This window comes from Drosophila persimilis, unplaced genomic scaffold, assembly GCF_003286085.1.
Source record: "Drosophila persimilis strain 14011-0111.01,24,50 unplaced genomic scaffold, DperRS2 tig00000579-arrow-pilon, whole genome shotgun sequence".
Classification (NCBI taxonomy): domain Eukaryota; kingdom Metazoa; phylum Arthropoda; class Insecta; order Diptera; family Drosophilidae; genus Drosophila; species Drosophila persimilis.
The window spans coordinates 2923993-3168301 of record NW_020825322.1 but is presented as its reverse complement, the minus strand read 5'-3'; the positions used below and the strand labels follow the sequence as shown (position 1 = coordinate 3168301).

Below are 244309 nucleotides of genomic sequence, written 5' to 3'. Positions count from 1 at the left end.
CGGTGGATTTATTTTATTGCCAACAAAAAAAAAAAAAAAACAAAAACCCGACGCACCCAAAGCAGTCAAGCAGTTTCAAGTACAGTGAAGGATCTTTTAGATGGACATCCATCTGGCAGCTCTAGGCTCACGGTACATTCGGTGTTCAAATTTCCCATAAGCGATCAGAATAGCCAAGTCTTTTGATACGCAGACAATACGAAAAAAATATTTTTTTAACATTAATATTGCCAGTCCAGTCAATGACAAGGTACAAAAATGTTTCCAATTCGATGAAAATTATGCTAATGATAGGGAGAACGATCGAAGACAGACTTGCCGTCTGCCAAAAGACCTTCCACTGTTTAAGATATTGGGATAGGTTGGGTGGCAGTCAAACACTGACATTTCGCCCCACCTCGAGTCTGTTGGTGGGTCTGCCAAGTTGCCTTTTGTGTGGTTTTTGCTTTAATCCTTTCGCTTTTCCCAACTAAACTAACCTCACTTTTCGCTTTCTCCATATCTCGCTGTCGTTTTGTCCGTGTCTGTGTCTCTTCAGCACCGGGAGAGCACCGGGAGAGCACCGCGCATCTCATAAAACGCCATACATATGCGCATTTGATTTGATTTGATTTAATTTTATTGCCTTTTATGTATGTTACCCTCTGCTTGCTGCTTGACTGCTTCTCGTTGCCAAGAAATTGAGGAGGGTCTGGGTGGGCATGGAATAGTACAGGGATATACAAACCTTCCACTTTGTGCTGGAATTAATTTAATTTGATTTTTATTTATTTATGCCAATGGCAATTGTGTTCTGTTTTGTTTTGTTTTGAGCAAGCCAATTTACAAATCTAAGGCAATACTCAATACAAATGTAGAAAAAAAGGTTAAGTAAACCCAAAAAAAAAAACCAGAGAATATTTTCCAATTACGAACTTCAATACTGAATCTTTCAAGTGTTTGGATAGACAGTAAAACAGGAATGCCAAAGTTAAAGAAATATTCAAAATGGTAGAAAGCTTCAACTTTTGGTTGCCATATCTTCTGGTATATCAGGTCCTTTCCATCCACATAAATCAAAATTCGTTTGCAGCTTACAGCCTAATTTTTGTCGCTGGGAAAGTACATTCAAAAGTTTTTATTTTGTCGCACTGTGTAATTAATAATTAAAAAAATGTGTTCTAATTTTTGTAAGTAATTCTAAAAGTAATCGTTTTAAGACAACATCCTTTCATATCATTCATTTACGGTGTGATCTTTTTTCGTTGTATTTTTGAAATGTTATTACTGTCCAACTACGATCTGAACAGCGGGTGCTCGACGATATCATCGAATCTTTTCGTTTTGCCACGCGTCTTTCTGTCTATCTATCTATCTATCTATCTAAGACATATACGTGTATCCGCTTCCACAGTCGCACAGTCCGTCAGTCTGTCGCTTTGACAGTCAGTCTGTTCACTTGACAGCCAGTTGGCTATTCAACTGTGTCCTGTCTCTGGGTCTGAGGCCTATTTGTCTGTCGCCATTTTTCTCCGGTCTGGACTCAAGTCCTTTTCATATGGCCAGTCATGTAGCACGCATCATCATTTATCAAAGTCCGCGGCAACAATTCGCAGGGCTGACAGCAAGCCAAAAACCATCTAATCCAACAATCCTGCAATGGCATCTGCCCTCAAAGCCGTCGCCGTTGCCTTGTCTCTGTTTTCTGTTCTCTGTTCCCGGTTTCACTTTCTTTTCGACTGTTGTTCGTTTTATCTTGGAAGTTTGGCGTTGATTTGTCACTGTTTGTACAGTACGTATGATTAAACACGAATGAAAATTAATCTACCAGAATATCTATCTGTGCGTACGATTTGTAACTATTTGAAAGCAATCGTTGAATTTGAAACTTTACATGTTCTTTGATTGTACATAAAATGCCTCCACATATGTGTATGTACAATTTACATACGTCTATTCGTAAGCAGGCAGACAAAACCCAACCCCTTGGGGACCCCAACCTCAGATTTTGGTGGGATAGTGCCGACGCATAAACTACTTACATAAGCAAGTGAGTCAGGCTTTGCTTCAGTCAGGGTTTTGTCTGTAACCAAAACAATATTCGACCTAGATCAATTTGATCCCGCACTAGCAAACTTTCGACTGAGAGCATTCCGCCCATGTACGTACACATATTCCAGTATTCCCCAGGTCCAATGTACGAAAATTCAATTTAAATCATTATTTGTGTAATTTGGTTGTTTAATATTAATATAACGCTTATTCCTACCTTAAAACGCGTACAGTGTGGCTCCATGACGGATTAAGGGATATATAACGGCCGGATGGTACTTCGTTGCTAGGAAGGGAAAAGGATAGATGGAGTGCAGGAATATATTGAATAATTTACATAAGTCTTAATTACTGATTACCGGGTAGAATAGTCGGGCTGTTATGTCAACATATGCATATACATATGTATGAAAATATGTCCTTTCGATGTATACCAAACTAGATTTCATTCGCTCTTAACTGTTAATAGATTCTAGGGTAACTACAACCAAATTTGCGGCTCACTCTAAACTGAATTCCGTCACACTGGGTGTGACGTCTGTTTCCTCCTCTGGGATTCCCTCCAGTAGTTTGAAACGCTACCTCATAATTATGTATGTTTCAATCAAGTTAGAACCCACGAGGCATACATAATGCAGTCTACTCGTTCGTTAGTCAACGCGAAAACACACAACAACACCATGAAGCCCTCATCCACACGCCTCACACACCATTGACAGTGATTTATCAGCGGCTGTCAAAAGTGGCTTTCGTGTGCCTTCCAGCACTCGTCCAGTGCGTGGTCAAGGTAAAAATGTAATAATTAGCCGCAGTGATGTGATGATACTCGTATTCTGGGCAGGTCAGCGGGGTTCCAGGCCATCCCAAAATATCTATCCCCCCATTGGCGATGGCCATATCCTTCCCCCTGACTCGATTTTGAGCTTGGCCATCAGCAATTTGTCAAAGTTTTGCCGGAAAAATGAATGCTGGTCGGTGTATGGGTGGTGCGGCTGGTGGAGGTGATTGGAGCCGGGAGGGGATATCGTAGATTGCGTGTCGTAATTCGGTTGGTATTGGATGTGGAAGGGCAGCCCTCCACGGGTCGACCACTCCATTGATCATGCTGTTTGCTTGTTTGTTATCCCACCAGCACCACAACGCACCTACCATCAAATTTCCTGCTCCCCCGGCTACTCCACATCCACATCCAACTCCAAGCAAAAAGTGCGCAAAATGCACAAAAAGGAGAGGAATATTTTGTAGCAGTAACCCGGGACCTGGACCCGGTGCTCGAGGGGCAGCCGTACCTGCAACCGGACCAGCTGCAGTTGATCCTGACCAAATGCAATCTGTGCGCACGAATGCAAAAATTGATTTTAATTCAATTATGAGTGCCGTGCGTAATTTATGCATTGCTAAAATCTACCACAAAACCGAGGACCAGCAACACACTCTTAACGATCCATTCTCCGCCTTCTCGGCCCTCCTCCCCCATGCGTACACCATTTCCATTTTCATTTTCATTTCCATTTCTGTTGCTTCTTTGGCGGAGAACAAAAAGTGTTGCCTACTTTTTGGGGATGCCCGCTTTTTGGGCTGTTAGTGCTTTCCACATTTTCATGAAGTTTTAGCTGAATTAAGTTAATTAATTGGCACATCATTACCGTCACCGTGCACTGTTTTTTTGTTGGAGGCCCCCTTTGACCTTTCTAATTGCGGCTTAGACAGGCAAACACCGCACCCACCCACCACACCGGAAAAGAAAAGGAAATGCCAGTGCAAAACTTTTGCCGCCTCTCCACCTTTCCCCGAAAATATGTTGAAAGCTTCAGATTCTGCTGCTGCCACGTCCACTGCTGCCTTCATTTGTCCCATGCTATTGTCAAGTTTCAGCCTGCCCTCCCCACTCTCTCTCTCTCTCTCTCGTTCTCTCTCTTTTTCTCTAAGCTGCCACATTAGCAACTGAGGTGCAAAGTTTACGAGTGTCCCTTTTCGCTTCTTCTTTTTCATGTCTTCTTTTCTTTACCCTAAACTATACCTTAGTCTTTGGAAAGCCCTTACAGCCGAGACTGATCTTACTTTAGGGCCTTAGATATACAAATATGTTGCTTAGAAAATCCTACGAAAATGTAAATGATCTTTTTTTTTAAGGATTATCACTCTAAAATGCCATGGGGAGCCATCTATTATAAGCAGTCCTTGTTTCGATACATTTTTTAGGACTTGGAAATGAAATAAATAATTGGTATTAGAGAAGTTAAATTAATCTCAGTTTGTTAGTCTTTTATGATCTTGGATCGAAACATGGTGATTATTCTAGTTGAGAACAAACTTATATTAATTTTTAGTGCCTTCTGTAGGGTATGCGCCGCTTCGATCCTATCCGCTTGGAGCCTCATTCCCTTTCGTTTTTGTGTGTGTTTTTTTTTGTTTTTTGTTAACACTGCTTATGGCTGTTGTTGGTTGTTGTTCCTTGGGTATTTTATGTTTATTTCTGTTGGTCCTGATGTTGATGCTGATGTTGTTTGTTGGGATTTTGAGTGAAAGTGATGATGAAAACTTCTGCTTATGTTTCCGTTGACACGGCAAGAGAATAAGTAGCAGAGTGCCGCCTTGTGCCAAGTGGCTCGAAAAAGTGAAACCCAGTTTGACCTGGTGGGCCCTCTGTCCTATCCAGAGTGGACCTGGACCTGGGTATCGTCCCCGTTTTTGGATTTTTCATGTGCGCTGGCCCATTAAAATTGACACTCATTGCATCTAGGCAATTAGACTAATTGACTTTTAACCAGTTCGCGGCACATGTGAACCATTATCCCCCCTGCCCCCTACCCCCTCCGCTCCCCATTCACCTGTTTTAACATTCGTGAATGTTGCATGGATGGACGGACACCAGTGCCACAATGGCGAAATGAGGTTGCAGGTAATGGGAAGCTAATAAGTCATTTAGTTTATCGATGTGTTGCATTGTCAGTTGACAACAATGACCAGTCGATAGCAATATTTTGCAGTTTTTAATTATCTTCAAAGATATAAGACATATCCTGTTCGTATACGATTAATCTCTCTTCGATTTTGTTGTGTCACGAATACAAATTGTGGCACAAAATTGATGTTTATTTGTATAACTTCTGAACACAATGTATTGAACACGCAAATTACTTTTAGAAATTTAAATTGAATACTCCATAGACCACCAAAAGGTACCCTCATGCTTATTTCCATATATTTCTATACGTAGATATGGCATGGCGTGGCAAAATCAAAGGCTCTTCAGCTGGTGGATACCCGTACTGGTGGAGACTCTCTCTGGCACTAGCTGAACACAGCTGGGAGTGTGGGGAAGTAGTCAGGACCGCGGAATGGTGGAGGACTGGAGATGAATGATGTGCGGGATATTTGGAAACAGTTGCCACATGGCGTTAGTCAAGCTAAAGGGATGCAAGTCAACTGCGCTTAGCGCTGCACTCACTCAGTCAGGACGTAGGAGCAGGAGCAGGCACGGATCCGGGCCGGGACTCACCGACAAACCCAAAAAGTCGGGCCATCTCTCTCCTTGTTGCTGGCTCAGTCCGTGTACGAGTCGCTCATTCATTCATTTGCTCACCCAGCCATTCATTCATTTCCTTGATTATGTTTCTTATCAATGATAAATGAATATGAACGTGGTACTACCAACCAGCACTCAAAACTGCTGTAAACTGCTAACAAAGTGAAAGTACGAGTAGAGCCAGAGCCAGAATCAGAGCGGGAGAACGAAGGAAGGGGTTTTATGTGTGTGGGGTCCAGGCCAGGGATGCCGTTGGTTTTGCGCAAAGTTGGGAGACAGATTTCGTTGGGTTTAGACGTTGGGTTACCTGTATTCCGTAAGTGAAAAGGGTGTTGCCAACAAATTACTTATCGCTGATAAATGGTCCTCCGCTTTTCATACGTTTCGATAAATTACAAGCACTTTCATTACAGCTTATGATTATCATAGTATCAATGGATTCTTGTCTAGCTGAAGGACCTTCCATATGGTTTAATAGGTGGTTTAAACTGGTGGATTTAAGAGCTATATCGTTTGTTGAAAATGTAATTACTCTAAAAACTGCACACTAAATTGGAATTTCTTAATATCAATTAATGACAATTCTTGTCTATTGTTTTCAGCGATACATCCACTACCCACCTGTGTACATTTATCCATATATGGATACCCAAGCCGATATACTCCATTCCAAAAGGCTGACATGCATCGCAAATCCCAGAGTCCGCTGGAGCGAAAGCCAAAGGGAAAAGGAAAGTCAAGCGTGGCCCCGAAAATTCTGAAGCGCCGAACCGACGAAACTGCTCCTGACGGCTGAATCTAACCCCACACCCTGCGCACACATAGGACGCCTGCCCAGGGTCCCACAGCCAACATTCCGAAATGGCCCCAGACCAGAACTGTTCCAGCCATGGCCCCGAACCACACCGCACTGCACCGGGCAGGACAGGACAGGGCAGGACAGGGCAGGACAGGGCGGGACAGGGCAGGGAAGGGGAGGACCAGGTCGGTCCCGCCATCACTTGATTGCCACAACGACTTTGGAGCGAAAAGTTCTTTGTGGTTAAGCGTTGGACGAGAGGGCATGGGCCAAATTCTCGCTGGAAATCAGCTCGATGGGGCGCTTCAAGTGGGCGGTCGGAAATTTTCCAGCACTTTAGAAATAAAATTTTTAACAACTCGTCGAGGCGGCCGCTAAATGCGTCGACGCTTAAACTCCCCAAGGGAGGAGGCAACGGGTGCCCTGCTTCACCTGAGGTGTGGTGCGGTACGGTCCGGTGCGGTGGGGTGGGGTGGGTTAGTGTTTCTGTCGAGATGATGGCCTTATTCCTTGACCTTCCTCCCAGACAAATTCTAAGCCTGCGCCAGCCCGCTCCTTTGCTTGATGCAGAAACTTTTTGCATTGCAGATGAAATATGCAAAAAGGACCATCATCATCATCAGGGTCTCATCCGCTTCTAACAGCAATTACGCACACATTGCAACATGTGGCATGCCGCACAGACACCCAGTCACCCAGTCACGCAGCCACGCAGCCACCCAGAAGTGGCCAGCTCCGCCATCTTTTGATGGACCTTCTGATGAATTAATAATGCCAAGAGCTGCACATTCCCCTGCCATTATACCTGCCATATCCTCACGTAATTATGTCACGCCTCCGAAGGGATAAAAGGAAGGCGGCAGAAGGCCCCTAATGCCTGTCCTGTCTTATGCGGCATCGATTGTCCAGCGTCTAAGCCTTCTCTCGTTTCTGGCGCTTTTCTGCTGCTGCCACTGCTGCATTATTTATCGCAATTGACGTTGAATAATTAGCCTTTCGTTTTTCCGGGCTCAAAACTGTCCGCGGTATGTGCCAGTACGAGTCCGAGTACTTGGCTGCTTTATCATTTGTGATATATGAGTAGTCAATGGGGGCCATCAATATTTCCCGGGCTAATGACTCCTCCAGCTTGCTGTGTCATCCCTTCAAAATGGGATCATGGATGTACCGGGCAAAGGGGGCTATAATTAGGGGGTGAAATGATAATGAGGATAATGATGGCTCAAATGACTAGCTGGAAATTGTAGGTTACTAAAGGCTTGACCAAGTTATTTCAATTAAAAGTGTATCTTTCTGCAATGAGTCGGCTTTCGCTGCAATTCTAGCAAATAGAGTTCAAGCATACATATGTCTATGCCTTTGTGGGGTCTATATGATTATGAATACTTGGTTCCATGGCCATTTGCTGATTGCAGAGGGTGACACCAATTCCCTAGAACACTGCGGATCGAATACCTGCCAGGCTGGAGGCATGAGGGTTAAGGATACGATTGCAATACTTTTCGGTGGACTGGGGGACAAAAAACTAATTTCATTGTTTGAAATACCAAAAGAAGAGAACCCAGTCTTCGTATCCAGCTGGTTCTCGAATAACTGGTCTGCAACCCTGACCTTTTTCTTAGCTGCATCTACTCTAAGCCCTCCAATGTGGGTTCTGATCAGGCCAGGCCAAGTGGAAGAAGTGAACAGGCAATGCAAAGGATCAATTGGAGCTAGAGAAGCGTCGCCCAAGTACCGTCCTCCAGGCACTCGGTCTACTCGCTTCCCCCACACACACGTCATACTCAAAGCCATCACTGCCGCATTGCCAGCATTCTGGCCGCACCTGCGGGTGTGTCATAACTTTGTCAAGTGCCACTCAACACACACTGAGACGCAGCGAGGGAGACACCAAGGAGGAGCCATCCAAAGTGAAATCAAAGCAGCAGAAGTGAAAGAACCCACCCGAAATAGAGGCAAACAAATTCGCGCCCATTTAAATAAAAAAAACATAAAAAAAGTACAGCCACCGACAGAGGTGTGGGTGCGGAGCAGGTCCTAGAGGTGGGTTAACAGCTGCCACCAAACTGAGCAATGTGCGGCCCACCAGGACCGTGTCATGTGGAGCACCAGCAGCAATCACGAGAAGGGGCAACAGCAAGTGCCAGACAAAACCAGCTGGGAAATTGTGGAAAGCGGTGAACGAAAAGTGTGGGGGGGAAACAGCAAAAAAAGGCAGACGTTTGTGGCGCCCTTTCGGGTGCCCCTACATCCGTATTAATATTTTTTTCTTTTATCTACAAGATTCATTAAATAGAAATTACAAAATCTCACATATGTAGATATGATTCTGCCACATCCACAATTTTTAAGATACGAGACAGCCGAATAATAGTCTCAACGTGGCTGATTATCTCCTCCAGTCTAGTGCCCCTGTCTGAATGGTGGGAAGAAACAGAGACAGAAAGAGAGGGAAATGCAACGGCAGGTGCCGTAGGGAAACAGCCAGAATATGTTTCATCAAGTAATAAGAGGATAGACGGAAGGATGCAAACTGAGTACCCGTTCCAGTAGTGGCGCGGCAGAGATTATATCACATACTTCCTCCTTCCCTGTGTCCATGGATTGTAGCCATTGGGAAGCCATTGCGCAATAAATAAATCAAAGGCATTCAATTTAATTTTTGAGACAAAAGAAGCTGTAGAACAGCTACAGAGGCAGACGTCGTCACATGAATCGGCCCTTAGGGCTCAAATCCAAGAATCAAGCCGCAAAAATGCTTGGCACATGCGTCGTATGCGTAATCTGAACCAAGTGATGGTGGCGATGAAGGCGAAGAGAAGGAAAGCTTGAGCATAACTAACAGGGGAGCTAGAAAAGAAGGCTTTTCCTAAGGGGGAAACTTCACTTTGACGCCTGTGTCAATTTGTTTGCCGTCGTCCTCCACTCGACAATTGAAGAGCGAGAGTTTCCACAAAGGTGTACACGTGCCACGTGGGGTCCTGTTTTCTCTTCAATGGCCTCCTTTTTCCTGGCCTTTCCTCTGCTGAACTAACAGAGGTCGCCCTGTTGACTCTGCCATCAGCCGGCAATTGATTTAACTGCGTTTGCATTTAAAATTCGCACGAAATGTTTCGGCAAAAGGCACAGATTTTTTGTCAGTTGTAAAACCCACCTTTCCCCTAAGTAGAAGAAAGAAAAAAGGGAGTGGGAAGGGGAAGGGCCCTTGTATAAAGTAAACGAAGGAAAGCGGGTAAAAGGTGGAAGTAATCTTCCCTAAAAGATTAATGGATCTATATTCACTTTCATAAAGTCACGCGGGAACGTAAGGATCTTTAAAAAGTTAAGGTCCGTGGGGACTTTAAACGGGCTTCAGCTAAAGTAGTTGATCAAGATGAAGAGCAGGTCCAATGAATAAATAAATCTTGAAAAAAGGTCAATATTGAAGACTGGATGTTATAGTGGCAGTAAAGGGTACTTAAATCGTTTTCGCAGGTTCGCCTTGGAGTGCTTTAAGGTCGCTAGCCTCGACTGGTGGCTCCTCTGATCTCTGAGAGCCAAAATCACAGATTTACAACTTGAAGGGGACTTCGGGCTGTTCGAAACTAATAATTTCTCAATAAAGTAAAGATATTTTCGGTATATAAATTGTCTGTGAAAGCAACAATTTCAAAGTTTTAGTTTGCAGGAGAACATATCGTAGTACCGATATCTTCATTGCGAAAGTTGAATGCCAGGTAATACAATACTTAATATTTGTAATTCATTGTTTGAATGTCATATCAAATGTGACATTGTGCTCATTAGAGAGGTGGAGAATGTCAAGCTACCGATGTACAAGCAACCGGAAGAGGTCAAGGCGCTGTCAAGAGTCATCAAATTTCGAGCATCTGCTTCCCGATTTCGGCCAGGACCCCCAAATGAACCGAAGTTTGCCTCTTTTTAAAATTCAAAGTACTTGTATTTCATCATGTCATTTTTCTCAAAAATTTTAAGTTCAAGCGAAAATTATTCCAGTGTATGTATTACGTAAAGCAGGTTTATCTTCTGGGTTTCCTGCAACGATTATCTCTAGTTTAGCTACTTAGATGGTGGTCCCCGGGTCTTTTAAACATCAAAGGCGCACTTCCCCGGTAGAGGACGAAAGTGGCCGGGAGCAATACCCTAGTCAACTAAATGAAGCTCGATACAGCAGAGATAGCGGCAGAAGCACGACCAACATGCCGTTAGAAATGCTGAACGTCCAGGGAGTGTGGGTGCCCCACCATGTGGTGCCAATCGTAGGCGACGGAGCCTGCCTGTTCCGGGCACTCTCTTTTCTGATCTTCAACACCCAGGACCAGGCCCGGACGGTGCGGCAGCAGATAGTCCATCTTGTGACAAGTGAGTGGCAGACATTCAGCATCCTATCGCACGATTCACGTGGCGATAACTATCGTAGTGCCGCTGCCTATTCAGCCGATATGTCACGGCCCTACACCTACGGCAGCCTTTGCGAGCTGATGGCCGCCGGTATCATATACAACTTACGCTTTGAGGTCTATCGCAACGGAATTCTCTACACGAGTACCGGCAGTCTCGATCTTCCAGTACGCAGACTAAGATTCAGGGACAATCTCTCAGCCGGGCACTTCGATGCCTACGTGCCCATGGCCAGAGGTGGTAGACGGGCATCTGCCATCTGACTGGATGGATTTCAGCAATACAATGAAATTACAAGTTCCAAATGTTATCAAGGATAAAATAAAAAGGAGAGCAGAGTACCATCAAAACCCGTAAAACAATTCACCAAATTTTGTCTGTCTCGTCTGGATCTCCATATCTCAAGGATGCAACTTACCAATTGGTGTCATATCCATTAGGTAAGCCCTTTTTTATTTCTCCCAGCTGCCCACTTTCAGTGGGAGCTCCGATTCGACCAACAATTTGTAGCTTTCCTCGCAACTTGGCCATCTGCTCTGCTGATTGACTGAAGGCAGATGAGAGTGCCCCCAAGCAGGGCACGACTCTGGGCCCCTCATTGAATGTATCTACATATATGACTTTGGCGCCCCTCCATACTCACACAGGAACATACGGACACTTCCACACACATGACAGCAGATTCCAGGCAGCCCCAATCCTCCCATAGGCATGACAAATGTCTGGGACATTTCGGCACACTTGTCAGGAGCTCAAAGCCCAAAAGCCAATGCCCCTGGCACACCAGCAACCAACACAGAAAAGAAAACGGAAAAACGGAATGATACAAAAAAAACAAAGAAAGACCAGAAAGAGTTTTCCACAGTTGGTTTTTGTTCCCGGTGTTTCCGGGTTTCCGGGTTTCCTTGGCGGTTGCAGATTTTTGCATTCCGTTTGATTGTCTGCCGAGAAGAGGCCTAAATTTAATAAAAACTCAACCATTTTCTGTACTACCGCAATTCAATATAATTTGCACTCGATAGAAAAGAAGATCGATTGCTGCTTCCCCTGGTACACCTGGAATACCATGACTTTTCCTTCCGGCTCTTCAAACTTCAACTCCTTCAGCGCGCAGGACTTGTAGTCGATAAGGAAGTGTGCTGAAGTTTCCGCAACTGCCCTCGCATCCCGATAGATAGTAAATGAAGAGGCTATTAATACGCAAGATGCTGGTTGGCAGGAAAAAAGCTAAGGACACACTTTTGCATGTAGGATTTCGATTTGTGCACCACAGATTTAAGTGGAGGTTAATAGGTGGTTTAATTGTTCTGATTTAAAATCAGTCTTGTTCTCTTTTCTTCCATCTTGATTGCTAATATGTCGGTATTTGTAGGTCGTTAATCAATTTGTCTACGGAGATCGACAAATGGCCGAAACTGGCGAGCGGGCGAAAAACTGTCATCAATTGGATCGATAAATGTTCAACAGGTCCTCCTTGACACCTTTCGGCGTGGCTTTGATTAAGAACAGCAGCGGAAAAACTTTGTTGCCAGTGCTGTCAGTGGACTGATGGCTTTGGGTCTCCGTCTCTCGGTCTCTCCGTCTCACTCCGTGCAAGGTTTGTCAGTTTTAATGGCAGTTTACACATTTATCTCCCACCGAAGGTTATTTCCTCGGCCCCACCATCCTCTTCGAGCAGCTTCCGTCCCATCATTGACCATCATTGTCTGTGGGCGTGGCTAAAACTTTGAGCAAGCGCAGCATTTAAGGAACCTTATATGATAGTAGTATCTTACATCATAGTAATAGGATGGAATACGATACCGCAGTTTCAGCTTAAAGAATCTGAGCAAAGACAAAGCCCAGAAAAAAATACTGGGAGCCAGAGGTAGAGAGAAAGGGACGAGAGCTGTATAGAGTGGAAAGAAAGAAAGTTTAAAATTCGAATTAATGATGTTTGTTGCTCCTTTAATGTTTCAAGCGCTGAAGTCTCAGACGAAGAAGTAGAAGGAAAGACGGTGACAGACAGATTAGAAGAAAGATTTTTGGTGGCAGGTGGCAGGGGGTAAGTGAGAGAGAGAGAGCGTGGAAGGAAACAGACAGAGAGATATAAAGACAGCAAGAGGGGCTGGCCAACAGACAGAGCGAGACAAGTAGTGGGGAGTCAATAATTTATCCAGCCCATCCTCACATCCGCAGCATCTCCGCCTCTAAGTTTTTCGTACACCTTTTTCCGCTCTCTTCTGCCTGCCTCCACCAGCCACGCTCCACCAATATCTTAAACGCTTTTCCTTGAGCCATTAGCTTTTCATTAGCCACTTTTATGCGTGTCGATTTTCGGTGGGGTTTTAATTAGTGCAAAGCCACAACAAGCAGAGCGGAGCTTTCAATTTTTTTATGGGTCCCAGCTGATAAAAAAAACGTATGCTTTGATTTTTTGTTTTCTTTTTTCGGGAGACGCGAGAAGTGAGGCAGTGAGGAATTTGACGTTTATTACCCCATGTGTGTTTTGAATTTATAAAATCACTTTACGATCCAAACTTTATGCTTGTACTAATGACAGCTCCAGATTGGTTACAGTGGAACGCAGGCCATGTGATTCGAGAATTTGGACGAATTTTTGACTCGGCGGTAAGCCTGGCTACGCTACGCCTAGTTTTGAAGAAATTCGTACTTCTGAAACGCTAATGAACTCATCAATCAATCGTCTTAAAGTTCAAAGATCATTTGCTGCGGCATTCTTTTTGATTTTGAGTAAAAAAAACTCAGGAAAGAGCGAATCAAATTTGTTTCTTCTGTTTTTACAAGGAGTCGTAAGGTATCGCTTATGAAAATCTTTGAATAATCGGCTAAGTTTTTGCCACATTTTACCTTTACACAGCGATCAGTAGCTCCTTACTTTCCTCGAAAGAAGATCTCTTTTTTTTTTTACCAAAAATACTGGTAATGGTAAGTAACGGTAAAATGTGATGAAAGGTCGATTGTGACGATGTATAGTTATCGGTTTAAGGACCCAAATATGTGCATTTTATTTATTAGTATTATATTCGGTTTTTTTTTGTTTTTATTTATTTATTAAATAGTACTAAAAAGTGAACATTTTTTTAGGCCTGGTGGCGTAGATCTTTTGAATTTTGTGTTCTTCTGAATACTTTTCCCACCCACTGTGGAGCCTGTGGTTTGAGACCCGTTTAATGCCTGGGCGATTATTTTTGTAAGCGCCACCTTAGCCCGGGCCCAATGGCTTCCGTTTAACATTCTGATGGGATCATTATTTCTGTTTTTCTTGTTCTTTATCTTTTTTCCCATCTTGCTTCTCTTTTAATTAACCAAAGCTTTTGGCTAGGCTGGAGAGGTGGTGTTCGGGAGTGTTGCTGTGTACTATGTGACAGCCTACTTGTGGGCTGGGAAGGCAGAGGGAAAGCAGGGGCAGTGAGGCAGTGAGCCAGCGGCAGCGGCATCTCAACTTGCAACACACGGGGTCAGCTTAAAACTGGAAACTCAATTAGGTTGCATGCGAGCTCATCGTTGCCTTGTCAAACACGTGGCATGAAGTTGCCGGATGGCAGCCAATGGGTGGCAATGGCGGGGCAAAGCAGCAGGAGCGGGAGCGGGAGCAGGAGCAGGAGTGTGTGTGCGGCAAAATCACAGCGACAACAGAAAGTACAAGAGAAGTACAACAATTACACGAGTAGTCGTTCAGAGAGCGAGCGAAAGGGGGGCCCTACCAGGCATGATGGGGAAAGCGACAACACTAAATACCCAGCAAGTGGAAAGTGGAAAACGGAAACGGAAATGACACACATAGAGAGCGAGCGAGAGTGGTGCTGAAGATGTGGAGAATGTGTGCCGCTTGTAATTCATAGAAATAGCCTCCAATAGCTGGGTGGGTGTGTGCTTCCCCGCTCCCCGCTCCCCACGCCCTGGCCCACTCGGGGTATACGTGGGTACTCCCCAGCGCCGACCATGTCAGCATTTTTAACTCTCATGTGTTAAAAACGAGATCCGGGCAAAGACAAACGAGTCCGGGACATGCCGGGCCAAACATAGCCGCTACAACACTACAATGAACCAATCTCTCGTCCTCTCTCTCTCTCTCTCTCTGCCATCTCTCCTTCTGCCCCCTCCGCGCTGTCTCTGCCTTTTGTTGCTTTCGTTCCTTTATCTGGTTCCTGCTCAAAGCTTGCCAAGAGCAGAGCTTCAATTCAATTCAACTGCGCCAAGTTCATTGTTTATTTTTCATTTAATTTTACACTATTTTTTTCCCTTTTTGTTTTTTTGTAACAGCTCATCTTAGAGACCGTGTCCAGTTCACCATTGAATGCTTCATTCCTTGATACCCTGGAAAGACCGATAGACAGCAAGACAGCCAGAGACAGGCAAAAGGCTAAATAAAAAGCTGTAAGCTGTGGCATGAGACGTCTCGGAAAATTGTTACTGAGCTTAAAAGAAAATCCCCATTCATCAGATACCGAGAATATTTTGAAAACTGTAAATAAATCCGCAATTCCATATTAAGTGGAACTGATAGGCTTGTAGGCTATATATGTATATTTTTAAGAGTTATAGTCTAAAACATTTATCATGTTTATAAATTCCAAAAGCACTGAGAAATGTCCAAAATTGTGTATGGCTTAAAGTCGAACAGACCTTTGAATAGTTTTTTAAAGAAATATAAACAAATTTTATGACATTACCACAATATTGAGAGAATAATATCCGTAAGTGGCTCTATGCAAACCTCGGAGCTATCTTAGATTCAAAAGAAAGCTTTTAAAAAATTCGTTCTTTAATTTCCGTCTGTCATGGGAATCAAAGTAATGTTTATCATAGAGATCCTTGAGCTGGTAAACTTTATATATTTCAGGTATTGCACATACCAAGGTTAGGCCACCTTTTCGATCTTTTAGATACATATATACCCTAACATTAAAGCATATTCACTCACTAGACTCCATCTAACATTTTGGAGTCTCTCCCCATACCTGGCACTCAAGGAGTACAGGGGGTATATCAAATTCGCGTAAATGTATGAATCCTAAGGAATGGGTTTACCAATCAGGGTCTGACGAAATAATTATTATAGCTAGAATAACGAAAACAGTTTCCAAAGGATAGGTTTCGATATCAGGCATCTAGAATGTAGAATAAGCCCCTACCCTTCCTATCATAATTTTATGATATTTTATTTGAAACTTACTTAAACTATCAGCCATGTTCCGGCCTTCGAAAATTTTTTGCGATTAAGATTTGGGAAAAATTTGTACGAATTGAAATTTGTGTGCTTCGGTTTTCGCCACTTTTTGCAGTCGATAACCGGATCAGGGCTGTATATGTATGTATTTTAATAGACCGGAGTACCGGGTATTTAAGTGTCGAGGCGAGTGTGCCTCAGATCAAACGTTCCGACTGGTTTTTTCTGTATGTTTTGTTCATCTCGTTCGTCGGCAAAATTCAATTATGGGAAAGGAACGAAACGGAGCGTACCGGAATGGACGTCCGTGTACGCGACTGGCGGAGCGGTGTCATTTGGTGGGCGTGTGGATGGGATTGGGGTTAGGGGTTGGGGAGGAAAGAGAGAAAATTTTCGGCGCGTAAATGACAAAAGTTTTGTAGTACTCGAATGTTGATCTTTAGTCAGGTCGGGGTACAGGGGCACAGAATGGGGTGAGGATGGGGATGGGGATGGGGATGGGGATAGGGATAAGGATGAGGATGAGGAGGGGCGTGGCAGCTAGAACACACGGTAAGCGGGCAACATTGTTAGCTAACTGACAGCACTGAGGGGCCTGTGGGAGGTATAGAGAGGGAGAGTGCTGTAAGTGGCATCCTTGAAAGTTGCGTCGAGGCGCCGCACGCAATTTGCTGCAACAACAACAGCAGTTGTCGCCCTGCCCCATGGCCTCGCCCACTCACACACAGACACACACACACGCACGCAGACGCACACACACAAAAAATCAAAACAAAGGTCATTAGAGAGAGAGAGAGAGTGAAGGCGATAAAAAGTGAATGTGTCAGAAAGAGAGAAACATACAGTAGTAAGAATCCTAGTCCAAGCTCTGCTGAGTGGAATCTTCGGCTGTCTTGCCACGGGCCACGGTGTGTGTACACATATACGAGTGCACACACATCTAGCCTGTGGCATGCAGAGTGCGGCACGCGGTGCCAGGCAGGTCTCAAGCCGTAGCTGAGTATGACAGGAGCTGAACTCGAGTCGCTGCAGTTGTCAGACTCGGGTACTAGCTCTGCCAGTACCCAGACCAAAATGTGCCAAATTGAGATAAAGAACCATTGAAAATTTCGTGTTAGCTCTACTTAGTTGTTCATGAGGTGCCTGCGGGTCCGGGGCTTGCCGCTTGCTGCAAAGTGTTTCAATGTACTTCAATTTTTTCGTCGAGAATGCCAACAAATTTGAAAAAAAAATTGTCAGAATGGGATGGGGTTTCTAACAAATTTCTCACTATTGTTCGGTATGTTTTCTTATCAAAGCTGATAAGCAACTAAAAGTTCACATCTTACATTTTTGAACATACGAGTATTTCCCAGATCTCTCCTTCACTTTACCAATAAAAAGCTTTTCCCACTAATATTAATTTTTCAGCTATTCTTCCCATCAGTAGTGCCCAACAAGCACTATCAATTCTATAAATATAACCATACTTGTTCTGTCCTTTACGGACACTTTTCAGACAGTCCTCGTACAACTGGTTCTAGCGTATTCAAACTCATTCTAATCTATCCAACTATCTGATAATAAATATTATGCTCGCACATTACAATAAGACCCACTTTAAATTAGCCCAACCTAAACTAAAATAAGTCATCCCAGCCAACCTAAGCTAGCTGCGTTAGCTCTTTTCCTGTTATAATTTGAAATACCCAACCGTGTTATCCAGAATTATTTTAAGCCCACATAATCCCCCGCCTTTGGTTACCGCATCCTGCAGAGTGCGCCAAAATTTTGCAATCTTTTTCACGTTTGACGGCGTGAAACCAATAACAAAATTCATTATTATACCATACCACATACTTGGGCACTTATTTCAATAAACATGGCGTTTATCATTGGGCCATTAAGAATACAAAGTGAGGCAAATCACCCGACTGGCGGAAGGACCATTTGCCTTTATGGATGGTTTGAAATGGGATGGGATGGGATCGTATGCTCGTATACTACATGCCAAGAGCCTTCGCGCTTTTCCCCACTTCTCAGAGCAACTCGTCAAAAAGCCAAGTTCACTTTGGCTTGACGCCCGCGTCAAATGCCTAAATAACCAGACCCCAACCCGAGTCCCCGCTGCCAATCACAGTCCCAGTCCCAGTCCCAGAGCCTGGGACCAAGGTTTATGGCAGCTGCGCCCAGGAGGTGACAATATGCAGCAGGCCCACCCACCAGCCAGACCAGCAACAGAATTTTCCGCCTCAATTAATTAAAATGTTTTGTTTTAATGCTTGGCAAGGATAACGAGAGGAAAAGAGAGACAGGGACCCAGGCGGTGGCAGTGGCGGTGGCGGTGGCGTTGGCCGAGAAGGAGGGGGAGAAGGAGATGAGGGTGAAGGCGATGGAGTGGTCCCGTCCCTCACCCAGCTCCCTGACACATCCGTAGGCAGTCTAGTGTAAAATGCTGATTGATATTTCCCGGTTAATAACTTGGGTCGCACGATAGCTGTCTGAAAGGATATTTTGGCTTTCTCAAGGTCGCGCAATAAAAATTAAGTCCATCCATTAATTATACTCCCTCCCGGCTGGAGAACGCTAAAAAGGATGAGCCGAGGATACGGTTATACCTACCTCTTCGTATTCTTTCCACTTCCTTTCACTCAGTCTTGTTGACAGGACGAAAAAAATACAAGTAACAATTCTATGGCTGGAATTACGACAACATATACTCTGGTTCTGCATGTGTACTGGGTGTGAAAGGCATACCGAAGGCGTGCGCGGAGAGGAGGAGCCCAGGATAACGACAGTTACAACAACTGCGACGACGACTCAATTAGTCGAAAGTCGAGCGCTGCATTTACATAACATTTGAAGCAAGTTTATTTAATTTAAGTGTAGTCGAGTTTTCGCCGGTTAGGCCCTGAATGTTCCCCCACCCCCACGGCCATTGTCTTCAACTGATTCCTGGCTCTTGCTCGCTCTGTTCTCGACTCTGTGCTCCTCCACTCTCATCTTGTTTTTTGAAAACAATATGGCCTTGTGCCTCGTTAGACAAACCGCAGAGACAGACACTCGCACAGCTCCCCGCACAAGGGGCTCGACTCGCACAGGACGCACACATAAATAATAATTCTCGAGGCATCCGCAAAAAGGACAGTCCTTTTGTTGTGTCCTGGCTGGCAGATGAGCTCCAGCTGCTGGCTCTTGGCAGCTCTTTTAGCGATCACTAATAGCCATAGTCGGTCAATCACCTGAATATATATAACGATATGTGGCTTATTTGTGGCAGCTCTGATGAAGTTGATATTCTGCCTTTGCTGGAAGTTGCGCTAATAATGGAAATAATTAGATGGAGCTTCAAAGATAGCTCAGGTGGAGTCAATGGAGAGGAAAGGGTATGTCAATACGAAATACATGCATATTTTACGGGTTGAGTCATTTTTGGGCTATCTGAGAGTAAGAAGTAAAAGATATCAGTACGCAAAGATGAATCAATCCCTAGAATCGGCCATAAACGAATCGGGTAGGCCAAAATGAGATCAAGCTATATTGCTATAGCTCAATTATATTGGGATTAGCTCGACTGGCTTCACTTAATTGAATAATTTTCATTAATTACAGACACGTTCGCATTGAAACTTCCATCATCGTGATGCAGAAATCAGGTCAGTCACTAACTCCAACCCCTCTCGAATGATATTATCCATCGGCCGAGGGCAATTCACACTCCAACTCGCGGTAGCCCAAACTTTGGGCTAAATTAACTGGCAGTCGGGTTGGTCGGGACCCCACCCGACCTGCCAAAACATTGTCAATCATCGTTAGTTCTAATTTTCATTTAGCCACCATGAATCTCTTGTGCACATTACTGCCATTACTTTGGTCTCCGCATCACATTGTCTTTTTCCACTCATTGTGTGAGAGCCAGGAGAAGCGGAATCCTTCCACCAGCCCGAGCTGAAACCAAGATAATGCAAGACCCAACAAAAAGCATCAATTTGCATGTATGCTAACCGCACATCCACATCCACATCTATGTGTGGTTAACTCTTCTTCTCCATCTCTGTGTCGCTCTGTATGCCTCCGTATGTGTCCTCCGTTACATCTCTGTACGAGTATCTGGCCGAATTTTACTGGTGCTTCATCACAATTCATTCAGCTTGAATCCGAATTTTGGGAACGACACCGAGTCCGCACTCGCATCCGTATCCGAACCAGAACCAGAACCAGGACCGGGACCAGGACCAGTGCCCTGGCCGTGGCGAGCTCTTTCATTAACCTTTTTGGTATTCAACATAATTCAATTTGGCATCAAGTCGAGCATTCCGCATCCGTTGTAGCATCCGAGCTCATTTGCATTAATGCCATGCACATGTGTTATACACGCGGCCCGCAGTCACCAATGCCGGAGTGCAGAGGCCATCCGGATCCGGGGACTAGGGTAGGGTTGTACTAGCAGAACGCACAGAGCACACGAGCTGCGGGGAGTGCCAGACATTTTCATAAATACATTGATTTGGCCGAGCATCACCTTAATTGTGGCCAACTGCGGCTAGAATTAATGGCTTGCAATTGGCACTTACCCTTGCATCGACATCTGGCCGATTCGGAGTATTGCGATTTCTTTAATGGTGGATTTGTTGAAATGCAAATTGGTCTGCTTAATGAACGTTGATCGGTCTTTGATGGTTGGTTTGTCCTAATTTTGAATTAATGCAAAGTGGTTAAGGGAGGTTAAGGCTTAGGGTCTATCTGAGTCTATCAGGGAAAGAGAACTCCTAAGATGGGCTAGGTCCTCCCATGCTTTGTCTGTTTTCCCATGAATTGGTATTTCTTCCCACCGTGAATTCTTACTGATTCTAGAATGCGTTATACACAGATTGGTTCCACCTCAAACAACTGTCTAGGTGCATTTGGGGCTGTAATTAAAAGTTTTCAGATTCGGAATGTTTTAGAAATTAAACCAATTCGTGTGAAAATGGGTAATGTTTTGATTCCTGAGTTATTCAGCATTTCACATGGAGCATTTTTTCTCAGTTCACGCTTTTATTTATTTAGAGTTTTCGATTCTTAGTCTTCCCGATGTTTCACTCCAAACAGATCCGATTATCATTTACTCCTAATCGCAGAGCCGTTGTGCCGCTCCCAGTGCCCACTCCACCGCACACTGGCTCAACGAATATCAAGCATACGCAGTGTATGACGGTAAGCGGACAAACTGTCACAAAACTGCATTCAAATGCGACCCAAGCACACGGTGCGCATGCCAGGGAAATTTTAACAGGAGGGAAATTCTTGTGCCGCAGCAGTCCTAACAGTAGTCGTAGCAGAAGCCAGAAGCCAGAGGCCAGAAGCCACAGCGGCACAGAATCGTCGAACAGGAATAGCAGCCACAGTCGCAGCATCATAAGCAGCACCACCAGCATCAGCATCAGCATCAACATCCTTGGCAGGACGAAAGCCCAAACAGTATGAAACAGGACTCAGCGCTGACGGCACGCGTTTCGCTTTGAGAGAGCAAAACCCAAAAGCTAGCAGCCAAAACAGCACAAAAAACGCGGAAAAGTCGCCAGCGAAGACGTCGTCGTTGTCGTTGTCGTCGTCGAAGTCTCGTTTTTTTTTTTTTTTTGTTAAACCGCCTTCACACGTCTCGCTGTGTCCCTGTCTGACTCTGACTCTGTCTGTGTGTGAGTGCATGAGTGTATGTGTGCATGTTGTGTCTGTGCCTTTCTGCCTGTGTCGGTGTTTGTGTTGGAGTCGTTCATGTGACTGCCTCAGCTGGCTGCGTAGGTTTTTTTAGTGAGTTTCAAATTCTATTATTTTTATTATGATTCCCCCAATTTTTGAGCTTTATTATTTTGATAGCTCCTCGATGGGGGCGCGACTGGGACAGTGGACAGTGAGAGTGAGAGGTACCGAGCCCAGAACAGCTGGCTGGCCAAGTAGCAGCTTTGATGGGGTTAAAAAGTGTTAGTTTTTGAAAGTTTGTCGTTGAGCCCAAAACAACAATCGGGAGCAGGCCGAAAAAAAGAAGAGCACAAAACGCGTAGGAAACGCGCACAAAACGCTTACATAAGTTGCTGCCTGAGAATGTACTTGTGTTGGTGGTGTGTGTGTGTGTGTGTGGCTATGGCTATGGCTTCGCCTAAAATGTGACTTTGTGTTGGTGTTGTTGTTTGGGGATCCAGAAAATTACCTAACAACATTCTTAACAAAACTAACAAAATATCTCTTTGCGCCCAAAGTTATGCTACGAAATATGACAAAAGAAACGCGCGCGCCCATCAGAAGAAGGCTGCCAGGGACACTGCTGCTCTCCTTGTTGTTGCAGTTGTTGGTTGGTGCAGGGGCTGCGGTAGAGGCAGTGCCAGTGCCAGTGCCAGTGCCATTACGATGTTGCAGCTGGCTGCTGCTTGCATTTAAGTCTGAATTGTGCGCGCGTTTTCTTGGCATTTGGAAACAGCGAAACCAAAGAAAAACGAGTTGGAGGCTACTATAAAAAAGAGAAGAGCAGGACGAGGACGAGGGAGAGGAAGAGGAAGAGTAAAGAAAAGCCAAAATTGTTACACGGTCATTGCGGAGGTCGCACTTTAGAGGGATTTCCATTTGTAGAGCTGCCCCCAAAGAGCGATTGAGGGAAATTACAAATTCAATTGATACCAAATGTTTCGTAATAATCAATTAATAAATTCCAAACAAATTTTCAACTTGTTGCATGGCCAGCCACGAGGAAAGGGGGAGGGAAGTGGGACTGCGACTGCGACTGGGACTGGGTCAAAATATGATATTTATTCGAAAAAAGTTTTTGATTCCATTAATTTTTGTTTGTTTTTGTTTAGCTGAGGGCCAGACCCTTCACACCGATCCCTAGCCCCTTTTGAAACAGCCCCCAAAATCTAAACAGCAAAACGGAGCAAATAAATATTTTTTACATTTTTTTTTTGGTTGTTCAAACGAAATAAAATTGCGAAATAAAAAAAACACGAAACAAATAATAAAACTATAAAACAAATATTAAATATATGGTTGCAAAAATGTGTGGGAACTCAGAACTAAATGAAAATTGAAAACTAAACAAGTTTGAGCCACGGGAGAACAGCGTTGGCCACAAAGCCAAAACAAGGAAACCGATTCGAGCGCCGTATCCGTATCCGTGTCCGTGTCCGTGTGAGAGCCACGTGCGTGTACGCGTGCGTGTGGGTGCGTGCGTGCGTGAGTGTATGTGCGTTGGTGTGGGTGCACGCCACCGCCACCAGCCGCAACGAAAAAAAGGAGGCGAAACATTTTTTTGTGCCAAGGTAAGATTAGCATTAGAACCAAAGTTGATGCTTTTTTCTTGGGCTAGGTAAATATATTTAAGGACTTTTCAAACGGAAGGATTCTCCCCAGACAGAATGTGGGCTAAGCCGAACAATGAAAGTGAAATTTAAATAAGAAATGGGTGTTTTCCTTGCGGATGCGATGGTGGGAGGACAGTACCGTTTAAAAGGGATGCTTCGGATGAGATAGGTCCCCGTCCAAGGCCGATGACCATCTGGGTCGCTCTTCTCTCTCACGCTAACAGCAGATGGTATTTTAAGAGAAACCTGCTTATGAGATGGGACCAATTTTATTTAAGTCATAGCAAATGGGTGTTTAAAGAAAGATTGCTTCCTAAATAACTTCATTGCCCAAATTCAGTCAGCCTCCAGTAGATGAATATCTGCCGCAGGGAGAGGTGAATGTGGGAGAACTGCATTTGCTCTCCCAGCTGAGGGTTTTAAGATGGGGGACAGTCTATTGCAGAAAAGTCTGAGCCTCAGAAAGACATCGCTTGAAGGAAAATATCCTTCAGAGTACTCCACCCGTGGGCAAGCTTGAGCTACTTACTTATTACGATATTAAAGGTTTATTTAAATCGAAATATTTCTGAACTCTTGAGACTTGGTGAATATTTTGAACGTTATATGGCTTAGGGTAAATGTTACTGTACATTTTCCATTATTCATTTAATTTCACTTAAAGTTACAAGCTTTTTCCAGCGGAGCAACATCTTATCCATAAGCCACCTCCCATGCATATTCTAATCAATTTCAATTCTCAAACAAAGTTCTGACAGCAGGGATTTCTTTTTAACTCTTGTGGTTTTTCTACTGTTTTGCCATCTGTTGTTTTGAAGATCATATCTGGGATGAAGTCTTCATTACAAAGTTTTTAATTGCTTGATGCATTTAAAAAAAAAAAAAAGAAGGAAGATATGTTTCTTTCCCGACCACGCCCCGACCCCTGTCCATGTCGCATTATTAAATCAGGGGAAAACATACGTTTCCACCAGACTGCTCCTTTATTTTCGGCCGTGTTTTCCGGGACGGATTGGGTCGGGTGGGTTTTCCCGAAAACTTTTTCAGAATTGCTCCCGTGCGTACGCAGTGGAAAATGTTTAAATGTTTGCCAAACAATTTTGAGCGATTTCGAAGTGCGTGTGCTCTCGTGTTTGTGTGTTTGACTACACGAGGGGAAATGTTCTTGTGTATGGAAAGTGTTTGTGCGGCTCTGATATGAATGGCTCTAGGGGGAGTGAAAATGCCGTTGCTATATGCTCTTTCGCCTGTAGAGAGTATTGTGATATTTCCCAGATGCTTGCAACCAAAGAAGGAAGCATCCCCCATCATCGGATAGCGTACATATGTATACACAGGCATGACCTTCTGTCAGGCAGACTAAAAGTATAAAGTATAAAAAACCATTGGTGTCTAGCAAGTGAAGAAAGTTCTTGTAAAATTCGGTCTTCGATTGGTGTTCGGTATCGATCAATCTGGTACTAGCGTACTAGCTGATTCGGCTCCTGATGCTATTGAAACTGTGCTGTTGGTGTTAGTGTTGTTTTCACTGTGGTTGCCATTGTTCTCCACTCCACTCCGGCCATCTTCCAGCTGCGCTCGTGTGCAGACCCCCGAAGTCGAGGGTTTTAATTAAATGCAACAACACCGGCAGTGCCAACAAAATCAAACAGGAGCCATTCGCACTCCAAACATGATATCAGAAGCGAGAGAGAAGGAGAGAAGGCACGAGCGGGGAAGCAGGAATCGCATAAAGTCAAGGACCGAATGGCATCCCCGAACTGTGACCAAAGCACACAGCACCCAACACAAATAAGACCAACAACTAATGATTTGTGAATGGAAATTAAACGAACTGTTTAAATGTTGAAATCGTCCCCAGACCACCCGCTCCCCCAATCGGAGCTCCTCTGACGAACACACTTATGGACAAATCGTTGCATTTGACATGAGTTATCGCAACAGCAGCAAGAGGTATCCAAATCGACGAACGAATGTATTCTATGGAAGGCATTCAATGGAAATCGGTACGTAAATGAATTGGAAAAAGTTTACTGTGGGAAATTAAGTGTTTTCCCTTGAACGAGGGTTTTCTGTTTTCTGTTTACGGGGTTTCATGGGACACTTTTGCGCACTGGGGGCGTATGAGCTATTTATTCAGCTAATTATTTGTATTTAAAATATTCCCTATTCCAAGTTTGCACGGCTCGTATCTAATAGTATTTTGGAAGATAAACTTCTTTGAAAATTAAAATTTTAGATACAATTAATTCCTTTTAAATAGTAAATATGGGCTGGAAAAGAACATTACCCAAAGATTGATTCCACATTTTCAATGTACACTTGTATTTGACTGTTGCTTATTACTTTTCCGTATTGAGACAAGCGTTGGCCATCCAGGAGTTGGCTAATACAGTCATTACTAGATGACCCACTTGGAGCAATTCTGGGCTGTTTGCACGGCTTTGGGGCCTGTCCCGGGGCCGGGTCCGGGGCCGGGGCCTCTGGTGGCGTTGACTGTTTTGCATTTAAATCGTTTTAATTGTTGCCGAAAAACAAGCAGCTTTGCTGCATGGTGAGGGGGGTGTATGTGTATATGTATGTGTATGCAAAACGAATGAATGAACTTAACATTTAGAGTGCGGCTCCCACTGGCCCGCTCCTAGCTCTTTGTTCCATTGTCCATTGTGGCTGTTTCTGCTTCTGCTTCGGCTGCTGGTGGGTGCAGAAGTAAAGGGCGAGTCCAAATTATTGCACAATGGGGCGAATGAGCAGGAGTGCCCGGAACAAAAAGGAACAAACAACAATTGCGATGGGGCAAACGTGAACGAGCCATATAAAATGTTAACATGAAAAAAAATCGTTTTGGCCCCAGCCAAATGAAGAGATTATTGAAATGACCAAGAGCAGAAACCAGGGAACGGGATTGGGAACGGGAACCCTGGACTAGGACCTGGATAGAGCACAGCTTACGGCATGGCATGGCGGATAGGGACCCGACATGACAGTCGCTGAAAATTCAGCTCAAAACAAAGCCCAAGGGTGGCCTCAAAGCTGGAGCTGGGAGAACACAGGGCTATGAAAGAGCCCACATTCGCACACTGGAAAAAGTTCTGAATGGAAAACCTGTAAATGCACGAATGCAGTGAATCATATCAAATGCTCGAAAATTCGAAAAATTCTATATAAAGAACATTTTAATTAATTGAATAAATATTTTCTAAAAATTTATTAGACAACATTTTGTGGTTTAGGAATTAAATAATTGTTTGTTGTTGTTGTGAATATAAAAGTAGTTGATGAACTTAATATTTAATATATTTAAATAGAAAGAACTCCTCAAAGACTCCTCGACGAATAAGTAATATCCCAAGTAGGTCTTAACTTCGAAATATAGACCTTTAAGAAAACTGTTTCTTTGGTTCAGTAATCAATAAATTCAAACATGCAATACACTTAAATATATATACGAAAATTCTATATAGATCTTGGAAACTTTGTGGCAAATTCTTTGAGAAGTTCCAAAATTTCTCCAAGTGCTGATCTCTGGCTCTTTCCGACCTGACCAAGTGGACTAATGTCCTTCTTGTGTTCAGCGCCCCTCCATCCAGTCCCATTCCCAGACCCAGTCCCGTCCGTCAGCCTTCTTTTGCTCCTGGTCCTGGATCATACTCCTTCTGCTATCTTCATCTCACCGTTATCCTTCGACGTCGTCATTCTGCCGTTCTGCCATTTGCCTCGTTGCTTTTTATGGCCCATGTCAAACATTGCAAATCAGTTGAAACTAACAAACGGGACTTGGACGGGGATCTGGGGGCTGGACCCTAGAATGAGAATGAGATTGTGGCGGGGGCGTGCCACTGTTTTGTCTGCATTGCAGCTGACGCCTTTTTAAACACCGAAAACTTAAAAAAAAAAACAAAGAACACAGCAAACTGCAGGCTTGTTTAAAATTGTTTAAATTCCAATTGAGCTGGCGAAATTTGTATTGCCTTCGCTTTTAGATGGGGCGGGGGGTCAATTTGAGTTCCTGAATTATTGAAAGGACAGCCACACACACACAGGCACACACCCTCGCTTCAATACGCTTACGCACACAGGTGCGCATTCTCTCACTTGCCCGCACACACAGACACACAATTAACCAATTAGCACTTTTTCACTTGTTTCTTGTTGCTGCCGGCCCCCAGCCCCCAGCCTTCCGCCCCCGGCCTCCTCCACGCCCTTTTTTTATTACCACTTTATTGCTGTTTGTTGTAAACAAAAATTTTGTTTGCTCATAAAAAACGAATTTTTAATTGCCGCAACAGAAAACAATGGGAAAGTCGAGAGAATACCCGTGAGTGAGAGAGGAGAGAAACAAGATACGTGAAAAATGTGCAAAACTGTGCGAAAGCATTAAAGAGTGAGGGGAAAAGTAGATGGGACCGAGATAGAGAGATGGAGAGCTAATACAAATAAATATAAATAAATTTTAAAAGCATAGAAGGACGGCTGGGGCTTTGCTAAAAGAAGAGACCGGGCCAAGGAGACGGTTAGTCGAGCTCTTGAAGAGATAGGGAGAGGTCGGACAAAAGGTTGAACATGATCTTGGGACGGAGACTGGAGAAGAGCAGCGACGGTCGAAACTAAATAGGGATGAGGCTTTTCAGCTTTAAAACGAGAAATGGAGTGAACAGATAAGGACGCATATCTGCGTCCAATTAGCTTACAAACGAGGGGTGATTCTACAGTAAACTTTTGCATAAACGTATTAAAGACTTTCACTAGATGCACTCCTTTCCACCTCAGAGTAGATCCACACATTATAGATTCTGGAATGGATGAATAGTTCCATTTTCTTCGAAGACTTGGTAGAAAGAGGGTCTTATTTCCAGCTTATCTTTGCAGGATTTTTCTATCCTTTCATAGCTGTTTTTCACTCAAAACTCAATCGAAGAGTGCTTCTGATCTCGTTTGCCTCTGTTCTAGCTGGTCCGTTTCTCTTCTGCATCGTATATTCGACTCGCATTCTCTTTCCTATCCCCCTCCACCTCCATCCCATTTTCACCTTCATTTCCACTTGAACTTTACAATCTTCCCTGCCCATTGCCCCACCCCATACCACTTCTTGCACACATTCCACCTTCCTACGCTTTTCCACTTCCTCCTCCACATTTTCGCACTTTCTCCTGCGGTTTTCAATGTGGTTTTTTTTTCAGTTTCCTTCTCGTTGAGCCGGCTCGGCTAGGCCGCAGTCAACGCACAAAATGCGGAAAATAAAAAATTATAATAAATATATTTAAATTCTTTTTTCGTTACTTCCTGCCACTGCTTCCCCTCTGTCCGGCCAGGCCACTCCGGGGTTGTGTTCCGTCCTCCGTCCTCCTTCCCGTTCCCGTTCTCTTGCTCGTTCTCGTCCTCTTTTCATTGCTGGCTCGGTGGCCGTTTTCCTGATTCGCGTAAACTTTTTAATAGCACCGAAAATGCCTCGAAAAGAGCCGCAGGAAGCATTTTGAGATTTGCGATGACGACGATGGCCCTCATGCATACATATGTATGTATGTATGTATGTATGTAGGTGTACGTCTGCGTGTGTGCGCTTCTGTTTCTGTATCTATGTATGTGTATATGAGCATTTTTTTCCCCCTTAAGATTATAAATTATAGGCACGGCGCATTTTCCACTTGGCTAAGTCGCTTCCCAACAGATCCAAATATATCAGGGAATTCCATGTAACAAGAGAAGCTCTCACAAAACCGATTTCTCGGATAATAACTGTCCCTTATCCGACATTTTCCAGCAGATCTCAGTAAATTTTCTTATGTACATATTTGGAAAACGTTGCGTTAGATATAAAGTTCCTTTGATGCCTTTCAATATTATGATATTTTTGAAGATTTAGATTCAGAACTCAGCTGTTCTCTACATTGATGGGGATTCTTCACACGAGTGTTACACATGGAACGTACATATATATTTCATAATTGTTAAAATAAACTAATAAGTTAGTTACAAATTGTTCGAAATACTTTCAGTTTTACTAATGTATATATATATATATGTAATATATATTTGTCATAATTAAGACTTTTCCAGGTGCTTTAAACGTGAGTAGATCGTAGGACTCTAATTAGAACTCGCATTAGAACACTCCGAAATGCTTTTTTTTAAATTCAAGAACCGCTTTAAGGTGATCTAAACACCGATATTCCAGATTTTGATGGATTTAAAAGACAATCTGCTAACCAATCCCCATTTTGAATTGCACTTACATTTGGTTTTTGACATTTTGCAAAACCCAAATCTAGACCAAAAAACTTTGAGCGTTATCTTTCCATTATATAAAATAGTTTTGGGTTGTTTTGGGATATTTGTCTAACTGACAAATATATTTTGCACGTGAAGTCTTCAAAAATCGTGATCCATCGAGGGTATGCTTTTTTTTGCTTTTGAAACTATCCTGGGCGGGGCACTATCTCGATATACATGTGATGAACATGTTAAATTAATAATTGTTGTGCTATTGTGTTCATATTTTACCAACCATTTCAGAGTGAATCAGGGGCAGGGCCTGAAGAAATGGGTGGTGCGATCAGGCGGTTGCCAGGAGAGGTTGCCTTCCCTTTAGTTCGTTAATATCTAAAATTATTCCACACAAATTCAGTTTTTCTTGAATATGTAAGTCTGTCGCTTGAAATGGAGAGATACTTTTGTGTCGCCAGTCAGCTGGTCTTCTATAAAAAGTCATTTAATATGTGGAAAAATGTGTTTGCCATGCCAAATTAGACATATTCAGTTAATATTCTTTTGAATACAAATGCTATCGGTTTTGCGTTGGAGTATGGAAAAACCTTAATCAAGATGAAGTAATTCGAAATACGTATATGTATATTCTTATTTCCCTGTACATTTACCTATACAAATCAAGCAGTTGTCAGTTGCAGGCGTTCCCGGCTTCTCCTTCCTTCTCCTTTGCTCAATTTGATTTCTTTCTTCAATTTCCATTGCGTAAACGCAAGCAGCCATCCACCCACGTATCCTTTGGGGCACATGCCTCCCAGTGGCATCTCTTTGGATGTACTCGAATGGGAGTGACTCGGGCAACGACAACGACTGCGGAGCGGAGAGATTAAATCGATGTCGAGTAAATCACACACGCACTCCAATGGCCCGTGTGTCCTGGAAAAACACTTTCCACTTTTCCGAAACAAAACTCAATTAACGTTCGTACGTATAAACTGTTGGAGGGAAAACAAAGTCAAAGAGCTTAGCGCAAATAAAAGAAGGAAAGTGTGAAATTATTTTTTTTAGCAACTCTGTTGGCCATAATAAAAAAACTAGAAGTGGGCTGGCGAAAGGGGTGAGGGAATTTGACTGGATTGGTAATTTAAGAGGAAATGGTAATGAAAGAAAAGAGGGTGTTGGGCGATGGGCGATGGTGGGCTGGGAGTGGGAGAGCCAGACAAAGTCGCCTTATTGTATGGCACATTGTTAACTTTTGCCACAGCCTGGGGAATCACCAGAGGGGGCGAGCGGGTGTGGGTGTGGGTGTGGGTGTGGATGTTCCGAAACATATCCGTACATACATACGAGTATGACAGCTCCCCGGGCTGCCAGAGAGCTCTTTCCTCGAACCGAGCGAACAATGAGAATGAAAATAAAGTACACATACTCGTAGTCGTACTCGTATATCATAGACCGAACTGGCAATGCTTCCACACTCGAAGAGAAGAATTAAACAAATAAAAGAGCACAAATGGAAGGAGCCGACAAATCACAGTAAGACAAATGACAAATAAGAAATATGTAGACGAAAAACTCGATAAAATGACAAATTTACAAATAAATGAATGTCGAGACGCAAAATAACGGCAGGCAGGACATATCTAGACGATAGCCTAAAGGAAAATCAAGACAAATGTCCTCGCCCATCGTGGCCCATCCTCGATCATCCTCGACCATGGAGCTGCACACAAAAACTGATTAAACACTCGAGACAAATGGACAAATATTTGTGGATATTTGCAAGCAAATGTTTGCCGAAACAACGCAAATATTTTTGTAAATTAAAATAAATATTTAAATTGCCAGACGCAAATTGAATATGCAGTTGCCGAGTAGAAAATGTTTGCGGAGCTTGGTAAATTAATTTGGACTAATGGGCAGTGCATCATGCAGCTGAAAAATAGACATGAAAAATTATATATATTATTTAATAATAATTAAATTAGGCATTCCTATTAGGCAAGTGCAAAAAAACTTCTCGATTAAAGACATGTTTTGCCGAACCGCTTAAGGGCAGAAATGCCAAGAGTTGAACAAAGGAAAGTGAAAGCACAGCAAAAGATGGGGAAACTATGAAATATGCATAAGGTTTGTGCCATTTACAGTCATTTGAATTTGAGTTTGTCCGAAAAGCATTTTCCCTCGGCACACTCCGGCACAGACAGCTTCAAAGTCCACTGTCCAGGACAATTATTCAAAATGTATTTACCAAGGCTAAGGATGGGGCTGAGACTGTGACTAAGACTGTGCCTGTGACTGTGCCTGAGACTGAGACTGATTCGGAGGATAAGGCTGAGAAGCATATGCAAAATGAATCTTTAGCATAACAAATGCGGCCACTGGCTAAGGATTAAGCAGATAAAACGAGCAGCACCGCTATTGTGGTGTATGCCGACGGAATGATACCCAATAATCAGATGAATCTGCATAAGTACAATGCAGAAATATTCCGAATTCGCAATTATAGAAACGAGAATTTAAATTAGAAAAGTAAGATGCAATAATTATTCAATAGAAATGATTTTTGAAAGTTCTTGGCTACACATTGTGCTATCCATTCCCATCCATCTGTCGGGTGGCAGGATCCTAATACAATATATACCCCAACGCTATCAAGGAGCAGCACAGGGTACATTTATATCCTTCTGTATGTGTGTACAAATAGCATCTTGTGATGCTTTCATAAATGGAATGAGTTTTGTAGCTAAGTGAGTGAATGGGTTTTCGGGGAGAATGACTCTCGCCTTTTTAGGCACCTCCCCATCCCCCTAAACACACACATACCCACACCCATACACGTTATTCTGATGACTGGTAAACAAAAGTGTGGAAGTAGAAGGAAAGGCAGAACAATAGCATCCCTCCCCCTCGCTTCTTTTTTGGCAACATTAATCGAAGTTGAAATGTTGAATGGCTTCTGCAAGTCGGCGAGTGAAGGAAGGAAGTCGAGGAAGGAAACACTGTAAGACCATCATGGCCATGGTTCTCATGGGGGACTCTGAACTGTGAGCAAGCAGCTTAAATTTGGCTCAGAACGAGGTCAGCAGATAAGGAGACATGGAAGGAAGAGCCCAAGCATTCGGAGCAAGACTAAAAATGAAGGCCTGTAGGAAGTCTTATGATTTATTTGCCTAAACAATTGATATGGCTCTTCCTTCTACTACTCTCCTCTCCCTCTCCTTCTCCGTCCTCGTCTTCGTCTCCCTGCGCCTCTTTTCTTTTCCAACAGAAGCGAATGTGGGATAACCTTGGGCGTGGCCAAGACATATTCTCAACTCTTTTGAGGCTTGAAAGATGGAAATATGTAAATAGGATTTATGGCAAAGTTTTAACAGGATTTTCCCTGACATATACTCGTTACTCGTACGGGAGCAGGCGCCAAAGGATGTTGAACCTCACACACAGATGAGGGAATATAAAAACAAATAAACAAAACGTTCTCTTTCACACAAACGCACACGAACGCACACACAGAGAGAACACGCATTTATCCAAGTGAATGAGTCCTATTTGCGAGAGTGAGTGAATGAGTGAGTGTGAGTGAGTGATTGTCCCCGAATGTGAGTGTGAGTGCGTGTACAAGTATTTGCCTAAATACGAGTATAGTGCGTGAGGTGATTGAGCAGTGCTGACATGCTAGGGTCACAGGAGCTTCTAGAGTATAGCGGTATTTTACATTCCTGTAGGTGGTATAGCCATGTCTGCCCCTCTTAGTGATCGGCTAGCTCTCAGAGACTATTAGAGAGAGACGGCATAGACTTCTGTGAGGAACCATACCCGCTCCGATCGGATCAGTATTACACTCTTCTTAGTTGTATCGTTCTTTCTGCTACATTTATTTTCCTGTATAACACAGATGGTCCCTAATTCTCCGTTTACAGATCCCTTTGTTGGTTTTAATTTCCTAATTTTGGCCTGAACTAGCATAAACTTCTCAAGCTACCCTTGGCGACTCCATTCGACAGTTGTCTTGAGCGCTTCGCTCAACTGCTCGTCCCGCAGTCGACGCATCATCGCACTTCTTACTATATGGTCTTACCCTGGTCTGCCACTCCCTTAGATTTTCCATTTTCCATCGCGCCCACAGACAACCCACTTTAGAATCTGCACTCAACCTGCTTTTTTCTTTTTTGTTTTCCTTTCTTTTCTTCCTTTTCGCTGTGTTTTTTGATTTTGCTGGCTTGCTTGCCATTCAAAAATGTCTTTTCAGTTTGTCTTTTTTTGTTTGTCATGTGAAAATTAAGCCGTCGTCTGTCTCAGCTTCTCTTCCTCTTCTTTGCTTCGCCCCTATCTGGCACCATCTTTCTCCATCTCACTCTGCTTCCACACATCATCATTATCCTCATCATCATCCCTAAAAAGCTACTCTCGACAAACTTCTGTCGCATTGTTGTCCCGCCCATAGCTTTGGCTCTGTTTCCGTCTGCTTCCGTCTGCCTCCGTCTTCGGGTGTCTCCGACTGTCGCCTCTGTTTTGGTATTTACGCTTTCAATAATTCATGCTTAAGGGATAATCGGGATATGCGTGTACGAGTATGTAAATTTTGATAATGCCATTTTCGAATGCCAAAGGACATTCCAGCCCCCACTCCCCAACTATCTCTCTGTTCCGCCCACTTGGCGAGGTGCTTGTCGGAATTTTCACACCTTTTTTCCCTCGTTTTATTTCTCCATGCCCCATTTACTGTGTGCCATCCCCCCCCCCCCCCCCCAAACCATCCCCCCAACTCCATCCAGCTTTTGTACCCTGCGATAATATGTAGTTTTATTCTGGGCCCAGCTGAATGCCTGGATTTGATTGGCTGGGGGGGGCTTAGATTGGTAACAATGTAATAAGGATTTCATTAGATCTAAATGTGTACATATGTACCTTCGGGCTGAAGTCCTACCGATTCCTAGAGATCGATGATAGGCTGTATATATTGGGTAACGTTGAGATGCGCCCTCATAGAACATTTAAGTCCTGAAACTGGTCTCAACTGACTTTCAATACATCCGTTAATTAATTGCACGTACGGATTTCCCCTCAGTTTTGAAAACTTCTCGCTACGATCTGTCATTTACGAGTGCCATTTGAATATTATTACCATTTGAAAATTATATTATGTATATAAATGGATATTTACATTACTTTTGAATGGATTTAATGGATCTAATTAAAATGCATCTGTGGTCTAACGACTTGATTCGATTTGCAATTTGAAGTACAAATCTAGAAGTGTATATTAATTTTCTTTTATAATTCTTTTATGAAGAGACCTTAATCTATATTCGGACTTCTCTATTTGTATAAAATAAAAACCAGCGGAGATAGAGAGAAGTATTTTTATGATCCGAATCCTAATTACAAAACGCAGTTTATCTGAACAAGTACTTTTAAAAGAATATCGAAAATATTCAAGGAATGAAGAAATCGATTGATAGGATACAATATTGTATTGTATAGTCTTTGATCGAATCCTAGGCCCCTCCGGGATTTTTCTGATTAAAGGAACCCCCTATTGTATCCCATTTGGTATTGAGAACCCTTCTCGGGGTATTCGGGGCTCTTCCATAGCTGCAACCCCAATTATTCTTTCGCTTTTGCAATGCCTTTAGGTTTATCTTCATCTTCATCTTGCTGCTTGCTGTCGACAGCGACAGCATCGTCGTGGTAATTTAGTAAAATGCCCCCCATTTCCCACTCCCACTCCCACCCTCGCCACCGCCTAAGATAACAATGGAGCCCGAGAGGGTGAGAGAGAGAGAGAGAGAGGGAAAATAAATGTATTGAGAGGGAAAATGCCGCGCAGTTAGTTATTCGAGCTATTTACTCATTCATTTCATGCATTTATTCACTGACTTTGCAGCGCTATATCCCACCTCTGAAACAGCATTCTCCCAACTCTTCGCACCTCTGGAACACGTCTCTTCCTGCTGGCCCCTCCCCCCCCCCACTGTTGTGCTCTCAGGTGCGACTCATTTGCTGCTTACGCATTTCTCATGCCCTTCGCCTGAATTTTTAAGCACCACCCACTTACTTTCGCTTTCTCTAGGGAAACTGTCAGCGAGGACCAAAAATGAAAAATGACTCAGCTCCGATGAGATACAGAGAGCAGGAAAAGAGACAGTGGGAGAGAGGGAGAAGGGTTTGACTTGCCTTCATTTATCCAAACCGAATTGCTTTCGTTATAGACAAGTTTTTGGCCATATCTGAAGGGGTTATACTATATGGGGGGTCTGGGCTGGCCAAGCGCTCCTTTTGGACAAAAGCAAAACAAAATCTACATTGAAAATTCGCAATAGAGAAAAGCTTTCAGTTTCAGTTGCAGCTGCCGTTTCAGACTCTCATATCCTGGCGCACGTGTCACGACATTAATATACCCCATAGACAGTTCTTATGGTTATATAAATATACTATGTGAATCCAGTTTGATAATTTCATTCGAGTTCATAACATGATTTTGCGTCCACCGTTTATTTGAATTGTGGATGCCACGGTCCAGCTACTTTTTGTACTCTAGCACTTATTGTCTGTGGCATCTAGGGGTCGATGGAGACGAGAGTAGGCGGCACGGCTGTAGATGCTGTTCAAGATTATATAGTCTTTGAGCAACGGGTAGTATAGAAATGGCCACACCAACAGAGGAAACATTCCAAAACCTCCCACTTTTGTGGCATCCGATGGGTGTGGCGGTGTGCCGGTGTTGCAGCGTTTCAGCGTTGCAGCTGTTTCTTGTTTATGTTTGCCGTATGCAAAAAAATGCAATTTAGCTTTTATTTTTATTTACTTTAGCATTTTTCTTGAACCCCACTGCCAACCCACTGCCAACTGACACTAACAGGTGGACATATATCACTCATCGTGGGCGAGGCTTGCAGTACCCTGTCCTATCATTGTTGTCACAGCTGCAGATGAAAAAAAATACAAATGTACAGCATACACACACGTAGTTTTCTGAGCAGTTGAGTTGCATTCAAAAGCACAGAAAAACGACTATGTATGTATGTATGTACAATGTACATAGATTCGAACCTGTTCAGGTTCAGGTGCTAGCCTCCTTCTGCCCAGAGCTCTTCAGAGTGCAACTCTTTTGTCATTTCATTGGACTATTCTTTGGCACTTTCTCTTTGTATATCGGCCTCGCCCGACATTCTGCTACTTGTATCTGGCATTTTAATTTCGTTTCTTTCCGCTACATTCGTTCATAGATTCGTTTTGTTTACTTTAATCATTTGCCGGAATTTGATTTTTTATAAGAGTTGACGACTTTCCACTTTGGCGCGTTATTGGATAAATAAATTATCATCAAAAAAATGATCAACAATTAAAATTGTATACAAATACTCTAGTGGAACAGTTTAGATAAACACCTCCTGTTTAAAACATAAAAAAATGTCTACGAAGATCTGAACGACCAAAAATGTACATGTTATATCCATCTTTGTGGTGATTAAAACTATTACGAGTATGCAAAGGCTTAACCGGGGGCAGATACAGTGACGAGCACGTGTGGATACATGTTTATCACTTTTCACTTTAAGCGCCTGTAAAATCTTTAAAAATCAATCAATCCTTGTGATTTTTGTTTTTTAAGATTCATTAATTTATTGAGAATGAAAAAAGACAACAATTTCAATTCAAAGAGATCCTTTTCCTTAAGAGATTTTAATTTGTTCAAAAAATGAGCATGTATCCACTTTTGCACGTTTCAAATTTTTTTACTTTAATAATTTTTTAAAAATATTTGTTCCAAAGGGCCTTAGCTTTTATCATATTCCAAATAGGTATTGGCATACTCTCGACTAAATTTAGTAGGTGCTGGCAAAGTATCATGCGCCACTCCGACCTCACGCGCTCCCAAAGACTCACCCAATCCCTTTGGTGCAGACTCGTACTTTTCCAATGTTTTTTATACAGAGCCCATCGATTTTCAATGTATATGTATTAAGATAATTTTTTTCAAAAGTTTAATGAATGATCTGTACCGTAGAAAAAATAGCATAGCCCGTATCTGAAAGTTGTCTGTGCCTGTGAGGTGCGTCGATGTGATTATCATCGTGTACATATAATTACAATAAACCAGAAATAAACATCGGAAGGAGTGATCGCTCTTGGGGGGGTATTAAATGCTTCTGCCCCTGAATCAAGCTTTGGTTTTTGGTTGAGCTTGCTCGTGTTTCCTTTGACATTTGACATCGTTTCTGATATTTGCTCTTTCTGGTTCCTCCATTTATTGCCTTTGGCACTTCCTTTTATCTTTTCTGACTCTCTTTCGTTTTACATCCTCGTATACCTCGTTCTTTTTCCTGAATTTCCCAGTACCTCTCCTCTTCGTCTCCCTCTCCGTCTCCCTCTCTGTTTTTTCTTTGTATCTTTGTGCGCTGATGCACAAAATTTCGTGGCATTTTTATTGCAAACTTTCCCCTCTGGCCCCACTGCAGTGGAGCATTTTACTGCTTAACTGCACACATTTCAGCGTTTTTGCTGTGTTTGTGCCTTTGCGCGGCAATAATTAAAATAGTTTGCCGCCTATCGTCGCATTACATTACGCATACGACGCGTGTTCCCCACAACCCTTCTGGGTGCCTTACCCTTCTGGCACCCCTTTGCCAACTTCCAACCCAACCAAACCCCACCCCACCCCACTGCAGGGCATGTGCAATATGTAATTCATAATGCGACAGAAACTTCCGCTTTTCGTCGTTGGCATCGTTGTCTACCCTACCTGGCACTTATGAATATTTCTGCACCCCCCGTCGTGAGCCTTTGTTGCGCCCGTGTTGTTTTAGTTGTTGCCTGCTAAAAGCGCGCAATTTGCATAGTTGTAAGTCCTATGTTTGTTGTCATAAGTTTCTTTCTATTCTCCGATTTCTTTTTTCTTTTTTCGTTTTTTTCTTGCCGCCATGTTTTATGCATGCGTTGACATCATTCACAAATGATGTGGGGACCGGGTTTTCTGGGGACCTGAGCTGGTGCAGCTTCCCCCAGGATGATGCAGGGATAGACAGAGATGGAGAAAGAGAGGGCGACGCAGAGACAGAGACAGAGAGCACTTTTAATGCATTTGTTTTTAGTTTTTTTTTTGGGCTAGGGAGCGTACAAGGTGCTGCCAAGGGGCTGTCTGACTTGTCATAAATCAAAAATAATTACTTTTTCCACACAGTAAAAATAACTTAGCAGATTTCTTCGGGCAGCAGACACATCCACTCCCAAGGGTCAGAAAGGGGAGGGGAGTCGCCACACCTCTACCACGCCTAGAATTAGCCTTGAGCTATTTGGAGTGGAAAGGATTGTCAGACGGGGAACAATAGAGAGAATATCAGCTGTGGCTGTGAGCGGTCCTCCGCATTCCCCTCGAGGGGAGGAATCAATCAATTTAGACTGCGTCAAATACTTTTCGCATTTTCTTCAGCTATCAAAAGTATATGAAATGGAGGATAGTGGGCAACAAACCAGCTTTATCAAACCAGCTAATAAGATTGAGTTTATGGATCGGAGACCTAATTGAAAGCCCAACAAATCCAGCTTAGAGCATAATTAGAAAGGTTTGAAGTCCAGGATTCTCAGAGATCTAGACGGACAGACATATGTACATGGCTATACTTACTTGGCTGTTGATGCTGATCAAGAATATATACTTTCTTCTGGGTGTAACACACATCCACATTCACCACAAAACTAATATACCCTCCTTACACAGATATGTATATACCCTTGAGTTTAGAAGACCAATAGAACTGCACGACTCAAAGATGCTTCTCAACCCATGCCAATAAACTCGTATGTAGGAATGTTAATTATAACAATGTTTATTTATATTAAGAGTAATATAGGCTTACAATAGATTTAATTTGAACAACCGAGCCCCGCAAAAAAATACAAAAATACAAACGTTAAAGCTTCTTGTTGGTTTGTTTTTTTTACCGATCGTCGCTTACGTAAGCGTCAAATGAAATGTGAAAAATTTCATTAACATCTTTAAAATTTTCGCATATTTTTTCTTATTTTTTAGCACGATGCGAACTTTGAATTGATTTCAATTATTAATGTATTTCCGGTCTTACTTCGATTATTGCTCCTTTTTCCACGCTGTTACCGATTTCGAATTCAATTTGTCCCAGAACTGAAACGCGATGAAGAGACGGAACTACAGAGATTTAAATAATGAAATTAAATACAATTATAAAGTGAACGAGTTAAGCGAGTGGAGCCTTCCGTTGCAGCTCCTTCCGGCTGTCTCTGTTGGGGATTGCCGCATACAAAAAAAAAAACCCCCTCAAATACTTAACCTGCCCCTTCCCGAAGCCTCTGGCTCTATCCCGAAGCTCGCGAAAAACTTTAGGACACTTTTAAAATAATTTACACAAAAGAGGGCGAGCAAGGGGGGAAAATGAGTGTGAAGCAGCAAACGTTGAGTGACTTTTGATGGGAGAGTTGTCTTAGATATAAAAGAGAGAACAAGAGAGAGAGAGAGAGAGTGCGGCGAAAATGGCGATGGTGAAAGAGTTTCGGTGTGTCCCTGCCTTATCTGCAAATTGCAACCAGAATGTCGACGCACCGAACACAAAACTTTATACCCATCAGCCAGGCAAATCTTTCCTGTTGTCTCTAGCCTGCTTTAAGCCACTTCACCGCTCTCGCAGCCACTCTCCGGTATTGCGCCATCGCAGCATTTGAGCCCCTGTCGGTGCCTCTGGACAGTGGCTAATGCTAATGCAGCCGGCAGGGACGAAGGGGACAAGGGGACGGTGCCCACGGCGACAGCTTACAGTCCGATGAGCCCTGCTTAAACGCTTTGTTCTGTTCGGTGGCTCCCCGCCGCTGCACTAGCCCCCACCTCAGCCATTCTCTGGTGCCTTCAACTTGTCTCTTGTTGCAACTTCTGACTGCTAGCACACACCCTGACACAGACACACCCACACCCACACCCACACCCACAATGGGCGGTTTGGACAGCTTGTGCATAAAGTTTGTGTTTCTGCCATCACACAAAAAACTAGAAGCCATAAATACCCTTCCAGAGCAAAAACGATCGCTAAAAACGCCAGTTCTGCTCTTACCCGTGCTGACCAAATTCGGCGGGCTAACGACAGAGCACTTCCTGTTGATCCTTAGAGAGCGTGGTTTAATTATTGTAGGCATACATAATGTTGGGACACTAAAGACTGCTACGATTAAAACTTTGATGGCGGAATTTATAATTAATAAATTAAAAACACATTACGAAAACACGACTGATGTACAAGATTAGATAAAAAGGACCAAAGAAGTGAAGGAAACTTGGCTTTCTTAGCCTGCTTAATTGCTAGTTAATTGCTGAATCAAAATTTCGTTCTAAGCTTCGCAACCTTTTGGGTAGAAATATAGTATCCTCGACAAGGGTATGGCCGGCATTCCGGCCCCACCGGCACCACTCAGGTAAAGAAATTTCTACTTCCACCCCCCGAAAGCCACACCCACACCCTCGAGCCCGACTTGTGTTGTGTTGAGCCGCATCTGCTGCACCTCCTGCTTATGCTGCACCTCCTGCTGTTGGTGTTGCATTGTTTTGTGGCTTTCTGTGCTTTTGCGTGCGTAAAGCCGAAACAATTTCCTAATTTATTTTCGGAATTTTGTTTCGGTAGGTATTTATTTATTTAAGTTTCTACCCTGCTTGTCATTTTCCAGCAGAAAGTTTGGCGCTTTAGTTGAATGCGTTGAGCCTCTTTCGGTTTCTTCTTTTGGCATTTGGTCTTAATAATCAGTTTTGATATGCCATTTCAGATTTGTTGTTTCAAAAGTGTTGAGCCAAAGGCATTTTCGCACACTAAAAACGTTTCACGGACTACAGGCCACATGGTAGAAGGCAGAGCCTGCCAAAGCGAATTATGTTTAAAGCGATAACTCTTAGGAAAACTTCTAAATATTATCTACTGAAATTCTCCTTACCTATACGAAATTATTATTTATTTTAGAAAAGATGATATGTATATACATATTTCTAATATTAGAAGCCATCGAGTCCCCCTTGTAGTAATTATTTTTAGGATTCTTTTTTTCTTCTGATGCTTATAAACTTCTTAATTTTCCTCACTAACGACCCACAGCTTAATGTCGGGTGGTTATGTACTTCTAGGCCTATCTGGCAACGGTTTCCTAGTTTCTTGTGGTTTTGACATCAATTGCCTAATAGCTGGCAGCCATTGCAAGTAATTTTTGCCCATTGAGATGGCTCATTTTGGGGCATTCGCACCATACACCATAAACGGTTCCTGCCATCCTCGTCTCTGCTGCCATCTCTGTGTGGCACAAGTGAGAGCTCGAGAGGAAGATTATATGCCTGGCAAGCAACAAGCTTGCTGGAGTACCGCTTAAGGCTATAATTTGTACGGCCCACTGAAAAACCGAACACACAAACCGAATTCGAAACTCGGAGAGTCTTACTGGGAACAAAAGAGAAAGTCGAGAGTGGAGGAGAGGAGAAGGGAAGGAGGCCTATGATTAATCCATTTGGCTTAAATCGGAAATCCGAAAGAAAAATCTATGTCTATGCCCAGGAAATACCCCCAGTGCCTCTCTTTGGCACACATTTTACTCGCCGTTTCCTCTCATATTTCTTCGGTTGGGGCTTCTTGTGCTGTCCAATGCAGCTGCCAGCAGACAGGAAATGCGTGTGGAGCGATAAATATACGTGGTCTCTGTCTCTGTCTCTCTTGCTTTTTCTCTTCTCGCTGTCTCGACCCTTACTGTTTTTCTCGCTGTCTCTCTCTCTCTTTGTCTTTCATTTTTATCGCATTTGCCAAAACGAAACAAAAAAGCGAAAGTTTTGCGCTTTGGCGTTTCATTAAAGTTTTGGCTCACAAAAGTATGCTACAAAATATACGAGTATCAGGCCCACAAGCGTGTTTGTGTCTGCTGTGTGTGTGTGTGTGGGAGTGTTTGTGTGTTGTGTAGTATGTGTTTCGTGGAAAAAAGTTGTAACTGCTATCAGTTACTTTCTGCAATGAGAGCCGGGGATGGCTATAGAGAGACAGCAACGGCGACGGCAACGGCGACGGCGACGGCGACATTCACATTATGAAGATAAGCCATAGAAAACAAAAGGCCACACAACCCAACCTTCTTGGGGAAGGCCTCCTACACGTTCTAAGCAAACACATCTACTCCTATGACTGTGTGTGTGTCTTTATGTGTCTGTGTCTGTGTCTGTGCAAAACGTTTTGGCTTGGCCTAAGTGTTCATGCTTGTTGCTATTGGGATTAGACAAAATGGGTTCAGTCCCAGTCCCATGGTTGAATGCCTTGTCCTGACCTAAGCGAACTCAAGTTCTAGAAATGATATTGCCATGAAATTTATGCATTTGCTGTTTCTTTAACTGTTTCCTATATATATATATGAGGACTGGTACTGGAATTAGTGGAATTGGTCGACTATGTCCTTTTATGGGCAAAGTAACTTTAAAATGACCTCACCTCCTGAAAGGAATATCGCTGCCTTTAAAAACTATAGTTTGTAAAGTTATTCGATATTATAACTAAACTAAATTGCAAAACCTGTTATAGTACGGAAATCTGTAAAGCTTTGTGATAAGATCATTTTTGGAAATAAGTACAGCTGTTGACCTCTAAATCTTCATACAAAAAGGAGCCATGGAAATCTATGAAATCATCATTAGTTTCCTTGGATTATTGTAATTTATTGAAAGCTAGGTAACGAAATCGGACTTCTGGTTTTTATAAGTTTTGAGTTTATAAACAATTGGAAATTTTAGTAATTCAAAATAACAACTTGGGACATATTCAGTTGTAAACTTCATGAATTTTCGGCGGAATTTTTCTTGAAAAATTGGATCGGTTTCTACATCTTTAGTGTTTGGTTATGTTATATGTATGTGTATATCTACTTATATTACAAGTATTCGGAAAATACTATATTTATCCAAAAGATCAAACATTATTCCAAATGGAATTTCATAATTTGATTATGGTTTAATGGTTGTAGGTAAAAACTCGTGTCGTGTTCTTCTTGTACAGTGCTCAATCGTTTCCACATTTAAGAATATTATATAGGCCGCATTATATAGGACACGTTTGACGTGGCTTGTAGCATAGGAGTATTTAAATTTGGACCCAAAAAACTCAAACCATTCCATCAATCAATCTGTCAGAACATTAAAAGATTGAAATTCTCGTTTCTTATTATTGTTGCATAGTGATTCCTTAAACGGATTTTCCGGAACTACATACTACATACATTACTCAGAGCTTAGACTTTAGGTTGATATATTCTGCGACTCTACTTGGAATTTAGCAATTAACTTAAATGTAAGCAATAGTTTTGCGAATTCTAAATTGTGACTTCCTAGGAAATTTGGATTTTGATCATTGTGCTTGCAGATTTCACCGCTTACTCTTCCCTTCCTCCTTCAAACGAAATGAAAGTTATAAAATTCATCCTATTCTCCCTCGGTGTTTTCTCATGTGCACTTGTGTTTGTGTTAGTGTGCCTGCACACAAATCAAAAACTTTTACTAACTGTTCGGCCCCGCGTACCAGCCCGTTGGCTTTCTCTACCATAACTATGAGCCGTGCTACACCCACTTCTATGTCCAATCCCAATCCCACTCTTACTGCTGCTGACACTGCCAATTCTGTTCCCACTCGACATAAGCGAAGTTCATTTGTCCTCCTGCTATTTTTCGTACATTTTGTCTTTGCCTTTGTCTTTTGGATTCATTTCCACTCCGGCTTTTGTGAAAGAATTTAAAACAATATTTACACGTTGCAAATGGCAGCAGCGAAAACGTGGCAGCTGGAAGGCAGCTGCTTATGGAAACGGAAAAAGTCAATAAACAGGCGCGACATAAAGCTCAGCCCCAGCACCGAGCCCAACTCAAAAGCCGGCCAATGAGGAAGCTGTCAGCCATGGGAGGCAAAGCTACCGTGGTTTGAAGAGTTTCGTAGTTCCGGTTACAAAAAGTTCTGCAGAGAAGTGTTTCAGAGTGTCTACGGCTCGTAAAAATTTTTGGTTTTAATATAAGATGTTATATTTCTACAAGTAATTCTGCCTAATCGCTTGAATTGAAATTATATTTATACTTTTATAAATTATATCTTGAATAACTAAAAAAATTCTTCTAACGTGTTTATTTTGAGAGCCATGGCTTCAGCTATCATTAAAAAACAGCCATTCCGCTCACTCCGCCAGGGGGCGCCACTGCGCGATGAAGAAATAGAGAGTGCTTGGCAGCGGGAAATGGTTTTCTATATTTACATATATCTATATCTAATAGTCTCTAAAAACCAGCCTTCAAATGGGACGGGCATACAGACGGGCCGGGATGGCTATTGATGTTGATCAAGAATATGTGGGATTGAAAATGCGCCTTTAAAATTATGAAAATGCCCAAATTAATTATTATTATCTAATAAGTTTGAAGAAAAAATATTGTTAATAATCTTTAAATAAAATTGAATCATAAAGTTCCACACAACGGGAGTCATTTGAGAATCAACCTTTACGTTCCTTCTTCACTGCAAAATATCCCCTAAATATAGCCCAACGAAGTTCCAGTTGTTTTTTTTATTTTTAGCACTAATTCTCAAGATCAATTTTACTCCGATCATGAGAAAAATATTCGCTTCATAATGGTTCTTTCAAGAACTTTTGACATCTCTGTGGGAAAGACTTCTTTGCTCTCCATTTGAGCTTTATTCTGTTTGCAATTTATTTTTTGTTTTTTCTTTTCTTTCTCTCTCTCTCCTACTTATCAGAGGCAGACATTTTTGGTTGAGTGCTTCACAAATGTCTACGAGTATGTGTGTGAGTATGTTGGTGGGTGTCTCAGTGAGTGTGTGCCTGTTCGTGTGCGTGTGTGGGTATCAGAGTGTTTGCGCGCCTTTCTTGCTTAAAGTAAGCAATTTGAAATTTGAGCTGCTAAAACAGACACTAACAAAAGCAGAGCAACTCAATTTTTTCCGAAATTGTTGTGAGTTAATTTTCTTCCACATTGTTTAATCTACAGCGTCTCCATTGTCTCTTTCTCACACACAAAAACCTACTTTCCAACATCCACCTACATATTTATATGGTGAACATGAGTTAAGGGTAGATTTAACACCACGTTGAGTTCTCTTGAAGGTTCTCAAGGGTTTCTTTCAACTCTTAACTGGTGGCCAAAAAATAAAAGCATTTGTCTGCATTTTCTTCTATTTTTTTTGTTACGCCCTGGAGTCTGAGAAATTTCTAATTACAATAATTAATGCGTCGGCTTGAGTATTCTGCTCTGTTGATGCTGTAAGAGTATGTATTTGTTCCACTGGTTTTGTTGTTGTTGTTGGCTGCATGCCAGGACAATACCCCAAGCATCGTCTTCTGAGACTGGCGTCTTTATCATGACAATGCCAACATGTCGTATACTCAATTTTCAGGCATCATGTCTCCTCCAAATGACGACGTGAGCTCACGTACCAAACAGAATAAAAGAAAAGTACAACATTGAAGCAGCAGTAGCGGGAGACAGCCATCACCCTCACCCTCACCAACTGAAAATAAATCGAGAGGGTAAAAGGTAAATAAAATAAAACAAATTGTAAGTGAAGTCAAGGGAAAGGGGCAGCGACAGGGCCAGCGGCAGGGGCAGGCAAGAGACCTGCTTAAGCTGTGTCTATAATTGCTAGATACAGTACGTACTATAGCCTAAGAGATATACACATATTAGCATCCTGTGATAAGCATGTACATATATAAGAGATAAATAACATATACTGGGAGAAAGATCTGTCAAGAGAAGTTCTGAAAATCAGTGAGGCTATCCATTAGCAGCTGTAACTATGACTATGCCCATAATCCATCGATCGAATCCAGTTTAAGTTCAGTGGAACAATCTACTGGTAAGTTATGACAAGTCCACCTCATCGCCAGTTGAGGTGACTGCCACTCTAGCCACAAGACTTCACACACAAACAATATGGGCTTGACAACTCCTAGAGCCCGGAGCTTGGCTAGATTCTAGTACTGAGTGACTCAGTGACTCAGTGACTGAGCCATCGAGCCTAGAGCCCAGAAATGTGAGCCTGGGCGTGAAATACATGCAAATTGCAGGGGGACTACGACTGGACAAGAAACGGAAAGAGAATACGGAAGAGGAAATGCCAAAGTGCTGAAAGAGAATGCATGAGGAGCAGTAATGGAAAATGTAAGGAAAACTACTCAGGAATTCGTTTTCGACATTCAGCATTTGGCATGTGCAAATGCGAGTGGCAACGCGAGTTATCCTGGCCTGAATGTGACACGTACATCTGCTAATTCAAACACTCTCTTGCACACTCACTCACTCACACACGCACACACTCACACACTAACAGGCTCAACATATGTGCATATGTACATATGTATGCGGAGAGAGAGAGAGAGAGAGAGAGGCAAGAAAAATATGGCCCCGGGAAAGCCAAATAAAACTAGCACCAGAACATTGCGCATACGACGCGATGCACATATAAAATTATCATGACTTATTATTATTAATATAAATTGGAATGCGTTGCTAAAAGTTCCGCACAGGAGCAGCTTTTATTTTCGGAGAAGCGGCTTCCAGCTTATAAGCTGGAAAGGGGTCTGCTCTGGTATGGCATGGTATGGTATACTCGTAGGTTAAAGCTTGCTTTCGGCAGGTGTGTGCTCTGCGTTGAGGTGTGCGAGTCTGTGCGGCAATTAAGTCGAGTGCACGCGTATAGATTATACTCGCATGTGCGCAGAGTTTGTACTTCCAGGCTGCCAGATAACCACCGGCAGGTTGGGTCAAGAGCAAGGCATGTTATGGTTTCTGAGGGGTAGAAGGTATGTACACAGGCTTCTTAGAGCTAAGATGATTAATGCTGTGTGGGAGTACACTTTAAGGAATTATTTGAATTTTAATCTAGTTCATCTTCTAAGAGCAGGGTCTATCCGATGCCTAGAAACTTTATTTTTTCATGTACATTTTTTGATATTAATAAAATCATGCCAACATGCAATCATTGCGCGAACTTGTTCTCAGTTCTTGCAGTGCAAAAAGTCTTTGCAAATCTAGAAAGATTTTAAGTAATTTATTTTAATTTTGGGCCTGGAACCCAGAGGAACCGGCCTCCATCCATACATACGAGACATTCACGAATGCACCACCACTCTCGCACTGTCACAGAAAATGCCTTCCCATATGCCAAATTCGTTTTAGCTCTTGGCTTTGGGCAAATTTCTTAGCCATCGTCTGTTGCTACAGCAAACACAACTTGCTGAGGATTTACATTAAACTTTTTGGACCAAGTTTTCCTAAGGTAGGCGAGAACAGACCAAACGGATTTAGCGCCTAAGGGAATGGATGTCGTGGAGGGGTTTTCTCTGGCTTATATCAACAGAAGTAGCCTTATACTCCAAAAACAATGAACTTTTAAAGCGCCTCCTGTGGCTATGCAGCACATTTACTCAATCACACACACACACACCGAAACACTCGCAAACTTACACACATACACATGTACATATGGGTGTGTGCTGCCAAGTGTTCTGTTATAAAAAGGCAATCGAGCGTTAGGATAGACCGGACCGGACCAGACCAGACCATAGCAGGCCAGTCCTGCGCCTTCCTTTCTGCATTCGTGTGTGCGGCTCCCAGTGTGGGTTGTGTCTCTGAATTCTGGCATTTTCTGTTTTTTTCCGGCTCCTGGAACCATTCAGAATTTTTTAATTTTCGTTTCGTTTCATTTGCTTTTTTTATAACCGTTAACCATAAACGAGTGTATCGGTTTCTTGGTTAATCGAGGGCGAAGGCGATAGAAAATCGAGGGAGGGGGGAAGAATAAAATATGGAAAACTCTCCAACTATGTAACCCATCAATTATCAACAATATGTTTTTAAAATTTTGCAACTCTCACTGGATTGATAGCTTTAAAATATTACTTCTAAAACTCATAAAAAATTATAAATTTTATATTTAATATTTGGCAGACGGTAAGCATGAACTACAAAGATTTTAGGGCAGAGTTTTGCAAGACTTCTTCTTCATGTTCTGCAAAAAAATCATAACAAAGTTAAATTATTTTTTTAAATTTCTTTAAAAAATGTCCATCTATAAAAAAATCATAGTCGCTTTTAGGAAAAGGATATATTGGATATTGTGTGCTATTCATATAGGGTACACTTTATGCATTAGGTAATTGTTCTTTGTGGTTTTAAATATATGTGCAATGTATGTTCATATACAAGCAATGTTAAAATAATATCCGCCATCTTCTTTTCATTATCGGGGCGTTTTTTTAGCGCCTTGCCCGAGGTCACTGGGAAATTGCGCTTAGAAATACCGACGAGTACATAAGCCAAAGCCGCAGCACGCACACAGCCTCAGCAACACACACATGTGTATGTATTATGGTCAAAACAATCAAAAGTGGCAACCACAAGGCAAATAAAGAGAGGCAAATAAAACAGAAGGAGAGGGAAACACAAAGCAAAGAAAAACCAAACAATAAATGAAGACTATCTTCAGGGGCCGAAGCTTTTGATACTCTTTAAGAACAATTATATCCAAATCCATTGTGGCATTATATACTTATTGTTTTGCCTTAGCTAATAGAGCACCCATAAAATAACAGGTACTTGTGATTAGTTGGACTATCTGGAGAATCGATATATGTGGTTATTGAACTACATATGACTTCCTTTTCGACTGATGTGCGGTTGCTATTTGATATATGCAGACTAGTCCACGATATTGGCATCTTCGATGGCCTGACAAGAGTGAAACAAAAGATAGCCACTCAAAAATAATAGCTACTTTCGGCCGAGAATCTAAAATATCCTCCATATATGTAATATTTAAGGGAAATCTAGCGGTGCAGAGACAAAGAGAGGGAGATAGTACCTGAAAATTCACCTCTAACTGCTGAACCATTTATTCTTTTTAGTCTGGCTAAGCTATCTGGCGATCGCAAAGATTCTGCTAAACAGGATTTATGATTCGGCTTTTGTATCTCTCGCGTATGTATCTTTGAAAATGATTGATGCCACAAGATCTCGCAATTGATTCTGGGTGACATTACAGATATAATCCGGTAATTGTCCCTGATATAGTTTCCTGTTACGACCTCAGCGATTGATGCTAATCTAAAATGTTCTGGCTTTCTTTTGACTGTTACATACATTTACACTATTTGAATGTACCCCTTTGACTCAACGAGAACCGGCTATAAAAATGTTGGCCAGCAGCAAAAAGGCAACATAAAATGGCAGCAGCTACTTGCCAGCAGCTTGGAGCTGGACTGGACTCGACTCGACCACAAAGCAAGGGAACAGGGAATAGGGAAAAATAATTTGGCCATTTTTGGGGCACACTTACACACAAGCACACCCTCACACACACACACATACACAGACACACACACAATAAATAACTCAATTGCAAGCTATTTGCTTGAAAAGTTTTCTACGCCCTCCGGCTGCCTTCTGACTTACAAAAGTTTCCCCCTTTTGGGGCCTGTCTCCGAAGTCCTCCCTGGTCCAGGGCATGCAAAATAGTTGAAAAATGTAAATAACCAAAAGGAACGTTGGGCGAGGCGGGGGGAAACGGATGGACGAAATAATTCATTAAAAGAATATCAAGTGTTAAAATTCACACAATTTACAAAAAAAAAAAAGAAACAACGAACACAAAAGAAAATTGTGCCATTGGCAATTTTTTGCCGCACCACATCCTCCCTCCCACTCTCTGTCTCTTCGGTAAAATGTGTGCGTGTGTCCTTGGGTAGGTGGTTGGGTTGTGAGGGAGAGAATGCGAAATTTAACGACAGGATAATTCGAGACTTGGGCCTTCGCATCATGAGTTCTGCAATTGGTAAATTATCGCAGATATTTAAACTGAAAAATAAATACAAGTGCAAGAAATATTCAATTAAATGAGACGCTACAAGTATTATATATGTATACATATAGGGAGATAATGTAAAAACCAGGGGAACCAGACAAGCAATCAAAATCACTATCGATTTTATACGAAATTTTATTGAAGCAGTTATAGATAGATAGATAGAGGCATGGAAGAGGCATCTTAATGGAAATGGTAAGGATATCGAAAATCTCATTTGTATGGATTTACTTTTTGGATAGCCCCTTCCGCTTGGCATGTCAAAGCCATCGGCGAAATAATCGATAAGTTATCGTTATTGCTCAACGACAAACAATGCTGTTTATGTTGGGGCTTTGCGACTTACACAAAGACGCACTGAATGCATAATCAATGGCAGAAAAACTAAATGAATAAATGCTAAAAAAATTGATGCCATATGGCTTAAAGGACATTTGTGGAAAGGCAGGCGCGACTCTGACTCTGGCTGTGACTCTGAGGCGTGGAGAAATCAACGAAATGTTAAATAAGCAAAACGTGACTTTATTCACAAAATGATGAGGCCAGCACCAGCACCAGGCGGGGTATCGGAGATGGGCAGGGTTCAGGCCAGGGTTGGGCGATGGGTTCAGAGATGGGTTGGTGCTGGGGCTGCAGCCTACGGAACTCTGCCTGCCACCGACCAGGACTTGGTCGAGCTTAACACCTTTGCCAGTCACCGACGCTGCTTTTTATTGCTGTTGGCTTTAAGTGCTACTGGCAGCTGACGACGGGCTGAACAAAACAAAAAGCAGGAAGAGGCACACAGAACAACAACAGCAGCAAAAATAATAGTCGAAGCCAAAAATTGCTGACAGCATTTTGGGAAATTGGCGTCGAAGGCTGTGCAGGACTCTGGCGAAATACAGGAGTCCTCCTACAGCGACCTACCCGGCAAGTGCGTCTGACAGGCGTGGCATTAAAGCCGCCAAAGAGCTCACACTGCAAGCTGATATTGCCGGCTTTGCCTTTGACGTCGCGTCGGCCAAAACCAAAGTTTGTCATAAAGTGTCAAAGTGAATTGAAAATTTCCATTAAGCTCTGCAAATCTACAGAATCCTCGGCCGACCGCAGAAACCGCGACAACAAAACCGCACCGACAACACTGCACCAACAATGTTGCACACACAAAAACGGAAATACAACAAAAATACATACATACATACATATTTGAAAAGAAGTAATAAATAAAATATAAGCGCTTTCAAAAGTGAAATGTCCAGCTGAATCAAACAAAATCAATTATGAACATAAAACGCTGAACTGAATGCGTAATGGTTTCTCTTTTTGTTTTAGTTTTAGTTTTAGCTGAGGGTTTTATATTTAATGTAAAAGAAATACTTGTACTGTAAAACTTGACATTCTAGTGGGTATTCACTTGGGGGCTTCTCAAAAACTGCGAATACAATTCTTTTATAGTCGCTTTGTTTCATTTTCAGGCCTAAAGTTGTCCATTTAATTTTGAATTTACTTCCCCTCTCAATTAGGGCTGTAATACCATCAAAAAACTTTCTCTATGTGTAGTTTTATTTAAACTTTTTTTTAACCTCTTCATTCATTTTCTGGTGGGGTAACTGTGTCTCAAACTGCTAAAGCTGGCTCGAACTAGCTCCGAAAAATGTAAGCCCAACGAAGGTAAAATCGCTTTAAAGAATTCGTATGGGTCGCCGTTCATTTGGTTTTTTTTTTGCCTTTTTTTTGTATTCTTCACACTTTGAAAACAACAACGAATTCGACGATGACGAGAAAGAAGATGGAACAATGTTTTTGTCATTACGACTTTCTCTCGTTTCGTTTCGTTTCTAGTTTCGTTTCTCTTGGCTGGATTGTCTTACCCGGCCCTGCTTCGTCCTTTCATAGAGCGTTGGCGATAAGGTCCTCGCCGATTCCGCCCCTTCATCTGCCGTTTGTGCTAACGGATTTGTCAAAAGCATTAAAACGAAATCTTGTGCAGCAAACTGGGCATCAATCATGGCGGGAAACACACGACACCACCCAAGTCCCATCAACATCACTACCACCACTCTCGCCATCGCCATTGCCATTGCCGACACCTCCATCCGAATCCCAGTCAAACAATGCATACAAAAAAGGATTCGCCAAAAGAATCCATCCTACTCCTTGGCCAGCTGGGAACGCGGCCATTTTTTCTCGCTTCTCGTTTCCCGCTTCTTGTTTGGCTTTCTCTTGTTCAAGGAGACGGAGCTTAACAATGCCCCGGGGCTCCGGGGCCAGTCAAAGGCACAAAGCTGGCTGCTTGCGAATGAAACGAATATGGAAAACGGTACTCTGAACCGGTTCAAGTGCCGTTTCGTTAAGGAAATTGGGTCTAGGCCTCATATCCAGATATATGTACATATATTTGAAAATAATTCTGAATAAATATCATATAGTTATGTAATTCTCTATACCTTCCCTTAACAGAACTTCTGCGTATCCATGAAGATTGAGCAGAAATCTCAGTCCCAGGTCTGACGAATTTTCTTTACCGTTTCACTCATAGAGTGACTCTATCTTGGACAATTGTAAATACAGAATCCTTCTCTTCTGTATTGGCATCTCACCGGGTGGGTGTGCGTTTCTCTTTCTCCAGTTTTCTGTTTGTGTGTGTGTGCGCTTCTCCATGTGTGTGTATGTGTGCTAATTTCTGTTAACGAGGCTAATAGTTCAGGGCAGGGCGTTGATTGGGGCAGCTGGCACATGACAAAAGGAAGTGGAAAAAAAAACGTATACTGATGTGTGCATGTCTATGTATAAGCTATCAACTGGCAGGCGTTGTGCCCAGCTCTGTGCCCAGATTGTCATGCCCAAGCCCACTTATCCCCCCCTTTGCCAACACGCTCGCTCCTCCCACTTCCATATCCCCCAACCAATGCAATCTTCTCAGAGAAGACAAAATATTTGCTGAAATTTTAAGCATTGAAAGGTTGAAAGGTTCGACACTTTTGCCTAAAACACATACTGAGCGAATAGGATGGAAAGAGTGCCAGGAAAAGAGACAGAGGGAGGAGGGCCAGGGCCAGTGCCAGTGCCAGTGCCAGTGTCAGTGCGAATGAGAGAAAGAGAGCCCAACAAAGGGCGAAGCTTAGAAGCTATGGGGAAGATGAAGATGAATGGACGTTAAGCGCGGCGTTGAGGAATTAGGAGCCGAGGATAAGGAGCCAAGGCGGACGACAAAAGATGATGACAATGATGATGATATAGAAGAAGATGGAAATGGCTCTAAGGAGGCCGATGATGGCCCCCAAAAGCCAAGGCCAAATAGTGCTGAAGGAGACACAGAGACACAGGAGATGAGCGACAGAGACAGAGATAAAGAGCAACTGTCAGATATGCAAATGAGCCAATAAAAGTAATTTCAAATTAAATTAAACGAAATGAAATTGAACAGCCAAACACCATGTGCCTAAGTCTGAATATTCACTGATTCGGATACCGATTCTGAATCTGAATTTGTGTTTATTAATTTCTTGGGATCTCGTTTCGCTCGAAAATTTTCAAATGAAATTAACCTTAAATTTTGAATGATGACAGGAACTGGGACCGAGACGGGGATGGGGGCTTTGATGATGGCTTTGCCTGTTGTTGATGCTAATGTTTGTGCCGCTTCATGGACACGCTTTTGCCATATTACCACGCCTCCTTGGATGCTCCTCGCCCTGCGCCATCCTTCTCTCCCTCGCTCTCTCTCTCTCTGTCACTCCTACGTTCGCTGGATCATTCTCTCATGGCGTTTGACATAAAAAGCATAATTGATTACACACACACACACACACACACACACACACATTACAGGACACACAGAGGATACGATACGACAACCGCAGGACGCGCCCCACCGCATCCAACCACATACCGAACGACCCCCCTGCAACCGACTGTTGTCCATGCCCATGCCCCATGCCCCATGCCGCATGCACCACCCCCCACTGATCGGCTCTCCACTTTGCCTATGTTAGAGGCAGCTTATGACATTATTCAATTATGGCGTACTTAATGCGGAAAATTTGCTTTCATTTTGAACCGAAAAAAATTGCATTTGCCTGCGGGGCAAATGCCATTAGAAGCGGGACAAGCGGGGCAAGATTGAGGGAGTGCTTAGCCAAGTTTAAATAGCCAAAATCTACACCGCTCAAGAGTAAGGCGAATGAAAAGCGAGTGAAAATACAGAAAGGACGGACTGAAATGACCAGAGAAAGCAATGGTTTCTGGCTAAAGAATTCAGGTGTGATATGTGATATCAATGATCAAATGCCAGCACTCGAAACATTTTCTGTGTGGATGATGGAACTTTTAGATCAAGGACTTACCCATTCCAAATAGCCATTGCTCCAACTAGCCCAATTTTTGCAGAAACTCTTATGAAGCTAAGAACCAGCTCTCCTTTATGTATACAGACCTGAGCATCGGATAGCCATGTCTAGCTATGAACTCCTATAATTCAATACCTCCGGTGTTTATGCTTTGACTTTAAGAAGAGGTACCATAAAAACGGGAATCATACATGTACTTTGACATTTACTTAATAACTCCTTAACTTTAAGGCTATGCTACAAAGTTTTGAGGTCTCTTGAACGACTTAACGTCATAACATTATTAATGCAAATCTCCGGTGTTTATGCTTTGACTTTAAAAAAAGGTACCATTAAAACGGGGATCGTAAAAATATTTTAGCATTTACTTAATAATTCTTTAACTTTAAGTCTGTGCTAAAAAGGTCTGTTGAAGGTCTAAACAGAATTAGTAAAATTTATTCCCGACAATCTATAATATTATCTCTTAAAGTGGAATTCTTTAGTGTTATTCCTTAACCAGAGAACATATTTAAATATGGAAATTTAGAAGATAGAAAATTGATAATATGTATAAGGTTAATTTAAAAATAAAAATTATTTTATTTTGTTTTTACTAATATTCGTGCAAAGTCTTAAAATTAAGAACTACTGCCACTGCAGATTATAGAAATATGTTCTAGTAATTGTTGTGTTCGTCGCTCGCCTATTGACTGAATAACAGAGAAAGCACGTCCAAAATTCCCCCATTTGAATGGCCAGTGAGTGCCTTGAGATATTCTTTTCCTCTCAACGTTCGTCTGTCTATTCCTTTGGCCAGGTCCAGGCTCATACATAGTTTAGTTCACGTCAAAAAATCTCAACCAAGGAGCGCTCACGAGGCAGGCAATCAGGCAGGCAGGAGGTTCGGCCCTTCAGACCGGAAGTTGCGCCCCAACAGGAAGTGACCCGAACTGAGAAAGAGTCTTTGACGATGGGTGTGTGGTGCCCGGTTCCCTGTGTGTGTGTATTAGCTGAGTTTGAGTTTGTGCTTAGTGAAATGTTTTAATTATAACGAAATTTCATAGAACAATTTGTTGTTTCAAGGTGATGGTAGAGATTGGCCTGCTTTTAAATAGGGCTGGCAAGAGCTTAGGGAGTTGGCTCTAAGCCGGTAACATTAATGCGAAACAAAAAACTTTTCCCACATAGTTGGTTGAAAATTGTTGTGTGGCCTGCTGCAGCCCTTCCTGCTGCTTCTTCGACCAGCGTCATCATCCGGACATGGGCCGAAACGCGCGTGCCCTTCTATATTTTCATCTCGTCGCTGTGTGTGGGTGTGGGTGTGAGTGTGTATAAATATAAATATGCACAGACACATACATGGGTGTGGGCGGGACACATGGACCATGCCCATGTTAAACAAGGCACTCACACAATGACGCAGGCCCACACATACGCAGATGAGTTGACAATACGAGTGGCAATTATTTAACTTGATTTATTTGCTTCAGTCAACATGTGAAGAGGCGGCCAGGGCGCCAAGGGCGCCAAGGGTGGCAGAAGGGTCTCTGGAAGGGCGTGGTCCTGGCAAGGGCATGGGCAGAAGTGCCATAATGAAGCGGCCTGGCAAATTTAATTAGAGCATCCTCCTACAGGCATCTGACTGCCCCGGTCCCGGTCTCGGTCCCGCTCACTCCTCGTCCTTGCTTTACCTGAGCCAATGCCAGGCACCGACCGAGGCCAGAAAACTTAACTTTAATGACAAAACAAACCAATTCTCTACAAGCCACTCGACGGTCTGGTCTGGTTTGGTTTGGTCTGGTCTGGTCTGGCTAAAACAGCAACAGACTAGCACGGAAGGCTAGCGTCTGCAGTCGAGCCCTTTGATACACTTGCCGTCTTATCTAGTACTGAGCTATCCATCTGTATTTTGATGGGAAACGTTTCTCTCTATGATCAAAATCGGAGCTGTTTCCTTCTAGGCTTTACAAACATTTGGTAATCTGGTGAAGCCGCTATTCCCACTGTAAGGGTATACGGACTCTTAGCAACATCACTATGACAACCATTTTGGTCAAGTGTCTCATTTTGTGCATGAGGCAAACAAGCCCCAGAGAGTGGGGGGAGTGGGAGAGGGCTGCAGAGAAAAGCTGCAGCTTCTTTTCAGCTTTCTGTCAATAAAAAAGCAAACTTGAGCTGCAAAAATGTGCAAGCCCTAGCCTCACAGCAGGCCAGTGGAAGATGGGGCACAGGGGCACAGGGGCACCGGGGCACCGGGGCACCAGAGCACAGCACCGAGCAGCGATAACAAGTTCCACGCGAACGAGTCCTGTCCAAGCGGAAACGAGTAAAACTGCGCCTCATCATAACAAGTTATGAAAGGAAGAAATTGCAATTCGCATTAAAAAGAAAAATATTGTAAACAAGTAAAATGGATGGGACGGCATCAGACGGTATGGAATGGAATGAGGAAAAACTTAGACAGTCGGATGCTTGGGAGAGATAGAGATTGAGATAGGGGGAGGCTAGTTGGAGGCTTGTTGAAAGGGGTAACTAAATAGGACGGCATCAAGTGGGTATCCAATGGCCCTGGCATTAAGCCATTAATGTCAGTTTGCCGCTCGAACATGCTGCGAAAAGTGCTTTAAAGTATGCAAGGAAAAATAAAAATATGATTTCCAACATCCTTGGCTTGGATGGGATGACAATGCGATAGAGCTGGAGGCCTGGATGTGATGCTGGACGTACAATAGTAGAAAAATATGTATGACAGCACTGTGTTGCGAATTAATTATGATTTATTATCATTGTTTGAGTGGGGTAGGAATAAACAGTGAGTGCCTGGCCGTGGTTTTTATTTACCTTGAAAAAACCCAATTGAATAATTTCGATTTCCATATTGAGTCCTGCCCTCCAGCTCGTTTTTCCACATCATTTGAGATCCGTTAACACACCCAGCAAGACGTACACTCGTCATGGGCTTGTGCTCGGGCTCGGGCTCGGGCGAGCCGCATCGAATGGGGCAATAGCCCGACACATAGGCACTTGGGATAATCTTGTACAAGATAATCAATTCTCCAGCTCGTAATTTGTCACTCGGCCGGCCTGGAAACGCTTTAAACAGCTTATAAATACAAAAGAAATGAAACATGGCTGCCGCACAGTGCGTATGAGCAATAAATCGTGCACTCGCACACATTCGCTCAGACCCACATTTGCTGTGTTGCTCGCAGATGAAAAAAGACCCCAAAGAAAAATCCAAATAAGTAGGCACAACAGAAAACAGAAAGAAAAGGCCCTAAGATAAAAGACAAAAGTCAAAGGAATGGGCTGGGAAGCAGACAAGGAACAAAAAAACAAGGCAACACACAAATCACAGAAAACAGCTGTGACAGAAATCAACTGCCAAGGCGAAGGCGAAGACGAGGGCGAAGACGAAGGCAATGCCGAAATAGATGTGGCGGTGGAAGAATGCAGAACGAAGGGCAGACAGGGTGGAGACGGTGCAGAGAGGGTGGGCCAGCGAGATGAGGCAGAGACCATGTTGCAGGCTGACGACTGTCACCTGTGAGTGTGCAAATTGCAGCCCACAAAAATTCAGAGCAACAACAGCCAGCAGCCGACAAGGCCACGCAAGGGGGCAGCGGAAGACCACACATAAGTCAAGGGTTTTCGAGGGGGTTACGTTACGGTTGGGGCTGGGATTGGGGTAGACTAAGCAATAAGTAGACAATGAGTTAAAAGCGAAAATCTAGTCTCGGTCCCACTACATATAATAAAAAGGAAAGCACAGGAAAAAAGAAAAGTAGGAAACCTTAAAGATCCCACAGCAAGGACAACGCTCATCAAGCAGCCCAAGACGGTTACGGTACTGTCCCCGCTCGGTTGGGTTGGTTTAAGGAAAGTGGCCATAAAAAAAGGCAAAAATACCATGAGACTGGGACAGGACTAGCACGAAACAAATGCGACTGGAAATCGAAAATGTACACTTGAAAAAATACCGGTATGCTACAATATTTGTTGGCATGTATACTTATTGCGAAGACAAATTATGGAATAAAAATATATAGAGATATAGATAGGAGACCAAATTCCAGCCAGTCGTCGAAAATTTAGCTCAGTGTTCGCACAGATGCCTGGCAATTGATCACTGCAGTGAGTATTTATAGGGGTATGCTATTCTTCTGTGTGACCATGTACATACCCGTACATATATGCATATAAATTTATCATTATGTGCGCTGACATATGTATGTACATTGTACATATGTTTGCGTGTGGGTGGGCCAATAATGCTGCTCAATTTGAAATGTTGATGTCTGATGATTATGTTGATGACGCAGCACCATTTGGAGCATCTGAGCTTTGAGCCAGTACGCTCCTTTCTGTTCCGTTCATGGCTCAGCCCCAGAGCCTTCTGTCTCTCATCGGCACTTGAGTCGCTGGAGTCGTCGATGGCGGCGAAGGATGGGGGCCTAGGCCAAGGGGGAACTGCGAGTTCCAACTAGAAATGCAAGGCACATTGTTAACCCCACTTCATTGAAAATGCTAATCGCACTCATTACACGAAATATGCATGTAATAATAGCAAAATCAGCATCAACTCCAGACAACAGCAGTGGAACTCGTACTCGTACTCGTACTCGCCGGAGTCGGAGCGGTATCTGGAGGGGGACTACGATTATCTGCTCCGCCGTTGCTGCCGAGCATGCCAATGAGAACTGAGAACTGAGAACTGAAAACTGAAAACTGGGAAGGATGCCACAATGTCGCTGATGATGATACTAATGATGATGCTGGAGCTGATGCTGATGTGAATGAAATTGTTGCTTTAGCTGTTGTTATTTCTCTCCAGGCTGTCGCGGAGTACGAGTATTTCGGGGATTGCTTCACGGCAAGAAAAACTTGGATATCATTTTAAAGGAATTCGTGGCGTTTGATGAGAATGCATTTAATAACAGAATTTAAACACACAAGGCTTGAAGTCCTGTCAGGAAAATTTTAATAAAACTCTAAAACCATTTCTTTTAAATAAAATAATAATATAAGTAATTGTTATCTTAAATTTTAAATTTTATGTTATAATTAAATTGAATAGAATATTCTGGGACACATCCCATGCAGGACAAAATGATCTTCGTTTTGATTTATAGAAATTCGATTGAAAAAGAAGGGTTTCTGCAAACTCATGAACGAATAGTTATATGTAAAAAACCGCTATTTTCCTACTCGTACTCTAACGTTTTAGGACTGACAGCATAATATAGAGATTATGCCTCTTGATCCCTTTTGGCCTGCTTTGCATTATTAGGGGTTAAGGGTCAGGGGTCGTCAGAGGCGCGAGTTCTCTTATACTCGTATTTTTTGCCGACTTGTCACAGGCAACATGCCCTGAGCGCCGCCTAATGAGCGCTCATAATGAGCGACAAATGTGGCGGGGGCTCCACAGAGGGGGGCAGTCGGGGCAGGCGGGTCAGGCGGTGGCAACTATCACGATGATGACGGGGCAAATTGGGCAGGCAGACTAACGGAAGTTGACGGCAAAAAATCGAATTTCTCTCTCTCGGGTTCTTTTTTAATATTTCGCAATGCATTTAATATGAAAAGACAACAGGCGAGGACAGGACCTGAACAGGACACAGCGAAAGAGAGGGACGATAAGAAAGACAAGAGATGGGGGGATGGGGAGCGGAAGAGCGGGGTAGCGGGGGAGTAGAGGAAAACAGAGAGGGAGTGGAAAAGCCTTGCGTTGGCTTGTCAAATCATCAAGGAAAGGCAAGGACACTGCCAGCGTGGCAGCTCGGGCGAAAAGGGACGCGACGCCTTAAACGCTTTCAACGTTGGCTTTTTCAAGAATCAAGTGGGAGGGCACGAAGACAGGGCCGGAGCAGGGGCCGGAGCAGGGGCAGGGGCAGGGGTAATGGCAGTGGCAAAGATAGAACGAGAGAGAATGAGGCCCGTGGCACATTTTTTTTTTCTTTTTTTTTTTTGACAGCCCACTCCCATTTGCCCGGGCTCTCGAGCAAGTGTGCGGCTGCTTAAATTGACACTTGGCATCTTTTGTTGCATCAAAAACGTGTCGTCTTCGAGCCACCCAGCCCCAGCCACGGCTTGCCATGTCCTGCCCCTGGCACCACCCCCATAGCGCTAGCTGCCTCCCACCTGGCGTCACTTCATTGTCCCTGCCCCTGCAGCCGCCTTTTAAATATTTGACAGCGCGTCAAGTAAGGTCGCCGGGGGACTAATAGAGGTGGAGGCGGAGGCGGAGACGGAGGCGGGGCCAGAAGGTGGGAAGGTCATGCACACTCTTATGACATTTTCTTAAATTACTTCCGAAAACCTTTTGCCGCCCTCACTGAATTGCTCATTCATTCTCTCCCCCCGCCCGCTCTCGTCCGCATTTTCCTCATTGAGCTCAAGAGGCGCCCTTAAAGTCTTTTTAATTGAATTGTGCCATAATGTAGCATACATTTACGTATACTCGTAGTACAAGCATTCGGTGTACTTTTAATTTTCAACTACTTGTACGGCAATTTTCAAGGATATAAAATTTCACATGTTAAAGCATTTGCCTGGTTAATATTAAGGGCGACCTTTGGACTGCAAAAATACCTCTGTTGTAGGGACTGCTTCGACAGCAAATATACAACTGTGGGGTTTCTTTTTATTATTAAAAATAATTGTACTGTAAGAATAATCTCGTTGCCCTCACAACCACAACCATACTCGACCGAACTTAAAGCTTCCTTCTTAAGTTACCGACACTCTCTCGGGTCTCTCGGGTCTCTCGTGTCTCTCGTGTAGCCGCCGTCGTCGTTCTTCTTCTGCTTTGATCTTCTTATTTGAGGGACGGAATCGGACCATCACAGCTCGTCGCTACCAAGGTTACCCTTCTGGACTACAGTGGATTGTGAACATCGAACCTCCTCGTTAATTAATATTCATACTGATCTAGCTTTTATTCAAGAAAATGGGCAAAGAATATTTCAAAATTTCTGAATATTATTCTCGCTCTGGCGAAAATTGTCAAAGTTCCATTGGAACTCCATTCCTAGCCAGAGAACGGCAAGTGAAATCATAAGCAGGAAAGGGATATTGGGTAATCCGAACTCAGTCAAAGGACACGCACACACAGGGAGAAAAAAGGGACACTCGTCAAGTCCCTTTAGGAGTTATTAATTAAATTAACAGACCCAACGGAGGTTCGGCACAAGACGGCCAAAAAGTTTTCCAAAGAATAAGCCGGATACCTTCAGATCCCGAGTAAATGAATTACGTGAAATTAGCAATTAAAATTCACAAAATGTTTGCCACCCATAAAAAAAAAAACTTCTCAACCATATACATATATATGTATGTATGTATGTATATATTTCAAGCAGTTCAATTTTGGGTCAGCACAAAATTAAGATTAAAATCAATTAGCATAAATAAAAAGAAAAAACAAAAAAACAAAGCCGAACGAGAAGATGTATTTGGGATTTGCTGCTGCTGCGGAAAACTTTATTGTTTTTGTTTTTTAAATAGGAAGCGGATGGTGGGGTGGGGCTGGGTCCCACAGATGCCTAAAAACTTGAGGAACTTAACCTTAACCTCAACCTTAGTCAAGTCGAAACTGGCATTCGCCCTCCGCAAACATTTCGAATTATCTTGGGAGCAAATGTAGTATGTGGTTTTTGGTATTTGGTGTATTAAGGATCAGACCAGAGTTCTGAGGCATTCTTGTAGTGATTGTTGAATTGTTTTTTAATGAAAATACTAATTAAATGTCCACAAAATGATTTTTATCTCTCACAGTTCGCTCTCTCATTCTCTCTTCCCAAATTTTCCCCAAAGAGTCGTGATGGAGGAGAAGGCAGAGGAATGAGACAATGTGAAGTGGAGGGACAACGAGGAACAGGAGCAAAACTGCGCAAAGGGGAAAAGGCGAACCGAAGCAGAGGCCACCAAAAAGCACATTTAAAGAATTTTAATCGAAAACTGCCAAGAAATAAATATATTTACAAGCATATATACTATACATACAACATAAACAAATAGTATATATATACAATATATAGAGAACTGTTATATATACTGAAAACTCAAAGGGAGTCGCCACAAGAAAACGATGAAGCGAGGCACTGCAATGATTCCGAAATAATAATAATATATTTGTAAAATAAACGCTGCCAGGAAAACAACCGAAAACTACCCTAACAACAAAAAAAAAAAAAAACAGCAACTGAAATGCATATAACGCACAACAACAAACCAACAACCAAACTCTACAACAATTACAACAAGAGAAAAGTTGAATTTTCCCTCAACTGTTGCGCCTGCGCCTTAAAATCGCCTTAGAAAAAAGCGCCTTAAAAAGCACTTGCTCCCAATCGTCATCGAACAGCCCATACGAAATACATACCAATAACAGCCCCTAGGAAGCGGAAGCACTACCAGAGACCAGAAACCGGACACCAGGCATCAGGCACCAGGCACCACCACAATCACCTTCTTCAACCACCAGCAGCAAAAGCCAAAAAAGCGTGCAGAGGGAAATGAGATGAAGTGGTTTCAAGTGACCATAGATATGATTCTTGTGCTTTCATTTATATCAAGTAAGTGCCCTGTATTTATTAGCCTCGACCCAATCTTGACTGTGCCCAACCCAACACTCTCGTATAACCCTCACCTCTATTTTGAACCACCACATCCACACTCTCACACAACCGACAACAGACGATGGACAACGCACAACAGACAAGCCACAAGGAGAATCCCCCGTCATTCGAGTGTCATTCAAACAAAGCCCGTCGTCTGCAAGGGCTCGCATCTTAACACAAAACAATCGCATGACACTCGCCCGACATCCTCTCATCACTGAAAACATTCTCAAAGTTCCGTTCGGTTGGACTCCGGCTGGTCCGCTCATCCACTGCCCATGCATCCGCAGCTACCGCACCGCACCGCACCATCTCGTGCCCAAACATGGCTCCGTAACCATATCCGTGTGTCCGTTGAAGCGCTCGAGTGCCTTGAGTTTGTTACGGAGGTGGAGCAGGGCAAATGGATAAACAGTATAGAAGAAGACCGGCCAAAAGGGAGGTACTCAGAGCAGGAGATGGACAAAGTAGGGGATGGCCAGATCAGAATATAGCCATTGGACTGAGGTTAGCTCTTAGCCAGACTTTACTGCCTCAGCTTAATTATGGTTTCATAAATGGCCAGAAAACTGATATGGGGTCAGAAACGCTTAGTTCTGTGTGCTACATAGGCAGGGGTCCCTACCCTTTGAGATACCAGATGGTATACAAAATTATACTAAAATGAAAATCACTTTAAATAAACCAAAAAACCAATACTTAAATATTTTAAACAATTCAGCGTTCAGCTTTCAAAAAAAAACTTTGCCAAATTTAATGTTCGAGGCGTAAATATGGTGTTGCCAAATAGTCTTAAAATAGTTAGTCTAAGGAGGCAGATGACCGAACTTATATAAGTAATTCCCACTAGTAATTTTTTATTTCAAATGGAAAAAAACCCTCAACTCAACTCAAAGCTTTTCGTTCTGGGTATACATTATACAAAAGAGGAGTTGATCAATCGCTCCCTCGTTGCCCAGGGCCAGCTGTTCCAGATCTGTGTCGGATATGCCTATATTCAGTCCATCCAAAACGTGAATTTTTAAAACTTTCCAGCTATTTTGCATCATCGGCACGCCGGTGCACGCTTTATACATACTGAGGTCAACCAGATCCTTGTGGACCTTGTCCACTAATCTGGCCACAGACATGGCACTGGCACTCGGAACTGGTGACGGGTGCGGAAGTCGAGTTTGATGCCCCATTGCTGGAGCCAATTGTCCAGCCTCTCGCGCTCTTCTGGGTATAAGGAATAGGTAGCCATTTCCAAGCAGATTCAAATTTTGTAAACACTTGAAAAATATTTTTTAAATGTGTGTGATCTGGGTGATTACGCACCCGTGAATGACACTGGAGTAAAAGAACATCTAGATAGAGGCATATTTTGGAAGTACTTTCGTTCCATCTAACAGCAAGCGCCTCTACAGACTCGGACAGACCAAGAGAAAAGGAGCTGCGAAAATACGCTTCAAAGTTTCGAAATGGGTTTTCATCTTCCTGGAGAAAATTTAAAAAAATAATGAAACCATTTTCAACGTTATATTGTGTGTGCTTCACTATTTTTATTATAGGCAGCTCTCGTATATTTGTACAGATGTAGGTAATTGGATTTAGATTTTAGTTTTGAATACATTTCAATTACAAAAAAAATGATCCCGTTGTACCCCGCCTAAAGCTAAATACACTTAATTTAATCCAAAATCCGTTTTTCAAATATATTTTTATTTTCTTTAATAATATATGAAGAATCCTACCATACAATTAATGTTTAAAGCCAGAGCCAAAAGACCTTCAGGCTATTTTTCAATAAAAATTCAGTTCTTCATATAGCGGAAATGGCTTCCAAAACCATAACAGATATCGTATTTGGATAACTCAAAACTGCTTTCTTAATAGCTAGATTGTTTTCCATGCTTTTTGCACACGAATTGTCGTGCTCTGATCATATTCTGAACTTGGATTTCATTGCAGCAGGAACGACTTCCGAAGAGTCAAATATCTCCTTTCTTGCGACACTTTTTGTTGACCCTCAATGTGATTGGGGATAGGTTTTTTGTATTGTTTGTCAGCTTTCATCCTAAGCCAATTTTTAATTACTTTTTTAATGGTCGCATCATTCTTCCTATTTGCTCTCTGACATCTTTTTGCCCACATTTGGGGGATATTTGAGTGAATTAGTGATTCGTGAATTAAAAATGATGATATTTTTTTTGGTTCTGGCAAACTTCTTAACTGGCTTTCAATATCAACTGGTCGAAATGGTATGTCACCATGTGAATTCAATTCACAATAAACTTAAGGATGCGAATTGATAAGGGCTGCACGGCTGAGAGTTTCCGACAGCTATTAGGGGCAACCCTCCACATAGACCATGCACCATATGTAAATTTGAAAGGCACATTTCATGCGCCTATGACCTTTCCCAGAGTGCTCGTACAGAGTAAAGACATTATAATTAGCTTTGCTTGAAATGGAAAGTGCAGAACTGTACGAAAATGTTGGTGGGAATGAATTGGCAATGGACCCACTGGCAGAATGGCAGAATGGCTGAAAAGGCAAACATGGCTAATGCAGCGACCGGGCAAGGCCGAAAAAAGTAAAAGAGGGAGAAAAAAACAACAAAAAACAACAAAAAAAAAGGACAATGGTCCGCACGACGCCCCCTCGCACTACATTGAACTCAATCCAACTCGATTCGACGCGATTCGACCCGACTCGGCTTCAGCTTCGGTTTCGGTTTCAGTTTTAGTGGCGTCCACAAAATGAGGCCGCAGCTTTGTGTCTGTCTCTTTATCTGTATCTGTGTGTCTGTCTGCGCTTGTGTCTGTCTCTCTCTGTGGCTGTGCCTGTGTCTGTGTCTGAGTGTGCGTGTGCCTGCATAGCCGAAACTGGAACAAGGCGGCCACGCCCACAATCAAAGCAGCTGCCCGAGCCGAAACCCCAAACACCAAACCCCACCCAAGCCGCCAACGCATTGATTGCGATCTAGCCCAGGACCCATGCCATTCCCTTTCGGGCCTGGCCAACGCCTTTTGTGCGTGGTTTTGCGATTTGATTTTCCACTTTTTATGCGCGTCGTGACGCGACGCGTCGTCAAGGCCAGTCGTGCGGCCGCACGGTTGATGCCGCTCCCGGCATTTAATGTGCCTCCCCCCCCCTCTCCACCCCCGCCCATATATTTATCCACTTTCACTGAAACCCCAAATCGAAAAGGAACCACGAGAAAGACCGAATCGGAATGAAGGCAGTCCGGAGTATTATACTTTGAGTATTACAATATACACATTTCCTCAGCAATTAGAGGTATTTGCCATGAAAAACACAAAACGAAAAATAGAAAAGAAATTAAAAATAATATGGCAAAAGTAAGCATACATTTTGAATTGTGTTTTGCGTAGATTCCCCCTTGTTTCCTTCGTTTCATTCGTTCGCTTTATTCATCTTAAAAAAGCATTGAATTTCTTTCGATTTAAAATCCCATAAATATTGCTGGAAAATCTTCCTGGTCTAGCTGGCTGGATGGCTGGCCGTAGGAATGGCCAAAGAAACAGAAACAGAAAGAGTCTGAAGCCGAATCAGAAAGCAGCGCCCAAAAGCAGGAAACACAATTTTTCATGTCATTATTTCGGGGGTATACGTAGAGAGGGAGACAACGGAACGGAGCGAACGCAGAGGCAAACATAAATATAAATGGCAGTAAAGCACGACACACACTCACACACACACACACACATACACGGTACACTGTACGCTGTACACATGCATACAAACACATATGCACTTACATCAATAGCTGCTGCAAATGGCTGCTAATGCAGCAGCGAGCAAAGATGAAGAAGCAGCAACTGCCACGCTCCAGTTTCCGCTTTGTGGCCATTAAACGAGCCACACACAAACACACTTTATCATACACACACAAGCACACAAACACACAAACACTTATATGGATATATGTATATAAAGGGACCCTGGCCGAGAGTGCAACTAACGCCCTCTTTTTTTTTAACATCAACCAACAGACGACGACAACTGAGCAGTTTTCCAAAGCTTCTCTTTTCCACTCTTTCCCTTCTTCACTCTTCCCCGCTCTTCTCCACTCTTTTATTTATTTATTTATTTCCCTATCTGTAACTACTTATTTCAATTGGTGGGTCAAAGAGTAAACTATAACTTTTTGGCATATATTGGACACAGAGAAAACTGCATAAAGCATACACATCATTTACTCGATATATTTATTTATTATAAATAATATCCCAAGCCACAGCCCCAAACAAATATTCCGTGAAGTCTTGGAGATAGTTTAGGAGGACATTATGGAGCATTGATATAGGTTATAAAATAACACAGCACTAACTTTTGAAGTCCATCCCCAGACAGTTGTCCTTGCTTGTGGGGACTACTTGGTACTTAATGGAGAGTTCATTAAAGATAATGTCTTTGATTTTGTATTTAAATTTCCTATAGAGATAAGGACAACAGTTTCCCATCTTCAATTGGGGGATAAAATATCCACCGGTTCGCATACAGACTTAAAGCTAAATAATATTGTACATACATGTGGTATATATACTCCCATAAGTACTTTGTATATATATACATACATACATAGATAACACAAGTAGGATATACCCTTAAAGTAAATGACCAATTAATCCATCTTAATTATATTAAAATCCCTTAAATCATGACATCCCTTCCCATATACCTACACAATTGAATGGTCCGATCTGACTATTCAGGAAAGAAGAAACTTCAAAACACTAGTTCCACCTAGTTAGGCTCGTTTATTTATGGTTATCTAAATACTTGGATCGGAAATGCTTTCTTGTGTCTGACCAATGAAGCATTTTCGTATGCCCTCTTCAAGAGTATAAAAGAAAACCAACTTCGCCTGATTAAACTTCTTAAAGGGTATTCCAGCTTTCTCATTGTCAGGGTGGAGACAACCAATATAGCCCCGTACCATCTCTTCTCTAACTATGTACTTTATCTACTGAGATACCAATGTCCTCCCTCCAACGCCCATTATCCCGTCAGATTTCTTCTTTATCCCTCTCCACTCCTCCTGCAGCACTCCAGTCCAGCCCCGAAAACCCCATCCCAACTTCTTTCAACTAATGCAATTGGCACGCCCCCGCGGCTGCACTTACGTGGCGCTAATATTGAAAAATGAAGTGCTACCGACAGCGTTCACGATGTCGACGTCGACGACGACGACGACGACGGCACTTACAAAAATGGGGCGTGTCGTTGCCTCTAAGCGTCAGTCTGTCAGTCAGTGAGTGAGTGAGTGAAGTACGCCCACTTTTTGCTGAAGCAGTGCGACAAATTCATTGCAGCATCAGGAGGCAGAAGCAGCAGCAGCAGCAGAAGCAGCAGCACAGAAGCTCCATGGCCACGACGTCCATCGTTTGTCCTTCGTTCGCCATCGTTCGACGTCTGCGTTGCCTCAAGTGGAGCAGAGCCACAGTCGCAGCCGTGCCCCACTCATAGTCGGAGTCTTCCTCGGCATCGGCATAGACCTGGGCCTGGGCCTGGGCCTGAGCAGTGCCATCAGAATTTGGGTCGCCATCCTCGACGGTGCCTGCAATTTTTTGGCATGATTCATGACCGCACCATTGCAATGTCGTCCTCGGCGTCGTCGTCTTCGCGCGACTTAGCACACACAGACACACACACACACACACACACAGAGAAACCCGAAAAGCTGGATATTTGTACATCCCGTACACATGTGCATATGTGTGTGGAAGGTAGGAGAAAGAAAGTGAGTGGAGGGGTGGCAGGACCCGGCATGACGGAGAGTTTCTGGGCAGCCTGCGGCATTCGTGGTCAATGTTTGTGCTTGCCACAATGGCCAGCTATCGATGCGGAGAGTTGCTCAGACAGCGATAACTTCGTGTCACACACGGCATTCAACACATGCCCCACATGCCACACTTGCCCCTCCATGCATTCATCCTTTCATTCTTGAGAGGAAGACATGGACCATCAAGTGCATGGATCAGCGGAAAGTGATTTAAAGTGTTTTTTTCAAGATAATTGTTTGCGATTGCATCATATGTATTATACGCGTATACAGAGACAGTCATATAAAACACATGGCTATAATACTACGAAGTTTTCTAGGACTAGTTATTTCCTGACTCCTTTAAAAAAATATTCGTATACAAGCATACAAAATCCTTTAAGTTAAATATTTATTAGTATTATTTCTATCGAGAATGAAGATTTTAATTACTATTCTGACTTTATTGAGTCATCGTAGCTCTTAGATAGTACTTCACTCTAGGATCTCTAAAACGGAATCAAATATAAAAGGTTTTTAGATCTTGATCGATAGATATGTATATCTATTGCTCAATAGTCAATGATGATCAAAATTGAAAGGAAAGATTATAGTTTCCTTCTAATATTTGAAATTTATTGAAATTTGCGAGCGAATTCTAGATTTCTCTGCTATTTTTAAACTTTATTTCTCTTAGTTTTTTTCTGTTCGGATTTTACATCGTAAATTCGCCACGTGCTTCTATTGTCTTGAGCTCTAGACCGAAGCTCTCTATGGCATTGGCTTTGGCTCCGTGTGTTCACTCTCCACGTTCTTTTTCTCCTCCTTCTGCTCCTCCTTTTGGTTTCTATTGTTATTGAAAATTGATGAACACACACACACTCTCACGCACGCCGATTAGCGGGACGGGGAGAGAAAGTGCTGGGAAAATTATTGCAGACTGCATCTCTGCGCTGTAAATCAAGCGAAAGTGAAAACCTCCAGCAAAAAAAAAAACTTTTTCATCATCAATTCCCAAGAGGGAAAGGGGGGCTGGGGCTGGACTACTTGCGGAAAGTACCAGAAGGAAAACGCAACTGAGAGCTTCTGGCAGGAACCAGACAAATACTGGGTGCTCCGATTCACAGAGCAGCTGGATTTCCTCTCCATTTTCCTCCTGGGGGCTTAGTATAAGCTTACGGTCGATAGGTTATCATTAAAAGTACTTTAAGAAAAATGTCTTAGAATTAAAACTCAGACGAAGGTAGCTTAGCAAATGCATTGCAAATGTCCCCAAAATTCCCTTGCTGACCATTTTAGGTGGCCTTCAATTAATTGGTTGCTAGAGACCGTACAAAAATATACAGTTACGTTGTGAATAAAACTTGAAAACCATTTAACAAGTATTGTTATTTAGATTGCTCAAAGCATCCACCTAAAGCATTCCAGGCCTATCGATCCCAGTGTCAGTCAACAAATGCACATCTCTAACTGTCGCAAAATCCATCCCCAATCGCTGTCCAACACTGTCTGTGCGCTCAGTTGCATTAACTCTTGCTCTTGTCCTTCCCGTGGTGGTGGGACTGTGCTTAGTTTGCTGGCAAGCGCAAAAAGCCATTGAAAAGTTTTCAGCTCTTAAGTACACTTGCCCTTTGCTGCCGCCGTCGACCCAGTCCTCCAGCAACTCCCCCTTGTGTGTGGGCCTTAATAAACTTTTCAAATGCATGATTGATGATGTTGCCTTTTGCTCTTGCTGCGGCTCTGCTGCTTCCTGCTTCCTGCCTCCTGACTGCTGCTTCCTCCTATCTCTGGTGCAACATGAAAGTTTTGATGGCATTCTGTAAACGAGTCGCGTCCGCGTCCGCGAACGCGTCGCTAATTGTTGTTTTCGAAATGCTCCAAATGTAATTACACAAATGAGAATGCATCGGGGCGGCCAATGCAAACGGTTTCAGAGTGGAATCAGGGGCTAGAGTGAAGACTGCAAAATCACAGAATGTGTTGACAAATTTTTGATTATAAATTGGTGGGGAAATGCTCATTTAATAGATAATGTGCCTGTGTGTGCGTTTCTGTATTTGATTGATGCCAGAGGCCCTCGCCCATGTGGGTTTCAAATTGTACCCAAAATCATAGTTGTCGAGGCTTACATTGTAGTTTTTCGCCATTAGATTTCGGATATATGTATGTATGTTAATGATGGCTGATTAGGGAGAGATGCGGATCATTTTTGTGATTTTGATGGACTTTTGTACCTCGGCAGTGCCAGAGCTGTGCGAAATACGACTACGAAAAGAATAGTAAATTTGTCTTCATTATATCCCATTTCGCCAGCTGGCTGACGCTTGCTCACTTGCTTCCCTCCATTTTTGTTTTGGCTTCGTTTCAGAAAACGTGAAATGTGCTATATGTAATCCAAAATCCACTGGTGCAGAAGATTAGCATATGGTCGATATGCAATAAGGCCATGTGACAATGCATACATAAGGGATACCAATGCCACCCGTCTTCTGCCTGTTCAAGACGTACCCCACTCAAGACATTGATACAAATAAATCCCTGATGTCTTGCAATTATATAACGCTCTCATCTGCTTCGTGCCTCTGTCTTTCAATAAACAAAACCATATCCATACAATATGCAACCAATATATATTTTAGTGTTTGCAAAATTCCATTAATCCTGCAAGGACCTGCTGCTTTTTATATTGAAAGATTCTCTACTTAACAATAAGACTTAATATATGACTTGTAAAATAAATATACTCGTGCACTATTCTATCCTCTTTTCCACTAGTGACAAATATTCTAGCTGTTTCCATACCTCAATCTCCCTCAGTCTTTCTTTCTCTCTTCCCATCAACGAAGTATCATCCGGCCGTTACATCTGCATAGCTCCGGCAGGGGGAACAATGATGCGATTCTGCAATCTGGTAGATAAGATATTGCTTTGTGACTTCAAATTTCGTTGGAGAATCATTTGTATCCATTTCCTTGCCCACTAATTCAATATATCCTTAGAAAATATTTATTTCGAGCTTGTGTGCCAGAAATATTGTGCTTCAAGTGGGCGCGGCGCGGCAATTTGGCAGAAAATTAGGTTAGCTCTAAGGTTGGCTCTTTGACTCAGACAGCGATATATGTATGTATGTATGTAGTTGTGGGATGTGTGGGAGCTGTGGTGCGGCGGGAGAGCGTTTTGATAAATTAAGTTGTTGTCGCTGTGTCTGCTGCAGTTGCAGTTGCAGCATCCAATTTTTTAAACTCACTTGCCACTGGCGCTGCATCTTCTTCTGCTTCTCCTTTTCCGTGTCCGTGTCCGAGCCCTGGTCCTCTGTTGCTGGCCTGGCAAACATTAATGTTGGCCAGTTTGCCAAATGAGCGAGAGTCCCCCTGCTATGCGTCCATCGGGTAAGATGGGGAATGGGGCGAAGAGGCGTCCGCACTGACCGGGGGACACTTGAAAATTGTTAAGCTACGACAAAGGAGTTTCGCCACTGCGGAAAACGAAAGGAAAACGAAAACGAAGGAAAGGAGGAAAGGAGGAAGCATGGCAACAAACCGCAAAGAAAAACCTGCGAAACGAGCGCAGAACAAGTCGAAGCACTGACTCCACCGGAAATGGCAAGCGCTCTTCTTCTACTTCTTCTTCCCCTACAACTGTTTCTGTTTCTTCTTCTTTCTTTTTGCCATCATTTCTACTTGATTTTTTATTATTTTCGGGTTTCGGGTTTTGTTTTTTGTTTTCTGTTGCTCTTCTTTCTCTTCCTGGTGCATCTGAAAATTGCATTTATCTTCAAGTTTGAGTTTCCTTTTTAGTTATTTATTTACTTATGTCTCTTTCCCCCCTCACATTTTGCTCTGTCATACACAAGAACTTGGAAGCCCACACAGAGAAGCACTCACACTCACACTCACAGAACCCCTAGAAGCCCAGAGGAAATACAGACTGTATGCTGCCTGCCTTAGGCTGATTTTATGCAATTTGCCTTGAAAGCTTACTCGGGTGTCGTGATACAAGAAAGGACCGGTCATTCATGGATATTGTTGTTACGACGAAACTGAACTCGTTCGTGGCATCGTCCAAGAAACATCGCCCTTTATGGAATGCAAAATGTGACAAAAAAAATCCAGAAAACCTACGACAAATAGGGACTCTTGTGTTAAACCCCCTGGAATAATCGACTTGTGGGCACAGTAATACAGGAATCAACGTCATTCGATGAACGTGGAAATAATGGAGCTAATGGAGCATGGTCACGCAGGAATCTGCCAAAGGGATCAGTTAAAAAGTTCTTCCAGCTAAAAGAGTCGTAGTCCTCTGCACCAAAATGAACACTTTGGCTCTCCTGCAGGCACTGCTGATGCCTGCCTCTATCCGGGATCATCTGGAGCCTTACAGCAACTGGAGGAGCATCCGAAGGAGCTGATGCTGGAGGCCGAGTGGCTGTTGGGCGTCTGTGGGCCAGATTTCGAGCGGATGTGGCAAGCGTTTGTCCGTGTGCACAATGGTAGCTGCCGAGGGCTGCCCGGGCGTTACGAATTGTGCGAGGAGAAGCATCAGCACCTGGAAAACAGCGACGGGACGATCCCTCAACCTCTGAAGAAGCAGCTCACATGGGAAGAAACACAGGAGCCGTACTACAGGAACAATTTTGACTCGGCATTTGACAACGTCATCTTGAATTGTTCTAAACCATTTAACCATTCGCCTTACAACAAGTCTGAGAACTAAGTAAATTAATTTTTAAATGGTCCATTTGTTATTTATCTTTTGGGAACCAATCAGTTTGGTTTCAAACTCCAGATACTGCAGAATACTAGCATAGATACATAAATAAGTATCTGCAGATTGTGTATAATTGACCAGAATCATCGAAGCACCCTCTCGAAAGGATTTAGATATGCAGACTCAAGATAGCACTCTGGTGCAACCTCCACTTACATGCTTCTCCCCAGTAATGCTTCGCAGTCCAAAGGAGCAGGTCGTTGAGCAACAAGGCCATGTGACAAAATGTGCATAATGAATATCAATACCTGTTCACAGGTAACCTTTTCAAGCCGTAACATATCAAGACAATGAGAAATAGGTACACAAAAGGGGTCCTCTGTCGTGCTGTTTCGTAACGCACTTTTCAATTCCCCCTTTTTGTTCTCTACTTATCTGACTTCATGATACTGTCTTTCAGCTTTCAGCCAAGTCATGCATTTTTCATAAATGTATGTATATATTCTGAGTAATCCCCGCAGAACTCGCTTATGGCGGATTCCAAATGCAATGTCTGCTGCTTATGCATGGTACATGGGGCCTGAGACTCGTTGCAAGTGGCAAGTAGCAAGTCGCAAGTTTTGTTGCATTAACCTTTGCATTTTTTGATGACTTCACTCCGTCTTGCCTCACACCTTTCCGCGACAGAGTAATAATATTATAAGATGGTTGGTGGGGGATGGGGGCACAGAAAATGAATTGAAATGGCCCGCACTGAAATTTGAAAATGTCCCAAGTTTGTCGAAAGATGCCCCCTCCCCCAAAGGAGATGGGGACTAGGTGATGCGGTCAGGGGAACCCTCTAGCTAATCTTAAGTTTATCCACTTCGGAATAAAGAAGGAAACTTCCCAGCGACAGCGAAGTGAATATTCCCTTCAACCCCTCAATCTTTCATTCTCCGTTAAGACCATTTGCCTTAAATATTTCCCATAATTTCCCTAGCCAACTTCTCTAATTTAATTTAATTTCAACATTTCATGGGAGCAGAGTGAGGCGGTGGAAAGGAGGTTCTCTAAGCTGGGAAAAGCAGAGCAGGGCGGAGCAGCGCGCTGCCGCGGTGTGAAAAAAGTGTTGCCTACTTTTACGGGCCGAGGCCAAAATCACCGACAGGCCAGACCAAAATCCCAACTGCTTCTGATGCTGTTGCTGTTGCTTTTGGTGTTGCAGGAGCCAGAGCCAGAGCCGGAGCAGGAGCCGGAGCCGGAGCAGCACTCAACGCTCCTTAGGGCCTCATGCATATTCAAAGAGCATTTCATGAACTCATAAGCACGCCACTCACACCCAGGCCAACGCCCCGTGTCACGGCGTACACCACAACGCAGCAAGGTGTCCGTGTCAATGCTAGCGGGGACGGGGGCGGTGACGGCCTCAGTCGAGGCTTGAGCTGAGGTTAAAGTGGTGCCTGCTGGGTGGTTGGGCCGATTGGGGTGGTAGGGGCGGTAGGGGTGGCTGGTTAGTTGGTTTGCTTGGTAAGAGAGATTACTGTTTGCTTGATGTTTTGGGTGGGCGTTGGTCAGCATCCAGTTTCAGTTAAGTGGTTTTCTCGCACCTCCTCTGTCTCCTATTGTCTTGTGTGCTTCTCCTCAGACAACGACAACCTGCCCAAGAGCTTAGATATTCGAACTGATCGGTGTTTAACGATGGCATCTTTTAGTTGGGTATGGTCTAACTCCTGGCAGAGGAACCCTCTTCAAGGGTATCCCATTCGGTGACGGCAGGTTGATACAAATTAATATAATTAAACCTACAGCTTTGACGGATAGAATGCTCTTAAACGACACTTTCAACTACTCCCCCTCACTCTGCTCATATATTGAGGTCTTGATCAATGATGAAATATATATTTTATGGTGTCGAAGATGAGAGTGCTTCGTTCAGGGCCTTTAAAAGATCTGACCAGTTTGAAGAAACACTTTTCAAAGGTTTCATACAAATAAAAATACCTTGCAGATACCGCGAAAATAAGTAGTCTAGTCCCTTCCAAGGAAAAGATACAATTTGCATCTCTTTTCACACACACACATATGTATATGTACACACTCACACGCACACCACAATGACCCACATGAATGGCTTCGCATAAAGTGACAGTTACATTTGTCGTTCGCTGCGTCGCTGCGTCGCTGCGTCGCTGTGTCGGTGCGTCGCTGGCACCCAACTTTGTCAGTAACCAGTAACCAGATAAACCAGTTAACAGTTGTTTCTATTGCTTCGCAGCGCAACTGCCAGATACTCAGATACTTTACGCCTGATGGCCACGAACTCAACTCATTTCTTGTGCTGCATTTTTCCCATATATCCCAGCCCTTACCCTAGCACTAACCAGCGGAGTGAGTTCGCCACCAGAGGAATTGGGATTGGGCCATGACGTTGATGGTTTTGCATACGCTTGTACTACTAGTGGGGACTCTGGCTGTGGGCGGCTATAAGTAGAATGGTGCACTGGAGTGTCGCCTCCTGGTAGGGGTTACCGGCTTTGCCCTCCACCATTTGTATTTGTTTATCAAAGCGCAAACTTTTTCCATCCAGACTCAGACTCAGGCCCAGACCCAGACCCATCCGCTCATCCGCTCAACCGCTCATCCGTTCACCTTGCTCCTGGATGAGTTTTGTGCAAATTTGTTACCAGCTGCACTTGAGAGCTTCACGATATGGGTATGTGCAGCTGCGTATGTGGGTGTGTATTTGCATCTATGTATCTTGCAGTTCAATCTTCAGCTCTGTGACGCATTGCATTTTACGGCTTTCAAACTTGTCTCCCCTGCTCCCTTGCTCCTCTGGTTCTCCCTTTTCCAACGTATCCATGTGCTTTTCTTTTCTTTTGCAGTGTCAGCAGAAACTGTCAAGCTTTTCAACATTTCTGGAGAGCTTGAGCAGTCAGATTTCAGAGCGGGAATTCTTCTGCTCGTTAGGAGGATCTTTATTTAGAAAACTGTATGGAAGCATCTTGCATAATCTAGCTAGGTCCATCATTTTGTTTATCTCACTTAGTTATCAATGACCGTACTAGCCCCGACCCTCGGGCATCTGGCACCCGACTTTTCCCTCCCCAGAAGCCGAAGAGAAGTGTCGCAAATGTGACCTGTCATTCAGGCAATTGGCTTTTCATTGAGGCTCGAGCATTGACAGCTAACCAAATGCAATCTTAACCATCATCTTCCGCCGTTTAACCTTCTGGCAACTCGTCCTCCGTTGAATGTTAACCGCCAATTCCTCATTTGTCTTCCGATTGTGGCTCTCTCTCTTTCCGTCCGTCTACTCGTCTGGGGACATGTGTGTGGTGCCATTTAAAAGCCACAAAGTGCGCGGCAAACAAATCAATTTGCCATAATCATCAAGTAACTGGAAAAGCGAGCGAGTGAAGAGCGGTAGATGGAGCGAGCTACCCATAAATGACCCTCATGCCTCATTCCACACAGCCGTGTGTCTCCCGCAAGGCGATGAGTGACAAGCTCGATAGATGGCAAAGGGAGATGCTGGGTTTGGGGATGGAGATGGGATGGAATGGGATGGAATGGGATGCGTGCAGCAGTGGTAGTTTCAATGCAATTACAACCTGACATACGAGTGGCGCAGTATATGGAGTATGTGGAGCGCGCGGAATTGGCCGCTTCCCGTTTTGGAATGATGGCACTCAAAAAGAAAAAAAAAAGGAAGAAAAAAAGAACGAGAACCAGAACCAGAACGGGAAGCAGAAGAAGAGCGAGACACGAATTCTCAATTAAGTGATTTTATGGTCGCGTATTTCAATTTATTGCCAATCGAGCGTTGCCAATCTGCAAAAACCGCCCCTACCGCCGCGTCGCTCCCCCCGCTCTTTCCATCTACCACTTGACATTGACATGTTGTGTGTGTGTGTGTCTATCTGTGTGTGTGAGAGCGCGTGACAGGAGTCTGAGCAGATGAAAACAGCTTGGGGGCTCCGCGACTCAAAGCTTTTTTAACATTAGGCGATATTAGATTTGTAGCAGACAAACACACATCGCGAATCACTGATGCCGTCATCATCATCATCTTCATCGTCTTCTTTTTGCTGCCAGCTGCTCCCAGCTGCTCCCTGATGCTTCCTACTGCTGCTGCTTCTGTCAATGGCTGCACTTCCGCTTCCGTTTGGTGCGTCCGCTTGTGCGTGTTTTATCTTGTCAGCAAAAGCAGTTCGAGGCAACATGATTACGTTGTCATTTGCTTGGCAGACACACACACACACACACCGCACACAACTCATACGAGTATGCCCCCAAAACTGAGCTAGAGCTCAACATGCTCTCCGCCCACCCCTCTCCCTTTTTGGTGAATATTCTTTGCAATATTTGAATGACTGAAATCGGTTTATTTTAGCATAGGGCCAGCTCAATCTAACCTCAATAATGTACACATAATTTCCCTAAGCTTTCAACTGAACTTCTCTCTCTCTCTTCAGATACGAGTCTCCAAAAATATTTGTAGTTCATCGTCGTGTCTTTCACGTTTAATAATGCCTTCATGCTTAAGTGGTAATTAGCTTCTGTCTTTCATTCAGGAAAATGGCTTCTTGCTAGGGAAACGAGCCAAAAATAAGCTCGACACATTCATAGCAAGTGGGCGTGGCCCCCCAATGCATACGACAACAAAATGGCAAAGTCTGAATACCCTTGCCAGGGGTCGTACAGTTTCAGAATGAATTCCAGCAGCGTATCCCCCACGGTTCCAGAGATGTTTATAATCATCAATAAAAATTTAATTACACAGTCCTGCAAACAAATACCGATTTCCCGATGTCTATGTCGCTGAACCCCGAGTCCTAAGTCCTCCCTTTTTACATCACTCAGCCCTGACGGTGTATATTTTATTTTATTCTTTAATCTCTATTCCACGAAGAAGCTCTTTTGAACGAAACAGTTTTTTGCAATCATTGATGAGCTAATGAAATGGAAAATTAAATATTTTACTCGTGAATAAATATTCTCTGATTAACACTCAATGCAACAACAATACTCGTAAATGTTTAACATTAAATTTATGGCATCTGCAATGTTGAATAATTTAAATTTATGTGAAAACATATGTACACCCAGTTTCCATTTGCTTGGCGTCTTTTATATACCGATATCATAATCGAATTGTAACTATATGTATGTATAATAAATATGTGTTGCTTATAGCACATCAAATACCATATATGTATACCATTTATATTTTTGAGCAAGCATAATCGAAAAATTTGCTAATAAAGGAAGTTTAGTGAATTTTCCAGACATTTTCAAGCTTCGCGGGAGATAGCATCCTATTCCATCTTTTATGTTTATATTATGCATATACATATATATGCTTTTGGCTTTGCTCGTTAGAAATGCGTTACCTATTTCAAGCGGGGACCTGCCATCCGCCCTGCCTGCCCTGCATGCCTGGGTGTGTGCGTGTCTCCGACATTTCCTACTTCCGCTTTCCGGTTTCGGGTTCCTTACATTAACACTGAAATCCCAGCAACACTGATTCGAGGCTGGTCGGACTGTTCGCGCGAGCTTGTTCCCCTCTGTTCGGTTACACGAGTGCTGGGGTGGACTGGGGTGGACTGGGGACCTTCGATTCGATGCAGCGACCAAAAACGTTCTGACATTTTGGCACCCAGATAGGGACTGGGTGTATGGGTGAGAGAGGGAATGGACTGGCTTTCGGGAGTTGGGGGTGCTGAGGCATTTCCTTGGTTTTTGTTCGTTTCTTTTTTGACGCATGGCCATAAAAAATGATGATGGGGATCATGCACGTGCTCTACGCTCAATTCATCAGGTTGCAACACCTACAAAACGAACAAAATTGGGGCGATGGGGGGAATAGTTGATGGGCATCGCCTGACACTTGGCAAAAATATTGCCATTTAAGCTTCGGACGGAGCGTTTACGCCTGACAGGAGGCCGGGGCTATATGCTGCTGTATGGAGCTATAGCCATCGGCAGGGATATGAGCAGGAGATGGCTATGACTATGACTGAGGCAAGAATAGCAGCGAGATGAAGCGACAGGATAGGACCGAATGAAAGATGGGGGAATGGAATACGGCGATACGAGTATGGTAACTGGAACAGGGTGTCAGTTAGTGAATGATTGCACTCGTTTGCATTTGATGGCTATGTAATTGGTCATATCTCCCCGAATATATCAGAGTGGAAGTCTCAAATTCGACTCTGAATGTGGGTGAGTGCCGCAATGAGTGCAAGCGAATGACATCGGATGGAAACGTTTTAAAAATGGAATATTACAACACACCTAAGGCATTGAATATGTATATTGTAATTGCTTCTAAACCTATTAAATCTATTAAATATCTGTACTTGTCTTCACAGGGGCCCTGGAGTGGTGCTCATGCGATCTCCTTATTGAGTGGCAGAGACTGTTACCAACATTTAAAACACTCACATTCAAGCAGCCACTCGCCCACACGCCCTGGGGTGGGCTATACACATGTGGTGATTGCTCCTTTTTTGTTGCTTGGTTGCTTGGTTGGTTGCTCCTCGCAGTTGGGGCATCTTCTTGGGTCAGTTGCCTCACTTGCACTCGAAAAATGGCAGAAAAAAATACTACTAGCAAAATAATTCATATAATATTTATACAGCCACTGTCCCTCCCCTCTTAGCTTGCAACGTTCTCCTGCTTCCCTCGGCCATTCCTACGCTGGGGGAATGATTGGAACGTGTTTGTGTTGCCCAATGAACGTGGCACCTTCACCTGCACCCAGACCCACAGCCAGACCCTCAGCCACAACTACAGCCTGTGGCCCCGCATTCAGGGAACCCCAGCAGGCAACCAGCACTACTCCTCCATTGCGTGGTGGTCCTTTTGCACCTGACAAGAGCTGTCCGGGAAAGCCCTGTCCTGTCGGTGGTTCAGGGCAGGCGGGTTAACAAAACCCCGGCCAGTTTGTCACCTACATTCGAAAGTCCCCACATTGCCCATTCGCATTCGCATTCACATTCACATTCACATTGTTTGGTCTGCACCCAGGGGCTCTCCTTGTTGCAGTGTTTTATTATTCATGCGCCCCGTTGGCTCTCGACTGCAGCTGCAGTTGCAGCAAAAGTTGGATTGCTCGCTTTTTTGTCCCCCTCCATCCAGTGCGCCAACCTCCGCACAGACTCCGCGGATCATTCACATTCGCTCGAAATAATTGGGTGTAAATTTGCGAGCAGAACAAACCCTTCTCGGACTCAGCCTCAGCCTCGGCTCGGACCCAGCTCACAAACAATAAGCGAAGTGGACCAACATTTTCATGATGATTTCAATGCTTTCTTTTGCTGCAGCTCCCACCCCCACATTCCTTCTCTCTCTCACTTTCTTTGACACTCTTCCCGTCTCTTTCATTCTGTTATTCCCAACCTGTTCGGCCTTGTCTGCCAATGCCAACGTTTTGTTGTTTAGTTCCATTGGAATTTATGGCGTTGTTTACACAAAAATTGCATTCTCCTTTGCAGTTGAGTAAGCAAAACGGGAAAGAAACGAAAAAAAAGAGTCAAAAAAGAACTAGACGAAGCGCCAAAAACCTGGAAAAAGAACTAGCTGAAAAGCAGAAGCACACTAGCACAAGTGGAAGACCGGTTACAAATGAAGAAAAAACCTAAAGCAAAAAAGAACTGGAAGTGGAAGTGGAAGTTGCAGATGGAAATGAAAATGACAATGAAGATGAGGCAGAAACACGTGCCTGTTGTGTGGCCCTCGTTCAGCATACCATCTATAAATATTTGCTAGGGAAATTTGGCCCAGGATTGGTGAGATATTCACCGCAGCAACAACGGGCGGTGTGGGGGCAGTGGGAGGGGAGGAGACCACCCAGGCGATCCATCGTTTGAGCCACTTTCAAATGCCATTCGTTAACATCTTTCAACAAAGGCCACACCCACAGCCGGTGACTAATTAAAGGCATCGCGTACCACTGGATAATTAGAGGCAATGAGAAGACTTTCTAACGCATCGCATCGTATACATCGTAGTCTGTACAGTGCGTTTCAGCCGCATAGTGGGGGTGCATTTTGAGCTAATTGGTTCCATGTGGCCGCTAAGCCGCACTGAGCCTTCAACGTGTTGAGGGGCCACCGAATAGGGCAAACGATAAAATGGGGGAGCTCTCCGTGTCCCACAGTATACAAGCAAAGAAAAAACAAACGAGAAGTCAGAAAACGAATATTTTACTTTGTATGTACTATAAATAAATAAGTCGGGATTATTTTAAGTCGCAATTTAATTGAAAGGAAAAGTGGCAAATGGGGCGGAGCCTGGCCCTCTACCCAGAGCACAGAGTTAAGGGCTCTTTGTGAAGTACTTCTCGATTAAATCACTTTTAATAATAAGAAGATGTTCTGATATTAATTATTTTTGTATAGAAAATCATAATTGACGGTTGGCTCGCCATCTTGTACCTACATTTGCTCAAATTATTCGTTCAAGTCTTGCTCGAATCCGACTTAACGTCGCGAAACGAACTGTATGCATACGAGTGTGTGAGTGCGAGTGTGAGTATGGTTACGTGTGCGTGGCTGCCTCTGTATATTCATTAATATTGTCGCCGCTGGAAACGCTTCTCCGTCGTGCAAGGCTAAACTAATCAGAAGTTCATGGACTACGGACAAGGACTACATGGTGGCACATGCAGAAAACCCTAATGTGTGTGTGTGAAGAGTGTTTGGTACTCTCCATGGTCCTGTATGGAATGGTGGACAAGGGGATGGGAGGTGGAAGGTGGATAGAGCTTGAACAACAGAACAAAACCGGAAGAGGAGCACATAATTGTTCAGGAGTCGGACACACAACTGTAACGAGGTCAGTCCAACAGAGAGAGAGAGAGAGAGAGAGAGGGACAAAGCAATGGAGAAATGTTAGGACCAACCTGAATTCTGGACATTTTATGCATACCATATGGAATGGGAGGATGAGAGAAGTTCCAATAAAGACAAGGAAATTGTATTTGTTTGTGGCCAAAAGGGAGCCGAGCATTTTCGGATGCGACAATCACAATGATGCAAAATGCTTTAATTAGAAGTCAAACTTCAATTGCCATCCGAGCCCCGAGCAGGGCTCGGTAACTTCAGGTAAAATGAGGTTAGCCATTCAAATGGAAATTTAATTGGACATTTCCTTATCAATTAGGTTCATAACTTCAAAGCTTTACACTCAGCACTAGAGTCAGATTCCGATTCAGGTATAAGTTCAAAGAGCGATACGGTTGTAGATTCAGTAGCAAACGTGGCCGAGATACAATCGAGTAGAAGCCGCCACAAATCAACTTTCATTGGATGTTTCTGTCCTCAAAATACTTGCACATATGTACATCTGTGTGTATCTGTGTGTGCTTTTATGCATGTGTATGGCTGTGGGAGTATTTTTGTGACAATAAACACATTTATAACGATGAACAGAGCGAGCCAAGGCAGAGAACACGCAAAGCAATCATAAAATGCTTTTTTTAGTTACCTTAATGTGATTGTCACACACAAACAGGGAAACAGCCAGTCGATTAACACCCACACAGACACACAGACACACAAACAGCACTCAGCCACACAAACCCAGACACAGATATGATTAGGCAATATACAGCATACGCCTCATATGACAGCTCTACACGGCCCAAAAGGTGGGGGGGCAGTGGGCAAAAGCGGTCGCCGCAAAGGTCCGTTTAACTTAACGTTTCCCACGCGAGCAACAATACAAAGCCATAGACATATGTATACATATCCGTGCACAGTGTAACATAAAAGTCGTCACCAAAAACGCACACCTTGCCAAATGAATGAGCAAGAGACGGCAATGGCAATGGCAGTGAAAGTGAAAATGGAAGTGGCTGGGCTTGGGTTTGGGTTTGGGCAGTGGCAAGGCCATGTGCTGCTCAAATTACTCTCTGCCACTGCCTCAAGGCTCGTTTAAGATGCTTAGACCAACCGCTAAATGTATTGTAACCAAAAATTAGGAACAGCAGATGTGACTCTGACTCTGCCGAGATGAAATTGTGGGGCAGATCAATAAGCAGGTAAAGAAACTTGGACTTGGGAACGATAGGTCATTATTTCCTTTGCATCTGCTAGTGAGATCTCCTGTTCAGATCTATCTGCAGGACATTCACATAGGAAGTGCTCCGATAGGAACCAAAAAAAAAAAATCGTGCCTCGTTTCCACTGAATCCTCTTAGTGCCTGTCTGGAGATCGATCCCAATAGTCAGCAAATTAATCCTGACCTGTAGTCAATCTCTATTCAAATTTCCTTGGCCCTTTTATGCCAGTCCCCAGCCCGCACACAGCAGGGGAGTGGGCGAGAAGAGATGCAGATGGCGTCTCTTATATCCTGGACACGTCTGTGGCGTAAATGTGCGAAAATTGCAGGTGCCCCTTAATGATGCAGGAAATGAGTTAATGCGCCGTCAATGCCAGCGACACCAACACCAACACCAACAGCCAACAGCAAAGAGCATCGGGCAAAAGGCTATAACGACAGCAGGAGTGGGACCAGACCATCAACTGGGCTAAGGAATAGCGACAGGATTCAGCCAGGCGGGTGGGACAAAAGCTCAGTCAAGCGTTGGCCCTATTGTTGCTGCTCCTCCCGCTGCCACTCCGCTCATGCTTTTTCTTCTCTCAGCCAGCTCTCAGCTCTCTCCGGGTTGGCATGCAAACCAAGCCGAGCACGACGAAAGCGGAACGAGGAGAGTCAGGAGCCAGGAGCCAGGAGCCAGCTTGATTGGCATCCTCGCCTGGGGGTGGAAGCATAGCCCGAGGGTTTAGCGGGAGCCCCCGTCAGGTCAGACGAAGCCTAGTACAGTGCGGCCACTGGCACGGGAACGGGGGAAGGCATCGGCAGCGGCAGAGGCAACAGGACCGGGGCAGCTGTAAAATGTCGCCAATGTCATTATGCGAGGCTTGCGCTAATCAGCTTATCATTATTACATAGAACCGGATGGTGATGGGGCCCCTGCCGAACCGATCCCGCGGAGGACATACCAGAGGGCGATGCCAGATGAAAGCAGAGCGAGCAATAAAAATGCTCCTCTCAGAAGTCTAAGCGCATTAAAATAGTTAGTTCCTCGAATTGGAATCGAGATGAAAAAACCCACTGAATTGAGGGGGAGGGGAGCGACTGCCCCCCAGCCGAACCCAGAGCCCAATACAAATTATGTCAGACAGGAGAAAATAAATCAATTAAAAGATTTCCCATCTTTCTTTGCTCTCCTTTGTATCTCTCTTTTTCTATTTTTTTGGCAACCGCAGCGAAAGTGAAAGCCAAAAGATCCCAGCCCAGCCCCCCCGAATGCGGTCGCCCCCCCCCAAAGGCCTCTAAAGCGAAAAGCTAATTAGCAGAGCGACCCATTCGACAGTCAGATTAGCCAGACAATGTTAATGGGTGGTGTTGGGCTGGATGGCTGGATGGATGGCTGGATAGATGGTTGGGGGCGTGGTCCGCCTGGTCAAGCATATTCTGCATGTTTATCCGTTATCAGCGTATATCATTAATTTAATGTCCCGCACATTAATTGACTTTGGCGGCTGCGGGAGATGGGACGATAGGAACAATGACCATAATGTGAGAATATATACATAATGTTGTGTTGTAGCCGAGGAAGAGGCATGCCAGTGGGTGGGAGAGTGGGGTGGGAGAGTGGGGTGGGAGAGTGGGGTGGGAGAGTGGGGGAGTGGCTGCCCATTGAACTATGTCCGCGAAATGGCGGAATAAATGAAACAATGGCTGGATATAGGTGGATGGCAAGACACAAATCGAATGGAATGGAATGGTCAGAAGGCAATGAAATTACAAGTTCCGATTTAGTTGGCTTGAATTCAATAAAATATGTACTAGATGCTAGGGGAAAACTTCATTTAGCTTAGGATCGGCACCTTCATTCTTTCGCGTTTTTTGCTAAATATCCGCTAGAATAAATTTGGATCAATGTGCTTCCTAAGAGTTTACCTAGTGCATGTTTTATTGTGTTTTTACGATACCGATCCCCATCGATAAAACTACGTATATTTGTCAGATCTGAATACCTTTGGACTGACCGCCGTTATTCCCATACCATATCACAACACATACCATATCATCCATAGCCACTGGAAAGCGTTGTGTGATTTCAAAATTTGTTCATATGAGCTCGTCTGTTTTTGCATATTTTCACAGGCAGCACAGCGAATCCGGATGCCAAGAGATTGTACGACGATTTGCTGAGCAATTACAACAAACTTGTCCGGCCGGTGGTAAATGTTACGGACGCTCTCACCGTTCGCATCAAGCTGAAGCTGTCGCAACTGATTGATGTCAATCTAAAGAACCAAATCATGACCACCAATCTGTGGGTGGAGCAGTCCTGGTACGATTACAAACTAAAATGGGAGCCAAAGGAGTACGGCGGCGTCGAAATGCTCCACGTTCCCTCCGATCACATCTGGCGTCCGGACATCGTGCTCTACAACAAGTGAGTACTCGCCCCGGGGCAGCTGCAGCTGCAGCTGTCAGACACTCATGCTTAAACCTTCTAATTGAATACATCTCCTGCTCGTTGGGTCCTTTCTCCTCCTCCTTCTCTGCTCTGCTTAACAGCGCCGACGGCAATTTCGAGGTGACGCTGGCCACCAAAGCCACTCTGAACTACACGGGACGTGTGGAGTGGCGTCCGCCAGCCATTTACAAGAGCTCCTGCGAGATTGATGTCGAGTACTTTCCGTTCGATGAGCAAACCTGCGTCATGAAGTTTGGCAGCTGGACCTACGACGGTTTTCAGGTGAGTGCGTCTCCCCCTCTACGACGATCTACGGCGATAAGTGGCTTAGAGTCTGCTCTGCCGATGTGACTATGAGGTGAACGTAATCCAGAAAAGGACGAATTACTCCAAGCTGGAAGTTCTTGGCGTTCAGTTGCTAAAGTGGCTATAACTTATCGATTGGCACGACCACGTCGCATACCGATACGGTGCTATTTATTTTTGGTAACAAGAGTATCACCACAGAGATATTGCATTAGGAACCTATTCCATTTCCCGTTGTCCCGCGACTTCTGTTCGTCAACGACTTGGGCAGCTGAGTCGGTCCCAGAATCCCACAACAATATACACAGTCTTTGGCGAGGCACAATCTTTTGTCTCAGGTCAAACTCATATTGATTACATCCAGAAAATCTAATGATAGTTACTTATGTGGGTATGTATAACCTTAGTCCATATTCATAAGATCACCACTAGCAATAAATCTGTGCGGTTTTTCGCCCAATACAATGGGTAATGATTGAATCAAATGAGCCTTAGCCTCTCTTCATCAGGGCCATTTGAGGTTCTTCTATTGTAGCCCTTTGGCTAATTGGTTTATAAATTTGTTGCCAATATTCAAGTAACATTACGAGCTGCACACATACATACATACGAGTATATACGTAAATATATCGCAGGAATGTCGTTGGACAAGGGCGTTGCAGCGTCCTAGAATTGTTTATCTCCCGCTGTCTCATTTACACATTTACAAATTGCTCCACCTAGGCTGTGGCCAGGTCTGAGCCTGGTTTAGTGGTCATAAACCGAAATGCGCTCATAATTCCTTTTGGCCCTGGCATAGAATTTCTCACGTTTTATGACCACAAAGCACACACAGAAACAGACAGTCAGACCAGGGCAGGAAAATACGTTTGGAATACAGACAGATGCAGATCCGGGTAGTGGTAAGGTGAACCATAGAGAGAGAGAGAGAGAGAGAGAAAGATTTGGTTAGGACGCCCAGGAAGCTTCATAAAAATGTCTCTAGTGGTTTGGCAAAGAGCAAACAGCAATAGGGACACAGCCAGGATACCAGCCAGGGGTACAGGACAATAAGGCCGCCTGACACCTGCCCGGCCAAATGTCGGCGACAAAGCGACACCCAAGCAGTCGGAGGCCTCATAAAATTCTGCAACTGGCATTCGCCACATACTGCAACCCGACCGGACCGGGATGAAGGTGTACCCGGAGACCGAAGACCGGAGACAGTGGTTGGTTCTTCGATGGATGCATGGTGGCGTGGCATGGCGTGGCGTGGCGTGGCGTGGCGTTGCTTGGCGTGGAATGTTCTGCGGTTGGGGCTTAACGAGGGCCCCCCCAGCTAAGGCCTGTGACTTGGCAGCTAATAATGAAGTGGCATTAGTGGAGATTTTAGCCCGCCTCTTAGCTGTGCAGCCATCCTATTTATCTCTGACCAAAAGCCACAAAAAGAAACAGCCCGAAGGGGTTAACCACATGTAGATGCCTAGCTACATTTGTCTGCTCATAAGCCCGGCTCATGGCCCTGGCTGGTCGATCCTTGCTTGAAAAGATAGTGCCTCTTTGTATGGAGAATAGGACATCAAAATACTTCAAGAGCCAATACATCTGTAGATTCTATTTTAGTTATTATGTCGGTAAATAAAATCATATCATTTGATGAATGTACAAGACAACTTTCGATAATTTTGCGTACGGTTTCTTAGGGTGTGCCTTTCTGCTTCACACCTTCGAGCACACTCATATTGAACAATTAAATCAATTATAATGGCATCGAAATACCTCAACTTATCCGAAGACATCAACTGGAGCCACAACACATCAAGTAGTTAAGCTAGTGGCCAATTGTTGGCAGATTTCCAACTCAAAATCTCTCGTTTCAAAGGATTGTAGAAGTTTCAAATTTTGATTTCACAGAGCCCCCGGCACACACCCCTATGGGGCCATAGGAAATGTTGAAATATCATATTGCACCTTTCTATTCGTAGCCCACATTGAGGCGCACTGATAGGCCCCCAGGAGGCGTTGCTGGGAGGCGTGGAAATATAATTCGTTAATCTGCTAAGCCTTCTAGGCAGCCTTCAACTGGATCAAATTGATTGGCCAAAGGACAAAGGAGTGGGGAAGAATAGCTTTTGTTCAATTGTATTATATTTCCTCACCCAGCTTGGGCAACTTGACTTTGAGCAGCAGTCATATTTAATTGACACGACAGCAATAAGATATTTATATATACGATGCATGTATGCAGATATGTGGTTGCTGTTATATTGCTCTTTACTACGCCTACATGCAAATTGTTCAGCCACATGAACAGGACCCAATACAGTCCAGACACAGATACAGAAGGATACCGCGGGAAAGGACCGACACATGCCGTCCCATAAGCAATGCAATACTTTCACCTGAAGGAGGACACATAGAGTACATCCCTCCATCTCTTATCTTAGAATTTAGATAGTGTATAAGTCTGACAACTCCACTCAGCAACACCGTCTGGTCATTGGGTCCTTCGAGCCGGATTCACCATTGATCTGGAGAATAGAAGCGGCTTCAACTCAAATATATACATATGTACACATATTCTATGTACATATGCACCCACACGTAGGTCCACTTTTGACTAATTTGGTAAAAAGCTAAATGCTCATTTACTATTAAAAAGGCAAGGCGCCAACAAGCATTTGACACGACACCCAGAGAGAGAGTGGAGCTGTCAGCGCAGCATTGTCTGCTATAGGCATAAGTGTGTGTGTGTGTATGTGCCAACACTGAGAAAAATAAAAGTGTATTTAAATAATAATGATTTAAACTCGAAAGCAAGAAAAGCATTTTTCCCACTTCTAAAATGCAACGAAATAAGATTATATAAATCATACAAATGAATTCTGAATTATTAATTCTAAATAATCTGGCAAAGATCGCTGGCTCTGCTCTTCTTGTTGAACTAGTCAGACTGAATTGCTCCCAGTGTATGGCATGTCTCTCTATGTGTAATTTGTGGTATGGCCTCTCTGTACGGCGGTGAGGTCTCCGACGCTCAACGCATAAATCAACCGCAAAATGAACGATATCAAACAGAGGCAAAACAAATTATTTATAAACTCTCCTGGGGAATCCAGGCCTCCATTCAAAGGCCATTCTCTCTTTCTATTTCGCAGTGATGTGCGTGTGTGTGTGTGTGTGTGTGTGTGTTTGTGTGCGTACCTATGCATATGTATGCAGTAGCAGTAGCAGCCATTTGCCTCCTCTGTCTCCATCTATCTCTTGCTATCACTGGCATCTGTACCTACACAAAAACGGAAATATTTCATTAGATCGTAGCAGCATCCTTATAGTGAAATTTCCGCTACCACTTAAAATAACAATTTCCGCTTGAGCTGCTTCAGTTCCAGTTCCAGTTGCAGTGGCAGTAGCAGTAGCAATCCCAGTGGCAGCATCCACAGCAGCAAGAGTTGCTGAGAGCACCTGGCAGGGCGCACCGCAGCCACATCCTCTCTGATTATTTTGCCTCATCTTGTTAGCCATTTTTGTATCCTCCGGCCCGAGTTCTTCTTTGGCTCTGTCTCTTCCGGGCTCTGTCTGATTCATTGATGTTCAGCCGACGTCGATTTCCTAATTTCGTGTCAATGATCCAAAGTCAGAAGCCGATATGGGGAATGACGGCATACTCGCATGTGTTCATGTGGCGCACAAAGGCAAGGAAAAGTTCATAGGCTCAATTTTCACACTTGATTTTGCACGAGCCCACGCCCTACACATTTTCTAACACACTCGAAGGCAAGGAGAAAGTGAACGAGGCAAAGTGGGAGAGCAAGAAAGAGCGGGAGGAAGAAAGAAATCGTATTAGCGTCACTTTTCAAATTTCACGCTTTTCCAACAATGCCACCACGTTGCCCTGCCACATTCTGCAGCTCACCCCACGCCAGGTGTCTGCTTTTCATACTTTCTCTCAGCCCCAACCCACTCAACCCGCTCAACCCAATCCACCCACTCAAGCCACCTACACCTTGGCCATCGAAAATCGCTGAGGCGTAAATTGGCAGACAAAATACTCTACGAAATTCACTGGCAGAAAGGAAAGAATTAAAATTGCTGATGCTATGAACGCACCTGTGGGTTTATATTCAAAGTGAATTTAATGCACATGAACAAATCAAAAGGTGAACTCAATGAATGGGAAACAAACCGACTATATTATTTAGTTTAAAGTTAGTTTCATAGACCCTGAGTGCTTTGAACTCCTCCCCGAAGTGCATCATGGAGTTTTTCCTTCCATTTAAAGGCACTGAACATTTTCCAGGAACACCTCGTATACTCGTATCTTAGTAATTAGCTGGTATCTCACGATAAGTGCCGTCGGTTCCCATGAAGAGGTAACATTTTCATTATCCCAATCCCTTTTAACCATCTAGTAAATTGGGTTAAACCATCCATACACACTCGGAGGATAATCGAAAAATTCGTACTCTGCAGTGTTCCTGCCACTTCCACACCTTGCAGCAGATATTAGATCAACGAATGTGCCCAGCTGGCTGGACATTCCTCTGGCAGGTTGCTTTCAGCCCCAGTAGCAAAAGAATGGCAGTCAGCGCCAGATGCTGCAGCACCAGGTCCTACAGCCTCTCAGCCGGGCCTTGCCGTCTCTTGCTGCTGGCTGCCGGGTGCTGGCTCCTGGCTCCTGGCTGCAGGCTGCTGGCTCCTATCCTTTTGTGGCATGCCAATTGCAGTAGTGTCTTGTCGCCTGTCCATGTCCTGTCAGCTGCATTCGTGCCGAACTAAGCAAAACTGAAACTGAACTGAGCTGAGCTGAAATTGAAGTGCGGCCTTGGTATGTTTGTCCATTTCGGTATCGATGCTGCTGCCTGCACCTACCTTGACTGCCTCCCAGTCTCCGTCCCAGAGCCTTCTTCGTGTTCCATTCCATCTTTCTCTCATTCTTTTTTCCAAATTTTCGTTGGGATGTAAATTCGTTCTGAGTTCCGTTCGGGTATTGTGCATCTGACGTTGACAGTCAAATCGGAACGGCAACCCATGGCCGGCCCTTAGCACGGGTCCAGGTCTGCCTGAGAACGACCGAGGACGCCAGAGCAACAGAGCAAGAGAGCAAGAGAGACCCAATCGGGTTGCCAGGTACTGCAGTCCAATTATGCTCCCTGTCGGCGTAACGCAGTAATTGTCTAATCACTGGCAATCGGCACTGAGGGAAATCAATGAGGGGCCCCAATATATGTACACTCACATGGTTCAAGAGCCAAGTCGAAGGGGATCTGAAATATCACTCGGCTAATACAGTGTTGCCATGCAAGTTTATCGTTTCCTATTTGAATCGAAGAATAATCACATATACTATCCAAGAAACTTGGATTAGGATGGTGGAAAAGACTTCTCTTTAGAAACAGCTGTAAGGCTTGGCTGTTCAAACTTCGAAGACATGTATAAAACACTATACGTTATTCGTTATTTAAATTGTTCTCAATATAATTCGTTTTATCGATACATCGATTCAGTGATTACTTCTCGAATATACTTAAGAATTCCCACCATCGAAGCTGGATTGGAAATAATATCTTGGATGTCAGTACATAGTGCATAGTCATATACAGATGCTAACATGTTGTATCTCGATGTATTCAACATTACATATTTTTCTGCAAGTGCATTGATTGCTCTCTCCCTCACTCTCTCTCTCTCTCACTTACAGGTGGATCTGCGTCACATCGATGAACTGAATGGCACCAATGTTGTTGAAGTGGGCGTGGATCTATCCGAATTCTATACATCCGTCGAGTGGGATATACTTGAAGTTCCTGCAGTGCGGTAAGTTTAACACCCCTTCCTCCTTGCCTACCAGCCATGGCAGGACCCCGTGGAGCACCCACTCAGCCACTGAAGGCCGCCAGGGATGCATCCATGCCCGAGCCAGAGGCAACAGAAAATAATTTTGGCAGAAACTCCTTTGGCAAGTTTCGTGGACGCCTTGGACGCTGTCACAAAACACAAACACAAATCTTTCAGGATGTCAGGGCGCACACAGGTCAAGGATGCAAGTTTCTCCGAGAGATTTCTGTTGTTGCGGCAAGAGGACATGTACATAGGACTGCGGGTAATGATCATCTCGGTCGTCGGGCATCGGGTGCCGTCGGGTGTCGGTAGTGGGCGTGGGCGACTCTACATACATACATACCTATGTATGTATGTGTATGGTGCGGAATGAGGAGGGAGTGGCTTTTATTTACACTTACCTCACATCACTATCTCTCTCCCTCTCTCTCTCTCTCTCTCTCTAACTCTCATTCATTGCTTATATTTTTTTACGTGTTGAAGTTTTTAAATTAAAAAACTTTGGCTAAGGGAGCTGCCAAAAATAAATTATATATGTACCTATATACGTTTAAATATACATGGTAGCGGAAGCGGAAGTTACTGATGCTGCCTCTGGTTTTACTTCTTTTCTCCTGCCTGGTCATCCATACATATGTGTCTATGCATGGGTGGGTGCCCTATCCGTGTATACCATATGTGTATATGTATATTTATGTGGGCATGTGTTGGTAGATTCTTTTGAGTGAAAATAGGTGTGTGCCTGTGTGTGTTTCTTCGTTTGACTTTCGCTCTCCAAGTGAAAGTGAAAGTGAAAGTAAAAGCTTCTTGGGATATGGGAGCTGCAGAGACTGTTCTTTAATTGCCGAGCCCACCATTTCGTAGGCTAAAGGGGCGTGTGACAGGGAGAAAGGGCAGGAGATACGCTTGTGTGCACACATCCAGGAGGGGGCCAAAGGGTCTCGTATTTAATGTGTTTAGTCCCAAACAAAAGGCAACAAGAAATTTTTGTTTCAGCCGGAGAAACTTTTGCCGGATTCTTAAGATATTCGAGGCTGGTCTCAGAAGAGAGCGAAGATGATAGAGGATAGACAGAGCAGACTAATTAATTAGTTGATGACAATGGGGGATAAGTGCACGGGGTGGTGCTGGTGTCCTTTGGCATACCCTTTCGGATGCTCTTCAGAGATTTCCCACATATTTTCCGTGTGGAGAAGAGATCATTGGCGTCTGGGTATTATAGTGTCGAGGAACGTGTGCTGCGACTTCAAACCTTTCGAATTTTGAACATGGCAAGGATCGGAATTTGTGATAAAAGGCCTCTTATCTGTCTGTTAATGTAAACTATCAATTAAATAACTCTTGAATTCTCTTTAATATTTGCTGAATTTTCTCCTTTCCGTACAGCCAAAATGTGACTCCCTTGACTGCCTTTTATTGTGTTCCACTGCCTCCTCGAACACTTTTTGATTTTGTTTTTTCAATTGTTGATTTTTCTCTGCGTTTTTTTATTACAAACATTTCTCAAAGGAAGCAGAAAATCGTTGACCAAGTCAAGGTAGCGGATTCTGATGTATATGGCTGTAGTGTGTTGTTCGTTGCTGTTTTTGTTGTCGCGCCATTGGCACGCGTGGCAGCCACAAACAAGTCGCGACTTGCGTCTCCAAAGCCATTTTATTTTTATATATGTGTATTACGAGCCATGGCTGTACGCATGTACATATGTACGTGTATGTGTGTGCTTGGGCGAGCGAAGATTGCCCGTGAAAGTCATGAAAGTGTTATTTATGTGTGCCTCAGCTCGACTACCCCCACTCCCCACTGCGTATGCGAGGGCCAGCGACAACAACAAAGGCCGCAAGCTCCTCACCTGAGTGTGAGAGGAGAGACAGCGGGAGAGACTAGAAAATAAGAGGAAATGCGGAAAAGTCCGAGTGAAGGACAACAGTATCCTTGAACTATTCTGAACTGAAGTTGCGTGTTAGCCAAGAAACGGTCTATAAATCAGTTATACTTTCATCCAACTTCCCCCTCAATTTAGTTTCTATTGCTCACTTTTTGTCCCACATACAGATATGTACATAAATCCAAGTATCTTTCTTTTCACAGTTTCTAGTGGCATACGAAGCCATATCTTAAGACCATTCCATCTGGCGGTTACACAGTTCACATACACATCTTTTTCAGATTCTTTTTCTTTCCATTTCTGATTTGAGGTGCGTTTACGATTTAAACATTCAATAGAGCTAAGAGTTACATAGTTCGCCTAGTATTTCTGGCTAGCACTATATATTCCCAGCCAATTACAACTTAAAATTCAAGCAAACTCAACAACATCGCATAAGGTATTCCTAACAATTACATCAGGCCTATATCAAAGCCACTCCCATCTAATTCAGTTGTCCTTTGACTGACAACCTTAAGCATGCGACCCAACCCAACGCACAATGTCAGTGCCCTTCCCTCTGCTTAACGCCCTGCAACACCCCCTTGAGCAGCACGTGACAAGTGGAGATGACGGAGCAGAAATACACTGGGAGAAAAAATGTTAAGACCGATGAGTACTGGAAACGAGGCTCAAGTCATTGACGGGAATTAAAAAGTTGACAGCGCCAGTTACTTGGGTGTAAGTGTTGGTGGGAAGTGGGAGGCACACGCACACATAGACACATACACACGTACATATGTATACGTTTGATTGCATGTGTGCGAAGGTTTATTTGGCGTCGTATTCGCAGTAAATTATGCCACAAGTGCGTGACACTCTCACAAAAGCGGCCTCTGGCGTTGGCGCCACTAAACCACCTAGTTGCCCCTTTATTCCAGGCAGACGTCCCCCCCTACCACAGAACGACGACTCTTCCCCATCCTCCAGCCAGTGCCCCTCCTTGACTTACTCCCTTGACAGCTTTTATTGTCTGCAGGCTTTTGCTGCTCCTAAAATGCTGCAACACAATTCATAGCACGTAGAGCAATTTTCCCATGAAGCCTCCAACCACTTCATCCTTCCGCTCACTCCCTACACTCCCGCCACACCCTCTACCCCCGAGTAGACCTTTCCACCTCCTTCCAACTCCTACAACTTGTGTACAGCCTCCAACAAGATTCCGTTTTAATGCGCATCGACAGTTAAATTAACTGAATGGCGAGGTGAACATAGTCTGGGGGCTGGAACCTGGCATGGAATGAGAGGCGTGGCAGGCCGCAGCACGTGCATGAGGGTAAGGGCCAGGTAGACAATCAGGCATTGATTGACAACCAACCATACAGAGAGAGAGAAACAGAGAGAGAGAGAGAGACCTGTGACTGTAAAGGTGCCAATGAAGACAACAAAGAAATCGAAAGTCTCTAATCAGAGGCCATCAAATTAAAGTTGGGTCTGGGTCTGGGTCTGGGTCTGCCTTTTCAACTTTTCGGACTCTAGGCAGGATATCTCAAACTTTATGTTAATAACACAATCTTGGCAGGGCTTTCTTTTATAGTTTGTAGCTTTTAATGCAATTCAGTGCAGAGTTGATATCTTCCATTCTCCCCACAATAAATTCTGCCACTCGCCACTCTATTTTGCTCCAGGAATACTTGATTCACTCTCTTTAAACAGTTTTCACAACTACCACATTCTTTTTGAATCTACCAATTTTCCGGTTTTCTTTAGAACTTAATTACTCAAGACTAAGCTCAAGATTGTACAGTATTCAATTCTATACTCGCTATTCGTTACTCGTTACTCGTTAGACTCCACTTGACTGAACTTACTTGTTTATACCTTTTCCCTGTGGAATGCTGCTCCCCTCAGAGCTCTACTTTTTACTCATTTCTCTTTAGGTACTCTTCTTTTTGGTATCAAATTCACTCTTCTCTTCTCTCACATTTTTAAACTTAAAAACTCACTCATTCGTATTTATTCCTCAATCCCTTTTTATATTTTCCTCCTCCTCCCTTCCTCACTGTCTCTCTCTACCTCTCTCCCTCTCTCGGTGTATCATCAGCTTCTTTATCTGCTTATTGGGTTTTCCCTTTTATTGTCATATTCCAAGCCATCCCTTGGGGGCTGTATTACGTCTAATTGCCCCAATGCGGCGCACAGCATCGAATCAACACGCCAGGCACATACAAAATCGCACCACAGAACACACAACCAAATGGTCTCTCCATCCCATCTCTTAAGTCCTCTACAGGCTCCATTTAAACTTCCGTTGTGCCTTACTTTTACTACAGTTTGATTGCTTGATTACCAGGCACAATTTTGGTCGAGTTTGAGGTTTCCATTCCCATACCCGGCCCCATCCCATATTTTTATTAACCGCCCCCAACAGATCGATTAAAATCATAATTAGCAAACTTTCCAGAGATTCTCAGTCCGCAGCTTTCCATTTTTATTTTTTTGCGGTCACACCTCAATTGCCACACAATGTCCCAGTCCTTGGAGACTAATTTCCTTCTCTTCTCTTCTCTCTTTTCTGTTTTCTCGGGTCTTCCACATTTTTTTCAAGTCATGCAACGAAGCGTGTTTATGTTAGTTATTAAAATTCTATTACTTACTTTGATTTCTTTCTGGGGCCAATTTCTATTTCTTCTTTGCACGGATTTCAGGAACCTATCAGGGAAAAGTTGTTGAAATCAATCAAGCGTTGAGACCTTTAGCCATTGCCTCCATGCTGCCACTAGCACTCCCACTGTCACCTCTTCAGCCCCCACTGAGTAGGTGGTAATGGTTATGAGGCTCCCCATGGGGGACTGGGCTTCTGCGGGGTTCTTCTTTCCGCCTTTCTTTATGTCTTCGTTTTATGTTTTTTTATGTTGCCAATCATTCCGTATTTATGCGTTTGTTCTTTGACTCCAGCAGCAAACAGCAAACAGCAATCATCAGGCTTCAGTTCCTCAGTTTCTCGTGGCCCCAAAACTCGCTTTTTCTCTCTGGGGTTTCCCCCGTTGTCAATCAGCTTTTTGACCATTTTTGGTCAGTTTAGTGTGTTCATTGGCCCTGCCCTGCCCTGCCATGTGCACACCACCCAGTTACGTGCCACTTTCCACATTCAATTTCGCTGGAATTTCACTTAATTTTTTGTGTGTCGCTGACCCAAAAAACCTTTGGTGGGGCGAGTGGGAGAGTGGAAATCTAAATAGAATTTGATTTAAAATCAGTTCTCTTCTTGGCAAAATCATTTCTAAAACACACACGCCACAAGCCCTGGGAGGGGCACTTTCCCTTTCAACTTATTTGGCTTTGAGCATTTTCGTTTTACTTTCCCTCTTTGGGGTTTTCCTCGTTTATTACGCACACGCCGCGTGTGGCTCAACGCATTGATGAATTGTTGCCAATGTTGTTGGTCTAGGAGTAATAGGAAGTAGAGCGCGGTTCAGGGTAGGGCCAGAGGCAGAGGTTGGGGAAGATATGTCTGGGGGAATGGCCGGGCCTGGCCTGGCCTGTCCCGGCCTGTCCTGGCCTGGCCTGTGCCTTCAAGTCAAATCAAACTGAAGTTTTGTTAGTCCTGACTGGTACTTTGTTGCCGTCTTTTCTATATTTCTCTATTTTTTCTTTTTTCCCTTCGTGGCGCCATCTCTCGGCGCCGTGCCCAGACACACGCAGCGATGGATTTATATGTGTATGTGTGTGTGTTTGTGAGAGGGACTACGCGTGTCCATTTAGTCATTTCCATTCCAATGTGTGCGTGCTTTTTTCTGCCTATTTTATGATTTATTGTATGTTTTTGCTCCTTCGGAGCGTTTTGTTGCTAACCAACTAACCAAGCCAACCAAGCTTATTACATAGACCGACCTTTACACGTACATCAGCCCCCCACTGAACCGCCCCTCTACGTCCACGCCCACACATATTTGATGCTGACTTAAGGGTCTTTCAAGTTTTCGGACAAACGTCTGTCTGCCTGCCAGAGAGTAGAATGTCTGTAGATGCCAGGCTGGGGCTCATCTTTAAGGAGAATAAGCCAAAAGAAGTTCCACAGAAAAGGAACGACAGGGTAGAGTCCACCTAGTGGACACTCCTGGCATGTTGACTAAAGCTCACTTTAGCAGACTTAATCTGTATCCATATTACATTTTCCTCGTTGCTGGGGATCGGCTCAAGAGGGGAGGAGCTGATGAAGCTATGTAGAGGCATAAACACATACACATATATGTACACAAGTTAAAATTCTCATGTGCTTTTGTTTGTGGTCATTCTGTTGGGGCAGCACATAAATATTCTGTGACAAAAGAGTTCGGGGACTAGTATTCTCAATTCCCTCCTATCTTTTGTGTAATTATAGCTTTTGTATACCCAGTAGTCAAAAAGTATAAGGGTACACTAAATTTATTTAGATGTAATAGCCAAAACGAAGCGTTTCCGAATTCATGTAATTGGTTGTCATGTAAAAAGTTATAAAGAGTATCGACTGAGTGCCGGGTATGAGTAGTGTCTCGGCACGATGACATAAACTGGATATTCCTCGTCCAGTGACGCCATCTGTCGGAGTGAGCGTGATATAATTCGTTCCCGTGCAACGGGGCAACTAGAATAGCCAGAATATTCGTCATGACTAATTACTAATTAGAATGAAAATCGAAAAGTGCTGGATATTGTAATTGGATAAGTTACATAAATCACTGCATACATAAATATGATGTATGGATTAAGTATGATAGTAGTAGTATAGTTCACACGAATCACGTTTTCTTTTTTTTACAAATATATTAGTACTTTAATAATGTTCTTGAAAGCGCTTCGAGTACCGTAGTTTTGGAAAGTGTACCTTTCTTTGCAATTCGACCTGCCTCAACATCATTTATGAATACAGCTGCTTCCCGTTAAAAGTCTTGTAGATCTATTTGTTGTTTATGTGAATACTCGTTGATAATTTATGTAGTAGATCACTTTTTCTATATGCTTGAACTGTCCGTAATAGTGTCGTAATAGATTACTCGACCCCTCCAACTGGGTTTCTCCCTTTAGGCTCCTATTCCTCTTCCCCCCAGCGATTTCTCGCGCTCTCTGTATCTTCTCTACCTTCTGTTTCTTCCCCAATTCGGTTTTGAGTGACTGGCATTTGGAATTGCCTTGGCAAATTATATTTTATTGCTGCAGCCATCAAAACTAACCCACAAGATGTTGGCCTTCAGTCCCGGACTCCTTGCCTCACGCTTCCCTCCCACATCCACATCCCCACCTACAATATATGCCCACAGAAACCCACCCACTCCCCCTTCGGCGCTTTGGCCTCCATTTTGTGTGCCTATTGCCACATACTTCATTTCTATTTGGAGGCAAAGTCAACTGCCACAAACAGTTAGTTGCCTGCCGGCCACATCCTTGTCGTTGTCCTTGCCACCCTTGTCCCCCTCTCTAATCCTCTTTCCTGCCTTTGTGGGAAAGCGGGCTTTCTTTGCCATTTCCTTGGTTGTTTATTATTTATTTACAATATTTTCGTATTCAAAATGAAGCCGCAAGCCGCTCGGAATTATTGATGGCTTCACCATATACAACCCGTGCCAGGCCCTCCTCTCTACCCCTTTCTCGTGCCCGCCAGTTACATTTTTTCTTTTTTTTCCTTCTACTCGGTGTCCTTCCTCTAGTCAGATCCTGTTTCAAGAGTTTCTGGAGTGCGACCAGCAGAGGAACGAACGACAACTGTAAGAAAATAAAAGTTTGCTTGACTCAATTTACAAAAATGTTCCCTCTATTTTGTTTTGTTTTGCCTTTGCCTCCTGGAGTTTCTTTCCACTTTTCTTCACAGCAGCAGTCAGAGATTATTAACTTTTAAATTATGCATTTTGCCTGGCAACGGGGGGCGGGGGGCCATGAGTGAGGAAAGTGGCCAACCCGTATGAATGATTTTCAAACTGATTAACGCAAATGGCTTACAGTTCTGCAGGATATGTTTATGATCCACATTACAATCGTTGATATATGTATATATATCTGATCAAATTCTAAGGACTAAGGGAGACTACTGGATCTTTGAAATAAAAACTAATAGCCATAGCCATGTGGGAATTCTCGAACGGAATTCTCGCTTCCCAAGCAATGAATATTGTCTACAGTTGTACATGCATTGCTAGCCATTCACAGTTTGACACTCACTCAGCAGTTAGGCCAATATTTTGTCAGTATTTTCCAATATTTATCATGCGGCTGATGATTTATGCGACTGGAGTGCCATATATCTACGAGTATGTGTTTATATCTGTAAATAAATAAATGTGTTTGGGGCCTGTCTGAGTGCCGGGCACTGCGGATGCCCCGCGTGCGGAAGCTGCCCCAGCAATAAACAAGCAACAAAAAATAGCAGCCCGAATAATCCTTAATATTTATATATTTACGGGCTGCTTAACTCAAATATGTATTTTCCATTCTCAACAGCTTCCCCTCTGTTTATCTCTGTATATCTTTGCATATCGTTGCAGCAATGAGAAGTTCTATACGTGCTGCGATGAGCCATATCTGGACATCACATTTAACATCACGATGCGCAGGAAGACGCTTTTCTACACGGTCAACCTGATCATCCCCTGCATGGGCATCAGCTTTCTAACCATATTGGTGTTCTATCTGCCATCAGACAGTGGCGAGAAGGTGAGTGCTCAGTTCCATAAGTTCTTCAAGCATACAACAATGTGAGGAAAATGTGAGGAGTCAACATATTAGTGAATACCAAAATGAACTGCCGGGGTCGAGTACCTGGACGGTCCCTAAACGCGACTCTGTTTTGCACAAATATGGTGGCACTCTGGAAAATCAAGAGACTCCTCACCTTTCACCTTTCACTGGTGGAGGCCGTGCCTCGACGTGGAGGATTACAAGAAAGAGAGTGCCATGGAGATAGCCTCCTCCTTCCCCAATATAGCCTCAGTTTTCTGGCCACAATCTACGAGAGCACGTACTGTGACGTACTTGCCACATGCTTTCCGTCCTTATGCGATTTTCAACCTGCAGCTTAGGTGAGGTTTTAATGTGCTTTCCTGGGCATTACTGGGCAAAAAGGATCAGTAATTGTTTTCCGACACATGTATTATGAAATGAAATTGAGAATACCGTTGATGAAGCAATAAAATAGGTTAGGATCCTCCTGTACCATAGAAGTTTGATGGTCGAGTTCGAAACACCAGATGGTTGATTTGAGAACATGATTAGATCACGCTGATCACGTGACTAAGATCATGCTGTGACATGGGTACTACATTATTTGAACCGCTTAAAGAAGAGTTTAAATCACCAAGGACTTTATCTGATAGCCAGGATAAAACGGTTCGTTTCACCCTCTGAAAGGGGTATATGTTTTATTATGGTTAATCATATGAGATTCCCATTTAGGGAACCAGTTCAGTAGAGAACCAACTACAAGGCCTTGGATACGATGCCCTCTGTCCTCGGTGAAACACATCTCTTTGACAGTTTCCACTCTATTTGTAATTTTATTTGCCCTTGCACATCTGCGCCATCTCTAGACCACACAGTCCCCTAGTTCCCGTGGCCAGTCCGCTGCTCACAAACTGTTTTATTTTTTTCGTTAAATGTCGTTAAACCAATTGCCATAATTTATTGTCCGCTCTGCATTTCGCCCTCCTTCTACCCAATCAGTTCAAAATGTGCTTTTAATTAAAAAGAAAAAATAATTTCACACTTGAATGGAAATGAAAACGAAAATGAAAATGAAAATGAAAATGCATTTCAACATTTAATTCATTTTGATTATCAATTTTGTTGTGTTGATGTTTCTTTTTGTTGGTTTGGTTTGGTTTGCCTTCATTTAAGTTTGAGTAAATAAAATTACACAATGTGTGCAATTTAATGCATATCCACACATATTCCGGCGAACCGCACCCGGACTGTTCTTCGACGAAGGGATTCTTTTAAGAGAGCGCGCGCGAGCGCCCAAAGAAAAAACGCTCGGGAAAATGCGTGGAAAAATGGCATGCAAATGCAATGGCATAATGCATAAATATAAACATTTACATGCTGCCCGGGCGAGACTTATGAATAAATTACGGCCAATTTTCAAAATAAATAAAATGCAAAAATAATTTGTGTGCGCAAGCGGTTTGTGGATTACGACCACTAGCAGCCACTGTACACTGTGCACAGTGCACTGTGCTCTGCCAGCCCTACAGACAGACACGTACGGAGCTACAATGATGCTGATGCTGATTCTGGACGACATCGACATCGACATCGACATCGGCATCGCTCATGGAGCATAATTTATGTTATAAATATTGACAGCGGTGAGCATTTGATGGGATATCCCCAGTAGACATTATGTAAATGGCTTTGCATTATCGAGTTAAGGACGTGCACTCGCCTGACTGCTGGGGGCTACTGGGGGTCTGGGCATTAGGACAAACTGTTTGATCAATTCGTAGCCCTGTTGCAATTATAGCTTTTTCGCTGCATAATATAGAGAGACTTGATACACTTACTGTAGCATAAGGGTACTTTGATGAATAAAAGTTAACTATAAATAGGAACAAATACAAATAGGAACGAGAATATCCAATCGAGATCTCTTTCAGATCGTTAGGAACGCTAGTTTAGAAACTACAGACAAAGTAATATTCCATCTTCCGTTTCCAGTGATCGAGATCCGCGTACCTCGACATTAAGATACCCGCTATTCAGTTCTCCCAGAGGCAAGCGAAGCTTCTGATTATGAATCCTGTATCCTATTCCGATCGCTATTGGTTCCGATCGAGAATATGTATATACCATATATACTGTATGTTACATACATTTACACGAAATGAATATACTCTTGTATGTACTCTACCGGATACCGGGTATAAAGCCAATTCTTCTGTTATTATTATTTTTTTGCTGCAAACTTTTCCCTTTTTGTTTTGGGTTTTTTATTGGTATTTTTACAATTTTTGCCGTGTGGACACATTTCATGGCGGTGCTGCCTTTTCTCTGTGGCCATAAAGGGTAAGGCCCAGCACCGGTGGGTGGCGCTTACACATATGCGAAAATATTTGCGCCTAAAAGCGGGCAGTGGCAGACAGAACCGTACAGTACAGAACTCTGGTACAGAAGTGCCCGAAAACTAGCCGAATTCCTTCCACTGACACTGACACTGACACTGACCAGTGGCACCAGCTACAATAACTCTGCACAGTCTGGGCACGTAGGGGCTGCTATCCGCTGTCCAGTATCCGGCGTCCGGCAAAAGTCCGAGTTTCAGTTTGGAGCTTTCTGCATTGCGATGCGATGGCATCGGAATTGGAATTGGAATTGCCAATTTACATGCATATGCGCCACAACGCACTTCATTCATGCAATTGCCGATTGCGGGATGTGGCAGGGGCCTCTCCCTCTCCCTCTGCCCTTGCCCCTGCCTCTCTCTCTCTCTCTCTATCATCCAATACTAAGTAGCCGTTCTGGACGGAGACCGAGACCGAGACCCGACCCTCCTCAGTGCCTGGCCGAACCTGCCTGTTTTGTATTTGTATCGTATTTTTATTGTTAAAACAATTACGTTTTATGTGCGGGTGGGCAGACGGGACGGACAAAGTAAAGATTGAAACTGTCCACTCAGAACTTTTACCGATGATGATGGCCCAAAAACCCCCTTGTGAACCGAACCGAACCGTACAGCACCGAAGCGAAAATCGAAACGGAAACTGAAACAGAAATTGTACCCCAAATGCATTTTCCACCTTAATTACACCGAGCATTTGCATAAATAATGCCCCTCGAATCAATGTGCCAGCGATGGGAGCGTGAAACGAGTTGGCTTCAACTGGAAGCCATACCGATAGCCCGATATCAGTCCTGACAGATACCCGATAATAACCCCAAACCAAAAAGTCTTATGCGATACTCTAGTGTGATAAGTCTTAAGCGATACTCTAGTGTGATAAGTCTTATGCGATACTCGAGTGTGATAAGTCTTAAGCGATACTTTAGTGCAATGATACGCGATTCATTCAGGGATCGACGATAAGAGATCGGTTAGCTCGTGAAACAATATAAAGTAACACAAAAAACTATCATCTATTTAGAGCTCTAAAACATACAAACAGTAGTTTTTGGACCAGGACTTACAGATTATACGCGGAGTATGCGCATATATAGTACTTTTTTTAGTACTTTCCTTAAAACCAATCGTTTGGGTTTGTGTGAAGTGTTAGAGGAGTAAAAATTATCCCAAAATACTTACAAATGTTTCCAAAGAACACTAGAAATATGCCCTTCTTCCCACCCAGAAATAATCTTCAATCAAACAATTACTTTTATTAATTAAAGATCATTCATTTGTAAGATCCACTTGCAAGTAGTTTTTCATAATTTCCAGTAAATACTTGAATCATTTATTACTCTCTTTACAAAGATTGGAATTAATTTCCATTTTAGACTTTGAGAATCATTTTGAGAAGCATTACCCTTGTTAGCAGTTAGTGTAATCCCCAGAAATCACACTCACATATCATGTGCTCACATGCATGTACTCGTGTTACACTCAGAGAAAACAAGAGAAGACAGGAGTGGGGTGGAGTGGAGTGGAGGAGGAGCCGGCAAGATGGCACAGGCACAGGACCTTCTTTGCAACTTGTAACCTTAATTAGGCGACGTCACTAATCGCTTTGCAAGCGCTGGCCCCCGAACCTAAGGCTAATTATCATAAAATCATTAAGCATCGAAAATTTATGCCGCAGCAAACAGAGACAGACTGGCAAACAGCCCACTCTCCCACTCTTCCGGCATGCACACAAGCGACTCAAATCGCGCGTCTCATTTTCGACATTTAATTACTTTTTGCACACACACACACACACACACACACACACACACACGCGTCACTTGTGTACACTCACACAGTGCCAAAGCACACTCCATTACAAGCAACTTAAGCTCGGATAAGACGGGAACACCAGCAAGTGGGAGGCAGACGTATTAGGCACCCTTACAGCCCCATCGGTATTTCAATAAAATTTTGAAAAATATTTCAATAAAACTTAGGCTACAGCTCGTTGCGTTTGGTTGGAATGAATCATAGCTGACTAAATTATGCGTGCTACCAAGTTTTCTTGACACTAAAGCAACACTCGACATTTGATGCTGGCAAAAATCAAGGCCCGCACTTGCCACTTGCCACTTGCCCCTTGCCACTGCTTAGCAGTTAATACGACTTGGCAGGGCCCCTGGCGTTCGGCCTCTCTGCCCCTCTCTTCTCGAATCACACAAATCACTTTGCGCCCTATTGAGAGACCCCTGAAAAGTGTGCCGCGGTTTTTCTTGGGTCATTCCATTCATGCATATGATTTGGTGGGCAGTTTTTGGCCAGCAAGAAATTGCCCGAGAAACCGCTTTTTTATACGCCCATTGCGTTCATTTATTATTTGCATTTGATGCCCGCTCGGGCATTTTAAATCAATTGAGATTTTCATTTTCATTCTGATTTGCCTTTGTACGAGTATAATGATTGCTGGCTCTGATTTGGTATATTTGGGCATGGTCAGTGGGGTCAGTGGGGCTGGTGGTGCGGTCCCCAAGCTGGCAGCAAGGATCGAGTCAGGGAGCAGCAATGATAAGGATTCAAAAACTCTATCCACCCGTCAATTAACAAACAAAAAGCTGCTAATGGTGGGGAATGCTATGCAACATTACACTCTTGAACCTTGACCGCAGCAGCGGCAAGGCCCCTTCGTATACGAGAATTAGGGTGCTGTGCTGCTTGTTTGGTAATTTTCCACTGGCCATGACCCTCCTCGATAAAGCTGTCCAATGTTGTACTTACCATTCGAAGATGTGCCTTTAACTTTCAAAAAGCGACTACAGGATAAAGACAGCTCCAATCCGAGTGTTAACGACTTTGCTCTGCTTGAAATAGGCTCTCAGAGAAGTGCCAGGTATCCTTCCGCCGCTTCCATATGTACTTTCCGAGTGTGCGGCATAACAAGGGCTTAAATTAAATCAGCTTAGGGAGAATCTGGGAAATGTTTATGCATTATAAATGAGAAGCCTTATCGGGGCGGAGAGAGTTTCCCCTGCTTTTCCTTTTTTTTTTTTTTTGTAAATTGTCGCTTCTTTATGGCTGGGAACTTTGCCGCTTCACGTTTTCCTCTCACTCGACATGCAACTCAATTTAGTCCCAGTGGCACCTCAGTCGGAGTCGTACTCCCCCACTCGACGTCCTGTCTCCATATTTAGCTCTGGGATCCGCTTGCTGCGAATAACTTGAGCCATGTTTGACTTCCATTCACTTCACTCTCGTTCCCTCTGGTTGCAGGTCTCATTAAGCATATCCATTCTGCTGTCGCTCACCGTGTTCTTCCTGCTGCTGGCGGAAATCATTCCGCCCACATCGCTGGTGGTGCCGCTGCTGGGAAAGTTTGTGCTCTTCACCATGATACTGGATACGTTCAGGTGAGTTTTTCTTACGATTTCCTACTGATAACGAATGAATGTGAATGTGAATGCGAGTGCGAGTGCGAATGCTCTGCGGAAACGGAACCTAAAAATAAAACTTCGTTCGCTTGTTGGCAAAGGCTCTGGCACAGGCTCTGACTCTAGCTCTGGCACTGTCTCTCCTGCTGATTGTGTTTGGCTTAGTGCCACGCCCTCTTTGCCTCCCCATAAATGGGTGCCGCAATTTACAGTCATTTGCCACGCCCCCATTACTGCGCCTGCCCCACCACCAAATGATGACCGCCTAATTGATGGTAAACAAAAGTCGAGTGTACTCGAGTTGGAGTACCAGTCTCCTCCGGGCTAACGCTGGGGCTGGGGCTGAGGCTGAGACAGAGGCTGAGGCTGAGACTGAGGCCGAGTCGGAGGTCTGCCAACAATGGAATCGCCAGTGGCGCAACAGGACTTTGCCTCAAATGATGTAATTAAGGCAGGCAGACGCCACACCCCTCCTGTTCCTATAACAGCAACATCCTCCTTCTCCACTTCATTCTTTGTGCGTAGGCAACGCCTCGGCCAGCTCCTAATTAGACGTGGGCGTCGAAAGTTAATTACCCAGACTAAGAGAGCAACTCACTTAAGTTCTATCTACATGGTCCCCACCCACACCCCCCTCCCACTCTCACACTGTCACTCATCACCCTTTCTTTCATATATACAGCATCTGTGTGACAGTCCTGGTCCTGAACATCCACTTTCGGTCGCCCCAGACCCACACAATGGCCCCTTGGGTGAGGACGGTGTTCATCAATCAGCTGCCGCGATTCCTGGTCATGCGGCGGCCCCTATATCCGATCAGTGAAATGATGTGAGTATACCCATCGACAGCTGTATGTTGGTCTCCCAAAATTCGATCTCGTCTCCACCTCTCCCCGTCTGCAGCAAATCCTCGCGCCGTCTAATGGTGCGCACCTGTAATGGACTCGAACTGAGGGATCAAATACCACCGTTGCCACCGCCCGTGGCCTTGTCGCGGTAAGTAAAATGGTTTTATCAATACTGAGCCCTGAAAAGATAGTATTCGTAACCAACAAGTGGTTCCAAATGGTGTACATCTATCCTTTAATTATTCAACGTAGTAATCATTTGAAATTCATCTGCCTGCAGCATGCACCACAGCCCCAAGACGACGTCTCGCAGCACCTCGCCACACCTGCAACACAGAGTACAAACCCTTAATCTGATGGACGAGTGTGGCATGGGAATGGGAATGGGTGGTGGCGGTGGTGGTGGTGGTGGGGCGTCCACTATAACCGGCCACCTTAGCTCCCTGTATCCGCCGACCATCTCGACGGTGAATCAGCAAACCTCGACCACATCCTCGCTGATCGATGCCCAATACCACAATCAGTACCAGCAGACCGGGGGCTCGCTGCTGGACCACCCGCTGACGCCAACGAAGTTCCGCCAGATGACCTCCACCTCCAGCCAGACGGGTCAGAACGGCCAGAACGGAAACGGGCAACACCATCACTATGGGGCCGGCGGGGGGAAGTCGTCCTCCACCTCGACGCTGACCCACCAGCAGGCCAGCGGCCATCACTTGTACCGCCAGCAGTCGAGCTGTTCGGCAAACTTCTCGCCGCTGCCGCAGCATGCCCATCAGGCCCATGCCTCGACCACCACCAGCGACCTGTGCATGGGCATGGGCATGGGCATGGGGATGGGGATGGGCATGGGGATGGGTCTGGGGGGCAATGGGAACCCCAATGTGATAAAGTCTACGACGACAGTTAACTCGGTGGCCACGGCCTCCACGCTGGCCGATTCCTGTTGCAGCGGCATCCAGATACACCAGGGCATGGGCGCCGGTGCCGCCTGCCAATCCTCGGAGCTGCTCCAGCACCATCGACCCACCACATCAGCAGCAGCAGCGGCGGCGGCGGCTGCAGCTGCGGCAGCTGCTGGAGGAGGACCAAGTACCTCGGCAGCGGCGGCAGCAGCCTCGGCTGGTACGCCACCGCCACCACCACCACCGCCGCCGGCGGCGGCCTGTGATATACTGCCCGCCTGCCAGCGAGAGGGCGGCCCTCACTGCTGTTCGGGGCGCGGAAACGTCCGGCAACGCTGGCACACCTGCCCGGAGCTGCACAAGGCCATGGACGGGGTCAACTACATCGCGGATCAGACGCGCAAGGAGGAGGAGAGCACAAGGGTAAGCACGCCGAATGCCACATACCACACACCGCATACCACCATCATTATACACAATACGTGCGATATATGGCAAATGGTGTTCAAGGTGGGAGAAGGGATATCTCACCCTGCCCGGAGGTGCACAAGATGATGGATTAACTAACCAAAATACATATATTAATGGCTTAAATTAAGATATAAAACATTAAAGAAGTTATCCGTCCTTAAAATGGGAGGGATTCGAAACGGACATTATCGAGGCCATATTATAGGCTTCGCTCTTAGCCAATTGAGTAAATATTCAAGTTTCTTCGTGTAAGGATACTATAGAATATAAGATATAAGGATATTATTCTAAACCAGAAGCAAAAGACGAGTCGATATAACCACTGCCCCTCCGTTTGTCCGATCGGCTTGATGAGCGCCTATATCTTAGCCCCTATAAGAGCTAGGGAGCAAAGGGAAAACAAAGATAATAGAAAATATCTTCCAAATTTGCGACGGGTTCAATATTATACCCAAAACGAACCAAACAAATCGAAGCGCAACTGTCAATCCGTTCTTTAAGTATTCGAAAAACTTTGAAACACTATTAATGCAAAGGCAATGCTCGTTTAAGAGCATACTTTTAGGATTAAAACGCAGAGCAAACCCCTTTATTCACATAAAATCGGAAAATAGCCGTGTAAGACAACAAATATTTACAATAATAATTACCGGGTATAGATAAATATTAAAGCAAAACATTCTCATAAGAACTGGAAATGTTTAAAGGTTTCTTGCAAGCTAAAAGAAAAATCACTTTTCTTTTTTAATGAAATCAACCATAAAGGGAGAGTTATCATAGTCCTTTGAGTCATTCATTGTAAGTAGAGTTGGGACCATGAATGAACCATAACCACATTTATTTGGTTTGGACTCTCGTTTCCAAAAAGGTCTGATAAGGACAAGTCGTATACGTAATATTCACACAATGGATGATTATGAGGTTCTTCGTGTTGACAAAAGTCATTCCAACGTAATCATCTATGAAAGAATTGAAAAATGAAGAAACAATAAATCAAATAATAATTATCAGTGCTCCCATAGATTTGCAATTAAGCCTAAGACCAGTACAAACTCGAAAATAACAAAGCCCGAAACCCTTCGCTTCATTAATGTTCTTGGTTTATGCCTTAATGAAAAGGAAATCCTATAAATCGAAAAACCCCCTACAGGAGTGGCAATTGCAGGCCACCAGCAAAAAGCCAGCAAGAGGAAAAAGGAACAGGGAAGTGGCCCGAAAGCCGCTTAACATTTGGCTTAGACGAGACAGAGACGAATACAGATATATTACAGAGATAGAGATGGAGATGGAGCTGGAGATGGGGGGCCGATGGAAGTCGGTGTGGGTTCCTCCGATGTTAATAAGCCTGGCGTAATAAATTAGAGCGGCCTAAGGCCGGATTTATGAGAACGTCAATAATCGATACACGAAATGCAAGGGGCTTTCGGAGAAGGGATACCTAGGCCAGGACACAGTTGTTGATGATGTCTGACTGTCAGTGTCTTCCTCTATCTATGGCTTATCCTGCGCTGCCCTGCCCGGCCCCGCCCTGCCCTTTTGTTGACCTTACACGGACTCTTTGTTCCTGGATGTATCTCAGACCGAGCCCAAGTGTGGCTGTCCTAATGTCTTTTCGAGAGTCAATATATATGTGGTATATATGTATGTGGTTGCTTTGTACTATTATAGAATCTTTATGTATGTGGTTGTCTCTATAGCAGGACTTTTGCCGGCTGCGCCAAAAGTTTTAATGACTTTTCATGCGCCTTATTGAGCATCAGGCATCGACCAGGCCGAGTCCGATTCCGAGTCCATGTCTGCGTCTGCGTCCGCGTCCGCGTCCATGCTGAGGCATGCTTTCCCGGCTTTTGTCGTAGTTGGAGGAGTGCGAGCACTCGCTCTCTCATCATAATGAATGTTTTCTTGTGGCATTGAACAAAATGCCAATAAAAGTATTTTATTAAAATTACGCACATATTCAATCATTATTGGAATGTGATGTTGAGCTTGGGACAGTCTGGAAGGACCTTTTGGTCGGCAAGTCGCTGAGGAGCTCGTATTCCCTAGCAGTTGAGGACACAGAACTCATCGCCAAATGCCAAGGCGGCAGCAGCGGAACGTTTGTTGAGGCATTCACATTGAGTCCATGTCATTTGTGGCACGACCCTAAGTGTGTGGCATTGTGGGTGGATTCAAGGAGGTGGCTCCATAGCTAGGGAATTAGTTCAAATATTCATTCAATGACTGAGAGACATACATATTTCCTGTGGCAACGCAGATTGTTTCCTGTGTTAGCCTTAGCCTTAGTCAATGATTAATAATGGTATTCCTAAAGAAGATTTCAATATCATTTTGTTTCAAAGCTCATTAAAATCCGAATTTCTGGAACATAATTATTGACTTGACTAAAATGGAGAGCTATGTACCTGAGACCTTTCAATACGAATCTATCTAGAGATAGAGAGTCCTTTTTTTCAACAGAAGAAGAAAAGAAAGATCTTTGATGTCTTTTACCCCAGCAATGGGACTTTGGAACTTTCAACATTGGTTGAAATAGATTTTCAAGAAACATCTTAAAAAAAATGTACATATGTAACTATGTACTTGTGAAGTGATTTTTTTATATAAAACAGAATACATTCCAATACCAATTCACTTAACATTCACCATTGAATAGTTCTCCATTCTCCAGCCCTGAAACTGTAACATTTCCCCTTAGAGCCTTCAGCCGTCAGTGGAAATATGAAAATATTTTATCTAAATATATGGATATTCCATGTATAAAATAAATATATATATTTCATATTTAAATCATCAACTTTATTTAATTTCACCATTTTTACATTTCAAAACCGAACATTTCATTTAAACACACATACATCATACATATATTGTACATTTGTATAACGCCTATTGATTGATTGATTGATTGATGTGTTGATTATCCACCCAAATCCAACAGGTGAAGGAGGACTGGAAGTACGTGGCCATGGTGCTGGATCGTCTGTTCCTCTGGATATTCACAATAGCCGTAGTCGTCGGCACCGCCGGCATCATCCTGCAGGCACCGACGCTCTACGACACCCGCGTGCCCATCGACATCAAGCTCTCAGAGATCGCCTCGACGACGGCCAAGCCGAATGTGGCGCGGCCTATCTTGTAAGGTGCCCCTCCCCCTCCCCCTCCAACCACTCCTCCCCCAAGTCCCGATCGTGGTATCGATGGATATCGGGATCGGTAGGCGTTACCAACCATTACCATATAACATATATGTACACACACACACAGTCTGAAAAAGCCAGCAGAAAAAACCATAACAAAAGGATGGTGAATGGAATTCGCATTTGTTTTTTCTTTAACAACAAAAACAATAGCAATCGCAACAACAACAACAAAAATTGTTTAAGAAAAATCCAAAAAAAATAAGAGAATCGAAGTAACTATAACTATAAAAACAAAAACAAAAACAAAAACAAAAGGTAAAGTGAAACAAACATTGTATTTGTTATATACTGAAAAAAAAGGTATAACTAACTAAAATTAATATGTACACTAAAAATGCAAGCAAAGAGGTTTTTTTAGTCAAAAAACGTACAACAAACACACAAATTTATCTGAAATGAAGCCGCAGAATATGATCGATTCAGTAGATAATTGAAAAACAATTTTTGAAGATAATTTAGTGGAAAGCGGTAAAACTTAGACAAATTATAAATTAGACTAGCCAGACATCGACAGACAGAGAATGCAACAACAACAACAAAATAATAATTGATAAGCAAACTAAAAACAAAGATGGCGGAAAGGAAAACGGAAACGGAAGTAGGAGAAAACAACATTAGTTAGCTAAGACGATAGGAAGGCACAGCAGGAATGGACAAGAAACAAAAACAAAAAAGCCAAAAACAAAAAAAAAACAACAACGTTCTGAAAAGTATGTCCATAAGAGTGGAACAAAGTTATTGGGTGTGCGTGTGTGTGTGGGGAAAATGGGGAAGAGTGTGTGTGCATGAGAGAGAGACTGCAAATGATGCATGCAAATTAGTGGAAAAACCCAGCGCTCACCCCAGCCCAGCCCAGCCCAAACTATCCGATCCCCATCCGATGCCATACCCATAACCCCAACCAACCCGATTCTACGATTCCGCCTTGGGGCAATTAGTTAGCACAAAGCTTTAGTTATTATGCCCAACTGTACGCTGTACGCTGTACGCGTACGTGAGCGTGTGTGCATAGTAAATAATCACCATTAGAAATTCAAATTCAATTTTGGCGCCTGCATTGCCTAATTGGCCGCAGCAGCTATCCCAACAGCATCCTCATCCTCATCAGCAGCAGAGGCAGCAGCAGCAACAATAACAACCACAAGAACAGGCAAAAAATTCTATTTATCGGATTGCTTTACAGTAGATAGATACAGATCCATCGTTCCTATGATACGTATTGTGTTCCGAAACGGTATTTAATAAAAATCATTACAAGCATTTCTCGTGAGGAATTGTTTTTCGATCGATTCTTCCTATGGCAGTTTCGATATACGAGTATATATATGAAATATGATCCTCGGTTATGGATCCTCGTCAAGAACTTATAATTTATATTATTTATAGGATAGAACAAATTGTAGTTCCTTCGATGCGTTTCATGTTATATACAATACGACCATCCCCCCATCCACTATTACACCTCTCGCCCTCTCTCTCTCTATCCTCCATACACCCATCCTCCATAATATATGCTAATTTCCAACAGCATTATTTATCCAAAAAAATAAAATAAAAATATATAGAAGAAAGAGCTACCTGCAAAAACAGAAGACTAGACCTTTGTCCTTTTTCATTTTGTATACACCGATTTGGTTTACACTTTTTATGGCTCATATAACCAAACGATGTCTGATTGGGGGCGGTGGATCTATTAGATCCCAGTGCGAGTGCGGGACCACAACAAACAAACAAAAACAAAGAGGGGACTACCCGAACAATGTGTAAAAATTTACCCAAAAGCCTTTTGCAGCTGGGCCTCTGTTAGTCAAGGGAAATTTTAACAGCGCGCAGGCGACAAAGGTTTCGACTACAGTTTGGTGCCCGGCGTGGGCGTGGGCGTGGGTGCTTTCATTCTTTACCTCTCCTTTTTTAAATGGCATTTTATGTAGAAGCGGTCTCATTCAATTCAGTTAAATATGATGGGAAAATGAAGAGAGACAGATCAATGAATCATCTTCATCACACTTAACCTTTCAGTGTGTGTCACTAGTGAGCCGGATGATGAGGCCTGTGAAGTCTTTATAGACCCCATTTATACGCCACTTTTCAAAGCATTTGATTTACTAACTTTTGTGCGTTGCAAACAGCTCTCCATGACTTTGTCTTGAGACAAAAGATAATCTTTGTAGAGAAGAAGTTTATAATGCAAAGAAGGAAGCGTCATCTCCGACCAAATTAAATATGTATTATTGAAGCCATCAATTCGATCATATTTGAAGGTATCTCCACTATCAGATACTTTTTTCGTTAGTAGGGAAAATTGTTGTTTTGTTTTGAATACAGCTATGATCGGAAAAACAACAAGCTGTAGCAAAAACTGATTTCTTTCTAAATTTAATATAATGAAATTTAATTTTTTATTTTGTTTGATATGGACAAATTCTTTACTATTTGAATATCGCTTTGATCACATTTCTCGCCTGTTCCTGACTGAGGGTCGCCTTCGATTTCCCCACAAAATGCAAATGGCGATGGCGATGGCAATGGACAAATGCCGAAAGCGTGTGTGTGTCGCTGTGGGTGTGGGTGTCAACTGAGGCAAGTGTCAATCACAGTCACCGCACACCAGTTGTTCTCGTCACATCCTGCCGCCAACTGTATCGCCTCCCGAACCCACAGCCCACCACCCACACACACACACACACACACATTCAACACTTTGCAATTTTTAATTAAATGAAATGCAAGCAAAGAGGACAAACAGGAGAGAGATATTGAGATAGAGGTGGAGATGAAGATGGAAGCGAGGGGAAGAAAGATAGGGACCGCCCGCAGATAAAATGAAAAACCATTAACGAAAAATGATATCTGAAGATGGAAAGGAACGAAGGCTAGAGCGATAAGAGATAGGAGCTGCAGATGAAGTGTGAAGATGTCAGATAAATCCTCTTGGGAGATGAAAAGTGCACAAATTTCTGAAGTTTTCAATGGTCTTTCCGCTGTTTGATGGGTTCTGAGTTTTATTACATTATTTTAAGAGCAGCCCTGTCCATCCATCCATCAATGGGCCACACACAATGAATTAGAGCCCAATAAGATAGAGAGGATGCTGCAAAATCATAATTGTTGCGGGAACAAGCAAAAGTAAGAACAAAGAGGCTGCAGGGCCGCGGGCGGCAAGAGCCAGATGAAAGAGGTATTCAAGTAGATGAAAAGCAGTGTAAAAGCTGGAAAATTTGACGAGCTGTGGAAAGGAAAGCAGTAAAGCAGGAAAGCAGTGAAGAAGCAGCAGTGGACAAGCAGCAGCACTGCAGAAAAGAGCAGGGAGAGCAGTGTGAGATCAGTAAAAAAAACAGTGGAAGACCAGGGTTGCCTCAGCAGGAGAGCAGGGGTGGAGCAGTGGTAAAGCAGTTGAGGAGCATTGAAAGAGCCAGGGGTAAGCAGTGGGTGACCAGTGGTCGAGAGGAGCATGAGGGGTGAACGGAGTCATAACAATACAAACAGTGTGGCCACACACAAAAAGGACATTAGCCCGGCTCCTCCACTTTGCCTCTGCCCCCATCCCCCAGCCTCCCATGGCTGCCGGCCTGCTTTGCTTTTCTTTCTCTGCTCGCTTTTGTTGTCTTTGTTGTAATTGCCTTTGTTTCATTCATTTATGTTTCGGTCGTTTTGGGGTTCGGGTCCGTCCGCCCACTCTCCGTCCTCGGTGACCGGCTGGATGCCGATGAGCGATGCGTATCGGTGGCCCAAGAGCGGAATCGGGTTTGTTTGTTCTCACTGTTGCCGCCTAAAAGTATTCACAGTAAAGATCCGATAGTGTGGAATTCGGCCTTGGAACCGTTTCAATCCGCCATAGATATTGGATATAACTTTCCTACGAAATGCATTTGATCATTTTTAAGTTCGCTGATCATCGATTTACATACTTATACCAACATTCTTAACGATTAACGTAATTTCCATTCTGTTTATAACCCCACTATTTATGCCTTCCATTCCAATGGTACCCACCTTTCATTCAATCAGTTCAATCCAAGCAGTATCCCGCTCTTTTATTTGAATTCAATCCAGATTTCCATCTAATCCGAATGCATTAAGGGGCCGTTCACACCATTCTCACCCCTCTGAGCCAATACAGTGACTATATTGTAAACAAAAGAGCAGGAGCAGCAGGAGTGATGGGAGTGACAGGAACAAAAAAAAAGAAAAGGTTTCCCGGAAATGTCCATCATTGGCCATTTCCACTGTAACAGCATTTTATCTATGAGCCAGAGTGTCGCGTGTCGGGCCCCCAAACGCAGGAGGCAATACAAAAGCAATCATAAAGTTATAGCCTCCCGAAACGGCCTTCGCCTCGCAGCCGAACTCTCCTCTCCCTTCCCCACTTTGTGGACCAGTCCAGTTCGGGAGCATCTCTGCTGTCCCGTACTGTCCTGTCCCAGAACATCCCGAATATCCCGAACAACCAAAAAGCAACTTTACACCCTTGGGCGACATTTTCCACTACGCAACCATCTACCGGTTGCCTTCCACTTCCGTTTTCCGTCCTATGTCCTGTGTCCTATTCCTATGCCTCCCCCGGCTCTTCCTGTTTGGAGTCAGTCCCGCTTTTCGTCTTCTCCCCGTCCCCCACATCGTTTAATGTCGTATGTCCTATCTATGTTTTCTGGCTCTGTGTTGTGTGTCCTTGTTGGCGTGTGGCCTACTCCTACCTTTTGGCTCAATAAGAGCGACAAATTTATTGCTTGCTAATAGGAAAACAGCCTCCCTCTGGTCCTGTTCTGGTGTACTCCCATTCTGTGCCTCCTTAACCACTTCCCTCCTCTCAGAACCGCTGGGAAACCGGTCAGGACAAAGTTTGTCGACATTTTTCCACCGTCTTTTTTTGTTTTTTTTTTCTTTTTTTTGTGGGCCTCGAACAGAGGAAAAATATGTTTTCAACATAATTTCATTCATTATATTTGAATTGTTATAGTCGCTGGCGTTGGTGTTGGTGTTGTTGCTGGATGCTCATTTTCATCTGGCTCATTATCGTGCCACACCCACTGCCCCTGCCCCTGCCCCTGCCGCTGCCCGTAAGGCCTCACCTTCCTTGGGCGTCTGTTTTGGCTAATTTGAATTTGATTTCATTCGGAAAGTTTTCTCGTTTTTTGGCATTTGTTGCCATTTCCATTTCCATTTCAGCTTTATGTGTTCTGTGACAAGTGCAAATGATTGGAGGGTAGCCAGTAGGCCAACAGGGAGGCCAGCCTCGCACCGAAGTTGAAACACCCTTCAGGTTAGAGGACCAATAAAGCTATAAAACTTTAAATAAAGGGTATTAGGCTGTTTGACATGGCTATATCGACTCATACGTGTATGTATGTATATGTATACCATGTGGTCGGTCGGAGATGATTCCTTTTGTATGTTTCTCGCTTCTGCACAAATTTGAACATGCCCGTTCAGGCGTATAAAAATGAGTTGATTAATTGACAATGAATGTGAGCCGAGAGTAAATTGATTTTCAGCACTGCAGGCACTATAAAATGTGTCTGTGATTTGTGCTTTTTTTGTCTCCAAAACGAATGCAAAACGAACAGATCGCAACAAAGAGCCGACAGATGGACTAATGGAATGTCCTGTTATATGAAATATTTCAGTGATTCCAAAAACCAACATTTGTGAAAGTTCTCTGAAACAACGGACGCCACAAACTAAATGAACCTCTAAGGTTTCATGGGAATAACGCAAGAAATGCCTGGGATATACATAGGTATAGACTTTGAATAGTTCAGGTTCAGCATGCCAGGACCCAGTGAGGGCACCACGGGTCATGAATCACGGCGTAAATATTCCAGAAGTAATTATTATGTTTGCATGTTGTGTGTCATACATATACATATATCACTAGTCATTAAAAAAATAGAAAGAGAATAACAAGAAATCGAAATGTAAATGATGAAAAAACATATTTGTATGGAAAATTGGAACAAACGAAACAAAAAGTTAGGTTTTAAACAAAATTGGAGTATTTTTTACGAGAAACCAGATAAAAAGACCCGAAAGACACACACTCTAACAGTATGCCAAAGGGCATCAACATGAAAGAGCTCCAAATTGAGAAGGGTACTTTTTCGAGACATACATACATACATATGTAGGTACAGTTGTACATTGGGCATTGGGTGGTGTGCGTGTGTCAACAGTTTATACATAAACAGATAGATATACTCGTACTATATACATATATACTATATTTGGGATCGGGGGACATTTTGGGGTTAAAAGAACTAAAACTACAATTATGAACACAACAAATTGCATAAAAGAAAGAACATTTTTTTATAACGTACCTTTAACAGAGAGACGGAGAAGCGTTCAAGATGAACAACTAACACTAATTTTAAAACATATATTTAATAGTAAAATTAACATAAAACTAACATTAACATTAAATTTAACATAACGAAAACCAAAACCAAAACCAAAACCACAACAACAACAAAGAAACGAACATTGATAAGCGATGTAAGATACATGGCAAAAAGGCACATTTTTGCAGTGGAAAAAATTGAGTAAAATTGTTTAAAAACAGGAAAAACGAAGAAGCAAAAGCAGAAGCAAACACAGTGGAAAACAAACAAAAAACATAACGAATTGAATTACATTTTAAGAAAATAACAAAAGTGGAAAACCAATTAAGATAAAAGATATTTAAACAAAGCAGAAAAAAAACTATAAAATTATACGATTTACAAAACTAAGTATAAAAGCAAACCAAAAACCAAAAAGGTAAGAACGGAAAGAGAAAAATAATTGTAAAAATAGAAAGAACAATTTTTTTTTTGCTCAAAGCCAGAGGCACACCCTTCACCCCTCACCCAATCACCCCCCTAAAGAACCATCCTCTAATACAAACTAAAATGAAAACAAATAATACGAATATATTTCGCGGCACGTAAAAAATTTGTTCATCACGAAACAACAAAAAAAAACAAATACACACAAAAACCCAAACCAAAAAAAAAAATCACACACACATTTTCTAAGCAAATTGCAAGAATTGGGAAAAAACAAAAACAAAAAGGTGTTTAAAATTAAATTAAAACCAAGAGAGAAACCAACACACAACACATAAGCAAAACCCAAAGAAACAAAAAAGAAAGCATCTATCGTTAACTCAATTGTACCCTTGATAACTATAAAGTGATCCGAAACCAAGGTCAGCTAACCTTTTAGAAGAGTATGATCAGAAATACTATTACATAGATCTCTTCGATCTCTCCTCAATTCGACTGTAAATTGGTGCACAAAACAGTTCATTGTGAAAGGTTTAGTTCGGCTATACAAACATATTTAGAGACATCCACATCACCTATGTATGGGAGAGTAAACAGAGAGACCTCTAATCTTAAACCAAATGATTATAAGAAATACTACTTCATTTCGATTCCGATCTCTTCCTGGTTCAACTGAATCCAGCTTGGGTATAAAACAGTTCATTGTGTACAAATTTACTTTGACTACTCTTACTAGTCATGATCCGAATCAAGTGATCCGATGCAACACCTTACGTCAGGTGAGATATGATATATGGGTCGACCGATCTTTCTGAAATTCCATTGAATCCAAGCTAGGGCACAATACAATTCACTGTTTGAGAGACCGTAAAGATATTGCACTAGAAGCTGTTCTCTTGATAATTACAATACGACTATACAGCCCGATCCGAAGCCCGAAACCCCCATCAGTAATAAGAGGAATTAGAGAGAATCTTTAATCAGATGATGATCAGAAATATTTATATATAGAAAGTGTATACAATGTGTATATGGTATGTGTATGGCCCAAAGAGGAATACCCTCAATTGCAAGGTTATCAAAACGAATACTAAAAGAAAACTAAATAGTAAAGAGCAAAGGAAAAGCAAGAAACGAAAACTAAAATAGAAAATTCTTTTCAAATATCAATAAAGCAAAATGAGAAAACCCAAATGAAACGAAATGAAATGAAAGAACAACGAGAATGTGAAATCACCAACCAATAACAACAGCTGCAACACACATTTCAAGTGCGCTCGTTTAGCCCCATATATAGTATATTTCAATTAAAAAGGAACGAAAAACAAACAACAAAAAACATTAAAATATTTCAATATGTCATTAAGTCACAGCGAATAAACAACAACAATAAGTTGAAGGCGACTTAAACATCTAAAAGAGAGAGAGAGCAAGAGAAACAGTCCGCCTGTGAAAGAGAGATGGTTTAAGGGGTTTTTGAGGGAAAGAAAGGCCGCCCTAGAGGTGTACTATACCAGGTGGAACCATCTCCCTGGGCCTGAGAATGCGATGGCCAGAGATCCCTCTGATATGATGAAATTTACTCCTCTGGCCCAAGCCTGAGTGTAGTTTATGCGTGTCTAGTAAATCGTGTCTAAATGATAAGGCGGAACCTTTAAGGTTTTCCTTCATTGCACAACGTTTGATTAACATTTAAAAATAATTTGATGGACGCCCCTCTAGGGCTATTCCTAATTATTATACTATGAGAAGGGACTCTCTCACAAAGATATTAAAGAAAGGCACTGCGAATTATAACCTTAGTTGTATGCACTAGGTAAAAAGTAGTTGGTTGCACAATGGATTAGCGTTTAGGGTTATTATAAATTAGTATTAGTATTAGAGCAGAGTCTCACAAAGAGTTATAAGACGGTATTTTGTGCCAAAAGATCTATAGGTCTTAGAGGAAACGAAAATAAGTTCTCTGGTTAATTAATACATTGCGTTTTGCTCTTATAATGAGGAACCAATAAATATGAGGAACAATTGTTTAAATACTATGCATAAAACAGTATAAGGATGGATAGCTCAGGCAAACTATATAGATTTCACACGCTTAGCACTGGCAAAACGCACTGTAATTAAACTTGCCAGGCGTTTGTGATAGAGAGAAAGATACATATAGTATTTTAAGTACATATATATATATAGAGAGAGAGCGAGAGAGAGAGAGTGGGAGGTAGTTTAATTTTTGGTAAAATTTTAGCCTATGCAAAACTTTGTCTTTTTTGGTTTAAGGAAATGTCTCTATGCTTTTATGTGAGTGGTGGTGTCTTTTCTAATCGCGAGGTGCTAGTAAAGATTAGGTATCAGTGGTCACATCTTCGTTGTCATCCTCCGGCTCGTGTCCACGTCCTTCCCGTATACGCTTCAATTTACGCTTTAGCATCATTACGCCTGAAATTCCAGGATAAGGATTACAAAGCGTCTCCAAAAATAGTTGTGTCTACTCACATTTGATGGCCTGAAAGGTTTTAGCCGAGGCCGAGGCGGATTCGCTGGCTGGCATGGCATTAGCCGTGGCCTTTTCATGGGCCAGTTTTACCTCAAGATAGGCCTTTTTTAGCGTCTTGTAGTGACGGTACTCAATGGAGTCCTTGACCAGGATGCATCTAAAGGGAAATGATTTTATAAATACAGCGAACTCTGAGAAAATAAAGGTCTTACTTCGCCGCAGATCCCTCACCGGAGCAATCCGATGGATTCGAATGATATATCTGATGGTAAAAGTACTGCAGCACCGGGGAGTTCCAGATGGAGAGACCGTACCACAGCCAAATGGCTACATTCAGCGGCAACTTGAAGTTCTTCGCAAAGAGAGTGGGAATGAAATACTTGAAGGGCAGCAGATTGATGAACACATGCGCCCACGCTGCGATCCTCAGGCCAAGGAACATTTGATATACCAGCCGATTCCGATTTGAGCTGGGCAGGGAGAGCAGGGCGAGCACTTCGGTGAGTATGCTGTACAGCCCCAGCGTGAGATTCAGGCCCACAAAATAGTTCTCATATCTATGGGGGGGGTGGGCCAAACGGATAGACTCACATTAAAGTACGATTCAAGTAGAACAAGTCGAGACATGCCTGTACACATCGATGGCCACGAGGGCCAACAGGTAGAGGCCTTTGGAGCCGACCTCTAGAAAGTCCGCCTCCTTGTAGTCCAGCATGGCTCCATGCAGGTAGAAGGTGATGATGAAAATTGAGTAAAACTGAAACTTTTCCAATTGATGGGACCGGTAGAAGATGAGATTCTCCGACGAATAAAAGAGCGAGTATCGTCCCTGATTCTTCATCAGCTGGGGGAGTATCATAAACTCATTGTAGAAGTGCAGGAACAGGCAGCTGGCTGCATAGAAGGCGATGTTCCAAATCAGTCTCGCGAATTGTTTGCGCTTAAAGTACTTCATATTCGACGACTTGAGGAAGAACTGCCAATAAAGGGAAACGATGGAATGGAGGGTAAGGGTGGTGGGCAATTAGTCGAGCATTGGTCTGACGCCGCATCAGATAATGTATTATGGTCGGGCGGTCAGTGGTCGTTGGTGGTCGGGGCTTAATGCTATCGTTGTTTGTCTGCCAGGAGCGGATTAGAAAGACCACTTTTTATATTTAAATGGTTTATATTTTTTCATTATTTTTCCATTGCAAAAAGCTTTTGGATTCCAATAATGTATTCTAACATTTTAGGTGCCCCATTTAGGCCACCGACCAACCCCCAGACCGCCACTGACCACCCTCTGTTTATTTATAAACGCGAAAATATTTCAGCAACCCCTCAAAAAGAGAGTGAACGCCGTCGTGGAATATTGCAATTCAGCTGGAGCACTTGGACTTACCTGAAAAACACGCTGAAACCCATAGAATCCACAGGACAGAGCCACAAATATCCAAAACACAGCATTTATCAGGTAATACAAGTCAATATCCTGGACAAACGCATCGAACCGGTCGTTGGTTATTAGATATTTTAGCGGCAGAAAGAAGTTGCTGATCTCGGCCCAGTAGTCCGGCGGGCCGGCCTTCATGTCCAGGATGGATGTCATGGTCGGTATTGTTGGGATTCAGCCAGCAAAAGCTGAGCCGTTTGCTAAATTCGGCTATGAATTATTATCGTGTCGGCAGTGTGACCGCGGATTTATCGATAAGATATACGGTCCGACCCTCAGAAATATACCGAAATCTACCGTCTCAGTTAAAAAAGATACCGTAAATATACTGACGAATTCAAGTTCCATTTTACATATTCCTCGATTATGATCTTCCGTGGAATATTCTCAGCTATATAGCACATTTAGCCATGCCCACATAATTTTATACGATTGATGAATCAATTGTCTTCTTGATTGGCTTAATTTAAATAATTGCTTTTAATAGATTTTTATATAACGTTGAAAATGAAATTTAATAGATTGTCGTGTCGGTCTTCTCCCAGATTTTATACAGTATTGATAAGCGCACTGTTGGCTAACAGCTGTTTTTATCAATACGAAAATCGGTTCTGATAGGAACTTATCGCACCTTACAGCACGCTGGAGAAACTGTTAAATCATAAAGCGCGCCATGATTTTTTAATTTCAAATTTTAAATTCATATTGTTCAGGAATATGGCCCAAACATCAGCGTTAGCCAAAATCATTGACCCTCCCATCGATCCTGTGCAGATGTTTAAGCATCTTCTAGAGACAGTTGATCAAGGGAAACCGGATGGCTCGTTTAAAGAGATGAATCTGGCCACTATAGATAACGAATTCGGGGTGCTCAACCGAACTGTGGTATATCGTGGCCTCTCCAGCGACAACTATGTGTTCTACATCACCCATCGATACACGCGCAACTGCAAAAATCTCCAGGCCAATCCGAAAGCCAGCATAACCTTTTATCTGCCGCTCGTAAAGGATGATGCTGGTGGCAAGGACACCACATGGCAGGTGCGTTTAATTGGGGCCACGGCAGTGGAGCTGCCCGAATCTGAAATGGATGCCTTGTGGGACAAAGAGGATTTGCCGGCCAAGATACGTGGCCACGTCTTTCCCTGTGGCGAGCCCGTGGACTACGATCAGCTAAAGTTGAAGCACGACACCTTCCTGAGAGAGCACTTGACCTCTGGGAAGCCCATCGAGAGGCCAGCTAGCTAGTAAGTCCACGCATTCCAGATAAAAACCCATCCCATCGCCAGCCGTTTTTCTCAACCCCAATCTTTGTAGCACCGGCTGGAAATTCCAGCCCCAACGCTGGGACTTTCTCAAAGTGGGCCAGGGCCTGATAGCCGATCGTTTTCAGTATCGCCTGCAGAGCAACGGTAAATGGGAGTCCATGCACGTTTCCACCTGAATCTTGAGCTTTTGGAGCTTTTAGGAGCTTCACTTGATTTCATTTTATTCAACAATATCTTTCTACAAACAGCTAAAAGTAATTTCTAACAACTAAATGTGCTTCTTTTTCGACATGTTTAACATACAATTACAGCATAGTTAATAAATATTACACAAAACAGCAAAAAAAAAAATAGAATAGAATAGATTACGTATAAAAAGAGTAGTACAGATACAGTATGTGCTAATAAAGGGAGCCCAGTTAGTAGCGGTTAAGTTTTCTCCTCGTTTCTTTTTACATAATACAAAGATACATAGTTGTTCGATTTGATTCTGATCTTTTTTTATACAAATGCTTGGGGGGTTTTCGGGCTGCTACACCGCATTCACCGTCTCCCGTATCCAGGCGGCATTCGAGGCGATCTTGTCGTACATACGCGGTCTCTCGACACCTGTGGGACCGCATGCGATGCGCCAGGAGGAGACGCCGATGAGGGCCCACTGATTGGTGCCTGGTATTAGGCACTGGACGGGCGCTCCAGAGTACTCCTCTTGCTGTGGGAGAGATGGAAAATGCATTGATCGGTTGAGGTTTTGTATTTTGTAATTCAATGATAGATTTGTTTGTAAAACAGCTGCTAACAAACGAGATTTAAGTGCAGTTTAGACTGATTAAATTATGAATGGATTATGGTATACATTATCATTATATCATCTTATTATATTGTATAATTCTTTCTTTTATCCAGGTTGAATTTTAGACACTCCTGATTTTAGTCCTTATTAATTAACGACTTTGAGAAAATGCGAAGAAAGTCTTGATTACAAATTTGGCAAATTATTTAGATTTTTAAGTTAATGTTTTTTTAAACTCCATTGCGGGATATATACAAGAAATTTTTACCGATGTTTCTATGCTAGCTAACTATGTACCTATGTATATGTTCATATATGCCTATGTACATACATATGTATGCACTATATCTAAATATGTACAAATTTATAAAGAGAACGAATGAATATTATGTGAAACATAAAAATACATATGTATGTAAATATGTATATTTATTATAAACTCCAACTCCCATTCAAGGGGTGCCCCGCTCTATTGGCATTTCACAATCAATTTTAATCAGTGTAACCCCAATTGGCGATACTACTGACGTCACACAGCACGCGACATGAAGGAACGTGTTTGATGATTAAGATGAGCGCGCCTTCCCGTCCGTCCGCTCTCTTTCTCTCGCTCTCTCTCTGGAACGGTCGCTGCCTGCCGCTCTCAGCAACAACCCACCCCCTCTCGCACCGTTACGCCTGACTACCTGGGGACAGAAGGAGCGAAAAGACCCGCCACTTCGCTTACATATAACGAACAGCAGCCCTACTGCAGCTGCAGCGGCCAGACAAAGAGAGAGCATGGAAGAGGGACAGGGGAAGAGAAGGGATGGAAGGAGGCATCAGTGTATATATAAAACGAGAGCCGGCCACTAGAATGCATTTATTCGGCAACCTTCCAAGCGATCGCACGCGAAAAATATCCATAGAGAGCAGTGAAGGAGAAACAGAGTGTGGAAAACGACAACAACAAGAAGAAAGAATACTTTTTTCATCCAAATAAATGTTAAACATGACGGATATCAAGAGCTGCCTGAAGATCTGCTTCCAGGGCGAGACGAGTTTCATAATCTGCGAAGCCGAAAACAGCTATGAGGAGGTCATAGTCCAAGGTGAGTCACGGAGCATAGGAGCGAATCAAAGCATAGAAAATATATTCAAAATTCTTCCAGCCATGGCCCGCTTTGGCATTCCGGAGACACAAAAAGAAGCCTTGCTTCTGACTAATGGCAACGGTTATATCTTTGAGCCGCAGCTCTTGGAATACTTCATACTGCTCTTCCCCTGCCCGGAGATTACTTTCCATCTGCGTCTAAGCTGGCAGAAGCTGCGGCGTGGCCACAGCCTGAACCAGTCCATCAAGCGGAAGCGTCACACAGATCAGGAGACGACGCCAACGGAGCAGACGCTGGAGCAGGAACAGGGAAAGAAGGAGCACCAGGAGGAGGAATACAAGCCAGTGGCTGTATATCGCCAGAACTGTTTCCTGGGCTCATTGCCCAGCTCTGAGGCGGCTCCTGTGCGTCGTCAGAACTGTTTCCTAAGAGAACGACAGCCACAGCAGCAACTGCAGAGGGAGGCGGAGATCCATGCCAGCCGGGAGGAGCCCCAACAGCCGCAGGCGAAGCGCTTGCGTCTGGATGTCTGTGCCAAGCCCAGACGAGCTGCCTCCATTGCTCCGCTGCCTGCCATGCGCTCCATTCGCATATAGCTTAGACGCTACTAAAAATGAACTGTACATAGCCCTAGTACGTATAACACTCGTACATACGATATAAACATGTACTAAATACTCATCGCATCTGTAAGCATAAAGGTTGAACCGCTGTTCCTACTAAGATTGTTATTTCGAAACCAAAAGAAATCCAAATAAATGTATACGAATTAATTAATCTTAATCAGACGAGATTGGTAGAGCCCCCTCTATAAAGAACTATTCGGCATCATTAGTGGCTGTGGGCAAGATCTTGCCTCAACTCCTCCCTAAAACCAAAATACATGCAGTGTGCGCGACTGAGAGTGATAAGGGTGCACACCACTGTTCTACAGATAGGGATCTTCCCCTATCTCTGTTTTGTTTGGATCGCAAATTATCTCAATTTGTATACATATATTTAAGCAAAAAAAAAACAATTGATCCTTGAGATAGTCCATCGAATCCTTATAAAATGCACTTGAACATGCCCCGAAAGTATGTATGAGCCCAGAGAAAAAAGAAAAAAGAACATCACTCACCGTGCAATCGTACTTCTGGTAGGTGGCCTCCATGCACATGGAGTTGACCGTGGCTATGGACACATTCTCGCAGGGCGCCATGTCACCGATCTTCAGCTGGACGCGCTGCAGGTGATCCCGCTGCCGGGACCAGCCCAGCGTGTTGCAGTTTGTCCAGATCTGCTCCTGCGCTGCTGACTGGACGGGCTGGGCTCCAGCTGCAGTTGGCTTTGTGGCTGAGCGGGTGGTGGAGGAGGAGTAGGCGGCGGAGGAGGAAGAACTGCCGCCGTAATAGTTGACCTGCGGGGCATGGTCAGGCAGGGGATAGGAATCCAGCTCCTGGTGCAGTGCCTCTGCCCTGGGCATGTACGAGGCTGCCGCTTCCGCCTGCTGTGAATAATGATCCTCTTCCTCCCCGGCCTCATCCTCCGGGGCTTCCTCTGTACTTCCGGAGCCCTCCATTTGCTCCTGGGAGGGTATCAGGAAGAACTGTTGCGTTTCCTGGGCCAGCGGACTGCGCTGGACTTGAACCACCGGCTGTTGCCCCTCCAGGCGCTCGGCCACTGGTACATAGGCACGCCTCTGGACGGCGGGTGCAGCAAGGTGTCTTCGCTGCAGTGCATCGGGCAGACAGATGGGACGCACATGATCCGAGAAGCTAACCGGAGTCTCTAGCCGCACCAGCGCCGCTGTGGAGCCCTCGACGGGACTCTTAATCATCCCAATAATGCGTCGCCTCTGCGTCCACGGGGCCTTGGCGGAGAGCCGCACCGCACCCACAATGGCCATCCAGGTGGCCCGGGGCTGACCCTGAAAACAGCCCTCCGTGGTGAGGACCCAATCCTGCGATATGAGCGTGCCATCGCACACATGGATGTCCTCACGGAAGAGAGCCACCAACCAGGGCCAGTCCCCAGGGGCCGACATCTTGGGCAGCGACAGATGTTGCTTGGCATTGAAGAGCGCCGACTGAACGCCGCATCTCAGGTCGCCGCAGCCCACATACAACACTTGTCGCCGGGGACAGTGCGTCCGGATGAAGCTGATTTCCGGCGCATGGGGATCCAGGACCCGCACGTAGTCCGTCAGCTGTTCTGTATCGTTTTGCACGTCGAAGATTTCCACAGATCTGCAGGGGAGAAACAACATGTCAGTGCGGATGATGGTGGGGAAGAGGCAGGGGTTTCCTAATTCTTACTCGTAGCCCAATGACTTGCATAGTGACTCGGAGACGGTCTGGCGCACCACCAACTTGGCATCGCCCTCGAGTCCCTCGGCACACAGCTTGCCCACCACGCCCTTTTCCGAAAACACGGCATAGCCAGCGGCATGGAAGCGCGACAAATAGGGAACCAGGGGCTCAGGCTGCAGCAGATCCGCGGCCAGGGGAGCAATGGAAACTGCAAGTATAAGAAAGGCCATGAATTATCAAGACCATTTGATGGTGGCTCTGGTTCTGCGCAGCAGCACTCACGGCAATCCTTCTCATCCGCTCCATCAGGGCAATCCGCCTTTCCATCGCATCGCGCCTTCCGAGGCACACATGCCCGGCCCCTGCCACAGTATAGGGCATTGGGGGAGCAGAAGGCGCAGCTGCGCTCGTCGGATAGATCCGGACAGTCCGCATACCCGTCACAGAGCCGTGGACTCTGCACATTGCTCTGCATATCGCTGACACAGTGCGGCTTCTGCTGGCAGGACTGCGTGCCCGTCGACTCCGGGAAGCGTTCGCAGTCGAAGTACTGACGGAAACGCTGGGGCAATCGACTGCCACAGCCGGCCATGAAGGATTCACAGTACTCGCGGCATATATGGCCGGGCGTTGGCTGCATGCTCGAGCCGTGGGTATCGCAGGGCGGCTGGAGCAGGCGGCACACAAAGTCGTAGGCTTCGCGATAGCATTCCCCATCCACGAGCTCCCGGAAGACGATCAAATCTTCGGCCACCTGCTCGTAGCTGGCATGGCCCAGTAGATTGGGATACGTGGTCACGTTGTAGCCCAACTGGCGGCAATAACTCAGCTGGATGGGCTCACAGCGACGCGGTGGCGCCGGTGTGGTGGTCACAACCGGCTCGGTGGTTTCATCGTGCCCGCCCAGCGGCGAGCTGGACATGATGGGCTCCTCAATCAGGCCCGTGGTCTCCTTGATGCTCAGACTGGACACATCCACGGTCATATTGGCAAAGTGCCGACGCTGATGGTCGCTCATCTCTTCATGGAAGAGCGCCAGGAGCTCACCGCTGCTGACCAGACCCGCGTACGGATCAAAGATCATGTTGAAGTGCACGATGATGTTGTTATTATCCTCGCTTCTGTGGAAGGTGAGGGGGGAAGGGTTTCATTTTCAGTGGAGGGCCATCTACGTGGGATTTGATTGCTACTCACCCATCTAGGGCCAAGATCTCGCTGCCCTCGTAGGCCTCCCGCAGATCCGAACGCCTTAAGGTGAGATTGATCCTCTCCCTGTAGTCCCTGGACTTGTGCTGGAAGCGCAGGGAGTTCTGATTGGCCAGATCCATGCTCCACTTGTCGTTGAGCACCATGAAACGGCCTCGAAAGACGCGATCCGGCAGCGGCTCTGGACGAAAATAGGTGTCTGCAAGAGAATTTGCATTGAATTCAGTGAAAGATGGATGCAGTGCCGCAGTGCAGTGCCAGAGGAGGCATACTCACATCCCACATATACAAATGCGCCGGCCACGAGCAGGGCTATAAGGAAGCCGGCGATCACAGCGCAGCCGCATTTCTGACCGTCTCCCAGCTTGCGGCGGGTGAAGCGTATATCCGAATCCGTGGACAGAACAGACTCCGATTTTCTTCTCAGACCATGGGCATGGTTGTGCATATGCAGATGGTGTTCCCGCTCCCGCTCGCGCTCCCTCTCCCGCTCTCGCTCCCTGTCGCGATCCCTTTCCCGTTCCCGTTCTCGCTCTCTTTGTTGGGCGATGTCCAAGCCATTCGTTGCGGAACCTGCTCCCGCCCCTACTGCTGATCCTCCTCCATTGGTGTGGCTGTGATGGGGCTTGTGGTGCCGCGTACAGCGAGTATTGTGAAAGACCTTCGGGGGCAGGGCTGTGGAGCCGCCGTTGCCGCTTCCTCCATTGCCATTGGGATTTGGATTGCTGTGGACGATGCCCTGCGCAACGAAAAGAAAACACTTTTGGTCAGATTCAATAATTAAGCGAGCAGAGTCGGTGGCAATTTGGTCAATGACCACTAAAGCGCCTTAAATGCTTTGATTTTACGCCAAATCATGCCGTTAAATCCACACACGGAACGAACCACAGCCCCACAACAGTCCATTCGAGCAGCTACGAGTATCTCCATCCATCGCGCCATCATCGGGGTGGCTCGGAGAAAAATCTTTACTTGTTTTAAATGGACTTGGATTGTGGTTGCTGTTTATGTGGCTGGTGCATGCAAATGTGGCATGCAACATTGGAATTTGCGGAAGCTTCTGCTTTAATTAAGGAAATTACCAGCCTTTTTCGAGTTCACTTTTCTTTTGGTAAATTTAATTTCTCGAATGGAATCAAAAAGTGCGCGCTGGCGTTGCCAGCTTAATGATATGGAACAGCTGAGCCGGGCTCCTGCCAGCGTTTACCCACACTAAGCTGAGCCCAACAGAACAAGAACATGTTGAACATCAATGTTAACAGCGATTACATTTCCCACTACAGCCATCTTATATTTATCGTGTTCAAAACGTACTCTTCACCTTAACCGAAAACATAAGACTTAAAACTAACCGTAGTACAGAACTCCGAACTTCCGATCATTCGAACTAGTGCAGCTATAACAATAATCTATAATAGAGTCCGATCGAATAATACAGTATTACATTATTATACATTATAATAATGAAATTCAATTAAACGACAATTCTCCGACAGCTGAAATTTATTGCCTGCTGTATGGTATTTTTTTGTTTAAGGCTTTAATTATTTGAAATATTGGAGCCAGCTAATTATTTAGAATCCAAACGATGTCTATGTCTGTATTAAAACGACGCCAATATCCTATTTTGTAGAGACTTTAAATTTATGGAAAGAGTAAAGATTGCCATTAATTTGCCACTAAAAATAGTTCGAGTTGAAAGGAGGAATATAGCGGTAGTTATTTATGTTATATCCATGCAACCGAATCGCTTAATTAGAAATCAGTCAATGCATATGCACGTTCAAGCAGTACATTTATGTCCAAAACAGTCAATGATCTCGGAAGGCAACTTAACTTAACCTAAGCGGCCTCTCTCCCTTTAAAAGCCTGCTTCTGCTTCTGCTTCTGCCTGTTGTTTTATTAATTATTTGAGCTTAACTAGCACGTAACATAACGGATGCGAGGGGGAAGCTTGAATGCGGTTTGGTTTTTATGTTGCAATTGCGAAAGCGGCAAAACAGAACACAGGCAGGCACAATTTAGAAAATAATTAAAGCGCAAGTAAGGAAAAAAAAGAGCTGCTACTACTGCTGTTGCTGCTGCTATTTTTCTGTAAACGGGTCAGTCAGCGCATGGCCCACTTTTCTTGAGCTGATGCGTGATGCTGCCCGCCAGACAGAGACAAAGTAGCATAACAATAATAAAATAAATGAACAGGGGCAAAAAGTGTAATTAAACACAAATGGTTTCCTCATTTCATAATCTCGGGCATCGGTCAACACTTTTTTATTGAGCAAACTTATTAGCATGGTGTTGCAATTGTCCCGCTCCCGCCCTCTCTCTCACTCAAAAGAGAGAAGAAAGCCAGGCAAGTTTCGGGGGCTGAAGCTTTTGTTTCACTTGCAGATCACTCGTTCTCAAAGAGAAGAGGAGTGTGGAAGAGAAAGAGAGTGCGCGGGGCCAAGCAAGTCAAAAGTCACTCGGCCGCATAACGGCTCGAAGCAAGCAGTGTGCTCTACTCTTGTCTTCTCTCTTCATTTCTGCTGACGCGAATGCATTATGCGTGGCGCACGTGTTGGCAGTGTGTAAGCTTTCGTGTTACATCACCGCGAACACACACATTTCCTTCATCCTCTCTCTCTCCCTCACCAACCCAATTTTTAGCCAATTGGTAGCTTTTCCTTTTGTTTTTCTTTTTTCTTTAATTATCGCACAAATTCATATTTAATTACAATTTACGCTTATGCCTACGCTTACGCTTACCTTCCAATTTTTGCCTCCTCCTCCTCCATTTGTCTGCAAATTGGATTTGTCTTTGTTGCGATTGCTGCAATTGTTGTTGTTGTTCTTTTTATCAGCTGCTGCCACTGCAGCCGCCGTTGCCGTCGCTGCGGCTATGTTGCATGCCGCATTCGCATTGGTATGTGCCTGTGACCCCGGGGATGAAGTTTTGTCCGCATCGCGGGACTTTTTCATCTGCAAAACAAATTTGAAAAACTTTTGTTCAACAACCCATAGTGCGAGCATTTCGTTACAAAAGCTGGTAATGGAGTAGACATGCGCGAGAAGCCCGAAACTAACCAACCGAACAGGTGCTAATTGTCCGAGGCGGTCTGGTCACCAGCAACAACTGCCAAATTTAGCACAGTGTAGCAGCACATTCCCCTCTGCCACGCCACGACACGCCGTGCCCCGCCGCTGCCCATCCCATCCCACACGCCCGAGGGCCATTTATATGGTTTGCTCCAGTTAAAACCCAACACCAAAACCATTTAAAACAACAACAGTTACAACAACAACAGCAAGCACAGCCAAAGTCAAAGCAGTACCAAAGTCAAAGCAGTCCAATGTCAAGCGAACAGCGCCCCAATGTCCAGCGTCGACAGCGACTGCGACAGCGACTGCGCGACTTCAGCGTCAGCGTCAGAGTAAAAGAAAGTTTCTGCGTTTCCTTTATTTGTAGTTGGTATTGTTGTTGTTTTTTCGCTGTTTATTGTTTATTTGTTTCATTTTGCTTAACATATTTACATATTTGTTGATTATTCGCTGGCTTGATTGTGTGGCCGGCCGCGTGTTCCCATTATTCTCTGTTCTACGTTAACTGATGATCTCCAAGACCGGCTAACACTATGAAATACATACATACTATACACAGCAAATCCAAGGAAATCGTTTAACAATTGAAAATAGTTTGTGGAATGGAATTCCACATCATGGAAAGTTTAGATGAAAGAAGAATCTAAATATAATCCTAATCCTCATAGAACAATATTTCATCTGTTGACTGATCTCTGATGATCCTTGGTTGGATCTAAAGCTGCATATATCTCGCAATCAAGGAAATCGTTTATCTATGATACTCGTAGTATCTGAATGCAGGGATGGTGTGGCGTAGGGTTCTGATTCCCGTACCAGCTCCAAGTATCGTGTGGCCCAGTCGTGCCACGGACAAACTGACTCGAATCATAGACAACGTATAGATATGTACTGTGGCATCTGCAGCCGAAATACTTTTGTTCAACAACCCATAGTGCGGCACCCAGAATATCTCTAAGGTAATATCCTCTTTGGTGAGCCGATCCAGGTGCTACGAAAATCAAAGATTGGTAGACAGCTTCATTGTGGATGGCTGGAATGCCGAGCGTGTTACAGCCTTGTAATGGATGGCATGATGACCAGCGAAATGATGAGTTATGATGGGGATCCATCTATCCAAGCAAAAACCACCTGGAACTGATGTCCCTTTGGGAGGTGGCCATAAGAGGCCTCAGTGACTTCAGTGACTCGTGAAAAATACTAAATTGTTCTTTGTTTCTTGAATAATTTTCTTTTTATTAAACAAAATTATACGCTGCTGCTGCTGCTGTGCTGTCCGTTTTCGCTTTTCTTTCGCACGGCCACCAATTAGGAAAATTCATTTCGCTGGGGATGAGAGTTGAGTGGAGTTGGCGCTGCCGCTGCCGATGCCGCGGCCGTTGGGGAGGAGGCCCGTCTTGTAAACATGTTTTACGCGCAACATGTTGCCTGCCGTTAATGTTGCCGAAACGTGTTTCCTCGGGGTGGCAGGGGGACCGGGGACGGGGACGGCCCCCACCAAGCAGCCGCACAGCGGCGGCAGCAACAAAAACACTTTCATTTTGCGCCATGCCTCGCCTTGGCTTTGAAAATTGTTGTTGCTTTTTCATTTTGGTTTTTCGACTGCAATTGGCACGAAAAAAATTCGCTTTCGCCTGCAACAAGACAAACAATTCAAAAATGCGAGGCTCTTCTGCAACAAAGCGGTCCTCCTCCTCCTCCTCAGTGGGGCTCTTCTTTAAAGCCTGTGGCATGATGGCATGGCATGGCATGGCAAGGCACGGAATGACACTTGTCGTCAATGGGAAAACGAGTTCGTGGCCCGAGTCTTTTGAACTCTAACGCTCTACCGAGACAAGCCGTGCACTTTCACAGCGAAGGCCGAGATCGGGGGGGACAGAAGACAGACTGGATGACCTTATGGCCACAAAACGAAGAAAGTTGCAACATGTTTTCTTTGTTGTTGTTGTTGTTGTTGTTGCCTCTTCTTTTGAAAAGGAAAGCTGGACGATGCGCGATGCGCGATGCGCGATGCCTGATGATGACCGAATTCATGATTTTCGCCCTTGCCATGTGGGAACCATGAGAGACACTCTACAAGCAACAGGGAATGCCAAAATGCCACTCCATAATTAAAGTGAACTATTCGGAGATTAGAAAACATGCCATGCCACATGTATATCTACAAAAATATGATTGTTGGATATATTTTAGGACCACATCTAATGGTATTCTCTCTTCTCACATAGACACTTTCCCAGGATTAACACAAAGGGTCTATCCTTGACCTCCTATATGGTCATATAAGGAATCTGCCATTCGTCTAATTTCAGACTTTATTTCGCTCAAAAAATTATGAAAAATATTTCAATAATATAAAACATATAAAAATTAACGAATCTTATAGAAAACTATTCAATCTATCGGATAAAATTAGTTTTGCTGTTGGAAAAGCTCCTAAACTAGCAGAAAACTGTGCTCAAACTTAAGACCTGCCCTTTATATGACACTGTATATTTTTAATACGATTTTAATAAGAGTTTTGCAATGATTGCCCAACCGAGCCATGAGTGGGCACACTTTTGTGTCAAATTTCAATACGCTGAAGCAGAGGAGTAGTCGCCACCCCACCCCACCCCACCCTTCGGTTGAGCAATTATCCAACCAATCCCACATTACTTGAGACTGAGACTGAAATTGAGGAAATCTTCTGGTCAAGTTTCATTGCGTTCGCTTTACGACAGCGCAGGCCCCAGTGCGTTGAGTTAGGAATGGAACACAACACACATCTGTACTCGTATCTTGTTCAAATATCACATTTCTGGCTCACGCTCTGGGTTTGGCCGCTGCGACGGCTGCAATGTTGCACTTAGAAGCCGCGTCGGGGCCACGTGCGGCCAATGGCAGAGCAAATGGGGAACGGGAACGGCAGCTGTGACAGCTTTTCACTAATTTCCCTTTAAGCAGCCACAGTCACAGCCGCAGCCGCAGCCGCAGCCCCAGCCTCAGCCTCTGTGGCAGCCGTAGACGTCGCTTGGAGCAGCCGTAGACGCCAGAGACGCCACAGACGAGGCCCACAGCTGCCACTCAATCGTGACGAATTAATAACGGAACGTTTTGCCGAACTGGGGGAAAGCTGCAACTGAACAATGAGGGAGAGACCGAAGAAGCGAAGACCGAGAAGACAAAGCCTGCAAGACGACAAGGCGGGAGTTCAACCGAAAAAAAACCAAACCAAAATGAACAGCTTTGACCTCCTCAAGGAGCATTTCTATCCGCTATCAGCACTCTTTCTCCTTGGCTGCCGCTCCGCCTCTTCGACTTTGCCGGGTGGCAGGAGAGTACGTGCGTGGTGAAGCTCGTGGTAGACGATGATGATAATGATGGCATTGCCAGATACGAGTATGAGTGCGACTACGTACGACTAGATGGCGTTTTCGCCTGCAACGATTGACGATGACGACGACGACGACGAGACGTGACTGAAAACTGATTTTTCAAGCTGGCAACTATGAAACTGGGTTGCCGTTTTAGGGTGTGTGTGTCTCACATAAATTGGCTCTGGGTTTGGGTTTGAGTTTGGGATTGGGTGAAGCCAACTTCTGTGACTCACTCATTCGCTCTGCCCACAAAACTAGCCAACAACAACAACAATTATGGCAAATCAAAATGCAATCCAGCAAACAGAGTCGTCTACAAATTGTCGCTCTCATCCAAGCCGAACCAAGCTCTTTGGCTATGGAACTGGCTTTGCCTCTGGCTAGCCATGGGTGCGGGACGATATCAAAAAAAAAAAAAAACAAAATGATCCACTAATTTTGATAATCTCTTGGACAATTTGTACTCGAATTTGGCAGCGATTTCAAATCAATCCAGAGCACAAATGTTGCCCAAGCCAATCCAATCTTATCCAGACTTTCAACTGATCTATTCCCATTTTTGAGTAGTAATGCTGATGGTGGGGGCCCACAAGTTTTTACCATTTCCGAGCGCGGCCTTTGCTTTGCATTCCAAATGAAGTAGAAAGTTCTCCGCTCTCAGCGATTTATTGGAATGCCTATGGGCGCTTTCTTAACATTTCTCATTGCCGCTGGTTGCCTCTCTGCTGTTGTCGCGAATTACTTATTCAGAATGCGATTGGGTAAGCCAAACTGGGAATGGCCCTGTTTCTAGCTGCTGGATGGGTGGCCTGGGTCAGGGCTTGTTTTGGGAACCAAAGTAGAATATATAGAATATAACAAATCGGACACCACACAATTAAAAAGATACAAAAATGGGTTGACGAACTGTTCGTCTGCGAAATTTGCATGCGATAATCTCTTTGGCCATTTGTATGCAACTCAAGGTAGCAGTCGCCAAAATTATGTGGAGGCTATAATTCCCACAACTTCCCAAACTGCTTCCACTTTGCCCGTAAAAGTTAATTTCCGCTGGGATTTGCATATTTAATTGAAATTTTGCAACTATTTTGGACAGCAGAATCGAAACACAGACAAAAAACTGCATTGGAGAAAATGCCAGAAAAGGTAAAAGATTAAAACAAAACAAAAAAGAAACGAATCTACCGATGACCGATTGGTTAGATACCCTTGCAGATGTTTATTGAAGAGAACCCTACAATAGCGTCATGCACACAACATTTATGTTGTTTTCGCAATTCACTGGCATTCTCTTTTGCAGCTCAAGACGAGAATTAATGTCACCGCATCATGATCACGAAATATAAGTTGTTTTTCAATTATCGGGCATACTTATTGGCAGCATTCGCTTGTGCAGGTCGAGTGAATGTTTTTAATATTTGGAGACCTTCATATATAATCATTTACGTTACCTATCCAATCTTATAAGAGTCTGCGCAAAGATTCAGTCCCAATACTAAATAACTAGTTTTCCTAGAACAAGACAGACAGATGGCTAAATCGATTCGGGTGTTGCATGCCCAAAACTGTAATATCTCGCGCAGAGGGTATCAAAGCACAGCTTGCCCACGCAGAGGCGTCGTCAGGCAGTTCAAGGCTGGCGAAGCAGCAGCCAACTGCAAGCAGTGCGTACAAGCGACACAGAGCTGTAGAAGAGCGGAGGTATTTTGGCAATGGAAATCGGTTGGAATGGTTGAGCCGGGGCAGTGGGGCTCGGGGCTCGTGGTGAGCACTGTTAATAAACCATTGCCAATTGGAAAGTAAAGGGCGAAGCACACATGTGCAGACATAAACGAAAGGAAATTGAAATTAAAAGACATTCCCCCATAAATCGCAGTTAATAAAAGCTCATAATGAAGCAGCGCCAAGGCAGCAAGCAGTGGCAGAGGCGCATGATCATGATGATGGAAAAGAAGAAGCAGAAGCAGTGGCAGAGGCAAAAGCCAATGATTTGTGCTACTTTCTTTGGGGCTCCTCTGTAGCAGAGGCAGAAGCAGAAGCAGCAGCAGCAACAGCAGCAGCAGCGATCTCGTCTTTTGTGGCTTTTGTCTTCTGCTTATTCTTCTGGCACTGGCACTGCCACTGCCACCTCTCCTCTTCTGTTTTCTGCTTCTAATTTATTTCAATGACATTTTACGATAAATGCAAGCCCCCTTCATCAAATGCCATCCACCGTCCCAGCCAGAGAAAGTTCTCCTGAGCTCTCGCTGTGGCTGTGACTCTGAATCTGACTCTCTTTCCTTTTACTCCCACCCATAAAGCGTTTATCGATACTGCTTGATGGGCCAGCATGAGAGCGCCTGGCGCGCTCATGCTCTCCCACCATGTGTCTGTGTGTGAGAGAGAGATGTCTGAGAGCGCTTTGCTCAGCTGCTTCTACTGCTTTGCTCTGTCAAAAGGTCGCTCAATGAAACATTTGATTTGAGCTAAAAGAAAACCAGCAAGAACTCTAAACAGATAAGAGTGTCGACCAGGGAGATACCCTCCTCAGAGACCTACATCAATCAGACGGCTTCAGGCCTACGCACAGATCTTGGCTTCTCTGTTTCTTATAGTTCCCGAAATCAAGGGCATAAGATGGAATATGCATTGGGTTTTTTGTTATTGTCTGTTTGCGCAAAAACACAGTACACCCCCCTTTTTGAGCTCCCTATGGTGCACAGGGTATAAAAATCAAAGCTTGGCTCAAGCGTATTTCTAGACTGAGTCTCGGTTGTGGTAGTTGTTGCTTTTGTCGCCGGCTGTCTGGTGGCATTTGGCAAAATGGCAACAACATTTCATTTCATATTGCTGGCTGCAACTATTGCTAGTTAGTTGTTGCTGTCTTGTGAACCTGTTGCACATGACTGCAAAATGTGACGACAGCGAGAGAGAGAGAGAGAGAGAGAGACAGACGGACGCACAGAGTGAACACAAAACTGTGACAAAACGGAGGGAAGTGGAGTGAAGAATCAGGAATAGGATTCCCGTCTATCCTTTCTTGAGTCAAGTTCTCATGGTCTTCGAGATAGTAGTCCCCATATGTCCACGCATCTCTGCGACTGAAGATTGGAGTTCAATTAACATTTGGGAGTCATCAGTGAGGAATAGTATGTTTGGTGGAATGGTTCCCGACTGACACCATAAAAAATTTAGCGCCTTTTACACAGCTGTTAATCGGTTCATTGGATTGGGTTCTTTTTTTTGTCTATGTTGAAGGGGGGGGGTCTCTGCAAATGGCGTCAGCCTTTTTGGTTGCCGTTGGGGTGTTTGGTGATTGTGCAAAAAGAGAAGAAAGAGCGATAGAGAGAGAGAGGGAGAAAAATCTTTGAACAAAAACCGAAAATAACAGCAGCAGCAGCAGTAATGGGGTTCCACGAGCAAGATAAGCCATACGAGAAATAGCCGCAAAGGCAGGGGCTAAGGGGCTAAGGGGCTAGGGGGCAGAGGGGCGGAGGGGCATGGGGGCTAGAGGCCAGGGGCTAGGGGGTGTAGCGGCAGACAACTGAAAGTTGTTGCGTTTGTTTCTAAGCCAAACGAGTTTGTTGTCGTTGTTGTCGCTGCAATCACTTTTGGCGCATAAAATGCGGTGCGAGAGAGGCCTTAGACTAGACTTACATACATACATACATATGTATATGCAGACCCATAGACTTATTGGAATGCCTTGCTGGCCCACACTCTGGCACATGTATGTATATGTATGTAAGTTAACGTACCCAATTCCATTGAGCTCTTATACGAGTTGTAAACAATCTTTGGTTTTCCAAAACGAAAACAATTTCAATCTTGGGCCTCCGCCTAATTGATTTCTAAGATGTACAATCTCAAGCGCCCCCGCCGCAATCCCATTCTTTGACACTCGCCTAAATGGAAAACCAATGTTTGCCCACACCCGGCTTCTCATAAACAATCTCACTCCCGGCTTTCTGCAGATCCTGCACTTTAGGCCTTTTACAGTTCTCTCTTTGGATGACGAAATCTAATACTCGGGATGGCGAAATCAATTGAAATGTTTATAGAAAAACGATTCCCGAAAGGGATCAACGATGCAAAGATCAGAAAGTTCAAATCAGTCTTGATCCAGCAGCGACACCGCAAAGTCTAGCTAAATATTAAGATCGCGCAATCCCTTGGCCCGGAATTCCTTTGTGACCCTCTACTTAAATCTATATCAGTGAAGTTCGAAGTAAAATAAAAACTTTTTAAAAACACAATCCGCTACCGCAGTTGTGTAATTGGCGCCCAACGTGGGGCGACGTTGTCTAAAAAGCACCGAATGATAAAAGTGTTGCGTCGTGCCGAAACCCGAAGGACAATTAATTAATGGAATAAATCCTTCAAAATTAAAAACGCGGAGTGACTGTGTGATATAGATAAAAAAAAGTGAGATAAAAAGGAAACAAACCGGAGCTTAGGGTGTGCAAAAACAAATACAAATACAAATACAAATACAAATACAAATACAAATACAAATACAACGCAAAATACAAATAAAACAAAAAGCTAATCAAGGCAATTCGTAAATACAAAAAAAACCAAAGAAACCCAAAGTTTTTAAAAAAACAAAACCAACAAAACCGACAAAACCAAAATACAAAGAAAGTGAAACGATCAGCGAAGCCAAAGAAGGAAGACCCCCAGAAGACCCAGCTGAGCAAAGAAATTTAAGAAGGAAGACCCGTTCGAAGATCTGCCAAACTAAGAAGGACGACCCCTACCGGATATTTCGTGAGCAAGAGTTGTATTAATAAATATATAAGTTCAATTAGGATATATAAGATTATAAAAACTAACATATAAGAAAAATTAAAAGTGGATCAGCTAACTTTAGATTTTGAAAAACTAAAAATGATTAACTCTCAAGCAAGGACCGATCTCACAGCAGATCTGGTCAAACAATTGATAGCACTTCAAATTTCACAAGTACAAGAGCAAATTGTAAATTTAAAACAACAAATAGAAACTAAATCCGATCAGGTATCGGATTATCAGGCAGAAACAATAGACGAGACAATAAGAGACGACACCACATTGAAGGTAATAGAATCCCTACCAATTTTTAATGGTGGATTAAACCAATATGTAGGATGGAGGGAAGCTGCAGAAACTGCAGTGAAGTTATATAAGAAAGGAAGTAAGCAATATTATATTGCATTAACAATTTTGAGAAACAAAATAACAGGACCAGCACATGACGCACTGACCAACCACGGGACAGTTCTAAATTTTGATGCCATACTTTCACGGCTTGACTTTGTTTACAGTGACAAGAGACCTATTTACATAATAGAACAGGAATTAAGCGTTCTCCGACAAGGGAACCTTTCAATTATAGATTTCTATAACGAGGTTAACAAGAAAATGACCTTGTTAATAAATAAGACAATAATGACTCACGGAAAGGACAGTGAGATCACCAAGGAATCAAATAAAAAAATTAGAGACAATGCCTTACGCATTTTTGTCACTGGCCTAAACGGCGGCATTGCTGAAATCCTATTTTCATTGAATCCCCCAGATTTACCGAATGCCTTAGCAAAGGTACAGGAATTGCAATCTAATAACATTCGGGCCCAATTTGCCTACCAATTCAGCGGTCCCAGAAATTCAGGGAATAATAATTTTAATACCTTAAGATTCAACCAACGACAACCTAGGACTAACAGTTCACCATTCGACCAAAAAAGGGATTTGCAGAGGAATAACATGTCTTGGGGACAACCCTATTTCTTGGGTAATAGACAACAAAATCAGGCCCCAGAACCAATGGAGGTAGACGAATCTATACAAATCCGGAACCGACAGAACAGCAATCAATTCAGGGGAAATAATAACAATAGAAATTATCGGGAGAATACTAACGGTTATTTTAGGAGAAATAATAACAATTATAGCCAAGCCCAGCATTTTAGGGCAAACGTAGTCCCGAATAATCAGTCTAACGACAATCCAGCGCAGAAACGAAAACTAAACGAAATGTCGGAACAACCGGCTAATAAAGCAATGAGGATAAATAACATTGAGGAGGATCATTTTTTAGATCAGCCCCCGAAGTAGGTCTGCCCTACCTAAAAAGAGTAGACAAAAAAATAAACAGAGAATTAAAAGTTTTGATAGATACGGGAGCAACTTCCTGTTATATAAAAAAAGGAATTTACGACAATAAAAATGAATTACCAATCTATAAGAAAGTTGCTACAGTGAATGGGTTTTCAATAATTAAATATTTCCATAATATAACAATTTTCAACACAAAGCAAGTGTTTTATGAAATAGATGGAATGGAGGCAGATTTACTAATAGGATTTAACCTATTAAAGAAAATCGGAGCGGTTATTGATACAGGAAAGGGGACTTTAAGTTATAAAGACAATGAGGAGAAACTAATATATGACGAGGTCCTTTCTTTAAACAAATTAACCTTTATAGAAGGAAAAACCATCCTTCCGTTGAAGGAATATATAATAAAAAAATATTTTGAAGAAGAAAAAGAAATGAAAAGCGATTCAGTAAAGGTAGAAGGAAGTTTATATAGCTTGGGATCAAAAAATCCTGAGCACGCCGACGAAGAATTATCCGTCAATAGTTTGGGATTCAAATATCCTGAGCCCGCCGTCGTTGAATTATCCGACATCCAAAGTTTTAATAGTTTGGGATTAAAATATCCTGAGCACGCCGTCGTTGAATTATCCGACACTAAAAGTTCGAATAGTTTGGGATTAAAGAATCCTGAACACGCCGTCGTTGAATTATCCGACAATAAACAATTTAAAAGTTTGGGATGCAAAAATCCTGAACGCGCCGTCGTAGAAATATCCGACATTCAAAATTATGCAAATTCTGAATTGAAAAAAATGAAATTGTATAACACAATAACCTACAAAGAGGACAATTTAGAAAATCTCAGAGAGAAAATGGTATCTATCATCGAAGAAGACCATGCCAATATAAATTTACAGTTACCGTTCAGAACGGATATAAAAGGAGAGATTAACACTGAACACGATAGACCGGTATATGGCAAGCAGTATCCATACGCTTATTCGGTTAACGATTTCGTTAATAACGAAATAAGTAAAATGTTAGATGAAGGTATAATCAGACCTAGTAAAAGCCCATATAATTCACCGGTAATAGTAGTACCAAAGAAGGGAGTAAATGAGGACGGAACTCCTAAGCATAGATTAGTAATAGACTTTAAGAAACTTAATGAAAACACTATACCGGATAGATACCCTATGCAAGATCCTTCAGTAATCCTTGCCAATTTAGGTAAAGCGAAATATTTCTCGGCCATTGACTTAGAGTCAGGTTTCTATCAGATTTTAATGAGGGAATCAGATATTGAAAAAACATCTTTTTCCATAAATAACGGCAAATATGAATTTCTAAGAATGCCTATGGGATTGACGAACGCTCCCAGAATTTTCCAAAGGGCAATGGACGATATACTTAGAGAACAAGTTGGGAAAACTTGTCACGTTTATATGGACGATATAATAATATTTTCAAAAACTATAGAACAACATTATAAAGATCTAATTCATATAATTCAGATATTGCAAAACGCTAACATGAAAATTTCACTTGAAAAGTCTAAATTCTTTCAATTGGAAACCAAATTTCTGGGATACATTGTTTCCCAAAATATCATTAAAACAGATCCAGACAAAATCTCCACAATACAAAACTATCCAATTCCTAAAAATATCAGAGAGCTACGTAGCTTCTTAGGACTAACAGGGTATTACAGAAAATTTGTCCGAAATTATGCCACAATTGCCAAACCTTTAACAAAATATCTGAGCGGAGTAAATGGGAAAGTTTCACGAAGGGCATCCAAGAAAGCATTAATACAGCTGGATGAACCAGCAATTGGAGCATTTAATAATTTAAAGGACAGTTTAATAGCACATATTGAATTAGTACAACCAGATTACAATAAAAAATTCACATTAACCACAGATGCATCGGACATAGCAATAGGTGCAGTTTTGTCGCAAGATGGGAATCCCATAACATTTATTTCTAAAACTTTAAGTAAAACCGAGCAATTATATGCTACTAATAAAAAAGAATTATTAGCTATTGTATGGGCATTAAAAAATTTGCGAAATTATTTATACGGAGTGAGTGGAATTGAAATACATACAGATCACCAACCTTTGTCCTTTGCAATGTCGCAAAAAAATCCAAATGTTGAAATGAAACGTTGGTATTACTTCATAGAAAGTTTCACACCAAAAATCATTTATAAGCCAGGCTCAACTAACGTAGTAGCGGACGCGTTATCTCGGATTAAAATAAATCATATGACAGATAGTGATGTCGACCAGACAGAATCAGAATCAGACATAAATACTCAGCATTCAGCAGAGAGTAGTTTCGAAAACGTCATTCAAGAGACTAGCAAGCCTCTAAACCAATTTAAACAGCAGCTACTATTAGCGCAAGGGAGATTCACAGTTCATGAGTTAGTAAGAGTTTATGAAAATACCCGACATATTATTGAATTTGATACGGTTGACAATCTGCTAATCATTTTAAAAGAATTTATTCAGCCTCACTTAACCACAGGAATACACTGCACTTTAGAAGATTTATACCTTATCCAAAATAAGCTAAAGGAAAACTTCATAAATAAATTTCTCTTCACAAGAAAGTTCCTCCAAGATGTAGTAAATTCAGAAGATAAAGCTATAATTATAGAAGAAACACATTGCAGAGCCCATAGAGGACTAGACGAAAATTACAAACAAATAACTAAGCTGTATTATTGGCCAAACCTGCACAAAAAATTAAAAGAATATATAAAAAATTGTGAGATCTGTAACAAAAACAAATATCGGAGACACCCTGTAAAAATTCCAATTGGGGAAGCTCCCATTCCAGCAAAAGAAGGAGATCAATTACACTTAGACATATACTATGCCCAAAACCTAACATTCATAACTTGTATAGATTCTTATTCCAAATACTTGGTGGTCAAGGAAATTCAAAGTAAATTAAACATTGAAAATAAGGTAATGGAAATTTTACAACACTTTCCGTTAGCAACATCATTAATGACTGACAACGAACCAAGCTTTACTTCAGCACAATTTAGATCATTCATACAAAGAAGTAACTTAACTATTTATTATGCTGATCCCAGACACAGCACCTCAAATGGTCAGGTAGAAAGGGTACATTCCACACTAACAGAAATAGCGCGGTGCATCAAGGATGAACTAAATCTAACAGATTATTCAGAAATAATAATAAGGGCGGCACTGAAATATAACCTGACGATACATTCAACGACCAATCAAATGCCATATGACATATTGTATAACAAAATAGAACACAAACATAATCCAATATTACTTAAGGAAGCTCAGACCAAAATGCTTAAGATACATAACAAAGATAGAAGAGAAAAAGATTATAAAATAGGAGAAGTAGTCTATGAAAAGAAATTCGGGGAAAGAAATAAACTTCAATCCCGATACAAAAAGCAGGTAGTTAAGGAAAATCGACCGAATAAAATTATAATCAACAATAGAAACAGAATTATACATAAAGATAACATCAAATATTAAATATTTTTTCCAGAAAATGTATGCGAATATACTAATACTGACTTTTGTTATATTGACGACTGCGGAAGTAATTGACTATACGCATAGTGACTATCTATTGCTCAAAGACGACAGAGACGTTTACACTTATGAAACATACGCTGAACTTTTCCATATTACTAATTTGAGTTTTTATAGAGAGATAATTGATAAAGAATCCAAATATGTCAACAAATCAATTAATTCAGACGATGAGTGGGAAATATCAATGGACTTAAGTCTATTAAAATTAATGATTTCAGAATTAGTTCCAAAACGGAAAGAAAGGGGAATAAATGAATTAGGTACCATTTGGAAATGGATAGCAGGCAGCCCTGATCATGACGACTTTTTGAAAATACAAAATAAAGTAAATGAATTAACTGAAAATAATAATAAACAATTTGTAATAAATTCCAAATTTTTCAAAGAAATTGAATTGCTATCAAATTCATTAAAGAATGTCATCTTCAATGAAGAAACGATACTGAGAAAGCATCGTTTAAAATTAATAACTTTTGACCTACTAAATTTAGTTGATACCATAACCCTCTTAAAAGTAAACATTTTCAATACAAAAATTTTAAATAAAAACGAAATAGAGGACATTTATAAGCATGAAAAACATAATGTTGAACTGTCTGATCTGTTGGACATTGCAACGGTTAAAATAATTCGAAATGCAGATTTAATAATCATTTACATAAAATATCCTCAAATTAAAGATATTTGCAAGTTTTACCATGCAAGAGCCATCTCACAAAATGATGGAATGTTAGTTATAAGTGAAAAAGTTTGTGAATGTAAGGAGAAATACTATTTAATGAATAATTTTAAAAGTGAAACTTTTAACAATTACGCACAAATAAATTTAAAGAGTACCTGTTTCACCAATTTACTTAATGGCTTTAAAGCCAACTGCACTAAAAAAAGGGAAAAAAAACAAAGAAATAGACATCATTCAGGATGGTGCCATATTAGTTTCAGGCAAAAATATCGTAGACAATACTACTTTGTTAGGATCGTATCTCCTTATATTCAACAACACAATTGTAATAAATAATATAAGCCACATAAATGATAAGGGTAAAATTCTAAAATATATATCGCATCATAGATATAGCGATTTTGAATTAGTTGATTATATACAATCAAATGATAAGCAATTTTCTTTTGATAATGTTAATATTTTAAATCCCCTTATAACATTAGGTAATACGGCCTTACCATTAACAACATTATTTTTAATCATTTTGATATTGTTAATGTTATTTTACTTCTGCTATAAATTAACCAAATTTGTACTTATTAAATCAATAAGAATACCGTCAGAAGAAATAGTGGAAAGCAACATTCAAATACTGTCAGAAGAAATTAGAGCTCTATCAGAACTTCAAAATGTATCGGGACGAAACATTTAAGAATGGGGGGAGTTAACGTACCCAATTCCATTGAGCTCTTATACGAGTTGTAAACAATCTTTGGTTTTCCAAAACGAAAACAATTTCAATCTTGGGCCTCCGCCTAATTGATTTCTAAGATGTACAATCTCAAGCGCCCCCGCCGCAATCCCATTCTTTGACACTCGCCTAAATGGAAAACCAATGTTTGCCCACACCCGGCTTCTCATAAACAATCTCACTCCCGGCTTTCTGCAGATCCTGCACTTTAGGCCTTTTACAGTTCTCTCTTTGGATGACGAAATCTAATACTCGGGATGGCGAAATCAATTGAAATGTTTATAGAAAAACGATTCCCGAAAGGGATCAACGATGCAAAGATCAGAAAGTTCAAATCAGTCTTGATCCAGCAGCGACACCGCAAAGTCTAGCTAAATATTAAGATCGCGCAATCCCTTGGCCCGGAATTCCTTTGTGACCCTCTACTTAAATCTATATCAGTGAAGTTCGAAGTAAAATAAAAACTTTTTAAAAACACAATCCGCTACCGCAGTTGTTTAATTTGTATGTAGTAGGTATGCCCACCTATACTCGTACGATTTCAGATTGCCGAACTGATGAAATTGCGGCGGGCGGAGACTCCAGAAGAGAAAAAAAGACAACTACGAAAAGAAACCAGAGAGACAACTGCAAAATAACAATCCCAACATAAAAACCAAATTGCTCAATAGTCGGCTTGTAGTATGCATGCCGCCTTTGGCGGCCAACACCACCTACAACAACAACAACAACAACAACAATGAGCGAGCGCCCTATGCGCGCCACACACACGCCCTGCAACAATCAACAATCTACAATAAATAACCCAAAAGCCGAACAAAACTCTGGTCAACGCAAAAACCTTGGTACCCATACTACCCTTAACAAACGTTTCTTTTTGTTCACATTTTGTCATGATTATCTGTGGCCTTGGTTCACTTATGGGGCCTACCCATAAGAACCCGACCCTACCCGACCCGACCCGCCTTCTAATGGGCATAATTTGATGAATTTTGCTCAGACAATTCCTGCATACATATTGTTTGTTAGATGTACTTTAATTAAGAAAACTTCCACAAGAAACCACAAATACTCTATGGGAATTCATTTTCTAATGGTGATCATTTTAGGGACTTTCTGCTCAGACAATTCCTTTGCATTCCAGATGGTACAACTACAGTAATCCATCATATTTCTACTCGAAAAAATTTGGATAAAGGAATATTAAATATACCTATATTGATAACAAGAATACATATAGGAAAAATTTCCACTTCAAGGCGTTTTTATTTGTTTTTGAAATTTTGACTATCTCAGCATATCTCAGAAATATTTTCCATTGAGAGTTGAAGGTATGTTTTAAAAAAAAAATACAGCTTATTAAAAACCAAGTGCACCAAAACTTTTGCTAGCCAAATTAAAACTATTTTTATTATTATTAAAACTATTTTTCCATAAAAAATCGCAATAGAAAAACTCTTAAAACAGCAGGAAACTGAAGTGATTAAATGCTTAACAAAAAATGTGTCAGATTTTTGGATACTATTTATTTCAGAAAGGTTCTACAATTAGCATGCACAAATCTATATTTTTAAGGATTATATATATGTTATTCTGATAAAAAATTCAAGAAGAACCACTTGAACCCCGTTTCTACTGCGATTCACTGCCATATCCAGTCAATTGATGTGTACAGATTTGCCCTATAATAGTGCTTCAGAGTATCCACTGATTCGGTATTACAGAGCTCGCTTTTCAACTTCATTGTTAAGAGCGACATATTTAGGGTTTTTGGAAAAATTCTCATCAGCCAAGAAAACAAAGGCCCAAAGAAAGAGAAACAGCTATGGTAACAAAAGTCTCCAACGATTCATTTCACAAACAAATTTATACACGCCACATGCACACTCGTAAAAGCGGTTGCTGCCGGCTGGGAAGAGGGAAATAATACAAAATTACTATACCAAAAAGAAAAGAAAAGCCACTCCACTGCTGAAACAACAACAACAATCAAACCCAACCGCCATAATTTTTGCATGAAAACAGCTGAAAATTAAAATCACAAAGACCAAGACCAAGACCAAGCCGATGACGACGGCGACGCACTCCAGTAAAACTTTTGATTTCTTTTGGTTATACTCGTAGTAGTATTGTAATACCAATGCAGAAGGCGGCCGAGGCGGGCATCATTTTAAAAGCCATGCCCCTAAGGCAGTAGCAGCGGCAGAGGCAACAGCAGCAGCAGCAAAAGTAAGTTACTAAGTCAAAATTGGCTTATAACGGGACGCACTTTCACTTGAAACAGCCACACAGCCGACAGCCGACAGCCGAGCCTCAGACTTTACACTGGAAAAAAAAAACCCAATAGCCATATATCCAGGAGCTCCCTATTTTTCAAGCAAACTATTTTTTTTTTTTGTCCCATTCCGACTAGCATTTGAAAACAGCGATATTTTGAGAAACATATTTTCAAATATTGTTGTTTGTATTCTTTTTTCTGTGTACTGGGTCTCTCTTTGATTATGTGTGGATGCTGGTGACTGCCCCCTCAAAGAGGAGGCGGGGCTTTTAGCTGTCTATCATTATGATTTCCATAAATTTCACAGTAGCCAGATCCCAAACAAATACTCGAATTACAGATATATGGAAAGCTAGGGAGAGGGGAGTATTGGGTGATTGGACGGATGCACCGTTGAAAATCGTGTGCAGGGGGCTATGGCTATCAATACCCCAGATACTAGTGCAGGCAGGCATTATGCAATCGGCGAGATGACAAAATCAAACAGTAGTTTGCTTTTGTTTTTTTTACGACTGGCCGCCCGGTTGCTTGGCGCTTTTACTTTTGTTTCATTAATTATGTCTGTTCGACCAATTTCCAATTATGACAAATGACGATGGAGCAGCCATCAAGCAACGATTGGAAAGCCGTTTTAGGCGAGATCGCCAAAAAGAAAAGAAACAATTTCAAACGTTTCCCAGACAGATTTACAGATTACAGATGTCTGGTTTTTCGTTGCCCTTTTCAGAATTTATATAATCGCTTTGGGATCGAGCCAGATATTTTACAAGGCAAAGAGATGGGGGGAGATGTATGCACATATATAGGGAAAGTCTCAACAAAAATTGCAATATATTTGTCATTTGCTTTGATTTGTAGTCAAAAATTAATAAGAAGACCAAAAAATCCTTAAAATCTCTAGTATCATGTAGAACTCAAAAAACGTATAGAATTTTTGCCATTTTTTGGGCAGAAAAATATTAATCTTTGAGCCCTTTTACTCAAATCTTTTTAGCAGAAGAACATAACAAAATCTTGAGCTTTGAAGAGGTTTTTTCTTTAGTTCTAAAAAGGCGCATCAGAAATGTTGCCCCATTTCCCGATGGCTGAACGAGTTCTTCTCCAGTGGCAGCAAGTGATTTCCTCTGATGAGGGAATGCCTAGATCACTCACCTGGCTATTACTGCAGTAGTAAATGTCCGACATCCTGGATTGTAGTGGAAGGCAGCTGCTACTGCCGCTTCGCCCAGTTCCGGCTCCTTCGCCGTCGGTTCCACTGATAAATACGCTTTGGGTCGGGATCTATAACCAGGGCAGGTTAAGCGGCATGACCGCGTTTCTGCCAGGCTGCCAGCGAGCGAGCAGGTGAGTGTGCCAAAATGCCCTAAGCACCAGGAACAGCAACAGCAAGGCAACAGCAACAATAAATAGCAATGACAATAACCTGTTTTCCTGCACTGCAAAAGTGTCACACACACGACTTGTAATCTTGTAATCAATAGCCAGTTGACGTCGTTTATTGTTACGTTTTAACGGATTAGATTTTCCGCATATTTATCTGTATAAACTATTTACCAACAACAACAATGCAAAGGCTTGAACAAAACAAAACAAAACAAAACAAAAACAATTCAGCAGTCGGCTGCACTTCACGCTCTGTCTTGCAGAACACTCCACTCGCTTTTTCGGTTTTCTTAATACTATTAATATTACTTTCAGCTTGGTTTAAACGACAGCGCATGCGCGCGCGCACCTTTCTTTCTTTCTTACGGAGCAAATAAACGACTCGGTATGGTTCGGACTCGAACTCGCATTCGTATTCGGACTCCGTATTATAATCGCGTCGCTTGGCTTAAACCGTCTCGGGCCGTGGTAAAACTCAGACTAACTTGGCCAGACAAGTCTTCAGCCGTCACAGCGAGCCATAAGTCGTTCTTCTGCGTCACCGCCAGCTGTTTTGGGCGCCAGTTGCTGCTTCGCCAGTTTGAGCTGGACGTGAGGCATGCCTCTAACATCGTACCGTTGCAAGTAATTTGTGAGCAACTGAGATGGCCATAGTTAACTAAGCTGGTAATTTATTTAATTGAAAATCCCAAATGAAGCGCCAAAGTGTTAACAGCACAGCTGGAGAAACCTCGATAACATCGCGGTTTTTTTTTGGCGCCCTTAGTTTATTGTGTATTATTCCTTAGCTAAAAGCGACCAAAGTTTCATAGATTGTTAGTGAAATCTACAAAGAAATATGAGAAAAAATTAAACTATATATATATTTATTCATATATGCCTTCTTTATATAGTATTTAAAATATGAAGTTAAGGTGTAGAAGCATCGAATTGATGTTCCTTCAGCCATATGTTAACAGGCTGAATAGCTCGTTAAATATTTTGTGCTGTTAGGCGCAAGAGCGGAATTAGATGGATCAGCTGTTCACCGCGACACACACTTCCCAGCACTATCAAATGATTTCGATTTTCGTCAACAGTTTTCTTGTTATTTTATCAAATTTACTTTGATTTGCTGTCTGCATGCAATGCCGCCGACTCACTAATACAGAGCAATGGCACGCAACGTGCTAGAGAGCAGCCTACTAGGCGCTGGCTTCAGTATCATCTTTCAGGTGAGCGCAGTTTCGAATTTGGCCCCATTTGGTGAGATTGGTATTGAGAGTACCAGCCAGCCAGCCCAGCCCCCAGCCCGTCAGCAATTAGTCACCATTCTGATGCCTTGTTATTCTTATCACCCTGTTCCCAGATACTATGCCGCATCCTCACGTTCGGCATCAATGCGTACATTGTGCGCAATGTGGGTCGCGAGGTGCTGGGTATCATGAATGTGCGCCTGCTGCTGCTCGAGAGTACGTTGCTCTTCTTGTCCCGGGAGGCCATTAATCGGGCTGCACTCAGTGCCAATTCGCAGCAGCGAGACAGGTGCTCGTGGGCTCAATTGATCAACCAGATGTGGCTTACGTAAGCATTGAGGAGCACAAATCCATCCACAAATCTCAAACCCAAACCATAATTTGCCACAATCTGTTGCAGTGTACCCATCTGTGTCGTCCTCTGTGGCCCCTGTTTGTACATTTGGCTCAACTGGCTCTCGACCGTAGACGCTGTCTACTCCTCCCAATATGAGTTCGCCTGCTATGCCGTTGCCCTGTCCTGTGTCCTGGAACTGTTCGCCGAGTCCACCGTCTTCGTGGCCCAGGTCTTTTGCTTTGTCAAGCTTAAAATTCTGTTAAACACTCTCCACATCTTCGTGCGCTCAGCCATTTTTCTGTGGATCGTGATTGGCGACAGGAGTGCGGCCATCACAGCCTTTGGCATTGCCCAGATGGCCAGTGCAGTAACCATTGTCCTCGGCCAATACGGATTTTTCTACTTTTACATCGGGCGCTTCAATGACTACAAACTGCAGCAGGCTCGGAAGAAACAGCCGACACCCACATCCTGGGAGCTGACACTGTTCGAGCACATGGACGACTTCCCTTTCACGCGGCTGACCGAGTTCCTGCCGGGCGTTATGTTCGATCCCATTGGGAAGTTCTTCAATCGGGAGCTGCAAACGCTCACGCTGAGCTTTGTCAAGCAGGGTGTGCTCAAGCAGATCCTCACCGAGGGCGAGAAGTATGTAATGTCGGTCTCCCCAGTGCTGAGCTTTGGCGAGCAGGCCACCTATGATGTGGTCAACAATCTGGGCAGCATGGCAGCTCGCTTTATATTTCGCCCCATCGAAGATAGTTCCTACTTCTACTTCACGCAGACCATATCGCGGGACACGCGTCTGGCCAAACAGCCCTCGGACCAGGTGCGACAGGCCAGCAGCGTGCTGAACAATCTTCTGCTGGGAGTCAGTTCCATTGGCATGCTGGCGTTCACCTTTGGCCAGAGCTACTCCTACCCAGTGCTGCTGCTGTATGGCGGCCCAGACTTTGTGGCCGGCGGGCTGCCCCAGAGCCTGCTGCAGTGGCATTGCCTGGCCATCTATCTGCTGTCTGTGAATGGGATCAGTGAGGGCTACATGTTCGCCACCAACACCAGTCGGGACATTGACAAGTACAACTATCTGATGGCCATCTTTTCGGTCAGCTTCCTCGTCCTATCCTACATTTTGACGGGCATCTTTGGGCCGGTTGGCTTCATCTTTGCCAACTGCATCAACATGCTGGGACGCATCCTTTACAGTACCTACTATATCAGGCAACAGTATCAGCCGCTGTCGCTGAATCCGCTGCTGGGCCTTAAGCCAGCCAAGCTTTTTGCCGGGACTCTGATCCTGTCTGGGCTCATATGCTATTGGGTAAGTGCTATATCTATTTATTAATTTCAAAATCTGTCTAATCTTTTATGCTTTCGTCCCCTCTGTGCAGTACCAAAGTTCCGCTCTATTTACCCATTTGGGCATTGGCTTGATAGCCGGCCTTGTGTGTCTACTTGCCTGGGCCCTGTCGCATCGCGATCTGGTGCGTTTGGCCTGGCGATATGGCAGGCGGATCAAAATCGATTAAAGGATATGGGTTGGGCGATTTATCGGAGAGCGCACAAAATGTGGAATGGAATACTTAAATATTTATATAGACAATTGTAAATTAATTCCGGAATTAAGTTATTTACCTATTGAATGTTTGTAGTGCTTCAATGCTTCGTTAATGTTAAGGCATGCATTAAAAGACAACGACAAATTGTACTATATTTTTGTTCAAACTATTTTGCCAAAATTTAAATAAATTTTAATTCATTTAAAAATTCAACGGAAATCATAGGGTTTGGTATTTTATGTGCATAGAAATCAATACCCCAAATCTATTAACGCTATGCCTATGCGTTAATTCCCTAACTCGTTCAAATAAATACCTCAACAGCACGCGACAAACTAATATTATGCATTAAATAATATCCCGATATAACTTTTCTTAATCTGCCTTCTCATATAAGCGAGAATGATGACATTATTATCCTGATATACCTTTTCTTGAACTTCAATCATTTATTTTGAATCCATAAATATTTCATACCAAAACATCCCTAGCCTGGTTTTTTTGTTTAACAAAAACGGTCTCACTGAGCAACCGAGCGCGCAACAGGATGACCTTTTGCGGTATTTTTAATACTTTCCGGTATTTTTTGATGTCAAAATAAAGCCGACGGTATATTTTGTCCATTTAATCAATCTTTTAAATTTCATTTGCAACATTATTTATTGTATTGGATACAAGCAATTATTTAAATTAAGCCAATCAAGTAGAAAATTGATTCATCAATGATTTTTATTGTATAATTATTATTCTTGATTTTTATTGAATAATTATTATTTTTTAATCAAAACATTTATTATATAATTATTATTTTTATTGAATGATTCTTATAATAAGAATTATTTTTCATTTTTATTGAATAATTATAATTTTTGATTTTTATTGTATAATTATTATTTGTAATTTTTATTGTATAATTATTAAAATAAATATTATTCATGATTTTTATTGAATAATTATTATGTTTGATTTTTATTGTATAATTCGTATTATAATGTTTATTTTTGTTTTTTATCGAATAATGTTTATTTCTGATTATTTATTGTTTGTCTTCCCAGGTTACCAGCAACATTTCGACTGTTTTTTTTTTTTTGTTTGTTTAACTATTTTGTTTAAATTGAGCAAAATGAACAACTATCCTTTTTCGTTGTTTTGTTTTGACCTATTTTGATAAAACCTTTTTTTTAGACAAGATCCAATAAAAGCAAGTATTTAGAATAAACCATTTAAGTAAAAAATTGATTCATAAATCGTATAAAATAAAGTGGGCATGGCAAAAAGTTTTATCTAGCTAATAATATTCGGCGGAATATCAAAAACGAGGAATATGTAAAATAGAACTTGAATTCGTCAGTATATTTACGGTATATTTTTTAAATGAGACGGTATGTTTCGGTATATTTCTGAGGGTCGGACCATATATACTTATCGATAGGTCACACAGGCGCGCAAGTAACAACATTTTCGTATAGTCTGCCTCCTTTTTAAGCAATTTGCTGGCCTAAGATGAAGCGTACCAAGGACGAGGACAAAGACGAGTTCGCCAGTGCCACTAACAACTTGAATTCAAGCACTGGCAGCAACAGCAACGATGCTGCTGCAACGGTAGGCACCGTCTCAGCATCGACTGCCGTTCGCACCACAGGACGCGTCAAGGTAGGTTACATTTCCCGCCGATTTGCCAGAATCCCCCGTACTGACAAGCTTTGCATTTTATTTGCATTCAACACCTTATAGAAACCCAAGCAAGTTTACGATCCATCTGATAATTATATCTCGCGTGGGCCCCGCAACTCAACGCCAGCGAATAGCAATGTGCAAGCGTCGCCATTGCCGGCATCGGCCGTGGTACCACCAGTGCCAGTTACACCGCCTGCGGCGGTGGCTGTGCCCAATCCCAAGACAGAACTATCCGCCACTAGTGCTTTGCAAGATTTGGAGTCCGGGCAGCCACTGCGTCAGTTTGATATATGCGAAAAGTGCGGCAAAATGGAAGTAAAGCGTGGTTCTGGCCACAAGAGCAATTATCTCGCATGCAAGAGTTGCCAGCACAAATGTATGTACCTTACCCCTAAATCCCCAGTCCACCCAACCTCTTTCAACTCCATGCTCATTTTCATCCCATATATTGGTTTATGTGTTTTTCCAGGGCACTTTTCCTGCCTCACCATCACATTTGATATCCTGGCCGTTGCTCGCAAAAAGTACAAGTGCGCGTCATGCCGCCACTGCCGCATTTGCGGCATCAAGGGCACAGATCTGGCCATCTGCTCTGTGTGCGTGTATTCTTTCCACCGCAATTGCCATGATCCGCCCTTGGACGGTTCCGATCTCAGCGAGCGCCAATGGAAATGCCACGGCTGTGAGTTTGGCACGAACAATAATAACGACCATTCGGCCAGTGAACAGTCTCGACGCAAATCATATCCGGGACGCAAAAAGCGTGCCCAGTCGGATCCCGCTGGTCAGGAGAAGTCGCCGCCAGTCAAGCAGGGCAAAACCGCTCAGGAATCGAAGGAAAGGTTAAAAACAGAAGACAGAGTCGCCGCCACAGTTGCCACAGAACCATTCACCAAGAATGATGACCCAAAGGAACAAGAAAAGGGGGAGCCGAATATAAAAAAGGAGAAAATCGAATACGAGGAAAAGCGCATGTCTATGGAGGAAAATGAAGAGTCAAAGGAAGCTCTTACAGTAGAGGGGACCAATAAAAAGCCCAAGGAAGAGGTGGTCCTAAAGCCGGACGAAGATCTGCCGGAAAAGTTGGATGAAAAAGGGCTAGAAAAGAAGCCCGAAGAAGGAGGCCAGCAAGAAAAACCAAAAGAAGAGTCACCGATGCCGCTGGAGCGCATGGACCAGCAGCCATTGGAGGAGGCGGCGGTGCCCACTGCCAGCGATGAAGATGAAGTCGCTCCTGTCAGTATTCAGGCGGCTCCAGAACCCTTAAAGGATGCAGGGCCCAAGATGGGAGACGACCAAAGTCCGGTGAGCACCTGGACTGTTGAGCAGGTTGTCAAATATCTGGCCCGTTTCTATCCGGATGAGGCTGAAGCATTTAAACATCAGGACGTGGATGGCGCCTCGCTGTTGCTGCTCACGCGCGAGGATGTGATAAATGGTTTTGGCTTTAAACTTGGACCGGCTCTGCGCGTCTTTCAGATTATCCTTGGCCTCCAGTCACACACCAACAATGTGGCCCTGGGCTGGTCATCTACCTAGATTAGCTTCCCTAAGGATTATATTTTATATTTAAAGTCTTAAGAAGTTTGTTTTTTTTTTTCGGACCGTAACTATTACTATTATTAGAATACTCTCTGTTCTGTGTGAGCCGAAGCGAACGCGAAAGCTCACCAATTATTAGTGAAATGAACGCTTATATTATTTTTATTTTTTTTTTCAACTTAAACGAAATCACTGGTGGTCGAATGATTACACAGCCCTTCTCTAGTCAGAAGTAGACAATTTTCCTACTCGTTGCTGCATGTACCCTAAAGAAGATTTAATTTACTTTAAATTCAATTCAAGAAAAGGTATGTACTTCTCCAGGAATTTGGAAAATGTATACGGCGAACCCTGAAGGAAATGTAACTCAAATTCCCCTCCCGGCAGTCTGAAACCTTAATGGAAAATGTATTTAAATATAATAAACCGAATGAAATGTACCTCTCCAGGAACTATAAAAGTATGTATACAACGAATGAAATACATTAAAATATATGATTTAAAAGCATTCCCCATAGATTAATCGCACCTAAGATCGATTAAATGTTGAATAAAGAAATTATTTCTTGAGTTTCTTTGTTTCCTTTAATTTCAAACAAAATGATAAGTATAGTACATAATTGGAGTGAGTTGTGTGACTCCAGGGGCAATGTGGATTCTCATATAATCCATAATTACTAAATAAAACACACACAAAGAACAAACACATGCACACACGCATACAGAGTAGTGGGAATATCAAAGTACATCAAATGTAAGCATTACACGGCCCAACTCTGGGCTCTTGGGACAAATACTGTTGGGGGGGCGATCCAGATCATTTCAGACGCGCGGCAGCAGCTTCTCTTCATCGCCCGTCGTCTGTGCCGTTGACTTGGGAGCAGATCGGGACGGATCGTAGCCGTACATAAAGATCGAGGCGATGACTAAGGCAGCGCCAAAGCTGAACTGCAGGGTGAGATTAAAATCAAAGATGTAGATGGAGGCCACGCAGGATATGATGATGGCCAGGGATGTGGCGAAACCCTTCAGAATGTTGTCCGCATACTTGACCACAACGGCCACGATGAGGCCGCCGCCGGCCTGCAGCAGCACCAGATACCACACAAAGAAATCGTAACCATGGAAGAAACCATGCTCGAAGATGCGACTGGCGTCGTTAACAAAGCACGTGAGCAGGCCAAATGGTATGCTCAGCAGACTGAGCTGCACGTTTCTCATCCACACGGAGATCTCGGCTCCCTTAAGAATCTTCTCGAAGTAAATGCCCGCAAAACCGGACAGGAAGCAGGCACCCAAGGCGGACCACAATCCTAACATCCGATTCTGTTCGGGTATCGCACTCAACGACGATGCTGCACCGCCGCCAGTTGACGACGACGAGGGGGAGGAGTCACTGCTGCCGCTCGGACTCGTGACAGTCTGGGCGAGTTGAACCAAGACAATGCCCATGACCAGCAGGAGCAGGGCACCCCACTGCGTGGTGAGCAGCTTACGGCGTAGGATGACCACGGCAAACATGGCCGTGGTGAGGATCTTTAGTTGATATGTGACCTGGTACGTGGCCGCATCCAAATGCGAGGCCGACACATACAGCAGATTGTTCTGCACAATGTATACCAGCGAGGGTACGCACACCTTGAGCGTGTCCACGGGATTGGCAATGATTGTCCTGTGCAGCGAACGCACAAACTTCTGGGCATCCTTGCCCTCCTCATTGAATACCAGAAACAGGCATGTTATCAGCTTGGCAAACTCGGCCATTAGAACAGCTAGAAGAGAGGAGCGATAAAATGTAAACAATCAAGTCGACAATAGAGATAAAGAAACAGGCTAATGAATTCTTATTTATGACCAAAATAGAACGATTCGAATGATGATGAATGCGCAGCAGTGTGTGCGTTACACAAGCGGAAGTACGTCGGTGGTTTCTTATCAAGCGCTTCCTCTAGAGCTCCCCATGCCAAACTCTTGTTCACTTCCAGCGCCTCTGCTGATCTGCTGTTGCTTGCGTGGAATTGCCAACGTAAATGCTTTGCCAACATTCCATGCTGGGCAACAGCAACTCACCCGTTGAACTCAGGAAAATGTCGCCGGGTCTGGTCCGGGCATAGCGCATGCTGAGGCCCAAGATCGCATTCTGCAGCGTTAACGTTAGGAGACTGATGTACTTCAGAGTGTTCGTGTTCACTGTACGATAAGAAATGGGAGCGGGCAACAGCATTGTGACATTAATTATGAAGAGTTCGGATCCAACTAAACATATGTATATTACTCACTATGGATATTCATGGTTATTTCGGAAACGGTTTACTTATGCGAGAGAGAGCAAACAAAAATATATGATAGGGTAGACCGGTAGACGCAAGAATAGAGTCGGAGCAAACAGAATACAGAATAGAATTGAATAGAATAGAATAGAATAGAACACAGAGCCAGCAGCCAGATAAATCAACACCGCGAGCAAACACTGAGATCGATCCGGATTCAAAACCCGGGGTCTAGAGGAAATTTCTTTTCGTTTTTTCTGCCAGTCTTACTGCCACCGAACCGTGCGTCGGGTCAATGTGGTAGCGTCCTCAGCTTTGGGAAGAAGACACGTAAACAACAATTTGAAGCTTCAGAGCTGCCCATTCTCGCGGCCAGGGCAAGTTTTTATCGTTGGGCATTGCTGCTGTGTGGTTGTTGTAATTGTTATTGTTGTGTTGCTGCTGCGCTGGCTGCGGCGGCCTCTCTTCCCCGATAACCGATTGCACAGCTGACGGAGCAGTGTATGCTGCCGTGTTGGCCATTCAGCGGTATTCGTACGCAATAAAAAAAGCTAAATCTTCAATGAAGAAATCAATCAAATTAACTAGCTTGTCCACAAACTGTTTAATGTAAATTGATGCAAATTCTCAAAGTTTACAGTTAAAATTACTATGTGTGTGTTATAATACAAAATACCATGAAATACCATATGTATATTTTTATTTGTTCAGCTTGTGCTGGTTTGGTTTGGACCCACTTCTTGCAGAGCGCACAGCTATTTATAGCTGATACCTGTCATACCTGTCTCACAGGGTATGGTATCGATAACATACGTGGTAATACGTCTGTTTACCAAATTTTATTATTTTGACGGTAATTTGTAATACGCTTGGGGTCAAAATGCGGGAACAGCCACTGAAAGAGGTCACCCAGCTAATCCATGCCATCAAAGTGGGGTAAGTGAGCAATAAACGCATGGTTCAAGTACAGCAGCTGCCATTTCCTCTTTGCAGGTTGGTGGAGGGCTCCTTCGGCATAACCAACAAGACATTAGACATCTTCAAATACATAATCATCAGCAAGAGCTGGAAGAATGCCGAGTAAGTATGGCTGCCTATAGCTATGTGAGACTCTCAATGAATATATGTACCATTGCAGTGCCCTGATGCAGATTGTGCGGGCCCAATGCCGAATCTTGCAGGCGGCCCTGCCACAGGAGACTGTTACCTCGAACATAGCACGTCGCATCTTGAAACTCACACGCGAGGAGTTCGATCTGCTGCATGCCAAGGTCCAGCACTTTACAGATGACTCACAGGCCTCGCTGTCGCTCCACAAACTGGTCACCCAGACCAGCGAGAGTAATGTGAGCGTTGACTATTCGGTGCCACAGCAGGGGCTGCGCGAGGCCCTGCTGGATCATCTGCAGGAGGTGGAAACGGAGCTTGAGACCAGCTCTGAGAACATCTGCGTCCAGGCTGAAGAGCACATACACTCGTCGGAGATCATACTTACGCTGGGACACTCGCGCAGCGTGGAGAATTTCCTTAAGCGAGCCATTAAGAAGCGTCAGTTCCTTACCATCATTGTGGCGGAATGTGCGCCCGCCTGTCGTGTGAGTTAAACTCTAATCTCCTCTGCAAGGAGATCAGCAATTGATCTTCTCTTCTTTTGCAGGGTCACAATCTGGCTACCAGCTTGGCTGCGGAGAAGAATGTGGAGATTATTGTCATCCCAGATGCGGCCATTTTTGCCATGATGTCGCGCGTCAACAAGGTCATCATTGGCACACACAGTGTTCTGGCCAACGGTGGCCTAAGAGCTGCCTGCGGTGCCTATACGGTAGCTCTAGCCGCCAAGCACTATTCCGTGCCTGTGATTGTCCTCGCGCCCATGTACAAACTGTCGCCACTGCATCTGTGCGAACAGGATGCCTTCAATATGGTCGGCTGTGCTGAGGATGTGATCCCATACGATTCAATACCGGCCCGCGAGACCAAGGTCTACAGCCCCATGTTCGACTATGTGCCACCTGAGTTGGTCACGTTATTCATATCCAATACGTAAGTAAATTAGTTCAACATTTATTATTCAACAAGTAAATGAATCAATTGTATTTAATATAACCTGTTAGCGGTGGCCACGCCCCCTCGTACGTGTATCGTCTTCTCACGGAACTGTATCATCCCGAGGACTTGGAGATTTGAAATCGTTTTACACTCTGTTTGCCACACACACTCGACCAATAAAGGACACCCCTAATTATCTATTCTTGTATATTCTGGAGCAATTGCGTAAAGTCTGCCAGGCTGTCGGCATAATAGTCTGGCTGTGCGTCAACGGGAGCATTGAACATATCCTCTTTGGTGAGGCAGCCGCTCAGGACGAGCAGTGACTGATAGCCGCACGATTTACCGAACTGGACGTCTTGCACCAGGGTGTCACCAATAAAGATGCAACGTTTGGGGTCTGTGATCTCAAACATTTCAGCGAACATCTCCCCCAAAATGGGCGATGGCTTGCCCAGGAAGGTGGCCTCGCGCTGCGTATAGCGCTTCACATGCTCCAAGAAGTCAAAGAATCCAGCCACATTGAGGTTTTCAGCGAGGGGCATGATGACATCGCTTCCTCCCGCTATCAGCTGGCAGTCCTCGTTCTGCTGCAGATGCCTAATGGCCTTAGCCAGCTCCACGTAGGACATGTCCAGGTGGATGTCGAATAGCACAGCGCCCACAGGCTTGTCAATGCTTAAATGATCTACCAGCGAGGCAGCTGTTAGATGTTCTTTGACTTGCTGCAAGGAAAGTCAATCAATAATTTACTCCACCACGAAAAATCGCACCCTCCAGCACCCATCCTCACCAGCGACTCAAAGTCGATGCCTTGCTTACGCAACGTCTCGTTGGCTTCCAACGACATGAGGGAGTAGACACGCTGCCCAGGCCTGTGCTTCTTTAGATAACGCACAATCGTCTTGACGGGATGCACAACGTCATCGTCATGGACATTGTTAGCTCCAATATGCTTGAACTTGGCCATGTACTGTTCATCGGTGCGAAAGCTGTTGTTCGAAACAAACTTTATTTGCTTGCCGGCCGATTTTAAGGCATTGACGGCAGCCCCAGTGCCCGGTATCCAGCCCACCAGCATCCAGACAACGCCGTCGCAGTCGCTGATGACCATGTCAAAGGAGTCAATGAATTGACGCTGCTCCTTCTGGCTGAGTTCGAGTATGTGACGTGGTGGAGCCATGGCTATATGAAGAATGCGGCAAGCGGCCTTTAACGCTAACCGGCAGATGGAATGGAATGGATGCTGCCGCCCTGGCTTGCGCGCGCACCGCAATTTACTGGACGACTGAATGCCAATGCCATTGCCGCCCCGGCCATTTAACCTTCACCGTCACATTGACGATAGTCCACCGTAGTTGGCTGTAGTACGGCGTCGTCCGTCAGCTGTTCAGCTGACTGTATTGTAATTCTTTTATTACACGATTTAGCTAAATAGTTGATTGCCTTAGTGCCAGTGCCACGTCTAGATAAGATTTCATATGTAAATAGGAAACGTCTGTAGTGTATGGTCTATGGTCTGTGCATGAGAGACGCGTGCATGGCCGCGGAATAGTCGTGGGCTTGTCTAATCTTCCATAGTGTATCTGCGGGAACCATTCGTACGCTTTTTTTTAATTCTCCAAGTTGGTCAACTGGTGTTAAAATATATCTATAAAACTATTTGTTGCCCCAGAAGTTTACTGTATAAAATCCTCATAAATATTAATTTATTCTGTTATCATTGCTTAGATTAGTTTTATTGGGAAAAGTCATAATAGGTCTTCTTTTGGTATAATTAAATATAGAGTACTATAAACTATGGACATCACACATCAGGACAGGATCAAAAAATATTAATTAAAAATTTAACGTACTCCATAGAAGAACGAAAACTAGTTCGATATACACATATAAATCATCGATTGACAATCGATAATAACGAGTTGTAATATTTGGCCCACAAACTTAAGGAAAACTTGTCTGCTGCCAGTTTTTGTGAATATAAAAAGCAGTAACATCCAACTTTAGGCCTTAAGTTCTCCAATGAAAGATTTAACCGCAGGCATTCCAGAAGATTTCGATTATCTATGATCTATCGAAATCAAACTTTTGGCGCTAACTGACAGAAACAATTACGGTATGCAATTATCTGTATTTAATTAAAATCATTTGAAGCGAAAGCCCATTCGATATGTCTGACACCAGCCGATTGACAGTCAGTCAGGGGTCATGGCCTATCGATCGAAGAATCGTATTTTTGTTGCTTTTGTCTTGTTCCTTTGATTTGGCACGGCCTGGCCTGGGCTTTCCACGGCACTGGGATTGGTGGGGCTTAGAGAAATTACATGCACAGACATATATAACAATAACAACCCCAAAACACGTCAACACCTTGACATTGATGGCTGCGGCATTCAAGCCACATTACGAGAGCCCAAACAGACGGACATTCGAAAGGGCGCAAAACGCAGAGGAAGCCGCGCCAATGGCCAATAATTCAGATTCACAAGCATTTCAATTTGGCTGGAAGGCGTGCCACAGTAGTGGCCGAAAGATAATTGAAACAAGACGCCAACGACAACGGCAACGGCAACAGAACCAAAGAGGGAAGACCAGAGCCAGGCCGAAATACAAAATTGGAAGAAAGGCAAATGGGTTGTCGTCGTGCATTTGATATGTGCGGGTATACTACTTGTGGGTATATCAAAAATCCAAATCGATTGCCAGCGAAGTTAGTTTAGTTAGGCGTCTCTCTGATAAGATACGAAACCTGAACCGAACCATTACCAGAAGAAGACGGGCGGGCCAGTCAGCCAGCCAACACAAATAGCACACACACTGTGCTGGAGCAACTGGCCGTGATTACACAATATATCTATAGTCACCATGAGCACCATCAGCAGTGAGCAAAAAATTGCATCTGTGGCCAGCAATGGACTAGAGGCGACAACTCCTATAGCCGGCGGCGACTCCTCCAGCTGTTATAATGGCGAGGAGCTAAAGATTCTTGGCCAGCTAAAGACCATCGAGCAGATCAACGAACAGCGCCGCATCTTTCTGAACAGTACTATTAGTGAGGAGACCACATCTTCAGAGAAGAAAGACTCCAAAGACGAGGACAGCCAGCAGACGAAGGAGCAGGAACTGGAGAAGCCAGAAGTCGAAATGGAAGCGGAAACGAGCAAGCCTCAGCCTCCGAACAGTCTCGTACTGAACGTAAAATATGCCACGCTACCCAGCCCCAATGTGGTTACGCTACGTTCGCCAATGTCTCCGCCTCCAAAGCCACCCATGCTGAGTCGCACCAGAAGCATTGGCTTCGGGGATGGGCACAGCCCGGTGACCAATGGATCCGCCGAGGCCTCGCTGTTGCGTCAAAGTCTAACAGAGACGGCAATCAGCGAAGCAGCGGCGCCAGTCGGCACGACAAATGGAGGAGCAGCAGCAGCTGCAACAACAACAGCAGAACCACCACCGACCGTGTCCGCTCGTCACTATGAGGGTCTCATCGAGGAGTTGCGCTGTCCGGGCTGTGCCGGCGCCATGAAGGCTCCCATTTTGCTGTGCAAGAGCGGCCACAGTGTCTGCGAGCAGTGCACCCGCATTCTGCTCATGTGCCCACTGTGCAAGGTAAATTGACGTCAGCGGACGTTCCACGTTATTGACTTATCGGTATCCCAAAATCTTATCTAGTGACGTACGCGGGGCGGACGGGGCGGCTCGGGGGATCGGAATGACAGTGGGAGCCACTTCAAACTGAATATGAAATAGCTGTAGATTGACATCATCGACAGCCGCATAGCGAGTGATCTTTTGACACATCTTTCCTTTCCTTTGCAGGAATCATTCACCAATTCACGCTCCCTGACCGTCGAGGCTCTGTGTGCCAAGGCCCACTTCGGATGCAGCCATGCGGCCGGTGGCTGCCAGGTGCGTATGCCGGTGGCCCTATTGCCCTGGCATGAGCAGCAGTGCATCTACAAGCCAATGAAGTGCTTCATGGGTCGGGTGTGGGGCGAGTGCAAGTGGCAGGGCAGGGAGGTGCAGTGGAAGGAGCATCTCGAGGAGCAGCATGCCGAAAAGCTGTTCCGCTCGAGCACCTCGGATCTGGTGTGGAACATGGCTGTGCGACGTAAGCCCCTCACGGGCTACTATGTCTTCCAGGCACACGACGAGATGTTCAACTTCTACGAGATCTACGACAAGCAGCGCATCCTCTTCACCATGACCTGTACGTCGAATCGGCGCGAGAGCAAGTATAACTATGCCTATGAGGTGACCCTGCTCCAGCCGGACAACGAGGCCCTCTCCATGACCCAGAAGTTCCCCGTCCACAGCGAGTACGATCGCGATATACTAATGGACGGCACATGCGTGAGCATTCCCCTAAACGAGCTGTCGCGTTTCGTGGACCCCGAAAAGGTGTGTGTATCTAGTGGAATCCTCATTTGAACTGACACGATCTCTTCTTTTTAGCAGGTGCTGCACTATCGGGTGAGCGTGCTGGCGGTTAAGTCCCCGCGCCGGGCTAAGCCACCGCGCCAGAGCCTACCCGTCCCCATCGACTATGAGCAGACGAAGAATGCGGGTGTGAATGGCAAGAGTGTGCCGCCTAACATGATCATTACGCGCACATATAAGGAGGGCATGGGCGAGGTGGAGGTGGAGCCCACAGCCGCCGCCGGCACACCCGATTCGGAGAACGATCCCAACGCGAACAATGGACTGGAGCTGGAGCGCAAGTGGGGCACCCCTCAGCTGCACTTCAATCGGAAGTATCTGAGAAATACCCTGAATGACGCTGGAGGCCAGCAGGAGGATGAATTGCGTCCCCTGGCCGGCGATCGGCGTGGTCTGGGCGATGACAAGCTCTCGTTGTGCAGCAACGGCACCAGCTACACGAAAAAGGTCTCCGACTCGTTGCGCAAAAGCTTTAGGGCCCTCAAGGCGGACATCATTGAGATGCGACCGTTTGCCAAGAAGTCGGCCAAGACGATCGAAGGATCATCACCCAGATCATCGGTCCAGACCAATGGAGCCAAATGACCTAAGTCCACGCCAGCTCACATTTTTTCCATCTGCAATTCCGAAACTGCAATGTAAATATGTTTTTGCTTCCTCACATTTCTTGTGTGTGCTACTTCCATTCTAATTTAAAGCATGTATATATTCCAGAGTGATTAAAAGTATATCAAATAAAAATAGCTTCAAAATTGGTAGAAATATACCATCGAACATAAAGTTCAACAGTCTTTAAACAGCCACATATTATTTCCTTTTTAATCTTGCCTCCTTACACTACAATACATATATGCTGCGGAATTGGCTGCTATCTTTACGGCTCGCAAATACGCCCAAACCCAAAAACATCGATCCGCAATTTGCTCTCCCTCTCCTTCTTCCTCGTGCAGTGTAGCGCCCCCTGGCGGAGTGAGCGAGATATAACGACTGGATGGTAATTCGTCGATAGGAAGAGAGACAGAGTGATATAACTTAATGCGCAGTATATAAACAGCTGGAATACTGGTCTTTAGGTGGAAATAGAATAAACGGAGTGCATAAGTTACAGAAATAATAAGATTACATACTATATGTATGCATACACAGACTGAGGTCGGGCCGGGAGGTCTGGACGCCCTGAGCCAACTAAGAAGCCGGTGCCAACAAAAATAAAGTAAATTAAAAACTAAATATTAGCCCGTGGAAATTACGATTTTTTTTAATTTTCATTTGGAGGTCTTTTGTGGAGGACCCGAGGCGATAGCCAGCTTGTGCCCAACATCATGCACTAATACCGGTTAGTATAGTTTTCTTTTAAATTTATTTCGATGAAGCCCATTTAATGTACTGAAAGAATGCAACATGTGTACGCCATAAGGAGGCGGAAAAGTCAAGCAAAATGTTGGTGAACTACTGCTGTTTATGATCAGTTACTTAGATAATTATAATTCTCCTATCTCTGATATTTAAGATATTTGTATTGTGCAACTCCGTCGAACTTCTTTGGATTGTTGATCCTTAAAAGTAATTATGTAATGAGTACGAAAACGTGGTATTTTTTAAGGACAGCTCAGGACAGAGTCCTGGATCTGAATAGAGCATGGAACCTTCTGAGGTAACCGCGAGACCAGTTTAATATACATTTAAGTAATCTCTATATAAGATTTAAGGCTTGCCCCAAACCAATTTAGAAACCATTAGGATAGAGAACAAGACTTTTTGCTTTGGTTGACTCAATTTATCTAAAACTAAAATGTATTCAATTTACAGCCGCATCCAAGAGACTCTCCCACACTCCCGCCTGGAATTGTGGGGAGTGCTACAGCAGACCCTGCATTTCGTTCATGAACTGCATGTAGGCATCGTCTTTGGTGGGCGGCTTGCTGTGAGACTCGGACGGGGCATGGCCGGTATCACCCGTAATGTGTTTGGGTCGAGCCGCTCGACGTTGATCGTCACGTTTCACGCGTAACGTGGAGGGCACAAAGCGCGTAACATCCGCACTTAGATTTCTGGGCATAAATAAAAAAATGGAGATATAAATCAGAATCTATATGCGATTATACGCTCTGCTTACCGGATTTGTGGTTTGGCGGTGATGGTGGTCACACCCTTGGCCGATTCCTTCGGCGGAGGAGGTGCCGGCGGCCCGCCTTGCTTGTTGTGATGCGCCATGCGGGGTGGCAGACCAGGCGGCGGTCCTGGCGGCATGCGTATACCCATGCGAGGCATGGGCCCGAGAGCATGGGGCGGTCGCGATCCCGGTGGTGGGCCTGGTGGCATACGCATTCCAAACCCAGAGCCGGGACCAGAATGTGGATTTGGCGGGCGCATGGGTGGCGGACGGTACATTATAGCTGGCGGCCCAATGTTGTGTATTGGCGGTAGATGGGGGACCTGTGGTGGGGCCGGCACTGATGACGTTGGCGGCAGCGGAAGGGGTGGCAATGTGGGAGCTTTGGGCGGGGCGGGAGTCGTTATGGCAGGCACAATTGGTTTGGCTGGCTCAGGCTTTGCAGCTGGCTCGGACATCTCCTCATCTTCATCTTCCTCGTCTTCGGGGTCGTCTTCGCTATCGCTGCTGAGGTTCGATTTGTTGTCCGAGTCACTGTCTTGGCTGCGCGCGGACATTTCATTCGCTTCATCGTCTTCCTCGTCAGGCGAGCCGCCTTCTTCATCCTCCTTAGCGAGTTTGCGATGCTTGCGTTTGTGCACATGCTCCATTTCCTTCATGAAGTCATCAATGTTCTGAGTGCTTGGCTCTGACGCTTCCTCCTTATCCTCCTCTTCTTCCTCGTCCCCTTCCCCGTCGTAGTCGGTATTACCCTCGGCGTCCGAGTCTAGTTCCGACATGGCAAACAAATCTGGCGGGGGTCCTGGCGGTACGCCCAGCCAATCCGTATCCTCCTCTTCGCTGGGCTTGTCTGCCTGGACTTCAACGGATATTGCATCGCTGTTTTTGGGCACTCCCGGTGGTGCGCCTGGTGCATATGGAGGAAGGGCCAGGGCGATAGGCGGTGGTGGAACACGCATGCCAACGCCCACCCCAAAGCCTGTGCCGGCAGGGGCTACGTTTGGAGTAGGACCAGGCGTTGTCGGTGTGACGGGAGCAGGCAAGGGAATCTCATCAATTTGAACACTCTGAGCGTGCTTGACGCTCTCGTAGTATTGCTGCTTTTTCATACGCTTCTTCTCGTACTCCACCTCTTTGCGCTTCAGCTCTGCCCAGTGCTCCGGCTCGTCATTGTGCTGCAAGGGGCAAGGGAACAAAAATGTGTTGCTTTTTTGTGGACTGTTTAAAGGGAAAATCTTACATAGAGTCGCATCACGCGGTCAAAGGTCTCCTTTAGCTTCTTACGCTTGTCCCGCAACACTTTCTCATTGAGTGGCGACGGCTGCAGCACATTGTACTCTGTCAAGAGAGAATTGGAGCCACTGCATCATTTTGACAAGGGGCATACCATGCCTATAAAGAAACTTACCCATCTCATCGATCTTCTCCATCTCCTCGAGGATCTGGGATGGATCTTTGTTCTTAAGGACCGCTGCTCGTACCATTTGCCGCTGTTTTTTATTCTTTTTCAACTCTTTTTTGCGTGCCTCCTTGCCTGAAACATTTTGTGGGGGTTTGCGGTTACAATTTCCGATTGGCTAAAAAATCTGATCTGACTTACGCGCTTGGTCTGTGGGATTCATATATTTCCCACTTTTTGTGGTATTAATGGAACGGCGACCCATTTTTAATTGTTAATTTAACAAGTTTATTAAATAAAAAATACGGAGGCGGCGTCTTTTAGTGGGGAGAGCAACTACAAATAAACGCCAGTGCTAGAGAACACAAACATACATGAGTACTATCGATAAAATATATCGACTGAGATGTTTTCAATCTTGACCCCATTAAAATGATTTCAATTTGATTTAATTTACCTCCGAGTACATTGGAAACTATCGATTGCCTGATCATTGTCTGGTCTAATCTAAATTACTATTATTTTTAAGCTTATTATTGTAGTAAACTTTAATAAAATCTACGATTGTTTACTAATATGTATGGTAAATTGGTTTATTCACTTCAAATTCGACATCAAAATATACCTAGAATACGCGGTATATGGCAATAGAGCCATAAAATAGACTAAAACAATAACTAACTAGTGGTGCCATTGCAAACTTTATTAAAACACGTGAGTTTGGTACAAAGATATCATATATTCATAATGAAACCTGTTGTGTAGTGATTTTTGAGCTACAAATTTGAATCATAGTTCCTCATACATATCATAGAAAAAAACCCCCGCCAAATGACTAGCACAAGTATCGATAAATAGCTATACATCACCCTTTCCAGCACTGTTACTTAACTATGAATGATGCCGGCAAGTCTCTCAAGACAACAGTAAAGTAAACATGTTCCATCAAGAGAATAACACTTCTTTGTCAAATATGCTCAGCAATTTGAAATTAAACGAGAATGATACCGAGAATAATATGGTAAGTTTTTCATTTGCCTCCCTACACGGCACTTTCATTCCACAAGTTTCTGTCGCAGAAGACTGACGATCTCCCGTGCAAACTGCCCCAAATGGCCGAAGCTGGCAATAGTGACGACGAAAAGACACCTAGCAGAGATAGCAGCAGTGTTATTTTTGTTGATTCGGATGATTCGTTGAGCGCGGTCAGCTTCTTCCATTTATCCGAGATTAATAGCACTTCATCAGAGGATAACATCCTCATCGAAGAGACAGAACCTGAAGAGACAATCAGCCGAAACAGTAAGAAAAATTGTCCCCAAAAATAATAATGTACAAGGCGTAGTAATTTTCAAAACAAATATAATAGATTCTAGTCTGGGCAACATGGATCAAAGATCTTCAAGAAAACGTGGGACATCTGGGGAATCACACGCCAGTGGATCGGTAGAAAAATGTAAGTCGGGAGTAGGTATCTGAAGAATGATATAATATAGATGGATTTATATTCATAGATCAGTCGGTGGGTCGTGCCAGCACCCCTACTAATCCGACAGTGGTAACCCGCAGTGGACGCGCCGTGCGCACTGTTCTGGATACCACATTTGATTACTCCTCGTCGCAGCCGGAGGGGGAAGACGAGTCGATTAGTTTTTCGATCGACAGTGATGATGACGACGATTATACCGTGGACCAGAGCCTCACGGAGCATAAATGGATGGGTCGCAAACAGAGGCGCTTCTCCTATCAGCACAGCAGCAGCAGCGAAGCCAATAGCCCTAAAAGCGATCGACGTCTAATATATATTGATCTGAGCCAGTCTGTGGGGATTGTGGGGGACAACCCCGTAGCCGATCTATCGGTTGATGATGATCCGGAGTTCAAGACGAAACTGCACAAGTTCCTGGGACTTATTGCCCCGCGGCGACGCCTCTACAATCCCATGGACAACTTTGACGATGACCCAGATAACTCTTCCCAAAAGGAGACTCTTCCAGTGCCCTCCAAGAGTCATCTAACTGAGACGACCACCTTATCGACACCCAAACGCCTTTTTACGCCCAACACACCGACAGGCAGCAACACCTGGTCAATGCTGAACATATCGAAGCTGTATATACCCACCCTTCAGGAGAGGCAAGCTAAGTTTTATGACGATCTGATTGTCCAGGCGAATTCCACCTTCATTGAGACACAGACACCGGCTTTCCTCAAGGAGAAAATCGATCTGAGTGGACTGCCAAGCGATAAACAGCGTGCGAGCATTTGCCGGCGCCACAATGGAAGCATTGCCTGCCTAGAACAGCATCCGCTCTTCTACGGATTCGTCGAATCCCTAAATCGTTAGTTAAATACGTTTGTCCGAAAGAAAAACTAACACTTTATTTCCACTTACAGCTCAGACTTCGATCAATATGTGCCATCCGCGGGCTTTGCCCTATCGCAAAGGTGACTTTGAGAAGTGCAAAGTGGCTCTGGCCAAGGTCCTATTTAGTATGTTCAATCATGCCATCTTTCACTGCGGCCTTCAGGCGAAAATCTATTGGAAAAACAGCATGAGTACTCCCTGCAGCAGCGAGCTGGGTTTCAACTCTTCAGGCAACCGCACTGCACGTATTCTGCTGTGGAAGCACATCAATCAACCGGGCATGCTTATAAAGCCACTGCTGCATGAGATGTGCCATGTGGCGGCCTTTGTCTATAACCGTGAGACAGGACATGGCGACAACTGCCGCAAATGGTAGGCTGGCAAGCCTCATCTTGCTTCTCTTGTTTATCCCCTATCTCTTGTGTATCCTCAGGGCCTACCAAGCAAAGAGCCTGATACCAGAGCTGGCATTGAATAGTGACTGCGATGCCAGCTATAAATATTCCTGCACGCTCTGCGCCCGTTGCTCCTATGGCCTGGTATCGTTTGAAAACGAGGCGGAGCTACTCCGGTGTCATTACTGCCAGTTTGAGGTGAACGTAGAGCGTTGGCGCGTCACTGACACACAGAAAATCTGGCGTGCCAATCAGTTCAACACCCCATTCAAGACTTTTGTTCGTGAGAATTACCTGCTGGTCAATAATGTGGATTCGCACAGCGCCAAGATGAAAATTCTAAATCGAAATTTTATGGACAGAGAAACCACATAATTTAATGATTCCTTTCCTATAGTTAATCTTAGCTAGTTTCAATGCTAATTATACACATATCAATGGACGCCTTTGACTGAAGGTCCAAGTCGAGTCCTGTACATTTTGAATATTCCAAGAAGTGCCCAATCAAATGTTAAATACAAACTGTGCGTTCACATAGTAATCTTTTATTTATGCTTTAGGACATCATACCTTTGCTGCGCTTAAAGGCAGCTCCTGCCTTGCGATTGTGATTGGCACGCGATGATTTGTGCGCCTCCTTTTGGCCGCGGCTGCGTTGGGTCTGCTGCGTCTGGCCTTGTCCCTTGGGCGCCCCGCTCACAGCAGCACTCTGCTGTGCCCCACTTGATCCCCGCTGGCCATATTTGGCCATTTGTCGTTGTTGGTAACGGGCACGGATAACCTCCGGGTTCTCACAGAAGTCGGCGCCCCCACGGGACACCGTCCCCTTTTCGGACTTGCTATCGGAGCTATCGTCGTCATCCTCCTCCTGGTCCTGGATCTCGTAGGCAGCAGCGTGAGAGGACGCCAAGTGCGAGGCCGCCTGCATTCGCGCACGCAGGAGACTCACGGGCGGTGCTTGACCCTCGTTGAGGGCCTCGTAGCTGTCATCGTACTCATCATCGTATTCCACGCCATCGCCATCGTGAGTCGACTCTTCGACCATGGCATACTGCTGGTAGCGCTCCTTCAGCTTTTTCACATCCGTTTTGTCGTCCAGCAGCTGCTCGGCATTGCGTGGACCACCAGGCAGACCCTTGCCTTGCTTGATAATGCACTCGGGCTTATCCTGCGTGAGGACATCATAGCGATCGCCATCGCACACATTGAAGTGACGCACGCCCGTCTGACTCTGGAGCTTATCTTGTGGATCGGGTGGTACATATACCTTCTGCCGATCCATTTCAGCTAGATCCGGTGGCAGATTGTCATCTAAAATGGCTGCTATCGCCTGCTCGCTGTTCTCGTAGCGAGTGAGGAGGGAACGTATGAAGCCCATGCCCAGATCGGGCAACACATCCAGGACAGCGCTGACCTCCAGATCAATGTCGCGCGTTGACCCATTGGAGGTGGCCTGAGGCAGTGGCGAGGTGGGCGTAGAGTCCTCCTCTTCGTCGCCGTCAAAAGAGACGTCCCGGCTACTGTCCAGCTCATCGGCCATGACGCCACTGAGGCAAGTGCTCACAGCCTTCTGATAGCCAGATACCACAAAGTCCACCTTATAGTTCTTCCTGTAAAAAATGGTATATATTATATGTATATTCAACCGATTTGAGTCGGAGAGATTTACGTACACATTGGGACAGCGATTTAGCAGCATTTGCATGTCATGCTCGAGCGGATACTGTCGCTGGTAGTCCACCACAAACGTTTGGGCGGAGAGGCACTCCTGCAGCAGCTCCACCAACTGCTGGCCTCGTCCGCCTTGCAGCTGTGAGCTGATGACATCACGAACCACGCCAAGGAATTGCTGGCGGGTCTCGTTCAGCCAGCGCAGGGAATTCGCCTGGGGATTCACCATATAGATGTTCTTGTACAGCATGGGAACAGTCAGATCGTAGAAATTGGCAATGCTACGAATAAGAAAGAGACGAATGATACAGAGTCCACACAGGAAGAGGGAGATGGAATGTTTGGCACCTTTGCACCAGGCGAAGTTCTTCGATGGTCTCCACCAGCTCTGGACGTAGCTGCAGCAAGATTCGCAGCGTATAGGCACAATCTAAGGCAAACAGCACCACATCATCGTAGGGCGTCTCCAGATCACCATCAATCGGCACACCACCGCCTGCGCCCTCGCAGCCTTCGTTTTCCACTTGAATCTGCATGCTGAGAAAGGCATTTTCATAGAAGGCCACTGCCTCCTTCAGGTCCTTCTTGTACTCCGGCTGAATACGCAGAACGCTGTCAAAGATTTGACTCAGCAGGGCCACATTTCGCGGCTCGGAGTCGCCCACAGCAATGGCCAGATCGAACAGAAGCGGCACAGAGATCAGATAGTTGCTATATAGGAGGCTACTGTGCTGCTGAGGGGTAATCCATTCGGAGGCCGATTCTTTTGCGGTGCAGAGACGCATCACCAGACGCACAACGAGTCTAAGGAGCTGCGCATACAGTTGATTGGCCTGAGCGATCTCCTTATCCTGTGCGGAATTATCACTGACATCGGGTTGTCTGTAGTATGGATTGGCTCGTTGCAGGAATGTCACAATGGCAGCCATGGCCGACTCTTCGTATACCATATACGACCAGAATCTGTGCAGAGACAGCAGGAATATTTTCTTAGCTATGTTATGGATGTAAAGTGACGTTGAAATTCGAATTCTCACTCATGCTGGCTCAAGCCAAGCAGAAACTCCAAATCCTGACGGCAATTGTTGGCCGTAAATGTCCATTCCTCCAGGGCCGCAGCGGTCTTGAGCTTGCCATAGGAGCTCATCAGGCAAATGTAGCTACCAAAGGGCTTCTCTCGTCTCACCCAATGCACATCCTGCAAGACGCCATACACCTTATAAGTAAATATGCAAGGAAATGACATTTTCTCACTCACCAGAGCGGGGACATGCCGCTTGACGCCATCCTGGCCAGAGAGGGCGAACTTAAGATCCCCGAGTGGCAGTTTATGTGGATTGCAATTGTTGTTGCTGGCGTCGTTGTCCAGCATGGCTTTTCCTATGCTTAGTTGTCTATGCTAAACTATTTTCTTCTGTATTGATGACAGCAGATTTTTATTGAACATAGAATTTTGTGAATTTCATGAAACTGTTCAAACACATCAGCAGCGCATGGAGCACTGAGCATAAGGTGAGGTCGTGTAATCAACATTTTTCGACATCGCGTCCCACTCAGTTTGATCCACGTTTATCTGTCAGCAAATCATCATATCCACTGAATCGATTTAATTTGAATTAAAGTGTGCCTTCAACTTGTAAATTAACTTTTAAAGTTTAGGTGCGTACTTCAAAATAATAATAATAACGTAAAAACGGGTAAATAAAGAGCCACCCTAACACCCTATTTACACTAGTGGTTGCGTTTGCTCGATTTACCGAATTTGATCACTGGATCAACCATGATAATAATTGGTTTGGTTTATACAATTTTGTTAGAAACGTACGTATTAGATCTTGAACGCAATAACTTTACTTTGTGCAAGTGTAAACACGATATCTGAGCTATTGAGTTAAGTCAAGTATCGGTAGGTAACTCGATATACACAAGTATCGAACTACATATCGGCGCAGTCATTTGTATATACATAATATAATTTTTGAATTTAAGCTTATCGCTATCTAGTTAGTGCCTAGTTACCACTATTTTACTCCCATTGGGACATGCAATAAATGTTTGCGACTTAACGATGAGAAATACGACTTTCGATTGGATTCAGTTAGGGTAGTCGATGTAGATAAATGAACTAATACTATTAGCTTAAAGCGTTATTTCCCAAATAATTATCATACGTAGCAACTCTGTAACTACCGCAAACATAGAGGCGACAAAGAACCGTTGAATTTTTCTGCATGCGTGTGTGTGTGTGTGCGCAGGAGCGATGTAAAAAACTTTATTTAATTTCATGTCATGTCTATTTTTACTGGCTTAAACATGTGGCAGTTCGATGAGGTATGATACCTAAACCAAAGACCGCCACGAGTTTGTATACGATTGTCTTGTTTCATTGCCAGGGCAAGTGTCACATCTGCCAGCGTGTATTCTGTTGCGGTAAATGCCGCAATAAGCATCAGTTCAAAACCCACGCCATTGCAGTGAGAGAGCCGCTTGCTATGGCTAATGCTATCGGCATAGTCGAACATAAAATGAAAATGGAGTCGGGACTGACTACTATCTACGTGTTCTGTCCGATATGCGAGCGCAAGCCCCTTGTGCTGTGTGAGGAAATCTATGCGGAGCTATTGGCGCACATCGAGACCGCCCACCTACCGCTGCGATGTCGCAAGTGTTTACGCAACTACACGAAGATCAACGATCTGCAAGAGTTCAGCAAGTGCGTGGATATGCGACAGGACTGCAGTGGCAGCGGCAGCGATCTAACTGCCAATACGGAATCATCCAAAGTGACTGTAAAGCAGGCGCTGGCTATGGTACCCGCTTCGGGTGCGCCAATGTGCACCACCATCTCCACCCAGACCTCGCCGGGCTTGACGCCCATTTCGTTGATCAATATGCGCTGGAAGGCCAAGAGTCGTGTCACCCACGACGAACTGATAGGCGACAGTGTCTCCTCCATCAGGAATATCTCATCCATCAGTAATGGATCATCGATTAGGCGCAGCATCGGTCAGCTGGCAAACCTGCATGAAACCGTAGAAAAGGGGAAGATAATTCGATCCACTTCAACCCCCGTCCAGTTGGAGTCGATGTTTGCCAAGCCCAAGGAGCCGCTCACCTTCAATGCCTCCAATGGGGGACACGTGTCGAGCATCTATCAGGAGGAGCCGAGCCCGGCCCTTGAGGGAAATCCGATCCAGCAGCAGCTGCAGCAGCGTGCCTGGAAGGTGGGGGCTCGCAACAAGATAAGCGCTGTCACCCCACTCCGACAGGTCATGTCCAAGAGCATTCAGAAAGCCTTTGTCGAGCATGGAGCAATGCTGGTTCCTCCCCCGACCGGCCTTATCCAGCGGCGGGTTCGTCTCGATCTCAGCGATAACAATAGCTACTCGGCCGATGGGGGAGCAGCTGGATCATCTGCTTTAGATCTGCGCCTTTCGCCCGTCGTTCGACGAACTCAAAGTGAGAGCTCTTCCTCGGAGACGAATTCCTTGTCGCATCCTCATGATGTTTACAGGAGGCCATATCTGCTCTCGGCCCAAAAACTGACCACAGAGTCGATTATCATTACCAGGACCATGCCCTCGAGCATTGGGGAGAGTAGCGGGTCGACCGTTTACAATTCCTGCGAGAGTGTGGAGATCATCCGATCCACCTCGGAGTCGGCGGAGGTTCATGTGCCGCCCATTACACCCATCACCAGAGTTACTGGCGCTGCCATTAATAAGAAGCAAATTAAATTTGAGACACCGTACAAGAGCCAGGAAGTAGCCTTCCAGAATGGGGAGGAGGACAGTAAGGATACATTCTACACTCCGAATACTGGCACACCGGAGCGTCCAGAGCGGCGCAGGCAGCCGATTGTACCGCGCCAGATAAGCGGGGAGTTCTCGCCCGCCATCAAGAAGGAGAAGTCTGTGGCATCCATGTATCGCAGTTCACCGCCGCCGGAACGTCTCAGAGCTCGTCCGCCGCTGCGAGATTGCTACAAGCTGGCAGCCTTCAGTGGGGTCCAGGACCTGCCAGTGGGTCAAAGTCCTGGGGTGGAGGAAGATGAAGATGAAGAGGTCTTTTTGCCCACCAATGCCTCCACACGAAAAGATAAGAAGCAGGATCAGGGCACAGGACGCCTATGGTCCATAATGAGCTCCATGATGCGACTGCCGGCCACATTGCGAGGCGACAAGGATAACAAGGAGAACAATGGATCATCTGGCTCCCTAATCAGACGTTGCGCCTCGATAGCAGGCTCTCTTGTGCGCACCTCGACGCAAGCTACGGATGATGTGCAGCCCTTGAAGCGGAAGCGCACTCAGACACTGGATAATCAGTATTACAATTCCATGTCGCCGTCCAGTTCGTCGAAGCGGTATCGCATCCGGCCCAGGGAACCAATTGAGCGGATGCGCCAGACCTAACTAATAGTTTTAAATATTGTGTTTCATGTTTCTTTTTATATTCAAATAAAAGTCTTGTGTTATTGTATGTTCCGTTATCCTGACAGAGTTGCCCGCAAGTTAGTACACACAGCGAAGTTGCCATATAGCTGGAATAATTTGTTACACTGGTATCCCAACCCTGGGAGAAGTCCAGTTACAATTAAATAAACAAACCCAAAACATTTGCACCGATATTTGATCAAAATGATGTCCAAAGTTGGCGCGGACGATGCTGGCAAATCGTCCCCGACGCCCAAGCCGGATGCCAATAAACTATGGATACACTGCAATCGCTGCTTCGATCAGTTTGCCCTCAAGAGGCACATGTTTTTCTTACTGGCCTGCCAGCATGTGAGCTGCGAGAAATGCGTGAAAGCCTGCCTAGGACGCACGCCCAGCGATGCGCCCATCTACACGTGCCCCATCTGCCACAAGAATGTGCGCGGCCGGCAAATAAACAACTCGATGCCCAACAATCTGAAGCGCTTGTTTCATCCGGAGCCGTGGAATTTGGCCCTTGATTTCGTAGAAACATTCCAGCGAACCAACCAAAAAAATTTCAATAAGTACAAGGAAAAGAAGGTAAACAACTTATCTAATTACAAAATTACCTAAAATGTATTAGTTTCAGTTCAGTTTAATTTCTTGCCTTTTGTCCATGACAGGAGAAGATTATGGACAAATTAGACAAGGACATAGAGCTAGCCCAGTTGGTATGCCAGAAGCATTTTCATGAGCAACAGACGCTGCGCGTGGAGCGGAGAAAACTGACTCTGCGAATGCGTCAAATTAAATTGCAGGTGGCACAGCAAAAAGAGGCCGAACGCCGGTAAGTCTTTGACAATTAAGCGAAACGGAATTACATTTTTAATCGTTCTTTAGTTTTCTCATGTCCAAGCGTCGGAGATCAATGGAAGAGCATACGGGGCCCGCATCGGTCCTGGCGATCGACCCACTTGATTCCAGGGCCCCTACCAGCTTTCGGAATCGTATGCCACCGCCGCAATCGGCAGCTGCAGAAAATCGTAGGCAGCAGATCACCAGCTTTGCTCACGAGTCAAATAATTCGTTCGATCTGTAATTGTATGTTTAGTGTCTTCCACAAATTTGATTTAGTAATTTCCAATTGTTTTAATTAAATTGAAAACGCAGGTTTTTTGGATTTTCGATCTCTCAAATCCTACTTCCGTGCATCGCTTATTCCACTGGGTTGCTTTCAAAACCTTGTCAGTCATTCACTTTCAAACAATTCGCTTTGGCGCGCAGCTCTTGCGATTATCCAATCGATAGTATCGATAGGCGAACTGCTTTCTTCAAATCGGTTATTGACTATCTGTTTCGGCTTTTTTTCAGCGGCTATATTCGAGTTGTTCACCTTTTGAATATAGGGTGGTTGAATGGACGTAGTTCTTTTTTTATCGGTACACTTCTGAGTGTCAGTCCGTATAATAAGTCCGCGGTCAAACTGGCAGTTTATACACCATGTCTAACTTACGCACTCTTAATATTAGTTTTTAATTTCTTCAAACAGATCAAATTATGTGTTCAGGACCCTCAGGTCCTAGCTGGCTGGTAATATTCAACCGAATATCAAAATCAAGGCATATGATGGAATAAGAATGAATACAAGTAATTCGTCAGTACATTTATGGTATATTTTGAAACTGTGACGTATATTTCAGTATATTTCTGAGTATATACTATATACTACTTATCGATAAGTGGTCTCTCCTGCGACGAAAAAATGAGTTGTAAATGTGAATGGGCTATAAAAAAGGGTATGGACAGCAGGCAAAACCAGCCAAGACATATTGCAAATTGCCGTGTTGCCTGTTGTCCACACCCTCTTTTTCCTTCCATTGTGTAGAAAATGTGAAGTGACCGTGTAGTAACCGTGTAGAGTGTATTATTGACCACAGTTTTTTGTTTTGACAACACATTTTGCTTGCTTTTTAAATAAAATAGCAAAAAAAAGCAAAAGAAGTCGTTGTGTGCGTGGTATAGGAAAATCATTCGGATTATCCGAAAAAACTGACGAAATATAGCAATTAAAATTAGAGAATTCGCGATACAATGATGACGGCCAAGGCTGGGAGCGTGGTGATGAATTGCCGTACCTGTACACGAGCCTGCAAGCTATATAAATCGCTCCAAGACGAGATCGAGATTGGTACCGAAGGCACCACCACCCTGGCCAACATGCTAAAGTATTGCTCGAACCTCTCATTTGAGCCGGAGGACGGCGAAACGATGCCGCAGCACATATGTCAGAACTGCCTGCAGCTCCTGGAGCAGGCAGTTGCATTCAAGCGCATGGTTATTGATTCGGACGAACTTCTGCGCCAGGGACTGAATGAAGCCAACGACGCCTTCGATGAGTACGTCATGGTTGAGATGCTAACCGATGTGCAGGGGGGCAGCAGCGCCAAGCAGGGCTCCTCCACGGACGAGTCGTCGTCCGCTATGCTAGAGAATCTGAACGAACTGCAGCAAGTCGAGGAGGAGTTCGTCATCGAGGAGGTGGCCGAGCATGAGGAGCATGAGGAGCATGTAGACGAGGAGGAGGATGAACAGCTAACAGCCACAGCCGAGCATTTAGAGATGGAGAGCGTCCATGAGTACCAGCCAGCAGAAATCGAATATGTGACCATCAAGAATGAGTTCTGCTCGCTTGACGGCGATGAGGATGATATTGAAGTGATGGACGAAACGACAGCCGATATGCTCGATGACCAAATGATAGTGATACGCTCCGAAGACGCCCTAGAAGAGGTCGGCGAAGAGGGACTGGACATCGTAGAGGAGGAAACAGAGGAGCATTTGGTAAGTGCAACCCCCCATCCCGTAGAAACGTTAATTTGCATCCAAAAACTATCCAACAGACTGGCGAAGAAGAGGAGGTCGAGGCCGAGGAGGAAGACTACCTAGATGAGTCCCTGGATTCGAGCCAACTGCCCTGCGAGCCGCTACCGTATGTCTGCAACGAATGCCACAAGCCTTTCCGCCAACAGTGCCGGTTGAACCAGCACATGCGTTCCCACATAAACGAAAAGCTGTACAGATGCGAGGAGTGCGGCAAGAAGCTGAAGCATTTGCGCAACTTCAAGGAGCACATGCTTACCCACACCAATGTCAAGCCCCACCAGTGCACCATCTGTGGAAGATTCTATCGCACCACATCTAGCCTGGCCGCCCACAAGCGCACCCATGCAGAGGAAAAGCCACACAATTGTGATCAGTGCGGTCGCGGCTATGCCGCTTTGGATCATCTAAGACGCCACATGCTCACGCACACCGGAGAGCGACCATATGCTTGTGATTTGTGCGACAAAGCCTACTATGATTCCTCATCGCTGAGGCAGCACAAGGTTAGCCACACCGGCGCCAAGATGTTCACCTGTGAGATTTGCGGCGTCGGACTGTCGCAGAAGTCCGGCTACAAGAAGCACCTGCTTGTCCACTCCGGCCAAAAGCCGCACAAGTGCCACATCTGTGGTCGTGCCTTCACATTCACCAGCAACCTCAATGCCCATGTCCGCTTGCACTCCGGCGAGAAGCCATTCAAGTGCGAGATCTGCGGCAAGGCATTCCCCACCAAGAAGCGACTGAACAGTCACCTGCGCGTCCACAACAAGGAGTCGCGCCACAGTGGCACCACCACCTCCGTTGTCAGCTCTTCGGCAGTCGGCGTGGGCGTGGGCATGCATGTGACCAATGATCTCAACCACCGTCATGGCGGTGGAGGAGGAGGATCCTCTACGGTCATGCATTCGGCCGACGTAACTGACCAAAAAGTGTCCAACTCCAAGGTTGTGGTGGTGCTCTAGACCAAGCAGCAGCGGCAGGGACGCTAAGGGGAGGGATACGACACTACTGGTTTAAGGTTAGCCTAAGAATATCTACAAATATATATAGACTATATATCATGTATAAAACTGCGGATAGTACTCGTAGAGAAGAAACTGGAAAGGGTAAAAGTAAAAGGTGGATATATGCTTCATGTTTGCCAAAAATACTGTTTTCTAAACTGTGGAAGCGATCATTTTGAGCACATTTGGCAGAGAGCTCTGTAAAAATATTCCGGAACACCGCCTTGACAAAGTCTTCGTAGAATTTGGTAAAATAATTATACATAAATATTTGATTGCACCAGTTTTTGTTTCTGTCATGATTCTGCCTTTTATATGTATGTACCTCTTTTAAGTTTCATTGGTCATAAAGACTAACAAACCCCGACAACCATCAAAATTCGACTAACAAATAAAAAAAAATAAAAAATCGACAAAAATGTATTTTTCATTTAATTTTGATTTTATTTAGTTAAATCAAACTATTAGATTAGTTAAGTCAAACTTTAAAAATAAAATTACAAAGATCATATTTTTAATTACAATTAATTTACAATATTTATAATTATTAACTTAAATGCCGTGGTATATATTTGTTTATTTGAGGTAATCTTTAACTGTAGGTTTTCTGTGGAGGGATTTTTAAAATTTTACATTATTTTATTTGGCTTTGGTCATCTTTTTCTATATTTTTGTGTGTTTTATGTTTATTTTAACTAAATCCTAGTACTACTAATTTTGAATGCACTAGTCACTCAAGACTTGGCCTTAATATATGTTTTATATATAAACTATATAAAGACATATAAAGATAAACGATAGCAAAAGGTTCGAGCGAGATAAGTGAAATCATGTGCACGATTGAACGAGTCAGTCAAGGATTAGATTGGTGAAGAGTGATTGCCAGGACAGACGATTCGATTCGACTGTGCCCTAAATTAAAGCAAAGCTGAAAATAATTGCGAGAGCTGCTCAGATGCTACTGCTGGCCAAGGACAAACGAAAGCGACATATCGAGAGAGATGGAGGGCGAGAGCTGCTTAGATGATGCTGCTAGCAGCAAGCTCTAGGCTTTCGGTAGAGTGCCCATAAATTTACTTTGGGCTGTCTTCGAATTATAGAGGACTAATATCGAGGACTAGTTAGGTTACCCAGGATTACAGAGGAATTACCGATGTATATCTCCAGTATGGCGAACCACCACCCAGATTTAAGCCATGTTTCATAAGCATTAATATTGATTCTGTCAAGCCGACTGCCACTTTTTCCATACAATTAAAAGTATAGAAAATATCGAAAATTTCAATTGATAAAAGTTCCAGAGAAAAACAGGGTCAAAGGTACAAGCGGGTTTATATATAGATGAATGTTTATTACATATTTACATATATATGTATGTATGTATGTATCTCTCTACGTCTTCGTCTTTGGTGTTTGTTTTTTTATTTGTTTAAGTATAACTATTATATTATTATTAAGATAACATTTGCCATACAACGAAAACAAGCTATGCAATTCATTGAAAAAAAACAACTTTCGCTTGATTTATTCAATTACAAAAATAAGACCAATTTTACTTGCAATTTCCCTGTCCCCAGCCCAAAATCTCTAGACATTCTATTCGGTCGGTTTGTGTGCTTTTTGGGGTTCATTTGGATTTAGTTTTGTGTATGTTTAATTTGTCTTTCTGGGTGTCTGGGATGATTTGGGGGTGGGGGCGGTTCTAGCGTCCCAGAAGGTTGCGTGTCCATTGCTTGACCATGGGCTTCGCCTTAGCCCTCTCAATGCGTTCCTCCTCCTGCATTTGTTCGGCCAGCTTGCGCTGATTCTCTCTGAATTGATTGATAGGATCCTCAAACTGTCGATAATAGTGCAGGGTTTCCCTCACATCTTCCACGTCGTTTTGGGCAATAACTAAACGAGAGAAATAAACTATTAACCAGAGAGGGAATGAAAACCCGAGTGGGAACCTACTCTTTAGAAAGGCCACCAGATCGAGGAGCTGCGTATCATCGTCGTTCCCATTCCAGCGAGCGATGCCGAATGTGTTATCTGGATGCATTTTTGTGGCATTGTCGTCCCAATCGACCACAATCACCTGCCGCGAAAAGCGAAAGTAGGTCTCATCATCCATTTCTCATCAAGTATTAGCGGGAGACACTTACCTTTCGCAGGTCACGATTCAAATTGTTTAAATTCTTGACATGATGGCCATCGACAAAGTGCGTGGCATCGCGCACTAGACGATACATGATATAGCCATGCGGATCGAGGGCGTCTAGAATGGGGAACACCGTCATGCCCTGTTCGGCTGTGAAGACAACGATTTCAAATTCTTTGGCCAGCTCGGACAGGAAGTGATCAACGCCGGGCCGCTTCTTGAAGCGCCAGCCAGTCTGATATGTCCAATCGGGATGCACCAAAACGTCTTTCATCTCGAGGACAAGCGTATACTTTGGCTGTACATATGGGTGCTGGAGAGGATCGGGCAAGAGCTTGTCACGCGACGGCTCTTGTATCATCTTCTGGTAGTAGTGCAGTGATTTCCACATGCGTTGGAAATACTGCTGTATCATGGGCTTGTGTGTGAACTCATCCTCTATTGTCAGGCCATTGGGATCCACATCGGGCTTCCCAAACTCATAGAGGGCCCACAAACCGCCGACGATGCCGCCACCACCAAATACGGCAAAGCTAATAAAAGCATCCACGTTTAGAGGGAATGTTCAGGGTATTCCTTTTCAATTTTTGCGGTTACGTACCCTAGCTTCATGCGTTTCCAGGCGCGCTCATTCTCCTTGGTCTCCTCCTCTTCGCGCTTCTTACGCTCCTGCTCTTCGGTTTTGTTCATCTCAGGTGCTGTTTGGGGAAATAGCTTCGACAGCAATGAAGCATTTTCGGCGTCGCCAGCAGATGGAGCAGGTTCCTCTTCTGTAATGTCACATATGTAACCATGAATCAATCATCAAATGGTAAATGGTAGAGTTCCCAATTGTACTTACTGCTGGCTGTGCTGCTATAGTTTCGCACCGTGCACAGAGCACGAGGAAGAGCCGACCTAGTCTTCTGATGATTACCCAATGTGCGTTGAAATGCTGTGAGAACGGGCGGTCGTGCTCCTTTAGCTATACGCAAAATTTGGAAAACGCTACCCGGAGCCATGTTTATGCCAATCTAATAGTTTTATCAACGAAAATTCTACAAGCTAAATATTAACTATTAAAACTTTATTTTCTGAAACGATGAGCCGGCATACCGATGAAAAAACGAACTTAGCCCACTTTAACCCCTTTATTTAAACAGTGTAACAGCTTGGGTTAAACCGCGGAAAATAACACAAATAATATTAACAATAATTAATCTTGTAGGTCCATCATATCCTTTATATTTGCTTAAAAAATTACCACGAAATCTTTCACCAGAACTGCGCTAAAATTCTTCAAGTTTCACTGGTCGGCAATGTGTTAAACTTTTTCTGTCCATGATCGAAAATCGTATTCCACGATTTTGAAATTCGGCTTAATATTGCTAGCTAGCTAGGACCTTCAGCCCTAAGCACATAATTTTATCGGATTGATGCATCAATTTTCTACAACATATGTTAATATTAAGTTCTCCTTGTTATTGGATTGTGTCTAATATAAGGTAAAATAAGAAGGTTAAAGCATAAAACGTAAGTGTGCACGGAATGAAACGTAAGTGTTTATGGAACGTTACGTCATTGTTGCTGTTCAACAGGTATACGCTATAGCAATATTTATACCCTATTTCCTTCAATTCATATTAAAAGTTTGTTTTTCAAGCTGATTTAAAATATCACTGATGACATTTTCTCAGATTGACATGTCTTAGACCATTTATGGATTTTATTAGTTTCCTATATTAATATATATCTCGATCGGTAAGAACACCATAACCTGAAAATTTCGTTGAAATATCTTTATAACAGAGACTGACTAGCTGCTGCATCCAATGGAGCCTGGGATGACAAACATGGCCTCGACTCTAGAATATCCTCTTCCCTAGGGTATGGAGAGCAAATCCCAACAACCGGCTTACGAATCTATCGACTGAATACGATATATCATTCCAATCAGCTGAGAGCATAGAAGCGCGATCTGGCAGCACAGGACGCTGCTGCTGTTTTTTGTCCCTTGAAAGAAAATATAAACAAATCTTGTGCACAAAAGGTGAAATAAGTCAAAAAATGTCATCGAATGTGGTATTCCGATCCGGCACTCGCGTTGCGCGCACATGTCGTGTCTGCTATGTCCCCTCCCCGAACAGCTTCTCTCTATTCAAGCCAAACAGGATATGTGGCCAAATCACAACGCTGGCCAGGGTCCTTAGCTACTGCGTTAGCGTGGATGTGCTCGAGGAGGAGGACTTTATGCCAGACCACATATGCGGCAGCTGCGCAACGAATCTCGAGCAGGTCATGGAGTTCAAGCAGAAGGCCCGCAACATAGATCAGTTCCTAAGGGAACGTCATGAAAAGCGCTGTGCCAGCCTGCCAATAAATGGGGTGAAACTGAATGAACAGCACGCAGCAGAGCTCAATAATGATCTGGAAATAGTCGAGGAGGAACAGGAAGAGAGCAACGTGCTAGTGGGTTGCGACATTATTGAGGAAATGCCTGAAGATGATATGCACATGGCAAGCCACATTCCAGAAGATCTATACGAGGTTGTCGAAGTGCAGGAGCAGCAGCAGCGGGAGGAGGAGAAGGAAGAGGAAGTAGAGGAGCTGGCTCAGGAGGACACCAGTGAGGAAGAGCAGCAGCCAGCAGCAACCGCTGCCCGAACCAGAAGACCAAAGCCAATCTCCGATCTGCTGCAGTGTAAGGTGAGAGCTTGAAAAAACAGAAAACAATTTGTATTCGATTTGACTGATTTTTAATCTGGCTGCAGATCTGCAACAAGCAGCTGAGCACATCCAACTCGTTCAAGTACCACATGCAACTGCATGGCGATGCCAAGCCCTTCGAGTGCACGATTTGCGGGGAGTCATTCAAGACACGCAACGCCTTTGATGGGCACATAACGACTCACGATCCAAATAATCCCAATACGTGTAACATATGCGGTAAGTTCTATCGACAGGCCTCGTCGCTGCGCACCCACATGCTCGCCCACAAAGGGGTCAAGCCATACCAGTGCACCCTATGCGGCAAGCGGCTCACCCAGAAGTCCGGCTACAAGAAGCACATGCTGACTCACACCGGCGAGAAGCCGCACACCTGCGACATCTGCCATCGCTCCTTCCGCTACTCGAGCAACCTCATTGCCCACAAGCGATGCCACAGCCAGGAGAAGCCGCACGAGTGCCAGGTCTGTCACAAGCGCAGCTTTGCCAACAGCTCCGATCTGACACGCCACATGCTGGTCCATTCCAACGAGCGTCCCTTCAAGTGTCTCGATTGTGGCAAAACCTTCAAGCGACAGATATCCCTCAATGTCCACATGAAGTCGAAGAAAACAGCGGCCATGGAGGAGTCGTCTCTGGAGTACGACGAGGAGAACTAAATGCGTTTATTCATGTTAATTTGTTAATTATTTTTACGTTACGTTACACGAGATAATGATTAAGTTTTTTTGGCCGGAACCATCTTTAAAATCTGCGATAGGCCCCTAAAATGCTTTGTATAAATTCAAAAACCCAAGAACGTTCCCACCTTCTTCGCGACTTTCTGGATCAATTCCTTTGTGGTCACTCCAGCTGCCTTGATGCGTACCACCAAGGACCAGGTGTTAACTGGTCGCACCTCCGAAGAGGACTCCCTCTTTATCAAAAGCTGTTTATACTCAGAACTGAACCATGATCCCAGCGTTTCCCAATGACTACCTAAACTTTCTAGAAAACGATCGGTTAGAGCTGCGCCGTATCTACCTCTTCATATACCCGGTACTCAAAGAGTATAGGAGTACATATATTAGTTTTGTGGTGGAAGAATATGTATATAACACCCTGAAGGAAGCTTTCCGACCCCATAAACTACATGTTGTCTTGATCAGCATCAATAGCCGGGTCGATAAAGTCGTGCCTGTCTGTCAGATGAAAATTTCTGGGGCATTCACAATTTTGAATCATATTCCGGAAATCTGGATCAGATCGTTCCTAAAGGAACAACTGAAATTGCAGTGGCTACCCAAACCCCTTCCACGAGCTTACTCATTCCCTCTCTCTCTCTCACGCACTCTTTCTCGTGCCGTGTGCGCTCTCTGGCGGAGGGAAGCGTGATATAATGGCTGGGGAGAGAGCGGCATACATATATATGTATTCTAAAATTTGAATCATCTTTTGATCTTTATGTGGAAAGTAGATAAACGATGTTCAAGAACCAATAGTAAAGCATATCAAGCGGTCGTCGTTCCCCTCTTTCTTTCTTTGTTCTTTTCATCTCTCATGACAAGTCCGATCAAAATTGAGAAAGGCTTGTATTACAAATTTCTTGTTATATTTTGTTAACAGGTTTTCTGCTACCCATAGTGGCAGCTTAACCTCGTTATAATTTATCATATTTACAACATTTCTCATCACCCACTAACGAACCCTTAGATCCCTTTCCGTGTCCCTATTACGAATGTACTGTTACATATGGAAATAAGTTACCTTTTGCAGTAATGCCGTATATTTGAGATTCAGAGATTCAGAGATCAGTGCCAATGACCTCCCAGTGTAGTCGGGGTAGTCCCAGTCGGGGTATTTGTGGGTTACACTATTTTGAACTAAGGAAAGATGATGTTACATTAGGATGATGTTGGGGGCCTAATGGATCTCTTTCATACTTCAATTCAGAGCTATAACTCTCTAGTTTTTCTTCAAGTTTGTTAGTTCTGCATCGACTTTACATAGACGATGTACATGTGTGTTTTTCTAGGATACTTTGCAGTTCGCCTGGCTCTCCGGCTGAACGGGAGGCAGCCGAATCGCTGCGTTTGGTGAAGGCTCGTTCTCCCCAATAAAAAAAAAAAAAAAACAGGGAGCTTCGTCTGGGATGTTGGGATTCTCCACCTCTAAAATGAGCACAGGCGCTGCAGTGGTATCTACCAATGAATGCTATGGTGAGCACTTCCCAGTGGAGGGTGTTTCCGTCCTTGGTATATAAAATTTCAATTTGTGAATTTTCTTTTGTTTTTTTTTTTTTAGGTATTTATTCAAGATTTAATATCTTCGAAAGCGTAATTTCCTAGATTATTATACCCCACTAGGCCTACGACCCAATAATTGTGTCCTGTTAAGTGCATTCAAAAGTTTTCCTTCGGGTAGCCCTGTGTTATTTGTTATGACTAGGTATGTACATCTATAACACTTAGTTCCTTACTCGTGGCCAAGAACTGTAATTATTTCGATAAGAAAAGAAGGAGGCAATTTGTTTGCGTAGAGCCGGTGTCCCACTAGATAGGTATATGATTTCTGTCCTAGATACCAGTAAGTACAAGCTAGCAGAGGTCTTGTAGAGTATTTGAGTTTGGATTTTGTTTCTTTATTTTAGCTATTTGCCATTTTTATAACAATTTTCATACGTAAAGAGTTACAGAGGTCAAATCAACGACTCCGGTTATCCATTTCTTGCCCAATATATAGTTATATGTGTGTGTGTGTCTAGCCTTAACAAGAGGGAGAGGTAGGAGAGGTCGCTACGGAAGGCAAGACAAGCATTAATGGACTTGTACACTCTCGAGGTTATATGAATGGCGCGCGAATCTCAATACGGATGGGGAATGGGGGAGGACCAGTCCGTGAATATGAATTACTTTTTGGGATAAGTTACAAAATATGAATGTTGTTGTTTTACTCTTTTGTTGTGTAGTTCGTCGTTCGATACATACGGTTAATGTTATGTAATAAAATAAATAAAATATAAATGTTACAGAACAATGTGAGTGCTTGCGTGTAATACTTGGCAGAAATAAAATGAGAATAGATATTGTACGAGTACACATAAGTAATTATAAACATGTATCCATACAAATATATACATATACGATATATCATCACAAAAAGTATCGTTACAAAAAAAAAATAAACCCATTAATGTTAATTCATAAAATATGAAGCGAAGGAATAATAATATCAGTATTCATAAAAAAAAAAATTATTTTCGTTTTATGCGTAAATGGAAAAAAGTTGCAGGCACACTCGGGTACTTCTGCGGCCGCTGCTAATCCTTCTCCTGCTGCTGCAGCAGTGCGGCAATCTCCTGGAACTTGTGACGAAAGTCCACGCTGCTCTCGCTGATCACGGACATGCTGGAGGAGGGGTCCTGGCACAATTAAAATTAAAGAATTCATAAATATAGAAGGTTCTTTTGAAGGGTTTGTTCAGCCTCACTATTATGTCCCTGGTGGCATCTATCTCATCTAAATGTCCAAGCAATGAGGTCAGCGAGAAGTCATTGATGTTTTCCTCCAGCCAGCGCGCATTCGAGGTGGAATCCCGCAGCAAATGCATCGGACTCATGCTGCCACGAAAGAAGTTTTGTGCTGCCAAGGAAGTTACATTTAATTCTTGAAGATCTGGGGAACACCCACAGCGCCTTTGGGAACCTGCCACTCACTTGTGCTCTCATCTTGAGCTGCCTCTGGCAGCGTGTCTGCCATTGCTGATGGCGGAACAATATCCAAATTTGGCATATCTCTCGCTGGTCCGCGGCTGGCTCCAGCATCCATGGCCTGAATGGAGTCTGTCTCAGTGTGCTGATGATGCTGCTCCTCCCCGCTGAATCTGGATGACATGGGGATGCCAGTCGTAAGCCCAGCACGCTCAATCGGCTCGAAGAGTCCGTTGTGCAGCTGACGCACACTCAGCTGGTCGTAGGGACGACCGGGTCCGCCAGCCCCTGAGCCGGGCAGGAGGAGCCGTCGATGCACCAGAACCTGTCGGTTGAGCTTCTGGCGCGTGAGCTGCGTGTGAAAGGGAAATAGAGTGTAAGCTTGGCCTGGGGTTGGGGTTGTTGGTGCAGAAAAAAACACTCACCGCCGATAGCTGACGCACTGGATCAACGAAATTGGCTATGGGACGTCGGACCGGCAGCATGGGCGTACGGAAAGTGCCCTCGCCGGCGGCGGCAGCTTCGTTGGCTCCCGCCAATTGCTGGGCCTTGTTCATCAGGTCTCGCTTGCGATCGCAGGTATGGCCACAGTTGCACTGACGCTTGCGCACACGCTCACTGAGATTGGCCACGAGCAGGAGATGCTTCAGCTTATTGCTTACCGTCGATGTGGTCACGGCCTTGACGCGTTCCACGCTATCACAGTCATTGGTATTGTATGGAAGCGAAGTGGCCGATGTGGCTGATGTGCTCGTGGTCGCCGGCACAGCGGAGGAGTGCGAGTGGGACACTATCTCTGTCTCGCACCAGTAATACTCCAGCTCCACCTTGGAATCCTGTCCCAGCACCACATACAAATCCCCAATGGTTATATCCGCCGCATTCGACACGGTCCAGCCTCGGCGCATCCGTTTGATAATGTTATCGCTCAGCAGCGGCTTAAAGTTTCGGGCAGCAGCGGCTGCAGCCGCCTCTTTTGCCTCCTTGCGCTTGGAGCGAGCCACTGGCGGTGTAGGCACTGCCACTGCCACAGGCGCTGGTACTGGCAGAGCCGGTGCTGAAGCTGGCACTGTAGCTGGCGGCTGCGGCAGCAGTATTGATGTTGGTGGTGGCGGTGGTGCTGAAGCCACAGCTGAGGTGATGATTGCCGCTTCACCGGAAGGAAGGAACTCCTTCGTGTCCTCGACCAGCTCATCGCCGCTGCACACCTCCAGCTTCACAACATCCATTTTCACATCTTCCAGCTTTACAGTTTCCAGCTTCACATTGTTGTTCTCGGGGGCCACAACCGCCTCGTCCAGGGACTTCTCAAGAACTGGATTGGCTCCGGTCTTAGGTTTCTTGGCCTCCGGTGAACGCTTCTCTGATCCGCTCTCGGTGCGTGGTCGCTTGCTCGCGGCCACCGCCACCGCCGCACTATTGCCCAGGGTCTCGCTGCGCACTTTAACGCCGATACGCTCCTCGTAGGCGGTCAGGCAGATGTCAATGCTGTTCAGGTGGGCAGTGATATTCAGCAAGGGCCGATGGATGGCCACACCCGGCTTGGGCTGGAAGCATAGCGATGGCTCCACGGGTGTCGTCGGTGGCTGCTGCTGCGGTTGCTCTGGTTCGTTGTTGGTGCTGGGTGTGGGGGTGCTGGCGGCGGTGGTGGTGTTGCTGGCAGTGGCCGAGATGTTGGGATACAGAGAAGACTTCTGCTCGTTCAGTCGCTGGGTGGCACTGCGCCATTTGTACTCAAATATCTTGATGAAACTCAGAAGCTTCTTGTGCAGCGGCACAATGATGCGACCTCTGGGATTCTGAGCCAACGATTGGACCCGGCCAAAGGTCTCCATGTTGGCTGGACTCAGCAGCACCTCCACCTTGCTGGGCAGGCGTATGTCTTCCAGCGAGTCTAAAGTAGAGATGCACAAATGAGTTTTTGGCTGTAGAAAGAGGTTCAGTAATGTATTGAGACTTGCCATCGAGCTGATTGAGACGACGCAGAGCCTTGCAGGAGGGCGTCTTAATGCGTATGTTCTTGCCCTTGCAGCGGATGGTGATCTGGCCCTGGTAGATGAGCGGCTTCAGCTTCATGAAATGCTTCTCGGTGAGGAACTGTAGCTTGCGACGCATTTCGCCATAGTTGATCAGTGTATACAGTTCCTGGGCGAGCTTCTTCAGCTCTACAGAGAGAGAAAGTAATGGATGCGTTACCAAAAGGCTAAAGATTGATATTCAGGCTTTTCGTCTTACCATCCGAGTACCTCACATATTTGCAGATTTTGTGATAGGTCTGATAGTAGTGCTGGCGCACTTGATCCTTAGTCTTGAAGCTGTATTCGCTGTTGGCATTGCGGCGCTTTAGCTTCGCATTGATGCAGTTGGCCACCGCCTCAAAGTCCTTGCCAAACTCGTTCAACGCATCAAAGAAGCAATTCCGTTCGACATTCGTCCAGGACGTCCGACCATTGCCTGTCCTTATCTGGGATGGTGTCTTCTGGGTGGGCTTCTCCTCCTTCTTGGTGTGCTCCTTTTCAGGGGGCGGCGGCGTCATTGGGCGGGTCTGGTCTTGCTTCATTTTCTGTATCACCCGGGCACTGGCACGCGTCCCGGGGCAATTGTGTGTGATGACAGACCCGAGTAGCTCCTCCACAGGCTCGGCGGCCGTGGCTGGGACTGTGGGCGGCGCCAGCTTGAAGTGCACTCCCTTGCCATTGTGCTGATGCACAAGGGCGGGGGCAGTGAAGACGTCAGTCTCATGGGAAGCAACGGGAGCAACATTTGCAACTGCTGCTACTCCTCCAGCACCAGCTACTGATCCAAGGGAGGCGGATTTCACATTCTTACACATTTCTTCCATTTTATGCCACTCGCATGGGCCACCACCGGAATGGAATCGTTGCCTGCAATTAGACGAACCACACGGATATTGCGTTGTCTATCTGGTCAGATTTTGCATGAAAAGCAAAAAATGGCGCTTGGCGAGAGGGGAATTAAGCGAATGTTTGGCTATCGTCACCGCCCTGCTGGCCACTTCCATTAGCTCAATGAATTGCTGGTTGTTTTAGCTGCCGTCTGGTGTTGTTGTCGCTCCACTTACCTAAATAGCAGACATGCAAATTCGGATGGTTCACTATAAAAAAAAAATAGTTCTAGACGCTAGGGATGTTGATGTCGCTTAACAGCACACTGTTCCAAAACAAAAGCCGTGCGCTTGGGCGCTACAAATGTGCTGTAATGCGCTCGAGCTGTAATGTTCAACAATCAACAGAGTTCTGTTAGGCGCGATAGCAACTCTGTTCGGCAGACTGGCGCGACAATTAAACAACAGACAAGGTAATCCCAATGGCAAGTGTTTTTGGGGAATTATTTGCTTTTGAAAGCAAATTTGTGGTTTACTTATACCTTTCTCTTTTCCTTGCGAAATTAAGTGGAAAAAACACATTCGCCGATCGCGCTACCTCTGATTGGAGTCCTTTTTGTTTTTTTGCTTATGTCATGAGTGAAATTAAGTGTATTTCTTATATATTTTTGTGCAAAATGTGGCTGGGAATCGGGACCTAGGCGATGGCTATTTTACGGCGGCACACTTCCATAATCTCGCCATAATCGCCATTTATCGCTAAGTTTAACCGCGGGAAATGCAAGCAATACTTTTCTGTGTGTGTGCTGTTTATTTTTCTTGTTTAAAACTATTAGTTTTTTGCGATATTTGCCCTCGTAGAATGTTCTCGAGAGTTGGCGTTGCCACAGCAGAATGCAATGTGGCAAACCGACACACGCACACACACACATCTCCCGTTATGATATTTCAACATCGCCATATTGTGGTTTTTGTTTTGATTTGATTATTTTAGTTGTATTTTCTAAGCTTAAATCTTAAACGTAGTGAAAAAAGTTCATTATTTTGATGTGGCCTCTTACAAATAAATACCAACAAATAGTAATACTAGCAGCACAGCAACGAGTATAGTAATGAGCATTATCTTTTTCTGCAACAAACAACAAGAAACGAGAGTGGCGAGGTGAGTACCGTTTCAGGCCAGCAACTGTAATTGTTAGTTCACCTCACCTTCCGCGCCTTCTTCTGGTGCTTCTCGGCCTGATCGAGCTCCACGGCACCCTTGTCCACATATAGAGTAGCCTGTTGGGCATGGAACTCCACGCGCTGTATCGTTTCACTCTGCTCCATCACCAGCGTTTGGATGCGCATAAACAGGGCGTGTACATCCTCAATGGACTTCTCTAGCTTACGCAGCTCGTTGAATCGATCCATGAGATCACGAAGGGTCTGCCTCTCTTTTTCTGTTTCTTGCAGGAACTGTATTGAATCGAAAAATATGCATCAGGTTGTCACTTCAGCTGGGGCTCCACTGTACTCACATTGTCCACGAAGAGTTTGGTGGTCTTGTTCTCCATGAGCAGCTCGATTTCCTGCTCGCTGGCCTCCGAATTGACTAAAATAAAAAACAAACAAGAGATTACCTCCACATTGGTTCAATCTGCTTTTCGTCCTCTTACTTACTGATTTTTGTGTGCAGGCGCAGGTTCTTTTTTATTTTCAGCTCATAGTTTTGTAGAAAGAGCTCGTTCTTCTGCCACAAATTGATGTACGTCTGATATAGGCCATAGAAAAGGGTTCGTTTCATTCTCGCTTCCAGGCTATAGTCGTTCTCTGGCGGCAGGTTGGTCTTGAAATCCCTGAAGCGGCTCATCAACTGATTACCAAGGCGCAAGTTTTTATTGTGCAGATCATCCATCTCGTTTTCTGGAAGGGAACGCGAACCAAATCAATATCGACTCAAAAAGTGTTAAACTGATATTTACCATTAAATGTGCGCAGATTGATGGTTTGAGTCATGCGGTTCATGGCCTCCAGATTGGCGGCAATCTGTGAGAGCTGCAACCGAATCTGCGAGTACTGCAAAGAGAAGTTGGGTATTTTATAAATATTTATTAGATGTTTTTGAATTAACCCCTCAATTGACACCCGATAGGGTTTGAGTAAATGAGTGCGCTCAGAAAAGGACGCACAACGTTTAAACGAAGAGGCAAGGCGCACGAATGGAATCTTTGAAATGTTTTTCAATTGTTTTCTTTTCATAGCTGTGGATGCAATGTGGACACACAATAATTCGAATCTTCCTTATGCTTGGTGAACTCTTAACTCATATCATTTTCTTCGCTATATATATATCGTTCATAAATTAATTATAATTAGTTGTAGGTTGTTTTAGTTTTACTAGTATTTTTAGTACTTTTTTGGATATGTCTAAGGCAAAGGTCGGGCACCTACGGCTCTTTCGATGTTATATTATTTTATATGTAAAATCAAAAATGTATATGTATGTACATGTATATAATCCTAATCAAATATCATAATATTGAAACAAAAATGTAAGTAGCTCTTTAAAACCTGGGAAGTTTGTTAAATTGTGCCTGTTGGTTTCGTCTAAAAAGGTTGGCCGAACCTTGGTATAAACCTATATATGTATGTATGAGCATTGTAAGAGCGTTGCATGGGAATGGTCATGGATTCACCCTGTACATAATATACCTGGTGTATTCGGGCATACTTTTGAGCTGCAAATATTTACAGCCTCTCTTTCTTTTACTGCTTTTTGCAAAATTCACAATTCTCTGTCGCTTGTTGGTTACCAAGTGCAAAAATCTTTGTTTACATGGGATTGGGAGCAATACACCGCCGGAACCTCGTGGGTGATAAGTGAGTGGGTGTGGCGGTGTCGGTCGTGTTCATAAAAAATAGCAAAATGTATGGCAAAAAAGGTACATATGTACATACATATATACAACATATATGTATGTATTTTTTTTTGCTTATCACGAGTTCACGCGTCGATTGAGTAATACAAAACTGATTCATACGAATAAAGAAGGCTCCAAAAAATAAAGGGCTAAAGAGAGATATAGAGTGGAGTGTGTCAAAGGGAAAGAGTGAGAGAAAGAGGACGCTTTAGTTATAGCAAGTTAATTGTTAGTATTTCTTGAGAAAAGGATGGCTTGGAGACAGAGATAGAGAGAGAGCGCATACGTTCGGGATAGAGCTTGTGCTCTCTACTTACCGGATTAAGAATGTCGTCTACATTGGCTCCATATTGCGCCATTTTCGTGCTCCCTCGGTCCTTGCTCCCTCGATCCTTGCTCTCGCTGCTGTTATTGTTGTTGTTGTTGCTGGTGGTGGTGGTGCTATTGATGCTATAACTGTTTGCGCTGTCGCTGTTACTGTTGCTGTACTCTGTTGTCCCACTGTACACGTTGAGTAGGAGTGAACCGTTAGACGAGGAGCTCGATTGAGAGCTCAGCGAGCGCTGCCGGAAAAGAAGGGAGAACAAGAATAACTGAAATGTGATCTCTAAGAAACGCTCTTCACAACTGTGAGAATAAGACAATTTTATTATTGATTTTTACGACTTCTGCTACTGTTTCCGTTTGTTTTTTTTGTTTCTCTTGCCCAACCTGGCGCCGTGTAAAAGTACAATAAAAATGACTTCAAAACTGAAACTCACTTAGTGCCAAAAGTGTGGGACAGTGGGGGAGGTATGGGGTACGGCATCGGGCAAGTGCGATGTGCCGTATGGGGCTACTTTATCGCTGTTATCTATGGGGAATCTGATAAATATTTAACACCCCACCCTCCATACCATCGGGGGGCCTCCTCAAGGCACAAAGAGAGTGCGAGAAATAGTGGTGGAGAAAAAAAGATGAGCGATCGGTCACAGTGGAAAGAGTGCGCATAAAAACAAACCACAACTTTTCCAGAGAAGAGGATGCAAGTCTCATCAACCAATTCTTGGTACTGAATAGCATTCGTATGTAGTCCGATGTATTTTCTTTTATTTTTAATTTAATGTTTTACGAAAATGAGAATGTTAATTATTATCAAATGAAAGACAGACTTTAAATAGAGATAACGTTGAAAAGCAAAACAAATTTTTATGTTCTGTGAATTCATATGATAATGGTTATTCCTTGTTTATTTTTTTTAATATAACCCTTGTAGAATTCTTGAATTATTTTAGTGATGTGATGTATATAAGAACAGCATAGTTTCTGTTTGGTAAATTTGGAACCGAAAAGCAAGCAGTAATTCTTAATCAAAGAAGTATTCTGATTTGCGGTGTAGTGCTTTTTAAACCGATGTTTGATGTTTACAAAGTGGCTTATGGGGCCCACGGTGCCTGCAACTAATTAGCTGTTACCTCATTCACCACCATCGTTTATTATTACCTGCAAAAGCTCCGGTAGTCGATCACGGCCCATGGTTTTCTGTTTAGCTTTTATTTTGAATATTACCAGCTTCTTTTTGTTGCACTTTTTTCGAGTCGCTTTTTATTTTTGTTTTCTTGTTGTTGCTCCCACCGGCTGCTCATTGAATGACACTCGTTCCAACAGCTGTTCGGGGACTGTGCGTGTTCCTGCCTATCCCGCAGGTACGGGAGAGCAAAATAGCGCGTGAGAGCAGGTGGTGATGGAGAGAGAAAGAGCGCGCGCGAAGCTTTGCCGTTTAACTGTTATCAAAGCTTATCAGGCGGCTGAATGCTTATCAAAAACAAAACGAAATATTTGTGGAATGCCCTTCACAGAGAGCGATAGAGAGGGTCTGACAGAGAGCGGCAAGCGAGCGGGAGCCAGAGACACTTGTCTCTTTGTTGCAATTTTATTTACTGAGGCCGCCTTCCATTATAATCTCTCTCTAATTTCTTATACATGTATGTGCATGCATATGTACATGCATATGTATGTACTTATCGCTTCCTTTACACTTTTCCGCACAACAAAAAAATATAAATATTTATAAATATATGATATATTATTTCAACGTGCTTTTTCCAATACGTGGGATTGGAAAAATGTTATCGCTTTTGATGTCTCACACGTTTGCCGTTCGTCTTCGAACTAAAATTGACGCCGGCACAAAAAAAAACCCTCTGAATTTCCAGAGCCAGAAAGTCGCGTTCAGATTTCTTTCAATTCAAAAAGATTAAAGACACACACACACACGCGTATGGGAGTTTGTGTGTGTGTGTGTGTGTGTGCGTGTGCGTGTGAGAGATAAAGATGGAGACTTGTACTATGTTTAGTTACACTCTCGATCTACTTTTGTCTCTGGAGCGGAGGAATACCGCCTAACCACATCCCCCCCCCCACAGAAAAAAGCGAATCTGTGAACCGGTATCCGTGAATCGGGGCCGCACTTTGCACACTTTATGTGTGCCACAAAAATGTGCTAATTGTTTTTTATTATTATTATTACTTTGTATATGGTAAATATTTTTACAAGCAACGTTTTTTCGCTACGGTGCGGTTCAATTGACGGCAGCAGAGACGACGCCAACGGAGACTACGACCAGTGGAGCAACAACGACAACGACTACGGCGACGGCGACGGCGACGACGGCGACGACGTCCAAAAGTCACTTGCGCTAATTAGTTGAGCTCTTTATACCCCGGTCTGCTCGTACAGCAACAAAGGGTATATGGAATTCGTGTAAATGTATCCCAATCAAACAGAACCGTTCAATTGTATTTAAGTTTCCTGCTCGAATGCCAGGAGGCTATATTGTACAGGAGGCTATGTTGTTGGTGGCAAGAAATTACCACTGTGAAATCCACATACATATCTCAACACCGATTTATAACAATTAATTAAGAGAAAATATGATCTTATTGCCTTGCGGAGACAAAGCTCTCTCTCTCTCTCGCAGAGTGGGGTTTTTTTTGTTTGCCCCTAGGCATCCACTGAGTAGCGGGTATTGTATTGTTCGAGCGCTGGACAATAGCATTCTCTCTGGTTTCCACGAGTATTACTCTTTTTGCGCTCGTGCCTGCGGTCAGGGCAGGTTGTCATAATACCCCGCCTGCAGTTTGCGGGGCAGCATGGGGGATACCAGACGAGATGTCTAGATTTAGCTACAGCATGAGCTAGATTTTAGTACATACATAAGTATACATATAGTATACATATGTGCGATGCAGCAACACAATGATAGAGATTCAATAACTGTCTGTGGGACAGACAGTCACAACAGCCAGAGACGGAATACTCTTTCAAGTTTTTAATTACATAGTGATTTTAGAATACAATTGGTACTTTTTGAATATATTTTGGAAATTTATAAGATCAATCTGAAGGCCATCCCCATAAAGGCTGTACTCTAAGTCTGATAGATGAAAAGAAATCAGGGACTGCTTTCACTGAGGATAAATATGTATAATTTACTCATATCAAACAGTGGCAATGGCTTGGCATTTTTCCAAGTTGAACTTTGGAAGAGTCATGCTTCAAGGCGGATAGCACCAAGGGGGATCCATTTTTCCAATTGTGGCACGCATGGTTTCAGACTCATTTGGTCTCCAGTAACAAAGAACTTTTTCCAACAGAATCTGTTTCTAGGGGTTTATGAATTTTCACACATTTAGGGGGCATTTCAATGGTCGAATGCTTTTTGGCTAGGTAGGGTCTCATGCATGTTTTGTTGCTGTTCTTGCGGTTGCAAAACGAAGCTTAAAAGCACTGCCCTCCCGTACCCTCTCCCTCTTTCCATCGAATACGTCAACATCAATTTGCAAATTCCCATTTCTCATTCAATACGCAACTTTTCTCAAGAAAGACAGAGACAGAAAATCGGTTGAATCGTTCTCGTATATATGTATGTACTATATGCACGTATTTATATACATACATTCAGTGCAAAGAGCGTGTCTTGGACAGTGGGAAGGGTTGCGGAATACAAGGGTTTGGGATTCCTAATGTACGTGATAATACTGTATAGTTATGTAGTCTAGAAAATGTGTAGACCGATCCGTAGAACGCTTTTAAATCAATACCCTCCTAGAAGGTTCGAATTTTCACTTCTATCTGAAGATCAATAGATTTTTCTTGAGGCTTTAATTCTTGCTCTAAACTATCTATGAAACCACTACCAATCTGTTATACTTACACTCGAATAAATTTAGAATCAACAGCCTATCGCTTATCTACCCCATCTTGAATACAGATTTCAGATCACAAATATTTGCCCCAAGTTCAAGTTGGTTTTTCTGACCTTTACTCAAGTTTCATTGGACTTACAGGTAACCGATAAGTTAGTATTATGTGACTTTCAGATTGAGAGTCACCCACCTGGGAAGTGCAAGGCACACCTCTCGAAAAGTGAGCTTCGATTCATCGCTCGAATTCACGTTGAACGCCGGATTAAATTGCCAGAGACAAACAAACATTTTTGCACATTGGAACTCGTATGCCGCTCGTGATTCAGTGGCGAGAAATATGTATGTAAGAATCGACAACAAAGCCAGTTCCAATTAATGCTGAATACAAGTTCTTGAGAGTTTGCATGGGAGGCGGAGAATTCTTTTATAAATTCATTGTATTTCTTGGCGCATTCACACATGTATAAAGAAAAGGAAGATATTCGTTTATATTATTAATGTTGCGAGGCTATGAAGTGCAATAGAGGGTGGGATCATCTTTCATCGACGAAAAAATTGCTTGTGGATACCATGGTCTAATCTTGGGGGCAGTTACAAATTTTAATTTAGGTTTATATCGAACATTTACAATATAAAAAGAATAACAAATAATGTATGAATTTAGTTAGACTGGACTTCGTATGTGTGTGTTACACCCAAAGGAAGCGTTTCTGACCCCTTAAAGAATACAGATTCTTCATTAGCATCATTAGCTGAGTCGATAAAGCCATGTCGGTCTTATTTTACGCCTAGTTCTCAGAAACTAGAAGAGCTAGAGCAACCAGAATCATAGAGAACGACCATATCTAGCACATTGCCGAATCTGGATCAGATCGAAGGAAAAAATCTATTACCAGGGGCTACGCAACGCCTTCCACGGGCTTACTCCTTTTCTGTCTCTCTCTCTCTCTCTCACACACTCTTTGTCGTGCAATGTGTGCACCCTCTGTCGGAGGAGAGCCAGACTGACTGAGTGTCGGGTATAAATGTAGTGTCGCGGCCGTAGCTGCGACTCACACCTTTCCCCCTCGTTTAAAATATGTATTTTCAACTATTTGGTTTTACCTTTTAAATTCGTATTTTTGAATGGTACGGATATCGTATCGTGGGTCTTCAAAATGCGTATACCATCTCCGCTTCTCAAAGATGAATAAACTGGCTTCGGCTGATCCACGATATTTGTATTTTCCCATTTTGTCCATTGGCACATATTCTGTTAAAAAATAACTAAGAAGACATGATTGTAAGCATAAATATTTAAAAGAAACAAATTTACATCTTTTTTTTTTTAAACCGAAAGCGTTCTAGAGCCGCTTCATGTCCTTGCCCTCTCCCCCTGTGGTCGCTACTACTGGACCAGGCCGGTCATTCACATTATAAATGGCGTCCGGAAAGCGGATCATCCAGTAACTGAGCTACAATACAAATCGATTCGAAATTTCATTACAGAAACAAATAACCAATACATGATACATCTAAGGCCATATCGATGACACTTACCTCGCCATGGGTATATCCAATGATTGTGATTTATTAGATCTATGCGAACTGTCAAATTGAGGTCAAAATGCCAGGGAAAGGAAACCCTTTATTTTTGATTATAAAAGGTCTTAATGATTGACTTCCAATACGAAGAACTGCTATGGTTGGGTTTTAGATAAGTTAATATTGGATGAATATCGGAGTTAGGGATCGCAAGTCAAACGTTTTAAAAAGCTTTATCCACGTTGTTATATTAGTAGTGTTGCAGAACTGTCATCGGTCCTTCGGTTAAATTATTTGGATTATTCATAATTTTAGAAATTTCCTGAATTTACAGATGGCGTGATATCCAGTCATTCCGAAATGAGATTCGCAAGAGGCAGGACGATGCGATTGAAGGAACAAGAATTGCTGTGGCACAGTGGATGGGATGATGCTGGCCTACCTGCAGAACCGGTACATACGGAGCCACTACTTATACATACATATGTGCATATGTTCTTATTGTTTATCTTCCATAAGATACTTGATTGATCTTAAAATACATCCAACTCCCCTTCAGGTGTACCATTTTGATCTGGTCCAAAGACGTATGCAGCTTTGACTGGATTTATCCTTGATGGACTGCGATTTCAATCAAATATAGATAATTCAGACACAACAACGAAACAAACATAATGTGAGTAAAAGAGAATACACCATTCCCGGATTAATTTTAAACTATTAATTTTAGAAACCAAGCCTGAAGTTAAAAACATTAATGCGTGCCCAAAAAAGCACGCAGATTTCACCAAATTTAAAAATATGGGACGGCGAGGTCCGGGTTCGATGCCTAAAGGTAAGACCGCACCGAGGCAGAAGCAACAAAGGCATTATCTGCATCAGGTGCAGCAGGCGACCGCCAATTGGGTTTGGGTTTACAAGCCATGCGGAGGGTGGAGGGGCGGAGAGAATCCTCAGTGAGTTTTGATCGCCTCTTCAAGGACCTTTCGATCATTACTTAAAATGTACTTTCTGCAATGCAAAAGCACTATTATTCCTATTGTGTGCATATATCCTCTTTGCTTGTACGAGGGTATGTGGGTCAGGCCCACACAATAAAAAAAGAGATGAAAAGGCGCATGGGCGCAAGAAGGATGCATGTCCTGGCTCAGAGCCCCGATACGCAGCGTGTGTGCTCTTTTGACTTTTGATTAAATTCGCACGCGCCAAAACCCCAAAAAAAAAACAAAATACATGCATGGTCATGTGGAAGTTTCCCAAAAAATGAACAAATATGAACTGAAAATTCCCCAAAGGGGGGGTCCCGACTATGGATATACCCTCTCTTGGGCCTGACACATAAAGAAGGTCTTTTCTCTTCCGTGGATATGCCACACAAATCTTGATGAAGGGTTCCTTAGTCTTTGCTTTTTAAAATTGTTATTTATTTTGTTGTTTTTTGCAGTGATTTTACGAAATTCCTATAAATTAGTATTTACCTGTGTACAGGATTAAAAAACAGATCTTAAATATTTGTTTTTGCAATATCTGCAGAATTAAAAAAAAAGAGAATTCTTGGATCTATCTAAGACATATTATGTTGAGGGCACTTTTAATGGTAGTACCTAATATTATAATATAAAAAAAATTCAAATGGTTTAAAAATCAAATATTCTATCTAGCGTACCTACAAAAATTCAAAATTCCTTTGTACTCCTCTTTCTGTATGAGGTACAACCAAAATATTCAAAAATTGAACTCTTTTTCGGTATCTTTTTTTGGAAAGCAAACCAAAAAAAAAGTGTGTAGACAAATTGCTTTCAAAGCCTTTAAGGCATGTTGTTGGGTATGTGCCGGGTATGGGTTGGTCGGACCGGTGAGGTTGATCCACACCAATTTAAATGCGCGCCCAAACTGTGCAACGAAATTTCAAATTTCCCATTTGCATAAAAGTCACACCAACATAAAAAACAAAACAAACATAAACTAAAATAATAATAATAAAGAACAAATTCCCTTACTCTACTTTTTGTCTTAACTTTTTTTTGTTGCTAATGCAAATTCGTGTCTAGTTTTGTTTTTGACTGTGGTCGGAGTTTTTCGTGGTGCGGTTAAGTAGTGCAGGAATGCAGAAGTTGAACGCCGGACTGTTGCATGGAAAGGACTTTCCAACATCATAATAATGTGAATTATTCATTCGTTTATGCTTTTAGTTTATGTTTTTAATTAAATTTGTTGTTCGCGACCACGAAAAAGGGACCATAAGCTTTTATTCCCCAGCTAACCATTATTTTCTCTGCGCTTTTGTTCATCAATTACGACAGTTGTTTAACATTTCTCTTTGTCTAGTTTAGGGGCTTATGAGAGTACTCTTTCATATGCTTGTATGAGCGATTGCTACGACTCATTTGCTGGGAATACAATTGAGGGTGTCGAAGGAAGGAGGACTTTGATTCAAAAGATTCAAGCATCCTTGCATGGGTTACCTATAATTTGGATGCTATAAATATAACGGTAAGAAATGGGTATCCTTTCAAAATAGATTCTATCTTTTATGCTTTGTTTTCTTTCTTTTCAGATTTTGCTCAATTTCCAACCCATTGTCAGGTATCGCCTTCAATTTGCGGTTCGCCTCTACTGCTGCTACTATGTGGCTGATAATATGGAAATTTCCGCGTTTGGTCTTCTCCACTGTTCATTTTCCTTGGCATCTATACACATCTTTCCATCTTTGGCTTTGGACGGACGTGCCGGTTCCTGTCGCAGTCCATCAACCCATCGTCCCATCGTCCTATCGTCGCCTCCTACTTTGTAGTGCCTTTGGGACTTTTTTTATAAACAAATAGGGAGTAACACTTTCTCTGGCCCAGCGTGATATTGCTTCTACATTGCTATGCTATGCCCGCTCACAATGACACGACTCGACGCGAGTCGAGTCAAGGCAGGCGATGCACACAGGATGCCAACACACGCACAAGCACACACACTAGTGAACAAGTGGGAATGGAATGATTTAGCGCCGACTATGGGATACCTACTGTCGGTCCACTTTTCTATACCGATCTGCCTGTTATTGGTACAAGCGTTAAGGATATAAGCAAAGGTGTTCCTAGGTCCCTCTTGCTTTTGGGGTCTCCTAGATCTTCTACCTCTACAATAAACGGATGTACCCTCACAGCCGCTATAGCAATACAGAAAGAGAAAGCTTGAAGTAGATAGAGAGATAGAGACAGAGGGAGAGAGAGAGTGACGTGATGCTGGGGAGAACCGACTCGAAACAGTCGATCCGCGGGGGCAAAGCAAAGTATTGTCGCCTGCAGTAAATGCCAGGCTTCCGCTGCGACATGCGGCCATAGAAGCAACAGCAGAAGCGTCGACCGGAAGGAACTGTTGTACGGACCGCCATTATGAATGCAGCTCCATTTCACCCACCCACCATCCACCTCCAGTCACTCCTCACGTCTACTCGTCGGTCTTGTTCCGTGTGCGTGTGTGTGTTATGGCAACGGTCCCGCCTCCTCGCGATGCGTATACGATAAATAATGTGACTTGGCAATTTTCATTTCAGTTTTCTCTCATTTTTTTTTTGGGACTACCAACTCCACTTTAGGGACCTTCCTCGAATTAGGCCTCCAAAAAAACGGAAATCTTATATAAGCTGTATAAATGGTAGACTTCCTCTAGAAGTACCATATTTGGCCTATATTTCCTATGTAGCCTATATATGCATCGCTCTGGTCGGATTGCATTTTTGTGATTTAGAATATTACAAAATATTCCAGCCCCCAAAATTTCAGCTCGATTTGTTAATATTTAAGCCAACAATAAATAGATAACATAACAACTTTTCAGACTAATGTGCAACTGCAGAGTATTATTAGTAGTTATACTATTAGTATTGGCACTCACGTCTACCCAAAATGCTTTCGGAATGGGAATGAAATATGGAATATTTGATAAAATGTTTTATACAACTGCGTCAACTCAAAATGAGTATAGATTAGATTTGTGGTGAAAGTGGATGTGTGTAACACACAGTAGGAAGCATTTCCGACCCTATAAAGTATATAAATTCTTGATCAGCATCAACAGCCGAGTCCATTGAGCCATGTCTGTCTGTGTGTCCGTCTTTCCGTACCGTTGAGCGCCTACATCTCAGAGACTATAAGAGCTAGAGAAATTCGATTTTCTATGCAGCCTGTCCTGATGCGGGCCATAGCCATAACAGCGCTGCTGTGTCACTGAGTCGACAATGTGGCGTCCGTCCGCTGCAGCAGAGACCAGTGATCGGAATAATGTCACCAATACATTGAATACTAATGAAGGGGTCAGTGAGAGAAAATATATTGTTGGTGCTAAAATGTATTGGAGAGTTTTCGTTTGATATGGTGAAATGAGTGTGTTTCAATATGACTTTGGATACGACAAATCCTAATATGGGTCAACGCCGAGAATGGCGTCGTGGTAAGCTTCCTCTATTCATAATATATAGATGGATATATTTCGTAGATCAGTCGGTGGGGACCCTCTCGTCGTTGTCGTATGGGGAAGACACTGATGATTATAGACTGGACCTGAGACCCACGGAGCCTTAATGGCTGGGTCGCAAACGGAGGCGCGTCTCATATCACCACAGCCCAATAGCCAATAGCAATCAACGACCAGTCGGTGGCGATTGTGGGGGATAACCTTGTAGTCCATATATCGGTTGACAATGATCCGGAGAGGCATGCAATGATTATTGACTACCTGTTGCTGACTCCCTTATGCGTTCCCTATCGGAATGGTGATTTTGAAGAGTGCAGATTGGCTCTAGCCAAGGTCCTATTTAGTGTGTTCAATCATGCCATCTTTCACTGCGGACTCAAGGCGAACTATGAGCATGAGCACTATCTGCAGCAGCGAGCTTGGTTACCGCACAGAACGTATTCGGCTGTGGGAGCCTTTCCAAACCAATAAAAAAAACACAATAAAGAACTTATAAGAATAGGAAGTTCTTCTTTCTGCTTGTCACATAAATCTAAATGATACATCGAATGAAACCCATCAAATAACACAAGCAAATGGGTGTGAAAACATTTAATTAAGAGCTCATGCAAGTGAACCACATCAGATGGCTGATTCCCAGTACATTAGTGACATTCTGACCTTTGTTTTTGAATTGAGTACATCCTATGTACATATATGTATATATGAACGTTAATTTAGATTTTGTTAAGACAGGATATATTCATGAATTAAAGACTAAGACATCCACTACAATTGTGAGGACTGCTCTTAAGATCTCCAACATACTGGGGATGCCCGAAACTGATTTCGATTTGTTTTGGATTTCAAGGGCCAGACAGATTTCGGACAGACTATTGGTAGGCAGGACCGTAATGCACAATGGGATGGAGCATAGCGTATTTCCGGGATCATTATCGTTGTTAATAAATAAATGCACAAATTAATATATGAAACCATGGATGAAACTGGCTTGCAGTAAAACATCGAAACTATCGATAGAAACTAGATCGAAACTTCGATGGTTTGACATTGACATCTCTCATTTGATGCATTGACGTTGGCTGGAAATAAAAAAAGCGACTTTTTGCTTAAATTAAAGGCAGAGACTATGTTGAAAACTTCAATTGAACTCGATACGCAACGAAGCACAGAGATGACAGCATCGGACATTGGTAATAACGAAATGGTGATCAAGCTTAAGCATGATTTGGAGCGATTTCAAGCGCCTATAGTGACTGCCTATGGTGTCCTTACCTGGGAGAAAAAATACTACCCCGTGGTGGTATTGGGGGGCATAAGCGTCGCTTATTTCGTTCTCTGGTACATGGATCTATCGGTGATAACTCTTATGTCTCTCCTGGCATTGCTGACTACCATTTCGCACTATTTTCTTCTGTGGTGCCTGGATCCGCCGGATTTCATTTTGGACTTTTTCTCAACCAAAATGGCCGGCTTGTTTTGGAATATCGACAACGACGCGAAATTCGAGTCTGTTTGCGGACAGATGTACATCATCAAGGAAAGCTTGGCAGCATGGTACCAGTATCTATTCAAGGAACGCAAATCGACCGGCCTCGTGATTGTGAAAAGCTTGGTCCTCCTGGCCATGGCTTGGATTGGTTCAATCGTTAACAATCTTCTGTTGATGTACTTGGTCACTCTTCTCATTGCCATGTGGGCTGGTCTGCAAGCTAAGCACGTCTTCAAGAAACTCCAGTAGAAAGCTGAAAAAGTACTGCTCCACCCCTAGGCCCCACATCCACAAAATTTGTTTAGAAATATTACAAAAAATCGAAGACATCCTCAATTCGCCATTCCAGATTGGTAAGTGGCTAATGAAATTACTTTGAAAGTGATCTATGCAATATAAATGTTTTTTCATCAGCATCTGGTCTTCTTTGCTCATCCACAATATGCCACTCTGCTGGAGTCGGAGGATCCGAAAATATACTTTCAAAGGAAACAGTATCGATTCTACATCATTTGGAAATGCCCTGGCGTATCTACCCAACAACAGCAGCTTAAGAATTACATAATACTCACTACGTACATGCTTCGATTGTTCAATAATTATAACTGAAACATCTTGAAACTCAATCAAACGTATTACACTCGTATCAATAAAATGCCACGAACTACGAATTTGTGTACGATTCTTATAACGAGCAACTATTTCTCAGATAATCTACTATTTTGGAGCGCAGATGTATGTTGTTCAATCATTTTCAATCCCCTTCTTTTCATGGTATACTACGAGTATATGGTGTATATCTTACAAAGATAGTCTTGCTATCAGTCCTGTTATATGAGTATTGAGTATTTTCTGTCATGGATTTGGTAAACATTTTTATGTAAATTAACAGTGGGCTTCGATGAAATAGTTGTTCCTTTGGGGCGACGTTTAAAGGGCCAACGAAATTTGTAGTAGTAGTCATACCCAAATGTCGTTATAAGCAATAGATAATGCAACTTATCTTAACTGATATTAATTTGATTGCATAGATTAGGTGTTAGTTGTATTTCTTAGACAGCTAATCTATACGTATGTATCGGAACTATTGGCAGGTATCAGCTGATTGTTGATCAGGACTGGCTGACATCCTGATCGGCCTTCCTATGGCCTATTCCTATGGTTTATGCTTAATTTAGATTGAACATTTGTATTTTATATTTACAATCCCAATCCCAATTCGAATCCTCTTCCCTGGATCCAAGTGGGAAGGGAAAAGAAAGACAATGTGTCTGGACATCATTTAATGGCTTAGATTGAAATATTACACATTCATTCCTTGGACATCTTTTTTGAGATTCCAGCAGCTGCGGTCCCCAATTCTCACATATTGTATTACATTTATACATATCTGTAATCAATTATGCACATGTTTCTACATATTTATGTAAGCTGTGACCTCAATGGATGATCATAAATAATGCCATTTCCAATTGTCCCAACACACACAAAATTCAATGTCTGCAAGATAGTCAGTAATCAGTAATTTTTCAAAATGGAAATTTTACTTAATGCATTCGGTTCGTCTTTCAGAGGGTTTGTGCCGGTCCATAAATTGTAGCTCCATTTGTTGTGAAGTCGCGTGGGCTGTGGAGTGGATTGAGAGTTCCGGAAGCCAGACCACAAAACAGTTGAATGCAACCGCGAAGTACTTTCAGCACTTGTCTACCGTATTTTAAATAGTCTTTTGGGGCCACTCAGGGAGTGCCGCAATCATTGATATATATTCTGAAAAACAGAACAATATTGCACATAAAATCAGGGAAGGCCTTTGCTTTGACCAGTGGAAACTTACAGCTCAAACAATGAGTGGGATCCGAATGGTTAGTTTTAATGTTTGAAGTTTGGGCTGTGTATGTTTACGTTTATATAAATGAATCGAATGTATGTTCATGGAATCCACGGTGCTTTCCATCGATGACTAGCCTCAGCGCCTGGGTCCTCGAAGCTATTTCTGCATCTGAAGGTGCAATAGAATTTTCCAATGGAACATGATTAGTTTAAGAACTTCATTTAACTGACACACGACCTACCAATCTCATCATTTCTCTGTATTCAAAGTACAAGTTTCAAGAGCCTTCACAACGCCAGTCTTCTTCTCGGCTGCTTTCGGGCTTAACGCTATTACCTTCCGAGAACTCATCGTCCAGATGACAATCAGGGCATCGCGACCGACGAACCCACTTTGAAGGAAAATTCCATTTTTACAGGCCTGAATCGTGCTGATTAGCGCCAGCTCACTTGCTTTGGTGCTTTGGGTGGACGAAACCTTCTTCTCGGGGCACTTGGGGCAGGCTGAAGGTTATTCGCTCGGTGGTTGTGTCCCAGACATTGATCAGGTCATCTCGGCCACCAGAGACCAGGTAGCCTTGGGGGGGTCCTTGTGGCCGCGGAAGAGTCGCATTTGAGTGCGTTTGTCGCAGTCCCAGATTCTGGCGGTGGCGTCTGCCGATCCAGTGGCCAGGTACTTTCCATTCGGATGGAAAAGGCACACCTCCTCCATTTATATTTATGCATATTTATTTTAGTATATAGATATATTTTTTCTTATATCGTTTATTTAGATACATCATTATTTTAGTTATAATAAACAAAGAAGTCAAGAACCGACGGCGTTTACATAATTTTTATAATTTAAAATAAGGAAATAAATGTTAAAAATTAGTTATTGTGATATATTATTATTATATTTGTATAAATTAATATAATATAAATTATTAATAAATTATAAATTAATAAAATGTAATTCAAATCAAATAGTAGGTCAGTTCATCAAAAGACCCAAAACAAGAACCAAACTTTAATTTCAGTTCTAGCGGCCAGCAATACTAGACACACACACGAAAAAAGCATGCAAACACATATTTTTGTCGAAGCATATTGCGGTGTTCTAACACATGCAAAGATGTTCTCTCTGCGCTTTCTCATGATGACGCGTCAGTACCCGAACGCCAGAGCCGAGGTCTCTGGGGTATTCGAACTGGTAAACCATCGCGTGACGCTTTCTAGCATGAACGGGCACTTCTATATACTGTATGGCTAGTGATGAAACCGGCTTGCAGGTAAACATCGAAACTATCGATAGTACCTTCGATGGTTTGACGTTGCCACCTCTCATTTGATGCATTGACGTTGGCTAGCAATAAAAAAAAAGCGACTTTTTGCTTAAATTAAAGGCAGAGACTATGTTAAAAACTCCAATTGAACTCGATACGCAACGAAGCACAGAGATGACAGCATCGGACATTGGTAATAACGAAATGGTGATCAAGCTTAAGCATGATTTGGAGCGATTTCAAGCGCCTATAGTGACTGCCTATGGTGTCCTTACCTGGGAGAAAAAATACTACCCCGTGGTGGTATTGGGGGGCATAAGCGTCGCTTATTTCGTTCTCTGGTACATGGATCTATCGGTGATAACTCTTATGTCTCTCCTGGCATTGCTGACTACCATTTCGCACTATTTTCTTCTGTGGTGCCTGGATCCGCCGGATTTCATTTTGGACTTTTTCTCAACCAAAATTGCCGGCGTTTTTTGGAATTTCGACAACGACGCGAAATTCGAGTCTGTTTGCGGACAGATGTACATCATCAAGGAAAGCTTGGCAGCATGGTATCAGTATCTATTCAAGGAACGCAAATCGACCGGCCTCGTGATTGTGAAAAGCTTGGTCCTCCTGGCCATGGCTTGGATTGGTTCAATCGTTAACAATCTTCTGTTGATGTACTTGGTCACTCTTCTCATTGCCATGTGGGCTGGTCTGCAAGCTAAACACGTCTTCAAGAAACTCCAGTAGAAAGCTGAAAAAGTACTGCTCCAGCCCTAGGCACCACATCCACAAAATTGTTTAGAAATATTACATAAAATCGAAGTCATCCTCAATTTGCCATTCCAGATTGGTAAGTGGCTAATGAAATTACTTTGAAAGTGATCTATGCAATATAAATGTTTTTTCATCAGCATCTGGTCTTCTTTGCTCATCCACAATATGCCACTCTGCTGGAGTCGGAGGATCCGAAAATATACTTTCAAAGGAAACAGTATCGATTCTACATCATTTGGAAATGCCCTGGCGTATCTACCCAACAACAGCAGCTTAAGAATTACATAATACTCACTACGTACATGCTTCGATTGTTCAATAATTATAACTGAAACATCTTGAAACTCAATCAAACGTATTACACTCGTATCAATAAAATGCCACGAACTACGAATTTGTGTACGATTCTTATAACGAGCAACTATTTCTCAGATAATCTACTATTTTGGAGCGCAGATGTATGTTGTTCAATCATTTTCAATCCCCTTCTTTTCATGGTATACTACGAGTATATGGTGTATATCTTACAAAGATAGTCTTGCTATCAGTCCTGTTATATGAGTATTGAGTATTTTCTGTCATGGATTTGGTAAACATTTTTATGTAAATTAACAGTGGGCTTCGATGAAATAGTTGTTCCTTTGGGGCGACGTTTAAAGGGCCAACGAAATTTGTAGTAGTAGTCATACCCAAATGTCGTTATAAGCAATAGATAATGCAACTTATCTTAACTGATATCAATTTGATTGCATAGATTAGGTGTTAGTTGTATTTCTTAGACAGCTAATCTATACGTATGTATCGGAACTATTGGCAGGTATCAGCTGATTGTTGATCAGGACTGGCTGACATCCTGATCGGCCTTCCTATGGCCTATTCCTATGGTTTATGCTTAATTTAGATTGAACATTTGTATTTTATATTTACAATCCCAATCCCAATTCGAATCCTCTTCCCTGGATCCAAGTGGGAAGGGAAAAGAAAGACAATGTGTCTGGACATCATTTAATGGCTTAGATTGAAATATTACACATTCATTCCTTGGACATCTTTTTTGAGATTCCAGCAGCTGCGGTCCCCAATTCTCACATATTGTATTACATTTATACATATCTGTAATCAATTATGCACATGTTTCTACATATTTATGTAAGCTGTGACCTCAATGGATGATCATAAATAATGCCATTTCCAATTGTCCCAACACACACAAAATTCAATGTCTGCAAGATAGTCAGTAATCAGTAATTTTTCAAAATGGAAATTTTACTTAATGCATTCGGTTCGTCTTTCAGAGGGTTTGTGCCGGTCCATAAATTGTAGCTCCATTTGTTGTGAAGTCGCGTGGGCTGTGGAGTGGATTGAGAGTTCCGGAAGCCAGACCACAAAACAGTTGAATGCAACCGCGAAGTACTTTCAGCACTTGTCTACCGTATTTTAAATAGTCTTTTGGGGCCACTCAGGGAGTGCCGCAATCATTGATATATATTCTGAAAAACAGAACAATATTGCACATAAAATCAGGGAAGGCCTTTGCTTTGACCAGTGGAAACTTACAGCTCAAACAATGAGTGGGATCCGAATGGTTAGTTTTAATGTTTGAAGTTTGGGCTGTGTATGTTTACGTTTATATAAATGAATCGAATGTATGTTCATGGAATCCACGGTGCTTTCCATCGATGACTCGCCTCAGCGCCTGGGTCCGAGAAGCTATTTCTGCATCTGAAGGTGCAATAGAATATGCCAATGGAACATGATTAGTTTAAGAACTTCATTTAACTGAGACACGACCTACCAATCTCATCATTTCTCTGTATTCAAAGTACAAGTTTCAAGAGCCTTCACAACGCCAGTCTTCTTCTCGGCTGCTTTCGGGCTTAACGCTATTACCTTCCGAGAACTCATCGTCCAGATGACAATCAGGGCATCGCGACCGACGAACCCACTTTGAAGGAAAATTCCATTTTTACAGGCCTGAATCGTGCTGATTAGCGCCAGCTCACTTGCTTTGGTGCTTTGGGTGGACGAAACCTTCTTCTCGGGGCACTTGACGAGCAGCTGAAACTCCCAAAGGCTCAGATGGCAGTCCTGGCTCCAAACAACCAGCAGATTGTTGCAGTAGGAGAAATCGATCGAGGCAATATTTGCGTTGGGCTGGGGCAGGCTGTAGACTATTCGCTCGATGGTTGTGTCCCAGACATTGATCAGGTCATCTCGGCCACCAGAGACCAGGTAGCCTTGGGGGGGAGCCTTGGGGGGGGGGGCCTTGTGGCCGCGGAAGAGTCGCATTTGAGTGCGTTTGTCGCAGTCCCAGATTCTGGCGGTGGCGTCTGCCGATCCAGTGGCCAGGTACTTTCCATTCGGATGGAAAAGGCACACCTCCAATCCTGCCAAGTGACTGAAGAAACTCACAACGTGCTTTGCGGGATCCACTCTCCACACGCGCGCCACATTATCGTTGGAGGCGGTGGCAAAGTAGCAGCCCTTCGGGTGGGTCGAACGCCACACTGATGGTCCCGTGGTGCGCAAAGAGTTTCTGACAAAGAGCATCTCCCTTCGCGGGGTGTTCATGCGTAGCCAGTCCTTGCCACGATGTGGCCGCACGGCCTGTCCGGAATGGCGTCCACGGAAGCCCAGGCAAATGGCGTCGGCAAATGGCGTCGGCAAAAGACGATCGAGGTGGATACGCTCCTGGGGCATCATCTCATCAGAGTAGATGAAGATTTTAAAGTGGGACAAGAACGTCTTGAGCTGCCCCTTTGTCCAAAACTGAGATTGGAGTAATTTGAACTGGTTCAAGGTGCTCCTGGCCATGAATATCTCCACTGTGTCCGCACCAGATAGCAGCTCCTGGGCTCTTTCCGGTAGGTCTTCTGGCGTGCGGATGAGCTTCAGATATTCGATGCGCCTCTTGTAGGAATCGTCCAACTTGTATTCGTTCCTACCCACGAAGGATATGGCCCTCTCATACTTGCCGCTCCACACCATTTGCAGGTAGCCAATGGCCAGAGTGGGATACAGCATCACGTATACTTCGTACTTGCCGAAGTCAACTATTTCCTTAGTGACATTCCCGATCGTCTCGAACATCTGCTCATAGTCCCCGAGCACATCCTCTGGTACGGCCTTGCAGAGCATCCGTTGCTGGGGCGGTCCGAGCACAACGCCCTCGTAAAAATCGACGAAATCCTCGTCCGATTTACGCACGCCGGAGCCTACGGCCTCCGAGGCTGCGTCTTCAGACTTGTTGTTCTCTTTTTCCTGTGTCGGCTTCTGCTTCTGCGTGGCAATTTATTAGCAACGAGACAATTACATATGTGTTGCACGTTCCCATCCCATCGGTCTTTTCTACTCACATTCTTTTCCCCGCGTTCCATGCTCTTTTTTGTTTGATTTCTTTAGCAATGTACTTGTAAGCGGCGATTCCAATATAATCTGACTATTGCAATGGAGAGAGAGAGAGAATCATAGCTGTTATCGACTTCGATCGTACATCGGAAATCGATGCACAAAAACAGCTGATTTGTGGCTTGCGATTATCAAACGGATTGCGCAGACCATTATGTATGGTTATGTACGGTTAGTGCGCAGACGCAACCGTGTCCAATGTGGTTTGTCCAATAGCCGTAAAAGATCGATATTGTTCAATAAACCTATAGAAGTTTAATTATTGAAAAACTGTGAAATAGCTTATCAGCGGCACAGGGCTCCCACCATAAAGACTAAAAATAGCTGAAATAATTGAGGCCGAACAAGGAGGGCCACACTCTGCAAAGAAATAATGGGCTCATCAAAATGTTTGCCCGACGGCTCTCGAATGACTGGAATCGAGGATTTATCTGTAAAGTTGCAACCGTTTTCTAAAAAACCGTTGCATGACTTGAAGCTACTTTATTTCCGAGCTTCTTTTCCGAACCCTGCATTTACAGGACAGAGCTCGTTGGAGATTGGCTATGTACATAATGGATGAAATATGAATACAACTTTAAATTTTTAAACAATCGATGTTGGGTTGCTTAACCACCGATAGTATCGATAGAACTATCGAACCGTATAAGAAACTTCACGAACTGCAGTTGCAATTGTCATTCTATTCCAAATTTGAATTTTCCAGCCTTAAAAGACGTACCAAACTGGAAATGTCGGGCACAACAAGGAAATATATATAGAGATTTGGGGCAGAGCCCATGGGCAAAAGGTCTGTCACAGAGATGGCTGGAACTGAACAGACGCTGGACTAGAGAAGGTGCGTATATTGTGTGTACTTGAATATTTTGGCGTGGGAAATACTTGGTTTTCCTTAGAGGCCTTTGGCGATTTGGCCAATGGAGGTGGTTCCTGTGATCAGGCTCTGGACAAGCGAAACTTGTTCTTGCAGATGAAGAAAACTTAATTATACCTCTTTTCAAGGCTTGTTTTTCTCAGCACAACAGCAAACCTCGTTGTGATTGGATGTGAGTGATAAATATGACCCGACAGGGAGATCCGAACAATCCTCCTACAAATGGCTCTAATAATTATATATATATATGTTGTCGCAACTGTAATTTGTGACCCAGGAAACGTTGTTCTGCCTTTTATATTATTAATATTTATCCTACCTGGAAGATGCAGTAAAAATTGCACTAAAAAAATAGCCAATTTTAATGGCTCCTATCTCCTACACTCAAAACTGTGATATTTTTCAAGTTTCCATTTTAAAAAGTCCTTGAAAGTTCTCTTGAAAAATGATGTTTGTTACCTCTTTTCGGCCGAGGCCTCTCTGTTGCGGTGCCACGTCTTAGGGCGACCTTCCGTTCGCAAAGTGAGAACCTCTAATAAGCATTGTATTTGCAGTACAGCTAAGAGCTAAGAGATAGCCGTAAGATACGAATGAAAAACTCAGTTTGTATATGGCTCAAATAAAGATGATCAATATCGGATATCTGAAATAGAAACGAACGGTCTGTCGGACTGGTTTGTGGTCTCCTCTCTTGTTTTCCATTTCATGATTCCAGGCCCACTTCTTCTTGTCTCTTCTACAAATTCAGCTGCTCTACAGCTCCCCAGAATCTGTCAACTTCCCATCGCTTGTCCTGCTCCACCCTTCCTGTGCCCTTTCCGTTTCTGTTCCATCACCCATCACATTCTGTTCAGCGTGTGTTATCCACTTTTGGCGATTTACGACTCCCGACCGTTTAAAGTCAGCGATGCGATGCGTTGATGCTGCAAAGGATTCCTCCGACTCAGCCAGCTGTCAGCAGGTGACTGCCCACTGGAGAGGTGAAGTCGAGGACGTGGTGGAGCACACTCATGTGTGTGTCGCTGGAGAGCAGAGGAGTGATGCTACAAGAGTGGGGCAGTGTGGCGAGAAGGCATTACAGACAGTCCGCTGACTGGCGGATATATTTGTTGCGGTTAAATAAATTCTAAAATAAGGAAACTGTTTTTCCCAAAACTTTGTAGCCCTTTTGCTTTGCTTATTTCATACAATTTTAGACCAAGATACATCTCAAATTACAATCAATAGTCCTTCAGCTTACATGAATACATTAAAATCGTACTACAGACATAGTTTTGTATATATTTTTCCTTATTTTATAAGCCCTTGTTTCATTGCCGCTGCTTGTTGCAGCAAAGCAAAATGGCTATTTATATATATTTTTTTTTAATTCCGTTTGTACACACAGGTTTTTTTGTTCTCCTTTTATTTTATAATACATACAGTATTTTTTGGTTAATTTCTTAGAACATTCATGATAAAACCGATAAAACTCTGGCACTGAACCCACTTTTACTGATGAACTTGGATCTCCGAAAATGTATAATGAATTTTCAGATGTGAGCCAGGATCTACATATAAGGGTATAAATTGTTTGTAGGGACAGACTTTCTCTGCTGTTTTTCGTTATTTTGGTTTCTAGTGCAGGCCACTTCAGTGTTTCCGCTCGCTGGCAAGAGTAGCAGATAGCAGAGAGGAGCGAACAGAGAGAAGGGCAGCATCAAGATCTGTCTGGAAGGAACGGCCTCCGTTCGATTGGGCGTGGCTGTAGGATGGCCTGGCGCGGATGTAGCTCGTAAATTTGTTAGTTTATTAGCGCAATTTCCGTTGCTAATTAATTTCCAGGCCACGAACACTCACACACACGAAAATAAAGAGCAGAGAAGAGCAATAGAAAGACCACATCTGGCTGTAAAGGCATTTTGCTTTGGCGCTATGAGCGAATCTAACTGACATGCAACTTGCCCTTTTTGGAAAGCACTGGAGTATGACTAGGAGTGACTAGAGAATGCACTATTGCCTGGTAGTTTCCTTGGCAAACAAGCTTGGAAACATTACTATATTTAATTTCACAATATCCAAGTATTTGAGTTTCATTAGCCTGAAAGCTAAGGTAATGAGTGTTTTTCCAGGGTATTGGCCTATAAAAACAAATTCTGCCTAAAAGCAGCCGCCACGAGAACGGCCAACGACAAGCTATAAATTATAATTTCCAAGACATGTTTTCGGCGGATGGTGGCAGTGGAAATATGTGGAGCGATGGCGGGGCGGGGAGTGTATGACTTTGACAAGTTTTGATGATGTGTGCCCGGCATCGTTGTCCCAACCTACTGCTCACTCCTCCTATCTGCAGCTGCTCCTCGTCATCGTCGTCGTCATCGTCGGCTTCATGTAGGCAACATTTTTCAATTAACAAACGAACGAAAAATATAAGACATGCCACCCAAAAGCACACACACACACACCCGTCCATAGGAGCCACTCGACATGAGAAACGGTGCCAGGCGGAACCCCCTGCCAAAGGCATCTCGTCCACCCTGCCCACATTCACACATGACATACTGATACACAGCCATACATCATTTTTCATAGGCTTTCAGCCTGCCGCAACCTCACGTCCCTTGGCTTCGAATCAAAGCGCCGAAAACGGCCTGTCAAACGAGCGGCGCAAAGGAAAGGAGCGGGCGAGAGGTCGGATTAGAGGGTAGCTAACTAACTAACTAACTAACAAGGGAGAAAAGTTGGCCCAGCCGGGTCGAAGCTCCTAGTACTCATAACATTGATAGGGATACTCTTTTTTTTTTGTCCTTATAGCAATTCGGGACATTAAAGGGATAGCGTTGTTGAACGTCGATAGGATCTGTCGTAAGCATCCACAGATTCGAAGTGCGAAAACTCGAACTTCACTGAAAAAGGCAAAATATTTCGAAAATTAACACAATAATCCTTGATAATGCTACACGTATAATACTCACAGACTCTGGAAGGGTATAGAAACTAGACAGGACGAAAAATAGGAAAGAAAAAGTGTATATATAGTATATGTTTGTATGTCTCTGATGTACTTGTGTCATTCGTTTCGCCTTGGCAAAATGACAAGCGAAATGTTTTCTGTTTCCGCCACAAAATTTCATTTAGAAAAAGGGTTATTAATAATATCAAATTTGACGCTGGGCGGCCATTACACAGAAACCTCCTCTCTTCACACATGTATATCTCTCTCCCTCTTACTACCCTTGTCGTTATGTGTGTTTGTGTGTTTGGGTCCTGTCCTGTCCTTTTGGGCGCTTTGTGGCGCGCTAAACACCTGCTATTTTATGATTTTATTAGGCACTCAACACGCCACACGAACTGGGGCAAGGATCGACAGACTTGCAGGTTGCTGGTAAAAGGTTCAGCCAGGTCTAGCTCGTAGCTTGACAGCTGAAAGGGAACATTAAACATGGCGATATCATGAGCTCTGAAGGAATAGAACACCAGAGAAGGAAACATATATTTAATGTATTGTACAAAAAATATAAATATAATATAAAAATCTTACACATTTAAAGTATGATATTAAGCTTATAATCTTTTCAATTAAATTCAATTTTCTCCTTCGTAGTCCTTCTTAGTCTTATTGCTTCAATCCTCGTTTAAGCTGCGCTCTATTATTATTTTTATTGGTATTTCATTATATATTTGTATGCTAATTTTCTCCGATTTTCAATTTGAGTTTAAAAATAGTCAATAGACTCATTGTCTTCATTTTTCCCACCTCTTGCTGGAAAAGACAATCCCAAAAAGGGCTGCCAAAGAGATGGAGACCCCCCAAAGAGCACTGTACCATTGCTTCAAAGCTAAAACTGTCCCTATACGTTCCAATCTGTCCCGAACGTTTTTGTACCCTTCCCGACACTCGACTCCGGACTTTCTGGTTGCTTGGGGCAGCACCAGCACCTAGCAGAGCGCAGAGGTTGTTTGGCTGGCGGACTGCGGCGGCGACGGCGACTGCGACGACGGCGCCTTCGACTGCCGGCGGTTGTATAAACGTTTCCCCATAAATAAACTACCAAATATAAAATATGCATATGAATGCTGGCCTCACTTCCACACGGCAACACAAAGGCGTTCCAAACACACACACACTGGCACGAAAATTTAAATTGATTCAACTCCCACACAAGTCCACACCTTCATTCTGACACACACACACACGGATACACACAAAAACACAGCGAAGATTCCCATGAACACACATTGAAAGCCGAATGAAAGGAGAAAAAAAAAATGCATTTTAAAGCGAAGCAATTTGAATGCCATCGCCAGTTGAATGAATATTGAGGCCCAGGACGACGACCAGAAACAGCAGGTCCGGGACCATGAAAATCACTTCAGCTTGCTGCAGCAGCAGAGTGAAATTTCAGCCAATTTTCATGTAATTAACAACAACACGTAGAGCGTAGAGGCGCTCGAAGCAGCGTAATTTCAGCGACGACAACAAAATTAATAAATAAGTAAGCGAACAGTCGCCAATCAAAGGGAAAGATACGAGTACGAGTACGAGTACTATGCACCAAAGAGCAGGGCGAGGCCGACAGATAAACAGGGCGATGATGTGAAATTAAACAGCGCATTAACAAGGTTAAGAGGTCACTAACAGAAGAAAGATAGACACATACACACAGGGACTGGCAGGGCGAAAATTGGTAAGCCAGCGAGAATGGAAAAAATGAGAAAAATTAATTACTGCTTTAAGGCTGGTTCTTTGATCGAAACAGGTAGGAATTCATGCTTCAGAGACAGTCAATTTATGACGGAGGAAATGTGTTTTATGTTAACTTTAAAGACCGCAGCTGTTGAGAACTGTTGAAGATGAATAGTTACTGGGCAATAAATTACAGTTGTAACCCAAGCTGACATCCTGCCCAAAATTAAGTGATCTGGTGTTTGAAATAATGACACAAATTGCTCGTAAGTAGAGTACTTATTTGTGCAAAGTTTGGGGCAACGTTTCAGATTGCTTTCAGACTCAGAGAACCCATATTTAAATGGGCTTTTAAATACAAAATATTGAAATTAAATAGACTTCAATTTTATTTAAATATAAATCTATTAAAAAGTCTTTTTAATGCGACCTATATTACATTTATTTCTAAAGCCAATGAGCTCTTTTACTAGCTGTTGAAGTTTGATTTAAATTAAAAGTCGAGCGCCTAAAAAAGGCGCATAATTTGTTGTTATATGTAGAGCGATTATACATAGGTATGCTTATGTATGTACGTATATATTTTTCTATTTATTGGTATACTAAAGCATGTTGGTTGTATGTGTGTGATGTGGTTGTATGTACGATGTGATTCCGATGGCTGCGAAGATCGGTTCGACGGTAATTAGGGGCAGGCAGACCCCAGTGCCCGTGCCCTAATGCCCTTTAGAGGCTGAGAGGGCTGAGAGAACAGCTAAATGTGAAACGAAGAAGGTTGCTGGTTAGAAAAAAGAACGGAAGAACGACCAAAAGATCGGTAAAACAATGATGTGGCACAGTGGGCAATACAAATAGCGAACAATATTGGTGGATTTACGTTACCTTACTCTGGCCATTATCTAAGAAATTTTGTGGACTAACATCGGAAATATTTTCAAATATATTTGAATAAAATATTTTTATATTCATTTCAATATTTAAGTGAAAATGTACGTTCATTCCTACTATCGGGGCAAACATAAGGGTAAGAATATTCAAATCTCTGGTATTTTTTCTTTGGGTTTATTGTTTGTATAGGAAATGCTTTTTTCCTTGCGTGTTACTTCTAATTTTTAGATTTCCGAAATAATAGGAAAAAAATGTTAAGAATGAATAGAAATCTTGAATGGGCATTCAAACAATTTCTTTCTTTAAACGTACTTATTTTTCCCTTTTTCATTAGACTTCATCTTCATTTATAATACGTTTCTTTATTAGGAATTTCCCCACCAGGACGTGTCAATTTCGTATTCATAAAAAGCTAAAACATATTCAACACAAAACAAAAAGTTTTACCGACCCTAAATTGATTTCCTTGGAGACATATTACCAAAGCAGTTGACACACACACACCACAACATTTTATGGAAGCAAACATTTTTTTTTTGGTCAGACATTAAAAAATTGAAAAATACTTGCCCTTGGAGCGCAGATCCCCGATCAGCCTGCTCTGCTCCGTCAGCTATTTAAGCACCAGACAGGGTATTAATTAGAGCATCCGTGGGTGATAAGTAAATTGAGTTTCTTTGAATATGTCTCACCGTCAGTTTCCCGTATCACCATTTTCCAGACGAAAATGCCTCTTATTGCTGTGGGTACGCACTCTCTGGTCTAATGGTTTCTTATTTCGATTCACAAAATTACCCAAAAATTTCCTGTTTCCCTTCTCGCTTTTGCTATCCACACATGCGTATCTAATTCAAATTTTGTTGAAAATTAACAAAATACGGGAAATGGCAGCTGGGAAGTATGAAAGAGGGAGACGCTGGTCAGGAGCTGTATAACCTGGCAGGTAATATATACATATTAAGTGAATATCTACATATGTATATAAATGAGTGTACCTTGGTGGGTTGATGTGGCTAGAATGGATGTGGATGTGGCAGTAGGTGACTTGAGGTAGAGCGGTTTAACTGGTGGAAGACGATTTAATGCATACAAAATGATTTACACGCCGCTGGCCAAAGATAATATGAGAGATGGGTTGTGTTGGGGATGCGGTGAGGAAGCTCCAGGGTATTCTTAATCCTCCCCTCCCGCCCACTTTAATGCACGTACATATGTATGCAAAACATCCCACTCATCTCCTAGAACATCATTCGCTCCGCTCTTCAGTTATCTGGCCGGAGCTCAGTTTTTGTGCTTGGCTTGCAATTGCAGCCCTTCCAGCTATACCCCTCTACACACACACACACACACACACACGCACACACATACACGCACACCCACACATGCTCTTAACACTCCACTGCACCACCTTGCACCCACTGCACCCACTTGCCAGCCCCTCCTTCTCTTAGTACCCGACAGCCGCCTTTCTGTGCTTCACAAAATCAGGCAGCGCTGAAAAGTATGCTATGCCTTTTGCCCTCAATGCCTAGGCCTCCAACAACGCCCAAACCTCTATAGCTCTCTATCTCTGTCTTTTTTCCCTCAATATCCCTCTAGCTCTCTTTCTCTTATTGCCAGCTTGCATTTCCAAGCAAGGAGCCAGGAGCCAGGAGCCTGACAGCCCATCAAGCTGAAATCTCTGATGATACGAAATCAGCATAAACAACAACAACCGTAGATACCAGAGGGGGTGGTGGTGGTGGTTGTTGGGCGGGTTTTAGAGATGGGGATGAGTAGAGAGTGTGTGGCACGGGTGTGGGTAAGGCGGTTGGGAAGCTCCCGCGTTTATGGCACAAAGCAACTACAAATAGGGTTAACAGCCAGTGCAATTTTCATATTACCAGGCTTTGGAAAAACTGCAGGCGATTTCATATGCCCCTCCACCTCCGCCCTCACCATGAGCTTCCAGACCGAACCACTCCTCCCACCATGGTTTATCTTTGAGGTACATATGTATGTATGCCCTCTGCTCCGTAGAGTTCATTGAACGCATTTCCAGTAGGAAAATTTTGTATTAGTTTTAGAGCTTGATCGGTGCGTATGAAAACTCGATTTTGTTTAGGATCATGGCTTATATGATACATGCGTCTGTATTTTAATAATTTCCACTGTAAGGGTATATATTGGCCATGAATATTTTTCTACAATTCTAAAAGAAACAACACACCTTGTTGACTGTTTACTGGCTTTCTGTGGCTATAATTCGTATAATATATTCAGGGATCTATGGTTAGTTCCTTACAAGTGGGTAGCAATCCGTTCCCGCTTCCGAAGCCGTAAATTATCACACCACACAATATTTCACAGTGTTTATTAATTTTTTTTTATCGATCTCTTTAAATACAGATTTTTCTGTATCTGTATTTTCTATAATAGTTGCCTAGCTGTAGGGAAACTCATCCCTAAATTCTTTTGCGTGTTTCCATGCCTTCTCAAGCCTCTTGATGTCATGTGGAATGCTGTATATTCATCTCGACTATCCCCTCGAACTATGTAAAATGGGCAAGTCCTGAAGTGGACGTGGGATGGGGAACACATGAGGATGTGGCAGTGTAAAGGGGAGAGAGGGGATTCAACGGCAAAGCAAACAAACCAAGAAAGTAAAATTAAAACAGAAGCAACAACTGGGAGCAGACTCTCAAAACATATCGGACCCGAGATGCCATTTGATAGACAAGCCAAACTACACGGGTCCCAAAGGAGGAGGATCCACCTTACGGTGACGGTTACGGCTGATTCGCACAATACGATAAAAACTGGGCAGTCCGAATAATTTACAAAGAAGTTTGGCCAAAAAAGGTTGGCCCAAAAGCGAAGAAGGAGAACGGTGGCTATCAAAGGAACGATTGGTATGTTCTTGAGGCCTCGCCTAGCCTAGATTCTCGACATACATATGTATGTAAATATGTCTGTATCCATTAATCAAACATACAAATTGTATATTATATTATTATATTATTATTATATATTATATATTATATATTATATTATTATTATATTAATTGAATTTATTTAATTTTTATTCGTATAATGAATTAAAGTGTACGAAACGCAATGGATAAATTTGTTTAAAAATCCTTTTTCCGAAGAGAGGGATTTTATGGAAAATAGTTTTTATAATCCTAAAGAGGGGCTGATACAAAGAAATTCCTCAGGTTTCTTTTGATCATTGTTTGGTTCGTTAACTGGAATAACTATGCTGGTTCTATATTACTGTAATGTTCTAATGGTGCTAATGTTCTAATGTCTGTAATAAGACCTTCGAACGAAAATGGGCCCCACAACATCACATCAGCTTCTGTATGTACAAAGCGGTGGAAAGTACTATGAATTCCCACCTGGAAACCGCCGCAGGATCCAACGTCCTTTTAATTCCCCACAATACCATCATCAATGTTATACGTATATCTTCAGAATATGATAGCATTATCGCTGGCTTCGCTCTTCTCTGTGGCTCGTTTTGTACATTTTTGATTGCTTGGGATGCCTTAGGTTTCTCCTGTGAATCTTATATACGTAGGTACCTTTACCGTTTTGCATATCACTCTTCTTGTTCTTTCGCACTCTGTTTCAACTACTCGCTCTACTCGCTCTTTCTCACTTTCTCTATCCCCGGTGGAGTGTGCCAAAAATATAAATATGTTCCACGGCTTTACGCCATTTTTATACGCACTGCCACCATTTCGCTCCTTGGACCCCCTGCAAGCTCCCTGGCCACCCGCCTCACCGAATGCTTCCACCTCTTCCACTTTCTTTCTCGTTCTCTCTCTCCAGCCTGGGCAGTGAATTTTTCTCATGTTTGTTTTTTTTTTTATATATATTTTTGGCTTTGTCGCGTCGTGTGTTTTCTATGTGTTTGTGTCATGCAGTTGACGTGCGCTTATTTTCTATTCCGCTCCATATGTCACGCCAGTTCTCAGAGCACAGAGCTACACGCACACAAGCAGGCACAGACACAGAACCAGAAACACACCGATACATGTACGTACACAGATGCATTAGGGGAGGCAGACAGAAATAAAGGCAGCAGGAAAAGCGGCTCTTTTGTTGTGCAGCGCTTCCATTTTTCGTTTTCATTCTTTTCTTCCCATTTTTTGGTTGCCATTTAATATACTCTACAGGCGGCAGGGCAGATTCCCAGATGTTGGGTAATAGGATCCGTATACTCGTCTGCATTTTGCCATAGCTACTCATTCCTTCGATTTGAAAATTAACATAGAAACTAGACCAAACAGCTTTGGATTACATTTCTGAAAATTATATAAATATTAAAATATTACTGTTATAAAACCATTACGAAAGCACATAAATCGAACGGTCGGAGCTATTATTATTATCGTTATATACAAAATTATCATATATATGTACTCTTCAGACATTGATTATCCCAAAAAACTTATCCAAAGATATATGCGATCCATATATTACGGATCCCATAGTACATTGATACGAGTATATAGGGTATTCAAGGTGCTTAGAGATATTTTCTACTCTTACTTCCTGTCCTTTTTGGTCTATGAATTTGCAGCGTTGCTGGTCCATGTACATATGTATGTATGTGCCTCGTGTCTATGTTGCATGCGAGTTTCAGCGCCTGTGTGTGTGAAATTTTGTTGTATAAATTGCGTTGGGAATAAGAATTGAGTTCTAAAGAGATTTAATGGCATATTCTATCTTTCTCTATCTCTTCTGCCTCTCTATCTCCTTTGCACTCCCTGCATTTCCATTTCTTTCCGGCTGTGGAACATCTTACTTGACTTCTGCCTCCTTGCCCGGTCTCATGCTCCTTCATTGCAAATGGGTCTAAACAATATGTGCTTGTATAAAGCATTTTGGCTTTGTCAATTTTGCATTTTCATTCCTTGAGCTCGGGAGAGTGAAGAGCGAGGAGGGAATTGAGTTGCAGTTCTGGTCAAATCACTCGAGTCCCGCTTCCTGTGTGCCATTAGTGAAGTATGTGTGAGCGTCTGTCACTCTCTCCATGGAATAAAAGACCCAACAAGGAATATCTTCATTTTCGTTTGTCCCAGAAAATAATCAAATTGCTTAAAAAGTAGTTTCAAAAGGTGATTTAACCATTTAAATACTTGTTATGGGCCCATAGAACGTTGCCGTCGAATGGCTGCACCATCTTCATCAAATGCCCAAGCTCGTCACGAACGAAGCCCCGGCAGAAACGCAAATCGAACGAGGGGCGCTGCTGCATGACGCGGTGCAAATACTTACATACCTGTATATGTATCGACCTATATATGTACATATATATGTATTACGATTTAAACGTAACTAAAATAGCTATACATATCAATTATAAATATTAATAGTACTATGCAACAAAATCGAACGAAACCCACTTTTTCTGATAGACTTTATGCTCTCTATTCGAAATCAATTATTTTTGTTGGGTATTTGTTATTTCAGAATTGGTATTTGAAGAACTTTGAGAATCAATTGGGCATTTGAAAACAGAATGAATGAATGAACTCGTATCCTGCATTACTAGGAATTAACTGCATTCATTAGCTATTCAGGATGGCATAATTCTTTTAAACTAGTTGCAGCATACTCAAGTTTTGATACAAAAACAAGCCTACATTTAAAAAATAAACATTGAAGAAGCCTGAACCATAGAAAAAATATTGTTCATACTACCATCGGTTTGGTTGCAGTTAAAAAAACCAATGTCCTTTTTGTTGCATAGTGAATTTAACTAAAGTCGTCTGTGCGCCAGTGGAAATTGCTGTCAATTCATTTTGCCGCAGTTTAAATGCCGAAATTAATTAAGAAAAAAAAAAAAAATTAGGGATGATTCAGGACCGCGGCGATACGTACCCTAGTATATCCTTTGCTCCTACGGCAGCTTTAGAATACCGTCTTACGATACTGGAAAGACCTTGTTAGCGGCCGATTGTTCAACAAATGCGAAATGTTGATCCGTTCTTGGCCGTTTCTTCTTATATTCTGCCAGCACGAAACAGTGAATTGATTCATAGAAAACGATTGACGGACATGTATTTGTTGTATATCTATGTATATCAATGCGTCATTTGATACTGTCCGATATACGAGTATGTTCATCTGTTAAAAATCATAACCAGCGAGGGTATGCGAGGGTATACAAGTACGACATACCAAAATGGAAAGATCGAAGGATTTCAACCATACCAATAGCCAGGAGGAGTGCTACGGGAAAGGTCAAGCTATCTGTCCATATGGGTATGTGCGCAAGTATGTATCTGTGTTGACTGAAAATTTATTGTTTTTGTCATTAGCGCTGCGCAAATTCGTGGGACGTTGGTGGAACGTTGGAGGATGCGCAGAGGGGGTGAGCGGTTGTTCGGCTCTTGGGGTCTTGGCCAGAATTGATGTCGATGAGTTTACGTTAATGTCCGAATATTTATTAAATGGGATTGGTGAACGGAAATGCTCTGTATACTCGTAATGGTTGTGAGTCCAGAAGCGATCGCCGCTTGTTAATTGAAAAGGAAGATGCGGATGGGGTATAACACCGTCGAGAGTGTGTCTGTATAGGTTTTGAAAGTCATGCTTAAGTATTTTATCCATTCCCGTGAGAGAGCCGGACAGTTTCAGATGAAATGCTCCACGGTGCGGATGGCCCCGGATTCACCACACTTTCTGCAGCTGCTGGTCTTAACGATGAAATAAATAAACTGGTACTTATTTTCGTAAGTATTTTCGATAAAGGACGTTTAATATTCAATGTTTAATCTATCTTGATTCTACACAAATCTAAAAACCATTTTTCTTCTTACCTTCTTATACCTTCTTGAACACGGTTTAAATGTACACACTCGTATGCCGAAAGCTTCACTTTTCTAAGCCGTTGCACATTTTTTTTGTTTTGTTACTCAACGGTTTAAGATGATAGTAAGTCAGCCGACATTATATTTAGATGTTTCCTTTGTTAAAGCATCTCCCAGATTCGTTATGCGAAGGAGCCAGCAGTAAAAAACGTCACATTGATTCAGTCATGAGCCCATAGTCGTATATGTCATGTGCATATTCCATTCTAGTACCATATTTCAACTTCGTAGGAAGCTTGCTCACAAATATTCGATTGTTTTCCTTGGCTGGAAATTTGTCTTACCTATTTCTGTTTTGGCAAGTTAATCAGTAGATGAATGAAGATCCTCTTGGTCTACTGACATGATGCCCGAAATTATTATATGCGTCTTCAGCCTGATGGGATCATGCTATAGTGCCCTGGTAAACCTGCTTTCAAAATTGGTTGGTTATTTCCGTATTTGGTGAGTTCTTAAGAAGATAAAGAAAATACTTTCAAATGACATACGGCATCCTCCACAGGTTTATGTACCACTGGACTGCCTCCTCGCCCAGGAAGAGTCTGCGTCCCTACCTCTACAAGATCGATCTCTATGTGTGGCAAATTATCTACGGAACGCCGGATACCGGTCAAGTGGTCTTATTTGATAGTTGGCTCAATGAACCCCCGGTCGAGTGCGACGACTGCCGGTTGAAACGTGTGGGTGAATTGATTGACCAGGCAAAAATATGCCTGGACGTGGTGCTGCTCTCCACCGCCAATATCCAGTACCTTAAACGCGTTTTGGCTGCACATAATCGAGGCGTCAATGTGCGCATTCTCGCCAGCGAGAAAATGCTCGCGGCTAAAGGGCCAGCGATGCAGCTAATCTCCGCCTTGGGTGTGCCGGTGCACGGCTTCCCGGACGGTGTAAAATTCGACTACAATTTTGCTATAATAGACAGTGAAAAGCGAGCCCTGGGGTTAGAGGCCACGCAGGATGCGGTCCACACCTGTCTTTGGCGTCTAAGGCTGAAAGGCTGGGTCCGCTAGATCCCAGCTCTCTTGAAGCAGAAACGCGATTATAGGCATGATAATTACCACTACCAAATTTTCTTTGATGAATGGGACTTCTTATATCCCATCACCCCGCCTTACTTTGCAGAACTTAATTTTGTCGAAGATACACGTTAATTCAATTATATCTTATTTTAATGATTAATGGTTGCCTGAAATTAACTGAAATTTGTTGTTTTTTTCAGATAATCAGCTCAAAAGTTCCCATTTGTGTAATTATGTACATGTCTGTGCATAACCCACCAAAACTTGGCGAAAATCTTGTACATACATAGATACATACATATGTAGCTGCCATAGTAACGAAGCTAAAAATGTGTGGTAGATATCAGCACTCAGCTTTCTGATAGAAAAAAACAACATGCTTGATCGATCAAGCAAAGAAGAGCCGATCTGGGCGAGCTTTTTAAGCTTTAAGCTTTTCAGCAATGTGCGCACTTGCACCGGTGCAGTGTATTTGCTTTTTTCGGAGCTTTTGAATGCTCTGGCTGCTATCAAATTCCGATTCAGTCTCTCTTTCTGTCTTCGGTTTCTTGATTTTGTTATTCTTATTTTTATATTGCCAATCGGACAGCCGCATTGTCGGGACAATTGGAATGGAGGCAAGGATTTTAGTGAGCTTCGTTCTGTCAGCGATTTGCATATCGTGGCCCTGGCTTTCATTGTTGTTGCCCTCAATGCAGTAAACACTTTTATTGTTGGCCACCATTTGCGCTGTGGTCTCCTTTGCATTGCCCTTGCAGTAAGTGACATTATTTGTATACCCTTACAGAGGCGCTTTGCGATTTAGCTGAGAAGTTTGGAAACCCCAATCTGGTGTACCTCTGTCTGTACATAGTTAGTATACAACATATGCCTTTATATATGTATAAGCCTGACCAGTGGAACTTTGAAGATAATGCGAAATTCGTCTAAGAGCAGCCAAGCAGCGGATAGCCCAATTATACCAGCTCAAACCGAGCGACCACTGGTGACAACTTAAAGTGTATTTAATCCTTCAACTGTCTAATCCTTGCCTTTTTGTCCAGTGTCTCCCCCTCCCACTCCCCCTCCCCTGTCCCATCTCCCTGTCTCATCATTTTCGCATTCGACGTGACTCACATAGTTTGAAGAGCAGACCAGACTGTCAGTGACGTGCGGTGGGCGGCGGGGCGGCGGGGTGTGGGGCGGAAGCTGCCGACGCCGCTGCTGCCAAAATTGTACATGCCTTGACATCAGCACAAACAGAACCAAAAGACAATGCGGTAGCAGGGCGGGTGCATGCTGCATGCTGCAAGCTGCAAGCAAACCTCTTTCTGACTGCTGCACTTCCGCTTTCAACGTTTTACACTTCAATTATCTTCAATTTTCGGGGCGAATGTCTGTCTTCAAGAACAATGGTCTTGCTGATTGGAATTCTTTAACCCAATGCCATACAGACACACACACACACACACACACACACACATATGGGAAGTACGAAGTTGGGGGGACAGTGTCTGGTTCTGGCCATCGATGGGAGGGGGAGAGAGGAAGACCTGCAAGACAGCTACAAATGCGACAACATTGTTGCCCTAAGACTAACCAGGACCCACACTCGCATCCGACCCCATGAAGTGCTGCAACAGCTGTCGACAAGCAACTGCCACGGAGGCGGAGGCGGAGGCGGTGGCGGAGGGAGCAGTATCTTGAGCGCCAAGGGAAGGTAAATCGAACTGACGCAATGGCGTTTTGCTGATGGCATTCACTTTATTTTCGATTCGATTTTTCTGTTTCATTCTATTGCTATTGTGTGCGAATTTGTTGCAATTTCATTTTCTATTATCAAATAATTTTGGTGAATTTTCAAGCAAACAACAAGTAGAGCAGTCAGTAGTAATTTGTTGTTGGGAGAAATTTTCGAAGAATACGTATCTAGTAAAAAAGTTGCTCTCCGCTTTCTCCGCTTCCTCCGCTTCCCGGTAAGTATCCAATCAAATTTATAAATATTAAACTCAGGACAGGCCCGTAATTCTAGCGCAACAGGTCGAAAATATTTGGTCAGTCCTTGGACAGGGAGATGTCATCTTGCGAATCACAATAGTCATGTCCATTTTCGCCAGAGCTGCGGCGGGACTGCGTTCTTTTCCATAAACAATATACACCAGTTTTCCCAGCACGTCCTGGGTACACTCCCATATTCGGGCGAACAGCGTTTTTAAGTGATCCTTTCACTTTGCCACCCTCTCATTCCATCTGGAGTGATCCTAATAGTCGCTGGGATGGACTAGCCCTTCTTCGGCTTCATGCCATTCTGGAAACCTCGAAGCAAACTATAGTTGGGCCTGAAGAAGCCACACTTGGGACGAAGTCGGGAACAGCTGAGGCTGTTTAGCGAATGATGCAACAGAGCTCCAATGGGAATGCCCCAAACCCGAACCCAAGCCCAACACATCCTCAACGCTTGCGAATGACAAGATGTGCAGTATTGAAATTTAGTCAGGCAACTCGAAAATTGAATGTTTATTTCTTCAGCCCCAACCTAATGCATTCACAATCAATTTCGAAATCTGCGTCATTAAAAGTAAAATTCAAATGTAATTTCACTCTGAACAGCGATGCCAAACGACGGAATGGGGCATGCCTATGGGTAAGGGTAACAAAACAATCCGATTGAAGGCAGTCAAACAAAGGACCGAGTAAGCAAGCCAAGTTAATAAAAAATACAAAAAAATTGTGGGCAGAACAAAAGACTGGCATCCGAGGCGAATCTTAAGATACCCTTGCAGATAGTTTGTTCATAATCTCGATGTTAGTTCCGGCGTAGAGATGTTTTTGGATGGGGAACTCTTTTGTACAGAAAAAGTGTGACGGAAGAGGGGAGTACTCACATAACGCTATAAATTTCTACATGATATGGACGTCAATCGTCTGTTTAAAGTATTAGAGTCCTATGGGTCCAAGGGTATTCAAAATGATACAGGCGAGAAGGAGGCCCGTGGAAATTGACAAAAGCAAACGAAATCAAAAAGTGAGAAACGAGAAACGAGAAACAGTACTGAATATTGATTGCTAGAAAAAGCTACCAGCTCCACTACTGTTACCCATTCTCTCCGCTGCCGCCCACTCACGAATACAAAGAGTAACCTTTCCCCTAACTGGAAAATCAAATTGATTTCGAAATCCTTTCTGGGCAGGAGGGAATGCAACAGAGCTGGAGATTGGGGATAGGAGAATAGGAGATGCAGATTGGAAGAGAGATGAAGCGAAAACGTCACGGATTCAGCGGGAGGCCAGCAAAGGGGGCGGCGGTACGGTGAGGAATGCCACGACATGTCCGACACATCACCGTCTAGAACTGGGCTACTGCCCATTGCTGGTGTTTTTTTTTCGGCATCGCATCGCTCCGTCTCTGCGCTGTAGGGGTGTGATTTTTGCCCATTGTCGTGTTGTAAGAGGCTTAAAGCTGTTTCTTTCGAGTCATTGATTTGTCAAAACAGAGTTCTGATCCGCAATGGATTCATGCAATCTAAAAAAAGAGAGTTACATTGGGTGTTTGTTTACTGTTTATTTGTTTAGTGACAAGTGTTTGGATGCACTACTGGAAACAAAAACGAGGGGGAGCGTTGTGAGTTGCTGCTGCAACCGCAACTCCACATTTACACCCGATACATAGTCCGTATGGCTCTCCTCCGGCAGACGCCGCTAATAATCTGTCTGAGCGACTGAGCCACTGCAAATTGATTTGTTCCTTTTGGTTATAATAATGATTCGATCTGATCCATCGTTCTGTTTTATCAATCTCGTAGATATGGTAATTTTCTATGGTTTTGCGTTTTTCATTTTGCCGTATTTTAAAAATTGTGGATGCCACAGATTTTCGTCTTTAGTGGGCGGAAGGGGGTAGGGCGAAATTGTAAAATACTCATGTAACAGTGAGATCTAACAGGAGTGTGTTGCTCTAGTCTTAATAGGCTCTGAGATATGTGGATGTGGAGGAAGGGGGTGGGGCGAATTTCTGAAATACACTTCTGCAGGTTCGATATCACAGGATTGTGGATACCAAATTTGGTTGCTCTAGCTCTTATAGTCTCTGATATCTAGGCGCTCACTTTTAGCAATAGGCAAAGCCGCCATGAAACGTGTGTGTTAGAGAAAGACAGAGCGCGATCGAATGAAACTGTTTTCTGCGTTCTGGCTATAATAATGATACGAATAAAATTATAGTGAATAAACCTCGATTCATAGTAAATGAAAGTCGTTTCGGGGTGGCTGCTAACGTGGAGCTCGGAACTCTGGCGGTGGCGCATGCGCCTATTGGAAAAGCAATCTAGTCAAGTCTTGTAAAGGCCCTCACACACCCCATGGCTCCAGGGGTATCAACTCCAAATTATTCTTTTGGTAAAAACAAAAAGTAGATGTTATTTGTATATTTTTGATTCATTAGTAATAAAGAATAAGCTGCAATAACATATGTACACGTCCATTATTAAAATTGAATCTACATATATTTTAGGAAATTCAAAGGAATATTTCCTACTTAACTACAAGAGATTGTTTCACTTGAATCTCTCGTTTGTGCAAATCAATTTCAAAGCACACTCTCTTGATGGCATTGGACCAGCCACACCTCCATCGGTCAGAGATCTCGGGGCTGTCGCCTATCCTCGGCCCCACATATACGGCTCCCCCCATTTCGGTTCCTCCATCATTATGTGTACAGGCTCTGGTTCTGGGTCTGCCTCTGGTTCCTTGTGTGGCCTGCCGTCAAATAATTCTAAATTTTTCATGCAATCCTTCTAAAGCGACAAAAAGAAAAAAAAGCAAATAAAAGGTAAAGGAAAGGGCAAGCACCATGTTTAGTTTTTTGTGCCTTTTCCCATCTTCCGCCTTACTATTCCCCCGCGGCATGCACCAGTGAAATTTGCCATGCATAGTGGAAGAAATTTCATTTGGAGTTCCGTTTATTTGTTTAAAGGCGTATCTGTTGCAATGACCTCTGCGACTAATAGGACTCGCAACTAAAACCAGGAACAAAAATATGTATATGTAGATAGACGGCGGGCATACTTTAAGTGCTAATAGATATCTAATGAACGGATATGTAATGGGAGAAAATATTTACACTTTTATTGGCCCCAAAAAAAAAAAAAAAAACAAATCGAAGTGTAACAGAGAAATAAATGGCAGCGAAAAAAATGGGCATGGGTTATAATCAATTCAGTAAAAATACTACTTGGCGATCAAAAATAAAAAATCTGTCTGTTTTGTATTAGCAGACGCCACTGATTTGTTCATGTCTGTTCTGGCAACTCCTCGGACTGCTTTTGCTGCCAACTACCCTCAGGTTCCAGGAGGCATCCCCAAAAAACATACCCCACATCCCCATTCCACTATTACATTTCCACATCGCATCCCATTCGGCATATTATGAAGTAAACATCACAATCGTTTATACAACTGTTGCCAATCTGACCCCAACGCAGAGCCGCGTTTCCAATGGTATTTCCGCCCAAAGCGAAATGTTACCATCGCCACCACCAGCACCTCCACTTACCTCCACCCATCCTCCCCCTCGCCGATTCCTCTGTCCTGCAGTTTAGTGGGGAAACGACCCTAGGGGTTGCTGCAATCACAGGAGAAAAGCAATTTTTTATGCTTCATAGCTGTGCGTTTTGTTATACCCTTGAAAAGGTCATAGCGATTTTACACAATCGCTGAGACGGAAGGTTTTCCTACCCCAAAAAATAAAGATATTCCTAATCATAAGACTAGCGAAGGATCAATCCTCTTTTATTAAGATACTGGCTGAAATTTATTCGTGAATTTTACTAACCAAGATCGAAACACTAAATCGAAGAGATCTAATCGAAACGATCGCTTAAAAAGTCTTTGTTTTATCAGAAGATATGACTAATAAATGTCTGGAAAATGAGATCAGTGTGCACTGTACATACGAGCTTCCACCGTAACATATCGAAAAAATAACTCTATTATAAATTGAGGAAATGTTCATAATCTTTTCAGACAAATGTGATACAAATCGAGGACGGATAATAGATTCCAGACAAACGAGGGATCAGCAAGGGTATCTAAAGTGTCGGTCTAAATTTTTTCGCGTTTACTAGTTTTGTTGACGTCACACGTGTAAGTGTATTTACTTCAAACAGATTGAAGCCAAAGCTGCAGCTCAGATGCGTTTCTGGTCGCTCTCAAATCAATCTAAGACTTTGGATTGTTCACAAAATATATGAAATAGTAAGTAATTGAAGTCCAACGGATTAAAGGAGCAACAGTTCAATACCTTATACAATTCGTAGTGGATTAAGTTTTACATTTACAGATTGTGTTTAAGAATTGTGCTTAGACCCAGTGCTGGGCTGAGAACGTTGAGGTCGGTCACAGAACTCCTACACGTTGCAAACCGTCAGAACAATCAGAACATGGAACCAATCGAATAAGCAGCATTATATATAAGAAGGAGGAGAGAAAGGATTAAGTGGATGTGGCCCCTATCAGACAAATATGTCACAAACTTTGATCCGATACTCAAACCGACCACATCATCAAGATCCACTCGATCCTTTATCTCTTATTTGTACACTCTTTCTTTGATTCTCTCTGTCCTCCCTCTTATTATACCCGGTACTCAAAAATGGTATAGAGGCATATTAGATTTTTGATTAGCTTCAATAGCCGAGCCGATATAGCCATGTCCAGAGCTCACCGAGATCTCAGAGACTACAAGAGCTAGAGCAACTAAATTTTGATATCCAGGATCTTGGATACATACCCATTGCTCGTATACTTTGATGGGTATACTTGTATCACTCTATCTCACTAAAGCTCACATCTTTCGATTCTATCAGATAGAACTGCAAGTGCTTATGCAATTGGCATTATGCTTTTTTATTGGTTATATGGTTAATGTATTGATATTGAAGAAAATGGTCCAAGGTGTGGCCATGTGAACAGACGGGAAATCCCTCTAGTGCGCCTTCCTCAGCTAGTTTAGGCGGTTGATCTTCTGGATGAGGCGTGCCCACAGAATGAACGAAACTGCGGCGAACATCAACGAGGGGTTGGATGCGAATTTCTTGGCGTTATTGAAGATTCCATTAGCGGCTGTGCCCACCGCTTGGCGAACCGGCATCGGAAACATTTCCTGTAATCCCAGGAAGCGCTCCGCCAGCGTCTCGTCGGTCTCGTCATCGTAGCCTCCGTTATCCATCTTGTCTTGTAAAATACTGTAAATATTTCAAAAATAACAATTTGGGAGTGTCTGTATTCTGTAATCGTCTGCTTTAAAATGACTTTAGACTTTAGGCAACTAAGAGAAGTACAAATTTCAAAGGAACAAATTTTAAAAATGTCTCAAAATGTAAAAATATCGTATTTACTGTATCAGGAAAATATTAATTTGAGATGAGGCATCGACTGTGGCAGAAACATAGAGAGAGGTAGCACGACCGCTGCACTTCGCTTATCCTCTTTCCACCCAATGACCCTCTCTCCACTACTCTTTGTGCCATGGAAAGACGTTTTTCGCATCTCGCTCACTCCGCCAGGCGGCGCACTGATCCAAGAGAGAGTGTGTGAAAGAGAGCGAGCGCTTGAAAGCTATAATTTATCTATAATCTATATAATCTATCTGATTTTATGTCTGTTAACTATTAGATACGATAATTCTGACTGATGTATTTATTTACTCAAATCGAACTTTCCCACTCGTTCCTTAAGCTGCAATGTGGCACGAATGAGTAACGTTAGAACAGAATCATTCTTGGCGCGTTTCATATCCTTCCCTCAATGCCAGTAAAGCGGATTAAAGCTATTGGTGTAGCAGTATTGGTATGATTTAATGAAAACCTTACATCATCTACATACATTTGTATTTAGACAAAACAAAAGCACATGGAGGGCCATTTTTGTATACCCTTTTCCAGATACAAACATCGGAGGTATGGCAGATTTCCATATGCCAGGGATAAAGTTTAGCAAAAAACTATATATATTCATGTATTCAAGAATACCTATAGTATTGTATGTACTCGTACTGTCGCGTATATTTTGTGGTTCCTTCTCTGCGTTGCAAAATGTAAGTCCCTCAAAAACATAATTCTTACAATCACTAATATTGTGTCATGCCAATTGGCATTCACCTTTGACCAAACTACTATTCTTAAACGCATACATACGCACTGAAGTATGTATAGCCATTTTGCAAAACATTTATAATTCATTTTGCCATTGAGGACTTAATCCGCTTATGGCACAAGTGCCCACAAAGAGCCCAAACGTTTTATTGAATATGCACAGGCAGGGCAAAAAGGAAAAATGATGAAGCTCACTAATTAGTCAAAGGAAAAAACAGTTTACAAATGTTTTTGCAAATAAATATTTGGGGCTGCGGGTACTTGTATATGAGGCAGGACTGAAAGGGGCAGGCGGCGTTGTGTTGCGACAACTTATGCTATACACGTACATCGTCACTTGCTTAATATGAGAGGTGGGATGGATTGGGTGGAGTGCCCGGGTAGGCTTGGGGTCAGACCGGCCGCACAAGCCGACAAAAGCCAGGCACAGAGACGGGACGGGGACGGGGATGGGGATGGGGATGGGGACAAACAAACGCGGCGGGTGGGCGAGAAGGAGACACGCATAGCCGCAAGTCAACAGCAGGAACCCGCCGCAGAGATCCAAAGAACAGGCATGGCGTCAGCGAGAAGGACGCGACAGTCTTCGCGCGGTTAGAAGTTACCTTAGCATGTCACAAGCACCCGATACAACACAGCCCTGAAGTCGTGTTGCTTTCTGGAACTGAATCGAAGCTGAAGCTAGTATCGTATATGGAAAATAAATACATACATAATAAACCCAAATTAAGTCAGCAACTTAGTTTTTCCACAGCTTTTGGAACTAAAAATAAACTTGATCTTAAAGCAACAATATTTCGAATCTGTACAACTTTTATAGTCTTCTGAAAGCTTCTGTGGGAAACTATTCTTTCAATATATCCTCTTTTTTTTTAAGAACATCTAAAAGGGAAAAAGCAATTTGCTTGGTTCATGGAAATGTGTAAGGGGAGACATTAAAAATACAGAAAAAATAACTTTACAAAACCGCATGGCCATTTATTGATAATTATGATATTCCATAGTATAACCGTAGTATATTTATCAACTTACATTCGAACCTACTAGATTGGGATTGTTTTGAAAACTTGGTTAATATTCTTAGAGAGAAAACTTTAGTAGAGGATAAAAAGATTCCGAAACAGCACTTTCTAAAGCAATTTCATACCCCTTCCATTGAGTGGAATCCCACTGAAGGTGTCCTGGCCGTTAGCAAGCCAAGTGCTCAGCACCACCATCTCTTGCAGGCTCTGCTCCAGTGCCATATAAGCATCCGCACCATCCTACCATCGTACCATCCTACCATCCTACCATCAGTAGCATACGAGTCGGGAGACTGCTGTCGTTGCTGTCGTCGTGAAGGTGTCGTGTTGAACATGTTAGGTGTCTTGTCGCTTATCATGTTAAGTGGGTGCACCCACGACTACGTGCCTAGCATTTGAGCAGAGCAGGAGGGCGGCTAGATGGGGATGGGGGGCAAACAGCCATGTGTCTATGGTAATTTTCATAGAAAATATGTAAAATTCTCAAAACACACAAACAGACGACAGTTAGAGAGAAATAAAAAGAATATGTATAAAAAATGCAAAAAAGAAAAAAAAAAAAAAAAAAAAAAAAACTGAAGAAATTAGCAACAACATTTGCCACTCATCCTGATGCTTTGCTTGCTTCGCCCCCTCCATCCCAAAGCCAGCAGCTCCTGCTCCTTCTTGGGTCCTTCTCTGGCACTTGGCCTACTCCTGGCAGCTAATTTTTCCTTTTTAAAGTGATGCGACTCTTCTTCTAGCCCTCCCCCGCAATCGCCCCTCTGAGTGTCTTGGTGCTGTTGATGCCAGGACAAGCTCATTTGCACCTCATTAAATGCTGCCACTCGACCTGATGACGACGACAACAACGGCAATAAGTGGAACAGTAGTATCAACGAAACAAGAACCGACGGTGACAGCGACAGCGACAACGACAACGTCTAAGACTACGACGCAGGGAGCCAGGAGCTAAATCAGTGCTCCCCAAACACATTTCGTGAGGAATACTTATTCTTAGAGGATTGCATACGTACTCGCACTCTCGAATACTCACTCGCATACTCGTGTGTTTGTACATGTGTATGAAAGGCAAGCTAGAGGAACAGATACCTGGAGAGCCCTGAATGGATGTTTACAACTCGCGGGCTAATGAAGACCTCGCGGCCCCCTGCCAGAGGGATCGTGTGTGGACTCGCAGTTTTGTCAATTGATGAGATTTTTCAAGGGGCGAAAGGCGGATTGGAGTGAGCAAAGTAGTAATACTTACCCTACGATTGGAGGAGAACATTTACAAGGATTTCGCTCTGCTGTATCAGATTTGGGTCAGATTGGATGGGAGAGAAGATAGAACCATTACAGATTAGAAACTTACAGAATTATGAATAGGATATATGAAAGAAACGAATGAGAGACCGTAAAATATAATCTAAAGGCTCATAGTAAGTATAGAAGGAGAGATAAGTCAAAGGATCGAGTTTTATATATAATGACAGAAGATAAGATCGAAGAGGCTAAGCGATCATTGATGATGGCTTTCGATGGATCAAATAATAGAATATTCTATATTCTACATATATTCTATGGGATTATTACGTTTAAATATTCCTTTTATGATCCGACAGGATTGTTAGCTTATATCAGGATAGAATCGCTTACGTTAGCAAACCTTTTCTTAGTGTTTGGGCCAGTAGTGCCTCTGAGCCAGTTAGGCTTGTGATGGAACAGAGCTCGATGGTTGTGGCCGGATTATCAGGCACTTAGTAGGCCCGCTCTGGGCTGATCAGCCGAGCATCATGCAGCATGGAGTATGCATCATGCAGCATGCAGCAGCTGCATCCAATCATCGCCATTATTACAATATGAGAGAGGCTTTCGTCCCCCACCCCAGCACATCATATGCTGCCTCCTGCTGTCACTCCCTGGGCCTGGATCCCGGACCCTATCTGACTCGCGATGCCCATTAAATCAAATTAAGTTAATTTGCCGCACTGCGCACACAATAACGTCATCAGAGAGTGTAATCCTCAATCCTGCTATATGCCACACCCACCTCCGCTGTGGCAGCCTGGAGCCCCTCGAGTGTGTCTGAGTACTGCTAATAAACGTCATCGATGCATTGATGCATGCCAATTAGCAGGAGACAGCAGCAGGCAGGCAGCGCTGCAGGAAGTCAGGCGGGGCAGGCATGATGGAATTCTGGGAGGGATTCTGTGAAGAGGAAGAGGCATAGGATGTCATCAACAACGACAACGACAACGACATTGTCATGGGCATGGGCATGGGCATGGGCATGGGCATGGGCATGGGTATGGGGAATGTAGAGCTGTGACTCCTCCTCCTTCTCCTCCTCATGTTGCATCATCTTTGGCAAGTGCAGCACAAAAACCCAACTGCAATTGCCGCATTAATTGCAACTGTCAGCCAGCGCAGCAGCGCCAGCTGTGACCCGCTTAACCCTTCAAACCACCCATCCATCCTTCCATCCATCCATCCATCCATCCACTAGCGGAGGCGGCTTCCCTGGACGCAGTCAATCATCCTGGATGGCAATACACGCCGCCCCGAGATGAGCAACTATTTGGAGTAATTTGCTGAACTCGACTTCTGCCGCGACTGGCACTCCATCAAGACCACCGAACCGATGATCACATCGATACCAGAGGGATTGTTGTGGAGCAGAACTGGAAAAGTTAGGGAGACAAGTGATATACTCATTGTTGGAGCAGAAGGTGCCTTTATCCATTTCGTATTAATTTAGTTTAAACCAGAATCTGCTCTCTGTTTCTCCATTTAGCCATTAATACCTTTATCTTTAGGAATTATCCAGCCTAATACTACGAGTATTTTCAGCTCATACACAAATATGAGCATTGCCCAATCAATTTTTGTCCATTCTTTAAGACAATCTGTACATCTATAGAGTACCCCAACCCCGCGAAGACATTTCCATTCCAACATTTACGACATAATCCATGAAAATCAGCTCGACAAGTTGACAATCTCCGATTAGCTTCCTGTGCAGTCAGCTCTTTCAAAGCTTGAAAGATCATCCATCAGCAAATCATTGACCATCAAAGAGTTATTGTCCAGCCAGGATTCTGCTTTATTTTATGTCTTTTCGAATCTTTTGCCGTTTCTTTGCTATTCCTTTTTGCGACCAGCTTTAAGTGTTTTCATACTCTCGCACATACATATTCCCCACAAGAGTGAGAGAAGAGAAGCAGGAAAGTTTCAAAAGCAAATTTCCCCGAGGATGCGAAGAGCAGTAGCCAAAGCAGGAGCTGGTGGAGGAGCAGTGGCAGTGGCAGTGGCAGGAGCAGGAGCAGGAGCAGGAGCAGGAGCTGGCTGTCGACTATAAACGTCATCGGAATTCCCCAAAGCCATTAAGCGCAAATGTATGCAACACCCAACCCAAAAAACGAAAGGAGAGAAGAGCAGAACAGAGCAGAGCAGAGCAGACTAGAGTAAAGGAAGCGCAATAACTGAAAAATGTGAGCTAGCATGTCCCGCCAACATCTCAGCCCCTCCCTTTCGGGGGCCCCATGCCCCACCCACACCGCCTCCAATCTTGGCAACACTTCATTAGCAAACGCTGAGCAGGGGCCAGGTCCTGTCAGGACCGCGCGCTTCTTCCGCTCTTCCACTGGCACTGGAACTGACTCACAATAATTTCATTTTGCAACACTATTGGATTGCCTTGAACTAAAAAGTAATTTCATTGATTACCAGCGAGTTCTCGCGTAAAGGATAACAAGCCCAGCCACTCCACTCCACTCCACTCCACTCCAATTCACCCAGCCCAACCCCCAACCCCCCAACCCCCAACCCCCCAACCCCCAACCCCGTCCCAATCCCAACAGAAGCGAAGCAAGCAACGACACCAGCCACTTGGGAGCTGGCACTGGAATTGGTATTGGTATTAGGAGTTCTACGAGGATGGAGGATGGGGGGGCTGTGAGTTCTGGCAGTCTGCGGTTGGAGAGGGGTACGTTCGGGCTGGCGTCCCATTGTTGCCATTGTAAGTAGCACTTTCATAAGCAAACACCAAGCGCAAATCAAAATCGTAAAGCGTTCGATTTCTTAAGTAAATCACATAAAAATAAAACAAATCATTTACCATCTACCCCAATAGATACTCTCCGGCGCAGTGCAGCAGCGGGGAAATAATTTTTCCTAATGGAATGAAGAGCACAAATATTTGCAAGTTATTCTTAGAATGTTTTTTCGCTGACTGTCGTGCAAGATTTGCATTTTCAGGTGCAGCTACGAGTGTCGCTACGTGCATTTGTCCCACTGTGCTGGACGGATGACGTCTGGTGACTGGTGACTTTCCCTGGCCCCAGCCGGCCCACCCTCTCTGTCTTTTCCACTTCCGATACACTTACTGGGCAATCAAAATGTCTTGGCCTCTGCCTCTGTCTCCGGCGCCAAAAATGAATGATTGGATCAATGACGATGAGTGGTTGGTTGGTTGGTTGGCTGGGTGGGTGGGTGTCGATGAGGAATCCACCTCCCACCGCCCACACATAGCGTTTTAATGGCTTTGTTGCCGTGGGAATGCTTCTGGCTGCCTTTGGGTGAGTGTTCCCCGATGGCTTTAATGGTGAGCTGTCAGGCAGCTGTAGCCCCCAAACTCCACCTCCTCCATTCCAGGCGATAAAGGCGAAAATTAACTTATCAAACATACATTACAGGTTAACATTAACAGCAGCATTAACACTAACACCCACACACACACACACGCACACACACAGGGCCACAGCTGTGAATGATTCCTGCCCACCGCCCACATATCGGTTCTCCACTCCACTCCAATGGCTAATGGCAGAAAACGTTCTCCCTCTCCAAATTCCCCAAACAATTGAAAGTTAAAGCGCAGGCCAAGACGAGCAGGAAAACGACTGCCAAAGACCGACAACTAGTCGAGTAGTCGAATGGATGGCCCTGTGGCTGTTGCGGGCTGATGATTGAGTTGAAATTGGAAGGCCAGAGCTCCGTAGAGTAAGTATTCCCTCGTTCATAACAGACGCTTTCTTTTGAGGAGAGACTCATTGTCGACTAAGGAAAAAGATTGTGCTTCAATTCGCCCCTAAACCCATACAAATGTATGCCTCTTTGTGTTACGACATTGATGATTCTTATCGATTGTCCTGTGCGTATATTATTTTATAGTAATTCTATCTATTTTATGGATACCTTGAGTATGTTTCTTAATAATATTCCCAGTGCTAGTTTTATTGTAATTTTTATTACCTGTTTAAACTTGAATGATTTTTTGTTTTAAAGCTGTTGGGAAATGGCTCTTCAAACGCTTCCAAAACTGATTAGGCTATTGTTCGAGTGTAAGCCTATTGCTACTTATGCTCACCATCTGTCTAACGTCGAAATAAAATGATTTAATGGCACAGGCATCGTTTGCTGCCTGGCAACCACTCGGCCTGGCCCGAGTAGCAGTATAAAGCCTTCCTTTCTTCTGCCAGGGACCAAACAATAAGCCTAAGTGCGACCAAAATGCCAGCAGCACATGGACAGCAGCACTATAGCAGTAGCAGTGGATCCCCGTCGCCATCCCCCTAAACACCAGGGAACCCG

The 244309-nt window shown here is 43.6% G+C and overlaps 26 protein-coding genes and 2 long non-coding RNA genes across 35 annotated transcripts; 17 read left to right on the top strand and 11 right to left on the bottom strand.

Annotated features, from left to right (window-relative positions):
* Window positions 1-62827: 62827 nt before the first annotated feature.
* On the top strand, window positions 62828-112288 carry LOC6598595 (acetylcholine receptor subunit alpha-like). Its single transcript, XM_026990551.1, has 10 exons — window positions 62828-63236; window positions 85928-86222; window positions 86348-86528; window positions 92233-92348; window positions 100755-100923; window positions 106574-106710; window positions 107414-107560; window positions 107635-107727; window positions 107860-108907; window positions 111897-112288. The coding sequence occupies exons 1-10, from the start codon at window positions 63182-63184 to the stop codon at window positions 112095-112097; spliced, it is 2442 nt and encodes an 813-aa protein (XP_026846352.1). The 5' UTR covers window positions 62828-63181; the 3' UTR covers window positions 112098-112288.
* Window positions 112289-120187: 7899 nt separating this feature from the next.
* Window positions 120188-123059, bottom strand: LOC6598596. Its single transcript, XM_002023593.2, has 5 exons — window positions 122801-123059; window positions 122046-122392; window positions 121629-121973; window positions 121416-121573; window positions 120188-121358 (listed from the first exon to the last, which is right to left on the bottom strand). Exons 1-5 carry the CDS (start codon window positions 123005-123007, stop codon window positions 121264-121266), a joined length of 1152 nt encoding a protein of 383 aa, XP_002023629.1. The 5' UTR covers window positions 123008-123059; the 3' UTR covers window positions 120188-121263.
* LOC6598597 (pyridoxine/pyridoxamine 5'-phosphate oxidase) lies at window positions 122812-124607 on the top strand. The gene is made up of 3 exons (XM_002023594.2): window positions 122812-122872; window positions 123565-124098; window positions 124169-124607. The coding sequence occupies exons 2-3, from the start codon at window positions 123569-123571 to the stop codon at window positions 124293-124295; spliced, it is 657 nt and encodes a 218-aa protein (XP_002023630.2). The 5' UTR covers window positions 122812-122872; window positions 123565-123568; the 3' UTR covers window positions 124296-124607.
* A 33-nt stretch (window positions 124608-124640) lies between these two features.
* Window positions 124641-150592, bottom strand: LOC6598568. Of its 2 annotated transcripts, XM_002023595.2 has the most exons (8): window positions 150451-150592; window positions 132249-132461; window positions 129780-130242; window positions 129492-129702; window positions 128580-129418; window positions 128304-128505; window positions 127127-128234; window positions 124641-124831 (listed from the first exon to the last, which is right to left on the bottom strand). In XM_002023595.2, exons 1-8 carry the CDS (start codon window positions 150481-150483, stop codon window positions 124652-124654), a joined length of 3249 nt encoding a protein of 1082 aa, XP_002023631.1. In that variant the 5' UTR covers window positions 150484-150592; the 3' UTR covers window positions 124641-124651. The 2 variants fall into 2 exon arrangements, with proteins under 2 accessions (XP_002023631.1, XP_026846351.1); XM_026990550.1 differs by lacking the exon at window positions 132249-132461.
* On the top strand, window positions 125770-126771 carry LOC6598569. The gene is made up of 2 exons (XM_002023596.2): window positions 125770-126003; window positions 126064-126771. Exons 1-2 carry the CDS (start codon window positions 125895-125897, stop codon window positions 126600-126602), a joined length of 648 nt encoding a protein of 215 aa, XP_002023632.2. The 5' UTR covers window positions 125770-125894; the 3' UTR covers window positions 126603-126771.
* Window positions 150593-151779: 1187 nt separating the features above from the next.
* On the top strand, window positions 151780-153961 carry LOC6598570 (protein RFT1 homolog). Its single transcript, XM_002023597.2, has 4 exons — window positions 151780-151895; window positions 152030-152244; window positions 152317-153574; window positions 153645-153961. Exons 1-4 carry the CDS (start codon window positions 151836-151838, stop codon window positions 153780-153782), a joined length of 1671 nt encoding a protein of 556 aa, XP_002023633.2. The 5' UTR covers window positions 151780-151835; the 3' UTR covers window positions 153783-153961.
* A 1304-nt stretch (window positions 153962-155265) lies between these two features.
* LOC6598572 (histone-lysine N-methyltransferase 2D) lies at window positions 155266-157539 on the top strand. The gene is made up of 3 exons (XM_002023599.2): window positions 155266-155465; window positions 155547-155865; window positions 155959-157539. The coding sequence occupies exons 1-3, from the start codon at window positions 155316-155318 to the stop codon at window positions 157026-157028; spliced, it is 1539 nt and encodes a 512-aa protein (XP_002023635.1). The 5' UTR covers window positions 155266-155315; the 3' UTR covers window positions 157029-157539.
* A 66-nt stretch (window positions 157540-157605) lies between these two features.
* Window positions 157606-159741, bottom strand: LOC6598573 (UDP-N-acetylglucosamine transporter). Its single transcript, XM_002023600.2, has 3 exons — window positions 159311-159741; window positions 159102-159221; window positions 157606-158803 (listed from the first exon to the last, which is right to left on the bottom strand). Exons 1-3 carry the CDS (start codon window positions 159321-159323, stop codon window positions 157854-157856), a joined length of 1083 nt encoding a protein of 360 aa, XP_002023636.1. The 5' UTR covers window positions 159324-159741; the 3' UTR covers window positions 157606-157853.
* Window positions 159742-160119: 378 nt separating this feature from the next.
* Window positions 160120-161558, top strand: LOC6598574 (translation initiation factor eIF-2B subunit beta). The gene is made up of 5 exons (XM_002023601.2): window positions 160120-160237; window positions 160295-160381; window positions 160440-160896; window positions 160959-161344; window positions 161416-161558. Exons 1-5 carry the CDS (start codon window positions 160182-160184, stop codon window positions 161486-161488), a joined length of 1059 nt encoding a protein of 352 aa, XP_002023637.1. The 5' UTR covers window positions 160120-160181; the 3' UTR covers window positions 161489-161558.
* On the bottom strand, window positions 161353-162623 carry LOC6598575 (phosphoglycolate phosphatase 2). Its single transcript, XM_002023602.2, has 2 exons — window positions 162144-162623; window positions 161353-162075 (listed from the first exon to the last, which is right to left on the bottom strand). The coding sequence occupies exons 1-2, from the start codon at window positions 162531-162533 to the stop codon at window positions 161548-161550; spliced, it is 918 nt and encodes a 305-aa protein (XP_002023638.1). The 5' UTR covers window positions 162534-162623; the 3' UTR covers window positions 161353-161547.
* A 1224-nt stretch (window positions 162624-163847) lies between these two features.
* Window positions 163848-166549, top strand: LOC6598576. Of its 2 annotated transcripts, none has more exons than XM_026990354.1 (3): window positions 163848-164962; window positions 165173-165754; window positions 165809-166549. In XM_026990354.1, the coding sequence occupies exons 1-3, from the start codon at window positions 164219-164221 to the stop codon at window positions 166376-166378; spliced, it is 1896 nt and encodes a 631-aa protein (XP_026846155.1). In that variant the 5' UTR covers window positions 163848-164218; the 3' UTR covers window positions 166379-166549. The 2 variants fall into 2 exon arrangements, with proteins under 2 accessions (XP_026846155.1, XP_002023639.2); XM_002023603.2 differs by having other exon boundaries at window positions 163849-164962; window positions 165812-166548.
* Window positions 166550-166872: 323 nt separating this feature from the next.
* LOC113566129 lies at window positions 166873-167625 on the top strand. Of its 3 annotated transcripts, XR_003408954.1 has the most exons (4): window positions 166876-167006; window positions 167069-167129; window positions 167304-167447; window positions 167603-167623. It is a non-coding gene; the product is annotated as an uncharacterized LOC113566129 (long non-coding RNA). The 3 variants fall into 3 exon arrangements; XR_003408955.1 differs by lacking the exon at window positions 167304-167447 and having other exon boundaries at window positions 166873-167006; window positions 167603-167625; XR_003408953.1 differs by lacking the exon at window positions 167603-167623 and having other exon boundaries at window positions 166874-167006; window positions 167304-167586.
* A 3-nt stretch (window positions 167626-167628) lies between these two features.
* On the bottom strand, window positions 167629-169595 carry LOC6598577 (WW domain-binding protein 11). The gene is made up of 5 exons (XM_002023604.2): window positions 169507-169595; window positions 169315-169440; window positions 169147-169244; window positions 167910-169081; window positions 167629-167844 (listed from the first exon to the last, which is right to left on the bottom strand). The coding sequence occupies exons 1-5, from the start codon at window positions 169568-169570 to the stop codon at window positions 167652-167654; spliced, it is 1653 nt and encodes a 550-aa protein (XP_002023640.2). The 5' UTR covers window positions 169571-169595; the 3' UTR covers window positions 167629-167651.
* Window positions 169596-170243: 648 nt separating this feature from the next.
* On the top strand, window positions 170244-172601 carry LOC6598578. 2 transcript variants are annotated; one of them, XM_026990353.1, is made up of 6 exons: window positions 170244-170326; window positions 170388-170607; window positions 170675-170761; window positions 170820-171647; window positions 171703-172045; window positions 172107-172601. In XM_026990353.1, exons 1-6 carry the CDS (start codon window positions 170279-170281, stop codon window positions 172441-172443), a joined length of 1863 nt encoding a protein of 620 aa, XP_026846154.1. In that variant the 5' UTR covers window positions 170244-170278; the 3' UTR covers window positions 172444-172601. The 2 variants fall into 2 exon arrangements, with proteins under 2 accessions (XP_026846154.1, XP_002023641.2); XM_002023605.2 differs by having other exon boundaries at window positions 170385-170607.
* LOC6598579 (activating signal cointegrator 1 complex subunit 2) lies at window positions 172594-175290 on the bottom strand. Its single transcript, XM_002023606.2, has 5 exons — window positions 174998-175290; window positions 174777-174937; window positions 174088-174702; window positions 173742-174020; window positions 172594-173678 (listed from the first exon to the last, which is right to left on the bottom strand). The coding sequence occupies exons 1-5, from the start codon at window positions 175109-175111 to the stop codon at window positions 172625-172627; spliced, it is 2223 nt and encodes a 740-aa protein (XP_002023642.1). The 5' UTR covers window positions 175112-175290; the 3' UTR covers window positions 172594-172624.
* A 699-nt stretch (window positions 175291-175989) lies between these two features.
* On the top strand, window positions 175990-178221 carry LOC6598580 (mitosis initiation protein fs(1)Ya). Its single transcript, XM_026990430.1, has 2 exons — window positions 175990-176070; window positions 176133-178221. The coding sequence occupies exons 1-2, from the start codon at window positions 176029-176031 to the stop codon at window positions 178152-178154; spliced, it is 2064 nt and encodes a 687-aa protein (XP_026846231.1). The 5' UTR covers window positions 175990-176028; the 3' UTR covers window positions 178155-178221.
* Window positions 178222-178367: 146 nt separating this feature from the next.
* Window positions 178368-179358, top strand: LOC6598581 (RING finger protein vilya). Its single transcript, XM_002023608.2, has 3 exons — window positions 178368-178757; window positions 178841-179004; window positions 179058-179358. The coding sequence occupies exons 1-3, from the start codon at window positions 178380-178382 to the stop codon at window positions 179254-179256; spliced, it is 741 nt and encodes a 246-aa protein (XP_002023644.1). The 5' UTR covers window positions 178368-178379; the 3' UTR covers window positions 179257-179358.
* An 822-nt stretch (window positions 179359-180180) lies between these two features.
* Window positions 180181-182431, top strand: LOC6598582 (zinc finger protein 436). The gene is made up of 2 exons (XM_002023609.2): window positions 180181-180998; window positions 181058-182431. Exons 1-2 carry the CDS (start codon window positions 180249-180251, stop codon window positions 182000-182002), a joined length of 1695 nt encoding a protein of 564 aa, XP_002023645.2. The 5' UTR covers window positions 180181-180248; the 3' UTR covers window positions 182003-182431.
* A 1107-nt stretch (window positions 182432-183538) lies between these two features.
* LOC6598402 (mitochondrial import inner membrane translocase subunit TIM50-C) lies at window positions 183539-185185 on the bottom strand. Its single transcript, XM_026990483.1, has 5 exons — window positions 185026-185185; window positions 184786-184954; window positions 184189-184717; window positions 183998-184121; window positions 183539-183937 (listed from the first exon to the last, which is right to left on the bottom strand). Exons 1-5 carry the CDS (start codon window positions 185183-185185, stop codon window positions 183747-183749), a joined length of 1173 nt encoding a protein of 390 aa, XP_026846284.1. The 3' UTR covers window positions 183539-183746.
* A 1004-nt stretch (window positions 185186-186189) lies between these two features.
* On the top strand, window positions 186190-188447 carry LOC6598403 (zinc finger protein 771). The gene is made up of 2 exons (XM_002023611.2): window positions 186190-186869; window positions 186935-188447. Exons 1-2 carry the CDS (start codon window positions 186231-186233, stop codon window positions 187547-187549), a joined length of 1254 nt encoding a protein of 417 aa, XP_002023647.1. The 5' UTR covers window positions 186190-186230; the 3' UTR covers window positions 187550-188447.
* Window positions 188448-189494: 1047 nt separating this feature from the next.
* LOC6598404 (protein cramped) lies at window positions 189495-193710 on the bottom strand. Its single transcript, XM_002023612.2, has 7 exons — window positions 193661-193710; window positions 192814-193463; window positions 192540-192743; window positions 191004-192472; window positions 190585-190930; window positions 190359-190510; window positions 189495-190290 (listed from the first exon to the last, which is right to left on the bottom strand). Exons 2-7 carry the CDS (start codon window positions 193418-193420, stop codon window positions 190189-190191), a joined length of 2880 nt encoding a protein of 959 aa, XP_002023648.2. The 5' UTR covers window positions 193421-193463; window positions 193661-193710; the 3' UTR covers window positions 189495-190188.
* A 682-nt stretch (window positions 193711-194392) lies between these two features.
* Window positions 194393-198348, bottom strand: LOC6598405 (syntaxin-4). 2 transcript variants are annotated; one of them, XM_002023613.2, is made up of 7 exons: window positions 197809-198346; window positions 196644-196889; window positions 195388-195481; window positions 195086-195328; window positions 194944-195017; window positions 194633-194881; window positions 194393-194552 (listed from the first exon to the last, which is right to left on the bottom strand). In XM_002023613.2, the coding sequence occupies exons 1-7, from the start codon at window positions 197839-197841 to the stop codon at window positions 194481-194483; spliced, it is 1011 nt and encodes a 336-aa protein (XP_002023649.1). In that variant the 5' UTR covers window positions 197842-198346; the 3' UTR covers window positions 194393-194480. The 2 variants fall into 2 exon arrangements, with proteins under 2 accessions (XP_002023649.1, XP_026846318.1); XM_026990517.1 differs by having other exon boundaries at window positions 194484-194552; window positions 194628-194881; window positions 197809-198348.
* A 4044-nt stretch (window positions 198349-202392) lies between these two features.
* On the top strand, window positions 202393-203682 carry LOC113566160. Of its 2 annotated transcripts, none has more exons than XR_003408964.1 (3): window positions 202393-202524; window positions 202598-202714; window positions 202769-203682. It is a non-coding gene; the product is annotated as an uncharacterized LOC113566160 (long non-coding RNA). The 2 variants fall into 2 exon arrangements; XR_003408963.1 differs by having other exon boundaries at window positions 202393-202491; window positions 202769-203679.
* Window positions 203683-207525: 3843 nt separating this feature from the next.
* LOC6598406 (ARL-6-interacting protein 1 homolog) lies at window positions 207526-208652 on the top strand. The gene is made up of 2 exons (XM_002023614.2): window positions 207526-208350; window positions 208412-208652. The coding sequence occupies exon 1, from the start codon at window positions 207635-207637 to the stop codon at window positions 208244-208246; it is 612 nt and encodes a 203-aa protein (XP_002023650.2). The 5' UTR covers window positions 207526-207634; the 3' UTR covers window positions 208247-208350; window positions 208412-208652.
* A 2591-nt stretch (window positions 208653-211243) lies between these two features.
* Window positions 211244-212238, top strand: LOC6598408 (ARL-6-interacting protein 1 homolog). Its single transcript, XM_002023616.2, has 2 exons — window positions 211244-211936; window positions 211998-212238. Exon 1 carries the CDS (start codon window positions 211267-211269, stop codon window positions 211831-211833), a length of 567 nt encoding a protein of 188 aa, XP_002023652.1. The 5' UTR covers window positions 211244-211266; the 3' UTR covers window positions 211834-211936; window positions 211998-212238.
* A 1199-nt stretch (window positions 212239-213437) lies between these two features.
* LOC6598409 lies at window positions 213438-214174 on the bottom strand. The gene is made up of 2 exons (XM_026990493.1): window positions 213656-214174; window positions 213438-213582 (listed from the first exon to the last, which is right to left on the bottom strand). Exon 1 carries the CDS (start codon window positions 214147-214149, stop codon window positions 213664-213666), a length of 486 nt encoding a protein of 161 aa, XP_026846294.1. The 5' UTR covers window positions 214150-214174; the 3' UTR covers window positions 213438-213582; window positions 213656-213663.
* A 14718-nt stretch (window positions 214175-228892) lies between these two features.
* LOC6598410 lies at window positions 228893-229740 on the top strand. The gene is made up of 2 exons (XM_002023618.2): window positions 228893-229006; window positions 229065-229740. Exons 1-2 carry the CDS (start codon window positions 228906-228908, stop codon window positions 229573-229575), a joined length of 612 nt encoding a protein of 203 aa, XP_002023654.2. The 5' UTR covers window positions 228893-228905; the 3' UTR covers window positions 229576-229740.
* Window positions 229741-236457: 6717 nt separating this feature from the next.
* LOC6598411 (mitochondrial import receptor subunit TOM22 homolog) lies at window positions 236458-236820 on the bottom strand. The gene has a single exon (XM_002023619.2). The coding sequence runs from the start codon at window positions 236786-236788 to the stop codon at window positions 236564-236566; it is 225 nt and encodes a 74-aa protein (XP_002023655.1). The 5' UTR covers window positions 236789-236820; the 3' UTR covers window positions 236458-236563.
* Window positions 236821-244309: the final 7489 nt, after the last annotated feature.

Excerpts from the sequence above, each read along its gene's own strand:
- LOC6598574 (XM_002023601.2), top strand. The coding sequence starts at position 160,182 with ATGCGGGAACAGCCACTGAAAGAGGTCACCCAGCTAATCCATGCCATC. Across the intron at positions 160,382-160,439 it reads AAGAGCTGGAAGAATGCCGA|TGCCCTGATGCAGATTGTGC; the intron begins GTAAGTATGGCT and ends GTACCATTGCAG. Across the intron at positions 161,345-161,415 it reads ACGTTATTCATATCCAATAC|CGGTGGCCACGCCCCCTCGT; the intron begins GTAAGTAAATTA and ends ATAACCTGTTAG.
- LOC6598596 (XM_002023593.2), bottom strand. The coding sequence starts at position 123,007 with ATGACATCCATCCTGGACATGAAGGCCGGCCCGCCGGACTACTGGGCC. Across the intron at positions 121,974-122,045 it reads GTGGCCATCGATGTGTACAG|ATATGAGAACTATTTTGTGG; the intron begins GCATGTCTCGAC and ends CCCCCCCCATAG. Across the intron at positions 121,574-121,628 it reads GGTGAGGGATCTGCGGCGAA|ATGCATCCTGGTCAAGGACT; the intron begins GTAAGACCTTTA and ends ATTTCCCTTTAG.
- LOC6598573 (XM_002023600.2), bottom strand. Across the intron at positions 158,804-159,101 it reads CATTTTCCTGAGTTCAACGG|CTGTTCTAATGGCCGAGTTT; the intron begins GTGAGTTGCTGT and ends CCTCTCTTCTAG.
- LOC6598579 (XM_002023606.2), bottom strand. The coding sequence starts at position 175,111 with ATGCTGGACAACGACGCCAGCAACAACAATTGCAATCCACATAAACTG. Across the intron at positions 174,021-174,087 it reads GAACTTCGCCTGGTGCAAAG|CATTGCCAATTTCTACGATC; the intron begins GTGCCAAACATT and ends TCTTATTCGTAG. Across the intron at positions 173,679-173,741 it reads CTAAATCGCTGTCCCAATGT|GAAGAACTATAAGGTGGACT; the intron begins GTACGTAAATCT and ends CATTTTTTACAG.
- LOC6598409 (XM_026990493.1), bottom strand. The coding sequence starts at position 214,149 with ATGCGACTCTTCCGCGGCCACAAGGCCCCCCCCCCCAAGGCTCCCCCC.
- LOC6598411 (XM_002023619.2), bottom strand. The coding sequence starts at position 236,788 with ATGGATAACGGAGGCTACGATGACGAGACCGACGAGACGCTGGCGGAG.
- LOC6598575 (XM_002023602.2), bottom strand. The coding sequence starts at position 162,533 with ATGGCTCCACCACGTCACATACTCGAACTCAGCCAGAAGGAGCAGCGT. Across the intron at positions 162,076-162,143 it reads GCATCGACTTTGAGTCGCTG|CAAGTCAAAGAACATCTAAC; the intron begins GTGAGGATGGGT and ends CTTTCCTTGCAG.
- LOC6598568 (XM_002023595.2), bottom strand. The coding sequence starts at position 150,483 with ATGTCGGACATTTACTACTGCAGTAATAGCCAG. Across the intron at positions 128,235-128,303 it reads TGCAAGTCATTGGGCTACGA|ATCTGTGGAAATCTTCGACG; the intron begins GTAAGAATTAGG and ends TCTCCCCTGCAG. Across the intron at positions 124,832-127,126 it reads ACCAGAAGTACGATTGCACG|CAAGAGGAGTACTCTGGAGC; the intron begins GTGAGTGATGTT and ends TCTCTCCCACAG.
- LOC6598578 (XM_002023605.2), top strand. The coding sequence starts at position 170,279 with ATGCTCAGCAATTTGAAATTAAACGAGAATGATACCGAGAATAATATG. Across the intron at positions 170,762-170,819 it reads CAGTGGATCGGTAGAAAAAT|ATCAGTCGGTGGGTCGTGCC; the intron begins GTAAGTCGGGAG and ends TTATATTCATAG. Across the intron at positions 171,648-171,702 it reads ATTCGTCGAATCCCTAAATC|CTCAGACTTCGATCAATATG; the intron begins GTTAGTTAAATA and ends TTCCACTTACAG.
- LOC6598404 (XM_002023612.2), bottom strand. The coding sequence starts at position 193,420 with ATGGAAGAAATGTGTAAGAATGTGAAATCCGCCTCCCTTGGATCAGTA. Across the intron at positions 192,473-192,539 it reads TCGTCTCAATCAGCTCGATG|ACTCGCTGGAAGACATACGC; the intron begins GCAAGTCTCAAT and ends TCTCTACTTTAG. Across the intron at positions 190,931-191,003 it reads CAGTGCGTCAGCTATCGGCG|CTCACGCGCCAGAAGCTCAA; the intron begins GTGAGTGTTTTT and ends TTTCACACGCAG.
- LOC6598408 (XM_002023616.2), top strand. The coding sequence starts at position 211,267 with ATGACAGCATCGGACATTGGTAATAACGAAATGGTGATCAAGCTTAAG.
- LOC6598410 (XM_002023618.2), top strand. The coding sequence starts at position 228,906 with ATGATGCCCGAAATTATTATATGCGTCTTCAGCCTGATGGGATCATGC. Across the intron at positions 229,007-229,064 it reads GTTGGTTATTTCCGTATTTG|GTTTATGTACCACTGGACTG; the intron begins GTGAGTTCTTAA and ends CATCCTCCACAG.
- LOC6598577 (XM_002023604.2), bottom strand. The coding sequence starts at position 169,570 with ATGGGTCGCCGTTCCATTAATACCACAAAAAGTGGGAAATATATGAAT. Across the intron at positions 169,441-169,506 it reads GAATCCCACAGACCAAGCGC|GCAAGGAGGCACGCAAAAAA; the intron begins GTAAGTCAGATC and ends AAAATGTTTCAG. Across the intron at positions 169,245-169,314 it reads GGAGAAGATCGATGAGATGG|AGTACAATGTGCTGCAGCCG; the intron begins GTAAGTTTCTTT and ends CTCTCTTGACAG.
- LOC6598403 (XM_002023611.2), top strand. The coding sequence starts at position 186,231 with ATGTCATCGAATGTGGTATTCCGATCCGGCACTCGCGTTGCGCGCACA. Across the intron at positions 186,870-186,934 it reads CCGATCTGCTGCAGTGTAAG|ATCTGCAACAAGCAGCTGAG; the intron begins GTGAGAGCTTGA and ends ATCTGGCTGCAG.
- LOC6598576 (XM_026990354.1), top strand. The coding sequence starts at position 164,219 with ATGAGCACCATCAGCAGTGAGCAAAAAATTGCATCTGTGGCCAGCAAT. Across the intron at positions 164,963-165,172 it reads TCATGTGCCCACTGTGCAAG|GAATCATTCACCAATTCACG; the intron begins GTAAATTGACGT and ends TTTCCTTTGCAG. Across the intron at positions 165,755-165,808 it reads GTTTCGTGGACCCCGAAAAG|CAGGTGCTGCACTATCGGGT; the intron begins GTGTGTGTATCT and ends TCTTCTTTTTAG.
- LOC6598582 (XM_002023609.2), top strand. The coding sequence starts at position 180,249 with ATGATGACGGCCAAGGCTGGGAGCGTGGTGATGAATTGCCGTACCTGT. Across the intron at positions 180,999-181,057 it reads AGGAAACAGAGGAGCATTTG|ACTGGCGAAGAAGAGGAGGT; the intron begins GTAAGTGCAACC and ends ACTATCCAACAG.
- LOC6598406 (XM_002023614.2), top strand. The coding sequence starts at position 207,635 with ATGTTGAAAACTTCAATTGAACTCGATACGCAACGAAGCACAGAGATG.
- LOC6598580 (XM_026990430.1), top strand. The coding sequence starts at position 176,029 with ATGTCTATTTTTACTGGCTTAAACATGTGGCAGTTCGATGAG. Across the intron at positions 176,071-176,132 it reads ACATGTGGCAGTTCGATGAG|GGCAAGTGTCACATCTGCCA; the intron begins GTATGATACCTA and ends TTTCATTGCCAG.
- LOC6598402 (XM_026990483.1), bottom strand. The coding sequence starts at position 185,185 with ATGGCTCCGGGTAGCGTTTTCCAAATTTTGCGTATAGCTAAAGGAGCA. Across the intron at positions 184,955-185,025 it reads CTATAGCAGCACAGCCAGCA|AAGAGGAACCTGCTCCATCT; the intron begins GTAAGTACAATT and ends GTGACATTACAG. Across the intron at positions 183,938-183,997 it reads TCTGGTGGCCTTTCTAAAGA|TTATTGCCCAAAACGACGTG; the intron begins GTAGGTTCCCAC and ends TCTCTCGTTTAG.
- LOC6598570 (XM_002023597.2), top strand. The coding sequence starts at position 151,836 with ATGGCACGCAACGTGCTAGAGAGCAGCCTACTAGGCGCTGGCTTCAGT. Across the intron at positions 151,896-152,029 it reads GCTTCAGTATCATCTTTCAG|ATACTATGCCGCATCCTCAC; the intron begins GTGAGCGCAGTT and ends CCCTGTTCCCAG. Across the intron at positions 153,575-153,644 it reads CTGGGCTCATATGCTATTGG|TACCAAAGTTCCGCTCTATT; the intron begins GTAAGTGCTATA and ends CCCTCTGTGCAG.
- LOC6598597 (XM_002023594.2), top strand. The coding sequence starts at position 123,569 with ATGGCCCAAACATCAGCGTTAGCCAAAATCATTGACCCTCCCATCGAT. Across the intron at positions 124,099-124,168 it reads ATCGAGAGGCCAGCTAGCTA|CACCGGCTGGAAATTCCAGC; the intron begins GTAAGTCCACGC and ends CAATCTTTGTAG.
- LOC6598569 (XM_002023596.2), top strand. The coding sequence starts at position 125,895 with ATGTTAAACATGACGGATATCAAGAGCTGCCTGAAGATCTGCTTCCAG. Across the intron at positions 126,004-126,063 it reads TGAGGAGGTCATAGTCCAAG|CCATGGCCCGCTTTGGCATT; the intron begins GTGAGTCACGGA and ends AAATTCTTCCAG.
- LOC6598405 (XM_002023613.2), bottom strand. The coding sequence starts at position 197,841 with ATGGGCCGTGATCGACTACCGGAGCTTTTGCAG. Across the intron at positions 195,329-195,387 it reads CAATCTGCGCACATTTAATG|AAAACGAGATGGATGATCTG; the intron begins GTAAATATCAGT and ends GTTCCCTTCCAG. Across the intron at positions 195,018-195,085 it reads GCGCCTGCACACAAAAATCA|TCAATTCGGAGGCCAGCGAG; the intron begins GTAAGTAAGAGG and ends TTTTTATTTTAG.
- LOC6598595 (XM_026990551.1), top strand. The coding sequence starts at position 63,182 with ATGAAGTGGTTTCAAGTGACCATAGATATGATTCTTGTGCTTTCATTT. Across the intron at positions 86,529-92,232 it reads GGACCTACGACGGTTTTCAG|GTGGATCTGCGTCACATCGA; the intron begins GTGAGTGCGTCT and ends TCTCACTTACAG. Across the intron at positions 92,349-100,754 it reads CTTGAAGTTCCTGCAGTGCG|CAATGAGAAGTTCTATACGT; the intron begins GTAAGTTTAACA and ends ATATCGTTGCAG.
- LOC6598581 (XM_002023608.2), top strand. The coding sequence starts at position 178,380 with ATGATGTCCAAAGTTGGCGCGGACGATGCTGGCAAATCGTCCCCGACG. Across the intron at positions 178,758-178,840 it reads ATAAGTACAAGGAAAAGAAG|GAGAAGATTATGGACAAATT; the intron begins GTAAACAACTTA and ends TGTCCATGACAG. Across the intron at positions 179,005-179,057 it reads CAAAAAGAGGCCGAACGCCG|TTTTCTCATGTCCAAGCGTC; the intron begins GTAAGTCTTTGA and ends ATCGTTCTTTAG.
- LOC6598572 (XM_002023599.2), top strand. The coding sequence starts at position 155,316 with ATGAAGCGTACCAAGGACGAGGACAAAGACGAGTTCGCCAGTGCCACT. Across the intron at positions 155,466-155,546 it reads GCACCACAGGACGCGTCAAG|AAACCCAAGCAAGTTTACGA; the intron begins GTAGGTTACATT and ends AACACCTTATAG. Across the intron at positions 155,866-155,958 it reads CAAGAGTTGCCAGCACAAAT|GGCACTTTTCCTGCCTCACC; the intron begins GTATGTACCTTA and ends GTGTTTTTCCAG.